Source organism: Equus quagga, chromosome 13 (genome assembly GCF_021613505.1).
Source record: "Equus quagga isolate Etosha38 chromosome 13, UCLA_HA_Equagga_1.0, whole genome shotgun sequence".
Taxonomy (NCBI): domain Eukaryota; kingdom Metazoa; phylum Chordata; class Mammalia; order Perissodactyla; family Equidae; genus Equus; species Equus quagga.
Genome location: NC_060279.1, coordinates 59,720,971 through 60,009,328, shown reverse-complemented (window position 1 = coordinate 60,009,328; position 288,358 = coordinate 59,720,971). Strand labels below are relative to the sequence as shown.

General features: G+C 41.5%; 2 protein-coding genes across 3 annotated transcripts; one reads left to right on the top strand and one right to left on the bottom strand.

Moving 5' to 3' along the window:
* Nucleotides 1-90,217: 90,217 nt before the first annotated feature.
* On the bottom strand, nucleotides 90,218-103,520 carry LOC124251058 (uncharacterized). 2 transcript variants are annotated; one of them, XM_046683493.1, is made up of 3 exons: nucleotides 102,889-103,520; nucleotides 102,277-102,318; nucleotides 90,218-91,865 (listed from the first exon to the last, which is right to left on the bottom strand). In XM_046683493.1, the coding sequence occupies exons 1-2, from the start codon at nucleotides 103,498-103,500 to the stop codon at nucleotides 102,280-102,282; spliced, it is 651 nt and encodes a 216-aa protein (XP_046539449.1). In that variant the 5' UTR covers nucleotides 103,501-103,520; the 3' UTR covers nucleotides 90,218-91,865; nucleotides 102,277-102,279. The 2 variants fall into 2 exon arrangements, with proteins under 2 accessions (XP_046539449.1, XP_046539450.1); XM_046683494.1 differs by lacking the exon at nucleotides 90,218-91,865 and adding an exon at nucleotides 98,735-98,778.
* Nucleotides 103,521-104,727: 1,207 nt separating this feature from the next.
* CDH11 (cadherin 11) lies at nucleotides 104,728-250,053 on the top strand. Its single transcript, XM_046683684.1, has 13 exons — nucleotides 104,728-104,900; nucleotides 165,787-165,911; nucleotides 204,788-205,190; nucleotides 209,472-209,766; nucleotides 212,836-212,955; nucleotides 215,089-215,256; nucleotides 218,494-218,681; nucleotides 223,429-223,682; nucleotides 229,536-229,672; nucleotides 230,502-230,635; nucleotides 230,868-230,985; nucleotides 246,167-246,418; nucleotides 248,727-250,053. The coding sequence occupies exons 3-13, from the start codon at nucleotides 204,963-204,965 to the stop codon at nucleotides 249,221-249,223; spliced, it is 2,391 nt and encodes a 796-aa protein (XP_046539640.1). The 5' UTR covers nucleotides 104,728-104,900; nucleotides 165,787-165,911; nucleotides 204,788-204,962; the 3' UTR covers nucleotides 249,224-250,053.
* The last annotated feature ends 38,305 nt before the right edge of the window (nucleotides 250,054-288,358 follow it).

Genomic DNA, 288,358 nt, shown 5'->3' with positions numbered 1-288,358 from the left:
AGTCTCAGGAGCTTCCTGGTTTCCGGCGCCATGACTTAGTGCGGACTGTGGGAACTTTAATTTTCAGCATGATCTGGAAAAATTCACTAGTTACATAACTCATAATGACTTATTGGAAGATGTTACAAGGACAAAGAATTTTGCTGTACTTGTCAACAAGAGGTAACCTACATTCTTACAAACTGATAGAGTTTTGAGTTGGAAGGGCTGAGAAAATGCAACAACAAAACCTCCCCATTATTCAGAGGTGGAAACTAGGGTTCCCAAATAGAGTTTGTCAAGGGCACACAGTAAGTCCGTGGCAGAATTAGGGTGATTTTGTCTTTTTGTCTAGCAGTCTTTCCAGGGAACTGGCTACTATTTCTTCCTTCCTCCTGTGTTAATTTGGTAAAGAGAGAACCTCCATTGGGTTCTGAGGATGCAGTTATACAGTTAACTGTCACTGCCTCTTGGTTTAAGAATATTGTCACCTCTTATTATACTCTTTTGAAATAAGATTTAGCCATTAAGGATTACAACCACTGTTCCATCCTTTATTCCTAAGCCTGTGTGAGCACCCTCCGGAATGGGATAGCCTGAACAGCCCACTGATATTCTCATTACCCAAACCTTTGGGGCAAACTTTTGAAGCCTACACAACTAGTCTGTTGTGATTTATGAGACTGGAATATAGGATGGCCTCCCAGCCAGTGCCACCACACTCAACAGGCCCTTTGGATTTTGTCTACTGCTGTTCTTAGCTAAAATTCTCCATTCTTTCTTGTTGCTGCTTTAAATTCCAGGATTGCAACTATTAGTGGTATATCCCAAATATAGTTGTAGCTAAGCACCATTCATTTGCCTAGTCATGGTTAAGATTTCTTAAAAACACATACACAGAATGAGAGATGTCCCAGGTGATAATTTGATGTGCAAATCTGATTTACTTAACATTAAAGTAGCTTTGCCTAGATGCCCCTGCAGGAACTGATTCCCAAATCACTGGGGACCTAGTAGCCCTGTGCTCCAGGACAGCTGGTAGATTAGTGTCTAGGCCTCTTCTTTCCTCTGAGGCCCCTCCCTCCCCATCTGATCAGGGTGGTTACAAGGATGATGGCTTTCACAACTTTAAACAGCTCTTTCTAGACACTCTTTCCAAAAGTGTTGATAAGAGACCAAAACACAAGATGTGGGAGAGAAACACAAAACAGAATGATTTTTAAAAGCCTTTTTTTAAAAGCCTTTGACGGGCTATTGAAGCCTTGAGTCCATTTCCAGGCTTATGCTGACTGGATGTTTCAATGAGTAAGAACATTAGCCTCTCTGAGTTTCCATTTCCTGTCTAGAGCTAGGATGTCCAAAGTGGAAAGAAGGGGCATACCCATTCCATACCAGGAAGGAACAGTCTTCAGAACATTCCTTTGAGTGATGTTGCTTCTGTCATCGTCACAGTATAGCAGGTGTGAATGCATCATTAAGTTCCAGCACTCAAGATGGGACAGATGCTGGTAGGACTGTCTGTGACAGTCAAAAACTGAAACCTGGATAACCCCATGAACGATGTGATCAAGCAGAACCAGAGGATAAGATCTGCAGTTGACTTGAAGGGGACAATTTGAGAGGCCAGGGAGAGATGGCACACTCATTACCCTGGCATTGGTGAGCTTCAGCTACTAGAGGGCAAGTTTATTCCATTCCCCCAAATTTGCCATCTGCCTAGCTCCAAGCTGTGTTGCTGGCTACTCAGTCAGTGTGTTGCTTTTCTCTCACTCCAGAGGAAGCCTTCTTGTCTTCCACCCTCTCCTCTGTATGTCTGGTATCCCTGCTTCTCAGTCAGCACTTCCAGCCCTTAAGGATTTGATTGCCCTGTGATTAAGGAGGTTTGTTGGGGTCTAACATACGGAGAAAGGGGTGGTGAGTAGGCAATAAATATTTAATGAGAATTTTGCTCCTGAGCCTTCTTCTTAGAGGGTAAAATGGAAATCAAACGTCTTCATTGGAACCCCTATTGTTGGAGGACAAAGAAATGTTCTCGCACTGGCTGTGAAAATGAGCTGCTGGCACCTCAGCAAGAGGCAGCTCTGAGAGGGGAGTCTTAATGAATCACAGAGCAAAGAGCCCTTTCCTGGAAGAAATTATCCCCAGTGCTTTCTCTAATAACACTCCTAGGTCTCAGCCTGAAGGATGTGGAGTTACGGCTTTGGAATAGAGGCTCCCAGGTTATAAGGTTGAGATTTATGCAGCATTCCTTACCAAGGCTCCCCACCCCATTCTGAAAGCAGAGCCATCAAGTTGGATCCTGCAGCTTGCTGGGTCACACAGACGGGCTGTTTGGGGCCTCAAACAGTGACAGACTAGAGGACAAAACTTTCTCAGAAGAAGCCTCAGAAATTGTGAGGAGCTGGATTTGTGACTTTGGACAGGTCAGTGAACCTCTCTGTTCCTTGGACTTGCCAACACGTAAAATAGGATCGTTTTACATGAATGATGGCATTCAAAACCTGAATCACAGGATGTTTCTGAGAGTTTAATGAGATAATATTTTTAAAAAACACTTAGAACTATTGACATATAATAAGCACTCTGTAAGTGTTAGCTATTCTTTTCATTATTGTCATTGTTCTAGTGGTGCTGGTGATTTTGGAAGAAGTTGGGGCTTGGAACCGAAGTGTGGGACAACAGCTGCCATGTAAAGGGGTGGGAATGTGGTTGATACAGGGAAGATTCCAGGTCTTCTTAGAAGTAACAGTTGACGTGTATTGTTTTCTTACCATGCTCAAAAGATTCATTACTCCTTATCTCACTTCATCCTTGCAGTAACCAACGATAAAGACATCATTACCACCGCCACTACCCCCATCACCATCATGAGCGTTGGAAATGAAACTCAGGTCTGACTGACTTCTAAATCTCTGTTCTTTCTCCCTTAGTCATCTCTGCTGCCCACTTCAAGACTTCCATTTATTTCAATGTTGGGGACACCAGGAAATTATGATTGCACTCTCTTACACTGGCCTTCCTCCCACCATGCCCTCGTGGGGTTCCTCCAGCTACTATCATTGATGATTTTGACCTGAAGCCTCAATTCTGCTCTCCCCTTGAGATAATCCTGACCAGATCCACTGTCACTGCTACACCATCAGGTGTCTTACTGCCGTGGGTCCCAGCTCTCCAAGGCCTTGGGAAAACTCTGGGCATCAAATCCTCTCTTTTCTTTCCATTTGCTCCTCAGAGCTGGCATCATCTCTGGCCTTCTGCCTCAGTTTCCCTTCTTATAAATCTGTTCCTATTTAGACCTATCCCAAATCTTAACCTCTTAGCTGAGACCCTTAGTATCTTGATCTTGTATATCAAAGCCAAATTTCTGCCTGGGAATTTGGAAAGTCTGAAGTTATGGCACTATCACATTTTTTGCTACTTGCCCCTCCATGCATGCTCCAGATCCTGAACTGGAGCCCCCTACATGGGGAATGGCCTGATAGAGCCTGAGATCACCATGCATCATGGGCCATCATGAACAGGGCCTATCATCGCCCCTCACTCTACTGCTTCAGACTTCAAAGCCAATTAGCCCCAAATAAAACAATGAGCAAGTTCATTCCTTCTTCTCTGCTTTATTTAAATGTAGATGAGGAAAAAGCAGTATTTACTAAGTGACAGAGAATGCACTCCTGTCTGAGGTCTGATTTTCCTCCATTAAGTCCTTGGCTGGCTTCCTTTTTCCTGTTTCAAGAAGTCTCCCTGTGTTCCATGTCCATGTCCTCCTCACTTAGCCCAGTTTTTTTTTTTTTTTTATCATTTTATTAAGATTATGATAGTTTACAACCTTGTGAAATTTCAGTTGTACGTTATTGTTAGTCGTGTTGTAGATACACCACTTCACCCTTTGTGCCCTCCCCACAACCCCCCTTTCCCCTGGTAACCACCAATCAGTTCTCTTTGTCCCTATGTTTAACTTCCACCTATGAGAGGAGTCATACAGATTTCGTCTTTCTCTCTCTGGCTTATTTCACTTAACATAATACCTTCAAGGTCCATCCATGTTGTTGTGAATGGGACAATTTTATCTTTTTTATGGCTGAGTAGTATTCCATTGTATATATATACCATATCTTCCTTATCCAATCATCTGTTGATGGGTATTTAGGTCGCTTCCACGTCTTGGCTATTGTAAATAATGCTGCGATGAACATAGGGGTGCATGTGACTTTTGGAATTGCTGATTTCAAGTTCTTTGGATAGATACCCAATACTGGGATGGCTGGATCATAAATTTCTGTGTTTAATTTTTTGAGAAATCTCCATACTGATTTCCATAGTGACTGCACTAGTTTGCATTCCCACCAACAGTGTATGAGGGTTCCTTTTTCCCCACAACCTCTCCAACATTTGTCACTTTTTGTTTTGGTTATTTTTGCCATTCTAAGAGGTGTAAGGTGATATCTTAGTGTAGTTTTGATTTGCATTTCCCTCATGATTAGTGATGGTGAGCATCTTTTCATGTGTCTATTGGCCATCCGTATATCTTCTTTGGAGAAATGTCTGTTTATGTCCCCTGCCCACTTTTTGATTGGGTTGTTTGATTTTTCGTTGTTGAGTTGTGCGAGTTCTTTATACATTATGGAGGCTCAGCCCAGTTTTCCAAGATTTCATCACCTAGGGTGGCTCCCATCCCTACTTTGCTGTTTTCATGTTGGTGGAAATAACCTATGGCTCTGAGTAGATGCATCCATACTTGGCCCCTGATCGTTCCCTCCATGCTGGGTCTTTGCTGGCTCCCACCACTTCACTCCTCAAATTCTGGGCCCTCATTTGCTCCACTTCCCATGTTCAAAAGTTGATTTGATATGGAAATACAGAGTGCATTGATGTTTGTTGAGTGTCTTCAAGAAGCTAGTCTCTTCCTTCTCCCTGTAGACATCTCTGTGCAAACACTGTTCATAAAGTAGCAAGGGTTGGGCTGTGACTACTTGAGGATAGGAACACGAATGGATTCATCATCGTATCTCCAGCACCAAGTGCCCATCACATATCGGGGTCCTGGTTCCTCATTTTTCCTTGGGCTCACAAATCTCTTTGGGAAGTGGGTTGCCTCCATCAGATGACCTGATGAACTATTCTTAAGAGGTGAGGTCCTGAGACGATTAAAAAGTCCTAGTGATTTTGTTGTCGTCTGACTGTTCATAGGTGGTTTCAACATTAAGGTCTCTAATGAAGGTTCTTCCCTGGTGATGCCCCTTTCCCCAAAAGAACAACACTGTTAACGAACAAATGAATGAACTGAAAGTGAATGCCTCTATACAGAGTCTCTGCTAAAATGATCTGCTTAGCTTCAGGGGGACCACCGAGTGTCATCCTTTGGGGAGGAGTAACAGATTGAAGGTTTCACAAATGAACAGATGAGAGATTTAGGGGAACAGATGCAAGGCCAGGAAGGTCAGAATTAAGAGGCTCAAGGCTTCTTGGCTGCTAGTGGCATTCAAAGAGGCTGCAATCATACTTTCTTGCCAGAAATTCTGCAAGGCAACAGGGCACATATCTGAGTCGCCCTCCCCTTTTCCACCAACACTCGTTTCCCGGTCTCTGAAGGGACAGCTGGACCTAGTCCAGGTGAGGCAGCAGCCCTATTGTGCTCACCTTTCTTTCCAGTACAACAGCTGACTGATTGCTCTGGGTCGAAGGGGTTTATGGTAACCCTGTTAACTGATGCACAAAACAACCCATCAAAAGATAAACTGATCATACCCCTCCCTGAGGCATCAGGAAACCTTAGTCTTTTCAGCCTGCCTTCTGTTGCTTGTTCTATACCTGAGGTAATAATGCTTCCCCAGTAAACACTAGCAGGGAAACCGTTAAGCACTGTGTGGTGTATTCCACTCCAGCAGGGCAGTTCTGTGCGCGATTGAACATTCCATCATCATTTGCCATCTTCAAATTGCCCATAAGAAACCCCAACATCTAGATGCGGTGTTAGAACAAAGAGGCTGGTTACTTTGCATTGTAGGCAGTGGGCAGGAAAATTTGAGCAAAGGCATTAGGATAAATGGGATGATCGGAGAGATGAGAGAGAGAGAAATTTTTCATAGACTGCCTTTGTTGGTGATTTTTCTTCTTAATGCAGAAACTCCATAGTTGGTGGGAGGGAAGAGCAAAGAGTCAAGAAATGTGGTTTGAATCCCAACTTCATTTGCTGAATATGGCATTCATCCCAGCACCTTCCTGCATGTATATGACAATGTGTACTATATATAGACCTTCAACAAATGATCTTCTCCCTACCAGAGAAGCTGGAGTCGAATCTCCCCTTTAGGGCAGAGGTAAATATTTCCGATGATTTAAAATATTTTGTTGTTGTTATTAGCCAGGCTGGGTGCATGACCCAGTGCTGTGGGTTATAACCATTAGCTCATTTAGTTATAGCAAATAATCCCCAAAATAAATAGTATAATGTCCACTTTATAAGTGAAGAAACTGAGGCTCAAAAGCTGAAATTACTTGCATTGGTCACGGTATCAGTACATTTCAGAGCTGGGCTTCCAGATGGCACTGATGTAATTCAAGGGCTAAGAGAGGCAAAATAGGAGATTAGTCAAGTGCACTGGATACTTGAACAGGTTGAATCTTGCTGCTACAGAACACCAACTCATTGATAGTAGGCAATGTACTCTCCAAGGCTTAGTGCTCTTATCTGTAAAATCGAGATAATGAAAGCACCTTCCTCACAGAGTTTTGTGATTATTAAATGAGGTAATATATGCAGGACACTAAGCAAAGGGCCTAGAACTGAGTAAATGCTAATAACCGGTAGTTACTATTGTTCCCATCACATTATAGGATGCCTGGAGCCTCAGTTACTGGAAGAGCCCTCTTCTCTATGGACCTGGTATAGGAGAGTCTCAGTATAATTGAGCAGTAGACGAGCCCATGTCAATTTTCCCCGAGAAACATGATACGGCCAAGTGATGGGAAATGAGAGAAAAGGATGGTGTCCAAGGAAACTTAGGTGGAGAATTGGAAAGACTCCCAGGCTTCTGCCTTGGGCAATGTAGGAGAGGGAGAAGAGTCAAGGACAACTCCCAGGTTGCAGGCTGAGTCAAGCCGTTAGCTGGTTTGCCACTAACCAATGTGGCTAAAACAGCTGGAGGAGGGAGCAAGAGCGGCATGTCTGTAGAGACCTCTTATCCAAAAGGGCATCTATCCAAGAACCATCATTGTTTGGAAATACTAATGAATAATTCTATCCGTAACTGAACTTATGTTTTACTATAAATAGAGAACAATTCGAACCTGGCATCCTGCTATGGTAGAAATAGAATCAGAGACTGAGGAGAAAACACCCATGGCCCAAGGTGTTTACTCTTTCACACTCTTTGTTCCTGGAGCTATAGGCTCAGTGTTCTTATTTAATATGAACCAAAATTCACCATAAAGTTCTTAGGTACCAGTTTGCAAAAGCCCCCGTATAATTAAATTAGATTCGCTTTTGCCCCTCAAATTAAAGTCAGAACAAAGTTGAAGGGTAAGTCGGGCTTGATCAGAGCAGCCTTCTAATGAAAGCAACAATTGTGTGCCTGCCTCCTTTATTTAGCAGTGAACATGAATCAAAGTCCTTTTCTCAGTTTGAAGCTTAAAAATGATGCTGAAGTCTGAGCGGGCCGAAGGAAGGGATGAGGAAACATAGAACCATTTTTTCCAATCAAGAGTTTCTCAACCGAGGGTTTTCGTAAGAGTTCCTGTCTTGGCTATTGTTCCAGAAAGGCACTTGATTTGCATCTTTAGGGCAAATGTGCTGGATATGGAAATTCTTTGTTTTTTTGAGCAGTAAAAATATATTGCAGAGGTCAGCACATTGAGGACCACTGAGCTTCAAGGCAGAATGATTATTCTGCTGACGGATGGTGGGCTAAAAGGCACGGAGCATTGACTGTACGCCAAGCATGACAGGTGCTGGGTTCAAAGATGCATTGATTCAGCACCTATCTATTGATCCTCTACCAAACGCCAGGCTTTGATACCGGTACTGGGGACCCAGGTCCTTGTGCTCATGAAACTTACATTGTTTGGGGGTAAACACACTAGTAGCCAAAATGCAGCCCCTGCCTTCTTTGAGTTCAAAGCTTGAGAGATATTGAAATTTCTTGCAAGAACAACGAGATACAGCAACCATCTTTGAGGGCACAGGCTGCGGAATTAGATAGATATGGTTTGAGTTCTGGATCTCCCACTTATTTGCTGACTGTTCTTGGGAAATTTACCTTAATTCTCTGAGTCTTGGAGCTCTTACAAAGGGCTGTTATGAAACTCACATGAGATATTCTAGGGAGCAAGCTAATGCAGAATATGTGCTACATACAATGTACTGCATAAATTAGAGATGTCATTATTATCAATGACATAGCCTAATGCAAGTTATTTAACCTTTCTGAACCTCAGTCTTCTTATTTGTGAAATGGGGATAGTAATACCTCCCACAGGGTTGAGAGGAAGATTAAATTTGGTACTTTCTGTAAGGCACCTAGCCAGCACCAGTGTTCAATAAATGGTAAATGTTACTGTAAGTATTAAACAAAGCATAAAATGGTGTAAGCTGAATACTCCAGAGTCAGTGTTATTTGCCCCCTCTAAAGACTGTGGAAAGTTTAGAAGGAGATTTTTAAAAGTCTGCAGACTGGAAAGTTCTTTTGAAAATCATCTCCAAGAGTGTCGTTAAAGATATACTTTGATGAGGACATAAACAATTCACAGACCAAGAAATTGTATTTCCCTTGAGGGAATTGTTATCCAAAAATCTAATGGGAAAAGGATTATTGGAGACATTCGGAACACGTCCACTCAGAGAGTAGCAAGTTATAATAAAAAACACCATCTGCTGTTGGAGATGTTTGGGGTTTTCTTTTAAAGGACAGAAAGGGCCATTTTTTGACATATATACCTGTTTCTCAGAAAAGCAATATTAAGTAACTCCCACTTCCATTTCCAAGAAAGCAAAAGAGGCCCTTTTAGTAGATACCCTTTATGAGGTAGAGATTTTTCATTAAATGAATCCTGTTATTGAAAACTCGCATTGGGCCATTCCTTGCCAGAGCAGAAGCCAGAGTCAACTCGGGGGCTCAGCAGTGGCCCCCGCTCCGGAGGACCTGCTGTCATCACAGGCTTTCTCAGTCACTGGGGGCGTGATGGGGTCTGTCTGTGTCTCTGGATGTGGATCTCTCTTTCTCTCTCTCTCCCTCCCCTGCTTCTTTCTCTTGGTCTCCACCCTCTCTGTATCTCTCTCACTTGCCGTCTGCTTCTTTCTCTGCCTCTCTTCCTCTGGGTGCCTCTGCTTCTTTGCTCCTGTCCCAGTCTCTTTGTCTCTGACTCAGTCTCTGAATCTCTGACTGTAATTTTGTTTCTCTGTTACTGACTCGTTTCTCTGTCTCTCTCTCAGATGTTGTCTGACTTTTCTTTCTTTTTTCTCCTGTTTTCTTTCCTCCATTCTTTCTCTGCCTCTCTCTTTTTCTCTACATTTTTCTCTCTGCCTCTCCACCTCTCTCTTTTTCTCTTTAACTGTACTTTTCGTTTTCTTGGGTTTTTTTCCCATCCATCTGTTTTCTTTATCCCTCAGTCTCTGCCTCTGTCTGCATCTCTTTCAACATCTCACTCACTCTCTCTCCCTTCTTTCCTGTGTTTCTATTTCTGTCTTTGTTTCAGACTTTTTCTTTTCCAGTCTCCCTCTCTCTCCGCCTCTGTCTCTTACTCATTGTATATTTTTCTTTGTCTCTTTCCCTGCCCCATCTCTCTGGTTCCTTATGTTTCTCACGGTTTTACCATGTCTCATTATATCCTCCTCTCAGAAAACACATACACACACACACACAAACACACACACACACCACTCTTCCCTTTCCTGCATCCTGACCTGGTGGACCCCTCTACAGAGAGCAGGCTGTAAATTTAAAGGGACTCCATAACACCACTGGGTGTTGTTTGGTTTATGGTGCCTTCATGAAATCACAGACACATATTTCATTCTAGCAGCAACTTCTCTCTGGTTGAGTCAGCATCACCCTCAGCACCCAGTCATCTGCAAGTTAGCTGCCCCCTCCCCCACCGTATTTCCAAGACCCCCAGGCCCAGCACCCTGGGGGCCTCCTCAGTCTGCGCTGCAGGGCTTCCCTCTCCCACACGCCACTGCACGGGCCCCAACCAAATCCAGCTCAGAGGGCTTCAGGGCAGCCTGGGCGTAGTCAAGGCAAATTAAACTTAGGTTGAAAGAGTCAGAGAGCCGGAATCAAAAGAAGCTTTTACTTTAAAAGAAGCGGGGTAGCACCTGCTCCGATAAGGTAAGCTGCCTCCCAGCATAGTAATCCTTGGGGAACAGCAGTTGGAAAAGTGCAGGCAGAGCGGAGTCCCAGTCTTCCTGCCCCATTTGCGACTCTGCCTTTGTCAATCTGTGTGACACTTTCACTGGCAATGGGCTCTGGTGGCCAGAGGGTAGCATTAGACTTTAGAAGAACTGGGTTGGAACCCTTTCTCCACCCACTCTATGAGCTGTTAAGCCCGGACAGTTTTCTCAGTCCATCCTGAGTCTCAGATCAGCTGTAAAATAAATTCCAGATTCAAAGCCCATCTATTGAGCGGACCCCACTTGCCAGGAGGGGTGCTAGGGACTGGCCTCTATTATCCCATGTAGACCACCCTGCCCCCGGCCTGCCGGCCAGCAGGATCACCCAACGCTGCCTCTGGGAGGGTCTGTTTCCTCCTTCAATTTTCAGTTTTAATATGGCTCCTCATGCTGGCAGAGCTTAACAGACTAGATCCTTTACATGCATCAGAGCAATCTGTTTATTATCTTTTCAGTACTATGACATTTATAATTACATCCTTATGTGTTTGTTTACTTATTTGCGGCTCATTGGTCCTCATGAGACTGTAAGCTTCATGTGGGGAGAAACCATGTCTGTTTCCTTCTCCATCATACTCCCAGTGCCTAAGACAGTGAAACAGAAACTGAGGCCAGGGGAGATCAATTAATTCACCTCAGGGCACACACCTGGAAAACGGTGGCAGTGGAATGGGGACACACATCAGTAAGATCCAAGCTCCCTCCTCACTTTCCTGCCTGATAACATTTGCCACACAGGACACAGTTGCCATCCAAGGGCAAATGAAATGTTATTTATGCTAAGAGCTTTGCAAACTGTGAAGCTCTGGGAAATGTTATTCTCTGTAAGTCAGGAAAGTTAAGCCAGACCATCTTTCAACCTCTACAGATCCTCGAAATGGGCAGGGATTTCTCTGAATCTTAAGCAAAAGTGAACAGAGGGCCCACTTTTGTCTCTATGGAGGTCGAGAAGGGCCAATTAAACATGTTTAATCCTAGAAACTGATGAGTGGTAAGGCCCTGCAGGGGCTCCACAGGTGCTCAGAAAGCCTGTCCCCATGGTGTGCTCAGAAGAGCCTTGAATTCCCTGAAACCTGAAACGGCTGAGAGCACTTCCTGTGACCCAGACAGGCTTGTTCCATGTCAGGCTGTGTAGCCAGGAGACGGTGGATCTCTGCACCCCTCACTTCCATTGTGTGGTACTAGAGGGTATTGGGGAAATTCCCTTGGCTTCCATCATCAATAGGGTTGTAATTCCTATTTGATTCCTCGAATTTAAGCCCCACACGAGCCGCCCTCTCTCCTTCCTCCGGATCTTAATCCAGTTCCCTTCGACATCTGATGTGTCACAGGTACTTGTCTTTATCAACTTTTCGGGATACCTCAAGAGATTTGGGGTTAGGAGTCTCCAATTTGGTATACTATCTGGTTCCTGAGGGACAACTTCAAGCCCCTCTGGGTTTAAAGTTTGTTAGGAACAAAACTAAAAACTATTGTGTTCTAGATACATTATATGTCATAATAGTATATTAGATATGCTTATATTAGGTTTAATATAGTATACTAGGTATAACTAGGATTATAAGTGTCGATGCTCACTGTGATAAATCATTTGCTTGGTTATTTCCTAAGGCTCCCCAAAGGCCCAGTGATATATGTATTACTGTTAATCTCATTTTAGAAATGAGGAATCTGAGGCTTACGGGGATACAGTGACTCACCCAAGGATACATGGCTAATAAAGAATAGAGGCGGTACCCCAGCCCTGGCGGACTTTAGTTGCTGAAGCTGACATCATTATCTGCTACACTATTCCTGTCTCTATTAGACTCTGAGCTCTCTAGACTATGAACTTTCCACTTAGCTATTTTTTCTATCTTAACAATAATCCAGTCCTATTTTTTAACATGTTTTCACTGCCACTCCAGGCCACTATCACCTCAACTGGACTGTTGTGACACCCCTAAATGGTCTTTCTTCTCCTCCTATCCTGTTTCCTCTATTTTCTCAAAGGTTTGGTCTGGCTTCAAACTATCGTTTTAAATGATGCTCCCAATCGGTACCTAGGAGCATTAAGGGATGTTCTCTTGAATGCACCGGTGATGTTTCTCTAAGGGATTATGGCCACTTACAAGACTCCTAGTCCTCAGCCCTGCTTCAGCAGATCTCTTTCCTCCACTAAACTCAGCAGGCCTTGCTCATCTCCCTAAGAACTATCCCTTCCAGGAGTCTGGGACCCTCATTTCTTCTTCTCAGGTCAAACCACTGATTCTCATATTGAATAGGGTCTGAAATGGATTGGGAAATATCATTAAGGATTTTCTCTGTGGCCCAACTCTATTCTTTGCTTAAATAGCCCCATTAATCAGAAATTTTACACCTCCCCAAATAGTGCATTTTATCTGAACACACCAATGTATATTAACACTAACACATAGCTAGCAATTCTCTAAGGTTCTCAGTGTGCTAGCCACTCTCTGAATACTGTATCTCCATTAATCTTTCCCCAAATACTGCAAGTTAGTATGAATCAACCCATTTTACAGATAAGGAAATTGAGATTCAAAGAGGCAAAGTGAGTCAGCCAAGGCCCCAGGGTTATTAAGTGGCAGCACATGGAATCAAACCTGGGTCCAGCACGTGGTCACATTCTGAAATGCTTTCCACAGGAGCTCTAATCTCACCCTAGGCATCACTCCTGGGCAAGGGCTCTGCCTCTGTGCTTCCGCAGTCCCTTTTGCTGACTTCAGCATGAATCTCATGGTCTTAATTCTGCCTCCCAACCAGGACATGCATTCCTTAAGGGCAGACCATATTGCAGACCTATCTCCAGGAAGCACAGGACCTACCCAAAATAGGGAAGAATGTGTGTTTATTGATACATGCTAGACTAGCACTGAGGTCAGCTTGAACTATTCTGCCTGGATTGTCTCCTTGAACCCTTGCAATATATATGGAGACTGCCCTTGCTTTACAGATGATGAAACTGAGCCTCAGAATTCTTCCCAGAGCACTGAGACTGTATTTGCCTCTATAAATCAGATCACCATAGGATTTGCTTTGTAGCTGTGTGACCCAGGTCAACCGAGAAGCCACCTGCCACCTCTTTGATGTTTGCCATCAACTCTAGTTCAGAACGGGGCTCAGTCTATGCATCTGATGAAGACCTGGACTTGGTTGTACTGAGCAACATGACTCTGTGTTCTCTTTTTCTTCTCTCTGAGGGTAGGCCACATCTGTACATTTCCGCTTCCTCCCCTGCTTAACATTTCTCATTAATTCTCCCAACTGAGAGTTGGGTCCACTGTTGCTCTACATGTGCCAAATGCTGAGTATGTCTTTATACATATGGTTACACTTAAATCTTGCAAAAATTCTGCAAGGCAAATATTACTGGGACACTTTCTATATTTGGAAATTAAGGCTCAGAGAAAACTGAGTTGTCCAAGATCACATAGCTAGTGCCAAATGGAACCTGATTCAAATCTGGACACATTGACTCTTGAGACTTCTTTTCTCATGACGTTTGGTAAGGCATCTCTTTTCCTCCTGTCCCTGCTGCCTGGCAGAAATAACATACAAATTAGCTCTGAGCAATTCCAACAGGGCTTTCAATGCCTGATTAAGACAAGCAGAACCCTGAAGACTGGATTCAAGCCTGGGTTTTCTCACTATTGGAATGCGAGATTCCAATGAAGTTGGCTTCCCTGGGTTCAGATTCCACAGACATATCATTTAATAGCTACTATATATTACAAAAGTCCCCATTCAGTCCTGACAACAGTCCTATGAAATAGAGATTATTGTTCCTATTTTATAAATTAAATCAAATAAAAATAACTGGGTGATGGTTATCTGAGTAAAGATGTCTCCCTCTCAGCATTTTCCACTAATGAGATAATAAATAGGGATGTGTTTTATGCACGGAATGGGCAGCACAGATACTGCTGTTCTACAGAACCTATAATTGACAGAGTGGATGTTTGTGACCTTCACTCGGTCTTTCAGCATCTTAATTTGAATTTAACCACTGTGGTGTCCTGAGAGGCACTGTGATGCTGAGACACAAGCAGGACCAGGGGATGGGAATATGTACAGGCATGGCTTCTAGGGGGGCCATTCCAGGGGACAGAGCACAGACTCCAGCCACCTAAGGCTATGAGCCAGTTGTCCTCTCCAACAATGAGGCGGAGACAGTGGGGTCAGAGCTGGGACCCCTGTCTCCATCTTCCTAGCTCTGGCTTGGGCAGGGATCAAAGCAGCAGTTTCTGAAGCTCTCCAGAGCCCACCAGGCTCTCCTTTATGCACAAAAAACCAGTGAGCCTTCCCAGTGTGTTTTTCTCACACATTTCCAAGCCTGACTATTGGCTTTCTGTCACTTCCTTCAGGACTGATTAACACAGTATAAAATTGAGGGGTTTTCAGGCATTCTTCAAAGAGGAGGAGTCAGTTTTCTTTACTCTCACTCTGAAATAAGCAATTGCATTACTTCCATATGAATGGGTTGGGATGCAAGGAGATGGGATCAATACACATTCAGAAGGAAGGTAGGAGCTGAAACAACACTGGATGCAGGGCACTGCTCAGGCTGAGTTGCTGAGTCCTAGAATCAGGGGAGGATCAGAGGGGACAGTCAGTGATTTGTTTCTCTGACTGCTGGTAGAAGGCAAACTGGCGACACAGGCCCTGGCAGAGGAGGGTTGTAATAATGGTAATTGTTAACATCTACTGGGCACTTACTGCGTGCTATGCTAAGTATCTGACATGATTATCTCATTCCATCCTCACAAAAACCCTACGTGATACGTATCATCATTGTCCCCACTTTACAGATAGTGGAAACTGAGACTCAGAGGCTTTAGTGAGTTTCCTGAGGTGGCACAACTGGTGAGTGATGGAGCTGCAGTAAGTCCAGACTACTTGAAGCCGGAGCTCGTCTCTTGGCCAACACACTAATGTACCCAGAGTCGAAGCCAGAGGAGCTTCCAAATTGGACCTATTAGCTCAGCCTATCATTCTAGGAGATAGATGGGAGAAATCTCAAAGACTCAATAAAAGAGTCTTCCTTGGGGGCCAAGAAGGAGTCTTTCTCGCTGATGAAAGTCTAAATTCAGAAGTTCCCGCAGGGGTTAGCACAGTGTAGAGGAAACAGCACGGAGAGATGGAGGACTCAATTTGAATCCCAACTCCGTTCACTGCCTTGGGACTGTGAGCCAACGACTTGAGCTCTCACAGCCCAAATTTCCTGGCCCATGAAATGAGGATGGTGTTACTTATCTTTCAGCAAAGTGCATGGTCCATTATAGGTGATTAATATCTGTTGGCTCCCTTCTCCCTTTCTGGGGGCCTATATCCCCTGGAGTCTCTGAATGTATCTATGAGCCTATCCTCTGCTTTCCATTTTCTGAAAAGCTTGGCAGAACGCATGCACTCATGTGAACACCTGTGGGAGATCAAACTCAAAGTTGAGTTCTTTGCTTTGGGTTGGAATTAGCTCTGTGGTTATATCCTGCTGAAGAGAAACTCCACTTAGCAGACACAAAGGCTTATGATCAAATATTTTGGCTGGAAAATGCCTTCATTTTGTAAGAAAACTTTTCCAACATCGGATTTATGGAGCATGTGGTAGAAAAAAAAAAAGATTCCTGGTGAAAAGTTCTGTGAACTTCTGCCTTGGAGATTTCTCACCTTCTTCACATTCATCATAGATCAACGTCCTTCTGCTCTTCCCATTAACCGCTGGCTCCCATTTCCTCTGGCCATGCTGCTCTTCTGCAGAGCGCTCAGGTTAGACATGCAGTAGCTGCCTCACCTCCACCTCACACTGATACAGCCATCTTGCTTCCTTAGACCAGATGCATAAGAAAATCCATCTATGAAGTAAATGACCTTGGAAACCGTATCGTGTTTGTTATTTAAATATAGGTAAGTTTGCCAGTTTGTCTAAAATGGTCAAAATGGCAGCATAAGAACAGATTAAATAAAGTCTGCCTATTGACTGATCGAATTAATCTTTTGCGAAGGCTGGAGAGGCAGGATTGACACAGTCCTAAAATACTTGACCTTTGCCCCACACCTAAGTTGTTCCTCACTATTTTGCCTACCTCTCCAGAGGTGGTTCTCAACACTAACAGCACATTATCATCATCCGGGAAGCTTTGACAAATCCCCACACTCATGCCTCTCATCAGATCATATAAGTCATACGCCCTAGGGGTGAAACTCAGGCATCAGCATTTTTGTTTAAATCCCCAAGAGATACCAATGTGTTGCCAAGATTGAGAACTGCCTTTTTATGGAAAAAGGACTAGAATAATTCAGAGGAAAAATGTTTGTCCTAAGCCCCATCACTCACCCCTTTCCATGGCTCAAAAGCAAATTCCCTGCCAACAGCAACTCCCTAAAAACCTTGATTGAGTTTTCATGTGGCTTCATTTTTGAGGTCTCAGCCATTTCAGGCTGAAAGCTGGCTGGCCAATGATGTGTGTGCTCACTGACAACAATTCAACAGCTTTTCTTGGCATCTTTGAGCTCAAAAAGCTGAAGGATAAAGACCTCACATTAAACTAAGGGGTCTTGCTCTCTCTCCTCTAGTCTCCCCAGGCTGATAAATAATGGATAATGAAGAACAGTGCTATTACATGCATAAAGCACTTGGCATGTGGCTCCAAGACAGTACTTTCCATCTAATCTGAGGTCCAGTTCAGCATAAAATCTGTTTGGTGGTAAGACCAGGTCCTTTTTGGAGGGCTCTTTGATGCTGCCAAGTTATTCAATGGAAAAAGGAAATAATCCAATTCTAGAATCAATCACAGTGTCAGTTTCTAAAAGGCCAAAGGGCTAGGTTAGCCTGGATGGAGTTTCTTTTCCTCTTTTAGAGCGTGACATCCAGCATCTGCCTATTTTTGAGAGGCAGGGCAGCAAAGCTTCCTGAGAGGCTGCCTAAAATTGAGCTGCTTAGAAATCTTTTGTGTTTTCTTTACTGCACATAGCACAACCACCAAACCCAGTCTGCTTAATTGTCCTTTGTCTCCTCCCACTAGAATTTAAAACTTCACACAGGTGACACCATTTCTGTTTTGAATCTTCTGTGCCTAACACAGCATCTGGCACATAGTAGGCACATAAATATTGGTTGAATGGATGCTGATGGTGCAATGCGTAATACCTGCTTTACACAATTTCAGGGCACGTTTTGCTTTATTCAGTATACACTCTAAACCTTTTGGGCAAATTGGGGCCTTTAAAAACGCGAAGAGGTAGCATAGAGTCGGGGGCAGTATTTTCTCTTCAGTAGAAATGCAAACTGGGGAACAGCCTACTCCCACTTGGGCATATGGCTCTGCGGCCTTGGAGAAGTCACACCCTCAGATCTGTGGACACAAGAGGGATTCCATTCCCACTCCTCTGATCATATTGATGTTTCAGTGAGACAACGTGCGAGAGGGGCTGACCCATCAGTGAGTCTGGCCTGTAGCACAGGGCATTCTTTTCATGGTAGCATAGATTGATGTTGGGGAACTGAGGGCTCAAATGCATAAATCTTCAAGTGCAGTGTGGGCTTTTGGGTCAATTACTTAACCTCCCTGGGTCTCAGTTTCCTCATCTGAAAAATAGCCATGTTTGAATTGATACTTTATTAGGACCCTTATAAACACAGTGTTTCAGAAAGTATGTTCCACAGAGAACTAATCCTTCCAATGCCTTATGGATAAAGGGTTCTATTTTGAAATAAGCTTGAGAAACACCACACATTCTATGCTTCTTGATCTGGTCAATAAACAAAATAGATAAGAAAATGTGTAGTATGCTAAATGATGGTAAATGCTCTAGAGAAAAATATAGCAAGGAAAGGAGTTGGAAAGCACAGAGTGAAAGGAAGGGGGCATTTCTTTCTCTCATCGCTTCTACAGAATCCTAAGGAAGGCTCTGATTGGCTGGCATGGTTCATATGCCCACCCTTTGGGCTAACTGCTGTTGGAGAAACTTTGTGGACTGGGATTGGCCAGGCATGGTCGTGTGCTCACTCCTGTGGATTGGGAGACAGAGTCTACTTCCAAAAGGAGAAGGAAGACAAAACTTACAGGGAAGACAGCATCAATTGCTGCCATAGGCTACTAGATTCCTCCTAGAAAATCAAAAGAGTTTTTGATGAATTGAGAATTCTGAGAAATCCTGCGGTGAATAAATGTGTATGTCTCCACCTAACCCAGCAGTTCCTGAATGCAGTTAACCTCATCTTTTTGTTTATATAATACCTGTTAACACGATGGGGCACACTTTGATAAATACCTAGGTATAAACTTATATGATTTCATCAACACCCCGTTGATAGTTCATATAGTCTCCTTATTAGTAACTCTAGAGTTTGGGCAGATTCTTAAATTTTTAAAGGATTTTTGAGACTCAAAGAATTCCATCCCCCTCTTTTTATTTCCTTTAATGAAAGTATGTCTTGGTACAAGTAAGTGTCTTTCCTCAAATGTACCAATGAGAAGTTTGAAAGAGTTAGCTTCTAAGGCAGAGTTGCCTCCATGGTTAAACAAAGGATCTGCCAAGGATAAATGGATAAATCCGAAGTTGGAACACCTAGTTTTGATGCAAGAAGAAACCTTCCAAACCACTAGTTGTCCTGGTCAAATTAGTTTAGTTTAATGAGAAACTTTCATGATGTTTTATAGAAATGTTTGCAAAATCACAACCCTGTAAAATGTCATGTCATATTCCTTGTGACTTTGGGAAATGTCAGGAAGTAAGCTATACCAGTAGGGTTCTTAATGCTTCTGATAAAAGTCTTTCCTAGAGAGGGAAGCAGATATTTACAATTGCTGTTGAGCCACAGGTCACAAAACATAAAACAGCTGGTCGAATGGCAGAAGCAGAGGACCCCAAACTATTCACAGCAGCTCTCACTGTCTGTGGGTCGGGTCCAGAACCAAGCTCATTACTAAGTGACTATTTCACTCTAGTAAGTCATTTCACCCTCTAGGGAATCTGGATTCTCTCTCAGTAGATACTGGGATAACAGTAATGAACTCCTGAGGCTTGGAAAAAAGGTCAGTGAATTTTATAACTAAGGGACCACCTAGCATCCTTTTCCTTCAGACAAGTTTTTTGTTTTTAAATGGCTCTGGTTTTCTTTTACTTTAAAATTCAACACATAGCTATCTAAAAAATATTCAAATGTATGAAGAAAAAAGTACTCACAATTTCTCAGCTTAGAAATAACCACTATTAAACTTTTGGTGAAGTGTTAAGTTTTACATGGTTCTTAGTATGTTTCTGTTCATGTGAACATGCAAATGAGTTGACAGTGTGTAATGTGTGTTGGTAAATATGAAGTTTTGTGTATTGATTTATCTCAGCTTCATTTTATAAAAATTTGCCTACAGCATCAGAAAGTCTTCAGTTAAATCATTTTTTTTTTTGAGGAAGGTTAGCCCTGAGCTAACACCTACTGCCAATCCTCCTCTTTTTGCTGAGGAAGACTGGCCCTGAGCTAACATCCATGCCCATCTTCCTATACTTTATATGTGGGACGCCTGATACAGCATGGCTTGCCAAGCGGTGCCATGTCTGCATCTGGGATCTGAACTGGCGAATCCTGGGCCACTGAAGTGGAACGTGCGAACTTAACCGCTGCGCCACTGGGATGGTCCCCAGTTAAATCATTGTAATGGCTGTGTAACATTCCATCTATTAAATGCACTCTAATTCATTCATTGTTCTACTGTATTTGGAGAAGCATGTTGCACCTACATCCCCATGATTTTGCTGCCATAAATAAAAGTGATAGAAAAATTTTCACATAGGACTTCAGAAAAATATAATATTTAGACCCCCTCAGGAATGTGGGAATTTTAGATGAAAAAATATGGGCTAATCAGGGATTTTTCCAAGTCACTGTAAATAAATTAAAAGAGCAGGAATTTGCTTTGATGCTGGGGATGAGAGTTTTCTTTAAACTGTTGGAGGGAGAAAATTTCAAGTGGATCAAAACTAGAAATTACTCTTTTTCCACCAAAATACAGTAAAAAGGCAACAATCAAACAAAACCATTAGGAGAGATCAAGACTTTGACATCATCGTAAGGAAAAAAATGGCAGCATTTACAGTGTTGATGAAGGCAACTATCATCACTCAATTAATTCAGTTAACAACAGTCTTGAAGGCCCCCTAAGAACAGAAAATAGACAAACTAAATAGAGGACAGGAGTAGTCAATCCTAGAACAACAGGCTTCTTCACACCTTTGATTTGTTTCTCCAATGATACTAAAACTATAGTATATACCTAATGATAATGGAGATTTTGTGATACATATAGCATAAAAATGCAATTATTCCTATGTGTATATATATACGTGTGTGTGTCTGTACACATTCACATAATCTCTTCTAAGCCATATTCTTCCTCAATAAGCTTTTAATTAGACTTTAGTAAAAACAAGAGTGCAGTTCCTTTGTCTACTACAGAAGTGTAGCATTTGGGTTAATTCTGCCGGTAGCATACACCTGTTTCAAAGATCAAGCCAAGCCGAGGTGACATTCCTAGACAAATGCACCAATGAAGCTCATGGGAAAGGTACACCATATTAAACTTCTACATTGTAGTCATTAAGTTGTTTTATGAAGCAGGAGGAACCTGTCCAATTAGTTATTTGGTGCTCTGGCATGTACCTTAACTTACCATGGAAGCAATGGTGTTTTCAGGCCCTGCATCTTCAATCAGTACCACACAGTTCCTTAGGCATTGTGCGTCATTCACTTGGTGTTTTAGAAGACTGTCATTGTGGAAAACGTGGCACGAAACTTTGAGGTCAGGATCACTTGCCCACTGTTTCCAATTTAGCCAGAGTGGAACCAGTTAATTATCTTTGAGAAACGATTTCCAGATTTTTCTTTTTTCGGCATGGATCTTTTTTCCCCTAGCGGGAATGATTTTGATGGGTGGCTGAATGTTTTGGCGCAGACTGAAATCTAATTTTATTCCCTGCTGTTGGGGTAACGTAAGCTCGATTTCCCTTCGCTGAGGATGGAAGGCGTCAGAGTGGCAACCTGGCCAATTTCCCATTGATCCCATCCTCGTCCATGGGATGGAGTAGGGAGAGTGAATTGACCTAGGGAAACCTTTGGCTCGGTGCCCTCAGAAGTCAGGGTATTAGTTTTCAGGCTCTGCCAGACACCGTGGCCAGGGCCAAGGGTGCTCTGTCAAATCTATCCATTTCAATTAAAGGCTAGAGAGTTGGGAAGTAAAATAATCAATTTTGCAAGCTGAACTCAATCATCCTGTCGACACTTTATCTTTGCTCCGGATATACTTGTGCAGGATATGTTTAATACGACTCTATGGCATTATTCACTGATGACACTTCTGGTTAGAGATTGATCAAAGCTACTTTGTAAAAGTTATCAAGCTAAGAGAAAGTGGCAAAAGTTATATATATATATGTGTGTGTGATGTAAGTGTGTGTGTTTGGTGTACAAAGCTACTTTATGCCAAGGTGTTTCTTATTTCTCATTGAAAGATCTGCATGAACAAATGCCAAGCTCTATTGCCAAATCAGCTAAATTATTTCTTAATGTATATTCAATGCTTCAGTCAAATTTCTTGATTACAGTCCCTCCCACATACCCCACAAAGCTATGGACTTTTACTAATGTCCTTTCCTTCAACAGTGATTCTTTCAACCATTTACTACCTCTCAATGCAATGATTTGGTCATTTATTAAGCAACTCTGGTGTGCCAGGCAGTGCATTTAGACATGTTCACACATTATTGGTTTGATCCTTAAATCTTTAGAATAGATACAAATTCTAACAGATAATTTTGAACAACCTAATTTACTTATCCCACTCTATTGTCGTTACTTTTTATATTGTATTCATTGAGAAGTGATCAAATTAGTGAAGGCAAGGTCTGGGTCTATCATCACCATTCTCTTTTTAGCATCTAGTAGTGTGTGTGAAACTGAGTAAGCACTCAATACTTCTAGTAAATTTGTGAATTATAATATCATTATTACCCCATTTATATAAATCAATTACCTGATGCTTAATGAGTTTAAGTAACTTAACTAAAAATCACACAACGTGTAAGTGTGAGAGCTGGGATTTGAATCTGGTTTTGTCCCCTCCCTTGTCTGCCTAAGCCCATCACTGATTGAGATCTCCTTGATTAGTTTATCCCAAGTTGGACCCATGCCCTGGTCTAGAGTTGTTTCCTGCCCCTCTGAGCACATGGCTTCAGATGATTCGTTCTTGAACAAAAGTGAGGTTCTGCCAATGAGGAAGAATGGTAATAGAGAAATAGCTTTGGATAGACAGCCAATAGTGCCTGCCACCAAAATGGAACAGTGAAATAGTTCACGGGAGCTACAGGGTGAGGGCTGTTTCTTGGTGTATGGCCTCAACTAGCACTTTAGTATTAATAATCCTGAAACTTTATTTCTAATTAATATCTCTCTCCCTATCTCTCTGTTTGTGAGTATCCAACAGATATTCCATACTTGAGTATTCCACAGGTTCTTCAACTCAACAAGACCCAAGTTGCGTTAGTCATCTTCTCCACAATATTTTTTCCTAATCCTGTGTTCCCTCTTATCTTGGACCTTGGGCACCACATCTGTCACTTCATCCAAGACTTGAACTTAAATGGCTTCTTACAATCTTTCTCCACTCTGACTGCTTCCTCCACTTAGACACATGGATTCTAGCATTGAGTTTTGTCATTTCTGAGACGCAAATATCTCTTAGAGTAGTCCACTCGACTCTATGGTTACCATCACTGTCTAGACTTATATCCTGATAGTGTCTCCTCTGGGCAATTTCCAGAACCTCTATTCTGGATTTGCGATCTCTGGTTTCCCCAAACCCAGTATAGGCTTGACTATGACACTATACCTTATTTCTCAGCTATAAATCTGCTTACAGTTCATCAATGTATCTTAGTTATCATCAAGATAAAAGGCCCCTTTTTATATGAATTTTCTTTAGCTATCCAGACTTACCTTCTGTCTATCCACCTTTTTCATTTTATCAGTGAGAAATCCTGAACTACATGAGTTTCAATAACACACCATGGATGACTTGTGCTTCCAGGTTGCCTTTAGCAATTAACAAGACAAAATATAAGAATGATGTTTTTCAGACCTAGAACAAAAGGTAGCTCAGGGAAGTGATCTCCAAGAGAAGGAGATAAATGGAGTAAGTCCTACAATTTCCTGGAGCTTACTGCTTGGAGGTTTTCCAGGCCTCAGTGAAAGGAGGGGGACCTGAAACAGAGCCTTGGCCTTGCACAGTGGAGGAGATGGAATTGAGAGTTTGGGGAGATCAAGACAGCTAGAATCCACAGGGCAGTACTGAAGAGTACTAAAGAGGAGATGAACATATGGAGAGAAGAGCTGTACAAACAGAGCTCTGGAGGCAGGGAAGGGGTCCTCCTAAAGTCTCCGTCTGAGTACTGATCAGTGCACGCAGGGGAGGAAATTGCTAGAGGCAAGGGAAAGAGCCACCTGAAAGGAACAGTTGGAACAATCTCTGGAGTTTACATAGGCCCCAAAATACTTTGTTCTCCCACCAGTCAGAGTGAAAAATAACAATAATAATAAAACCTTGAGAATACATGTGGCATTGGGTAGAGTACACAGGAAGGCTATTGCCTCAACAGTGGAGTAAAATGAGCCCCACAGTCTAAACACTGCTCTAAACAGGCCTACCAAAGCTGAAAAGCAAACCTTGAAAGTATGAAATCATTTTCAAGTAAATCATCTGCATCCCAGAACAAAGCTCAAATACATTTAAAGGAATACAAAAATGACCAGTACCCAACTAGGTAAAATTTACAGTGTCATCCTTCCAGTAAAAAATTACTAGGCATGCAAAGAAGCAGAAAAATGCCACCCATACTGAGGAGTAAAATCAATTAATAGAAACAGACCTAGGGATTTCAGACAATAGAAATAGTAGATGAAGTCATTAAAACAAGTGTAATAAATATATTTCATATGTTCAAGAATATTGAAGAGAATACGAACATGTTAAGAAAGACGTGGAAGATATGAAAAAGATCCAAATTGAACTTCTAGTGGTAAAAATATATATATATTCAGTATTTGAGATTAAAGGTATACTGAGTGAGATTAACAGCAGATTAGACACTGAAGAAGAAGAGAGTAATGAATTTGAAGACACAGCAATAGATACTATCCAAAATAAAATGGAAAAAGGAAAAAAGCTGACACAAATAGCAACAACAACAGAGCTGTAGAAAAACTTTTAAGTGGCATAATATACATGTAATTGGAGCCCCTGAAAAGAGGGGAAGGTCATATTTGAAGAAATAGTAGCTACAATTTTTCCAAATTTGATCAATACTTTTAACTACATGTTTGAGAAACTCAATAAACCACAAGTGCAAGAATCATGAAGAATATTACACCAAGGTCATCATAATTAAATTGCTTAAAGATAAAGAGAAAATATAAAACATCCAGAGAGGTAAAAAGGCATTATACACAACAAAGCATAGGTAGAAATGACATTAGAAACAGTGCAAGCTGCAAGATAGTGTGCAAGTTTGTTCAATTACTTCCAGAGGGGAGAGGAGTGTCAACCACGAATGTTATATCCAGTGAATATATCTTTCAAAAATAAAGGCAGAATGAAGACTTTCTAAAAGAGACAACATCTGAAACAATCCATTAGCAGTGTGCATTACATGAAATACTAGAGGAATTCCTTCAAACAGAAGAAACGTGACACCAGATGGAAATTGGAATCTAACAAAGGAATGGAAGAGCTCCTGAAATGGTAAGTAAATGTTGACTATGTAAGATTTTTTTCTTATTTTTAAAATTTCTTTACAAAGCATAAAAGCAAAATTTTTTTAAAAAATTATGTGATTTATAAATATACAGAAGTAAAGTGTATGATAACAAGAGCACAAAGACCAAGGGAGGGAAAAATGGAAGAATACTTTTGTGAAATAAAAGATTACGATAAACACTAAAGCAACAAGCAAAAACAATTAAAAACTACTACTGTCAATAAGAAAATAAAAAAGATCATTTGAATCTTTAAAATATACTCAATCCAATAACATATAATGTTTTCTCTCTTTCTGTGCCTATTAATATATGTTATCTCTATTTCTGCTCAAGAGTACCTGGCAAACTTCTACTCATTTCTCAAGGATCAGCTTAACTAAAACCTACTCTGAGGAGCCTCCTGTGATGCTCATAGTCATGTGTACTTTCAGAAAAATAATGTTATGACCTTATTATTGTTCATTTCCATGGCTTACTCCTCACCAGACTTTAGGTTTTTAAGAACAGACATTATGCATTGTCATCTCTCTATCTTCAGTAAATAGTGTAACCCTGCCCCACATCTAGGTACTTAGTAAATATTTATTGAATGAATGAAGAGTGAATATTCTATACTTTTATTAAGTCAAATTACCCTTTGGATCTTTCCATCCCAAGCAGATTTACTTTGCTAGCACCTGGTGACCTCTTTGATTCTAAAATAATCTGTTGGAAGACTAACAACTTAGGTTAAATAATACTTATTCTTATTAATCTTGAGATCATCAAGCCCAAATACTTCCATAGTAAATAATAAGACTAGTTCCAAGTAGAGTTCTTGGCATTATCTTGTTCCAAGAAAAATCCAGGGTATCTGAGAATTTCTACTATTAACATCATCTATGAAATCCTTTCCTGCAATATTCTGCAAAGTTCCACTCAAATGGCTCTTTATCATAAGAGCCCAGTCTACCCAGTTCCCCAAATAGAAATAATCTTTTACCTCTTCTGACCCCCCAGCCCTTTGCACTTGGCCATTGGGTATAGCATTTTTGGATATGAACTAATTCTGTGTGCTTCTTCTCTCTCTTCCTAGACTATGAGCTCCTTTAATTTTACTCATCTGTCCCTCCCTCCTTGGAGCATATTGCCAAATTTAGTATACGTTCAATTACTCTCTTAAAGAAAATGAATGAAGAATTCAGACTACCATATGCCCAATTTTGATAAAGTTTGTCACCACTATACGGAATTGTGGGGAGCCACCGAGCTTAGATTTATATAGAGAGAAACTGAGGCTTAGAGAGAACAACAAAGTGTCTTTGCAAAATGTCTTTGTCAATCATCTATAATTCCATATCTATATTATGAAATTTCACAAAGATATATTTTACTTAAGACTTTTCAACAAGAGGCAGAAATTCTATTTTTACTTGTTGTTTTGTTTTCTTCTTAAAAAATACTTTTAGGGGCTGGGCCAATGGTGTAGTGGTTAAGTCCGCATGCTCCACATTGGTGGCCCAGATTCGGATCCCAGGCACAGACATAGTACTGCTCATCAAGCCATGCTGTGGTGGCATCCCACATAAAATGGAGGAAGATTGGCACAGAGGTTAGCTCAGTGACGATCTTCCTCAAACAAAAAGAGGAAGATTGGCAACAGATTTTAGCTCAGGGCCAATCTTCTTCACACACACACACAATACTGTAAGAAATCCTATTAGAGGTCCATAACCCATTTATTCATTCACTTATTTATTCTTTCAATAAATGATCATTGTGGGCTACCCATGTGCAAGGCATGCTACCACCAAAGGATGAAGATATAAAGATTGATAGAACCAGAACCCTCGTCCTAAATGGGTTCCGGTGATGGCAAAGACAGATATAAACAAAATATTAGTAGCATGTAATAAATGAAAGATAGAGTCATGCACAGAAAAGAGGAACCTACCCCAAAACAGCGAGGGAGCAAAAAGCAATGTGGATGACACACTATCTGAAATGAAACCTAGAGGAAGAGAAGACCAAGACCGAGGCAGGGCCAAGCATGGAGGAGAGTAGAGTGTATGGTAGAAGAACGGGTACAATAGGAGAGTGTCGAGAGACGTAGCTACAAAAGTAAGTAAAGGACAAATGACAGAGAACCTTTTGCGCAGAATAACAAAACTCAACTTTATTCTGAAGACAGAGAATCATTGAAGTGTTTAAGTGAATGAAGTTTCTATTTGTGCTAAAGAAAATCAGTGGGTTGTACGGAGAGTGTATTGGCGAGAGTAAGATTCCAACAAGAAAGACAATGAGCTTGCACTGGGATTCATTTTCCTTATCTAGAGAATGAGAGGAAGGCAAGAGATGATTCCCAATGCTAATCATTTATGATTTTCTAAATGAGGTATCTCTGGTTTGATGCTGTGGGAGGGACCTCAGGTATGGCGCTTTCCTTCTCAGAGCCTCTAAATTTCATCATCTCTAAAATGAGGGATCGGGCAAGGCAATCTCTGAGGTCTCCTTTCACACAAACAATCCATGGTCCTAAGATCATTTTCCTTCTCTCAGGTAATAACAAAAGTGTCAGAGAGTGTAAAACAATGTCCAATAATTTTATAATTAAAAAAATAAGGGAATACTGCACTCCGATGTCTACTCATCTCTGGCAATTAGAAGATAATTACACTGCAAGTTTTTAAAAGGTCTCCCCAAACTTGATGGTTCAGCAAAAATTATTAATTGAAACTAAAAATAAACGTGTGACCCTCCCCACATTCCCCTTCTCTCGTATCCTAGTGCGAGATCCCCAGTGAGCCCCATTTCAGCAACTAAGAAAACATACAATGGCTCTTCCTTATTGATTCTTTATTAGAACCACGTGTCTTGTTTGAACAGAAGACTCTGTGGGTGATGGAGGGCTCTGGGTACCCCCCTGGGCAATTAAGCCTGGGATTGTGAAAGTTGGAATTGCTGACTCCTGCCCTGGAGCTCCTGGAAGACCACTGCAGCTGACCCTCAATGCAAATAGTATAGACATCATTTGCCAAGGGGAAATAATATAAAAATTGGAACATTGAGAAGTCCAGGTTCTAGAATGAGGCTACCTGTGTTTAAATTCAGCTCCATCTCTTACTAGGAGTACAATCTTGGGAAATCTTGCAGACTCGTATAAAACTCAATCTACTACTCTGATAAACAGGAATAATAATGATAATGCCTACATCATTTGGTCAACAGAAAATAAGATGTTTACCTTCCTAATGAATACTGTAACATACCTCCTTCTGCAATTTGATCCTTTCACTCAGCTCAACCATTTTTTTCTACTATGACATATATCTTCTAACATACTATATAATGAACTCATTTATTATTTTTACACATTTGTTTCTCCACCACCACAAAGAATATGAGATTCACGGGCAGGGCTCTTTGCCCAGTGATTAGCCCAAATTTCTAGAATTTTTCCTGGCACATAGTAGGCACTCAATAAACAGTTGTTGAATAAATAAATTAATAGTGAATTTCAAATTGACTATTAGCATTTAATGAATGTTAGATGAAATTTTTGTCATTGACATCAACATCATCTTTAAATTCCATGTAATGTGGTGGTTTTGGTAGTTATCAAGAATTAATCACCTTATTTTATTTTTTCGTCATTGATAGCATTCAAGGTTACATTTGCAAGAGATGATGAAGTCAGATTTGGTTTATTCTCCCCTGGACACAGCTTCATTGACTGCCTGCTGTGCCAGGCCCTCCGCCACATGCTGGGGAAATGAGGAAAAGGAGATCTAAGTCCCAGCCTTTGAAACTCACAAACAGGTAGTGATTATTATCTTGCAATTAATGAACTGAATCTAAGGCCTCTAATGAATTTATTCCTTATCTAATTATATCACCTGTGATCCTCACACACGCAAATAAATGGTCTTTTCCTCACTTCCTTCCCCACCTCCAACTCAGGAACTTCAAGGAGCCTAGGACAACGTCGGTGGCTTGGAGAGCAGGAATAAACAAAGGCCATGAAAATCACCTGGGAACTTCTTAAATAGGGAAGGACACGGCCCAAGAAATTCTGGCTTGGTAAGTCTAAGGTAGGGCCAAGAAATTTGCCTTTTAACAAGCATCCCAGGTGATTCTGCCCCAGGTGGGTTGCAGACTCCACCTGGAGAAAGTCTGAGTTAGCGGGTGTATTTTGTGTGAGAAACAGTTATAAGAGCATGCAATGGCTTTGAGATTCTGTGCACAGTGCTAGAAATCACAGGCAGTGTCTGCCAAGGGATGACAAGGCTGAAATAAGAGGCAATGGGTGTCATATTTGCTGTCACTGGGTGCCTTGGCTAAGGAAATGACTGAGAAGAAAATTGGGGTATATCCAGGAGGATAAGGCTCAGGACAGGTACCAAAAACTAATAGGTGCTACAGTGGTCTGGAGGCCAGAATAGAAAACTTATCCTATTTGGTCTTTTCCCTCCAACTCCACAACTAGGTTTGGCCTCATGTCAAGCTCCTTTATTTCTCCCATCCTTCAGATGCACAGCATCCTACATGTCTGTCCTTTAGCGCTTCACTTCTATGCCCCACCTCCTTCATTCCAACAGCTTCCACTGCTCTTGACAAATTCCTCACGGGTCCCTCTGCTCTCCTCATTTTTGCTGCCGTGCATGCCCATCAATCTGGCAGAGGACAATGAGATTTCTAGGATACATGACAATCCCCCTGAATGAATAAACTCACTCTGGGCACTAACTCCACAAGCAAGGGGCTCGCTGCAGAGAAACCTGGCAACTTCAGGGACCCGCAGCTCCTTGCCCTCACTCAGTGCTTCCAGAAAGGCAGAGACACGGCCTGGGGATCACAGAGACGCCAGCTGGTCACTGATGATTTTCCGCTTGTTTGATTTTTTTTTTTTTTGCTTTTTGGTCTATTTGTTTGTTTGAGGAGCTGTGGGCAGAAATGGGCCCTTCAGAGCTAGACACTAATGAGAACTAGGCAGACATTCCTCCAAAAAACCACATCTCAAAATAAAACATAGATATTTTCTGAAGGCCGCAATTTACAAATGGGAAAACTGAGGCCAGGGAGATGAAAATGCGTTCTGTGTGTTTAGCAGATGTTCTGAGAGCTTTGTCTCCTAACAAGGTCCTTAGGTTGTTTTCTTCCTCACGCAGTCACAAAGAAGGGGATGACATTAAAATAGTATGTTCAAAACATGGAAATATTAGTTGTGAGCCAGTAAATTATCAACATTTCAATCTTTTTAAATGTAAAAAGATTCAGGTTTTTGGAGCTGGCCCAGTGGCATAGCGGTTAAGTTCAGCACACCCTGCTTCAGTGGCCCAGGGTTCATGGATTCAGATCCCAGATGCGGACCAACACCAGTCATCAAGCCATGCTGTGGTAGCATCCTACATAGAAAATAGAGGAACACTGGCACAGATGTTAGCTCAGGGATAATCTTCTTCAAGCAAAAGGAAGAGGATTGGCAACAGGTGTTCTCTCAGGGCCAATCTTCCTCACCAAAAAGAAAAAAAAAAAGATTCAGATTTTAACATGGGCTTGCAATTTTCCAAAAACAACCGTGGTTCTGAAGAGAAGCTCAAGTGGCCTCATATAATCTACCTGCTGGCGTCTGTTTGGTCAACATCTAAAGAGCAAAACTCTCATCCAACCAGCTAAAGGCTGCTAGTGCCAGATTTATTTATTTATTTATTTATTTATTTACTTTGAGGAAGATTAGCCCTGAGCTAACATCCACCACCAATCCTCCTCTTCTTGCTGAGGAAGATTGGCCATGATCTAACATCTGTGCCCATCTTCCTCTATTCTATATGTGGGAAGCCAGCCAAAGCATGGCTTGATAAGCAGTGGTTAGATGCTCACCCAGGATCTGAACCAGCGAACCCTGGGCCACCAAAGCAGAGTGTGCAAACTGGGCCAGGATGGTTTCCTTTTACTGTCTCACTCTTTCTACTCCCCTTCTCCAGCCCACGATGAACCATCAATGAAGGCTTCCTGTCATAACTTCCCTTGTGCACAAATTTAAAAACTTGGGTCAAATGACATTCAGGACCATGTCACCCTTCCTCAAGAAAGAGAAAGGATGGCCACTTCCATCTGTAGCCACCACAGCTTTCAGCCAGACCTGAATATAGTAATTGTGTAAGGGAGCACTCATTTATCCAGCATTGTCTATGTGATACCCATTGCAGTAGGCAATTCTCATTTCTCACAACAATTCTGTGACATGGGTGATCTTTATGGAGACAGGCTTATAAAGGAGACATCAAGGGAAATTGGTACAAACTATACTGGGCCCTTACCTCTATGAGGCGAGGTCACAGGCTAACTTGTTCAGACAAGTATTTCTTGGTCCCACTGATCTTCATGTCAGGATGTGGTATAACTGTTTCATTTCTTCCATTTCCTGATTGGTGAAAGGATCACCAATGATAATGGCAATTTTCTTTTGTCTTAGAATAGTTAATCTTTGCCTTTCTCCAGTTTGTTTATAGGAATTGTACACCTGAAATAGTTATTTGTTCAATTGATGCTGGCTAGTGGGAAGCCCATAGAACAACAGGGATCTGAGCATCGTCATCCTTGGGGTCAAGATATCAGGAATGCTTGAATTCATCTGAAAGTGTTTCAGTGCTTACAGGTCAATGCTTGTACTACATGTCACAAGACTCACCAAGATTTTATACCACAATAAGAGGATAAAATCACTGAGGACTGACCTCTCCAAATTATGAATGAAGGCCCCATTTTACCTCTCTTACTCATCTCAGGAATGGTGCAAGTTCTTGGCACAAGACTGGGATTGTTATGTGTTAGAAGAGACAGAAAATCAGAGAAATGTTGCACTGGGGCAAAGGGAAAGTGTCCTCCTTTGAGCTTGCGTGAGGGTGCCACATGGCCTGTTTCTATATCATCGATGGCCATCCATGAGGCTAACAAATGTGTCTGAGACTCTATGAGCCAAAGGCATCCTTGTTTCAGAACAAAAAGTATGTTTAATTATTGTTATTGATGCTTTTTACTAATTTCCAGAAGTACCATGGCTGAAATAAAAAATTAAATCCACTAGAGTGATAAATGATTATATGATCCTAAATAACACACCTAATATACAACAGACTTTTTCTTGTGATAAATCTGGATCTCAACATAAATGAGAGTCATTTACCTCTTAATAACACTGAGGCATAGGCTACTATGGGGAAATAGAGCAACGCAGAAACTTGGCTGCTAAGCCTGTCACCTGTCTCTGATGAATCGAGAGCTCATGGGAAATTTTCCATTAATACTCAAGAGGGCAAATCACATCAATCATATCTGTCCCTAAGAGGAAATATTCAAATACAACAATTTCCAGGTAGAAATATTTGAATTTGGTAAAGCAACAATAAAATTTTTAAGTAATATAATACCTGGCTGGAGTGGCAGTAGCCAAGAATTCTGAATCAATTCTCTCACTGTTGGACACACAGAAATCCAACCGAATCAAATTAACTTTATTTTTAATCAAGATGAATTCCACTGTGGGAATGTAGGAAAGACTCAGTCAAAGGAAAGTGTCTTGAGTCGGTGGCTGATGGAGGAACAAACGTGTTGCTGAAATGCACGGTCTTTTACTTAAGAAACAGCTGACCTTCTCCTGCAGGACTCATGCTGCATGTGATTTGCAGTTTTAAACCAGAAGATATATCAGCAAACTCTTTGTAAGTGAAACTGCATGCAAATATGAGGTAGCTATTGCGGAGTTTGTAGTAGGAGAAACAGTAGCAGCAGCAAGAGTAGTAATAGCTAATAGTGATACGGCAGTAGTGGTAGTAACATTAGTAATAGTAATAATAGGAGTGATGATAACAATAGAAATTGCAGCTTCTATTATAGAACCAAGCTGGGAAGATTGGGAGGGTGTCTTCCACCTTCCCCCTCCCCTTGCATAGATTAGGAAACTAAAGTTAGGAGAGAACAAAGGGTTTATAAAGGTCTTACAATAAGTCAACCGGACACCCAGCAACAGAATTCAGATTTTGTAACTCTCAGTCTATAAAATAGAACAGAAATCTATAAAGCTTAGATTCTCAAAGCTATTCAAGAGGGAGAAAATCTGGAACCCATGGCAGTCTTTGTAGAACATGGAGACATATTACCATAGTTATGTCGTCACATAAAGTAAGAATAGTCCCAGCAAAAAACACAATTGTGGTCTTTGTCTACAATGCATTCATTAAGCGGGGAAAAAAGCTGCTAAAGTAAGCCTAATTAATTAAGAGTTTCTGAATCTTTACATTAATGTTTGTTTCATTAATGTGCATTATTTGGATATTTTTTAGGAGGCCATAAAAGAATGGGTTGTGGCTCGTTTAAAGAAGAACATTTTGAGAGGTTGCAGTTGAAAGGGTTATTTATGTGTCAAAAGAAATCTCGTGTGTCCATACGTGTATCCACTGGAAGATATATTTTCAGCTTGGATCCAAGCTCAAGATTACTCTTTACGTCAAAGTTTTGGAGCTGTCATTCAAAGAAGAACCAAGAGATCAGAGAGTCCGGAGCTCGTGTGCGTGAGAAAGAAATCCTTAGGACTGAAAGAACAGAAGACAGATGTTTCCCAAGAACACCAGGTTGGTGGCCGTCACTCACAGAGCATGTTAGAGGGAAGCAAAGACTCCTTGGCCAAGTAATTGACAAAGAAGTATTTAAAATGAGCCCTTAAATAGGCTTAAAAATGAAGGTTGATTGAAGAAGTCAACCATTGTGTCACCAACCAACATGGACCAGGATCTACCTGACCTATACAACAGGGAATCCTCAGAAGACTGACAACCTAAGGATATCAATCTTCAGACTTCCACTTTAAGCAATTCCGTGGTAAAGAGGGATTAGAAATTAGTATGAGAAACCCCCAGGATGATGTCTGTAGCGTGATGTATCTAATTATGCTTCGGTTAACAGTGTATTATATAGAGTCTGGTTCTCATTGCAGACTGTGGCTCAATCATTCTCAGCTCGTCCTGTCATTTTTATGAAGTGTTGAATTAAAGAATTCCCCCAGAGATGACCCTAGACAGGAAGTTACGCTAAGCGGACCTTAGCTGACCAGCAAAGTCAAGATTCAGGCATGCAGACTGGTAAGCCCCACACTGAGAATGTTCGGCAGCTCCTTCCTAAACGCCTAGTAACACATTAACTCAGTACTTGCCAGTAGGTAAGTAAGGGCAGATGCAAATGTTTAAAGGGGAAAAAAAAGGGAGCGGATAAGAAAAATAAATTCACTATTTTTCCTTGTAATTTTCGTAGGGAAAAAAATCACTATTACTTTATATTAACTCAGATCCTAGGACCTGAGTGTTATGTGACAAGATCATTTGGATACAACTTTCCAGATTTTCAAAATATCTTTCTCCAACCCTTCTTTTCATCCCTTTAAGCTATGGCTTCGTCTCTCCCCATCCACTGCTCCTCCCCCTTACACTCCCTTCTACTTCTTCACCTCCCACTCACTCCATAACCCATCGCCTTACAGGTTGGGCTGTGCACCTGATCCCCATGGCCCACACCCGACCAAAAGTCAGACTGCACCAGAACAGGGTTGCTCTCATGCTTTTGAAAAAAGCACCAGACTACCTATCACCTTTAAAAAGAAATCCTACTTTCAAGCATTTGAATCAAGATTTCCTTTGCAGTCTCGCCAAAGGAGGAGAGGTCACTTTGCATCTTGTTTTAAAGGGGAGGACAGACAGACAGAGGAGAGAATCTGCCACTGCAAAGCATGCTGGGGTTGACTACAAAGGCTCTATCAGTGACCTTCTGGAACCAACCAACAATGATATCTGGAGCCAGTTTTGGTCCGGTAATTCTGCCTCAGGTTCTGCAGGAGGCTGCAGTAGAAACCTCCTGCTCACAGCTAACTCCACTATTTGGCCTCGGGGAAAAGTTTCCCGGCCAAGTTTAAACCCCTGGAGACTAGGGGGGTATAATTTAAGCACTAACATAACCTAAGAGGGAAAGCAGCAATACTAGTTCTCCCATAATGGAAAGATCATTATTTTTAGGTTTGTATAGAAAGCAGAGCTGGCAGCTGTGAGGAAAAACGTACCCTTTGAACAGGACCTACCATTGCTATATTTAAGCTGTTGGGCTACAGCTTTTGACTCAGAGGCGATTGTCACATGCTCAGAATTACCCCAGGAACAGTCACAGGCTTAATGATTTTGAAAGTAACAATATACAAATAAAGAAAGGTGAGGGACCACTGCTGAGAAGTGTTTTATGACCCATTATTTCTTTTGCTGCTAAAGAATTTGTAACCATACTTGGAGCTGATAAAGAGTGATAATGCCACCTTTTTTAAAATTTTTGGTTTTTCTGCTTATAACTGTTTACCTGTCTTTCTCTAGGAAGGATAATGGAGGTTAAGTACTTAGTCAAACAGACTTCATTGAAAATATTGCGTCTGCTACTTACTATGTGGCTACGAGTAAATTACTAACCTCTCTCACTTTTCGGTTGTTTATCTGATAGATGCAGAATGGAGATAATACAGCATGTGTCTCAGAGAGACGGTGCACGATGTTTCATTCATTCTACACATATTTATTGGCAGCTACTCTGCATCTGGCAATGTGTTAGTTTCTGGGGATACAATGGAGAACAAGACAGACATAAAGATTCTTGCCCTGTTGGAACCCTACAATCAAGAGTGTCAGATGGGGCAAAAGGTAGGTACTTAATAAAGGATAGCCTTTATTCAATGGTTACATCCCACTGTAAAGACCATTGGGTGTGGGAGTGAAGGGGAGCAGAATGCACCATCCCAAACTATGCCTCATTGACATAAGGATTATCTTAAGCTGGTGTTTTTTAGGAAACAGCAGACACTGGAGAAGCTCTGAAAACTGAGTAGAAGTCACCCTTTTGTAAGAGACATTTACAATTATCAGGGAACTCTCCCTCTGTAAGGATGTCTTCCCCTCTGGGAAGGAAGAGGAAGATGACTAAATCTCTAGAAACTCTTATCAATGGAGAAGGCGGAGATTTAAATCTGCATAACAACCGTACCCTTGTTGACTGTGTTTTTCCTAGTAATGTCCCATGACTGGCCTCCTGGCCTCCCAACATCTTTCTTTTGTCTTTAGCTGAAGAAGGTATTTAAGGTGGTGGCTTGGGCCATTTCAGAGACTTGCTCGGTTTTCCTGGACATCTCCCAAGTATGCAGGAGGTGTACAGGTTGTTATATTTCTGTTTGCTTTTCTCCTGTTAATCTGTCTTTTATTATAGGGAGTCTCAGTCAAGAACCTAGAAGGGTAGAGGGAAAATTATTTTTCCTCCCCTCTGAGGGTGAAGTTGACCAGGCTTGATCCCAGATCTACCATGTATGAATGACTTGACTGGGGGTAGCATGTAACCTCTTGGAGTCTGTTTCTTCATCTGCAAATTGGGGGCAGTAATAACTGCCTCCCAGGGTTGGAGTAAGGATAAAATGTGGTAACTCACAGCTTCTGGCATTCAGAAGTTTGTGAATCAGAAACCCCTCAGACCAAGAAATTGACAAATTGATAATGGCAAGAGGGACTGAAAAACTGACTGAGTCTGAACGCCAACAAAAACAGCTGGCCAGCTCTGGCCTCGGTCCCACTTGATTGCCCTTTATTAGCATATATCCAGGTATCACGCTGCAGGCTGTGGAAGAGGCAGAAGAGAAAAGCACAGTTCCCCAGTCTGGGGGTAACGGGGAAAGGCAGCCTCATGAGGAAGGTGGAGAGATAAGCAGCCTCACCCTAAGGGTGGGAGAATTCAGTGAGTGCAATGGGACAGGTACAAGTAAAAGGCTGTGGGGACACTGTGGGAATACAATCAAGTCTGAATCCCAGGAAGCATGTCTGCCATGTTGGTGACCAGACCTCTAAAGCACTGGGGACATTGTAAACAGAATGTTTTGTCATTCTGCAATCATGAATGCCTACCTGGGGAGACATCCACTGCTACATATGAGTCCCACACTAAACAGGGGGATGGGAAGAGAAAAATAGCATCTGCATGGAATCCACTGAGGGCCAGGCACTGGGCTGGGTGCATTAAAATCATCTCCCTTGACCCTTAAAACAAGTCTGTGAATGAGATGCTTTTGTGCTCCATTGTAAAGTGAGGAAGGTAAGATTTAGAGGATCTAATTCACTTGAGCAAGATCATGCAATCAGAAAGACAAGGCAATATGTGTACCCCCAGGGCTTATTGATTCAAATGTTCTTTTTCCTACTATACTATGATGCTTCTCACTAGTCATATATGGATCACAGTTTCCCTTGGGAGAGAAAAGTAAGTTAAAGAAGGTGGAAACAATCCAATAAATTGATTCAAAGTGTCATCCAAGTGCAGTGCACTATTATTATCAAAGGTTCAAAAGAAACACTGGATTTACCCAGGCAGAGTAATTTGCCAAAGAAAGTGAGGGCTATTTCAGGTCCAGCATTCAAGTTATTTTTGTCTGTTGATTTTTGCCTGATCCTTTTATAGGACATAATCTACTGTGACCATATGCATTAGACACGTAAAGGACATGAGTCTACACCTTGACTTTGAGTAGGGACTCAGGACGTGATCTTGAAATCATTATGGTGGTTAATAAGCATGTTAAAATGGTTATATCATGTAGAACTATCCATGATTTGTGACATAATTGAGTCAGTTCCTAGACATTATAAGGAGATATGGATTCAGGGGAAGACTCAAGGTAACAAAACTATGTATGGTCAAGGATCAGGGTCCTGAAAGAAGAGGCTTAGTTGTCCTTTGAGAGGCTGACTCACAAAATTCATGAGATTTGTCATCCGAAGCTCTTTTCTTAATGGACCAGATTTATCCCAATTCAAAGGCAAGAATAGATGTGCTTGGAAATTCACTCAAGGCTTAGCAGGATGTAAAACAATCCTGTAACCTGGTCAACAGTACTATTAAATCTGATGAAAGAGTATGTTAAAAAAAAAAATAGAAGGGCATTTCTGCATCCAAGAAGAATAAGGAGAAAACAACACTTTGTCAATGTTGATTCAGTACTGTCCGGGGAGAGATACTGAAGTTAGCATATACCCACATTCTGGACACTAGGCAGAGTTCAAGAGTCATCTCCACTACCTAGAGAATATACTTCTTAATATTATTCATCACTTTTTGCTCTAATTGCTGTTCACAATGGAATAATTGAAAAGTCTGATGTGGATTACTTGGAATTACAGAGTATATAGTATGATTATTTGCAAGGTATAACCTGCAAATATGTAATTGTACGTTAATATGTTGGCCTCTGAAATCTACTTTGGTCTCTTGTGATTTGGGTCAGTATGATTTAGCCTCAAGTGGTCACTTACCTTGAATGCCCTGATATTGTTTCTGCACTCATGATGCTGAGGCAAGACCCTGAATCCTGATGGTTACACCCAGGCCTATAGCCCAGAGACACCTCATCTGCATCTAACACTATCACTTCAGTACATCATGAGTATTGAAACAACGTACATTTTTATGTAAAGATTCACTCCCTAGTCCTTAAGCTGGAAGACAACAGGTGTGGCTCTTTTTTTTTCAAGTCCGAATGGGTGACTCTTGCTATGTGACATTCAGCCAACAGCCATTACTGCCTTTACTATGTTAGCAGGTACAGAAATGAGTAAGACAGAAGCACTGCCCATCAAGTACTGAGTCAGGTGGCAGAAACCATTCACGCGTTCATCCATTCATTTATACACCCATGAAACAAATATACATTGAGTGCCTACTATCTGCCAGACTCTGAAGATCCAGCAGCGATCAAAATAGACAAGTTCCTTGACTTCATCGTTCAATGAAGAAAGAAACATGTAGTGTGTGCAATGATGGTCCATGCTGTGGAAAATGTTAAACCAGGTTTAAGATGGAAAGAGAGTGATAGGCTGGGGTAGGGACAGTGGTGGTCACTATTTTATATAGAGTAATAATGGAAGGCTTTTATATTAAGGGGACATTTGAGCAAAGACTTAAAGGAAGTGAAGGAATGAGCTAAGTGGATAAACGGGGAAAGAGTGCTCCTAGAAGAAGGAAACACCATATGCAAGGGCACACTTAGCAGGGTCAAGAAAAATGCAGAGTGAAGTTGACATAGGAAGAACAGTAGGAGGTAATTTCAATGGGTTGAGGGGAACAAGATTATGTAGCACTTTGTAGGTCATGAGGAAGACTTTAGCTTTTCCTTGAAGTCAAAGGGAAAACTAGTGGAGAGGTTTAAATAGGGAGTAATGTGATCTGAACTGCTGTGTGGAGAACAGGTTGTTGAAAAGCAAGAGTGAGTAAAGATGCTACAGAAAAACCATCTCCAATGCTATGAACACCATTCTAACCTAGCAATTCAGGAATGATTTGTCCATTTAGAGACATCTGGAGCTGTTCAGAGGCTAGGTCCATGGGCCAGGGATGACCTCCTTTTTGTTTCTGTCCTTCCTCTAGCCTCCAAGAGGAAAAAAAAGAAATAGTGGTCCATGATCTCTGGAAAGAGCACCAATGGAGCATTTGCCTATAATTGACTTGAGGTAGAGTAAGTTCCTACTCTTAAGCAAGGCAGGAATAAAAAAGGGTAAAGATTCAATCCAGGACACAAAAGGAAACTCAAATGACTCATTTCTTACCCTATCCCTGACCCCACTCTAGTCAGAGGACAATATAAATGCCCTCAAGTGGTAATGAAAAGGTGGAGATCCCAAGCTCTCTCTACTAGCCAAGAAGCTGACCAGAGAAAGAAATGACAGGAATCTGGAGTGTCTCTCCTGGGGCTACATTTTTGTCTTTCTCCAAAGGTTAAAATGGAGGCACACTACCATATTTGGAAAAGAAAGCCAGCAGTATTGATGATGATGTTGGCAGAGGCAATGAGCCAGCTAAGATGTCAACATTTCTGAATATAGTGGTTTTGGGGATGACATAAGAGATGGCAGGAGCAGCTGTGATGTGGGGAAAAAATGGTGAAAGCACCTCAGGACTAAAACAGTGACTCTAGGAAGGCACCAAAAATACAATCAAGAAAGAGACAGGTCAGCAAGATCCCGACTGAGGATCACATGGCCATTCTCTTCAGTGATCACTACCAGACAGTGGAGAAGGTAGAAGCTGCAGTGGAGATGGTGAGAAGGAGGTTCACAAAGAGCAGGGTAGCAAGTTGAGCAGATGCTGACCAGAGTTGGTGGAAATGGAATCTAGAGCATGACAGAAAGGTGGTGGCAGTGGGTGTGTCAGTCCCCTCTCAATGATTAGGTAAAACAGCACACATTTACATAAGATGCTTCCTTCCAGCACCAAGTGGGAAAAGTCTAAATGGGCTTGGGACTTATCTAAATGTTAAACTAACAAAAGAGATATTTGCTTCATCATCTCCCCTGGGTTTATTTCTCCATCTAACTTGGGTTGCACTAATAGATGCATGAGAAGGTCTGTGTTGTAATAAATGTGGCAACTGTCAACTCCTGCTAGGACTGGAAAATGGGAAAGAATAAAGACATTACGAATAGCTCTGGCCACAGAAAGAATCATGGCCTTAGACAAGATGCAATGACATAGAGAATGAACTGGGTTTGTCATGACTGAGAAACAAGTGAAAATGCAAGATTTATTGCTGTAGGACAGCAGAAACCAAAATTCCAGGGAAGGAAAAGGGTGGGAAAGGAGAAACATGGGAGAGGAAGGGCTTTTAAAAACTCCCTCATGTATCAGGTAATCGAGAAGGCCAAGCGCATGCCCAGGGCTGGACACATGCTCAGAAAAAGCCCAAGGAGACCTTAAACTTTCAGCTCTAGCTGACCTTCAGACTGTGCACAGGCAGGGAGTGAAGGCTGAGTCAGAGTTGCAAATGGACTGTCCAAGCTTTGAAGGAATGCCCCGACAGAAAGACAAAATCCACAAAGACTGAGAATGTATCTTTTTCTTTCTTTTCCCTTTTTTTCTCTTTTTGGCTCCAGGTGTCTAAGGAAACTGTGTCTAAACACTAGCTGACCAGTAAGCAAATAGAACACAGACTTTAGTGGCCACACTTGACAAATAATACAGAATTTCACAAAAGTCGTTTAGAAAATCACTAAATAAACAACAGCAGCTCATAACAATCAGCTACAACATACTATGGGAAGGGGGAGTTGCTGATTTCTAGAGTTGCTGCATCATATTATTCAAAACGTCCAGTTTCAACAAAAAATTATGAGGCATGCAAAGATACGAGGAACTGTGACTTATTCCCATATAAAAAAAATTAATAGGAGCTATAGTGTGTACAGTTTTCCCAAAACTAATATATCCTTTATAGGTAAATAAACTATGGTCAATCAATATGATGCAATATTCTTCTGCATTGAAAGGAAATGAATGATCAGGCTGCAAAAAGACACAGATGAATCTAAATACATATTACTAGATGAAAGAAATCAATCTGAAAGGGCTACATACTGTATAGATCCAATTATATAATATTCTGTAAAAGACAAAGCTATAGAGATAGTAAAAATATCAGAAGCTTCCTGGGGCGTGAGTCAAAGAGGTAGGATTGAGTAGGTGAAAAATGGGAGTTTTGGTGATGAAATGCTTCTGTATGATGCTGTAATGGTAGATATATGACACTATGCATGCATCAAAACCAATAGAACTTTACAGCACAAAATGAACCTTAACATGTAAATTTGTAAAAAATCCTGTAGGCATTTGGGGATCTCAGGATGAAATGCATAATATGATAAAAGAATCTAACTATTTTACAAATATATGAAATAACCTCACTGAAGGGGGTAGAGGGAAAGGATGGTGACTAAGTACCTTTGGAATTGAGTGGACTCTATAAGATAAAGGCAAAAGGAGCTGTATATAAGCACTGTACTCTCATCAATAAAGTTGTTTTCCAGGACGGTGGATTATTAATTCTCACACTATACATGTACATTGGAATGAACAATTAAGTCAATGGTGGTGAATGGTGGCAGCCAGGTTTCTCACTGTTGTGTAGGAGGTTACACAGAAGCAAGGGGAAGAGGCTAGAATGATCTATGTGATGATGGATGATAGTTGGAGATATCTGTAAGAATTCATGTTTAGCTTAATATACATACAAGTGGCTATATATGGAAATATTTACAGATACGTGTATACACACAGTTTTAGTATACAAACATACATGCCTCTGGTTTGTAGGCTGAGAGGACCTAGAAAAAATGACATCCCAGTAGCAATGAGCACGCCTAGCTTCCAGATCTTGGTTTCTAATACCATTCTCCAATACAAGAAAACAGGTCTCCTTGGTAAAATGGATTATTCTAGGACTGGGGCAGAAAATATACAAAATAAGCATGGGGCTTCTTGTAGTGCCAGAAGGTAAGGAGGTGCTAAAAATAAATATCAATAATGGGGACACAGGGGCCAACTGAAAGAGCTCCCAACGGCCAAAGCTGGGAGAATTTGAGCAACAGAATAAAGAAGTATGGGATTAAAAGTCTGAGTATAAAGTAAACATTGATGAGTCCATACTGACACAAATAAATCATTGAATAAATAAATCAATGTAGGAGAACAGACAAATCTCCCGTGCAAAAAAATTCCAAATAATTTACGTAGATTGTTCGCCCACAAGGTGGGAGAGTACAGCCCCACTCCCCTAGTGCGGGCTGTGCACAGCGACTTCCATCCAAAGACTCCAGCATGTAAAGAGGGGTATAAAGAATAACTTTACAGTTGAGAAACCTGACAAACAGGAGCTCAGCCAGGTGGCCAATATCGACATAAATAGTGGCAAGCCATCTTGTGAGCACGTGGTCTTGATATGATGCGATGAAAATAGTACTTTATCTCTGTGGTCTTCCTCCCCAAAACACATAACTCCAGTCTAATCATGAGAAAAACATCATACAATTCTCAATTCTGGAACATTGTAGAGAGCGGCTGCACAGTACTTCTCAAAAATATTAAGATCATCAAAAACAAGGAAATTCTGAGGAATTGTCATAACCAAGAGGAGCCTAAGGAGTAACAATAACTGGGTATAATATAGTATCCTTGGTGACCCTCGGACACCAAAAGCAATAGGTAAAAAAAAAATAAGGAAATCTGAATATAACGTGGACTTTGGTTAATAATAATGTATCAACACTGCTTCATCAATTGTCACAAATGTACAATCCTAATGCAACGTGTTCATATTGAGGGAAACTTGGTATGGAGTATATGAGAACTCAATACTATCTTCACAAATTTTTGGTAAACTTAAAACTGTTCTAAAATGAAAAGTTTACTTATAAAAAGAACAATGACTAATATCATATCACATTTTCCTCAAGTATTTTTCCCTATTTATTTTATATATATTTAAATTTATTTTATATGTACTTATATAACCTGTTTTTTCAATTATTTTAGATAAATTCATTAACCCTTGTTATCAAAAACCTTTTCTTTAAAACATTGCAACTGCAACAAAAAGTATGTATGGAGGTACCATAAGTTACTCAATCTCTATTACTGTACATTTAAAGTGTTTTAAGACACCTCTATTTATAAAACATCTTCCACATAATATTTTTTAAAGATTAGATACAGGTGGATTTTTTTCACAGGTTTTCAAGGATGAGTATCAGCAGTGTGGTCATTTCAAGGGCGGAGAGTAGGAAACAAAAGTATTTGCTAAACACAATGCTTCTTACATTTTCACATACATAGGACTAGCCTGCAGATCTTGTGAGTTCAAATGCAGATTCTGATTCAGTAGATCTGGAGGGGGCATCTGAGATTCTGCATTTCCAACAAGATCTCAGGTGGTCTTGATGCTGCTGGGCGGTGGACCACACTTTGGATGGTCAGGCTGTAAAGAGCACTGTGCCTTGCTTCAGAGAAGCCAGTTTGTCTGCTTTACCATCTTTCTTTCTAGCGTGACCTTCAAAAGTCACATGCCATCTGAGAAAATATACCCTCCCAACCCCTTCCTTGTTCCTCTTTCCTCCTGTGGCTGCTGTGAATTAGATCATGAACGTGAAAGCTCTCTGTGACCTATGAAACACCTCGTGTAAGTATGTTTGAGTTCTGTCTTTCACTGGAAAGCTCACTGCAGTGAAGCCCCCATATTGTACATTGCAACTTTTGCAAAAGTGTCTCAATCACAAAAATGGCAACATTAGCAACTAAGACATGCATGAAATGGCTGCAGCACCATTAAGGTTCTTACAGTCCTCGTCGCTGGGAGTCAGACCGTTTAATCCTCATTAGGACTGACATCATTAGCAGAAAGAGTTAGGAGACGTAAGAGGCCATAAAATCTGCGCCTTGTTTTCAAGGAAATTGACATTCTTAGCAGAGCTAGGCATGGTACAGGTCATTAGGGATGGTGGGATCATCATTAAACAAGAGCAAGTCAATCACATTGAAGATGGCAGGCGAACCTTGTGTTTTCCCAGAAACAGATGCTCTCAGCAGCACGTTCTCATCAGGGGCCCACAACAACACTTTCCCAAATAAACAGGCATGTTGAGGTTTGCATTTCTGTCCCTGGGATATGATCATCAAGTTGTCAGGTAACATGACACCCAAGAGTTACAGATTCTGTGCAGATGGATCCAGCGTAACCTTACAATAAGGAAAATACATTTTATTTCATTTCTTTAATCAACTGGAAATTAATCAAGTAAAGTATGATTTTATTTTATTATGAAGGCTTTGCTGGCACTAGTAAATGGATGGATGGATGGATGGATGGATAGATGAATGGGTTAACAAGTGTAAAAATAAGTGAACGGTGAGTGATAAGGGTTGGACAGATCCAATCACGTGGGATTTGGTGAATAACACGATTATATTTTTAACATGCAAGAAACTCCATTAAACCCAAAGTTTTAACTAGTATATGAAGAAAACTACAACTAATGGAAAGCAGGCAAATATAATATACCTACATGCAGACAGAAATTGGGAAAGGAGGGAGAAAAATGGCAAAAAAACTGAATTGAAAAATCTCAGAGGGCAGGAACCGTCTCTCTTATCCACAACTATATGTCCAGCACCAAGCAGACTTTCTGACACAACAGGAACTTAGTAAATATTGTTGAATGAATGAACGACGATGTGATTGCACTAACTGGGTTAAGACTTGAAAGTGTATGAGCATCACTTGGGGAGTACAGATGAAATCTCCATTTCCAAAAATTCTGACTGTGTAGGTCTGGGGTGAATCCACAACATTTATTTCTCCAGTAACTATCCCTAGATGTCTCAGATACAGGTGAGCCTCACTGAGAAACTCCAACCAATTTTTTCATAAGAAGTTATTTTCGAGTGGCCCCAAAGAGGCACCGGACATGCCTCATGACATTCTGTTGTGGACAGTCTAATAGCTCAATACTGAAACCACATCTTTGATTTCGGGTTCAAGACTGTCTCTGGAATGCTAAATTTGCCAGGCCATCGGTTGAGCAGATAATTCTGTAGACAAGCTACATTTCAAACTCTACTGTCTGTTCAGAGATTTCTGTGTCTTGCTCTTTTCTGAGATATTAGTTAGTATAGTTGTTCGAACTTTGGATCAACATTGGAAGCGCCAAATGGAGGGGTTTTAAAAAGACCCATGCCTGAGGCATACTGTAGCCAGTAAAATCACAAATCTGGAGCTAGGACTCAGGCGTGACTATGTAGGATAGGTGTCCTCCATACAACCAGCTTGAAGACCCTGCTTCATCCGCACCTGCTCCACTTTCAATGAAGTTTCACACAGCCCCTTTTATCTTCTTCCTCACCATTGGTTGTATTTTCTGAAAACTGCTGGATTCAAAACCTTTTACGTCCTGAATTCTGGTTAAAAACAAGGGAAAAGCCCACTGCATTAAAATGAACCAGAGCAGAAATAAACGGGGAAAGAATCCATTTTTGAAATTATAGTTTCACGTAGCTTACTTTCATTTAATAATTTAGTTTGGCAAGGCTGCGGTGTGTTCCATTGTCATGCAGCTTGGATTCGAGAGGGAGAAAAAGGGTTGCAGATCCAGTAAGGGACCGCTGTCTTACTGGCCTGCCCTCGAAGTGATCCCACTGCCTGGGCTGGTATCCTCAGGTGGGAGAGGATCATTCACAAATGCATAACCTCTCTCTATTCATTAAAAAGACCTATGTGCTTTATATAGCTTCTGCCTTGTTCCAGAACAGATTAAGGAAAGTTTAAAGGTAATTCAATGAAGGAAAGATACATTGGAAGTAGGTGAAAACAATGAAGCAAAGAGAAGCAAGGACACATGGATGAAATGAAGCCAAATATGAGTCCATGTCCCCATCTACTCTCCCCAGGCCTCCCATAGGCTCCTTCGGGCTCCCCAGCCTCCCGAATGCTCTCAGCCTGCGTGGTCGTCTCCTGATGCTGTTTTGTCATGCCGACTCCACCTCTCTCCACCGACACCTTGCATCGAGGTGCCTGCCTTATGATGCTGCCCCGGCCGCGCTTCTCCAGCTTCAGCACGCACCAGAATCTCCTGGAGGGCTTGGTAAACCTCAGATTGCTGGGCTCCTCCACCTGAGTTCTTCCTTCAGTAGGTCTGGGGTCAGGCCTGAGAGTTTGCCTTTCCTACAAATATGCAGGTGATGCTCATGCTGCTGTGGGGACCACATTTTGAGACCCACTACTCTTACGGTTTCTCATTAGAATACGCACTCTTGGGACAAGACAAAATAGCTCTCCTGACTTACAAGGCTATGGAGTTTTGGCCTCTACCTTCTTCTATAGGCCTGCTGAGCAGCACTGTGTAACCTCTAAGCTCCTACGACAGCTCCTCCTTCACACAGTTTCTCAAATGAGCCATACTCCCTTCTGGTACAAGCCCTCTGCACATGCAGTTCGCTCTCACCATTAACCTCATCACACAACCCCTGCCCCACCATCACCAAAACTCTATTTGTCCAGTTAACTCATGTGTCATCTCCACAGGGAAGCCCGTAGTACAAATCAGGTTTTCCTGTTTTATACTCCCACTGAACCCTATTCCTTTCCTCTACAACACCCATCTCAGCTGGTAATTATTTATTCATAAGTGAGATATGTAGATTAATGTCTTTCTACTCCTCTAGACTCTAAGCCCCTGAGAGTAGCAGCCATGTTTGGTTTTGTGCACTTATTTTCCTTAGATCCTAGCACACTGCATGGGACAGAGAGGAATCATTTACTTCTAATGAAATAAGACTGCATATACTTGTAAAGAAACCAGTTGTTCAGAATTATTAGAACCATCTCTGATTCTTGAAGTAGGGTGAGGGTTGCATGTGACACAAACATCCTGGTCACCCCAAAGTAACAAAGCGTGCATTGATGTCATCCCAACTGAAATTCCAGGAATTGAGCTCTTGGCTCCTGCCCTTCACTGAGTTCCTAGCATGGGCCAAGAGAAGACTTCCAGAGCACGTTATGGTGGTGATAGGTGGACAGAATGTGATACTCTGCTGGTACACTGCTGATGGCTGATGATCTGGCTTAAAACAGAGTTGATTTAGAATCCTCAGAGGAATCGACAGACTCTATATACTCCAGGCCACATTCCAAGAATATTGCTTCTCTCAGCCAAACCTTTGAAAAATATTGGATATCATCAGTGTGTTTAAGATTTTCCTCCCTGGCAAGTCACTGGAGGGTAGTTCGATGGGTTCCATTAAAGACTGAAACTTTATGCTTTACAAGCCAGCCTAGACGAGAAACCTGAACCTTGGACAAGCTGCCCAGGGCCTTCTGGGATAGCCAAGGTTACATCTACTATCATTTTAATAGTCGTATTCTGGCTTCCCTGATCTGTAAGCCTAAAGCTTTCAGGCTCCAAATTTCTTACAGGAGACTGCAATGGAGGCACAAAGATTCACGCGGTGAGAAGAATGGGGGCTGACTACGGATCACGATGATCTGGGTTCAAAACCTGCCTGTGCCAATGGCCAGTGTAGACACTTGAGTAAATTGTGTAAACCCTCTCTAACCACCCGTTTCCTCAATTGGAAATGTTAAATATGTTTTTAAACGATTAGGAATAAATAAGATAATGTATGTAAACTGACCAGCTTATAAAGTATAATAAATTTTATCTTTATTGTCATCTATGACTCATGATTTTAATCAGCTATTTTAAGGAACTGAAAGCTTGATATACAATCATAAAGCGATGTCACAGGAGTTTTCATTTGTGAAGCAGAGCAGATTTGAGGCCAGGCTAAGCCTGGCTACAAGCCTTTGTTCTTGTTCCCTCTAATGCCTTGAGAAAGACCCAATGGATGCTTTTTTAAAACACTAAAATAGAAAAAAGTGATTCCCCAGGGCCTAGTGGATGATGGGACCTAAGAGAATCAGGCTGCCTTTTGTGCTCAGTCGGGTGGTGGCAGGGCCGGCACCTGGGGCCCACCTCAGAGGCTTCTGTTCACAGCTGAGTCCTGCAACTCAGGCTGCTCCTGAGCACCTTGTAAGTCGGGTCTTAACCTGGCCTGCTCAGCTGCCAGATCCTCTCCCCAGTGGTTTCTGCAAAGAGTCTTAAGTTTGTCAGCTCATTTTTCACTTGCAGCATCTAACTCTGGAAATGGCGAATGGTCTTGGTCTTCCCCCAACTCTGATTAGCACACACAGCATTTTTTTAACAGATTCTTCCATTTTTAATACTGCTCAGAGCACCAGAGTGAAACAGCACTCACTGGGCATCAGGAGACACTTTTGACCTGACTCTCCTTCTGAAAGGGCATTCAAGGAGCAGGAATGGCATATGCAAAGGTGCAGAGGCAACCAAAGGGCCTGGGGTATGTAGAAAGAATTTGGAAACTCAGTGTAGCTGGAGCCTTTGGAATTCAAAGGGTGGGTTAGAGAATAGGGTCAGGCAGGGATGTTGGAAACAGACATTAAAGGGCCCTTCTTGTTCCTGGGTTCTTCTTACTCTCATAAGACATGCGAAATCAGCACATGTAGGGGAGACATGGAGAGGCTGGCAAAATTGGAGTATGTGTATGAAATGCCACTCTCACTCCGGCAGGCTTTGAGAAGGATGGAGAGAATATAATTGAAACACAAGTAAACAAAACATCAGTCAAGATGTTCTGAAGTAGATGTTGAAGTAATCCAGATTTTAAAATTATATATACGTATATAATTTTATATATTTATATATTATATATATAATTATATATATAATTTTTCCTTATGTAAACATCTTAACCACCCCCTAAGCCTGCACACACACATGCGCGCGCACACACATACACACACACATTTTAAACAGAGAAATCACAAGGAGGACGGAGAACAGCCGTGAAATTGAGGAAGCCATCCTAAGGAAAAGTCAACTGGATGTGGGAAGAAATGGCGGAAAGAGCAAGCTTTTTGTTTGCTGGCTTAGCATGTCTAGATGGATAAATAAATTATCATGAAGGAAGCTTTAAACAAAGGCCTCTCCCTCAAGGGTCTTGGTTTTACCATTTGTAAGATTATCATTTATAAGTCCTGTCTCCGATTGAAGACAGAACTTTATCAGGGTAGAGGGAGGAGGTGTGACCTCTGTTGCAATCATGATCATGCCCAAGGTGGCCTTCTGGTCAACCAGCAGCTGTATTTTGGGGAGGAAGTTGGTGATTTGAGTCTACAGCATGAAGGCCTACATGCAAATATTTGAAAACCAGGATTAACGCTTCAGGGCTTGTTGCATGTTCGAACATTAGGATAAGAATTATGCCTGATGAAATAATTCCATGACCTGGGCTAGGTAAACCTGGCTTCTCAGTGTGTCTGGGCTATTTAAGTGAAAATTCAACCAAAGACACCATTTCCCAAAATTTTGAGTTATTTGCAGAGTGGATCCATGAGCTCGTTCTGTTCCTAGATAACTGACATAAGTTGTCTCAGACTTAATTTCCTTAACTCTAAATTGGGTTACGAATACTGATCCCATCAGACTTCACTGAAGATAGAATGAGAGAAAGTGAGTAAAATGACTACGGCACAGTTTGATATATAGAAGGGCTCGCTTGAAGTTACTCCTTCCATCACTCTCTCTAGAGGATGAAGCCTCAGCTCATGGAATGCCTGATGATTTGGAGTCAAATAGGCCTGGAGGCTGTCTTATGAACTTGAACAACTTAAGTTGCCCAAGCCTCAATTTTCTCATCTTTCAAATGGAGCTAAGAGTAGCTACGTTACATGGTTGATGAGCTATAGGCAATAATCTGTTTTCATTGAACCCTTGTTCAATACATGTTTGAAATAAATTGTATCAACTGTTACTGAATGAGCTGAAGCAGGGCATGGTTATGAGAGGTTTGCTCAGACAGTAACAGCCAATCCAAGAGAGAAAGAACTGGAACATTCCCTTTTTAACTAAGTTAATTGGTGATGAACATGTGGTGGGTAACAAATATGTTGGGGAAATGGAGCATTAAGCTCTCAATCGTTGGGAAAGAGTGATGTCTAAATAATTTTCTTTTTTGAACAACTTTTTGTATAACAAGATTATAACAATTCAATTAACAGCAAACAATACATTTGAGCATTGATCAAATACTATGTGGCAGACGCAGTACTAGGTTTTGAAAGAAATAGAAAAAGAAGATAGAAGAAAATACAAACTCTCACCCGTTTCCCAGGGAAAGTAACCCATAAGCGAACAAGAGTAGGCAGAATCAGTCTTTCAAGTAACAGTAAGCACATCTGTGGCAATGCACAGAGCCTATTTCTTAGTTTTCTCTTTTTCCCCTAGGTGACCAATACTTGCCTTTGCAAGGAGTCACTTCCTCAGTTAGGAATGCACCCAACAGCTTCGACTGGAGAAGAACTAAATCACAGAGGTAACAAAAGATAGTGCCGCTCTCCAAGAAAAACTCACACAGAGACACAAAAAGACCTTGAACATCTAGAAAACGTGGGCCCCCATTAAGGAAGCAGAATGCATTTTCTATTTCTAAACAAACTTTAATATTTTTCATCTGGAGTTATTTCTATACTGTCAGCAGAAAAAAATCTTTGCATGTGGTTGTGTATTTATGAGTGAGTTTTATCTCTAAACAGATTTGTAACTAAAAACAGAAATATCTTTTTATGGGAGACAGCTGGTTGGGAGATTAAAGATACACATGGAGAGAGAGAGGGGCTCAAATTAACAAACATTCCTAGACATAGCATGTCTGTGAGTATTAGGAATCTTTTAACTTGTGACCTAAAAAATATCTAATTCCCACCAGTTTCCCAGGATAGATTTCAGCCTATTTGACATTTAAAAGAAAAAAAGATCTTGGAAAGCCTAGCATGGAACTATAACTCTTCAAAATCTCAAGGAATCATAGATAACCTATAAATACTGTGTGAACGTAAAATTCCTAAATATGCAGTTCCGTTTATGGGATTCAGGAAAAAAAAATTACGCATCAAATCAGGCCAATTCTGGGCTTACTTTCTCTTTCTTGGAATACAAAAAAGATGTGCTTCTGAAATTTTGGATTTGATCTCCAGTTTTGAGCATCTGCCACATGTTTGTGCTAGGAGTGTGCTGTCATTGCAATAAAACTATTCTTGAGTTTATGTTCCAAAGGGCACTGGCAAACATAAACTTTTGAATTTTATGAACTTGGACTTTTTTTTATTGGGACTGGGTGAAACTCTTTGAATTTGGTAAATGAATCCCAAAATAGGATTTAAGGTACCAATGATGAAAACATCTCCAGTTATTTTCTTCCTAGTCCGGGAATGGCTTTTAAAATAAAGGACCAGAACTCAGGCTGGCTTCATCTGAGGCTGCGGTTACTGTCATGGGAACACTGGTGGGAGAGGGTTTGAGGACAATCACTTCCACGTGGTGAGCTCCATGTCCCAACTCAAGAGTCACATGGGCATTAAGCTGATTTAATTTTTGGAATCATCCGCATAAGACCAAGACATAGAGTTGGCTAGACTCAATGCTTTTAACACTAAAACCAGTTGCAATCGTCAGGGTTGGCTGATGCAAGAGAAATTAAACAATGTCCATTTCCCACTCTTCTCCCAATCTTGCTGTGTGTTTCTCAAAATTTCATTATTAAAATTGACTTACATGTTTTGATTTGTTTGAAAAGGAAAGATATGCCTCTCTTATATGTGGAAAACTAGTATCAATTGCCACAAGTAGAAGGTTATGTAAAAATAAATACAATGAAAATAAAACAATGCTAGAAATTGTTGACTCCTGATGACGCTCTAGTCTAATGCCTACTCTTTTGTGGTGGTTGTTTAAAGGGAGGTTAGCAAGTTTTAATAGATGTTAAAGAAAAATTACCAACAAAGTCATTGAACGGACTGATGGATTACTGAAAAAGTTATGCTTTTACCCTTTGTAATATTTACTGTCATGGGTTTACACTATGAAGAACGATCACCTTTAACAGTCATCAGCGGTTTATATTCTATGCTTTGGGAAATCCTTCTCTAGAGGGCAGCTGCTACCACTATACAGAAGCCATGTCACTTGATAAGGCACAGCTCTTTAAGAGCTTATCAGTCATTAGCACCCAGGAGTGGATGAACTTTAGATTCTTTCTCGGTCTCTTTTCTGCCCATCAACACTGCCTGCCTCATCTTCTTCATTCTAGAGTACAGACAAAGGGTGAAGCTTTCCTTTGCTCTCATATATTCCACACTTTTATATACATTACTTCTACAATCTAGATAATTCTCCTCCTCAACGCAGTCTTTCCTCTCACAAACATGTCATTTTCCACTTAGACAATTTCCACTCACCCAGTAAGTAAGTCTCAAAGAACCTCTAGAGGACAAGTTGACAATAGAAATTAAATGTGCTACTTTGAGAAATGTATTAATCACAAGTCTTTTCTTAAAGGTATAAAGATATGAATACAAGACTGATTATTTTAGCATTGTTTGAAAAATAAAAATGGAAGTAATGACATTATCCATAAGACTGGCTAAATAACCATGCTTGCTCCATAAAATATATTTTGAAGCAGTTACAAATAATCCAATCATCTATATACTTACACGGGAAGATAGCCATCTCGTCTATATAATTTATTGAATGCCTCCTTGCTCCTTACCTGAATTAATTCATTCATTGAACCTTCACAAATCACTAAGGAGTAGCAGTATTACCCCATATTACAGATAAGGAACTGAGGACATAGGAAGGTGAGGTTATTCACCCAAAGTCACCCTGTTAGTGTAGAGGCAAGATTTAACCCTAGGAATTTTAATGCCTTAGATAGTTCTTCTCAATTTTAGACTGTCTTGTAGGTTTTGAAGAAAATACATTGAATTGTTAACTTCATTTACCTTGGAAGGAAGTAGCAGATTCATAAGGGGTATCTCTGCATCCCAACAGAGCACATGGTGCTTGTTCTCATTGGCTAATTGCCTGATGCCTTTAAGCCCTACTTAGAGGGTGGAGACATGAAATGGGACATTTTTATTTATGGACATTTCTATTTATGCCAATACCAGGGTCCAATACAAGGATCATAGTGTTACTCTGTGAGACCCAATGTCCGGGGTAAAGACCTTCCAAAAGGACTCACCCCTGCAGGATTGGATTTTCATGACTATATCCCCATAGATCTTACTTCGGTTCACTATCTCGCAGTCCAGATTCCTCCCCACTTCCCGCCTCCTCGACCCTCTCAGTCTGGCACATTTTGTACCTAGCTCATCTAGCTCTGTTTTATTTTTAACTCTTCTAAGATTTGGGTTTCTTCTTTAGACTTTCTGAATATCAGAGCTCAACTTATCCCCCCTTTTTGTGGTGGGGGGATTTTTATTTCCAGAGTCGTGCTGAGCCGGCACTGCTGTCCCCAAGTGGAGCTGGGTAGGAAGAAGTTGATTATGGCCCATGGTTTTAATCTTTGGATCTCGTCTGTCTTTTCAAGGTGAAGCACAGAGATGTATTGGGGGGCGCTGTTGATAAAATCACTGAGGTAGGGTCTGGCTTATTTTGAGTACATTATAATCACTATTGGCAAATCTATTCTGAAAATCTCTCTTTGAAAACGAAAGCTCTGGGCAGTATGACAAGTATCATGAATTACCACCTTCCTACTCAACAACATAATTATTATTGTTGTTATTATTCCACAGAGGTTTATTTGCAAACTTTAAATAGCAAGTACTTTTATCTGGTTTCCTGCCAGATACCAGGTGTCCCTCCCTCTGTCTTGGTTAATAATGCCTATAAACATCAATTGGAAATAAGTCTGGAACATTTCCGTGATACGAAGTGGCAAAAGATGACTGAACATCACGGGGTTGACTATGGCAACAAGATGGGTGTTCCTACTGGGGCCGACACGGGGCAGACACTGTTATGTGCTTCATATTCAGAATCTCTCACCTTCTCAAGAAAACATCAAGGTAAACATTATGAGCCCATTTCAGAGATTGGGATATTGAGGATTTGAGAGGTCATGTGATTTGACCAAGGTCACCAGTAAGTGGTAGAACCATGATTCAGATGTACAACTTTCTGATCTAAAGCCCCAACATATTGTCTAATTCTGACTTCCAAGGTCAAACCACAGACTTGCTTTGGTAACCTCCAGCCTTTGAAAGGAGTTCTTGACAAATATGAATGCTAAAGAAATTCTTCTCTAATTTCTGGGTTGTGGCCACCATGAAGGGGTGGGGATATATGGATAGGAGTTTGCTTTTCTCCTTCCTAACCACGGCTACGCATTCTGGAATCTCCCAAACCTCACAGCACTGTGCTGCATCAGCACACAGCTGTGGGATGTCTTCCAGAGAAGATGTTTATTTTCACTGACTGACCCTTCCTCTCCCACGCTTTAGTTTTATTTTATTTTTTTTATGGGTGTAAGTGTGAACAATCACCATCCACATGAAATCTTCCAGCTGCTTCTGGAGCTCTTTGGAAGCCAAGGTCTGAAAGCCATAGTCTACTCTGCCCTGTTGGAGGCGCTCTCTGAGGGAGGGACCCTAGGGACCAGGCAAGGCTGGGAGGGAGCAGAGGGCAGGGAAAATCCAAGCCAAAGATGCCTCTGGACCTTCTGTGGCTGAGTGGGGCTGGCTGTTGGGATGATCAGTAGACATGGAAAGTCTTTCCAGCTCTGCTCCTGTTTCTTTCCCTACTGGTCCTCTGTGGATTTTAGGACTGGCTTCCAAGTGTTTTTCATTTGGTCTAAAGCAAAAGGCCCCGAGCTTCCCATCAGGAACTGCAACTTTTCACCTGATAAGAAAGTTATGAGATCTATTGGATACATTCCAAGTGTGTGGCATTAGATTATATACTTTTTTTTTGCTGAGGAAGATTAGCTCTGAGCTAACATCCATGCCAACCTTCCTCCACTTTATTATATGTGGGTCACTGCCATAACATGGCTGATGAGTGGTGTATGTCCCCCCACAAGACCTGAACTCGTGAACCTGGGCTGCCGAAGTGGAGTGCACCAAACCCAACCATTATGCCAGGAGGCCACCTCACATTATACAATTTTTTAAAACTTTTTTATTGAGATAAAATTCACGGAAGATGAAATTCACCATTTTAACCATTTTAAAGCATGCAATGCAGTGGTTTCCAGAACACTCACAATGTTGGGCAGCCAACACCAGTATCTAATTTCAGAATATTCCCATGACATCGACTCACTGAATCCCATCAACAATGCCATGAAGCAGGCATTCTTGTTTGCACTTTCCAGATGAGGAAATGGAGCCTAAGAGACCTAAAGTGACAGAGGTTACAAAGGTGTAGAGAGGTGGAACTGGTATTTATATGCCAGAGTGCCCCGTTTCAAAACCCAGCTGAGCCTGTTCACCTGGGGGGCTGCTCACAGGAATATTTCTTGATACACAGAGACATTCAAGTGGCACTAAAAGCAATGGCTTACTTCTCATAAGAAACCCAGAAATTCAAATGGAGGAGAAACACTTGGTGGCATTGAGCTTAAAAACTTCCCAGTGAAAAGTTGGAGAGGTACTACGAGATTGCAATCTATAACTTAGGATGGGAGTTGGGAGGTTATGACTTTGATGGAAGTGGAGCAGAGGGTACAAATGAAAAAACAAAAAAATAAGAAAAGTATGAGTTGCCACCAGAAAGTCTACACATACGTTTGATCAGTATCTCCCTACCTCTGTTTCAGTCATGACTCTGTAGAACTCTTTAGTACGTTACTCTGATGGATGAATGTGGTCTACACTGTCATCCAGGAACCAGTAGTTTAGCCAACAAACTAAGCCGCTTGTGTAGGGCAACACCAGGTTACTACAGATGGGAACCATTAATTAGGAAGAATGCCTACAAGAGTGAGGAGACGTTATGCCAGCATTGTAAGTACCCAGCATTAGGGGGAGATGAACTCAGGGAGGCAAGACGTGCAGCAGGTGAGACCCAAACATGGAGGGTTCTGATCTCTTGAATCAGAGAGGGCTTCAGGCAGAACCCTAGAAGAGGAGGAATACTGAGCAGCCCTCAGACCACTCCCAAAGCCTTTATTCCTTCAGTGGCATCTTCCCTGATGCTTCTCCTCTCTCCCTGTAGCATTCGGTCTCTCAGAGATGTTGCTCTTTTATTGCAAAGCCTGGTCCACGTGGATCCCCAGAGTAATTCTCATCTCCTCTTCTCATGGGATTGGAGGTAAAAACTGAGTATGCTCTTCCGGATGGAGTTACGTCTCCTTTTGGATCTAGAGGATTGACTTCAAGTTCAGAGGCATGGCTTCCTCCCTCTCGCTGCTGCTCAGTTAATTCCTTGCAGTTCTCTTTCTCCAGTCTGTGTTGGTTTCAGGGTCTGAGGTTTGCGCTTGAGCCCTTCTATCTGAGGGCTCCGATTCCTCACTGACTCCACTTGAATTACACATATGCTTTTTAAATCCCTTACTTTAAAACTGCTGCAATTTCCCCATTCAAAAGGAAATATTTGAAAACAATCCCTTGAAGAATTGATATAGTAAAGATGTCAATTTTCCTCAAATGGATCTATAGGTTTAACGCAATTCCTATTAAAATCCCAGTAAGATCTTTTTTCATAGACATGGACAAACTTATTCTAAAATGTATATGGAAAGGCAAAGGACTTAGATCAGGTAAAACAATTCTGAAAAAGAAGAGTGAAAGAGACACTTTATCTAATGTTAAGTGTTGTTACATAGCCACGGTCATCGAGACCGTGTGGTATTGGCAGAGGAAAGGACAGAGAGCAAAGGAACAGAGTAGAGAACCCAGATATAGACTTATATAAATATAGCCAACTGATTTTTGACAAAGGCACAAAAGGGCAGCCCTTTCAAAAATGGTACTGGAGCAACTGGACAACTGTAGGCAAAAAAAAAAAAATGAACCTTGACATAAAACGCACAACCTGCACAGAAATTAACTCAAAATAGATCAAAAACTTAAATGAAAACTGTAAAACTATAAAACTTTTAGAAAAAAAGAAAAACAGGACAAAATCATCAGGATCTAGGGCTACACAAAAGATTTTTAGACTTGACACTCAAAGCATGAAGCATAAAAGGAAAAACCGAGACATTGAACCTCATTGAGATTTTTAAAATTTGCTTGGTGAAAGACCCAGATAAGAGGATGAAAAGACAAGCTACAGACTGGGAGAAAATATTTGCAAACCACATATCAGGCAAAGGATTAATTTCTAGAATATAAACAGAACTCTTGAAACTCAAGAGAAAAAAATAAAAACTAACAAAAATGATTCAATTAGACAATGTACAAAAGACAAGAAGAGATTTTTACCAAAGAGGATATACTGATGGCAAATAAGTACACGAAAAGATACTCAATGTCATTAGCTATTAGGGAAATGCAAATTAAAACCGTAATGGGAGATCATTACACACCTATCAAAATGACTAAAATTAAAAATAACGCTGGCAAAAATGAAGATTAACTGAATCACTGATACATTGCTGGTGGGAATATAAAACAGTACCACCACTCTGGAAAAGGGTTCGGCAGTTTCCTATACAACTAAAAAACAAAAATGTGACTATTACATAACTGAGAATCACACTCTGGTATTTATCCTAGATAGGTGAAAACTATGTTCACACAAAATCTTGTGCATAAATCCTCATGGAAGCTTTATTCACAATGTGCAAAACCTGTAAACAACCCCAATGTTCTTCCAAAGGTGAATGGTTAAGCAAATTGTGGTACGTCTATACCATTAAATGCTATGCAGTAACAAAAAAGAAATGAGCCATTAACACACGTAACAACTTGAATGGATCTCAGGGGAATGAAGCTGAGGGAAAAAAGCCAATCTTAAGCTCTAAATACTGTGGAACTCCATTTATATAACGTTTCTGAAATAAAATTATAGAGATGGAGAACAGATTAGAGTTGCCAGGCCTTAGGAATGGGATGGTGGAGTGGTGGGTGTAGCTGTAAAAGGATAACGCTGGGGCCAGCCTGGTGGCATAGTGGTTAAGTTCACCCGCTCTGCTTCGTTGGCCTTGGATTCACAAGTTTGGGTTCTGGGCACAGACCTAGCACTGCTCATCAAGCCATCCTGTGGCAGAATCCCACAGAAAATAGAGGAGGATGGGCACAGATGTGACCTCAGTGACCGTCTTCCTCAAGTAAAAAGAGGAGGATTGGTAACAAATGTTAACTCAGGGCCAATCTTCCTAACAAAAAAATAAATATATAAAAGGGATAATGCAAAGCAGTCTTATGATGATGGAAAAATTTTGTATCTTGATGTAACTTTGGTGTTGGTGTTTACACAAATATACACGTGACAAAATTGGTATAACTAGATACACGCACAGATGTGTGCACCTATAACTGGTGAGACCAGGATGAGCCTTGTGAACTGTATGAATGACAATTTCCTGATATTGATATTGTACAAAGTTACACAACATGTCACCACCAGGGGAAACTGGGGAAAAGACACATGGTACCTTCCCCTACATACCTTTATAACTTCCTGTGAGTTCCTGATTATTTCAAAATAAAAAATAAAAATTCCCTTGAGCAGGGCATCCCCATAAATGATCCCCATTCTTTTCTTCCGGTAGAAAGGAGCCTGCCTTTGCCTCCCATGCTCTCTCTCTCGTTAATTCTACCAGTTACAATCTCATTTCCCTCCTACCAATTCATTCTAATTATCTTCCTTGAGGTCTCTGGCAATGCTTTAGTCTCTTCTCAGTCTTCTCAGGGATTTGACCACGTGGTAACTATTCACCAAACTCTGTCCTGGAGAACATTAATTTGATTAAAGATATTTGCGTAGGAAAATGGGTGACTGAGTCTGTTATTCAAATACATTCCTAAAATGCTGAGTGAAACAACTTGCTTTACTGCGAAATTTCCGAGAGCCTTTAATAAAGTGATTTACTCTCTGAATTTCTAAGAATCTGTCTGATCTTGAAGCAATCACCTCAGTAACTTTCCACATAAACTTTCTTTCCTGGAGCTAATTCATGAGAATGGTGCTCCATATAAGACCACTTTTGGAAATTTTGCTAATCTCTATATAGCCGCCACACCCATATACACCCACACGCATTTACACATCATTCTTTGTATGCCTAATTTCTCTGACCTCTGTGTTTCTTCATGACTCATATTACCTGTTCTATTTATGTCTCCCTAAAGGCTCATTATATTTCTTCCTTGCACCCTGCCATCATGATTCCCAAACTATAATGCTTATTGTTTCATGATATTCAGTATTCAGGTAGCTCATCTTTTCAATCTGCCTGCTCCCTCTTGATGTCAATTTTCATGGTTTCATTTACCTCTATGAAGCATCTTCTAAATCTTTCTCATTAATCAGACATTGCCTCTCTAATTCACACTCATGTATCCAATCTACAACTGGGCATCTCCATTTGGGTGTTGTGAAAGCAACTCCAAACCAACTGGCCCAAAGCTGAATTGCAATCTCCCAGTCCTGGTTGTTATAGGCTGAATGGTTGTGTGCCCCCCCAGAATCATATGCTGAAGCCCTAACCCTCAATATGGTGGGTATTTGGAGGTGGGGCCTTCGGGAGTAATCAGGTTTAGATGAGGCCATGAGGGTGGGTTCTCATAATGGGATTAGTGTCCTTCTAAGAAGAGGAAGAGACCAGAGCTCTCACTCTCTCTGTCAAGTGAGGACACAGCAAGAAAGCAGCCGTCTTTGAGCGAGAGAGAGGGACCTCACTAGGAGCTACTGTCACCCTGATTTTGGACTTCCCAGCCTCCAGAACTGTGAGAAATAAGTGTGTGTTGTTTAAGACTGCTATGGTTTTTTGTTACAGCAGTCTGAGCTGACGAAGACACTGGTCACCTTCTCATTTTCCTCATTTCAGGAAAAATTACTTCCACCAAGCCATTCATCTAAGTGAGATACCTAAAGGTGGTTCTCAACCCCTACTGCCTCCCTCTCCATTAGAATTAGCATTTACAGAGTACCAGTACCTTCCATATGAATTAGGCCATATATACCCATTCCCTTATGGAAAATGCGATTTAGATGTTAAGCTCATGCCAAAACAAAAGTAATGGACCTATATCATAAATCACTATCTACCAGACATCCAAATCCAGAGTCTTTCCACCCAACTCTTCTACTTCCTTGAAATTCATTCTTTCAACCACAAATAATATTCATTCTCCCTTTTCCATTTTCTTTGCAATTCCCCATGGCTTCTTTCTTAAACACTTGCAATAGTTTCCTTAGCTGAAATTTTCATCTCCAAGCTTTCCTTTCTCTATTGAATATTCACGCCAGCACCAGATTTTCATGATTTTCAGAAAAATTCATCAGCTCTCATTGGATACTAAATTAAGTTTACAATTTTTAACTGGAATTAAATGATTTACAATATGTCCCACCCTCTATCTCCATCTGTATATGCAAAATAGCACTGTTTCTTTTTTTTCAATCAAACACTTTCCTTTCTAACTACTTAATTATATCTATACTTTTGGTTTATACATTTATTTACTGGTATCAGAACCTCTGGATTGGAAGCTCCAGGTCCTAGCCCCAGACTGGTGTCTATCTTGCTTAATATCTCTCAACAAATTTTATAAAATAACCTAAAGAAGTGTTAATAACATATGTGTAGAGGAAAACAGATGGGAAGGACTGTGATAGCAAGAAGAGACTGATGTGAATTCAAGTCATTGCCTACATTCATATCTAGAAAGAGTTGTAAAAGGGCGAGTGAAAGGATGGATGCATTCATACAAGCATACATGAATGAATAGGTGGCAGATCACACTGTGAATTAAAGAATAAGCCTTAAATATGTGGAAAAATTTAGGTAACTTCCTGCATCACCCAGCCTGAGCTACCAAACAGCGAGAATTGCTTTTGGTCATCTCGTACTGACAAAGGCTTGAAGATCCTAGTGCTACCTAAACCCTAATTTTCAGACTCCTCCATGTTCCTGCCATCGTAGGAGTCACTATTACCTACTTACTCCACGTGAAACAAAAAGATGCATTGAAAAGCCATAAAACCAATGATGGGATATCTTGTCCTGCCTCATCAGTGAATTTCCTATGGACTTTAGTTTTCTCATCAGTAAATTGAAGGCACTGGATAAACTAATATGGTAGGATAACCCTCACCTTGGTACACTGACTTTCTGGGCTTCTTGCTTGTGTGTCTCTCCCTAGCTTGGCCTCAGAGAACCAGGAATCACTTCCTGCATGGGCAGGATGGGACTAAGAGTCTCAGTAGATCACCTGCATTTGTCTGAACTTCTCTTGGATAACCAATGTATCTGTCTTCATTTCTATTGCGGGTGTGGTTCCCTAAGATGGAGATGAATGTTGCAGGAATGTCATTATGGAGTACTCTTGAGATCAACACCCATGGGAAGATAGGGAAGGAAGCAGAATTGGAAGGATGGAGAAGTCAAGTGCAATGTAGTCTCAACCATTCATGACGTCATGAATTCAAATCACTTCATGAGGAACTCTGAAACTTGGATGGTCTTTTAAAGTTGTCCCCAGTTGGAGTGGAGAGATAGGCCTTTATAATCCTATGTCAACTAGACATTGGATACAGGCTGCCCCAGTTGAGCAGAACAGTTCTCTTCAGCCAAGGTACTTCCAGAAGAGAACTAACTTCTGAGGGCTGTTTGCCAGTGGCACTTTCAGTAGCTGGATAATAGGCTCTTTAGTCCTAAAACAAGTCTAGGTGGCCCATCATAATGATGGATTCTGTCTCCAGGTAAAGCACAGTGTCTGGAAATCATAATGCCTGGCAAAGAAGTAGGAAGCTTTGTGCTGGCAGAGGTGTCTTAGAGAGTGGTTGAAATTCTTGCGTCTTTCTCACTGTATGGAGAATGATCTGGCACTACTTATAGCTGTTTACAAATTCCTCAATATGCTCATTGACATTGACATTGGCAGAGTCACTAACTTGCTGGTCTGTAACCTCTTTCTCCCAATCTTTGTTGACTGGCTAATTTTATTCTCCAATTCCCAATTCACCTTCTGGCCAGCAGACATCATTTTCAGTCTCTTCTGAGTTAGGTATCCATCGTTCTTTTGGATGGATTGCTTGGAATAGGTTGAACAATATAAGGTTGACTTGATGGGTAAACAATTTGATGGGATAAATGGGGAAAATGGATGGATTTATGGATGAGTGGATGGGTGTATTTGATGGAAAGCAGTATCCTCTGGCCAGTTATCTTGAATTCCTCCCTATGGTCCTTCTGTTCCAATATCAAGGAGAAAAAAATGAGGTTAAAACTGGAACTTTTGTTGGAAAGAAGAGAAGAAAGTGAAGTAAAGTTCTCCAGTGCCAAAGGGGATCAATCTTACTGATCTCAAATGCACCATGCTCATCTCTATCTGGTTTTTTGCATATGCAGTTCTCTCCATCTGTGATTCCCTAGCCTCCACTCTGGTTTCATACAAATCCCATCTATCCTTCCTGATCCAAAAGAATTCCCTTGGACTACTCGGTCTTCAACAATCTACCTTGTTCTCTGAGCCAATTTAATATTCTCTGCCTAAATAATAGAACTCAAGGTAAGAAAAATTCATTGATCACATATTTTGTGTTTGTGGTTGTGTTATGACTTCAAGATTAAAGAAAAATGGTGAAAACTCAGTTCCTCTCTCAAGAAGTTTGTTTTCCTTTTTATGCATTCCATAGCAGTACAATATGGTAGTCATTACCATACAAGGTATACGATGTGTTGAGAACAGGTGTATAGTAAATGCTCAGTAATTTTTTTAAATAAATGATTGCATGAATTAACAGATTTGCATTTCAGCAAACCATCCAGGATAGATGGATAAATTTACAAGGTGGGAAGACCAGGTGGGGGGTTTTGCCTGAAATGAGATCCTAAGCTAGGATAGTGGCAAAGATGTCTGAGAGATAACTGAATAGTCAAGAAAATAGTGCCCTACTTAGGGACACACACAGAGCCCCTCTCAGGGTCAGAACATGTTGGGTCAATGAGTGAATGATGACAAAGTTTGCACCCTGTCACATTCAAAATAATAAATCCACAAATTTAGAGGGAGTTTATTTTCTTTTTCTTACTATTTTAAGTCTTTATCATGAATCTTCACATTTCTCCTTTTCCCCTAGTTTTAGCAAATGTATTTATAGTTCGATTTAAGTAATGAAGCATTTTACACAGTGATCTTTTCCCATTTAGAATAATCACTTGTTTTTTTTCTCCAAACATATATTATATTAAGACATTTTGGGAACAAATTCCCACAATTTTGGAACAAATATCTTCCAGATATCAGACACATACTAAAGCTGAATTTTAGCAGCTTACCAATGAAATAAAACAGGTTGAAATTTGAGTTGTCAAATTGTCACTTTTGGTTCAGGAATGACCAACTGAGGAAGTGCAGATGCTCTCCTAAGCCCACTGCCATAGCATTAAGAAGCCCATTTTTTTGCTGATTTGTTTAATACATGTAGTTTTGAATTCTAAATTTAAAAGAACTACGTCTCTTACCCATCCCCCTGACACACATGCATACTCTCACAAGGCTCAAGCTGTAAAAGGCAACTAATTTTGCCCCAAAACCAGTGTGTTTTTTTCACTCTTTGTGCTTTTGTTCATGGGTTTCTTCAGGGATAAACGTTTTCTGAAACACTTCTCTTCCTGTTGTTTAACTCCCAGATTTCCACTGTGAGAATTAGCCACTGCCATCTCTGTCTAGAATACATCATATTAATGTGCGTCATTATTAATGTCTGGCACAAAGGATGTGTTTGATAAACATCTATTGAATTAAATAAATACACAGATCATGAAGAGAAAATAAAAGATCAGAAAAGAAATGCATTTATAAAATTCCAATGAATATACACTTCAGATTTTTGCATTTCATTGTATATACATTTTTAGATGAAAGAAAAATATTGTAAATAAATGTCAAACTCTTCTTAGTAATGTGCATACAGAAGTGTCTGGGGGAAGTGTATACGATTTACTTGGAAGGGTGTAAAAATAGATGGATCTATGATGGGTAGAGGGATGGATGGATGAATAGATATGTGGTTTACAAAACAAGCAAAATGTTCACAGTAGAAACTAGGTGGTAGGTATGTGGGTGCTCACCGTAAAATCATTTGCTGTATTTGAAAAATTTTATAATAAAATGTTTGGAAGAAAAACAAGATGAAAAAGAAAGATTAATCAAAGAATGTATACATGCAAAGAAAGTAATCTCACTGAGCCCCCCTGTCTCTGATAATCAGCATTAACTCAATTTTTTCATTAACTTATTTTTAAGCACCCACTATGGTTCACATAACAATATTGTGTTACAAGACAGGGAGGAAAGAACCTTTGCAAAAAATTTTCATGGGAGGAAGATTCTACTAAAGGTCACCCAGGGGGTCTCTCCCTCGATGTACACTTACCCAAATATTTAGGCATCAATCTGAGATAACACAACTCATAAGTTGAGAGATTAATGATAGTTTACATGTGTTTTTGAGATATGAGGGACGTTTTATGGAAACAACCAACCCAAGATTTGTAGCAGGATCACAGGGAGCTCTGGCCTGAAGCCATGACATCATTCATGTACAATATTTTATTTATCTGGATTTCAAGGAAATAAATTAAGGATACATTTGAGGCTAGAGAATGAAGCTTTGGAAATCACATATATCTTTCTTCTGATTTTAGAGTTTGAGCAGACTAATAAATAAAGGGCTGGGGCTTGGTTGTTTAGATCCACGGGAGATGGAGAAAAGCCTGCAGTAATGGGGACCCAGGTGTAAGGCCAGAGTCAGCTAGTCCCTTGGGAAGGTCACCTAATTCACAAGTTAATTCACTTACTTTGTGACCTGAAGTATGCTACAAGCTCTCCACACACAGATTGCCTCATCTGTCAAATGGAGCAATAGGCTTTACATGCAATTGTCGTTATGGACTTCTGCTGAATATGACAGATTGAACACACTGGTTTGTCTCCGATCCCTCCTAACAGTTCAGTAAAATGACAATAAAAAACTAAAAGAGGCATAAGCCTGAAAGGGCAAAGAGAACAAAGGAGGAAGTCAAAGAAGAAAAGAAATGGACACACAGGTTTGGAAGATAGAAAGCTGATAGGAGAGTGAAAACTGACTTAGTCGAGCAGCGAGAGTTGGGGAACCGACTTACAAAAGCTTACAAAAGTAGCCACTTACAGCTTACAAAAGTAAGCCACTTTTTCTCTGAAAACTTGAGAAAAGCTCAAAAATTGGACACTCCAGTTGTCTAGGAAGGCAGAATGAGTTGCAAGATTGAACTCAGCAAGGTTTCTTAAATGTCTTTATAAGATTGCTCAGATCCTCAAGTCATCTATTCCACTCTGTGGGACCAGGGAACCATCATTCCCCAACTTCCGTAGAAGACTGTATTTAATACTTAGAGAAAGTGGGGGCAACCCCGTAGCCGCGTGGTTGGGTTCACACGCCCCACTTCGGTGGCCCAGGGTCTTGCTGGTTCGGATCCTGGGTGAGGACCTAACACTGCTCATCAAGCCATGCTGAGGCAGCGTCCCACGTAGCAGAACTAGAAGGACCGACATCTAGAATATACAGCAATGTGCTGGGGCGGCTTTGGGGAGAAGAAAAATAAAAAGAGGAATATTAGCAACAGATGTTAGCTCAGGGACAATCTTTAAAAAAAAAAAAAACTTAGAAAAAGTGAACCAGAAATGCCAGTCTCAGGCCACAAGGCACAGAGGAGGGTAGAAATGAGACAACATACTAAAAAGAGAGAGATTAAGTGAATGTCTACAGACCGAAAAGGGGAAACTCCACCTCAACCCCCTTTCTTATTTGGCTCCTGTAATTCTGGTGAGCAGTCTTAGAATTGTAGGAAATATGACAGTTCTTTACTTGGGAAACTGACCAGCTCAACAAAAGGGAAAAAAATTGATTAATAGATAGATGGATGGATGGGAAGAGAGAGAAACAGAAATAGTATACTAAGCTTTTTAGGAATGTGGAGAGAGGGAGGGGGAGGTGGAATGTTTGACAAGGGGAAGCAGATAGAAAGGAACTGAATCTCATCTTCATACCACGAAGTCAATAGATGGTATCTAAAAACGAAGAAAAGATAAGTATGAACATATTATTTAGAAATATGAAGCTAAATACTTGCTGAAAACCACCAAGGAATTTGAGAGCAGCTGTTTCTGGGCAGAAGAGATAAACTTGGGCAGGGTTTGGGCAAGGAACTGTTGATTTTTGTTAGTTACACATTTATGTGATTTTTAAAAAGTATACACATATTTTACTTTCACAAAAAACTAGTTCACATAAGCATTAGGGCTTATCAATAAGAGAATTGCACATGGAAGGCAGTGGGTCCTAATAGTGAAGATGTGGACTCTGAGCTGGGTTGTCTAGATTCTCAGTCTGGCTCCAGCTCTTAAAAGCTGTGTTGGCCTTGGGGAACTGATTTATGCTCACTCTCGTTGCCTTAATTCTCCTATCTGTAGAATGAAAACAACTTCCTAATAAAATGAAGGACCAGTTTCACAGCTTTATTGTCGGATTAGAGAATGAGTAAATTTCAGTGGATTAGGATATTTCTACCAAGTAGGAAGTGCTCAGTAAGAAGAGTATCATTATTATGTAGAGCCATTTAAGAATGATGTTTACATATAAAAATGCATAGCAATTACTAAAAGGATACTAAGGTCTATATTGAGAAGTCTGTTATATTGTTTAAAAAATAGGAAAATCCTGGAAATACAGGAACATGTAAACAACGATTTTCTCTTAGTTGTGAAGCTTTCTATACTTTCAGAATGTCTATAGTGAACAGATCTCACTTTTATAATCAGACTCAAAACCTTGATTTTAAAATGCGAATGAGCTTTGGAAGATAAATCTGGCTGTCGTGGGGAGAAATGATGTGAAGATTAAATGAGAAATGGTAACATCTGACACGTCCAGACAAGATATTGGCTTTGTCCAAAGGTAATTTTCTGAAAGAAAGGTGACAACTGGTTTTGTCCAATCTAGGTTCTAGTTGTTATCTAAGGTCCCAGCAACACACATACGCATCTCCACCAATATCTGAAGAAATCCCTTTATTCAGATGCAACAATGATAAAATGTTTAGTCAAAAACGACTTAAAACATTAGTCTTAAGCATGGCTATTTACCAGTGTTTAAAGGGTAGTAAACAATATAAAAATATTTATTGATTGAAGAGATAAAGAGTATTGGGATGTGAACTGCATACAGCTTCCCATATCATTATCTCAGATGCAATTATGTAAAATGACCCATAAGAGTTGCTGATTGTAGTGCTGATATAAACCTTTAATTCTGTTTTCGTTAGGGAACTATCCAATCCCATCCACAACCACTGTCTTGGGCTAATTCTATCTGTTGAAGTTTCTTCTGGACTTCTTTTCTTGAGCTACCCCAGTTCTGCTGGTTTGCTTCTGTTTACTCCTCTCTGTTCCTTGTCACTTTGATCTGCATTCAGCTGGTCACTCTCTGGTATCAGAGCCCTTGTTATGCTATGCATAAGATCCCGGGCTTTTGTGGATATTCTCATTAATGTTCACTTTATGTAACTTAACATTGCTAAGGAAACTTGCTTCCCTCCATAACGGATGTCAAATGTTTTCATTCCGTTCATTCATTCATTTTTTTCAACAAATGAATATTGAGCACATGCTCAGCTCCTGATGTGCCCTGATGAGCAAGACGTAGTGCCTGATCTCAGGAAGGTTGAAGTCTAGTAGAGGCAACAGGTACTTCACTTTATAACCACAAAGGCAAGGATGTGTGCCTCAATAGAAGGAAATATAGGTGCTAAATGACCGTATAAGGAAGCACCTGATCTAGACAGTGTGAGTCAGGGCGGATTTCTTGGGGAAGGAAAACTGTGTATTGCCTTCTGTCCCACTTCTCTAAATGGAATGCTTTTCATTCTTATCAACTGCTGAGGCACTTTATCCCTCTGTTCTTTCTGGGACAGGCATAGTTTCCTAATGTGAACCTGAGTTATAAATGGATCTTCCATTGGTCTGAAGAATGATGTCCATGACACATCAGCGTAATGTCATCAAACAAACACTGCATTGACAATAGCTTAGGTGGCTTCCATTTAACTTTTCTCATCCTGTTACTCTAAGCAACATTCTGAATTCCATGAGGGCTTAAGAGCAAATCTGTCTTGCTTAATGTTTTAACACAAGTGTTTAGCACTGTTTCTCAAATAGTAGGTGTTCCATGAATATTGGTTGAATAAATAAATAAATGGAGTGTAGAAGATAATTAATTTTTACTAATCTTCCAAATGAAAGGGCTGAATGAGATGGTCGCCAAGTCCTGCTTCCACTCAGAAATGCTTTAGTTATGTGTCAAATGGATCTTTTCATAACAATGGTGGTCTCTCTACACTTTCCTTCAACTTGCCTTCAACTGCTTCAAAGAAAAGTCATCAGACAATAAATCAAGGGCATTAGACTCAAATACTTCTGAACCACATGTGTGACAGAATGGACATAGGCCCTGGAATCAGATAGACCTGGGTTCTGATCCTGGTACTGTCAGTTGCTAATTAATTGTGAAGTGCCAGGACAATACAGATGCATTCTCTGGGCCTCAGCTTTTACCATCTCGAAAAGAGAAATAGTGATGTGCGCATGACATATAGAAGGCACTCAATACGTATTTGTTGCATGATTCAACTTAACAGAAAACCAGATGAAATAACCTATCTATATTGCCTGAGATGAGTGTTCAGGTGTTCACTTCCTCTTTCTATACATTTTACAATCAAATACAAGTAAATAGGATGATGGCTGGAATGATTTCTCTGACCTTGACAAAAAGTAAGCATCATGTCAAATTTTTAAAGGGATAAAACTGCACAACTTTCCTACTTTCCCACAGAATTTAAATAGAAAAGAACAAGCGAAATGAGACAAGCAATTTATTAATCCATTTCACAATAGGTCTGTATTACATTATCTTTAAGGTCCTTTAACAAACAAAAATTAATTTCTAGACCCACAAGTTGTTGGCACATTGATAGACTCCTTAATTACAGAGTCTTTGGTTTAGAAAATAATGATTGATTATTTTAGACTGTATTTCACTTAGTTATGGATGAGACTCTGAATATTTGCACAGAGAAATTATTTCAAAGTTATTATGATTAATAAGTGTTATAGACAGGATGTCTGAGTTATTGCAAAGTCTGAGACAATGAAAATAATTCTCTAGAGTATCTGAAAGGGTGGTTCTGAGGTAGATGACAGGAAATTGGGAAAGTGAATTGTGCTTCTGTTTATTTATTCCGCAAATATTTATTTGATACTTTCTAAATACCAAACCCTGTATTTAGACGAGGCATGATTCTTACCCCAAGAAAATCATACTATAATGGAGGAAACCAAATATTATAGAAACAAATGCAATGTGGTGACATAGGTGCCATGATAGAGTTCAGAGAGGGGTCTCAAATGTGTGACTTTATCTGACGTGCTACACAAACAAACAAACATTGCCTCACAGACAAGACGACTTGAGCTGAAGTTAGAGAGAGAAGGAGAGGCTTCCCAATGGCCAAGGGTAGGAAAGACATGCCAGATTGCTGAAATAGCATGAGCAAAGGCAGCATTAGGCTTAGGGGACCCTTTTAGGGGCTTGGTTGTAGAGTGGAGGGTACCAACGTTGAACGGCAAGGATGAGGCTAGGGTGGTAAACAGTCCATTGGTGGTTTGCCCACAAGCAAGGAAAGTGACCACAGTCACATTTTAAAGAAACCATTCTGGTGTCAACATGGAAACCTAAAGATGTCTAAAACAGGCTCCATGAGGCTCTTTGAGAAACTATGCAGATAAAAGGATGACGGGCAATCCTGAGGTTCAAAATGGCAGTGGGATGCAGTACAGGTAAGGCGACCCTCAGGTTTCTGACTAAGGGTATTGAGTGTGGGGTAGGAAGTGAGGTTATTCCCAGAAATATGGAATTCAGAGAAAGAAATAAGTTTTATGGGCAGGATAGATTCCAAAAAAGAGATTACAGAGATCTGAATTACAGGTGTCTTTTATTCATTAGAGATATATTCTTAATGAGAAACGATAAAGTATTTGACATAGGTAAATCTTGGTTTTCAAAGTAGGGATCCAAGTTTCCTGAATCTTCTTGTTATTATAACACCAAGCAAAACAGAATGCTTTGCGCTTTAGCCTTACTGATGGAGTATAGAGGAAAATGATTCACAGTAATTTTCATGGTGGTTGCTCTTGCTTTGGGATTCATTGCATGTTGTAAAAAGAGAGAGAGACTCCTATTCAATTCACAAGGTAAGGATATCAGGGGAAGATTGGTTGGAGGTAAAGAAAAACACAGAAACTCATGGCTTCTCTTAAACTGGGTTCCAAGCCCATGTTTGTGTGTTCAATTACAAAGAAATAAAAATTATAGGAGAGTAAAATCTAACTCCAGGGTAACCTGATGTGACTTCCATCTTCTTTCCATGGGTAATCCTTGAGATGTCGTTCTGTTTATATTTTGTCTGTCCCTTTTTTGTTCCATCTGCGTCAAATTCCTTGGCAGAAGAGTTCAAGGAAGCAGTAGTGATAACGGAGATGTCACTGGATAGCCAGTTAAGGGTGAACCAGGACAAATAAATTGAAAACAAATTTAACTTCTATGTGTATAGACAGTACGGAATAAGGACTGTTCCAGGAATTGTAAAAAAGCAAAAATTCAGAGAAGGGAACACAATGCCCTGGACAGGCAGAGATCTTCCTCTTTTCCCTCCCAACCTTTTGGTGCAACATCTCTTAGACCAAATCCCCAGAGAGGCAGTCTTGTGTACTGGGATGCCCCAAAATGGGTTGGAACTCTAAGCACAGCCACTTGTTACCTATATGACTTGGGAACAACCTGTTCAATCTTACTGGTGTTTATTCACTTACATGCATTCATTCATTCACGGAGGCAGGACAAGACAATGGTCATGTATTCGGCAGTGATCAAATGAAAGAGTGAATTCACATTTTACAGGTGAGGAAAAAAACATAAAGAGAGATTATAGGGGTTCATAGTGAAGCCTAGACTTGATCCCAAGTCTCCTGATAGTGACCACAAATATTTTCCATAAGAGACAGTAACAGAGGACACCACCGTGCTTTGGAGGGGAATGGGACTATGAACATGATTTGGGTTCCTTGGAATCATAGCAGCATTTTTCCTCTGTTCTCAGATCTGTTTAAGATTGTGGGGCTCCAAGGGTAACTTGGGCAAAAATATTTGAGTAATTTATCAACCCTCCACTTTACTTATGCTGTTCAGCTCTGGCCTAAGGGAGTCAAACCACGAGCCTCGTTCACCAATGAAGCTCATCAATCATTCAATCCATCCTTGTCCCCAGCCCATGGAGAAGAACTGAAGTAGCTAAAGGGAAGTTTGGTATCATTTAAGGAACAGCCAGCACATAAATACGGTCGTTCAAGATGTATGCCTTTTAAAAAAAGAAATTGTTTTGCAATAAAAAGAAGTAATGATTATCAGGGCAAGAACCATGAAATAGCAGATTGGAAATAAAATATGCTTTTATTAAGTCTCTATTTCTATGTGGCAGAAAGGGAAATAAATAATAGAATGCAGAGCTAGGGGCTGAGAAAATATTGCCAAGGGTGGAGTCTGATGACTTGAGTATGGAACAAAGACCCAGATTTGGAGAGAGTTAAATATGTTGGTGAAATCAGAACAAATTTTTAAGTTCACCACTGACCTCACATGCAATGCTTCTTTATTTCTTGACTTTTAAACTCGAGGGACCCTTTCATTTTTTTTTCTTTTTTCTAATCTCTTTTGATTTCCTTTTAAGAAGTACTTAGCCATTGTTAGGCTCAAATAAATCCTCTGATTCATTAGGATTCATTGAGATTTTATAATATGATGTTTTAAATAATACCGCAATTAACATTCTTTGTGCTCTGTTTTTTTATTCTCTGGTAATCTCTCTTTTGTCTCACCTTTGTGTGCTGCCTTGAAGCTATCATAGTCAATTTCATATATATATATGGACAGGTACATACATATATATATGTAACTTTGCTGGTAGATTGTCTAGGCTAGATTCTGGCTGCTTTCATTTTGTAGGTCACTGCAATGTCATATTCATACTGAAGTCTTTAGTGAACTGCTTTGTGCTAGGAGAAAAGTAGGAACATGTTAATTTTCCTTTTCTCTTATCCTTAAAAAAATCTCATTTTTAGCATCTTGATGAATTTATAAATCAGGCTTTAAGGTTTTATTAAGTTTCAGGTAACAGTAAATTAAAATCTCATTCACAGATGCTTCATTAATTTCATTTGTTGCCAATAAATGCATCTACATTCCCTGATCCATTTGAGTGTGTCCTATAAATATATATTAATAATGAATTCCCAGAAAGAAATGCAACACATTGTTGTGTAAAGCATATTACAATGACAAGTATTTTCAAAGTGTGTGTTTAATACATAATTCAAATTATCAAAATGTGGGTGTATAAATCATAGCAGAGCTTAGAAATGAATTCTTATATGTAAATTTCTAGCAAGAATCTTTCTATTTTTCTTGTGAATGTGTGGATTTGGAATAATTACTTGATAGGCATCCACACATATTAATGGTTTATAAGCATGTCATAATTAATCTGTCCTCCTAAATGTAGCACAGAGGTATTTTTTCTTTAAATTACTTTAACTGCTACAGAAAAAGTGTCACAGCTTATGTTTACCTGATTGACTCTCCTAACTCTGGTTTTTGTCTTGGTTCAATGAGTAGTTCAAATACTGGAGATGTTGGGTCATTATTTTTGCTTTTGCGTGATTCAGACTGAGAGCTGCTGCACATGGAACTTAGACTGAAGGATAAAAGAGCCAGGAATATCCAAGCTGTCTTCTCTCCTTGGATCCTGTAGCTTCAAATATTTATCTTGAGGGTGTCAAAAATAAGGATCATCATCAGGGAAGGGGGCTGACATTGGCTCTAAGTGGATGATGTTAGCTCTGTCTAGTCACAGAGGATTAAATTGGAATCTAAGAGTGAGTGCAACTCACCCAATTTTAGAAAGAATGTCTGACCAACTCAAAATATCTTAACATAAAGAGTACAGCCTTAGAGGCAACGAGTTTCCTGCTATTGGAAGAGGTTATGCAAAGGCAAGAAAACCTCTTGACAGGGAAGATAACCTCCTCTGGATGTCCATGAAAGTTCTCTCAACTCTGTCATTTTATGATTATCTCCCTGGGCCAAAGCTTTCTGAGGGAGAACAATACTCTAGTGGATTCTTAAATAAGCAGGTAAAATAATTTTTGGTCACCTGAGTTGGTTTTATCCTTTGTGAAATTAATTTAGAGTTTAGTATCTCAGAGTCTTTCCCCTTCTTTATAAGGGCACCAGTCATGTTGGATTAGGGCCCACCCTTATACAAAAGGGGAAACTTTGGACATGGAGATAGACATGCACACAGAGAGAACATCATGTGAAGATTGGAGTCATGCTGCCACAAGCCAGGGAGCTACCAGAAGCTAGAAGAAAGGTCTTGAACAGATACTCCTCTAGAATTTTCAGAGGGAGCATGGCTTTGCTGACACATTGATTTCAGACCTAATGGTTAGACTTCTCTTTTAGAATATGTTCCGTTCCCACCCAAGTCTGAAGACTGATTAAGAAAGAGGAGACTTCCTTTTCATCTAAAATGGTATCCTTTTAAATATTTTGGACATCTCTCTGAAAGCAATACTGTAAATTAAATCTCTTCCAAGATACAAAGGGTGAAGCAAATCTTTACCTATTTTCTTGCTCCATGTTGCAGATACTGCCAGGTAATGGCGTAGTGGGTCTCCCTGTCTAGAACAACCCCTGATCTGTGGGGTGAATGAACATGGTATCTGATACCTGAATCCTATTGGATTTTATTTATGTTTTGTTGCAAAACACTTTGACACTTTTATTACCTAATCCCTTCCTATTATCAACTCCAGAAAGTAGGCAAGGAGGCTAGTATTTCTACTTTAAACAAAAGATGGCCTCATTCATAGAAAGATTGAGTGGGCTGCTCATGATCACACAATGAACTAAAGACAGAGTAGAGACCAGTGTATTGGTATTTTGTGCTAAATGATTTTCACCTGGTAGATGTCAGCATGTGTTTTAATCCTCTCCTCTAATACTTCAAGATGTTTGCCTGCTTTGATACAGGACTCTCAAATATCTATTCTGTCTGCCTTGGAGAGGGTTAAATATTTTGGCCTCATTGCCTTCTGGTTTGGCTATGTGACTTGCATGGTGAATGAAATGTGCATGATGAGTGGAAATGACATGTGCACATTTAAGAAAAAAATTATAAGTTATTGTGTGGTCCCAACATGGCTGGTCCCTCTGGCATAATGCTGGTAATACTCTCAACAGAAACTACTTTCTTAACTTGAGTTCTGGCATAAAAGTGGTATGGAGCATGCCATATCCAACACATAATGGTCATGTAGAGTGGATGACAATAATCTTTGTTTGTAAACTACTGAGAGTTGAGAACACATCCTTAGCATAACATAATGTAAGCTAGCTGACTAACACAGACTTCAAAGACGTTATCTTCTCTATCTTGCCTCTGGAGGGAAGAAAAGATTTTACTGTTATTCAAAAATCAATATAGTAGAAACAGATCTTGAATGTATTATGCAGACTTTTAATTTATGATGTGCTTAATATGTTAATACAGAGATTAAATACCTCTGTGTGATAAGACCTAAAACTTATTGAATACCTACTATGTTTTTAAGCACTTTATACCTCATTTTAACTGTCTCACATCAACCTTGAGAGGAGATGTGATGGATTATAGAAGCATGGGCAAATTTTTCCCTTTCCTGTACCATGCCTTCACATATAATGTAAGAGCTAGGAAATTTTTTTTTTAAAAACACATTTTCTTCTTTTAAAAATGTGAAAATTAAATCTCAAAGAAAGGAAGAGACTTATTTAATATTCTTCATTTAATATTTGTGAGAAAGGCAGTACTAGAACCCAGATACTCTACATCAGGGTTAACACAATTACCACAAAAGAAAGGATTTTCTAGAGAAGTGTTGGGTTTTTATTATTTCAGTCTTAACTGTAACCCTCATATAAATGATTATGCAGAGTTTCTCTGGGTCTAGAATGTTGAATTGCTCCAATTTTGCACAAAAATTTAATTTTGAACCATTTTCATGATTGGTATTATCAGGGCTTAAATTACAGATCCATCGTATGAAATGCAGACAAGAAGGGGCCCAACATCTTAAGGCAAATGTGGAGGAGAGAAATTTGGGATAGCATTCAAGTAAATTCTGGGTTATAAGCATATATATGAAGACAAGTATCTACCTGTAGAGCTATTAGAATGGAAACCACATATACTAGACCAGATATCAAAGGTGAAATGCAAAATCTGATGTGGTTCCCTGAGGGTTAAGAGGGTCACCATAGTATATATATTTTAGAAGGTCCTTATCTGTGAATGTGAGCTCTGATGGAGCTGTTCCAGGTGCTGACCTGTCCGGGCCGTCCAGAGGTGAGAGATGCACCAGTCAGCTTCTCAGGGGTGAGGGGAGTGCTAGAGACTGTGGATTTGTAGTGGCATCAATTAAAGGGTCAATAGAGAAGATGGTCTCATGCACTGGAAATACCTTATAAAAAGCTGCAAAATAAACCAAGAAGCAAATGTAAGATGTATCAATTGTCATCACTGTAGATTTGAGAGTGGAGAAAAGGCTGGAGGAAATGAGGATCTCCTGTCCTCATGTCTTCAGAGGGGAAAACAGTGCTAGTGGAAAACATGAGAGAACTGTAAAAAGTGCCTGAGACCAAGTACATAAATTGTACAACATAAATCACTGTTCACACTTTTTGGCATCAATATAAAACAAAATATTTCAAAAAGGATGAAAAGAAAACTGGTAACAACCAGGAGAGAGAAAGGTAGCGTTTTAGGAAAGAAATATGGGTGTGTTTTAGGTTTAAGAACACGGGCAAGAATGTGTGTATGTTGGCCTCAGGTGAACAAGAATGCTTGTGAGGGTGGAGTTTGCCAGAGCATGAGGAAGGACTTGCAAATATTTTAGTACAGTTAGGCCTAGGACATCTTAATTATAATCATTTGTCTCTGCACCTCCTTCTTGCTGAAGTCACAGTTCTTTCCAGATAAGCCACTAGGGAAGATCTGTGTGATGTGACACAATGAAGAGGCATTTGCAGGAATCCTGTCTGTCCCCTGTGGTTTCGCATCCTAATGAAGCTCACCCACTTTCCCTAAGCAGAATCCTAATGACTGAGGCCTTTTAACTCTCTCTTTGTACCTTTTGAAGCTTTGCTGAAGTGTCTGAGAATTCATTATACTTTATTTGACTTCCTTTTATTCTACAGAAGCAAGGAGTCTCTAATGGAATGCTGGAATCCACATGTTTCAGGAATTGCACCCAGTGAAGTGAAGGAGAATCTTTAAAAAAATGATGCTCCCTGGAAGATATTTCAGCATTTATGTACACATGTATGCTCACACACATGTGCGAGCACATGCATCCTCACACTCGTGTATCACTCATGATATGGTTACTTGTTTCCAGTGAAGCCAACCCACTGAACTTTGAAAAAGAGGTCTACCCATCTTTAAAATAAACTATGCACGTGGCAAACTACACTGGGAAAGAAAAAAATAAATGTCAAAAAGAAAGCAATTCGGAAGGGCAATAGAACAAAAAGTAGTAGTTAATTATGATTTATAAACTTATTAACTTGCTGAGCATTGTAACGAACCGAAGAACAAATTTAATTTTAAATAGCATTAAAGCAGCAAAGTTGCCTAGATGGAAACACGAGCCATGGAAATGTATCTAAAGACTGAGAAATCACAACTCTTTAGGAAATAGCCCAAACGTCACCTTTTAATTCAGCTTTCATCCATTTAACATGAATGCAAGCAGAACGAATACAGAATAACAATGACTCAACATTTCCTAGATAATTGTTATTAAGTAAAACAATGTGTATACGTTTTTCTTCCTTTGACACAAGTTGCATACTATTTGCAAAAACAAATTACCATGGCACTTTATAGTTTTGAACCCTAACGTTCTTCATGCATACTCTGTGCAAGTCATGGTCTAATAGTCTATATATTACGCATGTACAATTAATCAGAAGAAAGCCTCATATCCTCTACTTTGAAAGCAAAAAACCCAAAACATTAAAATGATATAGAAATTTGGTATTATAGAAATGAACTACATAATAGGTGATGACAAAGCTAACTTAATTGTATTCGATTACATAATATTACATTTCAGTTGAATTATAACTCTGAATTTCCCTGTTTTGCCCACTAGTATGTGAAACAGAGGAAAATTGTCGTGGAGAATAAATCAAACTGTACCTCCTTAGGCACATCCCACTTCGTAGAGTTTTAGGACCTGGGAAGTGATTCTGTTCCTACGCCAATCAAATGTAACAAAGATTGATGATCAGAGATAAAGAGGAATAATGGTGTGTCTATACTAAAAAGTTTTAGGGAACTAAAAGCTTAACCTACCCTCAATCTTTTTAAAATGATGAATAATTTCTATAGAGCACCTGAGTTTTAGGCTCATTTCCTTGTTGTTTTTCTGAACTCCCCATGCTGAGCTCATCTGTGCCCCCACTGAATCTAGATCTTTTTTATATATAATTAAATTGTACACGTGTTGAGCTCTTATTCTATATCAGGCACTGTGTAAAGAGTTTTACAGAGATCATCTAGTTCCTCAAAAAAAATCCATTAACTGCTAGATGAACTGAGGATAAGAGAGTTGAAAAAGCCTTCCTAAACACATCAGGCTGAACTGGGGGAGCTGGAAGTGGATCTCAGGCAGCCTGACTCCATGTGGTGTTCTTAAGTCTCAGGCTGTTGGTGTGGTGGGATCCATGTGATGGATGGCTGGATGGCTGCTGGGTTGGTTGGTTGGTCAGCTGGTTGGTTTGCATGCCTTTCCCAATGGACTGGGAGCTTCTCGAAAACAAGGATTACAATTTATTCATTTATCCTGGAAGCACTGATCGTGTACTACATACTAGACACTATTCTGGATAATTGAAGTATAACAAGAAAGAAAATAGAAAAAAACACCACACCTTACCTTCTGGTGGGGGAAGAAAGACAAATACAACTTTACAAATAGATACATAGCGTGTCCAGTGTTATAAACTGCTATGGACAAAAATAACCCAGGAAATGGAATCAGGAGTGCTAGTGATCAGATGGTAGGGAGCTATTTTATAGACGGTGGTCAAGGGAGGCTTCAAACCAAGGTGATACTAATTCCAGCAAAAGATCAGTCATTGAAAGGCCATGAAGCATGACTATATGAACTATGTAAAAGAAACACCAACAAGAGCAGATGGTAGCAGGTGACATCAGAGAAGTAGCAAAATGAGGGAGATGCCATCAGATAAAAGCTGAAGGCCATTTAAAAACCTTTGGTTTATGTATACAGCACCTGGTGTAGTTCCCTTTCCATAGGTTTTCATTTTTTTCAAAAAAAAGAAAAGACTTGACTTTGACCTTGAACAGGTCACTCCTTGTCTCATTGATGTAGAATCATCATCAGATAAATAAATGATAAGGCTGGTAATGGGTTCTTGACCTCTGCATATCTGATTTTAAGTTGCATAAGTAAATTCATATTAGTATAAAATCTACTCTTTAATGGCTTAATAAGATAATTAATTTAAAATCAAGATCAATAAAGTTCTGAGAGAGAAGTGACCCTAGACTAACCCAAGATGAACTGTACTGTGCTCAGGACTATGGCTTTTAACAATCTGGCCTTTTATAGGATAATTTAAGGTATTACATGAGGAATTAAGCTTAACTAGTTGGCACTGGCTTCTAGAACACTCAGAGCAAAGGTATATGAGAGAGAGAGGAGGAGAGAAGGATCGGGGAGGGACAGGAAGAGAAGGAGGAGGAGGAGAAGGGGGAAGAGGAAAAGCAGGAGAAGGAGGAAAAGAGAAGAAAAAAGATAAGTAATTTTCTCAAGGACAGAACTTAGATTTTGGAATCAGTCAAATCTGGGTTCAAATTTCAACTCCTCCACTTGGCCATGAGATGACTGGCTGCTTACTTGCAGAAATTCCCATTCTCCTTTGTCCTTGCTAACCCTGACCTTGCCTTTCTTATCCTCTAATGGCTATGTCCCCAGGGAGATGGAGCCCACCTCAACTTCATGATTGGAACCTTTCTTGGTCTAAGGTCATATCTGAAATGTTTACGTGTGTGTAGGTACAAAATCTAGAAGGATCTAGGAGAGCTTCTAGTATAGTCTTCCTTGATCTTAAAGAAACGTAAGACAGGAATGTTCCCTTAATTCAGCCTCTAGAGAGTGACAGCTGCCATGTGCCAGGCTGCCTTATTTTGACAAGCTACAAGTTAAAGGTGGCAAAATGTGAAGCTGGTAGAAAGCTGGCTCCTTGGGATGACGAGTCATTGAATTACACTATCTTGTACTTGAAATAGCAGTAGTATCATCTAAGCCACTCTTAGATGGGTTTTCTGTTTGTTGCAACTGAAAGCCAACTAAGTAATAAAATTCACAACATAAGTGATCTCCTTTTATCCACCAAATACCTAGTGAGCCCAATCAACCGTGCTAGGAGTGAAGGGTACAACGGTGATAAAGGTTCTTAATCCTGTTGACCCTTAATTTACTAACTTTAAAGTGGTGCTACTAATACTGACCTCATAATCTCACCATTGAGATTAGATTATTATTAATCTTGAGCTTTGTAAACATTAGGAAATCAGCTGAGAGATTACTATTGTATAAATGGAAAGGTTCAATGGATGCCTCTGGACAATAAAAATGGTTCCAATACGAGATTTGGTAATTGATGATGGCCTCTCTTCAGAATATTAACACCAAATAAGGATGACTAAAATGTAGATAAGCTTTAGTTTTTTACCCTGAAGAAGGTTAGGCAATACCATTATGGTGTCATGGAAAGAATGTAGTTCAGAATCTGAAATCCAAAGGGCTCTAATTTTTATTGCTAAGTGACTTGGGAAAACAACATATTTGCTCTTGATTCACTGAGAAAATAGAAGCTACATCAGAAGAAAAGTTCTACCTGTGTCCATCACCAAATATACCAAAGTCCCTGCATCTGTATCCTCAAGGGTGTGTCTTTGTTCCTGTTATGGTGAATGAACTCAACCTTGCTTCACAGGCCAACTTCTCCAGTGTGCCCTGGGCCTTCTCTCACCTAGCCAAGGATCACTCTCTTGCTCTGATCACCTCTCTTTCATGCATTGTCAAGCTTCCCCTATTACCGTATCACTTCCAACATCATACAAATACACTGTAGTATTTCCCATCTCACTAAAAGCCCTAGCTTTATCCCATAACCTCTTTAGACTATTGCCCCATATCTGTTTCCTTTTACAGCAGAACTCCTAGAACGGGATGTACATTCACTGTCTTGACCTCTCCCCATCACGTTCCCCCTTGTACCAATTCAAATTTAGGCTTTTAGTCTGACATCTCCATGGGACCCACTCCTATCAATTATTCCTGTCACCAAACATATGGTCATGTATTGGTCCTCATCGCACTTATCAAATGAGCAACAATTGACATAAACTCCTTTCATCTCTAAATGCTTAACTTGGCTTCTGGGACACCACCACACAATTCTCTTCCTACTTCACTGATCAGCACTCACCAGTTTCCTTTTTTGTTTTCCCTCATTTATCCCAGCTCTAAAAAGTGAAGTGCCCTCTGACGGACGACCTGGAACTCTCTTCTTATCTAACTGTACTTATCCCCAGGTTATCTCACTCAGTCCTTTGAATGTGGACCTCATGTGTTTCTCTCCTATTTGACTGAACATCTCAAAATTCATCCATCGCAAGCCAAACTCCTGATTTCTTGCCATCCCACCCCCAAATCGACTCTTTCTACAGTCTTCTCTCAGTAAATGACAACTTTATCTCACCAGTTTCTCAGAGCACAAACCTGGGTGTCATGATTGAGTCTCCTTCTCTCCTCACATCCCATTTCAAATTCATAAGCAAGCCCTGTCAGATTCATCTCCGAAATACTTTAAATGCAAACATCCCTCATGTTCCCCGCCGCTATCTCCAGGTCCAGTGACTGATTTCTTACCTGATTCTGTTTTGCCTGCCCTGCTCCCAATCTATTCCCCTCACAGCAGCCAGGATGACCCTTTTAAGAGTGAGCATGCCACCCCTTAGCTCAGAATCCTCCAGTAGCTTTTTATTTCTTTCAGTAAAAAGACTTCTTTCAGAGTACTAAAGACTGTCTACGGGCTCACAGGATTCTCCTACCACCAACCATCGCCCTGCTGACAGCATCTCCTACTAGTTTCCCTTCCTCACTTCATTCAAGTCGCATTTGCTTCCTTTTTTTCCTTGAAGACACCAAGCACCCTCAGGGTCTTCACATCTGATGTTCTCTCTGCCTGAATGTTTGTCTCCAGTTACCTACCTGGAGAGCTTCCCCACATTGTTCAGGGCTCAACTCAAACACTGTCCTTCCCAAGAGGCCTTCTGTGACCAACACACATAAAATAATCCCTTATCAATAACACTCTATTCCCTTACCCTATTTAGTTTTCTTCAGAGGAGTTTCATCAACTAACATACTATGTTTGTTTCTCATGTGCCCTCTCTCCATTAGAATATAAGTAGCACAAGACACCAGTTGGTCAATTCTATTCACTGCTGTGCCTAGAACTGTGTCTATAACATCATTACCTCTCCACAAATGCCTCCGGGGAAAATAAAAGAATAAATGTAATAATCATCTATGATCATACAGACTATACAGACAAATACTAACAAATGTAAGAGTAGATTTAGCATTTGTGTATATTTCCTTCTTATCTTTTCCTACATATTCATATACCTTTGTTTGTTTATTCATTTGTCTTGAAGAGTGTAGATCTCATAAAATACTCCATTTTACAGTCTAATTGTTTCACTTGACATGCAAGCCAAATTATTTTCACACATTATTTTCAACTTTTCATAAATGAGTCTTCTAATAAAATGGGGTAACATTGCTTCAAACAATGAGTCAGATTTTACCTATCCATCTGCTCATTACTGGACATTTAGGCTCTTTCCATTTCCTTCTTCACTCTTTTCATTAACCTTGCTATTTTCAGTACCATCCTACTTCTAAAACTTAACAATTTCCATCAATATTTCCATGTTGTGCTTTCTACCTGCCTAATCAGTTAATACTGAGTGTTCATACTGGATTGCATTACTGAAAAAAATGGTTTTCACACTAGGGTTTCAAGCCTTGCTCTGTCCATGCATGAGTGTGGGAGTCACCATGTTGTCTTGGGAAGAGCATGGACTTTGAGTTCCTTGGGCATAGATTCAAATACCAGCTCCAACACATACAAATTCTGTTACTTTAGGTAGCTTACTGAGTTAGCCTGAACTCAGCTTCTTCACTTAAAAGAAAAGTAGAAGGAACAAGACATATCTCACAGAGTTGTGGTCAAGATTGAATGACAACTAAACGAGAACAGTATACAAAGGTCTTGGAAAACTATAGAGATATTCCCTCTCTTTCCTTTGTTCAGCCACTTGTAGATTTTTCTCCTTCGCCGATGGTTCCAGTTTGTTGCCGTTGTTGTGGCAGGGGCCTCTCTAAAGGAAGATTACACAAATCTACCCTGTTAAACTCTAGGGACTGTGTGAATCGCTTTTGCCAATGAAATGTGGACAAAGGAGTGTGTCACTTTTGAGCAGAAGAAGCTTGGCCAAGCATGCCTTGTTGTATTCTAGGTCATGACAACCAAAAGGAGCTTGTTGTATTAGCATGAGTCCCAGAGAGAAGAGGGCAGAGCTATAGCTGACCTTCAGTGGACATGCAGCATATGAGAGAGACAAACTTCCATTTTATGAGTCACTGGGACTGGGGGACGTTTATTATCACAGTTTAATCTAGCCTACCCTGACTACCCACCCTAACAACACAAAAGAGAAGTATCCAGTGTCTCTCCCCACTTCAACAAAAAACGAAGCATCTAGGATGTCCAGGTAAAAAAAGAAAACGTAAAATAAACAAACATACAAAAAGCTATGCCTACTTAGAACCTAAGCCTGGCCAAGGCTCTTTGTGAGTTATTAAAATTATTTATAGGTACTATTTGCCCTCAAAGAGATCACAGTCCATTATGTTAGCATATGTTGTTGTAAATTATCTCTTTTCCGTTCACACAAGGGAAGATGTTCTCTGACCTGGAAACATGAAGGAGACGTCAAAAAATGTCCTTCTGCCAAAAGGATGTGGAGTGAAGAGAGAGTTTTCTCATTGAATCCACATCATATTCTACATATATCCCAAAGCGGCTAGCTCACTGCAGTGTCTGTTATTGTAGAAGGACAAAAAGCAATTCCACAAGCTATTTTAGGTTTCTTAATGGAAAAACTAGATGCCGAAGATGAAAGAGTTATTAGAAAAATAAGTCTTAGCTTTCCTATAAAAGCATCCAAAATGTGCTGCATATCTTGGGCAGTCCATCAGCACTGTGAAGGTATACATTAACAGACGGGATCTCTAATCAAAATATACCTTTCTTCCCTAGAAAGTAGCCAAAGAAGAAAAAGAAGAGCCAGAAAAGACACGTGAAGTTGAGTGAACATGTTTCAACCTCATTTTTGATGCACCTTGTTTCCAATGACAGACAGAGTCCCTGTGGGGGGAATTCACCCAGGCCATTCACTCAACCTCTGCTTTCTCTCCTCCCTTTCCTGGCATTATAGCTCCTCATCGCCTCTGTCAAGTTCTGCTTTTGATGATGTGCTTCTCTGTCCCTGATCCTTGCCATTTCCTCTTCTTCTTTTATTTAAATTTTTAATCATGATAAAAGATGCGTAACATAAAATTTACCATCTAAACATTTTTAAGTGTACAAATCAATAGTGTTAAGTATACTCACATTGTTGGGAAACTAATCTCCAAAACTTTTTCACCTTGAAAAATGCAACTCTACACCCATGAAATAACAGCTCCCCATTTCGCTCTCCCAAGCCCCTGCCAATCACCCTTCTTACTTTCTGTTTCTAGGAGTTTGACTACTCTTGATACCGCATGTAAGTGGAATCACACAGTATTTGTCTTTTTGTCACTGACTTATTTCACTTAGAATAATGTCCTCAAATTTCATCTATGTTATAGTATGTATCAGAATTTTCCTTCCTTTTTAAGGCTGAATAATATTCCATTGTATGTGTACATATACCACATTTTGCTTATCCGTTCATCAGTTCATGGACATCTGGACTGCTTCCATCTTTTGGCTACTATAAATAGTGCTGGAAGTAGGGTGAGGTGATGAGGTATCTGCCTCGGGCATAAAGTTTAAAGGACTTCAAAAAACTCAGCAATCAAGGTCCATAGTATTTCAATGCACTTTTTAAGATATCAAAATTAATGCAAAGATCCACAATAGACAAAATATCAAAATTTTAAGTAAAGAAAAGCACAATAACAGTACTATAGAGAGCCACATTAGAGTCAGAAACAAAAGAAAAATTAGTAATATTGATCCTGCCTTTATTTAAAATTTACCGTTCTGTTTATCATGGAATTTTTGCATTATTGTTTAAATTATGCATTAAAATATTATGTATCTTGATTACTGAGCTTTTTGGTACCTCCTTAAATAGTGACATCTGTGACAAGCACCTCACTTTCCTCACCCTAATCCCAGCTTGTCAAACAGATTAGAGTTATGTGCCTATGGTCCCCACTGGCTTGATAAAATTAGATCAGACTAAGCAATTGCTCCTTTATTTTTCTCTCTCTAAACCTGAGAAGGAGGCCAAGTTCTACAGCTTAAGTTATCACCCATTCTGCCCATGAACCTGCCAAATATATCATTCTTTGAAACAGCCCTTTTTGTGAAAATAAATTTTTCATGGCCAAATTAGTTTTGTAAGTGATCGGTTGAACAGAGGTAAACAGGTAATACTTGAGAACGTCTAGGAAGATATGCTAGATGTGCTAATGTGTACTGATGTGCCAGTATATACTGTGACTCTCTGAGGTAGGTGGAGCCTGCAGTATTTTTCATATTTGAGAAAGAAAGCACCCTTTCAAGGACAATCCAACTCAGACATCCAGGGAAATGTCTAGAAATCTTGGGGAAGAGATCTCAATAAACTGTCTCAGAGAAGATGCACACAGCTTGTGAGAAGGTAAATTGATAATAGGCGTGCTGACACAATCTAAAAAATAGTGTCACAACAGAAAGTTGAAAATAGCTCACTTGCCTCTCTGAGGGAAGAAAGTTTACGTTGCATGATTTAACATCCTCCTGTTGTTAGATAGCACACAGCTTCGTGTAGGATAGAGTAAGAGAAATGTGAGTTATTGTTCACAATCCTTTTATAGCTGATATTCCTTCATTCACAGAAAAGTACCATTTTGTTAATTTCATTTTAACTTTCACAAAATCATCATGTAGAGTTGAAAGACAGGGTCAAAGCTGGCTTTACAAGAAGGAGGAGAAATGAATTGAAATCGATTAATTTGAAGGCATGGAAAAAGGCTTCTCTCTCAGCATTATAATTGTGAGATCCATTTCTCTGGGTGAGCCAAGGTGCTGGAGTTTCTTTTTTGTAGATATTGGCAGGTCAGCTGTTTTATAGACATCCCATTATAAAGAGTAGATCAAGTTTATTGGTTGCTCCCCATATGCCAGACCCTCTGCTAATCACTTATGTAGATTATACTTTTTAATACATATGACAGTCCCATGAAGTAGACACTATATTACCCCCATTTTACTCAAAAGGAAATTAGGTTCAAAGAAGTTAGGTCACTTGCCAAACTCACAAACCTAGTAAACAATGGAGCTTGGATCATAAACCAAGCAGTCTGACTTGAGTTGGCTCATAACCACTAGAGGCTAGAACCTTAAAATCTTTGCCTTCTAAGTATCAGCAGGTATTAAGTTGGCATCCAACTGGCAGCAAGTTTGGGGGGAATACAAACCTTTCCAGCTAGGACCAACCTAAATAATGCAAAGGAATTAAAGAACAATCGAGAAAAGTGGTGGCAGGACCATCAGCATCAACATAATAGCTTCACACTTTCCATGTGTACAACAGTCAAAGAGAAAAGAGGGAAAAGCACCCCATGCCATGGTGGAGTTGTCATATTAAGAGTATCACTTTCTAGGAAAATAGAAGATTAAATCCATACCACATCATATCCACAAACTTTCAGAGAAAGAAAGATACTTAGAGGTAAATAATTCTCAAAATCTGACTATGGCAAAGACATTGACTCTACTCCCCAAACCCATGTCCTCCTCCACATTTCTTAGCTCCTTTCCACTAAGGCCATGTGATGAGGTCTGACTGATGGATTTGGCAAAGATCTAAGAACTAGTGCATGACCCTTCAGCTCTTCTTTTCGCCTCCTGCAAGGACATAAACATTTCAATGGCAGAGCCAATGACAGAGTATCTTGGTTTGTTACTGCAAAGAAGACATCTTTTGAATAATATTCCGTTATATGTACATACCACACATTTTTTATCTATTCATCCCACGATGAACACTTAGGTTGTTTCCATATCTTGGCTATTGTGAATAATGCTGCAATGAACATGGGGTGCAGTTGTATCTTTGAGATCCTGTTTTCATTTCCTTTGGATATCTACCAAGAAGTGGGAATGCTGGATCATATGGTGGTTCTATTTTTAATTTTTGGGGAACCTCCATACTGTTTCCAAAGTGGTGGCACCAATTTACATTCCCATGAACAATGCAAAGGATTCCCTTTTCTCTACTTCTTCATGGAATCTAAAAAAGCTGAACTCCTAGAAACAGAGAGTAGAATAGTAGGAAGAGGGGAATAGGGAGATATTAGTCGAAGAATACAAACTTTCAGTTATAAGATGAAGAAGTTCTGAGGATCTAATGTAAAGCATGGTGATTCTAGTTAATAATACTGTATTATATACTTGAAAGTTGCTAAGAGAGGAGATCTTAAATGTTCTCACCACAAAAAGTAACACAGTAATTATGTGACTTGATGAAAGTGCTAGCTAACCTATGTTGGTAATCATATTGCAATATATAAGTGGATCAAATCAACATGTTGTGCACCTTAAATTTATACAATGTCATACAATCATATCTCAATAAAGTTGGAAAAAATAAAATAAAAAAAGAAGACATCTTCTCTGGAGAGTCATCTAAGCAGTGGATTTGTGAGTAGGAACAAACTTTAATGTGCTAAGTTTCTGAAATTTCATTGTTAATTACTTACCACAGCACTACATAGCCTGTACTGATAAATGCATTGTATCAGGATCACCAAGAAAGCAGCCCAAAAATAACAGATTATAGGCCCACACTCCAGTCTACAAAATCAAACTTCCAAAGATGGAGTATGGATCGCTGTCCTTACAAATCTAGGATATTCTATTGATTAGCAGTTTTGAGAAACACTGTTACAGACACTTATGCTAGTCCCATTCAGCCTTCCAAGCTGTTTCCTCTCCAAAACCTACCATTACAGATAGAAAAACACAAAAGGAAACCCACAGATGGTGAAGCTAAGCCTTGGGTGTCCCGGCACAGGACAGAGAGGAGCATGGGTCTGACCACCAGCTTTGCTATTTCCTTCTGGTATGGCATTTGGCAAACTTTTTAACCCTTCTGGACCTACTTTTTCTCATCTGGAAATTAGAGCTAAAAATAGCATCTACTTCTGGGGTGATGGACATATCTTCTTGATTGGAGTATTGGATACACAAATGCATATATTTGCCAAACTTTTGAAATTACACGGCTAAGACGTGCATCTCACTGAATGTAAGTTTTACAATAAGAAGAATAATAATAGTAAATAAAACAGCACCTACTTGGCGGAGGTGTTGGGAAGATTAAATCAGATAACCACAGAGAACACTTAGCATGATGTCCGGCATCTTTTGGATGTCTGGCTACTATTAGCTATCATTATGTTTATACTATGTGTTACGTATTATTTATCATGTATCATTATCCACATATCCTCCAAAGTTACACATACCTAAAGCCACGGTAGATTTGGAAATGGGAAGAGAACTCAGACTATTTCAGATTGTAAATTTTGTCCTTGAGGTGTATTTGTTCATGTTTTAAGTGCATAAGGTCTCTTTACCAAAAATACTTCGAAAAGCAAATTTCATACTTACTCTGCGAGTTTCTTACAGAATGTTTTGGATTCACACCTCAGCTTATCCATGACTCACAATTTTGCAAATGGTTCATGCTCCAACACACAATATATATTTTGTTATGCCTTTGCTATAATTAATCAAGCAAAAAATGAGTATTACATTTCCTAATGACAACTTTGTGCCCGCAAAGAAAAACCTCGCCACAATGTTAATACCATCTACATAGCCACCTGCATCAAAATGCACAATCCTTAACCCCAATTCCAAGCCTTAATTGCCATAGGCCACAATAATAAAGGATTTTTTAAAAAAAAAAATACAGTTTCTCTAGGTTTTCGCTTTGAGAAACGCAACACGGCCTAATGATATATAACACATAGAGAACAACAGGATAAAGAATACCACGCATTACAAATCTGTTTGGAAAGAGACAGATTAAGTTGCTACAAATTTTAATTTACTGGAACCCAAGAAAATGCACTTAACAATGATAGACTTTAAGAATAAAAGTTTTTGTTGTAAGAAATGTGTGAAATGTAATATAGACTCTTCTATCAAGAGGACCCCAAGAAAAAGTATTTATTGAGTTTCTACTCTGTGCCTTGTTCTGTGCTAGAAATCCTGGGGATGCAGACAATGAAAAAAGCAAAATTCCTTTCCTAAGAAACTTAACACTTTGCATTGGGAATGCTGCCTACAGTTGGGGTTTTGATAAGTTGCCAGTCTCTTGTCTCAACAACAATAGCGACAACAATAAGGACAAGCTCTGAGATTAAAAACCTGAACATAAAATAAATGATAAATATGATCATCACAGAGAAATAAGTGACTCCTGGGCAACAGAAAGATTTGGACGTAGCAAAATTGCTTATGTTAACATATTTGAAGAAAATTATGGCTACCAAAAGAGAGAGGAGCAAGAGATGAGAGAGACAGATTCCCAATGTGCACAAGGTATGCGGGGGGTGATGGTGGGGGGAGTCCAGACACACCCATGTGGACCTCTCTCTCCTTGGACAATGCTAATCCTGTTGCAGGGACGGCACGCAGGCTATGAGTCTGACGCCATGGACCACGTGGGACCATCCCTGTGCTATCCTTCTTCATTTGTGAAGCTCCCCAAAATCTAACATTGCAGCAGGTCTTTTCATGCAATTCCCAGCATACACACACACACACACACACACACACACACACACACACACTTCTTAGACTTCTCCTTGTTACTAACTTCATCAACATGTTTAGTGTCTTATGAGTAGTTGATAAAAGTTGGCTTTCCCATAGGAAGATAGTAAACACATGTTGAGTATTTATATTGTTATCTTTTTGTTTAATCCTATTAACAACCTCAAAGCTAGATATCATTATCCCATAATCATGTGTAACCTAAATGTCCTCTCCTCTTTTAGTTTACAAGCTGCAGAGAAATATTCGGTTTCACCAATGACCACTCAGATTTATAACTCAGCCCCTCTATAATATCCCACCCCCCAAAACAATCCATTGTCATAAAAGCATTATCAAACATGATGACACTTACTGATGGTGTTTGGGAGGAGAATAAAGAGGAGAACTGATATTGCATTTATGTGAAAAACAAAATCTCCCTTAGACACTCCTCTTCTCCACAGTCAGCTCCTAGCTCAGATGCCAGTGGAAGCACCTGAAGTTGTATGATACAGCAGCCCAGTACAACTTAGATCTGCCTTGACTCTGACTCCCAGTTTTTCAACTCTCAACCATTCAAGGTGCTCAGTCAAAGCCAAACATTCTCCTGGAGCTGTGGTGTCCTTGAGAAGGCAATTTAGGTGCCATCTTTCTCCACTTGAGTATTTTCTTGCCGCTCACCATCCCTTCCACGTATTATTCATTTCTTTGAAACACATATGGGGCTCCACTTAGGAGAAATTCTGGTGAACGAAGTTGTCTTCATTCCCTTACAAGTAGTTGGGACTGTGAGCTTCTGCTTTGTCCAGATTGCCTCCATTTAACATTGAGATAACTCAAGTGTTAGGAAAACACAATAAATGTCCTAATCGATCATCATTTCTGGGACTGAATTCTTGGAAGTGAGAAGCTGAAGATCACAATACACTGAATTCGAAGAATGCAAAATTAGATTACCCTGTAACGTCACTGGAGGGCCTCCAGTCAGCATTTCCCTAGTAACGCTGGAATTTGCCATGTGCCTTTCCTTCCACCTACGTGAGAAAGGAAAGTAAATGCAAAAGGGAAAAAAAACCCAGTAGTACAAGACAGCACATGATTCCAAATCTAATCTTGAGATGCAGAGGAGAACTTCTGTAGGAGCTTTAGAGCGAACCCCAGCAATCAGAGAAACGCACAAAGACTTCTTAGCGGTAGTAGATCTTGAAAGATGGCTGGAGAATACACGACACATGAAGAGAACTTCAATATAACAAAATAGGCACAAGGATTTTTTATATACTTTCCATACATTTATTTCACTGGGGCTGGGATGACTGTTCAAATCAGCTCATCCAATTAGGGTTTTTAAGTTACTTGAGAGGAAGAGACTATCTCTATCAAAATTGCTTAGAATCATCTGTTTTCAGACACGTTTAATTTTATTATTCTTGATGTACTGACGATATACTTAAATCTTCTCACCATCTTTGATCTTCCAATCCTATTAAAGTTCTTCTACTTACTCTACTTAATTCATTTTGAGAAGATGTGTATGAGCCAAACAAAAATTGATCTATTCTCATGTGACTGTGAGGCAGCTCTTCCTATGAAAGGCACAGTGGCCACAGAATTAAATGGATTCATCAGAGAAAGAACCAAGCAAGCAAATCTGTCATTGACGATTGCAATCCTTACAATCAGCAGTGGATAGCTAGATACACAAGAAATTAGAACATTTCAGGAACAATCATCTTTCCCCAAAATAAATCTAGCTTAAGCCTAGGATTATTATATGTTACTTCTCTGCTTCAATTTCCTTTTTTCTCCTCTCCTCTTCTTCCATCTCTTTTCTTCTCCCCAATCCTCTCTATAAAACAGAAAGAGAAATTATTTTGTGGTCAGACACACATGGGCTTGAGCATTACTATCTGGCTAACCAGGAGCAGAGTATTTCACCTTCCAGAGCCTCAGTTCCTGACAATTGCAAAATGAGGTTGATAACATCAGCCATTCAGGGTTGCTGTGCAGGTTAAATGACATAATGTAGGCAAAATGCAAAATTTCTAGCAAGGGAATATGTACCTTTGACACAGTAGCTACCCTGGAAATAGTATCTATTATATGACAATTAATAGTAATTGCCATAGTAGTGGTGGGGTTTTTTTGTTTGTTTTGTTTTTATTTTATTTTTTTAAAGATTTTATTTTTTTCCTTTTTCTCCTCAAAGCCCCCCGGTTCATAGTTGTATATTCTTCATTGTGGGTCCTTCTAGTTGTGGCATGTGGGATGCTGCCTCAGCTTGGTTTGATGAGCAGTGCCATGTCCACGCCCAGGATTCAAACCAACGAAACACTGGGCCTCCTGCAGCAGAGCGCGTGAACTTAACCACTCAGCCACGGGGCCAGCCCCCATAGTAGTGGTGGTTTTAACATTAGTAGAAATAAACTTTTGTCCAAGACATATGGTAGTCTAACTAGACTTGTTACAATTTCCATTAAAATTTATACTGAGATGAGATCATAGTGTTCCCGAAATATCCTCTCCTACTCACAGCAGAAGTTCCCTGGGAAATATGACAACACCTGTCAGATGGACGTGTGGCCCAAGTTCCTATGCCTGAAGTGAACCAAAGCTCTCTATTTCGAGGGGCACGAGATCCAGTGGCAGAGAGCTTTCCAGCCAGATATCCTTCCTTAGACTGAGCAGCATTCTTTCTCCCTCCTCGAAGTTTCCATCCGCTAGTCCCAGTTTTGTGTCCCCTGGGGCCAAGCAAAATGAATCTACTCACGCTTCTTCATGACAGCCCCTTAGAAATTTGAACAAAGTGATCATGTCCCCTCAGAGCATTCTTTTCTGCAAACTATACACTCAAATAATTTCTCACATTCCAAGCCCTTCATTGTCCTGAATGTCAATGTGACACCCAAGACTGAAAACTCTAACACCATCTATGGCAGAACACAGAGAACAGAGAACCATCTATGATCTGCACTATGAGTTCATCATTGCAGCTAAATGAGTTGCCAATCTCTTTGTGTTGAAACTTATCAAGTGTATGATTAAGCAAAATATCCAGATCTATGATGTGCCTCTGTATGTGTGTTTGCCTGGGTAAGTCGTATACGTACTTGTGTACACGTTTCCCTCTCTCCCTCTCACTTCTCTCGCTCCTGCTAGAGAAGATCCTTGTAAATGGCTTCAATTTCACATGAATATTATGAGAATTAAATGGGTTTACATGTAAACTGCTTAGAATGGTGCCTAACCCACATAAGCACTAAGTGAATGCTAGCTGTTATTATTATCTTATCCTCACACGCATTGGTACAGTCCATTTGCCAAGGGCTGTGATAGATTCTGGGGATACAAATGATGTATAAAATATGGCCCCTACCCTTAAACAAATAAGAGTCATGGGAGAAAATTTTTTTTAATGATGGGTTAAGTAGTGTATTGGAATTAGGCACGTGGTGCAGCGTATGGAACACAAAGGAAAGATATTACGTTCATACTGGTGGTTGCGGAGAGGGAGGGACAAGGAGTATCAGGGAACTATTCCTGGAGGTTAGGATACCTGAGCATGGAATTTTCAAAGAATAAATTGGAATTAGCCAGAGCATAAAGCGGCAAGCTTGTTCTAAGCATAGGGGAAGAGTAGAGGATGATGCTATGGGCATTTGGAGCTGGGGAAAGTTTGATAGGTTTCCATGCATTTGGCTTCAAGATATAGATGCATTGTAAAATGCTAAACATCCAATTTACAGGAGGTTATCATCCTATCAGACTGAATGCTTGTCAGTCTACATCTGAGAAATACCAAGGTGTACCAGAATGAAAAAGCTATATGCAGACACCCAAGCTGCACAAGGTCTAAGCTGTATGACCTTGGCCATGCAGTTCATCACCTGGCATTGTAGTTTCTTCATCAACAAACTGGGTGTAATGAGACTTCGCAATAATATGAGGAAGGCATCTCCCCTCTAGGAACTGATTAGGATGCTGCTGCCACTACTGCTGGTGGCGTTTTCCATTTATGACATGATCTTTAAGACAGACATTGGCCAAATAAAACATATAAGTATTCTGAAAGTCACACTGTTAACAGAAAGAAAGTAAAAGATGTTTATCATGGAAAAGCAATTACTGGGTGCTGGGCATGAGGGTGAGAAACAGGGTTAGGAGGAAGGGGGTGGAAAAGACTGTTATTTGCAGCTGCCTTTCTGCTTTGAAATCATACCCTCTATTAAGTGATGCTCTGACTAAATTTCTCTACTTCTTCCACCAGAATCTTTTGGAAATACACAAACTTTTAGCCAAAAAAATAGTCTTCTTCATTTTAGACACCTGCCACATCTAAAACAGTTTTATCTGGTGATTGATTATTTTGTCGCGCATCTTCCAATGTTCGCATCTGTGACTCATCTGACTTGAAGAAATCAGGCTGTCTGGGTGCATTTCCCCCCGTCGGGTGATGTAAGCCAAGCTACAGGAGGAGAGCACTTCAGACTGCAAACACCCTCGGCAACTTTTGCTTCTTTAGATGAACATTTCTTAGTCCATCAAGAATTGCTAGTATTAAACACTAAATGATGACTATACGTCCCATTGCAGAGAACTATTGATGCTATTTGGGCCAGTTAATGTATTTCGCTTTTTATCTATTTTCCCTCCATATTCTATACCAAAACCTCTTTTGAAGAGTTGGCGTGACGTAGGTGATTTTCGTTCCTCCTCTTCTGTTCTCATCCCTCTTCCAGGATTCCTTCTTCAAACGTCCTCTTTGGCAGTAAATTTAGCACACATTTATTGAACACCTACCCTATGCCCATATGTTTGAGATACAGTGATGAAGTATCAATAATTGTTGGCCTCTAGATATCTCTTGCAGAGAGACAGGGGTGAGACGGACAAGCATAGGAAATAATACACCGTGGCAAGATCAAATTATAGACAAGACTCTCTGTGGGAAGGGAAAGATCAGGGGATATTTTTCTGAAATGTTTGATCCTTTAGCTCAGTTCTGAAAAATGAAAGATAATGAGGAGTAGCAGGGAGAGGAGAGGGGAGCAGAGGGAGAAAAACATTCACTGAGTATTTATTATATTCTAGGCACTGTGAATTGTCATCTTCCTAAGATTCAATAATTCTCTGAAGTAGGTACAGATGTTATTATCTTTTTACAGTTGTGGTAAACTGAGGCTCACATAGGTAAAGGGTTTTCCCTTAGCAAGGAAGGGCCATAATCAGAATTCAATCTTGGGTAGCTCAATTTCCAAGCCCATTGGCTATGCGATGGAATTCTGCTGCCTCCCGTGATAGGAGCAGAGAAGGATAAAATAGGGATAGACAATGATGTGGACAACTCAGTCAGGAAAGACAACAGGTGAGAATCCTTGGATGTCATCAACAGCAACGAATTGTTGACAAATGGCCCTGAGTGGCAACATCAGGGGGCCCGGCTGCCCTTTGCACTCAGCTCTGGGGTAAACTGAATGCTTCTGAGTGTCTTCTGGCCATTATCACTGCCCCATGTCCTATTTTACCTCTGTCTCAGGACAGGACTTCAACTGACACAGAATCAATATAAATGTATCCTTTGGACAAAGATTTAAAAAAACTGTGCCTGGAGTGATCGTAATCAGTAATCATGGGCTTTTAGAGGGAGAGAGAAACATACAAGTCTTTTGGACAAACCTCTTTGTCTTAGACAAGAAGTGGCTCAGAGCAAGGGAACTATTTGCCTAAAGCCAGAGTCCAGAATCCTGGTCTCCTGCTCAGAGCTGAGTGATTTCTCTTTTTAACGAATTAAACCTCAGGTGACACTGCCCTCCTGACTCAGGAGGGTATTTGTGGGCACAGGAAAGGAGAACAGCCTAATGCCCAAAATGCTTTCCTAAAACTGCAGGTTGGAGAACCTTACCTCCCTCCCCGGCTCATCCTCCAGATGGCTCCTAGTCAATAATAAGCTTGAGACAGTCGCATGAGAATGACCCTTGACATCTTTCTTTCTCTCGCCTGCTATAACCAATTCAACACACAGTCCTGCTTCCATTTCCAAAACACGTCTAGAACACGCCCCTTCTTTGCTGCCACTGCCTTAGTCCAAGCCAGCAGCCCTTGTCTCCTGGTAAACTGCAACCAGTCTTTACACATCCATTCATGCTCTCAGTTAGCCGTAACGCTCTTTGTCAACAAATACAATCAGAACACTCCTGCTTAAAAAAAAAAATTCCACGACTGCCCACTGCATTTGAGTCAACGGTTCAGGATTCTTTCCTTATCCTACAAAGTCCTGGCTTATCTGTCTCTGTGTAATTCCTCAGAGCTCATTAAGCATCAGTCTTACTGATCTTTATTAGTTCAGCAAACGCTCCAAATTCCATCTTGTCTCAATGCCCTTACGCAGTCTATCCCTTCCATGGAATGTTCTCTTCCTACACTTATCCCAGCTAACCCTTCTGCAAATTTTAATTCTCAGCTTAAAAAGAATACCTTTAAGGAGGTCTTCACTTACTTCTCCTTACAACCTCTCCCATATAAATTAGTTCCCCAGTTATATTCCCTTATAGGCTCTGAGCAATTAAATCACATTTAATTATTCATTTATTAGCAAACTATTTGACTCTGAGTAAGCTGTTGAGTCTCTGAGCTTTCCTGTCCTCACCTAAAAAATGGGCATAAGAATACTTAGTCTGTAGAGTAGTTTTAAGGATTAGAATTAAAGTACTTAACAGGCATTCATTGAAAAGCTATTAAAAGTGTTATTCTTAAATTCTACCCATGCCCAGAACAAAACTCTGTCCAATGGGGAATCAATCACAGCTTAAGCCCAGAACTAAGGTGACTGTCAATCAGAATAGAGAGACTGTCTGGAATATTGTTTCCAAGAAGAAAGCTCTTGAGACACCTGTGTATCATACCGCATTCTGTTCTGACCCACGTGTGCTCTGTGGAAACACTATTAGTTCTCAGCCACCAGAGGCAATCGAATAGGGAGAGGGAAATACACACAACAGCTAGAGAAAGCACTGAAGTACGCACGGCCTACATTGTGTAATTTTATCTATCTTAAACTGAGGGCACTAAAGAGAGACTTTTTAAAAAGCTTTCTCCATTGGGTAAGGATGATTTCTGCCTTCCTCTTCTCAGCACTGATAGTCAAAGTTTCAATGTTCATGAAAATTGCAACACAGAGCTCTCTTAAATCCTGTTGTCCAAATTGTACACTATTTGCAAAGTAAGCCAGTATCAATCTTGACTAACATTTCCAATGGTTCTCCTGGAGTGCAAACACATTTAAATGTGCTTATTCACAAGTTTAAAAAAGAACGTAAATGTATGCACATACGAACATTGAAATAGCCTTCTGTGAGGCATTTTAATAAGCCAGTCCCTCAGTCCATACCAACAAACTAGAATTAGCTATCAGATGCAGAACTGTCATTCTGCATACCTGTAATTCATTTCAGGAAATTCATATGTTCTAGAAAAGTTGTCTGCATGCCACCATTTTGTAAATTGGATTATAGTTTTAAAACACCCAAGAAAGTAGCTATTTTAACTAGCTTTCGAATGAAACCTTTGGTAAAGTGAAGAATCATTTTTGTAATGTGAATAATTGGCATCATTAAATTCGCTTTGTAAACAAAGGACACTCGTACCTTGTTTAGATTCAAGTGAATGATCCATCTGCTCTTGGTTTGGGGATTCGTTCACTCAGTTAGCATTTTCCATGTGCTTACTATGCATGTATTCATCCTACAAATATTTACTGAGTGCTTACCATATGTCTGGCACCGTATTAGATGCTCAAGATACGGGAGTGAACAAGAGAGATGATGGACTTTGCGCTCTTAAAGCTTGTACTCTAGTGGGGCAAGATGACCAATAAAAACAGCTAAATAAAAATATGCAATACAGGGGCTGGCCCCGTGGCCGAGTGGTTAAGTTCGCGCGCTCCGCTGCAGGTGGCCCAGTGTTTCGTTGGTTCGAATCCTGGGCGCGGACATGGCACTGCTCGTCGGACCACGCTGAGGCGGCGTCCCACATGCCACAACTAGAAGAACCCACAACGAAGAATACACAACTATGTACCGGGGGGCTTTGGGGAGAAAAAGGAAAAAATAAAATCTTTAAAAAAAAAATATATGCAATACAATTTCAAGTAGACATACGTGCTATGAACAAGAATAAAGCAGTCTAAAGGGATAGAAAGCGAGGGGCTACAGGGGACTGGAGTGTGGAATGGTGCTTCTGCTGATGGGAAAGCCAGGGAAGTCCTGGTTAAACAGGCAAAACAAGGGAGCAAACCATGAGAAAGAGTAGAGGCAGGGTGCTCCCAGCAGAGGGAACAGCAAAAGCCAAGGTTTTGAAGCTGGAGTACACTTGTGTGTGGACAATAGCAGGAAAGTAAGTGTGGCCTGATTGATCAAGGGCGAGACTGGAAGATGGGCCAGGTGGCCAGCTTATGTTGCACCTTCCAGGCCATGCAATGGAGGCAGGCATGAGCCAACTTTTCTCACCACCAGCAGAAGCAGGAAATGCATGGCCCTCAGAATCCACAGATTTCTGCCCACCAAGGAAAGGGATGGTTTTTTCCAAACAGATCAACATGTTTATATCTTTTTTCTTATACCCTCCTTTTTCCTCTCTTGCCTTCTCTGCTTCTATTGCCCTTCCCTCCCTCTCTCTCTCCCTTCCTTTCCTCCTTCTATGAATATTTATTGTGTACTTACTGCATTCCAGGCACTGTTCCTAGGGATCTGATGAACGCCCTCTGCCTGGGGTATAGAGGAAAGTTCTCCCTTTTACCCACATCCCTCCCCATCATATCAAGACTAGAATCTGTTGCATGAGCTTCTCCACTGAAATGCAGGCAAGTGGGACAACTTGTGAGTCAAACACACGTAGGTTGGAATCCTAGCTCTAATACCTATCAGTTGTATTATTCTGGGCAGTGCATATAATTTCCTTGTTGTCTTAATTCTCTCATCTGTAAAAAAGGAATAATAATACAGACTTTGAAGGAAGTTTTTGAGCATTTCTAGTTTTATATATAAGTTAGTGATTATTTTTATTACATTATTATTTCTGCTTGCTTTCTTCCTTTCCAACTTAAATCTCAAAGTAAACAAAGGCTTCGTATACTAAGGCTTTATATAAGGCTGAAATCATCTTCTGAGACTCTGTCTCCCCTAGTGTTCTAGAACATCATATTCATGATTTTAGGATACAACCCAAGGGATCTGACAGCCCAGGATGACCCAGAAGGGAAGCATGATGGAAAGCTGTTTCTGCCCATGGGCGACCGTATTAAATGGCCCCAACTCTTCACCTATCCACACTCTCTACCACGCTTTGCCACTATGAAATTCCTCTCACTTAAAAAGCAGATCATATTTCTTTACCCCTTAACCTTTGTTCTGGCCATGTGGTATGCTTTGGCCAACAAAATAAGGTAGCAAAGAGAGTTTCCAGCTCTAAGCTTACACCTTAAAAGGCCCCGCAAACTTTTGCTTGACGGCCTGTGCAGTTGCCATCACCATGCGAATGTGCCCAAGCAAGGCTTAGGAGGAGGGTGAGAAATACAGGAAGCTGAGCCAACTTGCCCTAGCCCAGCCCAGTCCAGACCAGGCCAACCCACAGATGTATGAGAGTAAATAATTGTTATTTTAAGTCACTGAATGCTGGGACCATTCATAATCTAGTATTGTTATTGTGGTAATATTTGACTGACATACTAGCCTTAATTTAATCAATACAGTTATTAATTAAAATGATCAATTAATCAAATATATTTATTGGATTTCTATATTTAATACACCAGGTGCTGGGGATACAGATATAAACTAGGAGAGTATCATCCTTGCCTTTGGGAAGCTTATAGTCTAGGTAAGGGGGAAAGACAAAGAAATGCTACTGGCAAGAGTTAAAGAGAGAATGTTTCCGAGACAAGGGGACGCCTGGAGTCAGCCTTTAGCCTGAGATGATTGGCTGACTGGTCCTAGTGGTGGGAAGGGGAATTGCATCTATGAGATGCTTTCATTTTAATGAAAAGTAGGACTTAAAAACCCCAAAATTTCAGCTCTGGAAGGATCCTCCCCAGAATTTATTTTGAGTCAGCTCTCGTTTACTGTTAGGGGAACTGAGGCTCAGAGAAAGGGAATGACTTATTCAAGGTGACTCAAGGAATTTGTGGCTGATCTAGGACATGAACCGAGGGCCCCTGCCCCCAACGTTGGCACATCTAATTCTATACGAGCCCGGACAGGCCTCAAAGTGTCAGTAAATTTTGAACTGCCATAATATTCTTGACCAGAAGTTTTATTACTAACACCATTTAAGATAAGATTAATCTCCATCCTTATTATAATTCATAATTGTAACATGACTTTTTTGCTCAGGTGATTTGAGGTGTGATAATCAGACCTCATAATTAATAATAGTAATTAATAACTTTCATTTATTGAGCCTCTGCTCTCTTGCTTTAGGTATGTGGGTACATTTAATTCCTGCAACAATCTAGGCACAGACAACGAGCCCCAGTTTACAGAATAAGAAACTGAATCTCAGGGAGATAAAACCTTTGCCCAAAGTCATACAGCTAGTAAATGACAGAACGAGAAATCAAGCCCAGATCAAAGGGCTGTGGTCTTCCCACTTTTCTCTGCAGACTCTGCTATGGGAACCTCCACCTGCAATGTCTGGCTCAGAAACGGCATCCCTGTTCCATCTTTCTCCACTTTGCCCTCTGCCTGGGGAAAGAATGATAGGAGCCCACTGCAATGTGATAAAACGATCTCCCTGTTTAGATCTTGCCTCACTTTTTACACCATGTACCAAAGGATGCCTCCAGAGCAGGAAGCTTTGAGAAGGCCTGGGAGAGCCTGGGGCTTCTAAGTGGAAACAAGGAACTGACTCAGCAGGGCCTGGCTATCTTCAGAGTCTGAGGACAGGCACATCAAAGGAATGAGAGCCTGGTACCTTTGATGGAGGAACCAACAGGAAATTATCAGCCTCGTGCTGACAAGGACAAAGACAAGAAAAGGCCCATTTGGGCCTCATCTCTGTCTGGATTGGAAGAGGCAGGAAGCAGAGGGGACTGCAATCCTGGCTCCAGAGCAACCATGAACCCTGGCTTCCTCTGACGAGCAAGGTGAAGGAAAGGTGAGGCAACTTAAGATAAACACCCAAACTTTTGGCTGCCTGGATGAACTGAATCTTTTAATTCAAGCTGTCAGTGGGTTCTTTTTTTCTCTTTTCCTTTTTTAATCGAAACTGTAGTCACACAATACTCCACCCAAGTGCCTGATATGGATTTCTAAGACAGATCCTAACATAGTCATAAAAACTCCCCTCTGAAATGTGCACTTTGTACTGTGTCTATGTGTAGGTGTGTTCAAAATGTCACGAACTGGAATGCCTAACTCTGGTTCCCAGGAATTAATCATTTAGAAGAGTGAAAGGGGGGAATTAACTTGCTTTAACACTTAGAAGACTCTCCTAAGTAGTCGCCAAAATAGAATTGCTGAATAAAAATATGGTTTTCTTTCCATAAGAAATAGAACTCCTATCTTTTTTTTTTTTTTTTACATTTTTCTCTCTAGAATTGCCTTGTAAAAAGTTTTCCCACTGGGGCTCAGCTGCAGGTTACAGATACTCTGGGAATAAAGGCATGAAAGGAAATTTCTTTTTGCCTTTTTTTTTGGTTACAGTTCAATGATTTTTAGTAAATGTATATATTTGTGCAACCACCATGATTATCCAATCTTAGGGTATTTTCATCACCCGGCAAATTTCCCTCATGCCCATTTGCAGTCAATTCCTCTTCATCTCCTTAGCCAGGACCATCATTGGTCTGCTTTCTGTCTATAAATTTGCCTTTTCTGGACATTTTATATAAATGGAATCCCACAATATGTGGCTTTTGCATCTAGCTTTTAGCAGGTTTTTAAAGTTCACTCATGACGTAACATGCATCAGTATTTCATTTCTTTTTAATGCTGAAGACTATTCCATTATATGGATGCCTTACATTTTGTTTACCCACAGCTGCTGGACATTTGGATTGCTTCCAGATTCAGGCTACAATGAATAATGCTGCTGTAAACATTCAGGTACATGTCTTTGTGTGGATACATGTTTTCAGTTCTCTGGAGCAGAATCCCAGGTGTGGAATTGCTGGCTTGTGCAAAGGAACACTGACTGCTGTACACTGGGCTCCATCTGATTCAGGTGTGCAATGTCTGGGGAAATCTAGCAAGCAATTGGCAACTCACTTTTTAAAATCCGCTGATGCTGTCATTCACAAAAGGGATGGCCTAAAAGAAACAAAAAGCAGTTGTCATTTGATGAATTCTGAACAGAAGGCAGAGGGCAAAAGCCAGCTAATGTCAGATTATAGGTGACCAGGCTCACCCTTGAACTTGCCTCCCAAATGGAAATGATGCAAGTTTTCTCATGGATCAAGTGATGTCCTCACTATCACAGATCCTGCACATCATTGTGTGTGTGGAATTAGATTGACATGGTTTCACATTCTCTTTACCTCCATGTAGATAGGATGAGAAAATTTAGACAACAGTTAGTTGCCAAACAAGATCAAAGGCCAAGTATATCTGAGGGAGAGTGGGACCCTCCTGCCTTCTTTGCTGGGTAACCTCCTTTGTAAGAGGAAATGGCAAGGTCAGAGCACCATCACTATATTGTGGCAGGGAGTGTGGAGGCTTTAGGAGGTAGCCTCAGGGGACTTTGGGGGGTGGCCTGGGGCATATTCAAAGTTTTAGGGCTTAGAGAAGACTGAAGAGGCAGATGAAAAGAAAGGACCAAAGCGGTTGAGAGAGGAAGCAAAGCAGAGTGAAGAATGGGCTCAGTCTGGGTCAGGTACCAACCTGGGGAGGTGGCCTCGCGACTCCTTCGCCCGGGGCATGTGTATGGAGGGGGGAGAGGGGAGAGTTGCCGCATCCAGTGTCCAGAGGCTTGACACCTTGGAGGCCTTTAGGGGAGGCGGGGGTAGAGGAGCAAGGGAACCTCACAGCTGAAAACTTGGCACACCCCTCTCCCAGCCGAGGACTGGGAAGTTTAAAGGCCATGGCCACTCGGAGGACGAAGGATGCGTCCGCTCCGCGCAGGACGCCGGAGGGAGGCAGCATCGGGCGCCGCCGGCAACCCGGAGTCGCCGAGAAGAACGCGGGCCGGGCGGAGAGGCTGGAGGTGGGACCCGGAGAGCCTCGCCCCGCCCGCCGCCCCCGCGCCGCGCGGATCCCCCGGAAGCTCGGCGCGCTCCCGGACCCAGGGCTGGAGGCCCGGAGCCTGAGGGCGGGGTTCGGTCCCCCTCTGTCCTGGCTCTCCGTCCCTTCCCCGTTCGCGCACGTCCGAGGCTTTCTCTTCCTTCTTTTCGTTAACTCCTTTCCGTTAACTCCTCTGGGCCTGCCTGCCCTCCGCGTCCCGCTTACCCTTCTCCTTCGCGGGCCTGTCACTGTCCCCTCCTTCCGCATCCTCATCCCCGTCCCTCCTGGAGAATTTTTTACCCTCTTTATGCATTTGCTTCTTCACCTTCCCTCTGCCTCTTCTTGTACCGCCACCCCTCACCCTGGAAACTTGTTCTAGCCAGGGGTCCCCACCAGGTCACAGTCGTTCCCCTCCACCCTCTGGACCGCAGAGTGTGCGGGTCCCCACTCCGCTCCCCGAACCAAGAGCGCCCCGCCCAGTCCCTGGCGGGATCCTGAAGCCTCGGCCCTGCCGGTCCTTTCTCCCGGCGACGCAAGGCCAGGAAGCCAGCCCGGGCTCCCTCCCTCCAGCGGGTCCTCCTTGAGGGGTAAAGAGGAGGACTGAGGGAGGATGCGGGCACTGCGCCCTCAGGGCCTGTCTTCCGCAGAACCGCACTCTCCACGGAGCCGGGCGGGCGTGCAGTGAGGGGGCCTGAGGCAACAAGTGACGCTACAGGCAGGGGCCCTTGGTACCTGCGGGAGGCGGAAGCCTAGGCATCCGAGGGACGCATGAGGCCGACCCTGGCGGAGCGTTCCTCGCGCCCCCCCTCCAGACATGAGGCATCGGAGGAGGGGGTGGGGGAGAATTGTAGAGAACGGAGACGTGGCTTTTCCCAAGTCCGAAGTCTCCCTCCCCCAGGTTTCATCGCCCGCGCCCCAAGCAGAGTTTGCAAGGGATGGGGGAGGGGACCCGCCGACGTGGAGCGATTTTCGGAAGGTAGAACAATTCGCTATTGCCTCCCCCGCTTGGACGATGCTTTCCCCCAGCCCACCATCCAGGCCTCCCGGGCAAGGGCCCAGCCCGACCAGCTGGAGCGGATTTGGGTGAAGGAGGAAAAAGGGGCTCCCATCCTTGCCCAGCTTCCCTCCGCCGCCCTCCCTGATTGGCTGTGCGTCTCTGGAGCCCAACTTCAGTCGCTCTAGACTCTGTCTGAGCCCCAAGGGAGCCGGAGTGCAGCGACCCAGGCGGGAGGGGCGGCCACGAATCCAGGGGTTGGCATCTCGGGGCCCCTAGGGGGAGGGGCGCGGACAGGGTCGTCCCCCGCAGCCTCTGCGAGGCCCAGCTCGCCGCGTCTCGCGGCCTCGGCTCCTCTCCGTCCCCCGCCCTTTCCTTCCCTCCCAACGGCTGCCTCCCCCCCCCCCCCCCCCCCCCCCCCCGCCCGCCCGCCTGCCCGCCCGCCCGCCAGCCCGCCACCTCCCCCCGGTTTCTCATTCCTGCCACTAGCGCGCTCGGCGGCTCATTCCGCGGCCACCGCCAGCCGAGGGGAGCGTCGCTAGCAGATGCCGCGGGGGCCGCTTGCAGCCGCCGCCGACTTGTGAATGGGACCCGGACTGGGGCCGGGGCTGACACCGCTGCGCTCGCCCTGCGCCAGGGACCGACGGCCGGAGCTCGCGCCCACGCTCCAGGGCCCCAGGTGAGGTGCGCCGCCGGTCCCTTCCTGCCGCCTGGATGGGGCTTCTTGGGGTGGGGGGTGGTCTCTGGATGAGAATGTCTTGGAGGGAGGTCTAACTGGAGAAGCTTTCACTAATGCAAAGCAGAAACGGAGGAGGGCGGGGGTACAGAAGATTTGTTTAAAAATCCAAAAGGGAGCAGGGAGCCAGCTGTGGGCGCAGGCAGCGCAGGGGGCAGAGGCGCCAGATGTGCGCTCCAGCCTCTCTCCCCGCTCGGGCCTCGTCTGGGGTCTGCGCTGAGGCCGCGGGAGAGGGGGTTTGCACCCGGCAGGGGCAGGAGACTACAGAGCTGCGCTCCGGACACGCCGCCAGCCCAGGTCGGGTCTCTGGGGAAAGTCGCCCCCGGCGCGGTGCCCTCCCGCCCGCCCGCGCTGCGCCTCTTTCCGAAAGCGGTGACATGACCGTGCTCTGCAGGGTTCCTGTCCTTCCTCCCCGATTCCCTCGAGCGCTGCCCGGGGCTCCGTCCTGCGTTCGAGACCTCCGGGGAAGCCCCAGGAAACGCAGGGAAGCCGGTTGGGGTCGGCGATTCCCCCGCACTTGAGTAGCGGGGGTCTGGTCCGCTGACTGCGGCTCTGGGCGGCCGACTGCGGGGCGCGCTCCAGCCCTCCAGGCTGAGTCTCTTCGGGAGCGCCGGGGGCCGTGCGTCGGCTCCCGCCAGCCCAAGGGGCGATCCGCGAGCGCCTCCGACTCCGGCTGGGCTCCGGCTTGGGCTTGGAGGAGCCTGCCGGGGTCGACGTTAACTTTGCGAAGCGAGCCGTCTCCGAAGCCTTCGCCTCCTCCCGGGGCGCGCCAAGCCTCTCCAGCTCTCGGCACACAAGGCCTCCCTTTCTCAGCTTTGCCCCGGAATGCGAGCCGCGGGTGGGATGCGCGGGGAAGCCCGGAGGATGGGGAGGGCGGCGAGGAGAGCACCCCTTTCCCCCTCCACCCGGGCAGAGCGGTGGGAAGGCCCCCTCGCGCTGTGAAGAGTCCCCCGAGAAAGTGGGGTCGGGGACGCCCCCGGGTCTCGCTTCCTTATCCCTTTTTTGCCAAGGCCCTGCTTTTGCGGGGGGGCTCTCACACCCCTCCCTCTCCCGTGCAAGAGGTTTTCTAGATGCTAGAAAAAGCCCTGTTGCTTTTGCTGATAATGCAGCAGGAATTTCACGGGCCATCGCACTGCTATTAAGAAATTGCATCTTTTAATTATTTAATAATGCCGTCCCTGCGTGACGACCGGTCGTCCCTCAGGGGTGGGGGTGAAGGGTTGTTCCTCAAACCCGGCTGCATGAGGCTATAGATCTGCGTAAAGTCTTTCCTCCAGTTTCCCCCTAAAGAAATGTTGCTCAGATGGCTCTGAAATCTTTCCTTGTTTTCCTCTTTTGATCATTCCTATCGGTTTCATATGAGGCAGGGAGTTAAGTTTTCGGTTTAATCACAGGGAAGCCACGATAATTAATCTGGCAAGAGGATGGATCAGTTTCTTTAGCACTTGGGCTCGTAGCAGCCATCGATGGTTTTGCGGGATGTCTGGATTTCCCGGGGATGGGGAGAGACTAGTGTTCTCAGGAGCGAGAATCCATCAGCCTGGCATCCGCGCATTCGCCACGCTGGGCTCTGAGCGCTAGAGCCTTACACGATGGGAGAGAAGAGAAGGGGCTGACCTTTGTTTCATTAGTCCTGGGATTATTCTTCCTACAAATATGGAGATGCAGACACCAGAACCCAGAAGTAGTCACTGCCTAACCCCAGCTGCTGGGAGCCTGGTCTTCCAGTAGAACAAAGGAATAAAAGTTGCAAAACAAAGGAGCAGAGTTGTGGCCACAGCAAGAAGGGCCCTGAAGCTCCTGATCGCTAAACGTCATGAATCTTGAGCTCTGATTCGAAGTCTTTGAGTTGGCCAGTGGGCCCTGGAATTCGAACCTCGGTGCAAAACTGAAATCCTGCCTAGTACAAAGGAATGTGAGCAGTTTTCAAGCATAGACCAGGGAAAGGCATCTGAGAGGCCAGGAAACTTTGCTTGAGTGAGAATCGTCTTTACATCTTGCTTGTGAAACATTACAAATTAATGCATTAAAAATGCCTTGTAGCCACACTTTATTATTAATAATAATTACGATTATCATTATTTTCCTTGTTATTTCAGAGTCTACATAAGCTGGTCACTTTATTATGTTGTTTGGGGGGAAAAAATCATCTTTCCCACCCCTGGGGAGGGGAAATGGAAAGCTGCATTGAAAGGACTAAGCTAGGATAGTCTGTGGAGGCCCAGAATGTAGATTTACCCAAACCAAGCTTATTGCTTACTAGAAAAATAGGCTTTTAAAATAGTTCTAATTGAAGCAAAGGACCATCTTGATAGCACTTCAGAACTTTCATTACATTTAGAATTCTTATCAGAACACCAGACAGTAAAATTTCTAGAAAGCTAAATTCTATTTTCAATTAAGATGCAATCTTTTGTTAATTTGAGAATTTTTTTTTTTAAAGTTACTGCTCTGTGTTTGTATGACCCAGCACTCATGTTTCCTCTTTGCAGTGGATGTGGTGGCTGTGGCTGTGGATGTTTGTTTTTTATTCGTGCGAGAGAGGGGGCCAGGGTTAGAGAGCCATGCCATGATTTGGGGGAATACAGATCAATTTCATGCTCCTTTAATGCACTTGTCTTCATAATTCATGGTTTTTCTTCCACTTTGAATAGAATTACATGGCTGCTTTGTAAAGATTCTGGTTTGGGGACCCTCATATGGGAAATGCCACGACTTTCACCTCAAGGCTTGATTTACAGTGCCAGAGCTACACTCCCATGAGCATGGCACATCTCGGAACCTTGCCTGTGAATGCCTGTGACTTATGAAGTTGACAGTTCGTGTAAACTTTGATCTGTGATATTCGCCTTTATTTTCAGAACCATCTAAAACAAGATCTGCAAAAATCCGATTTTAGTCTTACTTCATTTTCAACACACTTATGTAGACAGATGTTCAAGAAACATCATTTCGTTTAAGTTTATTTTCAATATTGATTTTTTCACTTTGATCATAGGCATACCTAATCATTAAATAATAATGATAAAACAGTGGTCAATAGAGTTTGAACATAGGTAGCAATCCTTTTTCTTGAACTGTCAAGTTTGTGGAACGTCTTATGAATTGCGAAGGGCTTTTTTCCTAGAAAAATCTGCGCATTGTGTAGTTTACCAGTGAATGACTTAAGGAATTGAAATGCATTCAGGATGCTTTTTCCCCCGATGAAATTGATCATTGTTTCATTAAAGTTACTGATTTGTCAAGAACCCTCATTCTAGATTTACCACGCATTGTGAGTTGGCAGCCTTTCCAATCCAAAGTTATTGCCCCTGAAATATGTAAAAATCTTTGGTCTATATAAATGTGTGACAATGGGCTAGGGGGAAATCATCAACAGGTCTGGTAAAAAGGAAAAAAAATAAAGCTGGAGGAAGTTGGACAAATTCCGGTGCACCGGTAGGAGTGGAAACCAGCTTTTCCATCAGGATTACTGTGATAGCCATCCACAGCCTCCTCTGTGGGCAGGAAGGACTAAAGAAAACACTCGAGGAGGATAATTAGACATCTTTCTGCTATAATTTTACCCTGACATTGAGAGCCTTGTGCATCTCTGGAAGTGGGCTCCTTCGCGGAAGATTGCACTTCTGGCCACTAGAGGGCAATGGCGCCCTTCTCCAACTTTCTGCATGGGCCCCATCTGCTTTTGAGGGCACCATGAAAAGAGGTTTTGTTACCACCAGCCTTGTCTCCCCTCTCAGGAGAGACCGAATTCAATCTAGCTGTAGTTCAGGCTCCCGCACGAGCAGTTTGTCAGGATTAACATCTTTCTAGTCGGTGGATCCCGTTATCTTCAGCCTCTTCTTCCCACCTTGGAGTTTACTAGAAAGTTGGAAAATCTTGTAACTTAAGGTTGTCTGAGCTGGAGATGGGTGGGGGCTGGGCTGTCTGATAAACAAGGTCAGCTCTCACTGAAGCAGTGATCTGGGAGGATTTTCTGGCTCGTTTTTTTTTTTTTTTTTTTCTGCCAGAAAAAGCATCATTTCAGACTCCGAGGGGAAGGGAATGAATAAAGAAGAGAAATATTAGTGAGACGGCTGTGATATCATTGCCTGTTCTTTCAAGAGGTTTTGAGGACGTCTGCAAGCCATTTCTAATTTGCAAAAGAGCATAGCAGTTTGATCTTTGGTAAACACTTGTGGGTATGGAGTTTTAATATAACAGTAAATGTTTTACTATTATCTTTAAACCGTTCTTCATATTACTGTATAAAACCTAACTTTTGCAGACAGTAAAATTTAATTCAAGATTGGTCCTCACGCACTGGAGTTTAATCGTTTGACTGTTTTTTCCTCCTCAGTGATATGGAAATTACTGCTTAGGATTAAATTGCGTATTTCAGGCTACACAAATTTATATTCGTTACTCTTTGATAGTGTCATTATGAAAGTTCTGAAGAAGAATGAAAAAAAAACCCTAATGCTATATTATAATTAAGAGGAAAGCTCTATTAAAAAAATAAGTACTGTCTTAAGTGGATTCTTATTTGTGTCTTTTTGTTTTTTTTAACTGAGTATGATTGCCTCTCTGGTGAATCAGGAGTGGAGTTCTTTGCAGCTCTGAGTGTGTTGGAATGCATAGACAGTAGATGAAGAAGGAATCAATGCAAATGGATTATGGGAAGGAGTATTAAGTAACTCGGTGGAAAGTAAGACAAAGTGTTTTGTAAACTGATGCTCGCTTACCACCGGACAGTTTATTTAACGTAAAAAAAGAAGGCACTTTTAAACTCTAAGTGCTTGTGAATAATACACGTTTGTTAGAACTGGAGGCAAAATTTCCTCATTTTGTTTAATTACTCGTCAGACAGTTGCCGAGTTCTGAGATTCTTATTGAGATAAAGCGTCGTTCTCATCATCTGTATGGTCAAGGTTTCTGCTCAGGCAGAGAATCTGGTGCACCAGGATGTTAGGTGAGATAGGAGTATGAGAGAGGAGAGAGGGAAGGAGAAAGGGGAGGAGAAAAAGAGTGTGAGAGAGACTAATGATGCTGTTTCTCATGGCAGGCCAAATACCAGTGTCTCTCTCTCTCCTCGTTTAGACCATGTGAGGTGCTGAATCCAGAAAGTTGGCATAAACAGCTCTACGGGCCACAGTAAACAGTGGCCAGGGTCTAATTCTATTGCCTTCTGGCACTGAGTACTCCTCAAACAACACTGTGAATCAGGACTGCCTTTTCCTCGAATTTTCCTGGTTGTTGCAGGTAACCAAAAGCCGTCATGCGCTTCCTCCACAAATTCCCTTATTTGCCAGAAATCCTCCTGACATGGCATTGGCATGATGTCACAAATTAAGGTTACTTCTCTGGAATCGCTTTTCTTGAAGCAAATGGCTTCGGGTGCGGCTTCATCCCCATGTGATGGTCCCCTAACACGGCAGCCAGGGCGGTGGAGGCGCCTCCCTGGTTTCCCTTTAAGAAGCATCGAGATCTCTTTTCAGCTGTCATTAGGCTCCATCAGTGAGAGCAAGCAGTGAGAATGTACAGTAGCATCCTCCCATCGATGCTGTTTGCTTCTCAGTAAGAACAAGCAGGATGAAGGCAGGGATGGACATATCAGGTCTAACTGCTGTGTACCCACCCCTGCCATGGATCTCCGGGAACGTGTTACCCATCCTCACATCCTGAATGCTCAGGCCTCTTGCCATCATCCCCAAGGCTTGGACCAGCCATTCAGACTTGGAGGCAGCATTGCCTAGTGGCAGGGCCTGGCTTAGGGTGAGGAGAGTGAGGCCGAGGCATGCAGGTGCAGAGTCTTCATTTAAAATTTTGATATTTTTGGGGCCGGCCAGGTGGCACAGTGGTTAAGTGCGCATGTTCCTCTTCGGCGGCCCAGGGTTCGCCGGTTGGGATCCCGGGTGCGGACATGGCACTGCTTGGAACGCCATGCTGTGGTAGGCGTCCCACATATGACGTAGAGGAAGATGGGCACGGATGTTAGCTCAGGGCCAGTCTTCCTCAGCAAAAAAGAGGAGGATTGGCGGCAGTTAGCTCAGGGCTAATCTTCCTCAAAATAAAATATTAATATTTTGCTTATCATGGATATTTTCCATTAATCTTGATTTTTAAAGTATTGCATTACACTGAGTTTTATGGCATCCCCTTATATTTTGTGTGCAAGGACTGTGCCTCACCTGACTCATCCTGGTTCCAGCCTGCCTGGCATTTTGATCTTTCCCTGTTGCAGCTCTGCTGCTTACAAACTATGTGACCAGGAATAAGCAACATCCCATAGATTCAGATGCGTCATCTGTAAAAATGGAGCTAATGATAATGTCTACGTCCTGGGATTGTCGTAAAGATACAATGAGCATGGAATGCACCGCCTGGTTCATGATAAGCACTCAATAAATGCTCAGCCCTTTTGTCCTCTCAGACATTGACCTGGGGTGCAGTTTTATAGACTAATGGTGGCAGGGAGCAGATCCTCCTTACAATTATTAGGCCAAAATTCTGCACCGAACATTCACTTGAGATGGAGGCCTCTCCCAATTAGTGATGAATTGTTTATTAGCGACTGCCTTTTTTGGAAATATTTCATAACGTTTGAGTGATCCATCTCTCTTTCGTTTAAAATATTCAAGAGGGAGTGGAGATTTTAGAGATAATTATGGCTTTTGAAATGCGCCTGCCTCCTTCCCACCTGTGCATCCCCTCTTGGTTCCTTTTACATGTGGGTGGCTGTGGTAAGTTGCCCTGAAGTTGTGCCTTCCTGGGAAAGTTTGCCAAGCATGTGATGTTGAGATATTCATCCTAAGCTTTGCTTTCGTTTAAAGGGGGCTTATTACTGTTCCAGACTGGCTTCAATGATAGTTAGTCTCTCGATAAATCCTTGCCATCGCAAGAACGTTCCTGTTTGTTTTTCAAGGAGATGCCGTTTGGGATGGTAAGGGGGTTGAGCGGGGACACGTTTGACTCATGCAGAGACTGTGACTGGAGCAGCTCTGGCCCCGTCTGCGGTCTTCCTCAGACCCAGGGCAAAGCACAGTGATTTGGCACAGTGTTGAAAATAACAGGAACCCTCGCCCCCACGCAGCCCTTAATGGTTTTCCAACTGTTTTCACACCCCATGTCACAGTCAGGCTGGGTTTTCCAAGGCCCCTGGAGTTTCCAGGTTGTCCTGCTGTGTCCCATCTGCGGCCTTCTTTTGTCATCTGTTCCCACCCCAGGCCCTGCTGAGTTCCCTCCCAAGTGCACCTCGAGGTTACGGAAATACTGCCTATGTTGCCCCGGAACAGGGAAGGAGAGAGAGCCTACTTCGTGAGGCCCTACTATGTGCTGGGTGTTGTAGCTGATACCTCATTTATTCTGTGCAGTCACACTATGAGGAGGGTGCTGTCATCACCATTTTACAGATGGGGAAAATGACTCTTGGGAGGATTCCGGACGCTTGTCTAAGCGCTCGAGGCTGGAAGAGGGAAAGCTGGATTTGCAAGCCTGTTTTGACTCCACCTGCCCAGCAGTTTTCTACTATGAGTGACACGTGTCACAAGTCCAGGCCTCCCTAGCTTCCTGAAGAAGAGCAGCTGGATGGAGAGCTGAGCTGACTATGCAGCCCTGGGCCCCACCTGATCCCAGATCTTATCCAGAAGAGAAGTGTCCAAGATCCTCTCGTCTGACTCTCCTCTCAGCAGTTTTTCTGTTTGCCATTACCCCTGCTGTTGCTTAAATGTCCTGATGACAGCCTGCTAACTGCCTCTCAGGAACCTATGATGAGAGGCAGTTCATTCACTCCTTTCATTAAAATTTCCCATCCTCTGAGGAGCAAAACTACACCTCTTTTATGACTTTCTCCAAATAGTGGCTGCCTCTGCTCCTCATCACTTTTTCCTTCTCCTGACAGCTCTACAAATAATTGAAAGTTGATGTCAGATAATAGTTAAAATCCAGCATTTATTGAGCACTTAGCTTATTTCAGGCACTGTGCTAAGAATATTGTGTCTAATGCGAGACTTATCCACGGTGACCCTATGAGCTGGTAAGATTGTCGCGAGCATCTCATAGAGGAAAAAAAAACCCCAGACGTTCCCAGTGATCCATGGCTGGTAGTTGGCAAAGCTGAGATTCCATCTCAGGCATCTGACACCAAACTTAACGACTATCAGGATGCTCCACCGTCCAACGCTTCAACTAATCTGGTGAGATATGGTTTCCAGACCTCGCGCCTTCCTCATCTCTCCCGTCCACTTCCACTCCATTTTGTCCTTGTCCCCTTTAACATGTGGCATCTTAAATCAGATTCCTTATCATGGACATTGTGACCACTGCACAGCGACTGGACCTATTCCTTCCTGTAATGAGGACTGAACATTTCACTTTACCAAGCAGAACTCTCAGGAATCAGCTGTCTGAAGTCATTAACTGAATGATCAACTCTTCTAGTCAACCTTCATTTAGAGATGAGGGTCCAGGGACCCGGAGAGGAACCATGGCTTGCCTTCGATCACACGGCAATTTAGGGGCAGATGGAAGGAGAAGTGGGCAATCTTGGCTCTTAACTCAATCTCTTACCATTATCTACAAGCAAAAAGTTATGTTTTTTTTGTCTTTTTAGAGTGGATATAATTGTGATCTGATTCTTATTTAAACATTAGTTCCGGTATATATACATATAAAGGTACACAGTATTATGTCATTGGCCACTTAAGTTGTAACACCTAAACATGGGGCTTTGCATTATTCTCTATTATTTGGAAGCCATGGTCAGCCAATCCAATGTCATTTGATAATAATTTGCAAAATGTATCATTTGACCCTGGCCTTCAGCTCTTCCTCCTTTACAGTCACCTACCATTAATATGTCCATTCCTAGTCTCCATAGGTAGAGGAAGAACTGTGTCTTACCTTTCCACCCCAAGCTTCACAGGGCCCTCTGGCAGAGTTTGGTTTGAACTCCATTTCAAACCCATTTCTTTCTCACCTACTCTAGTGAAAGGCCCTGGGTTGGGTACATAGAAATAGTCAAATTGTAAGACTTCCCTTGGAGTGCTGACAGTATCAGTGGTGCAGAACATACTAGGTCTGCCTCTGAAAGCTCAAGGCTGCGTACAGCAAACGCTGCGAAGGAAATACAAATAGGGCCTCCGGAAGGACAAGTCACATCCAGTTCAATAATCAAGGATGGTTCGGGGAAGGAATAACAGAGCTGCACGCCTGCATGGCAGATAGGGACCCTAGAGGCCACCTAGACCAACACAATATGCCACCAGGTGTTCCAGCCATGTCACTGTAGTGACGATGGCTGGATCATTGCTGATGATGTGGAACTTTACCTCTAGATGCAAACCATTGAGACATTAGGAAACTTCACTATTAGAAATACTTGCTTAGATTGAGCCAAACTGTCTCCCCAAAGGTCGTATCCTTTGATGCAAGCCTTTGATGCTATGCAGAATAGACGGTATGCTTCCTCCACATCTCAGTTATTCAATATCTAAGTCCTCTTTCAGGTTGCCTTCTCCCTAGCCTTAACATCTCCAGAGCGAACCCCCCATTGAGTTTTGCTCCAGCCCTTCTAACGGGAAAGGACCAAAGAGAGAAATCTAGGCAGCTAAACTCTTGACTACCAACTCCCTTCCACACACTTCTTTTGTTGCAGCCCAAGGCTACATTACATTAGCTTTTATTGCCAGCCACATCACCCAGAAGCCTTATATTCCGCATTTTATTTGTTTATTTGTTTTTCCTTATGTGCTGCTGTTAAGTCACATTTCCCCACCTGTCCCTGTGCACATAAGATATGATAAGTCACCTTCGGTGGTGAGAGCTCGGGATCTGCAGTCAGGCTGCCCTGCCTCAAAGCTTGGCTCTGCCACTTCCCAGCTGTGCAAGTCACTTTCTCTGCTTCTCAGTTTCCCAATTTATAGCACTGGGTTAATAATATCTACCTTATAGGGTGACTCTGATATTCAATGATATTAATGTATAAAAATGCTTAAAACAGCGCACGGATGGAATGAGGCTGCTGTTATTATCATCTCTGTCTTGTTTCATATCGTTAGATTCAGTCCATTGATCCAGCCTCCCAAAACATTTTAAAATTTAATCTTTAGTCTGTCATACAGAATATCTGTCATCCTTCCCAGCCTCGTGCTATGAGTTGGTTTACTCAGTCACCTACCTTTCCCAATAAAAACAAAATAGCAACAAAACTACCCACAGGAGGAGCAGGGACAGAATCTTGTTAAACTACGCACAAGACACCTCCTTTTGAGGGATTCCTTGCCCTGGAATACAGCATTCTGCATGTTCCTCATTCCTTCTAGGGCATATTCGTCATCTTGTTTGCTTTTTTGGCTGCATAGCATTGGAACCCTTTCCTGTGTTTGCACAATAACCCACAATAAGATGTTTTCTAGAATGAAGAGCCCTCCTTCTACACCAGAGGTCAGAAGTCCCAGACAGTTGCTTCCCTAGCTCTCCGGGAAGCTAGAACACTGAGTCAGCACCAACTTCCCAGTTGGCTTTAAGTTTGGATTCAGTATCTTACACATTCACAGGCATGCATGCACAATCACGGGCCGTGAAGAACTCACTCTGGTCATTGTGGCAGTGGCTGTAGCACCATCCAATCTCCACGAGTTACCAGGGTGGTAGAGTCAGCTGTAGCCCCCTGTGCTCAGCAGGGACAGCCGTGGTGCCCTCACCCACCTGGTTCTGTGGCAGGATCTGGTCTCTGGTTATGACTGCCCAGCCTTCTGACCCTCCTGGCTGTTTTCTGAGTCTTTAGTATTCTCCAGTCTTCCTGCAAGAACTGTGCTACACAGAGTCTGTTTCTGTTGCTTTGAACTAAGAAGCCCAAAAAGCTTCCTTGCCAGCATATCCTTGCAACACTGTTGTGAGAAACCTTATCCACTGCAATACTGAATGAGGGATCTGGCTTTTGAGTTCCTCCCTAATGCTGAATAGAATGTCAATGGTCAAGTAGTTAGATGTTGGGGTGTGAGGTGCAGCACAGGGGAGCCTTCATTAAACATTGAATAGTACAATGTGGGTTGGGCAAGAATTCGGTAGAAGGTCAGTATCTGGGCAGAAGCCTAGTGATGTAGCTCAGTAGATGAGGTGGGATTTCCACAGGCAGCTGTGGCAGACAGCACGCGGCTAGACATGTGGATGGCAAATGCTCCCTTGGAAGGGAGAGGGCAGGTTGAATGGGAAAGTGGCCCATGGATGCTGGCTGTGGAGCCAATACAAAATTTCCAAAAATATTATCCAGGGGAAGCTAAGGCCAGATTCAGGGACAAGAGTCCAAGTTGGAACCCTAATCCAAGGGTGGCAGGATGGAAAGGAATATTCTGAATTCAGAGCCAAACATCTTAGAGAAGCTAGGATGGAACACATAGGAACTCTCTAGGCATTGATGGGAGCATAAAAGATGTCCCTGTACGAATGAGCAAGTGGCCCCCAGTCATATCCCAGCTTCTGGAGGGGACAGTCCCACACTCTCCTGGCAGCATGGCCTCTGACTTGGCCCAAGGATTGGATGTTCAGGTGAATGTTGTCAATACTGTCAGTTTGGTGAATTGGGGCCACAAGGACAGATAGGTAAAAGCTTCCTCTGTTGTTGGTTTCACACCATCCTAGGACAACTTCACTGACCACCTTTGGAAGGAATCAGGATCACCCTTCCAGAGAGGGAAGCCATCAGGGCTGGCTCAGGGTTTCAAGGTTTCTGAGACTCAGTAGCCTATCTAATAGGCAAGGTGGTTGAACCATAGAATGGCTTTGATTCTGTGGTTGATGGAACCTCTTGCCCAGGCCTGACCCAGTCATCACCAAGCTGCACAGAACTCTTGGAACCATGCGTCTTAATTTCTATGTGGTGCTCCCTGACTGGTCACTATGGACACAGATCCAGTCCACAAACCAAGGGTGACTAACCAAACATCAGTGAGGCTGGCTGAGCATCTTTATCATTAGTTATCAACTTTCCATTGTCTACTTATTAAAGCATGTATATAAGGTTTTAAATGTTTAACAGCATATTTAAAGGTTTTATAAAATATTTTCTTGAGAGTAGCAGCAGAATTGTATTTAAATTCCAAACCCAAATTGAAAATCAGGGTTCACTTATGCAAACAATTGTAATTCACAACACTTTGTCCTAAAATATCCCAGTGGTGAAGGGAGATTGCTCTTGAACTGCCTTGCTCCACTGTAGGCCTCATGTAAAGACACAGCTGTAGTATAAGATACAGTTTTCACTTTTACTATTATTCTTGGGAACCCGAAAAGCACTATATAAATGAAGTATCGCTATTAGTAGTATTATCTTAAGAGTAAAAATTGCAATTTATCAGTTAGAGCTGTGCACACTCGCCTTCAAAGTAATGCACTGGTGATTTTTGGGTTTTATTCATCACCATTCCTACTGCAAACATTGCAGAGAATGTTCAGCTTCCGCAGATCTCAGCAGTGCATTTGGGAGCCTTAGTCTGGAGACAAATGCAGCCTGAGAGGACACATCTTTGAAGTGAGGGATGGATCCCGCGGAATCATTTCAGCTGCCCTCTCCCCATCAACCCCACTCCCGCTGTGCCTTACATTGTAAGCCAGAGAGGCACCCCGTTTCCCTTACAGAGAGGCATGCCTTGTGGTCTTTCCTTATTGGATACAGAACTTCTGTCTCATTTCTCACAAATAGGGAAAGATCACCTGTCAGCAAGTTTGTGGCCAATTGCTGACAAATTTTCCCTAATAGGCTGCCCTCTGGTTCCCTTGCTCTAGGCAGCCCAGCCCAGTGCAGCCCTGGCGTTGCTGATAAATAGCTGTGTGGCCTTGGGCAAGCCAATTAACCTCAGTTTCCTCATCTGTAAAGTGGCCTTTTGGGTCCTTGCCAGCTCTAAAATGGTCTGGCTCTCAAATCTTCTTCCATAAATCACTTGGCTTGGGGCTTTCCGACCGTGGCATCTCGGCATTCTAGACAAGGAGCCATGCAGATGTAAATGCCGGATATGAATGCATGGATTTGGTTTGCCCACAGAATATGCCCATGCGTGATGGTGGGCAGAGTGTGCCTGCAGGGTGGTGAGTTTGGGACTCTCTATGGCATACGTTGAATGCTAAATTCAGAGTTTTGGACTTCATTGCCTAGGTCCTAGGGAGCCTTTGAAGGATTTGGAGCAGGGGAGTGATATGTTCAATGCTTTACTAAGTGATCTCTGGACCAGCATTGAGAAGAACTGATAGAAAAGAAAAGAGACTCTAAACAGGGAAACCGGTAGGGAGGCTGTCATGGTAGGGATGGTTAAGTTGGGACTGGGTGCAGCATTATTGTCATTGCTGATGTGTACTGAGCATTTACTGTATGCACGCACTGTGCTCAGCACTTTCCATAAATTGTCTCAATCCATCCTTGCTACATCCTCAGTGAGGTAGAAGCTGTAATTATCCCCATTTGTAATACATGGAAGCCAAGACTAAGGGGAATTAAACAACTTTCCCCAATGTTATGCAGTCAGTAGTGGACAAGCTGGGATTTGAACAGAGAGATGCCTTGTTCTCCACTGCTCTCTTATAGGGAGACAGATTTAGGAAGCTTCTAGGGGTAGGTTCATGAGACTTGCTACTGGCTGTCAGTGAGGAATGAGAATGGATGTTTTGTGAAGTACTTACTGAGTGCCCAGGAGTGGTCCTCCAGAGGTGGTCTCATTGCATCTTCCCAACCCCATAAATAGGAGCCCTCAGATCCCATGGAGATGCAGTGGCAAAGGATTTGAACTCAGCACCTGAAAGATCCAGAAGGCTTTTCCCGTGATTCTTCCAGTGCATCCAAGACTGATAGACTCTTGGCTTTCTTCCCACTCAGGATGATTTCAAGATGACACGAATATTATGTTTTCTGTAATGTGTTCCTACTACTTGAATGTTTAAAAAGATGCGTTAGGCAGAAAAGAAGTTGTCTGTCTAAGATCCATGTTCTCTTTTGAAATTTTGGTTCCTGCCAGCCCTGGCATAGATGAAAGGAAGATGTCACCAAGAATCCCACATCAGAACATTTATTTTGCACCCACGGTTTACAGTGTATTTCTAGGGAATGTTGAGAGAAGCCATGTAAACTCAGTCTTTTTCTGTAAATGGGCATTCTCCGCTTTCTGCTGTGTAGCACTATACTTTTTACAATGTGTATAGAAGGTAGGAGAAGAGGATCACATTGAAGCTGCTCTGATGCATATTAATAAGGGCTCAGGCTTCTGAGAGATAAAAGAATCTCTATCCTGGATTTTAAGGAGACATTAAGAGGCATCCCATTTGTCACTGCAAGCTAAGACTTAAAAACAAATGTAATTGCAAACCTCAACATTGCAAAGTCTTGTTCAAAGAGACAGAGGCCACAAGATGTCTGCGTTTTGTATCTCATCTGCTCCAGTATTTTTGGAGCATTTTCATCTGCTACCACTTGATCCATCCTTTTACCCATCTTTTCTTTGTTAACCAACTCACTGTAGGACAAGAGCTCACTTCCCTTGTCTGGACTCAAGTTACCCGTTTTGTAGAAGAGGTTTAGAATGGAAAATTGCCTCCCCACAGGAGGGATCTTGAAGAACAGCTGAGCTCTGCTTAAAAAGTCAAAAAAGAAGTTCTAGTCGCCCTGCTTGACCCAGAGACTACATATATTATTCTTCTCTTAACCCAGCTCCTGGGGTTCAGATTTTTATTTGGAAAATGAAAAACAAATTGATGGTAAGCTTTGGGGAACTCAGATCTTAGTTCTGGCAAAGAGCCTCCAAAACCTGTTCCCTGACTCATTTAAATTAACAGTTGTGAAAACAAAGCAAGGAAGGAAAGCTTCATGAGTAAGAATGTGAATTTATTAAATTCACCCAAATAGTATCACTCTTCAAGGATTATCTGTCTTTGCTTAATGTTGAAAATATTGATATTAGTGTTTCCCCTCTTTTTATATTTGCATGGGGTACAATTTGATTAATGTTTTTTCTGAAGATGGTTCTGTTCTGGGAAAGTTACATTGATTGTATTGGCTTGGCCTGCTGAGCATGCCTCCTCATGCAGGGCTGATTTGGGTGCGAAACGGAGCTGTTTTGGAAACAGTAACTTTACCGGCATTGTTGTACCTCCTTTGAGGGCTCAGTTGGGTTTGCTATAGGAGAGCATTGAAGATGCAATTCACGTGCTCTCAAATGGGAGAAATTGTGCTAATACAGCTTTAATTTTCATATCAAATTGAACAAGAAATGAGTTTGTCAGAAATAATCATGTTTATTGCAGAGGTGCCAGGTTGGGTAGTTACTGAGATGTGACTGTTACTCTGTGAGGTGACTCCGTGGTGGGGATGTGTAGATGGAGGTCGTCCAGTGTGCTGGACCCACTCACACCCCCTGGGAAACTCCTAGGCGCCATTCCTGGCATCCATTCACCCCAGCTATGAAAACCCCCAGTCTCCTGCTGTGTTTGGCTCAGTCGCTGCCTCATTCCCAGTGCCCTGCGGGGCTCCTTATAAAAACAAACCAAAACCAAATAGAAGAAAAAATAATGCTTATGTAAATAGTTCAGTCCCTATGAAATTTATGCTTTACTTAAAATATATTATGACTTGACACCTGAGTCCGCAAAGGTGGGCCTGGAAATCCAATGTAGTTTGGGGATGAACTGGGGAGACCTCACTCACTCTTATATTGAACACATAGGAGCTGATTTTAAACTTGTTAGTTATCTGTGAGGCCAGAATTCTTTTGAGTTTTTACTTCTTAGGTTAACTTTTGAATATATTTTCTCCAAACACTCAACAACTCTTACAATTCATCCTGGATCTTAGGATCCAGGACGGTAGTAATATATCTGAGTTTCCAAAGTCAACTTAGGCTTCTCCTGGTGTTTTTTTTTTTTTGGGGGGGGGGGGGGGGGGGGGGGGGGTTGTTTTTTTTTTTGAGTTGATGGTTTTTTTTTTTTTGATGGGGGGGGTAGGTCTCTTTTTTGAGTGATTGAAATCTTATATCCTCTCAGTGCTCTGTTGCCTTCACAGCAACAATAAAAATACATATCCTTTCTTGATGATCGTGGTGTGTGCCTTATGTTCACTGTTTCATGTTCCATTCCGGACTACAGGGCAAGTCTGGTCTGAGTGTCGAGCAGTGATTGAAAGCTCACGGGCTAAAAGGAGTTCAGACTAAAAGGGCTCAGTTTCCACTGCCACCAGTGTTTGGCGGTGTGGCCATGTGTATATGACTTATCCTTTTTTGCTTCAGTTTCCTCATCTGCACCATTGGGATGATGACAATGGCACCTGCAAAGATCCGAGTGAGTACTTACTAAATGTTAGCTATAACGCTGTGAGTTAGAAATGCATAGTTATTTCTGCTCTGCAGACAGGAAGTGGAAGTGCAGAGAGTTTATACATCTGGGTCATATGTCTAGTGAGTGACAGTGTGGCATTTGTGTCCAAGTTCAGTGACTCCAAACCCATTTGTTCCTTTCTGTCTCCGCTACTCAAGTGTACTAAGCTGTTGTTTCTCTCTGTTGCTCCAAACTCTCACGTGAATTTGATAAGGACTAGCTTTCCATCACTTACGAAGGTTTCATGCTTTGCTCTTAAAGAAATCGACATAAATAATGCTCTTTCCAGCATGAATCATATTTGCATACCGCTGAGGATGTTAAGAACTCATTTTTCTCCACCAAATCCTTTTCTTTTGAGCTTTTATATGTTTACAGTTAAAATTTCAGGATGATAGCTCTCTAAGCTAGTGCTGTCTGGGAGACATATAACAACAAGCCACAAATGTGAGCCATATGTGTTATTTAAAATAGTTTAATAGTATCATTAAAAAAGGAAAAATGTAACAGTGATTTTGGTAATGCGTTTTATTTAAGCCAATATATCCAAAATACCATAAATATAAAATTATTAATGTGATATTTCACATTCTTTTTTCATATTGAGTCTTTGAAACCTGGTGTGTATTTTATATGTCTCAGGTGGGACTAGATGCATTTCAAGCGCTCAGGGACCACATGCAGCGAGTGGATACTATATAGATACTGCAGGTCTTGATTTTTTCAAGAGACAATTTGTACAACAAATATCTTTTTAAACAACTCTTGGTGAGGAAGATACACTCTTGGGTACGCTCTTATCTAATTTCATTCTCAGAACAACTGTGTATATTCACCCCTATTTTTTTTCAAAGGAAACTTAAGGTTAATGTTATGTAATATGCTTATCATTCTACAACTAGTAAGATGCAGAACTTTTAGACTTTGCATATTTTGTCTCCCTGTCCAGGGCTATTTCTGCAATACTATAGCCACTTAATAGCGATGATGATGATGATGACGTTGATGAAATAGCAATAATAATATTAACATAATTCTGTTAACACCTGGCATTGGTGAGTTTATAACGCATTCTCTTACATTGTCTCATTTAGTGTTGTGTTCATTCACATTTCCTGCACAATCTTTTAAAATATGAACTTACATCCAAAACGAGTCCCTGGCAGATTGCAGATGGCAAGGTCCAAAGCTAATGAGGATGTGATAACTCATTGAACCAAACTGCTTCCAATGCTAAGTTTATCCAAGAAATCAGATTCGTGTACAGACTAGAGAGTTTCAATGGGATGTATGAAGTATGAACGCCAGAGAGATGAGGTGTGGTGCTTGGGCCATATCAGTATGTACATATGTGAATGGGCATGTGCAAGTCATGGTTGGAGGGAGACAAGAGAAGGCACAGAGAGATGCACTGCCTCATAGCCACATGTCAGCCTCAGCACCTTTAAACCACAGCGGTGGGAGCCACCTTCTTTCACTCTTCTTAGCTCCACTGCTGCTTTCCTGAGTCTTCACCCCGAAGCTGGGTCTAACAGAGGCTCTAACAGAGGGATCGATAGAAAGGGGATGGCCAAGATAGAGTCTTACCTACAACCAGTGATAATCATGGCTTTCAGACATGTGGGTGAGTGTCCCTGAAACAAAACAAGACATTAGACTAAAATAGGTCATCTGTCCATCTACCCATCCATCCATCCACTTAGCAAGTATTCATGATACACTGATAATCACTTAGGCTGGAGATATAAGGATGGACAAGCTAGACATAGTTTCTACTATTATGGACCTTATATTTTGGTTTGAGGGAGCAGCAATAAACAAATGGACAAAATCATTTTCAGTAGTGATAAGTGTGATGAGTAAAACATGGCAATGTGATGTGTTGGGAAGTGATTCTGACATTTGAGAATGATAGCCACCCTCTCTGCTCATCCCAGCTGAGGAGTACAGCTGATGAGGATATGGAAGATGATGGTGATGATATTTGCCATTATTGGGGGCCTACAAAGTGATGAGTAGGGAGGGAAGAAGGAAAATAGAAAAAAGAGGATTGAAAATGGAAAGGAAGGAAAGGAGAGATGGAGGGAGGGAGAAAAGGAGGACAAGATATTAGTCTATGGCTGATATTTTTCATAAATGATGACAGGGAATCCCAACAGTTGTTCTGAGAATTGGATTCCCCCATGTTGAAGGAGAGCTCCAGATAGGAAAAGTAACTTTACCAGCATCACAGGTGACGTTAGGGCTCTGCCAAGAGGAGAATCCGGGCCTCTTTGCCACAGCATCTGCTTGTTCATGCCCATGTCTCCTCATGGGTGTTCATTGCCTTTATGCCAGGGAAGGTCTGTCTTAGCAATCATGTATTAGGAGAGTTGTATGCATCTCTTGGGGGTTCTGAGGTCAATGAATGCATAGAACAAGTTTGTGTAAGTAAATGGTTGGAATGGATAAAATTATTAAAATATAGTTCCTCTGATTATGGATGGGAGCTTTGAGGTCCATCTCAAGAAGAGACATTTACATTAAATCCGAACTTCTCCCTTGATAAGAGGTGTTAGCTGTAAGTGGAAGGACACAGAATTGTTTTCTGAGAGGGCATCAAACAAAGCAATTATCCGTCTTAGATATCACCAATAAGTGCCATTCTGGTAGGAGTCGTCCTTTGTTGTCCTCTCATTCCACTTCCTTAAATTCACTGTCACTTAGTTTTTTTAAGATAGTTCTCGTTCTCAGAAAAGAGAAACTTTTTCTGTTTCCTTGGTTGGCCAGTCATCTCAGCCTCTTCCCTTAAATATTGGAGATTCTTAGTGCTTTCATCCATGGTGTTTTCTTCTGGTCATCTTCTCTTCTCCTATAATACTTGTTTCTTGGGGATGATTCATAAATTTCATAGCATCATCTACCATCTTAACACTGGCCAATCCTCAAGCTGCAGCCAGACTTAACTTAGCAAACCTTTAAATTCGATCCTTCTCCTGTTTTCCATATTTCAGTGACATCAACACTATCTGTCAAGTTATTATAGATCCATTACTATATAATAGATTACAGAAAGCTGGCTCAAAATAGTTTAAGAAAAAAAGAGAAAATTTTTGCCTTATAATTGGGAAGTTTAGGAGTGGTCCAGCTTCTGGCAAGACTAGATACAGGACTTAACAATCTTGTGAACAATCTTTCTATGTCTCCATCATATGTGGACATCTCCATCCACTTATCTCTGCTTCTCTTTGAGTGTTGGTATCATACTCTATTCCTGCTGAGAGGTTTTCTCTATATGACAAAAACAATGACACAATGACATTAGAAGTCTCAGAACTTTTATATTTTAAGATCACAAAAGCAGAAAAGAATGATCTGTCTGCCTCTACATCAGAAAATGCCAAAGAAGAACTGAGAATGCCTTGTTTGGGCTACAAGTTCATCTCTGAGGATATTTTCTGTCTTATGAATACTCTTAATGGCCCAACTTGGGTCATATATTCATCCTTGTGTTGATAGTGGTGTTAGGACAGAAAAGAAAAACTCATGTACCATATAGATGCTCTGAATTGCTATCGGATAGATGAATAGATGAATAGATGAATGAACTAATATTTGGCTTCCCTAATCCTTTCTTGTCTTTTAGTCAGTTCATGTCTTCACTTGTGCTGTTTACTGTCTTTGGGAGAAGGGATTCATGACACCCTCCAATATAGAATTACTCGGGTACAGCTGTCTATGTGCTGTTTCTCAGAAGCTATGGCTTCCATGAAGCCTAGACCAGCATACCATCTCACAATTCATGATGCCCGGTTATATTGGATGGATGAATGAAAGAGTAAGTTATTGAAAGTATAAATGAATGAATGAGAAAATAGATGGTTATAAAGCATTTCTGCTCAATATATCCTTTAGACTCAAAGATCTGAAAGTGACTTTGGAGGCCATTTTATTCATTTACTTTTTTTTTTTTACAGAGTTAGGTGCTGATCTTTACAGAAATTTAAATGATTACCCCCAAAGTCATATGGCACAATGGTATCAGAGCCAAGAATAGGACTTCAGCAGTTTTAACTCCTCATGAGATGCACTCTCCATTACACAATTTCTTTTCTCAACCAATATACCTTAGATAAGCACCTACTATATTTCAGGCCCAATAGGAGATGCTGTAAGGGATAGTAAAAATGAAAAGACAGAGTTCCAGTTCTCCAGCAGCTCACAGATGAATGAAGGCAATTTGGTGAGTTCCCAACAGCACAAATATTGTATACCCAGAGAAGGAATGTTATTCTCTCCAGCTGCCTTGATATTTTCTTGTTGTCTGAGTAGTATTTGAACATCTCATGTAACTGGACTACTAGGGTTGTTTTACAGAAGCACCTGAAGACATGTCAACTCTAGCATCCTGGTCTGTCATCCTCTAGTGTCCAGGAACTTAGGGATAGCAGGGAGAAGGAGGTGGTAACACCTGGCGACAGCTCATTTGTTATCATACACCTCATTTCTTAGGTTCTGTGAAGACACCACATCAGCCAGATTGGTTGTTCCAGGTTTTCTCTATCCAGTCTCATGACCCTTCCCTTCTACATTTGATCTCTGTTGACCGTTTCTTTTATCCCTTGAGTTCAACAAGCTGAATGTTCAGGTAGAAGGAAAAAGCAATAAGGGTTGCCAACCTTATGTCCCCTCAGTAATCCAGGCAATCCTAGGCTGGGTTCGGGTGGCTTACCTGCTCTCTTATGATGGTTTTTGGTTTGGTTATCATTCCAGTGGAGCTTTGCTGCCTGGAGAAATTACATATGGAACCAATTTACAGACTCATATTCTGAACTTCCTTTTGCATGTTAAATTTCACAAACCAAAAGTCCCCAGTACTGACTGGAAGGAGGGAATGTCAGGGGCTTCCTGTGGAGGGAGGAGAAGCTTGGAATGTTCTGTTCTTTGTCATAGGACTGATTACATGGGTGTGGTCCCTTAGTAAAAATTCATAGAGCTATGCTTTTCTGTATGTATTTTATACTTCAAACTTTTAGAAAAACTGTAAAAGCAAAAATAAGAATTTTGTACCCCTAGAGCAGTGGTTATCAACCTGGGATGATTTTTCCACCAGGGGATATTTGGCAAGGTCTGGAGATATTTTTGGTTGTCACCACTGGCTAGGGATGTGGTACTAGCATCTAATGGGTAGAGGCCAGGGATACTGGTAAACATCCTATAATACACAGAACAGCCGCCACTCCAAACAAATAATTGTCTGGCCCAATACTGCTGACAGCCAGAAGTCCTGCGTCAGAGAATGAAGATCAGTCTGAAAGATTCATTGTTGAAGGGCCGTAACTACCATTCACAGAGACTTATAAGGTGGATCATAGCTTCATTTCACAGTTGAGGAAACTGAGGCTAATAGAAGCTAATCTGTCCAGGGTCATCCAGTTAGGAAGCCAGGTCCCCATGAAGCCCTACCCTCACTCTTTACACCAATATATTATCTTGCCTATTATCACTTCTCCAGCACAAAAATCACAATTTTAAAACTTACATGTTTTTCTCAATAATTGAAATGCTTTTTGTGTAAAATAACCAGATAAAGGTATTAAGAAGAGGCTTTATAAAGATATCAGCCACATGATCTTCTGCAACAATGCCCTCGTTGAAACATAATAATAGATGTGAATTACTTTTTCCAAAAACTAGTCAAAAGAAAATTTGCAAACTGGAAGCACAGTGTTCTTGTTGTTGAACCAGTTGAAATTTGACCTTTGGCTACAGGTAAGCAGGTGGCTATCATTCAGGGGAGTTAAAATGTGTTCCTGGCTGCTGTCAAGAGGTAACATAGCCTCTTCCATTTCCTTGAGTATGAAGTATTCTGAAGTTTCCCATTTGTAAATATTGGTGTATGCGTAGTCTATCACTCAGGATTGTAAACGGGAAACAGAACCAGTAGGATATGCATATCTTAAGAGATGCATTGAAAGGAATGGGCTTAAGCGATTGTAGGGGTTGGCCAACAAGCCTGAAATCCATGAGGCACGCAGGCAAGCAGGCAGGAACTCTAGGGCATGCACGGAAGCTGTAGTCCACGGTTGGAATTTCCTCTTCATTAGCTTCATTGATGCTCTTAAGGCTTTGCAAGTGGTCGAATCAGGCCCACCCAGATGACCTAGGATCATCTTCTTTACTTAAATTGGACTGATTGTACAGTTTAATTACATCTACAAAATATCTTCACGGAGATACCTCCATTAGTGTTTGATTGTATAACTGAGGACTATCCACCTAGCCAAGTGGACACATAAAACTGACCATCACACAGAGTAACTATTTTTTTCTAAGCCAGAAGTCAGTTTAGATGGTATAGTATCGTTATCAAAAAGTGTGATAAGTGTGAAGTAACGCAAAATACGCTATTTCTCTTAAGAGTGAGAATATAGTTGGCCGTACCTAGCTATCTAGATCTCATCTGTTCTCCGTGTTTAGAGACATCTTTGTATACAACCAATTACTTGTAATTCTGTGTTAAAACGTACTGTGATGTCACACTGAGAAGCAGTGCAGCAAACTGGAAAGAGCTAGGACTGAGGTTAACCTGGACTCAAAGCCTAGCAGTGCCACGTAAGATCTATGTGAACTTAACTGTCCTAGGCATAATAATCCCCTGCCTCAGAGAAGCTGGTGAGATTCGCTTGAGAGACGCTGTGCGGTGGATGGCAATAGAGATACATGCATGCATGTAGTTGTTTTCGTAAGCGTCCATTTATCCAAATGTCTACCATGTAATTGCCACAGTGCTAGGTACTAGGCACACAGAGGTAAAACTATCATAGCCCTTACCCTCAAACTGCTAATAGTCTGGAGGAGGAAGATATCATTAAGTTGGTAAATTCAATATGTTCTGATACATGCTGTAATGCACATATTTAGGACCATAAAAAGGCCTCTTGAATGTTGAATAACTGAAAGCAAAATGAATTAGGCAGAAGTCTGTTCTTTGAATGTATGCTCCTTGGATGGACATTAGGACCAGCTCTGCCTTAGTAGGGAATTACTGTTTGTTAGGGTTTAGCTAAAGCTCTGGGCAGGCTGCCAGGAGAAAGGTGATTGGATTTCCAGCGGTTGGCCATGTGAAGAACTCAAACAGTGTGGCCTATTTACTTGTCCACTTATTTATGGCCTTTCCTGTTCTTAAGAGGAGTAGAAGTAATTCATACCGGCAATGTGCTAAGATTTCAACAAAGGAAGATTTTAAAGAAATTAGGATGAGGGGAAAGTAAGAGAAGGGTTGAAAGATGTAGCAAAGGACTTTACTGAAAGCACACCATAATTTATGACATAGAGCCTTGTTTCCTAGTAACCAGAGCAACTGGAGAAACACCAAGAGTTATACAACCACCACAAAATAAGAATGCATTAGTGTCCAGGTGAGACAAAACATTTCTTGACACTGATGCCAGTAGAATTTCTCCCAAAGAACCTTATAAAGAGTGCAGTGCCTTTAACAATTACCCAAGCATAAACAGAAAAACACACACGGTACACATGTATTTACATATAAATATATGGTTGTATATACAGATACATCTCTAGCGCTGCTTAATTTAAGTAGGGGCCCAAGCAAGTCCAGCTCAGTCATCAAGAATCTTAAGACAGTGGTGACACCTCCATGGATTTCAAAGGTCCCATTTCAGCCCAGCCTCTCCCCGTTCTCTTCATGTTCCTTTAACACACTGCTCCATGGCCTCCTACCAGAAGGAGCCAAAATGACATGGCCTAGAAAGGGAGGATATAACCAGATGAACCAGACCTGCTGATCGTTCCAGAAACACACTGCTCTGAGTATTGGTCTCAGAGCCACTGAGAGCCTGAGTTCTGTGCCCCTCTGCCACTTGTCTCCCCCAGTAACTTCAGACAAGGCATTTTCCTCTGTGGTGCAGTGTTCGCATGCCTGGGAGTGGTCCCTGGGCTCCTAAGAGTCTTTGGGTCTCAGAAATCAATAGTGAACAGGTACAGCATCAGAGATGCGTTTTGGCCTTTGGCCTCCCGTGAATTCATGAGAAAAGAGAAACTTGCTTTTGTCATTAATGAATCTGTTAAAAAGTACATCACATCACTACATAAATGACATTAACACAGGGTTCTTTTTATTTATTTACTTTCCTCGAAGGAAAAGTCTCTCAAGAGGAAGAGAAACCAGTGTCCACTGTAGAGTCATGGTTAATGGGTCTGTGCAGGAATGGGACAAGGAGCCTGTGATTTGAGCTGAGTTACAAGAGAACTCAGGAGACATATCTGTGGACTAAGCGAATGGACAGCTGGCCCTTGGCCTGGGCTTGGTCGTGTAGCTATGGCCGTGTTCCTCAGCTCCTATGTGTCTCAGGTGTCCCCACCAGTAAGAAGTAATAGCTGCTCCATCTTTATCAAGGTTGATGTGAATGGCTGTGTAAAGACAGTCTTATACTTAGATAGGGTTGGATGGTGCCAAAGACATGAAGAAGAGAGATTCCCGCCAGTTTAGCCCAAAGCACTTCCATCTCCCTGGGCACCTTACCTCTCTGCTCCAGGCTCACAGATGGCCATCATTGGGCAGCTATAGAAGGAATACAGCCTGGGAGTTGGGAATTCTGAATTCTCCTCCAGATTTTGTCATTTTTAGTTCAACCTTGGGCAAATAACTATCTTTCTTGGTGCATCTATTTACATATTTTTAAGCAATGGCGCTAAACTTGGTGACCTCAAAGAACCTTTCCAATTCTGAGGGGCTACAGTGTACCAATCACAATGCTACAGAATAGAGATCTGTGAGCAAACAGGACAGATCCCGCCGTCTGTGAGAATTCTGTTGGAAGAGCATCCACGATAGGACAAGCTCAGGTTGGGGTGATAGGCATAAAGGAAATAAACAGAGTCATGTCAGAGAAAGAGAGGTAAAGTGGATCTTTCTAGCTAGGGTGACCCAGGAAGACTTCTCTGAGGAGGTGACTTTATTTGATTTTCCCCTTCATCTTTGCAAACTACAAGTTGAAATGACGTCTGAAAGAATAGCTTTGTCCTTTGCAATCCGTCTCAGCAATAGCAGTAGAAGACAGAATTGATTTAGGGAGCAGTCTCCTGCCCTGAATTGTTTGTGGAATGTGCCAGGGTATAAATAAAGAAAAATAAATAGAGAAGGATCTTTGCAACTTGACCAAGAGATGCATTTATAGCTCTGGGGCGGAAATGGAGCTTGATAAAGAATTTTCAAGATGCATTAGTCAATTCAGTGAACGTTTACTGGGCTCCTACTGTGTGCCTGACTTTAAGCAGGGAACTGAGGCTAGAGTGTTTAATCATCTAGAATCTTCCTGAAGAAAAGCCTAGTCTAGGGGCCGACCCGGTGGTGCAGCGGTTAAATTCGCATGTTCCACTTCTTGGTGGCCCAGGGTTCTCAGGTTAAGATCCCAGGTGCCGACATGGCACCGCTTGGGAAGCCATGCTGTGGTAGGAGTCCCATGTATAAAGTAGAGGAAAATGGGCATGGATGTTAGCTCAGGGCCAGTCTTCCTCAGCAAAAAAGAGGAGCATTGGCAGTAGTTAGCTCAGGGCTAATCTTCCTAAAAAAAAAAAAAGGAAAGAAAGAAAAGCCTAGTCTAGAGGGAGAAGAGTCACACAGAAATAAATCGTTCTATTGCACCAGTGGTGGTGGGAAGGGATATGGGACAATCAGAGAGATTGGTAATGGTGCTGGTTTGGTGAGGTATAAAGCAGTTCCCAGAAAACACTAAGGATGAGTGTTTAGGTGAAAAATAAACCACCAAAATTATTTTGAATTATTTCTGTTGAGATTTTACAATATTTATATCACTTTTATCTTTGGAGTTAATACTGAAGAAATAGCTTGAAATGTTAAAAAATTAGATGTGCAAAATATTCACCGTAGCAAAAAAAAAAAACGAATACTTAAATATCTAATAAGAGGAGGTCACTTAAATAAATTATGGTATATTTTTATATTGGGCTGTAATTGTCACTGGAAGTATTAACAGAGAAACAGTAGCTACATGGACATATGCTTCAAATAAAATGTTAAGAGGTGCAAAGTAGGCCACTGAATTATCTATTCAGTGTGATTTTAACTGTCTACACATACACACCAGAGGATGGAAAGGAATCATTCTGAAATACCACCAGCAATGATGTAGGGGTGGTATGATTAATTATTTTATTTTAATTTTAAATTTTATTCTTTTCAACTTTTCATTAGCACGCATTAATACTTGAGAAAGAAACACCTTGCAAATAACTCCAAACCTGGGGTATTTGGAGAAGAATGGAATGGTGGTTCCTTCTAGTTCAGTGTGTTTCTGAAGAATTAGTCATTATTCCTCTGGAACAGAAGCTAAATCTTGGATTTAAAAATAAACTTTACATTTTGTTTCCAATTCTGAGCCTTTGCGATACTGCGATTCATTTTTACTGTCCACATTTTTTTTCTTTCCAAATTTAAATGAAGCAAGAATAGAAAGCATATGTGAGTTTAGAAAACCTGGTTTTATTGTGTATTTCTGTTGGCACTCAGAAAGAGCTGGGGAAAAGGAAGGCAGAGATCTGGAAATGGAAAGCACCTTAGCATAGCCATTTTATGACTGAGAGCTAAAAGCCTTAAACATGAGGAGTGGTTTGCCCATGGTCCCATGGCTGGTTTATAGGAACAGCAGGCATCATTATGGTACAGATGAGGAGAAAAGGCTAAAAAGGGTTTGACCCAAGACTCATTGTTGTGATGATAGTGGTGGCGGTGATAGTGGTATTGTTGATAATGGTGATAATGGTATTTGAAGGTAGAATGAGGAACGGGGCTCATGTCAGTTGGAAGCTGCACTGTGGTCATTGTAAGAATATAGAACCTTCAGGATACATTCTTTTAAAAGCAGAAGCACCATATCAGAAAGAGATTTATAAACAATACTAAATCAGGTGGAATTTAAGGTCTAGATTCAAGCTTTGCTACTCCATGAAAACTCAGAACATGTCAGTTTTCCGAATAGAAATGTTTATCTCCATATCTGAATTTTAAAATTCATTGTGCATATGTTCCGTGATTTAAAAGTAACAGTCTTTTCCATTTTTCCCATTCTATTGCAAATTGCAATCGCACCATGTCATCAAAAAGTTATTTAGTGACAACTTATGGGGAGCCAAAAAGTTTCCTGTAATTTGCATATATTTTCCACATTTGGAATGTTAGTGATTAAGTTTTTTAGTGTTCACTTAAAATAATATATTATTAGTGAAAATAAATATAATAATAAATGCAAAATGTTGGCTTTCACGGCATATGCTAAACATTTTCACAGTGCAGCACAGCATATGCTTAGTTCTTCATTAAGAGATTTTAAAATAACTCGTATTTAGCAAGAATACATTATCTTTTATTCAGAATTAATTATATGCTGTTTTGTGTACCATAATTTAAAGTGCTACCCACTTCTAATATGTAATACGCAAAAGAAACTATGGTTACAATTCATTAGAATTGGCTTCTTTCCTTTGCAATTTAGTGGCATAATGAACACATAGAGCTGAAATGCTATTTGTTACTTGAATCAAAAGTTACATGAAGTGCTGATAACTAACACTTACAAATCCTTCATTTTTTTAAGTCACAGCATGGCTCAGGAGAATGGAATAAGTCATGAGAGTAATTCATGCATAATTAGTTATTTTACCATTCTTTGATAGTTTTAAGAACAAGTTTTTAGATGGGCTTTTGGAATTAGAGGGTAGAAGAGCATTTAGAAATCATTTTGCATTATTCAAACACGGAGTGTTATTCAATTGTTTGGTATGCCCCAGCAGATACTTCTTTGAAAGCAAACTGTGGCTTCTGTAAAGAATTTGCTTCTAGGTGTCTATTAAATAAATGTAACATGCCTTCTTAGGAATGAAAGCCCCGGTCTCAAACACTGAACTGGAGGGATATTCATGGTCTGATTATGTGTCTGCAGCCTTTGTTTGATCATCTTCTATTTCAACTATTATTTTTATTGATAAGGAAAATGATGCCCAGAGAGGTTAAATCCTTAGCCAGAGTAATAGCTCATGACTGGAAACCCGGTGATGGAGACCAGGTCTCTTGGTTGGGTAAGGTTGTTTTTTGGGGCTGTGTGCAACCTGCTTATATGGTCACTTTCAACCTTAATTTTTACCAAGAAGTTCAATAAGGGAGGTCCATTTGAATAATATGTTACCTTAACTAAGCAGGATGAAAGGACAAAAACAGTCAAAGTACATCAAAAATGAAAATAAAAGTTCTGAAATGCAGTTTCCATTTTCGAATTATATGATGACATCTTGACTTTTTCATCAAAAGTGACAGAACCTTGAATAACAACACTACTACTCACGCTGACCAGGGTGGAATGAGATGAGCACTCTAATGCTTTGCTGATGAGCGTACAAAGCAAGACTGGAGGTATTTGGCAAAGTTTTTCTTGAACTTAAACATGTATAGACCTACAGTCTTAGCAGATTTACTTTTGGAAATGAAGCCTCAGGAAACATTCTGAAACACAAAGATCGAATGATGAGAAAATGTTCTTCCCGGTGATTTCTTACAGTATGTAAATTGTACCTCAAAAAAGCTATTAAAAATTGTTCGTCACATTTGTACTTACTGGACTCAAAAGTGAAAACATGCCAATGAATACCCTTTAGAGAAAGTCTTTAAATAGTAGCAGTTCATTCATATAACTTAAATGTTAGAAGCCATATGTTAGAGTTATGAAGATATTTTTAATAATATGGAGAAATACTTGCAGTATAGTATTTACCAGAAGATACATGATAGAAATCATATGTAAACCACAATCTCTACTGTGAAAAATTTTTAAAGATGGTTAAAATAATCAGAAGGTAATAAACCAGCATGGAAACTAATGATAGCTATTATTGGGTGATAAGATTATCCATTCATTATCTAGTCATTTGCTTATTTATTTGGTCAGTCTTATTCATTTTAAACCCATGCACTTTCAAAGTGTTCTCCCATGAGGATTAATTTCTGCTAAAAATCAGGAAAAAGGCATTAGGAGCACTTGAAGTGAGGCATCCTGAGACACAGGCATCTTGACCATGTCAAAGGATGACCAGGTAAAGCACACTTTTTAGTAGATTCAGCTATAGTCCCAAAATAGGTTTTCCCTGGGAAGGGGGACCTTTTGAATAGGATTGACAAAATTCATTATGATTTCACTTTCTCAGTCATAGTAATTGTGGATCAGCCCTAAGAATATAACGTGGAACAAGTTGCATCACAAACAATTCACCTAATGCAATCAATTTACATAAAACTCCCTCTTTATGCTTAGCCAATAGTAGAGTTTTCATTTCCATCAATTACATCCACTGTAATCAAAGTGTTAAAGAGCACAGAATTCAGAATTTTCTCACTGCAGCAGCCCGTGGTGAATGACTGGCACTGATTGATAAGCCGCTCCTTGCTGCTTGATACCTTCTCATGGTCAGGCTCTCGGTAGGTTCCAGTCCAGAATGTAAACATGTTTCCTTCAACTCATTAACTCAATTACACAGCCTCTGAATTGCAGCAAACATTCCTTATACAAAGCCACTTGCATAGTCTCTGTGATAGCTGACACTTCATAATTCCTAAGGGAAAGCATGAAGAATTAGACTAAATTCCCTGGATTCTCAAAGAAAGGGAACATGATGAAGACATTGAAATTGCTCATACTACACTGCTGTCATTGTTGGAGGAAGCGATACTGTGTCAGGTGAAAAATGTAATAGCTCTGATTACCCGGGACCCATCTTCTGGGACATTTCCAATTCACACTTAACTCTGAAGCCTGCTCTAAATCGAAAGATTCCAGAGTGTGCTGGTCTAGGGTTTTCTTTCATCTCAAATGATATCATTTTTTCTCATTTAAAATTCACTCTGAAGGTCCTAAAGTCAAATATTTGACATAGATGTTTCCATGAAAAAAAAATTTTCTCTCTCTTTCTCTCTGTTACACTTTCTCTCTCTTACTTTCTGTTGTGGAATATCTTAGTATACAATTTTGTGGGATGCCCAGTCTCTAGGCCAAACCCTGGCCTTCAGTGCCAAGGGTCATGGGACCTATTTCCTACATGCTCTGGCCCTTGCCTTGTTTTACAAGGGTTTTGTAAGAGGCGGTCTGCACACCATCTGTTTCTATATTACCTAGGGACCTTGTTTCAAGGAAGCACTCAGGACCCTAACCCAGGTCTCATGCACTGGGGATGTGCTCTGAGAAACTACCTTTGTAACAACCCTCTAGGTGTTTGCAAGGCTCCTTAAAGTTTGAGAAGTACCAGGTTAGCTCTTGCCCACTTTCAGAAAGCTTTCTCCCCTACTATCCCATTCTTTACTTCATAACAGTTTTCTTTACAGAGGCACATGAATACTAAAAGAGGGTGAATAAACATCCTAATATCCCAGAGCCAACAGAGATGGATCTAGACTGGACTTTCAAGATGTGCTCTGTGGACCAGCGGCATCCTTATCACCTGGGGCTATATTAGAAATTCATTTTGGAGGTCCCGCCCTGTAACTTTCTGATTCAGAAACACTTAGGGTGGTTTGAAAAAGCCATCCAGGTGATTCTGATGATTTATAAAGTTTGAGAACCACTCCTCTAAAGTGTAGTTATTTCATCTCCCAGCACCAACTACATGCCTCCATTCATTCAAGTCATTCACCTTACCAATTTCTGTAAAGGATGAGACAGTTGTTTCCTTCATATCACAATTCCTTTCACAGAATCTCAGAGGCTTAAAGATCCAGAAGAGATTTTGGAATCAATGTCTCAGGCAAATGATGCCTTTAAAATAGATAATGGTCCTTCCAGGAAGGTAATGGTTTTGGCTCTTAAAAGCAGCATCAAAATAGCCTGACATGACCCATTGGGTTTTAAATTAGATGACAGCCCCCTAAGTTAAAGCTAGTTCAGTTCAATCTTGGTTTTGACATTTACCAGCTGTGTAGCTTTTGGGGACGCTAAAGATTATCTGGGAGCTTTACTTTTCACATCCGAACGAGAGTATAATGATAGTACCTTTCTTTCACATGGCGATTTTGAACATTAAATGAGGCAATGAAAGGAAGGTGCTTTCCTGAGGGCCTGGTAACCAGCAAATGCCCAAAGACTGTGATAAGACATGTAACCATGGATATGCTTTGCACTGTTCTGACCTCTAGTTCCCTCATTTTCAGTTGGGAGTAATTGTAGTGCCTTAAAGTGGTGAGTTTCAGTAATAAAACAGAACTGAGTGAGTCTGCAGCGAGAAAACCTACGGTCTTCCTAGGAAAGATGGAACGATGGAGACCGGACCTCTCCGTATCCCCAGCCTCCAGGGCTGGTTTCAACACGTGTTCAGCACTTGATGAATAGACATGTGAGCAATTAATCAATAGCTAAATTTTACAAAAAATAACTATTTTTACAATGCAGTTATATACATTCTTTGGCTAATACTTCCAACAACCCAATGAAGAAGAAGTGGTTACTTATCTCATTTTACAGAGGAGGAACGTCAAGCTCAGAGAGCTGGAAGGAATTGACTAAGGTGGGGTGACAGCTCAGGTTATCTGACTGCAGGGGTCCTACGCTCAATTCTTACACTCTGTTGCTTTCACCTCTGTGTGACTTTGGCTGGTAATCTCCAGCATTAAGAAGAGGGGTGGGCAAGGTTAGAAATAATTTTTTAAGCACCTGTGGATAGTACTTTTTTTTTAATTCAGTATCTGTAAACTAATTAACTCCCAGCCAAAGTGAGGAAAGAGAGACTTTTTATTTTGTGGTTAATATTATTTTAAACTGTGCTCTTGTTAGATATAATACCGAAAACACATAGAAACAATTGTGCAGCTGAATTCGTGAAGGCCTTTAACCCACCAGCCCTGGAAGGAGGGAGAACCTGCCAGACACGCAGGAACCCATGCCTTCCTTGCCTCCGCAGGAGGGTGACCACTCTCCTGACGTATATGCCGATCACTTCTTCATTGCCAACGTGTGCATCCCAAACACTATAATTTAGTTGCGCCTGTTTTTATTTTTTTTATCTTTAGGTAGAGCTTCAACATTTATTTTAATCTATTAGTACCCCCACCACCCCCTGTCATTGATGAAATGTAATCATTTATCCTATAATAAAGGGTTTCTCAATCTCAGCACTATTGAAATTTTGAGCAGGAGAAATTTTTTATGAGGGTTCTTCTGTGCATTATAGGATATTTAACACCATCCCTGGTCTCTACCCACTAGATGCCAAGTAGCATCCCTTCCCCAGTTGTGACAACCAAAAATGAGTCCAGACACTGCCAAATGTCCCCTAAGGGGCTAAAATCGACCCCAGTTGAGAACCAGTGCCATAGCGTTTCCTCTGTCCTCGCAATTTTTTTGAAAGTTGGATCTTGGATGAATCTTAATGAGATTCAGATTCAATTTTTCTATTTATCTTCTTTATTCATTGCTAAGGCTTACTTTCTGGATGGTAGTGTGTACTTCCCTCTGGAGGCACATAATGTCAGTAATTTTTCTTTTTGTGATGTTAGCCATCATTGATGCCCAGTGCCTAGATCCTTTATAAGGGGTTGCAGAATGTTGATATGCCACTTCTGTCATCCCATTGTCACTGATTTGCCAGAATATTTGTATAAAGAGCAGCCTGCCTCTGTGATTGGGTTGCCAGGAACTTGAATGGGAAATATATGAGACAAATTTCCCATTTTCTGGGGTGTCTTTGACCTAACAGCCAGCCTCTCCTATCCTTGCCATGTAAACAGACTCTTCTCAGCTTTTAAGACCCAACTTATCAAATGAGTCAGGACCAGTGTGGCCTCCTGGCCCCATTTCATAGAGTCAGCCACTCCTCCCGTGCTGTTCAGGCTCAGTAGGAAGCCTACCATGTTGGGCATAATGATTGGTCATAATTGGTTCCCATCTCCTTCTCTCTCACTGGACAGTGAGTGAGGAAAGCGAGACTGTCTCTCAAGCTTCCTTCATTTCACTACCTAGATTGGAAGCAGACAGCTGGGTACCTGGGAGAGAACACGGGCTTTGCAGTGAGACAAACCTGGACCAAAGCTCCAAATCTGAACAGTCGCTGCCGGCTAATTCAAGGGAGACACTCAAAGTTTTGTGCTTCAGTGTCTTCATTGTCAAAATAGAAAAAGTATGATCTCACAGAGCTGTTTTTAAGGATCAAGTTATTTGGAAAAGCTGCTCGTGGGAGACGAGCACCTCGTGGTCAGTAAATGTGGTCAGTACACATTTACGGTGTCCTTTCCCATTAGGAGAGTAGCTTGTCTTTAAGGAGTGCTTACTCTATGGCATGCTATACTACATAGTGGCCGTTGTGGGCCTTCTCATTTGATCCCCCTCCATGCCCATATCCTGTGTTATAGGTAAAGAAAGGGACGATTACAGAGGTCACGTGTCCTGTCCCAAATTTCCAAGCTGAGGTGGGTTGACTCTAGACTTCAACTCAGACTTTTCTGATGCCAAAATCCATTCTATTATCTACTGTGCATTCTGCCTTTAATTGGGCATGAAGCTTTGAATGAATGAGTGAATGTCTAAATGAAAGGATATAAAAAGATAGTGCTAGAAGTTTATTGGCAAATAATCCTTTCCTCCCAGAGGGCCACATTTCCCTGGAAGTCGGTTGAATCCGGACTTTGCATTTCACATTTGGCTTGAGGCAGGAGTGATCAGAGCCGTGACTTTGGTGTGGACTTGGCAGGAAAGCGGGATGTCCCAGGCCAGCAGTGTGGTCTGTCTGCTCCTCACCTGTATTCGGTCACTGCCCAGAACTATTATCTGTTAAAGCTTGAGCCTCCTAATCAGCACCAGGCAAACAGGGCTCAGCTGAGCCCTGCATCCGGCCAAATGTCAGGGTGCCCCTGGGGAGAATTTAACCTCGACATAGCCCAGGAAGCTGAACTCTCTTGAAAAGGCTGTGAGTGGACAAGCAGCTCTGTGGTTTACTCGCCGGGGTGGAGGTCTCCTGTCCACAGCCTCTGAGTGGGACCTCATTGAGGTGGGAAGGGGAGAGACTGTTAGGTAAACTCTGACTGGAGAAGCACTTGACACAGTGCGTGGACCAGAGTGGGTTGTCAGCACATTCTCTCTCCTTTATTCCCCTCCTTCTCGGGCATGCTGTGTAGACATTGTACGACATTTCCTTGAATCCGTTCTATGTTCATACTCCAGGTCACATGTGTGTTTTCAAGACAAACTGATTTCAGAGCACATCAGTAAACTATATAGCTATTTAAAATTGACAAGTTTTATTTCAGAATATATTCAGAGTGATAAGATTTTTGAGCGATATGATGTCTTTATGGTTAAGAGAACAGAAAAAAAATACTCAGGTTCCCTCTGGGGTGGTCTGGGTCTTGATACTGACAAATGACATTCTACTCTAATAGACAACTAAGGTAATCCACCATTTATTTTGATAGGCTCTATTGCTTTGCTATCAACAGCAGATACTCCCTACTTATCTTGTGTGAGCTCTTTATCATTACCATTACACTGAATGGCTCATCCTTGGAATACCATTAATTTTTTATGCCAATTTTCAGAATATGTGGTTTGATGGATCAATTTAAATATTTAAGAGAAATATTGACATATTGGATATAGAGCGGCATATACATGCAGTATTATACAATATTAAATATATTCAACATATATAAATTATAAATATGTGCCTTTTAATATATAATAGCAAATCATTTGAGAGGTGACTTTTAGTAAGAAAATACAATACAATCTGGCAAGGGTTTATCGAGTGATGATTACATTCCAGGCACTGCCATTCCCTAAAATGCTGGAGACACAAGATGAATAAAGTAGGACACCAGTCCTGATGGAGGTCACGGTACATCAGGGAGCCAGGCATGTGACGCAAAAACCATACAGGAAAAAAGTACCACAGAGAAAGGATTGGGCAAATTAAACTGCCCACTTTTGCACATCAAAAATATCATAAGCGAAATCATAACTAAAGAGCAACTGTGGGAATTATTTTAAAAAAATATGACCCACAGAAGTATTTTAATATTTGAATAAAGAGCTCTTGCAAAAAGATAACAAAAATATCATCACTCCAATGGAAATGAGGAGAAAGACTTAATCATACAATTCCCAGGATTTTGTGTGTGACTGTACACACACATGAAGAATTCAACTTTGTTACTACTCAAAGAAAGAGAAATTAAAGAAATGATGCATTTATCCCTTTGAAAAAAAATCTGTGGGTGGAGAGATTGTTATCATGTTACCAGGGAGTATAATGGACATTCCATTATAATGCTGGTGTGCATGTTAATTAAAACATCTTTCTGGAAAATAATCTGCAATATGTACATGAGGGTTCAAAATGTCACCTCTTTTGATCCAGCAATTTCACGTCTAGGCATCCATTCTACGAGAAAAAGCAGGCATGTGGACAGAGATTAATGCACAATTAAGTTTGCTGCATTGTTATTTATAATAGGAAAATTTTTAAGCTACCCAATAGCTCAATAGTAGGGGTTGAATGGTTATTTAGTTCATTGTACATCCTGACAGGCAATTACACCACCATTAGAAGCAGGGTTCCCAAAGAATGTTTAGTAATGGGGCATGAAAATGCTCAGGGTACATATCAAGTCAGGTACCATAGAAGAAAGATCTCAATTGTTTTTAAAAATAGGGAAAAACATTGGAAGGAAGTAGGTATTTTCTCACTTACATTTTTTCCAAAATTTTGACACTGAGTGTGCATTATCTGGTAATTAGAAAAATATCAATAAGTAAAACCTAAGAATTGTATTGATAATCATAATGAGATGTGAGATGAGAATTATACAGAGGAAAGAGAGGTTTCCAGAAGACTGATCAATTAATTCCACTTGATGAGTCAGACAGAGAAAGCTGGAGAAGAGAGATGGATTGTACGGACTAAGACATAATTTGCCCTGTGGATAAGGGAAAGAAGGTCGTTTCAGGAGTGTGTGTTGGGCAAATGACAGAAGCATAAACATACCTGGCATGTTGAAGGAATGAAATTGATCTGCTGTGATGGGACCACGCACTCTGCTGGGCAGAGGGCTCAGTCGAATCAAGAAAGGTGAGAGACGCCAAGCTGTGAGAGGCTTTCCATTTTCAGGCCATGCTAAGGAGTTTAAGCATCGAAACCTCAGCTCAGAGTCTGGGAGACTCACAGCTGAATCCTGATTGGAAAACACACACCCACACGCACACATGCACACATACAGGGTAAGATCCATTTCGGTACAAGAATAAAAGGAAAAACATGCATATAAATATATGTACCAGTACTTTTCAGAAACATCTTGGGGAAAAAAATTCAATATTTTCTTCATGGTAAAATTCCAAAAAAACCTTGATAGGAAAAAAATGAACAGACTTAAAAATACTCTTTCTTTCCCTATGGCTAAGTCTTTCCTGTCCTTCAAGGCTTCCCACCCTTAAATAAATCTGTTGGAGATGCTTTTCCTGACCAACTATCCTATAACAGGTGTTCCTTCCCATCTGTTATGTTAGTAATCACTAATCAGATTGTAAATTCGTGCACAGTGAGATCTGTTGTATACACCCGCTGTTTCCCCAGCACCTAGTACATATTGTCTGTACTCACTAAGAGTTGCTACTGGGGGCCTGCCCAGTGGTGGAGCACTAAGTTTGCCTGCTCCACTGCAGCGGCCTGGGGTTCACTGGTTCGGATCCCAGGTGCAGATCCTGGGTGCGGACCTACGAACCACTTATCAAGCCATGCTGTGGCAGGTGTCCCACATATAAAACAGGAAGAGGGGCTGACCCTGTGGCCTAGTGGTTAAGTTCGTGCACTCCACTTCCAAGGCCAAGGGTTTCACCAGTTTGGATCCTGGGAACGGACATGGCACCACTCATCAAGCCATGCTGAGACAGCGTCTCACATAGTACAACTAGAAGGACCTACAACTAAAATATACAACTATGTACTGGGGGGCTTTGGGGAGAAGAGGACAAAAAAGGAAGAAGAAGATTGGCAACAGTTGTTAGCTCAAGTGCCAATCTTTAAGAATAAAAAAAATAAAAAAACCAGAGGAAGACTGGTATGAATGTTAGCTCAGGGCCAATCTTCCTCAGCAAAAAGAGGAGGATTTGTAGCAAATGTTAGCTCAGGGTTAATCTTCCTCAAAAAAATAAAACAAAATAAACAGTTGCTACTGAATGAACTTGACAATGCCCTGCACTTGACAGGCTTCATCAGAATTCATGAAGTTGACTGCTTCTATGACTTCTCATGACTCAGACAACTCCTAGTCTAGGAATAAGTACAGGCATCTCGAGCTGGGGAATGTCGCTTTTCACATACAAGTGGGTGTTCATTTTGAAATTGTCGTTAATCTTGGAGATAAAGAACAGCTGGATAATACAGGATAAAACAGTTCATTGCTTAAAGTCAAGCGGCAGGCCTGGGTTCTAGTTTAGCCTCTGTCTCAAATTCCCCAAATGGAATCACTTCCGCTTTCTTCCCTCAGTTTTCTCCCCTGTGCTGTGAGGATCTGATCTCAGTCTGAGTCGCTGATTCTAGAACCACAAGAGCCTCCATTTCTTACCTGCCTCATGATTTTGAGTGCAAAGTTCAGCAGAAAGTAGCAATGGATAAATGCTTGATACCTTATTGTCCAAAATATCTATTAGATCAGAATTCTTTGTATTTTGAGATTGATTACACCATCTGGGAAAGTTTCTGGAAAGTTCTGGAAAAAATAGCAGTTTCTCCCAGAGTGACAGAGGTTTTTTTCTCAGCTGTGTGTTAATGGGGAGTCCTGCTTTCCTTTGAGAACTCTCTACCCCTCTATAAGGGAATGACTTAGTACAAAAATGTATCTTTACTGATGCGAATGCTGAAGATAGTCTGTCACCGCTGGTATATTAAGTATGCCCGTTGCCACCATGAACACTAATGGATCCCCTGTCTCAAGCAGAAGGCAGCAGGTTTCGAGCTCCATGAATATACGCCTATTTACTCACTGCTAGAGATCTGTGAATTGTTTTTCTACACATGGAAACAGCAGAGTGAGGGCAAGAAACTGCAAAGTCATGTAGACAAACACCATCCCGGATTCAGCTCTCTAGATTTCACTATCAGTGTCAGGGAGATTTCTTTGACTTTGATATATTGTCAGAACATACATAGGAAAGAAATTTCCAGAAGAATGAACAGACGATGCCATAATTTGCTTTCAGTGATAATGCGTCTCCTGGGAGTGGGGCGGGGATTGCCAGAGCAAGTGATTGTAGTCCGAGAATCAGAGGACCAACATAATTGCCACCTTCTGCTTCAGAAACACTTAAACTAAACATCTCTGTGTTTCCATATCTGTGAATGAAGTCAGCGCGGGTGTTAAGCACACACAGAACATACAGACGCATTTCTGGCTAACATAAATCAAAGGGAAAATGTTTGAGAAGAGTCTGCTTTCTCCTTGATAGGCAGAGGTAAGATGCGGCAAAGTCTCGAAGATGAACAGAATGGCAAACTTCATGATGTTCAAGCTGTTATATATACCCCATCAAATATTTGTGGAACTTGATATTGCTGAGTTCTGTAGCTGTGTAATGACTTAATATTTAATTTAAAAGGATTTCCTCCTTGACGCATGCTGTGTGGATTGTAAAACCTATACAGTGCCTTTTAAGGTACCTCATAATTCACTTTTTTCATTGTCTTGACTACAGGAAACATGTTAGGATACTGTGTGGGCGAGATGTAGCATTTGCTCATTTTATTTTCCCTTTTTCTTTTCTCGGTTGCCATCGTGTTTTTGCATTAGAATCCCACTTATATAATGAGACTGTGCGATCCTCATTTCCATTGTTATTAATGATTCCTTTACATTAAGTTTTCACTTTTCTGCCACATGTGCCCTATAAGAAAAAAATACTTTTGCTGGAGCTGAGAAAGGAAGAGACACATGAAACGAGCTGCTACATTGAGCCAGGCTCTTTGCTCCGTTATCTCATTTTATCCATGTGTAATCATAAATAAAGATGCTTCTACCCATTTTTTTCCTCGGTTAAGAAAACTGACATTTAGAGAGATTAAGTGATTTTCAGGTGTTCAGGTTGGAATAGTAGACTCGGCATCTTTACTTCTCCGTGACCTTTGCATGGAGTGTTTGCTGAGGAATGTGAGCCTATGGGATATTTTTCCACTTAGAAATAACACGGTGCATTGGAAAGTGTACGGAACGTGCAGTGAAGCAGGTCTGGGTTCCATTTATGCCCCAGATACTCCCAAGATGCCTGCTGGGGGGTTGCTTAGACTCTCTTGAGTCTTAGTTGCCCCTTGAAAAAGTGGGGTTGACCACAGCTCTCTTTCTGAGTGTCTGTAGGATTAGCAATACCACATGTTCCTGGCTTGCGCTGGATGCTGGGGGGGTTATTCTTGTCTTGTCTTTTTCTCCACCCATCCTCCACTTATCAGCCTGTGAGCCATTGATGGAGTTATTGATGGCTCCTCCAGGTGGACAAGCAGCTCAGTGGGCCTCAGAGAGCGACGGCTTTCTTTTTTGGTCTGTCAGCATCTCTCCGTGAACGAGAAAAGAACAAGCAAAGACAGCCAGGCCTTTCAAGCCGGGATGCAGGAATTGGAAGAGCGGTTTGCAGGAGATAAATCAAAGAAAATTGTCCAGAACTGGTACAAACAAAATTTGAGCTTAACAAGTGCTGGAGTGGGGAGGCAGGATTTCTGCTCCTCTCACTGGAACACAATTACGCATCTCAACGGGGAACGCAGCTCATTGGCAAACTCTTGGGGGCGCAGGAGCACTAGTCTCGTTCTGCCTGGGACCAGCGACTTGTAGCTCTTCCCAAAGGCAGAGCACTAGGCAGTCGGTCAATGCCACTTCTTCCTTATCACACCTCCTTTACCAAAAGCAATAGGTACTGTGTATTGAGCCCCACCCACTAACCAGGTGTGGAATACACTAGACACTTCATTACTTTCACCAATTTAACCTTCATGACAGTCCCAAGAAGAAGACCTAATCATTTCCACTTTATAGATGAGATAGCTTGTTCAGAGAGGTTAAACAACTGCCCCAAGGTCACACAGCTGTTTGGGACAGAGCTGATCCATTCCGTGCCATGTCGTCTACCCTGGCTTTGCAGCAGTGCCTTGTCCAAGGACAGTATCCTGAGAGCAGCGGGCTGCGCCCATTTCATCAAAACAGATAAATCTTCAGGGCTGTGTGGCTTGTGAGAGGTCGATTCTCCTGAAATACTTTTGGTTTACTGTGAAAGCCAGTGATTCGAAGATCCTTGCCAAAGGATCATCATAAATCCTGTTTAGACAGAGAAACCCCTAAAGGAAAAAGGTTCTTTGCAGTGGCCCACAGCCTGGAGCAACAGTGTCCAGAAGAGGAAAGTTTGCAACAATGCATGAATGAGAGCAGGAGCTTGTTTACATGGGCAGGGGCACAGATGGTCGCATAAGTAGGATTTGATGACGAGTCCCCTCATCCCACACAGAGGGTGGAGAAAGGGTTTCTGGACAGTGTTTGAGAGGCCACTATCGCATGTGGATTCCTATAATCCTCTGAGTTGCTATGTCTCTTTGAGAGACAAGAAAGCTTGTCTGATGTTCTGTCCCATACCATGGGGAAAATTAAAGGCATGGCTGGAAGCCAGTTCTTTCAGCCCCCTTTTCCCTGTCCTGTTAGTCTAGTCAGGCTGGCAGACCAGTCTGGCCGCGCACAACCCCAAAGGATGGAGAGATGAGCAGATTACCAGCCACACAAGCTTTTCCTTCTGTGGATTCAGTCTGCTTACATTTGCCAGGATCCACCATGTGTAGGACACTGTGCTCTGTGCTAGAGGGTGTGGGATGCGAAGGAGGAGAACAGGAAACTGTGTGTGTGTGTGTGTGTGTGTGTGTGTGTTTAGAGATGCTTCCTTCCTTTTGCAAGGATATTCCTAGGTACGTGCCTTTTAATAAAAAATATTAACTATCTCTTCCACCCAAGGATGGAAGATGATTTAATACTGCTCTAGTAATTTTTGCATTATTCTGTACAATATTTAGGAAGGGTTTATAAAGAACAATGCTGTTTTGAACATATACACACATTCTGAGAAAGGTACGGACTTGGAAATAGAAGGGGAAATTACAAACAAGGGAACAGCCATGGGAGCTGCTTATAAATGTTCAACTTCTTGGGTGCTTTCTTTGGACTTTGGGAAAAGTAATGTTATCATTCACACATTGTACATATATGTATATGAATTATCAATCAGCGACAATCCTATAAGGTAGACACGATTAGGGACACATTCCAGATAGAGAAACAAAAGTTCGAGAGGTTAAGTCTCTTGCCTGAGGTCACACAGCTAATAAGTGATGGAACCTTTATCTGAACCCCAGATTCCTGGGCAAAGCTCTGCTCTCTTGTTCCCCCCTGGAGTTTTATTGAAGGGCAGTGAGAGACAGTTAATTCAAGTATACTGAACTAGCACTGTTTCATTACTCTCATCAGCAACTTGTTCCCTGTGGAGCCTGGGTGTTTCTGCAGCGCTAACCAATGCACAGCCCCATCCTCTGTAACATTCCTGCCCCTGCTTCCACAGCCAGGCGAAGGAACAAGGAAAGAGAAAGTTAAGTGAACTCCCCAATGGGAAATCACCAGGAGTCAATGGGTATTTGCGTTATTCTGTTTGTTTGATTTAGAACAAAACAAAACAACAAGTGTTCCCCGCCCCTGGGTCTAAGGACTTAGCCACAGATTTCACAACAGCGGTTCCCATGAATAATGAAATAGTTTCCCAGTTGTCTGAAAACAGCCACAACATCAAAGAGACACACCAAAATGAAACTCAGGTGCTCCCTTCCTCTCCCCAGTGTGCCAAGCCTCAGCAGCATCCTAGCATCACCTGGGTACTTACTACATAGGCAGGAGCTCAGCCCCTTTCCCCAGATCTGCGGGAGCAGAATTGCATTTTAATAAGGCCCCTGGTGACTTGCACATTGCAGTGGGAGAAGCCCTGTTCTGTGGAATGCTGGGAAAGAGGAGGACTTACCTCCCACCCAGGGCCAGGGCTAGGGTGAAGTGAGTGAGTCTCTCACTCTGCCTCCAAAATTTGAGGATGCGAAAAAATGCAATGATCAAGCAATATTTAACACAATATTTAAAAAATTATAGAAAAACTTTTAAGGGTACTGGACATCGGTAGTCTTCTCCTTTCTGGATCTTTCGGGGAGAGGGCAGGAGAAGCTGGTGGAGGTCTGGGAGCTTTAGTTTCTTGTTTTCTCCAAACAGTGTGAATTTTCAGCAAGTGAAATTGCATTAAGAGTTGTTTCCATTTTGGTCTTCATACTTGTGTATTATTGGATTTTCAATAACTGTGATTATGCACCAAGAATGTAGCATTACTACCCGAACATTTAAGCTCCGAGTTCAATTTGACCGCGGAGCATAGATCATAGTAATGATGCTGATAATGATGCAAGTAGGTAACATTTATGGAGGGCTCGCTATCGCAAAGCATGCTACAAGAATTACCTTCTTTAGTTTTTACCAGAACCCTATGGGGGAGGTACCATTTTAATCTCCACTGTAGAGATGAGGAGATGGAGGTATATAGAAGTTGGATAGTGTGTCTGAAGATATCCAACTAGTAATTAGAGGGAGCAGAATTCAGATCTCGGCAACTTGCCCCAGAGTCGGCTCTTTACTACTTCACAAACCTACAGTAAAATAGTGTAAAATGCATTTACATGGTAGTCAAAGTTTTAAAGCAAATTTATGCATGCTTTTTCTTCTTCAATGTGTAAGTATTAGGTTGCCAAGTCTTTTTATTCTGAAAATCTGTCCCTTTTTAACATTTTTTATGTTAAAATGCTCTTTAAAACAATGAAATGAGAGTAATAGAGGATGGCAGTTGCCTTTTAAAAATGTCCGTAAAATTTTGGCTGCCATTTTCTTTTTAATTGGCTCATGAGGGGAGGGGAGAAGATGCTGTTAGTGGAAGGGACGACACAGATTTCAGGGTCCTCCCTGATGTACTGGAAGCACCTGTGAGCCAGGTGGGCCCCACGTGGCTGAGCCCCACCTTGTCTGTGCCTCTGCTCTGCCGTGTAGCGCCCCCGAGCAGGCCTCTCTGGCTAGCGTCTCTGTGGGCCTCATTAGCAGTGGGTGTGTGTCTCTCCACAGTGGCCCATTCACAGAGCTGCCAGCAGTGCCAGGGAGCCGCTCGGGGCTGCCTCTCCGGCTGTCCTGGGAGGCTGCTGCTCCAGGCTGTGTAGAACAAAGCTGGGCCTTGCCCTCTCACAGCCTGTGGCCCTTGTTGTCCCCACATGAGCCGTCCTGAGATGGAAGAGGGAAGGTGCCCCTTGGAGATGGCATTGTCACAGCTGCATCCTGCCTCTGGAGGAAGACTCTAAGCGGCCAACTGCTACTTGCTGACCTTCATGACGGTGGAGTGAGTAGGCGCTGGATTTACGAGCCTGGCCTCTCCATCTGCCAGCTGAGTGCAGGTGCCAGCGACACTGCCCACCCGAATGGGGGACGGGAATGGTGGCGCAGAGATCCCGGCAAAGGGGACCGGCTTCTGTGGACACAAGCTTTAGGTTGCTTGTGCCACTTTATTTATGTCCTGCCCCGCCCTAGCAGCTGGGCACTCCCTACCCTTGTCCGCCTTTGCTGTTTCTGTGCTTTCTACTCCGTTTGCCCTCTCCATCTGACATAGGCTTCAGTTTTAATTCCGGCTTGGTCGCTGCTGCCAGAGTTGTGGCTCAAGGACTCGGCCTGGACCGTGGATCCTATGTTAGGAGTTTCCGGAAGTTTGTTCTGGTCTATCTGGAGGAGAAATGGCATGGACTGGGCCCCATTGCCAGATTGTGCTGTCAGGGCACACGCGCTCGAGGCACTATTTCCATCTTCCGTCTTTGTCTGGTCTCCTCCTCATTCAATCTTCTTGAGTCTGTGGAGTTGACTACCAATTGGTGCCTGACCTAGTTACAGAGAGCCACTGCGTTCGCCCTTGCTCATCATAGGCAGTGATCATAATGGTTTGTGCACTCTGGTTCAAAGTGGACTCAGTTATTTTAGAGTCATTTCTACCTCCTTGGAGTGTATGTGCATGCGGGTGCATATGTGCATGTGTGTGTGTGTATGCATTTATATCTGTATGTGTGTGTGTATGCATGTATGTCTGTAGGCATGTGTGTGTGTGTTGTGCAGCTGCCTAGACGAAGGCTGACATTTTCGTTGCTATGCTGGCACTTTGCTTTGGGACTCAGTCCTGTGGCTTTGTATCAGATAGTTAAGGGCTTGTTGGTTTCCCTGTGTTGATCTCCTTTCAATTTCTACTTGGAGCACTTCTCTTGGGAGCTGGGTTCTCACATTTTCTGCTCCTGGTGTCAGCTCTGTCTGCTTCTTCTGCCAAAGGCCACCAAGGAGTTACTCAAAGGACCTTTGCAACTGTCTAGTCAATGAATGAAGAGCTCAGTCGGGCCAGATCCTGGGACAGCGCATGCTTCTCCCTGGTCCTTTCTGCAGCATTACTGGGCCATGACTCATGCATTTGGCTTTTGCCTCTGCTGATCTCAGAAGCCACGTGGGAGGCTGGTTTTATGGTGTCTCCCAGAGTCCGTTTTCAACACCAGTTTACCTTGTATTTTGAAAGATATTCTTCCCAAACAAACTGTACTTATAAAGTAATAACCAATCTGTTTTCTCATTTTTAATTAATGGAATGTACATAACTGCCGATCAGAGCTTCTAATCAGTGTCAGTTCATCACCGTTAACATTTGTTTATTTCCTCAGCATCTTCTATGTGACGGACCTCTGCCAGGCGCTGGGAATAGAAAGGTGAACAAGATTCAGTCTTAGCAGGAATTTCCAATATGTGATATTGTTGTTAATTCATCATTTTAATTTTGGGGAGATTTACTGAGCGTCCTCTGTGTGTTGGGAGTGGTGCCGAGTGCCCTGCATACATCCCCCCCTTTTGTCTTCAGAGCTGACCTGTGAGTTACGCATTAGACGTGCCACTTTTCAGATGAGGAAACTGCCACTTGCAGGGTTGAGTCACTGGCCCAAAGTCACACATTTAATTGCAAAGCAGAGGCGGGATTTGAACCCAGGATCGTCAGACTCAAACTTTCCCCTGGAGATTATAGTCACCAAGCGCCAGCATTCCTTCCTTCTCTTTCCTCCTGGGCAGCTGTTTGCTTTTCTGGGCCCCATGTTCTATTGTTTCTCTTCTGGCTTAGTTTTTTTCCAGGTTTATTGAGATTTAATGGACATATAACATTGTATTAGTCCAAAGTGTACAACATAATTTGATATATGTATATATTGCAAAATGATTACCACAATTACATTAGTTAACTTCGATCACCTCACATAGTTACAAATCTTTTCCCTTGTAATGAGAATTTTTAAGATCTACTCTCTTAGCAACTTTTAAATATATAATACATTATTGTTTGAAGTCTTTGTTTATGGTTTAGTTTGAAGTCTCTGAAAACCCTGAGTACAAATGAGTCTGTTGCCAGAAAGATTAATAGAGCTTTGAGCTTTCTAGGACGTTCAGCTTACTCACCTCCTGATTGTTGAGGTGGGGAAACTGAGGCTCTGAGTGGCAAAGGGATTTACCCATGGTCATATAGTGGCCAGGTCTGGGTTTGAACTCAGCATCTGTAACATGCTGGCCCGTTCTGTTGGTCACAGCATATACCTCCTCACTGGCTAATTTAGTCTGGGCTAGGTGGCAAATCTCAAGAGATCTGTCTTCTGGGTAATTCTATCTAGGCTTGAAGTAAGAACAGACAAAATTAGATTATGATGCAAACTCATCAAGGGTCTAATTTTGTCCATCACTGGGTCCCTGCTTTCCAGCACAGCCCAGGTTCCCTTCAGGTGGTCAGCAGGTGTGTGTTGGATGAATGAACTGGATGGAATGCAAGGGGCCTCCAGGGATAATCTTCTCGTGCTTTCTGTTTGATAGTTGCTGACCACACCAGAGAGTACTTTAGAATCAAATTGATGGTATCAATATTTAATTTGACACTTCAATGATTGAATCATTTAGTATCAAAAACTGTTTTCCTGTTTCTATTTCAGAATAAATTGGCTGGTTCTTTTGGCATCTTGAAGCAGAGTAGTTTTTAACTTTTTTTTTCTGGCTCTACGGGAAAGTGATGGAGGGAGCTCACTGATCAGACCACGAGTTCACTTTGAGCGTGGCCGGCTCAGGTCTCTACCCTGCCAAAGAGACACTTCAGGTTGTATGATGAGACTCCAAAAAGTTACAAATTTCTGTCTAGGACAGATAATATTTTAAAAAGTGTACAAAAAAAATGAGGAAGAAGAGAGGAAAGATATCACCCGCAGTTTATTCACTCTGACTCATAAATCGTTCTTATTTTTTTCCTGCCTTCCAGTACTCAACTTAGTCAGGAATATTTTTATATTGTCGTAATTGGAGGAAAGGTTTTATTTCATAGTGAACCATGTTGAAATATTCCAACGTATTCTCCCACGTTGCTTTACAATTCGCATAATTGCAACTTTGGGGAAGGCCTGCTATTCCAGGCAGGGTGCGTACTGTGTCTTACTTAAATATTCTTCTTTGACAACAAGGCAATTTTGACTTTATGTGAATAGAAGGATGTAATTCCTGCTGGGAATCTGGGTGAAATAGAATAGGGTCATGAAAGATTTGCAATACCTAGAAGATCCTGCATTTCAAGTCAGTTAGTCCACATGAGTCAGCTCATTAAATCTCGAACGCTCTATTTCCCCACTGAAAAAAGAATACTTGAAACATGCATAGAGAAACTTAGAATTAGTCAATATCAGAATTTAGTGGGTTGTTTTGCTTTTTAAAAAATTTAAATAATTAAGATGGCTTTAAAAGCAAGCTTCTTTCCTAATTGCTAGGCGCATTTTCCTCATTTCTGAAAATGGGTGGCATTTAACTGCAAGACAAAACAAACAAAGCAATAAAAATTTAAAACTAACTGCTTAGGAAAGCTGACCCGGTCTTTAAACATCTTCAGGAAAAACAACTAGAAAGGCAGTAAATCCATCTGCTCACTCTCAGGTCAAACCTGTTAGGATTAGTCTCCTGATGAGGTGACAGGGTTTTAGGGGAGGTGTCTGCAGAAAGAATCTGGTGGCGATGAGCTGACTTGGAAGAGAATGTTGAGAGAGCTTTCGTTCACTCTGTGTGCGTCATAATTTGGCAAGGTCGCAGGAGAGAATCTTCTTTAGGCCACTAAAAATAGATGGTCTCGTAGATCCAATCGTGCCGTCATCTCTCCTTTCCTTTTCTTTAGTCATGTCTTATTTTGGGAGCTCTCTTCATTCTTCTCACCCACCTGCTTCCTCTGTAACTCTGTGTCGGCTTTGGATAAGCCACTGGCCCTCTGTGTGTCGGGGAAGAGGGGGAAGGCGAGAAATCTCTGCACTCCCACTCACTCGGCTGCTTTACCTTGCCGTTATCATTTCCTTCTTCCATCCTTCCTTCCTTCTCCATCCTACCTTCTTCCTTTCCCTCTTCCATCTTTTCTTCTTCCATCCTTTCTTCCTCTATGCTACCCTGCCTCCCTCCCTCCTTCCTTCTTTCCTCTTTTCACCCTTCTTCCCCCCACTTCCTCTGTCTCACCTTAGCATGGCCCCCAATTCTACATATTTATCTCTGCAAAGAGACCAGCACATAGAAATGCCAGATACATAATTATTGAATAAGTGGAAGAAAGAATAAACAAATGGATGGTCTGAGCTGTAGAGAAGGCAGAGTTCTAGTGAGGGAACAATGGGGCTGGGGGACCTCTGCCTCCCTTGAAGGCATATGCTATTACTGTTTCAGTATCCCCTCTTTCCACACCCTGTAGCCCCACTTCCTAATACGTAACCTATTCACTTCATGTGTGTGTTCTATCACCGTCTAGCCATCTGTTGTATACATCTGTCCATATCTAAACATGCACATCTATTCAGAATGAGGTTCTGTGAAAATTCAGAGGGGTCATTTAACTCTCAGATTCATTGTGTCTGCTTTTTCCATCTTGATTCCATGAATTTGACACAGATTTTTGTAAATAGAATCTTACCCCAAACCCTAATATGTATAAAATGGGCAAAACAGAGCTCCTGTGGATTAAATAGAGGAAAGGAGGAAGATGTGGGGATCCCAGAACCCCCCCTCACTGCCCTGACCCCCATAGCTCCTGCAGCAGGCTTTGGGGTTCCCTGGACATGCCTAGGCGCTTGCAAACACAGTTAGTAAAGTCACTGGGTTAGATCAGGGCTGAGTTTCCATTGGTTCTTCCATCCCGTGATTTGTGATGTCCCTCAACCTTCAAGTCTGGTCTCTCTGTTTACGGTTTGCAGCAAACACAGATGGCTGTGCAGTAGGTGCTGTAGGAGCTATAAATGATGCAGACAACAGAGCTTCTGCTCTCCAGAAGCTCCCAGGGATTGAGGGTGGCAGGCAAATGGTGAGGAAAATAATTCCCTAAAACAACAAGGCGTGCCAGGACTTAAGGCCTGAATGACTGATAAAGACTCTCAGCAGTACGTGTGGCCTCTCATTCCATCAAATACTGATTGAGCGTCAGCTCTCTGCTAGGTATATGTGTGCTGATGTAAAGGGGTCCAAGAAAATGACCTGACCCTCTAATCGTTTGCTGTTTATTTTTCTGTGCACTTTCTGACTGTACCCTTGAATGAATGTTCTACAAGAAGAGCAGCCTTGTCCCCTGTCTTTGTGGTACTCTCGTGTCTGGACCAGTATCTGGCACATAGTAGATGTGTAAGAAACATTGGTTTATGGGCTGAATGGTTGATAAAGATGATGCCATAGTGAGGGGTGTGTGTGTGTATGTAAAGTCGGGAAAGGAAGGTGGGTTATCAGGAGGTAAAAATTCGTCCAGGGTCGGGGGGCTGGCCCCATGGCCGAGTAGTTAAGCTCGCGCGCTCTGCTTCAGCAGCCCGGGGTTTCACTGGTTCGGATCCTGGCTGCAGATATGGCACGGCTCATCAGGCCATGCTGAAGTGGCATCCCACATAGCACAGCCAGAGACACTCACAGCTAGAATATACAACTACGTACTGGGGGGGCTTTGGGGAGAATAAGCAGGGGGGGAAAAAAAGAAGATTAGCAACAGATGTTAGCTCTGGTGCCAATCTTTAGGAAAAAAAAAATTGTCCAGGGCTTTAAAGGACAAGGAAAAATTTATAAAGAAAAGAAGAGGAACACACATTCTGTGCAAAGGCAAAAGTAGGAACAAAAGTAGGGAAGAATGAGACAATATGGGAAGCTGAGTAAAAATGATGTGTTCCTGGAAGGGGCTGCCCCAGGTGAAGCTGAAGGCCAGGAGGGCTGGCTACTGAAGGGCCTTCCCTGGGGGAAGAGCGAGTGCTGAGAAACAGAATCCATGGGGTCAGATTGCCTGAGTTTGAAGCCCTGCAAGCTGGGGAACCGGAGTGCATTCCTCATCCTCTCTATCTTAGATTTCTCCACTTTCAGATTGATGTGACGATCCATTTAAGCACAGGACCTAGAAGAAAGCAGGGCTTGGTTATTGCAAAAACAAGAGGCCAGCCCAAGAAGTCCTTCAATGCTTCGAAACTGGGAGTGGCATGAGCAGACTCTGGTTTAGAGTGAGCATGTAGCAGCATGTGGAGGATGGGCTGGCTCTCATGGCCTCCTGGAGAAAGATGCTGCCTGCATCCTCCCCCGACTCCTTCCCTCACCTGCTCGAGACTGAATGTCCCCCACCTGCCAGCACTGCTCTAAGCCGCCAAATACTTCTGGCTCAGTTATGTTTCCTCTACAGCGGTTGCTCGTTGCCTAAGGCCGAGTCACCTCTGTGAGATCCAGGGGGTTAGAGAACTATCTGGCATTGGTATCTGAAATGGCTGTGATCTAACTGAGGACCAGTTTTCACTCCATGAGCCCTGTGGTCCTGTCCTTATCTCTTTGTGTGACGCAGACCTGGCAAGCATATGCCTTGTTAGTCCGAGCTTTGAATGAAGCCCTCGGAATCTTCATTCATATTATTTCATACTGTATTTCTCCTTTCTCACTTTTATTATGTAAAGCAGTACTGTATGCTTCTGTATTGGATGCATCTTTGCAGGCGGCCTTAAACTCCCTTTGGAATAAAATGGGGAATGTATAAAATGCGTAACAAGAATTATAGAGTGTGGTACAAGGTGGATTCTGTGCCCAGTGAGTTTTCAACCTAGTTTCTTCTCCATGAAGACCTACATTCCTAGAGAGTTATTAGACTCTGCTCCAGCCTACGTCACCAGGTTGGGGCTGACGTTGGTCTCTCCCTATAATTCTATCTATGTCCTTGGAAGAGAACCAAGGTCATTCCCTGCAGTCCCATTACACAGCTGATCCCACACTTGGTATTACTAAGGACACTGCAGGGAGCCCGAGGAATGCCAGAGGCAGGGCCTCTGTGGCCTCTGCTTCTCTCCCACCTCCCACTCGGGGCCTCAGTTCGCTCCATCTGTAAAATAATCAAAGCGCGAGAGATCAGTGTCGCCCACTCTTCAGTCATTTGTATTTGTCCTCACAATATCTGGGCACCGCCTACACTGTTATTTACTTAATATTTTCTTTTGACTCATTCTGCTTTTCTTAAATATTTTTGAAGAGAATTATATCATTATCATTGATGGCACACTAGTACCTCTCGTCATAAATAAGAGGTAGCCCCCAAATTATATCTATAGTTAAAAAGAAACAATATAATTGAGTCTACTCTGAGCCTGAGACTGCCTCCTCTGTTAAAAGAGAGATTTGCTCAGGAATCACTGCCAATGGAGATTTTCTCTTTGCTGAGATCAAGTTTGAAAGAGAATTGAAAATGTATTGTCTACATCCTGACTCATTGTCATTTATTGCCAGGAATAAAAAAATAGTCATTTCTTGGGCTCCTATTGTGTCAGGCATTGCACTAATTATATAGAGTCCTTATAACAGAAAACTGATACATTTTTGATCATGATGATGTCCACTGATATTTAGTGAACAGTAAATGTGTGCCAGAAACAATAGCGTAACTTGCATGCATTATCTCCTTTATCCTCATCGCCTTGCAGCTCTATGAGGTGTTACAGTGTCCATTTTCCAGGTAAGGGAACATAGCTCTAAGTCCCGGAGCTGGTGCATAGTGGCGCCCCAGATGGGAACAGGTGCACTGGACTCACAGTTCCATGCCCCAGCAGGTGCTACACTTCCTGCCAAGGTCTGTCTCACTCCTCAGCTTGGCCCCGTGCTACCTCCCTGCTTCCTGGGTGACATGCCCTCTTGGTCTGGCTTCTGGACAGAGTCCTCTGGCTTTCTCCGAGGTGATCAGACCATCTTGTCAGTGATGTCAAACCTGGCCATGTCTACAGAGCACTCCAAGAGCTAAAGGGAGACCCCTGGTGTCCTCGTGGTCTTCTGCATATGCAGTGTCCTCTTAAAGATGGTCTTCTTCATGGTCCCAGCTTTGGCCCATGAAATCACAGGCTCAGGTTGCATGCTAGAGGGGGAAAGGCCCCCAGAGAGCCTCTAGCTCAGCCTGTCCTTGAATGTAGTCAGAGCTCTGTTGGAGGGAGGGAGCATGCTGTTAGCTGGGGAACTCATTCTTCCGAGTAATGAATTCTGCGGGCTCAGAATAGGAAAGTACTGTATTGACCATCAAGTGCACCCCAGTACCCAGTGCCAACATTCATTTTGTAACTTGTTGGGTAAAGAGTATGGTCTAAATATTTCAGAGATGAGCAATCAACGTGAATCGCATATGTGTATGTGTGTGTGCATATGTGTGTCACTTACATACAATATTGGACAGCTGCAGACATCAAAGACAAGAAGCCATAAGATAGAGATTTAATAAGTGGACATGGCAGTGGAAGAATTCACAGAGCCTTTGATTTGAATACCACAAGGCCCAGTCCGGTAAGATGACCCAACTCCACACAGCTGTTGACGGTATTATTTTTCTCTTTGTTCTCAACTCTTATCAATGGAATTAGTAAAAGTCAACTTTACTTGCAATCATTTGAGGAATTAAAAAAAAGGTGACAAGGAAAAAGAGAAATGGAGTTTTGAGAGAGAATGTGTGTGTGTGTGTATGTGTGTCTGTGTGTCTGTGTGTCTGTGTGTGTCTGTGTCTGCATATGCCTGGGAAGTGAGTCCTGGGGGAACACTGTAGATAAAGCTTCCTACAAGAATATTAGATTCTCAGCAGAAGCATGTGATTTTTCCCAAGATCCTCAAGAATGTCAAAATTTGTGCATACAAGTGAAAAATATTATCCTCCCAATAAAGTGCAGCAAACTATAACTGAAACATTTTAATGGCCCGCTTCCCCTGCCGCCCGTGAATGAATTCAGTGTACTTAATGAGGTGTGATGAGGATGCAGAGTGCCCGCTAGACTTGCTTGCTGGCTCGCGTCAGCCCCTCTGTGGCCAAATTCCTGTTTGTGCCTGAAGAAAATTACAGGTCACCACCATTGCAGGCCTTCAGAGGCACTGCCCACGGATGAGATCTCACTGCCAGGGACGCACTTCTTTATCTACTAACTCATTTGCTGAAAAGCTATTTGCAAGCGTTCGTTTGTGCCTTTGTCCTCCTGATACACAGTGGGTCAGAAAACATTCATGCTTCTTGCCCTTGTGGAGCTTATAAACAACTTGAATTTGTGCAGCTTATTTCTTCAGAAAAAGTGTCTAAGAAGAGGTAAATAACAAAATGAGATTTTTTCCCTTAATTTTACGTAGCAAAAGGACAGTCTCAGTTAATTTTGAGAAGCCTTGTCTTGTTTCTTTCTGAGCATCATGGGCCCAGAGAGAACCCTCCCCTAATTATATCATAAATCAGTCACATTGCTGTGGCCTGGGCAGCTTACTTTTCTTACTATGAGAAGACAGTAGCAGGCTGCTACTATTTCTGGCACACAGCAAAAACTGCAGTGTGTGTATAAATACTTCTCTGACTTTGTGAATAGGGAGATTGGCAAATAAGTTGATTTCTTGGTTGTTGTGAAAGTTGTCCAGACTTGATAAAATGTTAGAGATACTGTCTGAGGCCTTGGGTCACAGTCAAAGGTCTTTGCTGTTCATCTTTCATTTTGAGGGGGCTTGCTCAGTGGCTGCTTTCTCTGGATAGTTCAGTACTGATGTAGTCCTCAGTTATTTTTTTTTTAAATCATTGGACTACTTCCCTAAATTAGTGCCCTAATTTATGTCTGGAGAAAGCAGTTGAGAATAGCTGGTGGATGAATTTCTATACCTTCAAACTGCCTGTGTGCAAAACCTGGCTTCGCTGCTCAGTGGCTTTGTGAATGTGGGCAACTTTACTCATCCTTTCTGGGCCTCAATTCCCTAGTTATGAAATAAATAAAATCATAGTGCTTGATGTATAGGATTCTTATAAGATTCAATTATATATTATAGGAAAGTACTTAGCCCCGGATCTGGCACATTGCAAACTCCCAGTAAATGTTAGCAATCATTTTTGCCTGTTTCGAATAGGTTGTGTCCACATAACACCCAGTTCCTGAAGATATGGAAGAGCTGGAAGAGTTAGCATCCTGTATACATGACTAGAATCAGGCCCTTCAATCGTCAAAGATGATTAAATGCCTTTACTTGGCATCTGAAGTATTTGGGAAATATCGATCGCACTTTTGTAAACTGGATACTTGCACAAACACATGGATTTACTGTCAGTCAAGAAGTACCTGTTGGTTACCCAGTCTTGTTAATAGCCAATTGTTTGCAAAACGATAGCCTATTTTACTGATTTTAACTATTTTAGGAAACAAACCAAAGAGCTTGCCGTTTATCAAGGCTGAATAATTCAGGCCAAGTGCGCACCTCATTACAGTCCTTCAAAGAAATTACAAATTGTACCTGTCATTCGACATCAAGTACATAAAAGGGCAATAGATTTTCAACTTTTTAAAATTTAAAAAATACAGTTTTATAGTTGTTCTCTAACTACTACCATTCATCTATTTCTCCAACAAGCCAAGCCCTACAGAGGGTTAGCAGCGTACTGACTCAGGCCAGATAAAAATGAGTATAAGATGTGGTTGCTGTCTTCAAGGAGCTCAGAGCTTCCCTGGATGCAACATGTGAAGGGACAGCCCGCCATAATAACAAAGAGCTCCACCCATGGGAGAAATCAAAGAGCAATATGGTGCACTAAGAGAATCCAGGAGTCCTGGAGTCCACACCACGGAATGAGGGAAAGTTCCACCACCGTTACACTAACAGGGAATGCGAGGGGAATTCAGATGAAGGAACCGTATGTGCAGAGAGGAACAGGGGACCATCAGGCCTTACCTGGGCAGGAGGTGAGGCTGGGGCAGACCTGGGAGAAGTGCTTAAGCTGTGTTAACCATTGTGGACATCTCCTGATCTGATGGGGAACCATTTAGAGCTGAAATGTTATCAGATTTTTTGATGTAAAGATTGCCATCCTTTAGCAGGTAGCTTCCATCAAGAAGAGAGTTTCTGTTGTGCCATGTGCATTAGTGTCAAATGCTGAGATATCTGTTCATTCACAACAAGGAGGCAAATAAGCAGAATAAAATAAACCACAGAAGAGGTGAAAGTTGTTCTGGAGCACATGTGATTGCGTGGCCCCTGCTGGCTTTATTTTCCCCAGTAATTCTTTCTAAAAGTTTACCAATTGACCAAATGCACATCCGTGAAATTTTCCTGAAGCTGGGTTATATTTATTTTTGTTTGCTTGCTACCTTCCCCCCTTCTCCAAAAAAGTTAAAAAGTAAAACTGCTGGCATTTTAGGGCAAAAATAAAATATACTCTCTTGGAGAAAGGCTTTTTATTTGCCTTCTAATCTAAGTGTTCTCAGATTCTATAACAATATAAATAGACTTGTATAAATGTGACTTTTATCGTGGATGTGCTTAACTTTAGCTTTTCCCCTTTTTCTGACATTTTATTCATTTTTTTATTCAGTAGAGACATCTTGGCAAAGTGGGAAGGCACAGCAAGGGAAATCTGGATTTGAATTCCTATTCTGCTGCTAATTAGCTTTGTTATCTTAGGCAAGTTATTTAACTTCTCTGAGGTTAAATTGGCTTCTCTTTTAGGAGGTAGGGATGGAATAAAACAAGCCCCTCCCAGTGTTGTCGGCAAGATTAATTAAAAGAAAAATGCACTATAAATTGGGGGCATGTAGTGGGTGGCAAATAAAACTGGCACGTCCAGTATTGCAGTTGTTAATATGTTAAAGGGAGAAATTGAAACTACATAATTTGGGAGAGAAATTGGGATAAAATGTAGAGTAGCAGGAGGTTTGCTCATATGCTAGATGACTGTTTGTTTATTCATTTCCCAAAGATATTACAAAGGCTGTGAATATTTATTTAGTTCTGCTCCCAATAGCCCTTCTAATGGGGAATTATTTGGGTACAACGAAAGACATTTGTAAATGCGGCTGATAAGACTGGCTTTGCACAAGGAGTGTTTTGTTGGACACAAGAATTCTATTGTCCCCGGCTTCAGTTGTCAAGTGCCCGGGGAACCCAGAATTTATGGTGGCAGCACAATGAGCCTTTCAGGGCTGAGCGAAAGAGCTGTGAGATCCCGCTCCCCGGCTTTTCAGGCCTTCTAATCTTTTTATCGGGCCCGGACAATGCCGGATTCAGCTGCTGCCTGCGCCTCCTGACTGTCCATTGGCCGTCAGGTATTGTGCGGTAATTACCATGGTGACAATGGACTCTCTCTACGCCCGTCCATCCGCGCTTTGCAAAACCGCGAAGGTTGTCAGTTTGTATTAGGTGCTTCTAAAGACATGGCTTACTTAGAAGAACTGCTAAAGAGAAATAAAGATAATCGTATTGCGTTTGATTTAAAGGACCACTGTGTCAAATCCATTTGGAGCCCAGGAACTCTTTATGGATGTTTTCTTGTAATTACAGTCAGACGTGGGGCGTCGCCCTGCGCAGGCCGCAGTCGCCGGCCTTGGCGATTTCACAGGCAGGAATAACTTCGGGCAGCTGGCAGCACGAACGTCCGTTCAGGCGCCGAGGTCCAGGCTGAGCCGGGGAACTTTGAGGGTTTCCTAAACCAAGAGACTCAATTTCCTCATCTGAAAAAAGAATGGCATGGAAAATTCTTATAGATTACTATTAATTAGATATTATATGATTGTATGTTAATATGTGCAAATATATGAATATTAGTTCTATATAAATGGTTGTATATCTACCATAGGGCTTTGCAAATAGCAAAAGGACAATAAAAGGTAAAACTAACTTTTCAGTCATGCACAGTTGAAAAAGCACAGCCTGTATCTTTTCATAATCACAGCTACTGATTATGGAGTGCCTACTCTGAGTGCAGCTTTGCATTTACTATCATTCTTCCTCACAATAATCCTACAGAATATTCTTATCCCATTATGTAATGAGGAAACTGAGGCTCAGAAAGTTCTTGCTTGCCCAAAGTCAAACGATCTTGGAAGACGCAAAGCCCGGATTTTAAGTCTTGTCCCCTCACTTTCGATAGCCTAATGCTTCCCCCATTTTAAAAAAAAAATGATAATCTACAAAATATGCTTCACTGTATGGTTTTGGAACTTTGGTGATAACTGGAAAGAAATACACCCAGTGGTGATTAATAATTGGGTTTATTCATCCCCTCAACAGTGTCAGGAACGTATGACACCCACACAAAGAAGAAACCCTCACATGAGGGCACCCAGGACTACTGCGTATATGTTGCCCCTTGTCCTGCCTGCAGAGCAAGAAAAACACATCAGCAAAACGGCCACTTTCTTGACCGACTGAAAAGTATATGACCTTTGCTTGACTTCTTTGCCTGATAAAAGTTTCAAAAACTTGATATTTCATTGGTTTATGTAATAGTAATATATTTAATCATAGTTTGTCAGCTCTGTACAGAAATCTCTCAGATTCCCTGATGTGTTGTTATATCAAAAAGGAGAAATTGACCATGGTCACATATGAGAGGCCTAGGCATCATTTACCTCTGAAAGTGAGCCTTGTGTGAGCTCCTAGAGCTGCTGGGAAAGGGGTGGACTTGTTAGTGGCCCAGTCTGACTATGCTACTTCCTTGCTCTGTGTACTTGGGCATTTACCACGTAGCTTCAGTTTCATCATCTGTAAAGTTGAGCTGTCACCGTCTCCTTGGACTATCCTCCTACCCTCAATGGCACCTCTTTCCCTTTTCAACCAACACCTTGTATTCTACCTGTACCAGCAGTGATCACACAGCAAGTGGCCGGGAGATCCTGAAACACGTGTTGATGGAGTAAGTGAGGTGGGACTATTTTAATCTAATTCACATAGACTTTCCACACTTACCCCCAGCGCTAAATGTTATTGTGCTGTTGACAATGATCCTGGCACACATCTGGGCTGGCTGAGCCCACATTCTAGAAGAGGACCCATACATAGAGATCTATAAGCCACGGTATGTGATTTAGAGCAGAGATCGTAAGAGAGGGATGAAATCAACACGACTTGTGGGTCAAAGGGAAGGGTAAGACCCTGTGGTACCGAGCCTTCCATACAAATCAGAACTCAGCAAAAGGAATCTGTCACAATCATATCACATTCTTCTCTGAGTTTTCTCCTTGATTTTGTGCTTGCCACGTGTTTTCTCTGTCCCGCTTTACACCCTTGGGTTCGGATGTGCTTTTTCTTGATTTCTCATCTCTATGAAATAATATATGGCATGTAGTGTCTGTGCCTCTAAGAGGCTTGGTACCATGGGTGGCTGCATGCAGTGATGGAACAGGCTGAGAGAGGTCCTGTGATGTCCCGCAGGTTGGGAAATGAGGGGAAGATACCCTGAGAGTAGGTAGGGCTGGATGCAGCAACGCTGGGTTGTATTTTCCTGGCTTAGAAGGGAACCCATGATTCTGAGTCTAGAGTCATGAGATGTGGGAGAGAGGAGGGAAAATGAACATTCCAACTGAGAACGCCAATGCAGAAAGCAAAGGTCTGCAGTGGACCTGCCCAGACCTCTGAGACCCGATGGACTCTCTTTTTCCTGTCAACTCTGCTAGAAGCACAAAAGCAACTTCGATGTCTGTGTTCATTTTTTCCTTTTCTAAGAAATGTGGTGTAGTTGTATACCAACATTTCCCACAGAACCCACAGCCCCTCTTTCTCAAACGTTTGCTGTGATCAGAATTCATAGTCAATTAATCCATCTATTTTTCCTTTCCTTCCAAAGCTCTTAATTGTCTCTGCAGGCTTTTGGGGAAAGGAGTTTTATAGGAGATATTTTTCAGAGAGGTAAAGAATGCATGATGAATTGGGAATTCAATGAGTTTTTATAGATTTAAGAAGTAAGCTTTTAAAAACATACTGGCCACAGATACAGCTGTTTTATGAACTGGCTGGAGACTTGAGAAGGAAACCAGGAGAAGCACAGGCTATGAAGTCTGCTGTGCTGGGTCCGATCCCACCTTGGCTGTTCTTGGCTGTGCACCTTAGGCAAGAGTCTTACCCCTTTGATGGTGGGGTACGATACCCAGAGGGGCTCATGATACCCAGAGTGGTTATATATATTTAAAGAGAGTACATTGCTGAGGCCTGTGACAAATGTCTGTTCCATCTCTGTTTATAGTGTTCCAGTTATTTGTTGCTGAGTAACATACCGCCCCAAAATTTCATGGCTTATAACAACAATTTATTATTACCTCTTATAGTTGAGTGGAGTGAACTCATCTGGGTAGTTTTTACTTGGGATCTTTCACGCTGTGTAGTCATATGGCTGGAGTCACGTGATGGTGTGACTGGGTTGGATGTCCAAGACAGCTCCTTCACTCACCTTCTGGCACCTCCATTTGGATGTCTGGAACTGCTAGAGATGGCTGGGCATCTCTCTTACTGTCTGCAGTTTCTCCACATGGCCAGCTGGAGCTGCCGCATAGCATGGACATCTAGAGTGTTCAGACTTCTGACTTGGCAGCTGACCTCTCCCGGAGGAAGCTTTCTAAGAACACAAGAGAGGCTACAAGGCTCTTATGACTCAGCTTCTGAAATCATATAGTGTCACTTTTGCTATATTTTATTGGTTACTCAGGGACAGCGCAGATTCACATAGAAGGGGACTACACAGCGACATAAATATCTGAGGGTACGTTCCATTGGCAGGGGGGTCGGGGGGCACTTTGGCGACTGGCTACAACGTGTAACATGGTTGCAAATAGGGTCCTCCTCACCAGTTACGTATTGAACGAACTGCCTCATGTGGCTTTTTCTCCATGACTCTCTGTGCATCTGGAAATAATTCCAATGCTACTCTGTCCTTGACATCCTGGGCCTGGCACACGATAAGACAGTTTTATTGTTCTTGCTACAATCACAAAATCAAGGTTCTATGAGCAAATTTTGGTCGATTTACAATTTAACTTTAGCCCTTTACCAAGAAGCATTTTTGCTGTTGCTGTTCTCATTGTTTTGGAGAAGGCATTGTATGTGAGGAACTGTTAGACGGAACCAAGGAAAAGTGGACTCGTAAAAAAATGAAGTATAATAAATCAACTCAAAGGTAGAAGCTATTTAAGCCCATAATGCGGGCCGAGTTGATCCTAGAAGGTGGAAGCTCTAGAGATGAAGGACGTTCAAGAAATCCTTTCTGCTGTTTTTTAGGGAAGCGACGCCAGTGGCACCTTCCTTGGTTTAGTGCCTCAGTTTTTAAAGACGACAGCTGTTCAGACACTCCATATTCCTCTCTTCATTCATTCAACAAATATACATTGAACAGCTGCTCTGGGCTAGGAAATGTGTTAGACGCTTTGGGAGATATGGAGATGAATCAGACCAGAATCCAGGCGGAACACAGCCCCCACACAGTGACTCCATAGCGTGGTGTAGTGCGGGAGGGGGTGAGAAGAATGTAGTCTTGATAAAGAATTCCAGCTCCATCAGCCCAGTGCTCTGCTCTGCTGGCGTGGGGATGACATCTCCTGTCACCACCGCCCCACTCTCACTCCTCGCCCTTGAGCCTGTCATTCCACAAGGATCTGACAGCACCAGAACAGTGCTTCTCACTTTAGGGGGGAAGGTACTTGCTTTGGATGCTGAGAAAATGTAAGTTCTCTCAGAAACTGGCTCTGAGACTTCATATCCCCGCTACAGATTTGTTGTTAGTGATTTAGTAAATACATGCAAAGTACATAACATATTATAAGAAGGTGGATGTAAGACTGCTTTTATCTTTGTTATCAAAGTACCAAATGCACATATGATTAATCACACTATCCTGTGGTACCTCTAAATCCATGACAAATTTTTCCCACTTTGCACACAATTATAATTTGTTTACATCTCTCTCCCCACACCTGGACTGTTATCTTCTAAGAGAAAAATCTGTCTTATGCAACTGTGTGTCCCCAGTGTCTGGTAGTGCATCACTTTATTGATTCATGTCACCCCTAGGTTACTAATGGTCCTTTTACTTCTTTGCAGAAATCACTGTATTTTTGGCTCTGTGGCCCCGTGACACTCATTCCTGTCGCCATTTGTTGAGTGACCAATCAGATGGGTGGAGTGTGTTACAGAAATTGGCAACAGGTATCCAATGGGTGAAGAAGGTAAGATGGACCGACGTTACTGAATGATTCAAATGATACTTTATGTGTGGAGAAGGAAATTATGCCTGCCCCATCCACCCCTCAAACTTGCCTTGATGGAGACCTTCACCAAACCCAAAGTAGATTCTGAGATGGGGGGAAAGGCCTACTTTCTTGGGCTTTTAGGAATGTGATTATTCATTGTCATGACTTGGTTCTCTTTATTAAACACCTGTTATGTGCCCATCCGGCGATGATAGTTTTCTTGAAGATGCAGACGTGAATGAAGGAACTAAAGGGGATTAGAGTTCTTTAGCAAGGACTCAGCCGGATAGATTGACAAAGACCTGCCCTGTTGCTTTTTTCCCCTTTTCTTCTTTTGAAAAGAATTCTTTAAATATCAACAAGATGGCTTCATCCCACAAGGAAAAGAGATTGCTAGAAAGTTCCTCAAAAGACAGAGCACTAGATCATAAGCCAGGAGGCTGATTTGAGCTCCCAGGCCCAGCTTTACCACTCACTGTCCGTGCACCCTTAGGTTAACATGCTCTTTTCTGGGCCACAAGGGTGGCTGGAACGTCTCTCATGTTCTTAAGTTTTAGGATTCTGTGAATCCATTTGCCTCCTCCACCTGCTCCGTGTAACTGGAGCTACCTTTATAGGACGTCCAAATATCCAGATAGAAATTTAAGAATTAATTCTACCAGCATGACTTTCCACAGTTGAGGATTCTACACCTACCTATCCATATGCCTATGGCTCATCTCCACGTGGATGTCCAGCAGGTGCCTTAAATGCAGACTCAAAAGACAAGTCCTGATTTTCTCCTCCAAAACTTCATTTTGTCCTGTGTGCCACATTTCAGTGATGTGTCAAAATTCACCCAGACCAGAAACATGGTAGGGATTCCCTGTACCTCTCAATCCCTCACCTCCAACAGGATTTATTCATATTGATTCCTACTGATTCTACTCTCTGATTATTTCTGAAATATTTTTATTTCTTTCTGTTCCCACCACCACCATCCAGATGTAAAACCAAATCCTCTTTCTTCCAGATTTCTGTAATTGCCACCTAACAGGTCTTTTTGCCTTCAGAGTTCCTTGTCCCTTGTCAGCTCCAGCATGATCCATCTTTCATACATATCCTGACAGTGTCCCTAAATCCAGATATTATGTTGCTTTCCTACTCAATCCATTTCAATGATAGATATCTGAATTTCTTAAAGCCTCTAGGACCCTTCAATGATGGGGCCACTGTTTACTGTCCAGACTCATCTCTCAGCCACTCTCTCTCCACACCCAGCCCTCACTATACACATCTACTCTAGAATCTACCATATGGCACAACCATCATTTCCCCCAAACCCCATAATCTCTCTCTCCTTACAAGCTAACTATCCCTCATTTTATATCTTATCTTGGACCTCATTATCTCTAAGGAGCTCTCCCTGATCCCCTAAGCCTGAGCTATGGGTGTCTCCTAGACAACGCTTTAGTAGTCAGAGATTAGAGCATTTACTGTGCTTTCCACGTTGGGTTCTAATTGTCTATTTAATTGTCTGTCTTTCCAGGTAGATCTGGAAGTTCTTGAGGGCAGGATTTATTTTGTTGCTCCCACTTGCAAGCGCTATATCTGGGCCAAAGTGGGCTCTCAATAAATATTTATCAAACATATAAGTAGAGACTTTAAGTATATTTTGAAAAGAAGATGAGGAAGGGGTGCGCCAATGTTACCAGAGATAAAAGTCATGATAACGGCAGCTAACAGGTGTGGAACACTTCCTAGGTGTCAGGCATAAAGATTTTTAGAGGTCTGACTTCCGTTAATGCTTGCACAATCTAATGTAACGGGAACTATTAATATCCAAGATTTTCTGAATGAGAAAACTGAGTGTGAGATAAGATAAGTAACTTGCCTCAGGCCATCTTGCCATACTTTTTACCTTGGGAAATTTGACTTTAGCCCTTTCCCCTAAATGAACCTGCTACATTAAGGACAAAAAACGTTTCCTCCACAGAAGGCCAGAGGCTTTTTCTGCAGCTCACACAAGCTATTGTTGCCTAGATGGTCATCCTGCATGATCAGGACTCATAAATCTTTGGTGTTTTCCACTCATGTTTTATTATGGGTCTGTTTGGGAACAAAATTTCAATTTGAGGAGCTCCTCCAAAATCTTTCTCTTGTGTTCTGCTCACTGTTTGTTATGGGAATAAACCACTGAATGAAAACACTCTCCCTGGGAGCAGAGCTGCACTTCACTGCAAATGCACCAATATGAGTTGGAAATTGTGTGACCGACTCCTCGCGCATTAGCATATTTTGCACTCATTTGCTCTGCAGCCTGGCTCAGCAGATGAAATGCATCCCTCCTATGGAAGTGTCTGTGAATGATGATCAGCTCATTTCTGCCAAGCCAAATGGGTCTCTTCATTTCATCAGCCCTTTGAATTCTTCAATAGGACATGAGACTGACATTTCCTATTTTTCTAGTTAATAGGGACAATTAGAATGCAGTATCAATGAAACAGAGTCAGAAGTTAAATAGAAAGTACTTGAATTTAATTTCTCTTTTAGGAAATCTGTTAGATTTTTTTTTCCACTGAAGAATCAAGAACAGCCTGTTCTGAAGAGTTCTGCCTAGCTTTTATTTCAGGGAGAGGAAGGTAAAGGATTCTAATGCTGTAGCACCCGTAAAAAACCACGACATGGTACAGATGGAATGGTCCTTTGATCTTTCAGGATAAGCTTCTTGTTTCAGAGAGAGGGATTTTTTGTTTTTTTCTTTTTTGCCTAGAGGGAAAAAGGGACTTATTCATCATCATACTGTAAGTTTTGGAAGAACAAAACAAAACTAACCAACAACTTGGGCTCAAGACTCAGATTCTTGATCCCCAATCAGGTCACGATGCCAGAGGTTTTTGAACAAGTATGGTGTGCTGTGCACACAGGCAGAGATGGAGGGGCACTTTCCTTTTCCTCAAGGGGTTTACCTTGAAGTAGGTGTGTGTAAGGCACTCAGAATCCAAGGAAGGAAGGAAGAAGAGGTGGTGGAGGGAGACAGAGAGAAAGACTTTTAACAATGGTGGTGAGTGGTTTGGGCTCACAGGGTCAGCTCTCTGGCGACTTCCAGGGAAATCCACTTGGACTTCCATTCCTGGCACACCTGTCTTCATCCCTCCTTAGAGCAAAGGAGGAATGAGCTGAGTATCTGCAGGACTGGGCTTCTCAGACCTGCTGCCTCGCTGGGCTTTTAGTAAGGCACTGGGGCACAACTATGAATGTCTGGAAGTGAAAAGTATTTGCCCTTATGTTCGTGAAAAGTGTACACACTTTGAGACCCTCCTGAATGATCATCAGCAGGAGCTGCTGGTCACAGGTCACCCAATTATCATTCATTAGCACAAAAATCAATCCCAAAAAGCTGCTTGAGGGGGCAGCTTACCTGCGCTGGAGTATCTACCAGGCTCTGCCTTTTCCTTGACAGTTTGAAATGTTGGCAGCCTGCCTCCTAAAACCCTGAGCCTGCTGGGTCTGTCTGAGAATGCACATTTCCTATTTCGGGATGTAGGCCACCGTGGAGAAAGAGGCCAAGGATCTGTCTGTAGCTGGTGTCACTAGAATCATAAACAGACACTTGCTGACTGCTTTAAAGATCTTCACTGTGTTCGATGTGACTGTCACTACTGCAGTCCACTAAGAATTACAGGAAGCTCTCCTGTGTCGGGCAACGTGAATGTCCTAGCTTTGTCCGAATCAACACTAAAGGAAAAACTTCAACCAAACTTGTGATTCTTTGATCTTGCTTTATTTAACTAACGAGGAACAAAATGCAGAGACCACTCCTGATAATAACAATGAGAGCTGATATTTATCGAGCACCAGGGACGTGCTTTACGCTCATGATCTTGTTTGATGTCACCAGAACTTTGACTGATCTGGGCAGTCATCACGATTCTTTTCTAGATGAGGACACTGAGGTTCAGAGAGGTTCATAAACTTGCCCAGGGCCACGTGATTAACAATGGGTGGAGCCAGGCTCTCTACCCCTAAGCACTGTCTCGTCTAATTCTTTCGTATCTTGCCTTCCAGTCTTAACTAAATTGGAGGGCAATTACCTTACAGTTCTCCTGGTATGGCCATATTCGAAGTCGCCACTTGAGTTACAAAGGAGATCTAGAGGCTTCTGACTAGTACAGTGGATACAACTGAATGTGTACACTGAGTGGGAGATAATGCATGAGGAGAGGGAAAAAGAACCCTAGTTATCTTCCCTCACTGGCCGTCTCTTGAGAACGTTCCTATTTTAGGCCTTGGAGTAGCTTTGGAGATACAACAATGAACCAATGCACATGCATCTGACATACAACGATAAACCTAAAGTCGGGCCTTTAAAGAGCCCCACGTCTTGTGGTGGAGCCAGGCTGGCAGCGAGCATGGCACAGAGTTTCTTCTAGACAGCTCCAGGGATCTGTACGTGCACAGAAGGTCTCAGTCTGATAGAGGAAATCAGGGGATGCTTCAGTGAGGAGGTGACCTTTAGGTTTAGATGTGAAGCATGAGTAGGAATTTTCCAGAAGATCAGGAGGGATTTTTCAGGCAAAGAGAACAGTACAGCAATTCTTGAGCCAAATTCCCCCATGAGTAGTTGGTTTTATTATCTTTAAATAGATAAAACAGTTAAATAAATGAAGATGGTTCGAAATTCAAAAGATGAAAAAAGGTCTACAGAGAATTGTCTCCTTCAACCTCTATCGTCTAACCCATGAATTCCCTTCCCTGGAGGCAACTGCTATTTTTGGTTTTCTGTGTGACTGTCCAGAGATTTTCTCGGCAGGTACAACCACTCGTATCTGTCTAAGTTGCTTCCTCCACATTTGTTTATATAGATGGTATCCAACTGTAAAGGCTGTTCCACACACTGTCCTACCCCTTGATTTGGAAAAGGAAACTTTTTCCCTTTTTCGTTTTGCTTGCTTTCCCTTTGATTTTAAACTTTAAATTTTTTGTTAAACATTTCAAACCTACAGAAAACTGCAAAAATAATGCAATGAATTCCTATGAACTATTCATCTAGAGTCACTAAGTTTTTGTGTATTTTTATTGTTTTGCCATGATCTCTGCAACAATTTTATGGATTTAGTCCCTGATAAAGGTACAGCTGGGATGTCAGTTTCCTAGAACACTGGGAGAGCTGCCTCTTCCCAGCACTTATTTAGCAAGATAACCAAAAGTACTTGAACCTGAGAATGTGTTCCTCTTAATTTCCCTGAGTTGCCATAAGCAGCAAATCCACCCCCAGGATGGAAATGGCAGGAGGGGCCCCTCTTTGGGTCACTTGATACCTACCTTGTGCTCATCTTTGGGAAAGGGTTCTCCCCTATCTTGTCAGGCACTCACTCAGCAAGAGGTGGGGGTTACCAGCAGGTGAGCATCTCCCTGCCTTCTGGGCTCAGTGGTCCAGGGTGGGAACAGACAGTCTAGGTGAAATCTAATTACTTCACTTCCGACAACCAGCCATTTAGATAGTGTGACTCTTCTGTTCTGCTTGTCAGAGTCAACACGGCAGCCCAAAGGCTGGTGTAGGATTCCTACCTTTTCAAGATCAAAGCACCTGAGCGCTGCTCCAGTTATCTGTGCCCTTCCTCCGCACGTTACGTGGCAAGGGATAGTTTGTACTCAACGTGAGAAGGACTTTGAACACTGTGACAGGCAGGAAGTAACCCAAGAAGACAATGTGATATGGTTTCACAGAGGACTCTGGGCCTAGGAGGATTGTTCTCAGGTATTCATTCATTCATTTGCTCATCAAGTAATTCCTGAAAGGGTTCACAACACTCTTTCCTGCTTTTTGCCAAGACTAGCACGTGTTCTTTGCAGGCTGGCTGCTCAAGATCTGTGGGGTGACAGACATATAGACATGTCCTGGCTGAAGAAAGCAGTGGAACCTGTGCATGGTGGGGTGGAATCTCCAAGGAATGACTTTCTGGCATTCATTAATTCATTTATGGACCACTTGCTCTGTGCTAAATCCACATGTGCACCTGTGCAGAAGGCCATTGCAGTTCCCATTCTCATGGAACTCATATGCCAGTGAGGGGGATCCCCTGACCCCCTTCTTCTAAGTCTACCTATTTCCTTAAATTGGGCCCATCAGGAAGGTTTATTCCCCTGCTCCCAGAGTGCTTCAGAACAAAAGCAAGCGATCGTCTGTCTGCCTTCTTTCACCCATGTGATTTGTAAGGCACAGAATCACCATTTTCTCCAGAGGCTACTAACTCCAATTACCCTATGCCCTGTGGGGGCTCAGAGCTCAAGGCAGTTTGAGAGAGCAGAGAAGGAAAGGTAACAAGCCATACTGAAATCTGCCACCAATTTTTTGTGTCTGCTGAGGAGCTAGAAGGCTGCAGCCAGACCCCTGGCAGATGCTTCCATTTGGAAGCTTTAGAAAAGTTGTGGAGGGGCCACTGAGTTCATCTTTTCAAGAGGCTCTGAATTTAAGACTCTAAGCACCATTCAAAATGCTGTTAGGTTGCCATAGAAACAGTTCTTATACTTCTTTTTTCCTAAGAAAACGAATTTTTAAAAAATTCAGCCACATAACATACTTGCAAGAGCTAGTGAGAAGGTACCTCTTTAAATGAATGTCTAGCAAGTTTCCTGAAGTACCATATTTCTGTCCATAACAGATACTATTTTAGACCTCTCAACACTCCCAATTTCTCTTCAGAATTTCCACTTGAAAAATGGACCCAAGAGGATTGTTATTCATTGCCCCTAAAGATTTACATCATGCTTTGGGCAAAGAAAGAAAAAGCCTTTGTGGCTTGTGTAGTTTCGCTCTTGTCAAGGATTTGAGCTGGACCCCATAATGGCCGTGAGCAGCCTGAGCTCACACGGGAACAGCCCAGGTGGCTGGAGCTCAGGGTCATGGGAGCGTGTCCAGCTCCATGCCCTCTTCCCCAGTCCTTCTCTACTAAGCTGCAGCATGATTCCTCCGAAATCTAAATGGTATCAAATTCCCTCAGCCTAAAACCCAAAGCTTCAGAAGCTTGTCGTCCTTGCAGGATAAATTGCAGGGTCCTCTACCTGGCTGCCAAGACCGACATGATCCGGCCTCCACTCACTCTCATGTCCTAAAGCGCCCATCTCATCCTCCCATTTACTCTGTGTGCATATCAGATTGCTGGTGATCCATGAACACCCTGTGATGTTCACTCTTAATGCTTTTTCACAAGTTTTCCTTCCCTCTTCCCATTTGTCTGGGTGTGCAGAGAAGGATGCACTCTTCCAGGTCGGGTTCCCTGACCCCATGAGGTAGAGTTTTTCACTTCTTCTCCCTAGTTCTTTGATTCCTTGGGGGGTCTCAATATGCCTTCCATGGGCCCTGGGCACCTTTGCCTTCATGAGCATCTTTTTCTCTAAAAAAATAATAAATATTATATTTTGTGATTGCTTTGGTATAAAGATGAATATAATCTTCTACCCTAGAAGATCACTTTTCCTTCTGACTTTAAAAGAAATTAAAACATTCCTGTGTGAAGATGTGGAGAAAAGGGAACCCTTGTGTACTGTTGGTGGGAATGTAAATTAATGCAGACACTATGGAAAACAGTATGGAGGTTCCTCAAAAAATTAAAAATAGAATTGCCACATGATCCAGCAATTCCACTTCTGGATATTTTTCTGAAGAAAATGAAAACACTAACTCAAAAATATATATGCACCCCCACATCCTTTGCAGCGTTATTCCCTATTGCCAAAACATGGAAGCAGCCTAAGTATCTATTGAAGGATGAATGATAAAGATATGTGATATATATGTATACAATGAACTATTATTCAGCCATAAAAAAATAAGGAGATCTTGTCATTGGTGACAACATGGATGGACCATGGGGCATTATGCTAAGTGGAATAAGTCAGACAAAGACAAATACCATATGATCTCACTGAAATGTGGAATCTAAAAAAATCTCAAACTCATAGATAGAGCAGATGGGTGATTGCCAGAGGTGGGGGTTTAGAAGTGGGCAAAATGGGTGAAACTGGTCAAAAGGTACAGACTTCTAGCTATAAAATAGATAAGTTCTGGATATGTAACGTACAGTATGGTGACTATAGTTAATAATACTGTATTGTATATTTGAAAATTGCAAAGAAAGCAGATCTTAAAAGTTCTCATCACAAGAAAAAAATTATAGCTGTGTGTGGTGATGGATATTAAATAGACTTACTGTGGCGATCACTTTGCAATATATACAAATATCAAATCATTATACTATATTATATATAGTATGCCAGAAACTAATATAATGTTATATGTTAGTTATATCTCAATAAAAAAACAAACAACAACAACAACAAAACCATTCCTATGAGCCCCTAAAAGTATAGCAGGCTCCAGGCACTGCGCCTAATGGAGAACAACAAAACCATTCCTATGAGCCCCTAAAAGTATAGCAGGCTCCAGGCACTGCACCTAACGGAGAAATTGGCGTTGACATTCTTTTGTGATCCCTTTGCCATTTATTTGTGTAACAAGCCTGCAAGATCCTTGAGGATAGAATTTGGATGTTCAATGCTGCATCTTCTATCACCGCGTGTGGGTTACATGTGCACGCTCCATGCACATGGCCTTCACAGGAGTGAGACATGGTCTCCATCCACCTGGGCCTTCCACTGCTGAGAGCACTGGCAGGTTCTCCTTGATAAGCCAGTGTTTACTGTTCCACGTCCATTTTCAAAAGGGGTAATATCCTCCCTTCCCACTGTCTGCACAGCCCTTTAAAGTTTGCAGAGAGCTTGCTTGTGCATTATCCACTTTGATCCCTTGACGTGGGCATTATCCATCTCATCCCACGGAAAAATAAACTGAGGCTCAGAGAGCTTAAGCAGAGTCTGGAAAACAGAGTTGTCTCCTCCCCAGGGTCACACATAATACATGGCAGAGCCATGATTCTAGCCCTTTTTCATCTCCTACGATTAATGTCAATGTTCTGTCCATCAAACCACAGAGGTACCAACCCAAATGAAGGTGGAGATCGCTTCACTTTCCTTTAACTTTTTTAGAAGCACCAAGACCTGTAAGCAACAGTAGATCCCAACGTAGGTAGAATTGCTTCTCAGTTGAACACTGCTGTGCACTACCCAGTTGCCACATCCCTGGAGGACTGGTGGTCCAGCTACTGGGAGTGCACATGGCAGAGAACCTTCAGCTCTCAGCCCCTGTCAGGTTGCCTCAGTTGCAGCTGTTCATCTCAGCCAAGGACATGCCCCTTCCTGGGGCCGCCCACATCCAATGACTGAGCAATAAGAGTTTGGCCATCTCAGTTCTACTTGGGATCTTCCTTAGCCCAGGGGACCAGGCACAGTGGTCTGAAGCATTGTTGGATCTCCATCCCACCTCACCTTCTCCCTATATTTGTTCCTGCTTTCATTCCCTTCCCATCCCTCTCATGGATGTTGATCTCAAGGGCACCCTCTAATAAACATCCCCATGTGAAACTCCATCTCAGAGTAGGCTTCTCACAGAACCCAATCTGACACAAACTCTATTGAATGTTTTGCAGCAAATCTTCTTGTGTCTGTCCGTGAATATACTAAATTCATTTGTTCCTTCATTGTTTTCGTTGAGTTTGTATTCATTGGATGCTAAGCTCTGTGCTAGGTACCAAAGATACTGTGGGGAACAAGACAGAAAAGGACCTCATGGAACTTAAACTACTTCTACTCTGAAGACTGGTTTTAATCCTGCTTCTTCCCTCAAACTGTGCTTCTCCCAGAGCATTCTGGCTGCCCCTGCACTTCAGTGGAGGGCAAGAGAAGTCTCCCATTGAGCCCTGCTGATTGCTTTTCTAAATACATGCTGCGTCTAAGAGGTCGATGCCCGTGTCTGAATGGCCTTCTCCTCCTCTTTCGTGGGACTCCTCTGTTCCTTTTGCTTAGCCCTATCAGGGGGCCCAAAGTGAAGTCTAGGTTAGGAGGGCCAAGGCTGGAACAGAAGAACAGAGGCTAGAATGGCTGCCCAGAATAGGTACTCAGGTGAAGGACAGAGGTGCAGATGAGAAGACCAGTGGGAATCAAAGTCTAGATCAGAAGCTGAATTGAAAAAATAAGCTGGAGGGGAGGCAGGCCTGGATTTCATCTGCGGCGTGGTGGAGGAAGGGACTGGAGAGGGAAGTGGAGCCTTCCCTGCAATGGCCCCACGTCCTTATGAAACTATTTAATGACATCCCATTTCAATCAGAATTAAACCCAGGCACTAGCTCTACCACCAGTGCCCCCCTAGACATGGTCACTCCCTCCCTTTCTGCCCCCGGCCAGCCCACTCAGCCGCACTGGACATTGCTTTCCCTTGAGCAGGCCCAGCCCTTTCTAGTTTCAAGGGCTTGGCACTTTCTGTCCCCTCAGTCTGGGTCTCCTCACATACCTGGCTCCTTCTCATCACTTAGGGCTCAGCTTAAGTGTCCCCCCAAGAGGCCTTTCCTGATGTCACACCTTCCAAAACCGCACCTGCCACCCACCCGGCAGTTCTTCGACAACGTTTCATCATTCCTTCTAATCCTTCACAGCGGTCATCACTGTTTGTGAATTTCATGTCCATTTCCTTTCGTGGTGTACTTTTTTATTGTCTGTTTTCCCCCATGAGATCTAAGACCTCCAAGGTTCAGAGATGTGCCCAGCCCATAACCTTAACGTCAAGAGCAATGCCATCCACACTAGTAATAGCTCAGTAAACATTTCTTGAATGAATGACTAAGCCAATACCTAGTTCTTAAATGTTTCTCTTGTGGCTGGACAGGAATACGATGGTTGGGGGGCCTGCCTTAGAAAATTGCGCGAGGCGGAGGGCTAGAGCGTGGACTCCTGCACATTGCTGGGTTGAGCAGAATCATCAGATATCTCGCTATTCCTTGTTCTCTCTCTTTCTGACTTCCTCCTGGGCCATCATTCAGATTTGAGTGGCGTCGTTTCCTGGAGTATCCACTCCTGGGACACCAACAACTGCATAATGGCTTCCCCACGCGTGCATCTGTGCATTAACACCGGCCTTTCAGGCCTGCTCCAGCTTGCCCGACCCATCTCCTGCCAGGAAAGAACGTGCATCTCTAAAACTCCGGAAAATTGGGGCTGACATGTAGCTTGGTACCCAAAGTGGTTTCACTCCAGCAAACACAGAGAATGATAGCCATGCACTTAAATACTTGAGCAGGTATCAATCAGAGGAATGTTCCAATAATCCATGTTCATAAAGCCCGTTAGTATGGATTTTTGAAATAACACTTACTCTGCTTTATTCTTGACAAATGGTGTTTGTACCCATTGAGATATTTTATTTCAATTATGTGCCAGTGTTGTAGGGGGACGGTTTCTGACAATAGCAAGGCATAAGCCATTTTTACTGTGCTTCTATCGCTATTCCCATTGCTAAACTCGACTGGACAGTTCATTAAGATGAAACATTAACAGCACATGCTTTGGGGAGAATAATCAGGGAACATGACAGCTTGTGGAGGCCTCGGCATTCAGAGAAGCAGACAGATGACAAACATGCTGGTCTTTGGAAGAGGTGGCAATTGGCCAACCAGTCAGAAGCCATGCGTTTGCCAAGCACCTACGTGTGTGTTCAGCCCTGAGCTGAGGTACTGGGGGACAGAAAATACGGGAACCATGGCCTTTGTGCTCCAGGAACACGACATCTCTTTGGAAAGGCTGGGGAGATTTCAACTGTCAATCTGGGGGCCCCAGAAGGGTATGCATCAAATGCCTGACACTTTGGGGCTGCCTCTAAGTTCAAGAGTAATTCAGTGAGGATTTTAGAGAAGATCACTTAGATCTTGAAGAGTAGCAGGATGTTGATTAGTAAACTATGTTCTAAATATAGTAGCTGCTAATGGCTGTGAGTTTGCTTTTCGGGGGTAATGAAAATGTTCTGGAATTAGATAGCAGTGATGATGCACAACTTTGCAAATGTACTAAAAAACACTGAATTATGCACTCTAAAAGGGTGGACTTTGGGGCCAGCCCAGTGACATAGTGGTTAAGTTTGCATGCTCTGCTTCAGCAGCCCAGGGATTGTGGGTTCAGATCCCAGACACGGACCTAGCATCGCTCGTCATCCCATGCTGTGGTGGCATCCCACATAAAATAGAGGAAGATTGGCACAGATGGTAGCTCAGCAACGATCTTCCTCAAGCAAAAGGTGGAAGATTGGTAACAGATGTTAGCTCAGGGCCAATCTTCCCCCACCCAAAAAAAAGGGGGGGAGTTGATGATATGTGGATTCTATCTCAAAGCTGTTATTTTTTACAGTACTCTTCAAACTCAACACAGCTAAATTATAGTGAATTGTATCCTATGTTCAGAAAATTGGACTTAGTTGAAATAGAGAAAAGGCGGGGGGCAGACTAACATAGGCTGGAAGCATATACCCATTTTACAGATGAGGAAATGAAGAGTCAGATCAGTTCATGCCTTGCCCAAGAAGCCACAAAGCTGATAAATAATATGGCTGAGACTTCATCTCTAGACACTCCAGCTTCAGTGCTCAGGTGCTTCCCACACCACCCTGCTGGTGCCCAGAAAAAAACAGATCCTGGGTTGCAGCAGTAACACAAATGATGACAATGATTTGCCTCTGCAGAGCGTCCTGGCCTTTGTTTCTCTCATCTGTTCTTACCGCATCCCTGTGAGGAATGATCCACACGGTTGTGTCCTTAGTTGCGGAAGTGGGTGTGTCTTAGGAAAAAAGGGAGACCCGGGGAAAGGAGACCAATGCTGTTTTTCCAGGCTGCAAAAAGAACGCTGCATTCTCTTTTCTAGGCATGCACGGTGTTTCCACCTCCATGAGGGGTCTGTCTCCTTGGACCTTCATATGCAACCTATTTCCCCAGTGCAAGCCGAATTTCTAAGTGAAACCACCGTAGAGACGTGGGTTCCACGGATATGTAGAAACAAGGCTTGGAATTAGGTGTCTCGTCTGTTAAATACAGAAGTAAATGCTGTTTCTTTTCTCTTCTGTATGAGGAGCAGATACACATTTCTATTGTAAAGCACCCATCCAGATTAAAGCCACTTAAATCGTTATCTCCCCTGTGGTTAATAAGAGAGCTTTCGATGTCATTCTCAGCTTACTAGTGTAAACAATGGGTCAGATTCTCATCCTGTTGGCCGGGATGGAAATCTGACTCAGGATTTGTAAATACTGCTGCCTTTAATTTATTTTCACGGGGACATTTTCTTCCCCAGCAGACAGTGGAATAACAGCAGCCTGGGAAAGAGCCTGTGGAGGAATCACGACGCATTAACCTGAGCCGTGAGATCTAAACAGAAGCTCTGTTTTCCATCTCCCGCCAGAGCTCAAATCCCGTGGTCCCCACTGCTGGGCTGCATTTGGGAAGCGTAAATAAAATTAGATCTTTGCGGAGGAAAAAGAAACTAGGATTTATGAAGCGGAAGTCTTTCTCAAGCAGCAGACACTCTCTTTCCCCATTTCACTACAGTTTTGTTAGCTTTAAAGGAATTAAAAGAATAAAATGTTAAAAAAAAAAAAGAAAGATGAATACTTCCTGAAATATATTCCAGCCTATTTCAGAGTATTTCCTTTTTTCTGTCATTGAAGGTTCTGGGGTTCTGGACTTGCGGACTGACTCAGGGGTGGGAAAGCCTGGGTCTGATCTCGTTTCTACCTGTCACTTGCTAGGAAAGTGACTGCTCTGTGCTTCTCTTTGCATATTTGTCAAATGTGGTCAACAATAGGAGGATGATTATAATCAGCAATCATCAGTGTCTGCTCTGTAGGAATTTTGTGACAACTGAAGGAGGTGTTACCTCTAATGCACTTAGACCCATGCCTGTCACATAGAAAGGGCTCCCTAAACAGGGCTCAGGGTGTGGCGGTGGTGAGGCACAAATCTGTACCATTCCAAATATCCAGGTGTCTCCAAATGGAGGGCTGTATAGACAGGATGGCAGTGATTGATGGACTCCAGGTCACAGGTTTTTACGTCAGGTGCATGCAGTTTGATGCTGGAGGGCCGGCTTCCTCTGGAGCTGGCCTGAGCATCAGCTTATGAAGACGGCAACAGGCACAGCCTCCCCCTCTCCAGGCTGTGCTGGCCCACAGGCTAGTTACCACGCCCAGGGTGCTCCTTTCTGCAGAAGGGTGGTGCCTGTGAAAATGCCCCTCGGAATACAGAAGAAGCACCATGCAAGGGGCAGGAGAGGTGTCACATAAAGTGGCAGCCAACCTGGGTTGGAATTTCAGTTCTGCCTCTGTCTAACTGTGTGGCTTTAAACAGAAATACTCTCATGAGCTCATGGAATTTTTTGTTTTCTTTTTTTTAATGAAGGATAAAACAGTGACTGCCCTGACTGTCTCACGGGGTTGAGGAACGACTTGCATGTTTGAAACTGTGAAATTGTATTTGTCCTCCCCTTTTCCCAGCTCAGTGTAGCCCAGCGCATAGGAGGAGGAGCTGTGGATCACCCTGTGTGTGTCGTTTCAGCTTCCTTGTGAGCTAGCTACCTGATTTCAGCCAAGCGATTTCAACCCATGAAGCTTTGGCTTTCTCATATGTCAAATGAGTATATTCATTTTCAATTGTTGCTGTAACAGCTACCACAAATTTAGTGGCTTAAAACAACATGACTTTATTATGTTACAGTTTTGGAGACCAGAAGTCCAAAATAGGTCCTGTGGGCCAAAATCAAGTTGTCAGTAGGGCTGTGTTCCTTCTGGAGGTCCTAGGAATCTGTTTTCTTGTCTTTTTCAGATTCTAGGAATTTCTTGCATTCCTTGGCTCATGGCCTCTTCCTCTGTCTTCAAAGCTTGTCACTCCATCCTCAGCTTCTCTCATTGTATCTTCTCTCTTTCTGTCCCTCCTGCCTCCCTTTTATAATGACCCTTGTGATTACATTGAGTTCACCTGGATAATCCAGGCTAATCTGCCTATTTCAAGACCCTTAGTTGAACCACAGCTGCAAAGGCTTCTTTGCCATGTACGTTAACACATTCACAGGGTCTGAGAATTCATATGTAGACATCTTTGGGGAGAGGGCATTATTCTTATTTATAGGACTGTTGTAAGGGTCAAATAAGATAATGCGTGTAAAATACCTACCATAGTTCCCAGCCCATAGTAATAACTCTGTAAATGTTAATTCTCCTCCTTAGAATGACTGATAGTGACATTTTCTCACATCCCTCCAGGAGATGGCTGGGGATTACCGTCGTTGTAATTCCCACAGCTCTGCACACTGGCAGAAATAGACTACGTGCTTGGCAGTAGCTAGAGTCTTCCACCCATTTTAGCCCTGGAAGGAAGCTGGTCTGCAGAAAGAGTTTTGTCTGAATAATGTCCCCTCCTGTAGGGTTAGCTTGACCAAGTTTTGCCTCTTTTCTGAGCCTCAGCCTTCTTACTTGTAAACTGAGGTAAGGGAGAGGGGCCTGGCTCTGCAGTTCTTATTTCCCCTGAAAATCTATGGACTGCAATCATTGATCACAGGTGAATCAAAAAATATGCAAGTTGGGCCAGCCTGGTGGCTCGGTGGTTAAGTCTGCACAATCCACTTTGGCGGCCTGGGGTTCGCCGGTTCGGATCCTGGGTGTGGACCTGGTACCGCTTGGCAAGCCATGCTGTGGTAGGCATCCCACATATAAAGTAGAGGAAGATGGGCATGGATATTAGCTCAGGGCCAGTCTTCCTCAGCAAAAAGAGAAGGATTGGCAGCAGATGTTAGCTCAGGGCTAATCTTCCTCAAAAACAAAAGAAAATGTGCAAGTTAATGTTAAGGTCTGTTTACTGGATTCTCAGGGAAAAACAGCCCCTTGCAAAATAACAGTGACAGTGGAAATAACTATCACACTGTCCAGCCATCCATGAGCCTTCACAAGCCTTCCTGACTGTGGGTATTCTGGCTTAGGCTAGGCTGTGAGATGACCTACGGGAGGCTGGCCCTGAGCACTTTCTGTAATGAGTGGGTCTCAGACAAGGGAGCATTTGAGCTCAGGCTTAAGCTTAAGGTGGGGGCTGAATTCTTCCATTTGGAAGATTCCTTGTTCATGGATCAGGCATGGAAAAGGGAAGAAGCCTACTATGTGCCAGATGCCTGCGGGATGCTGTCTTCACATCATTTAATTCCCACACTTTGCCCTGTGCAGGGGGCATTTCCTCCCCATTTTTCAAATGAGAAAACAGAGCCTAAGAGAGATTGAATAATTTGCGTGATCATTTACAGCTGGTAAGTGGCAACGAGCAGAGGGAAATTGAATTAATACTTCCAATCCAAAACGGAGCTTCTTAGCTCTAACAGCAGGCCCTGCCTCAGCCTGAGCTATCAGGGTTTCTCTCCATGTCAGGGTACACATCGCAGGCCACTCGGTCAGCCCCTTGAACGTCTCAGCTCTCTCATGAATGCACAGAAACCCAAGGCCACAGTATCTTTTTCTTCCGTGTTTTTTCTTTCACCCAAAGTCCTTGCAAGAAACATCTCCTTCTGTCCTGCCTTCTTCTTTTCAGCCCTCTGTATTCTGTCTCAAATCCCACTTTTCTGAGTTATTCTGCCAGAGAGTTGAGTGAGGGATGTTTGAGACTTAGCATCCCGGTGCTCCCTCTTGCCTTCAGAGTCAAGCTGTCTTTGTGGACTGGATGCTATCTGTGGCACCGTCTTCACTGATAATATCTCTGGAACTCTTTTGGGGTCTGTGGTTTGAGTCATTTTAGAAATCGCATGAGCACTTTCTTAGGCGAGTATTGGAAGCTTGTCAAAGTTATGCAGAGACAAGATGAGTGCAGAACATGAGTTCGTGCCACTGAACTTGATTGAGGTGAGCAGTGACATGTGGCTCTAATGAGATGGATCTGTGTTTTCTGTGTGACTCAGAAGCTTCTCCATCAGGACATTTGGATGCATGGGTTCAGGTGTTTGCACAAAATCAATCTCTTTAATTGCAAACCACAGTCCCTGTGGAGGAGTAACATAGCGGGCCCCTTATGAGCAGGTGCAGTATCAGATCAGGGCCTCTAAGAGTCCTGAGCAGAACGAAGCCAGGCCTTGAATCAAGCACACATTTTGCATTTCTCACGTGGTGCAAGCCATAGTGAAAATCAAGAGGCTCTGGGGGTGGAGGAAAAAAAATCCAGACAGCACAGAATTTGTGTCTCTATGAGAAAGGCTGTGCTTATTGGGCAGTCCACCTTCAAGTTGGATCGCTACAAGTGAAATCTCTAAGATCAGATGTTCAGGGTCACACTAGCTGTGTGACCTTGGGTGAATTACTTAGTCTCTCAGAGCTTCAATTTCTTCATCAATAAAGTAGGGATAACAGTAGTAAAAACCTATAAGGCTGTGTGCAGATTAACCAAGGAAACACATAGAAGGCTCGGCAGGGTGTTCAGCATGGACTAAGCACACAATGATTGTGAGCCGCTCCCATCCTAGGCTACTGTTCATCAGCTGTGTCCTTCTGGACCAGCAGCGTCCGACTGAAGGCCGAATTGGGGCTGATTTTGGAGTTGTCCACTGCCAAATGGACACCACGATCCCCCTCCGGGAAATTCTTTCCTTTCTTGGTGTAGAATTTTCAGCCTAAGCTGTGCTCTCAGGTAGCAGACTTCGTCTTCACGAGCACCTCTGAACATTAAGGAGGATGACTTATTCCTTTCTCCTCCATCAATAAAATGAGACGATAATAACCCTTACCTTGGTCGGCTGATGTGTAAAATGAGCTTATGTTTGGGAAAGCCCTTTGTAAATTACCAAGTGCTATAAAGTATGAATTATTATTGCGATTGCTCCACTCCAGACATTTCATAAACAATACAGAAAATTAAGGACACATACTACTGGTATTCGAAAAGCATTTACGCCTTTTTAAGTATGTTGCTATAAACTATCGGCAGACGGGTTTGATAATACAGTCTTCAATCTGATTTAAATATTAGGAAGCGCCCACTGAGAGCAACTTTCTAGCAGAGACCATGCAGCAGATGCCAGCAGGCAGCGGAGTATAATGGCTAGCTGTGACAGCACTGTGGTTCCACTGGGTTTGAACACCAGCTACCAATGTGCTTCGTGACTTTGCCCCGAGAGAGCAAAGGTCTTATGAACCTCACTTCCCTCGTTTGTAAAATCAAGATGGTAATACCTGCCTTATTGAGTTGTTGTGAAGAGTAAATAAGATAGTGTTCACAAAGCCCTGGACACACTGAAGCGTTAATCAGAGTCAGGGCCCACGCCATCATCTGGGCTCCCAGCAGCATAACTGAGGTCACTGCCATTGCAGCCCAGCAGTCCACCTCCCAGCACCTCGCTCACCCTGCTGACCTTCAGGCCCCCAAGGTCAGTTCCAGCAGGGCCAGGTCTTTGCAGATTCCAATGCCTCCTCTTGATAAATTGTGTGTGAGTGGTGGGGTGGGAGGTGGAATGGAGTGTCAGACCACCTATTAAAGCCAGTGTGAACAGCCCGAATTTCTGGCCATGGTGAATTTCTGATGATGAGAGCTGACCAGACTCCGAGGACCCTACATCACCAGCCAACTCCATTTGGACAGTCCCGATATAGCCACGTCCACCCTGCTTTGGTGACAAACCAGAGAAATGTAAAATTGACCTCAACGCTCTTAAGTTCTAGGGCCCAAGGTTTTAATGCTGGTAATAGTAACAGGTAGTGTTTATCGAGCACTTAGTATACGACACAAACAGTGTGCAGCACGTCACAAGAATTATCTCCTTTCATCTTCACAACAAGCCGAGGAGAAATGTGCTGTATTGTGTGTGCTAGACCCCTCTTTTTCAGATGAGGCCACGTGATGAGGAAGAGCAGAGGTTGGCTTTGAACTCAGTGCTCTTTGCTGCTGCAGTGCCCACCAGCTCATGGGGGCAGAAGTCCTGGGGGAGGGTGACAGGCAGGAACTGACCAATCACGGTGGGCTGTTCTCTAGTCTAGCTCAGTCTGCTCTCTGCCCTTCCCCATCTGTGTTAGTGTCCTGGGGCTGCCATAGTAACAAAGGACCACGAACTGGGCAGCTTAAACAATGGGAATTGATTGTGTCACAGTTGCAGGCCAGAAGTCTGAAATCAACACGTTGGCAGAGTTGCCTTCTTCTGAGGGCTGCGAGGGAGAATCTGTGCCAAGCCTTCCTCCTTCTCCTGGTAGTCTGAGGCTTTCCTTGGCTTTTAAATAGTGTTTCCCGTGTCCAAATGTCCCTTTATAAAGAGGAAAAGAGTCATATTGGGTTAAAGTCTATTCTAATGGCTTCATCTTAACTTGATTTCGATCATCTGCAAAGACCCTATTTTCAAATAGGGTCACCTTCACAGATCCTGGGAGTCAGGACCTCAACATCTTTTTGGGAGGCACAGTTCAAGCCATGATACCATCCAAGCTCATTTCTAGGATTACCACTTTAGACATGAATGTGTCCAGTGTAAGTCTTTTTCTCACCTACTTCTTCAACAGCCATTCATTGAATGCTTCCCATGAGCTCAATATCCTGCTACCTACAGGAGATGGATGATGAACAGAACACATGATCCCCCCTCATCATGGGGCATGATGGTACACTCTCGGAGAATTTAAATCACTAGACCCCAAAGTACTGCAGCTAAACCTTTTATCAGTAATTTCAAATGGTTCATCTAAGGAACAAGTGAATGCAGCTTCCTCGTTCTGAGTAAATCTAAAGAAAGAACAACTGGAGACAAATATTAATATGTGATTAACATTATTTGCATATGTGGATCTCTGCTTCATCCATTGCTCTGCAAAGTAGCGTGTGATTTATTCAAGTCTGCCTGTGCTTTTTCCTAGTGTCTGGTGGGGTGTCATCACAGGCCTCCTAGACAAGCCCTGCAAGAAGGGTGATTTTAACCAGGCTGTGCCACTTCTTAGATGAAAGAATGATTAGCCTGTGCTCTGTTTAATTAAGCTTCACTTAATGGGCAAACATTTTCTTTAATGGGCTTGCTGTCACCTCATCAGTTATTTAAGGCAGTTCATTTCACAGGAGGGGAGAAAAAAAGAGAGAGAAAGGAAAAAAAATTTCTCTTTTGCTCAAACTCCATTGGTCTGGGGAGACGCGTGGCTGTCTAGAAGACACCTAATTGCTGCTGCGATCATGTGCTTGTTCTCTATTTAGTCCTAGGCTTCTTATTGAAACACTAATCAGGGTTAGGTCTCACCTCTTGATGAATGATTTTGTAAAAACTTGATATTCCTCGGCTTAGCCAGGAATGTCTGCATGCAAGTATAATGCCACTCAGACTGAATGGGAAGATAACTAATGCCCTTAATTTTGCAAAGAGGGCTGTGATTTGGTACATACAGTACAGATCAAGGGAAATCAGAATGAAATTAATTTCCTTCTTTGCGTAGGCACCACCTCTGCTATATCATGAGCCACTTTTCTTTAGCTGTTTTTGCTGGGGATTTAGAGAACGCTTGGCACGTCTATTTGGGCTAATTTCCTGTAGCCAGGGTCAAATTGAGGTTATGTCATTTTATCTGATGTCAGAACTTGGGGAACTTAAGTTCTCTGACTCTCATTTCATTTGTCAAGTAGGAATAATTATCCCCAGATCACCCAACTGAGCATCATTCATGCTTCCAGTTCAAGGTCTAACACCACAGGTATGCCACACAAGATTATTTCCCTGTCCTTTTATTCCCTGAGCCCTCCCCCACCCACCAATCCTGGAAGGTGGGACAGAGGTAGTTGTTTTTCTGTATTTTTTCCCCCAGAGCAGTCACACACCCATCCTAAATCTGAGTCTTAGGCACCCTGTTGCTTCTAAATTCTCAGGGCTTACTGCGTCCAGGTGGAAAATAAATAACTAAAGCAGACATTCTTTTGTTTTGACTGAGGGACACCAAAATTATGGACATTTGGCTACCTCTGCATGGTCAAGTGACTTGCTGCCGACTTTCCATCTTTGCATGCTGCCACTCCAGCTATGAATCTAAGCGTTTTCTTCACCGGCATTGGCCAAAGAGTAGAAGTCATTATCATCATAATTATTCTTTATTATTTGTGCGTGTGTGGTCTACCACCTGCCTCTGTTTTGGGCCTCACACACATTTCCTCTTTCTTGAGCCATCCCTGTGCTCTCACAGTCCCAAATTCTATCATTACCTGAACACAGAATCTAATTTCGTGTCCTAGATGTCTGGTCCTGCTGTTCCCTCTGCCTGAATTGCTATTCCTACCCTTGAACATCTGGTTCCTTCATATACTTCAAGACGTAATTCGGGTTTATCAAGTAAGTCTTCCCTCATCAACCACATCTTTGTACCCTGGTTTATGTGAGTCTCCTTGGAGCTCTCTCAGTTCCCTGATACATCAAAGCACCTCTCGCACTATATTTACCATTTTCTGGGCTGTCTCCCAGCCTGTCACCACCACCATGAGACTCTTGGTGGCTTGAGGACCATGACAGCATCTTCTTGTTATTGCCTCTGCTTAGCTGAACACCAGGTTCCCAGCTCATGCTCAAGGCATGTTTGGTGAGTGCATTTTCATTACTTTTTTGCGTTTGTGTGTGAACAAGCACCCATGAGTCCTGTGTTCGGAAATAACTTTGGAAGTTGCCCACTAAGCCAGCATGGTGCGTGCTCCTCATGTAAATGATCCTGACTCCAAGACTTGGGTATTAGTTGTTTTCTGAGAACCAGTGTGAACTCAGAGGATGAAAGAGAACATTATTCCTAATTCCTCAATCAATTAGCACTATAGATAATCCTTTCATCCTTAGGCCTTTTACATTGTAGGTCACCTGTCAATATCCAAGAGCCGACTCTTCCTTCTCCAGGGAAATCAAAGATTCTTCCTTGGTTTTCTCTGACCTCTGCTACTTGGATGTTAAAAGTTTCCAAAATTTCAACATTTCCCCTAACATGATCTCTTCTGCCTAATGATCTTGCTTCTGTGGGGAGTAGGCAAAAATATTTAAAGACAAAATGATTCTGGGATTTAGGATAAAAATCTCTTGAAGCTTGAAGACTGGTTTACCTAATCCAGTTCTTTATTTTTAGAGATGAGTTTCCACTTTGTCAGACAAAGTACAGGACTTCCAGTTAAGTTTGAATTTCAGATAAACAACAAATAATTGTTTTAGTATAAGTTTGCCCCCCAAAATTGAATGGGACATACTTACACTAAAAACAATTGGTATTTATCTGAAATTCAAATTTCACTTGGTGCCTTGTGTTTTTATTTGCTAAATCTAGCACCCTAGTTCCCACAAAAGTTAATGACTTGCCCATTATGATTCAATAGGCTTGATATAAGATGATGATAGCGTTGAAACATTAGGCGAGCTTTCTGAGTTTCAAACCAGTATTCCTTCCTAAATCATAGGATCAGGAGTGGAAATTTTTCCACTCTAGCACAAAGTGCTTTTTGCAAGTTTGTGATGATGATGCCAGAAATCTGCCCCGTCTTAGCAAAGCAAGAGTTGGTTTAACATGGGACCCAACTCAAGAGAAATGAGCTATGTATTAAGACAGTTTATCAAGGGTAATGGCAACATAGTTTTGTCAGTTCAGCACACCACAAGCCTGACTGCAAATGCCAGGTGAGCTCCCACTGAGGCCAGATCTTCTCTTAAAAAATGCTGTAGTTTTTTGTTGTGTAGGACATTGAAAAGGTAACAAAAGGAACTGTTTTGAGGATAACCAAAGCCCCGCACACAATAGAACAAGAGCAAAACTTACTCTGAAGCTACCCATTCAGCCACTTTACAAGATGTCCAGGTGTCTCCAATATACACTTTTAATTCTCCATGTTCACTAAGGAATTGATCTAAAATTCTCTAACCAGTGAGAAGTGAAAGGATTGTCATTATTCTGCTCTCATCTGAACTTCTCATTCTCATGCTTTCTTGTTCCAAGATGGCTTCATTGGGAAAAAAAAAATTCTATCTTTGTATTAAGGTCTTTATTATTCTTTGCAGGAAAAGGAAAATTGTATCTTTTCTCATCTATCTGCTCAAATTTCAATCTCAGCACCAAGTGTGTGACTTGTAATTATCTGAAGGAGACGTTGCTCCTTTTAAGTATGTTTAACAAAATGTCTGCTTGTTTTTTCTTATGACCCCAGGAACATTTTCTCTGGATTTTGATTTGGATACCGTTGGTGTTTCACTCTGAGTTTTCTCAAAGTGAAACCTCCGTCCCCTCCTCATGTCATGAAACCTATACTCTGGTCGATTTATAGTAGTGTCACTTTTCAGTTAAGATACAGTCTGAAAAGTCGCTCCCTCTTTTGTGTGTAAATTTAGTTGCCAGGATACACCCTGTATGACACTTAAACCTTTCCTCCTTAGCAGAAAGATCATAATGGTTATCCAAGCAAAGAGGGTTGGGCATCTGTTGAAGAGGATGCCCAAGCTAGTGAAATGCTGATATAAGACAAGGATTTAAATGAGGTAGCAGCTGAGGGTTCAGTTCATTCTAGGCAGGGTGAAGCAGGATTCAGCAGCACCTTGCAAAGACTCAGCCATATGGCCTGCTCGGACATCTCAGCTGCCGAGTGGGGAAGGGAAGGGAGGTAAGGCATGGACATTGTGCGTGTCTGTGTGTGTCAGTGGGGGGGTGAGGGGGGTATAGCTAGAACAACTCTAAGGCAGTAGAAACTATCAAGATCCCAGAGTTCTTACTCTGGATGGGTCCAAAGACTGTCCATCTGGGGAAGGAACACAGTCACCACCAGAGAGGTATAAATACAGGCAGGAGGCAGCAACATTTACTGTCTCCTCTGTCTAGATAGAAGTGGGACCCAAAGAAGTAGGTAAAAATGCCAGAGGCAGGAGCAGACCCCAGGGAGAAAAACCTGGCATGGCCTACTGGGCTTCTCCTGGAAAACAAGGCATGCACCTGTGATGTGCAGAGAACGGCTTCAGACAGGATGAGGAGGGGGCTCCAGTACCATCCTTCCATTTCTACCTTTCAAAATTCTACCCATTTTCTTCCAGACCTAGGTCCTATCTCCTTTCTTTGTGAAGTGGCTATGCCATCCTGAGTATGTCTTGACCTCTCTTAATGTTTAAGCCTCTGCTTGATACAGCCCAGTCCATAAGGGGGCGTACCCGAGCACCTGCTATGTGGCAGGCACTGTGCTAGGTGCTTTTCACACATCCTTTATAGCCTTTCCCTCCAGCATCTTCAGGAGTTTGGGTTATTGCCTCTGTTGTCCAGATAAGGAAACAAGGGCCTCGGGCACTTCACTGTCAGAGCGTTCAGTTGAGTTCATATGGCTAGTGAGCGCTGCAAATGGGATTTGAAGCCATAGAAAGCCCATTTGGAAGCTCTTGCCTTTCTACATTTGATGCTGAACTTCTCTGTAATTCTTCTCTAAAGGTCTCAGTTTTTGTCTCTAGGGATGCTCAGAACTTGGCTAGATCTTATTCCACATAGCAACCACTTAAGAAATGTTTGTGGAGATGAGGATTTCTGCAATAATGCAATACTGTGAATTTAGTGAAACATTTTTTGCCATCAAGAAACTCATAAATTACTGGAATTTATAGAAAGTGAGTATTTCACCCAAGGGTCTTGCATTCTTCAATCCAGACATCACCAATTCCTTCAACATTTCCTTGGAGGAATTGCCCCGACCCTTCCCCGATGTTCTCCAGCCTACGTGACTCTTCCAAATAGCCCTTGAATGAATGAATCATGATTTTCAAACTTCTCTCTCTCATAACATTTTCTGCATTAGAACAAAATTTTGCTCTACATCCTTCACTGCCTCAGCTTGTAAAGAAGGTGCTAATGAGTAATAAAATGCAAGTGGTGCACAGAACTGTAGGAAGGCAGCCAGACAATAAATATCTTCTAACAAAAGGAAGCAGCCCAATGTGAGATACCTCTGTGAGATCTCATAAGCTAATCATTGTCAAAAAGATTAGGTATGTCGCTCATGGAAGGAGGAATTATGTGCAGGTAGAGGCAAGTCCCAGGCATCAATGTTTCATCTGAGGGCATTAACGTGAGGCCCAGAATTATTCTCTGACAGGAAGAGCAGCTGGTCCCCAACCGCTGCTCACGCCACTGGCCACTTCAATACCCATGCTGCAAAGGAGATTCAATCCTATTTTCAACAGCAGATGAAAATAAGTTTGCCAAGATGACCTGTTGGAACTCATATGGTCAGGAGAGCCCACGCCATCTCCTGTGACAGGTACCTGGCTTTGTCCACACTCCCCACGATTGCTCCATTCTTATCCCACATCAAGGATAATTGAAAGGTCCGTGGTCTCTGCAGAGGGACTTCTGGTCTGTAGCTCTATTTTCTTTTTATTTATTTATTTGTTAATTGCAGTAACATTGGATTATAACATTATATAGCTTTGGGATGTACATCATAATATATTCCGAATTCTGTGTAGATTACATCATGTTCACCACCCAAAAACTAATTATAGTCCATCTTCTCATATGTGAGCCTAATCACCCCTTTTTCCCTCCCCTCTCCTCCCTTCCCCTATGGTAACCACCAATCCATTCTCCATTGCTATGTGTTTGATTGTCGTTGTTTTTATCTTGTACGTATGAGTGATATCATACAGTATTTGGCTTTCTCCCTCTGACTTATTTCACTCAGCATAATACCTTAAGGTCCATCCATGTTGTCACAAATGGCCGGATTTCATCATTTCTTATGGCTGAGTACTATTCCATAGTGTGTAAATACCACATCTTTATCCATTTGTCCCTTGATGGACACCTAGGTTGCTTCCAAGTCTTGGCTATTGTGTATCAGATAAGGGGTTAATATACAAAATATGCAAAGAGCTCATACAGCTCAACCACAAAAAAACTAACAACCCAATTAAAAAAATGGGCAAAAGATCTGAACAGAGACTTCTCCAAAGATGACATACGGATGGCCAACAGGCCTATGAAAACATGCTCAACATCATTAGCTATCAGGGAAATGCAAATCAAAACTACAATGAGGTATCACCTCACTCCGGTCAGAATGGCTATAATTAACAAGACAGGAAACAACAAATGTTGGAGAGGATGTGGAGAGATGGGAACACTTGTACACTGCTGGTGGGAGTGCAAACTGGTGCAGCCACTATGGAAAGCAGTATGGAGTTTCCTCAGAAAATTAAGACTAGACCTGCTGTATGATCCAGCTATTCCACTGCTGGGTATTTATCCAAAGAACTTGATAACGCAAAGGCATGAAGATACCTGCACCCCCACGTTCATTGGTCTGAACCTCTATTGAGTCTGGGGCCCTGATCTATTTTCATGGCTTTCCTTGTTGGAATCAGCCATCCCCCTTCTCCTCACCCTACACCCTATCCCCTAGCCAAGTAGCTACATCAGAGGTCAGCTAACAAGTCACGACTACAGAATCCTTTTGGGTCTGGGGACAAACCAAAAGGATGCCCATGTACGTGAAAGGGACCCGTTTGCAGCATCCGGCAGATTTTATATCCCTATCAGAGAAAGGAGCGAAATCTCATCTCCTTTCTGTAATAATAATAATGGGTCATTTACATTTATCTACAACCCACACTACTCAAGGTTAAAAGCCAAAACTTTTAAAATTACCCAGAGGAACGTAAGTCGCCCCTGCTGTCAGCATTTCATCATCCTTCTCCTCACCTGGGCAGTCTGCATTATGCTTTTACAAAGAGGTTCCCAATCCATTATCTCATTCAACCCTCGAATTAACTTGGGAGCCAGAGAGGTCAGGCATCATTCGTCCTTTTTTTTCGTAAGAGAAAATAGATTCAGAGAGGTGAAATGAGTTGTCAGCTGTCAGTGGGCCCACAGTTTCCTGAGGCGGGACCTCCTCCCTAAACTGGGAGATTATGGGCACTGAAGCAGGAATTTACTAACCTGCCGCTGGACTGAGACAGCAAGTCTGTTAGGTATCAAGATCTCAGCAGTGGTTTCTTTTTTCCTCTTTATTTATTTTTTTTTTTAACGCAGCTGAAGTGCTTTTCAAAGAAGCATTTTGCTGAATCTAGCTGTATGTGCTGTTTGCTGTGGGATGTGGGGCCTGTCAGTTTAACCATCCCCACCTATTGTAGGCACTTAGCCCTTGAATTTTAGGGCGGTCTGCGATCACACCTGGAGAGCCCCCCATCTTATCCGGCCCTTCATTTCACTGATGGGAAAACTGAGGTTTAGATGATGAGACATTGCACAATGAGTTCGTGGCAGGCCTTTGAATTCCTAGAGCAGGTTCTTTGTCCACCTTCATTGAACAGACTTCATGCTCCAGACGAGGATGTTTTAGTGCCTGGGACCAACACTGACTAATACAACTTTTTCTCCATGATTGAAATGACCGCTGAGCACTTGAAATGGGTCTAGCACATTGAGGAAGTAAATTTTCCACTTTATTTAATTTTCAATGGTTTAAATTTAAAACGTTACATGTGTCTGGGTTGCTACCACATTGGATAGGGTAACTCTAGACCTGTGGTTCTCAATCCTGAATGTACACTGGCCCACTGGGAACTTCAAAAATACGGATTCCTGGTTTTCATTGATTTTACTTGGTTTGGAGTAAAGCCTGAGCCAGGGGATTTTTAAGGCTCCCCAGTTAATTCTAAGGTGCAGCCAAGTTCTAGAGACATTGGTCTATATTTTAATCTCCGTGAGGGCCAGAGGCCATGTCAGCTGTGTATATCATGGTACCAGTGGCAAGGAATTCAGTGAGGAGTCATCTCTCTTCCCAAATCTTAGGGAACTTCATATATCATGGAGAAGAGGAAGACACAAGCAGGGGCAAAGACTTTTAAAATGCCCTGCTTAAATTGTTTAAAAGAACAATGTGATCCAAAGGAGTGGAAATGGTCACTTCTACCTGGGAGAGGGAGAGGCAGGTGGGGTCTCTGTAGGGTAACTGTTCTGATAATGAATTATAAATAAGGAATATTTTTTCCAGAAATCCATTTGTAGCAAGAGATGTTTCTGCCAAGCAAGTCAAAACTCACTCACGTCTGTAATTCACAATAGGATTAACCTCGGATTATGAAAAATCTAATTAAGTGAACCATATTATCTGAGACCCACAAAAGACACTTCACGTTGCCTTTGAAAGTCCTGCGTGTCTGAGAGTGTTCGGCATGTGCTTCAGAAAATGCTCTGCACACATACAAGGCACTTGGCTAGTTTACTGTATCCCATTACTTTTCCTTTATGTTTAACGTTTTTTAAAAATCCCACTACTTTTGATATATGACGTTAATACATTTGAAAAGAAAGAATTGGGCTTCAAAGATTGGGTTATTTGAAACCACGATGAGATCATTATGAGGCTATTGTTGGTCTCTGCTTTCTAAAAATAAGGGGGAAAATCCTCTGTGGTATATGTGGACATACAGAAAAAGCCATTTAAAAATGTGGCAGAGTTTAGTCTACTCTTAGCATGATAGCCTGGTTTCGGGGGAGGGACATTAGAAAGAGACCTCCATAACAGCCCACCCGCACTCTGATAAAAATCAACCTTCCGATAATTGGAAGCAGCTTGACTTTCTGCGTTCCACACTCCTGTTCAGCGGCTGATTAAGCTGGACGGATGTGTGTGGACCGCAGTGGATTGGGGTCACACGGGCTGGACTTCTCAGAATTCTAAAGGCTCTTGGCAATGGTGATTTGAGACACTCTCCCTACTCGATGTAGTAATTATTTCAAAAAACCACATCAAGCCCTTGTCAGTTACTAAGCCCACCTTGGGATAATTCCTCCTTTTATTGTTTATACTTTAAAAAAAAAAAAACAGACTCTGTAGAAAATGGTTCTCCACAGGATGTCAGATTCCAGCGAGAATATGCAGATCGGTTTTCCTCTTTCAGTTCTCCACTGACCATCTTTAAAGGGAGCTCCTGGACTCTTATTATGGATGTCTTTTCCCATCTAGAACCTGGCTGGCTGTTTCCATAGAAATAGTTTGAAAGGGAGGACTGCTTTCAAGCCGGGGGCCTGGGGGAGAGGGCAGGGGAGATGAGATGCCACATAAATTGTCTCTCTTTGTTGATGCTTTTCTCTCCCTCTTCGTTTTTGCTCTATAGAGTGAGGAGTTTAGATTTTGTTCACTTTGTCTTTTGCTTTGCATGTTTCTTATCTCTGTATTTGTTTTCCCATTTGTCTACTGAAGAAGGACTGACAGTGGAAGATCTAAGCTATGGTTTCATCCAATTCTGAGATTCTAGTATTGAATAATGCAACAAAATATCCCAACCTGAAACAGAAGTGGTAACACTGATAATACCTACTCTTGGAAGAACTTGGGAACCAAAGTCTTCTCAGAATGTTCCACTTGAGCATCAGTTCATTGGCTTCACAAGCTTAACATGTTTAAAATCACACTCATGCTCTCTATCCCCAAACGAGGCCCTTCTCCTGTTGGGGCCAGGGGCAGCTCCACAGTCTTCTCACTCTCCTCGGACTGCAGCCTCATCCTCTATCCTTCTCAGTCTGTCCAGTTGCCAAGGCCCTCCGCATCTGCATGATTTCTAGAACGGCCCCTTTTCCTCCACCTGAGTCTTGCTTTTCTAGTTTAGAGCCGTATTACCTCTCACCTGAACTGTTGGAATGACTCCAGAAAGTCTTCCTTGACTACACACCCTCCTCTCTCAAGATACTCTAGAATCCTCTACTTTTGTACTGTCCTAGATGGTAGCCACTAGCCACACTTGTCTATTGAGCTCTTGAAATGTGGCCAAGTCCAAACCAAGATGTGTCATCAGCTTAAGATGTCCAGGTTTTGAAGACTTCAGACCAAAAGAAAAAGCAAAATATTTCAATCATTCATATATTGATTACATATTGATATTATACAATTTGGGGCATACTGGTTTAAATAAACTATATTGTTAAAAATAATGTCCCCCATGTTTTTAAACTTTTTAAAGCTCTAAAAAATTTTAAATTATACATGTGACTCATTATGTTTCTATTGGACAACACTGGCCTACTTTATCTCATCTTCCTCATATATTTGTATCACTGCATTTAGTAATCCCTGTTGTAAGTATTATTTTATTCATCTCCTCTCATGGACAGTCTCCTGGAGCCCTTCGTAAGGCTTGCACCTTATTGCATGTTGTATGTACATTGTATGTTATATCAGTGTATCCAGGACTTATAGTACATATTTATGTGTTCTTGTTGAAGGAACAAAACTCCTAATTTATCCTCTTGATCACCCTACTGTGTGCCAGGCTGTGTCAAGTACTACACAAAGTTCTCTCCATGCACATCTTATTTCATTTTAGCACTCCCTCTTTAAGGCCGGTCCAAGTGTTTTTCACATTTTCAACATGGCGGTGTAGAGGCTCACAGAGGTTGAATCTTACACCTAGTGAGTAGTAACTCTTGATCTCTAACCCTCTAACCCTGGTTGACTCCTGAGTCCATGCCTTCAGCCATTTTGTCAGAACTGCTATTTTTCATGTCAGTTTCTCCTGCATACCTCCGACTGCTTTGACTCCATCAATCTCCTGACCAGAGTCCTTAATGGATTCCCATTGTGCATCAGGTGAAGTTCTGATTCCTAATGCTGACATTCAAGGCCTGTCACATTAGCAGGGCTCTGCATTGCCTACTCCCAGAGGACACCATTCCCATTATATCTGATATAAGTGGGGCCTCCTGGAGTTGGGTCCCCAGTCCTGCCAACTGGGACTCGAACCTTCTAAATGAGATGAAACCTTCATCCAGGGAAGGTTGCTCTGTCTCAGCACAGCACAGCCTCCCTGTAGACATGGAAGATCCCTACTAGATATTGCCATCCTCTTATTTTATAGAAGGAGAAACTCAGTTCTAGAGGAGGAAGTCTTTTTTGAAAGGTTACACAACTGTTCTGTGACAGAACCTTTGCTAGGACACAAGCATCTTCACTTTTGTTGTGGAGATCTCCCTGTTGCCTCAGTGTTCCTTGGAAATTCAGAAGAGAGGAAGGCGTTTTCTGTCTGAACAAATAACCTCCACAGCTACGGTACTTCACACTTGCCGAAGAAGAAGCACCTCACTTTTTCCTCTTGATTATTATAGTTTACTAGGTTTGCTGTTGGATGATAAAAGAAGGCACTCAAGTTAACTCATGTACGGGAGGTTTACTGTCATCCGATGCATAGGGCATTGCAAGTGACATAGAAGTTGAGGAACAGAAGATCAGTAGGACTGGGTCCCACAGAGACAGCAGCTGGAGTGCAGGGCAGTCCTTGACCAGTAAGGTGTTCAGAGAACAGGGCAGTGCTCAGGGACAGAAGCCATATTTCTTTCTGTTTGATTTCATTTCTAACTGGCTTGCTCATAAACTGACTTCACTGAAACCTTGGCCATAGGATGTAACTTTGTGGTACTCCATCCCCCAGGTGCCTCATAACCTTTCTGTTTCTGCTCCCTCACTAACTGGCAAATGGTTCCTGTTTGCTTTCATTCAAATTCACAAGTGAAAGTGATTCACCCAGCTTATCACTTTGAACCAGGTTACACAGGTTGAACAATCATCGGTCACTTTGTGGTTTGGTTATCATTGGACTAGATATGATTCAATCAGCCATGGCTCAGGGTGAGAGGGGAAGCTCCGGATGTTAGAGATTGCGAATATAGGTGTTTACTTGAAAGAGGCTAGAGTAGGCAAGTACGGGGAGCAGGAGTGATATGTTACAAATTTATCTGCAGACATGTGGTCAGTGATTCTTCTGTGCTCTTGCACACAGTCCTGTTTGCAGCGATCACCTCATACCATCATTCATCTGCTAAGACAACTGTGTCACCACTGTTTGAGTACAGTCTGCAGATCAGAGATGCATTGCAGCCTGTGTGTCCCCAGGGTCCAATCCAGGCCAGGCTCTGTGAAAAGTTATTGCTCAATGAAGGAGTGGCAAATAAAGAAAGCTTTATAGATATTTACTGCTCTGAGACGAAGGGAGATTTACAAATAGGGCTTTGATGCCACAAATGACGTTACGTTATGTTGAGCATCTGTCACTGTGATTTTTGCCCTAATCTTCCCTCAGGTATTTTAGCTCATGCAAAAGAAAAATTGAAAATAAAATCTCTCTCTTTCCACACATTAATAGAGAGTGTTTATTCCTAGTCTGAGATGACACTGCTGACAACGTTATTTCCTGTATGTGTTGATATACTTTATTCATCTTAATGATTAACATTTAAAAATATTACAGTGAGAAAAAACTAGCTTAAGATTGAGTATAGCACAAAGAATTTGTTCATTGCACACATTGCATTTGATCATCTTACCATTTGAAGATGATTTAATTATTTGAAGAGATAAAGAATCACCGAATGATTCTACATGTTTTGGGTCTGGGGATTTGTGGCTTCCTATACTTTGTGGCTGTGAGAGCCTAAGAATATCAAGAGTGATCATACATACTTAAAAATAAATGAAATCCACCTCTAAGAAAGATGATTTTCAACATCAAATCCTATTCTGGGGTTGAGATGGTCCTTGAGATGGATCTTGCAGTCTCCTTCTCTTGAAGATGAGGAATGTGGAGTCCCAGAGTTTGGGAGCCAGGTCAAGCAAAAGCATGGCTTTTGCAGCCACATAACCTTGAATTTGAATTGCAGCCTTGCCAGTGATTCAGGGTGTACCCTTGGGTGATTTATTTAAGTACCCTGAGCCTCAGTTTCCTTGTAGATAAAATCTGAGTGATACTTACATACAGTTGTGGTGATATATACCAAACGCTGAGTGTACTACCGAGCACTAGAAAAACCACGCACCTGATCAAGGATGATCCCTACTATCATTGCCTGATTTTCTGTAGCTTGTAAGTGATGGAACCAGGATTTGGACCCAGGTCTGCCTGACACCAGGAAGTGAGTGATCCTTTCACTTCTAAAGCTAACATTCCTGTGGTTCTCTATTTCTCTAAAAGCAGAGACTCAGACTTACATCGGAGCAGATTTAAAATTTCCACTTGTCCCTAGAGAATATCACTGTCATGGATAAGGAGCCCTGTTTCCTTTACACTTTAACATTTGAATTTGGCATTAGAAAGTGGAGCAACATATGCAATGAGTATTTTGCCAACTCTGCCGTGTATTTTGCACCTGAGAAGAAGTGATTATTACCCCAAGCTTATGCTTTGCTCCAAGTATAGAAATCAGAGAAGAAGCAATGTGATTTGATAGTTATTGTAACTATCCTTTCCTTTCCTTATTCTTGGTGATTTCCTCAGACATGGCATAATTCCTGTTATTTGATTTGAAACTGGAGACCAGCTTAGAGCCCTAGTGATGAGATCTGAACGGGGAATAAAATATGCTTGAATTAATTTGCATAATGGAATCCGATTGGTTACAAAGCTGTGTTTGTTGGAGTGGAGAGCAGGGCCCCTGAGGTCCCCGACAAGGAGACATTGCAGAATGTGTGTGCAGAATGGAGTTTTGAGTTCTGGCATGAGCCGCGGTAATATTCTTAACGTAATGATAACCTGTCTTTAACCGTAAATTAGCTCCTTGGAAACGAAAAGAACAGGTCAGCCTGTCTGATCCTTCCAGCTCTGTGGGGAGGAGAATGCTGAAAAACCAAAGCCGCTTGCTTTCTGTGAAGCGCTTTCGTCTTCCTTTCTCTACCCAATAACAATTTCCAGCAGGAGTCCAAATATACTTAAACACCCGTACATGTCATTTTCTTTTACGGAGACAAAAGCAGGCACAGCGAGAGAGTTTTATGCTCAAGGCACAGTAGCTTATGACGGGCTATCTGCTCTCGAGATAGAGAGGCGAGCCTTCCACTTAGAGCTGGTGGTTTTGCAAATCCATTTTCCTGTCATGTTATTACTCCTGTGACTTTCAACAACATTTATTTTTCCTTCCAAGCAATATGCCCCCATCATAAAATAAAATTTTCCTATATGTTTTAGTGGAACCCCAATGCTTAGACCTCCTGGTATATTGCTGGAAAGTGCTTCCATGGAAGAATTGTTCAAGAACTGCCTTGGGGGTCTTTATTAAAACCAGTTAGAACGTTGATATATTTCCTTAATTATTACCAACGTCAAGGTCTTCTTAGGAGGGCGGTCTATTAATTTTCATGTGTGATTCCTGCAAACTCTCTGCCACTGAATACATCGAGCAGATCTCTAGATTTTAGAAGCATTAAAAAAAAAAAAAAAACTCCCTGAAGACATCTTTTTTAACCTATACCTTTAGAAATTCTGAAATGGAGTTTATAAATAAGAGGCAAAGGGGCCAGCCTCGTGGTTAAGTTCACACACTCACCTCCAGCAGCCCTGGGTTCACGAGTTTGGATCCTGGGTGCAGACCTACACACCATTCATCAAGCCATGCCGCAGCAGCATCCTACATGCAAAACAGGAAGATTGGCACAGATTTTAGTTCAGCAACAATCTTCCTCAAGCAAAAGGAATAAGATTGGCAACAGACGTTAGCTCAGGGCCAATCTCCCTCACCAAAAACAAAATAATAATAAATAAAAATATATATATATATACATATATGTAAAAATAAAAGACAAAGATAAACTTTTGTGTAATGTGCTGTTTAAGGACCTGGTTGGACTGTGTTCTTGATGGACTGATGTAATTACCTCTTGTTCGTCTTCACTTTGGCCATTACTACAAAATGCTTTGTCTTCCTCTTTCTGGTTTGGTTTTAATGGTTTAGTCAGTATTACTCCCCCGCACACAGTGCCACCAAAACTTAAATTATTATCACCATAAAACTATTGTGTGTGTCTTGGGACATGTGTCTATGTTCGATCAGCAGTCTTCACTTAGAGAGGCAGTGTCGCATCAGATTGTAGCGAATACAAATGCACATCTTGGAACCAAACATTCAGCGTTCATACCACAGCTCCTCCACTTGCTGGCTCTGTAACCACGGGCAAGTCACTTAATCTTCCTGTGCCAAAAACTACTTACCTGTAAAATGGAAACAACAATACTCCTACTTTGTGGAGTTATTATGAAGATTTATTGACTCAACTCAGTGAAAGCTCTCAAGAGAGAGTTAGGCAGATAAAAACACTGGGACAAATGTTAGCTATTATTAATATTTTCATCATAGTCATATTATTAATATACACCAGGTTCTAATAGTGGTTTACTTTAGGTGGCTTCTAGGTAACAGTTCTTATCACGGTATCCATATCATTTCCTTATGAACTTCAAACACAAGAGTTGGTATTGTTCACTGGTTAAGAATATAGACTCCAGGGCCTGGCCTCATGGCTTTTTCCTCAAGCAAAAACAGGGGACGATTGGCAACAGATGTTAGCTCAGGGTGAATCTTCTCACCAAAAAAAATTTTAAAAAAAAGGAATACAGACTTGGAGAACCACATGTCATGGGTTCAAATTCCAGCTCTGCTACTTATCAAAAGCATAACCTTGGACAAGTTGCTTAATTTATCTGGGCCTCAGTTTCCTCATCCTTTAAAATAAGAATATTCACAGTACCCATTCATATGTTTGTTATAGGGATTAATAGAGGGGTTACTATTTGTAAAGTTTTAGAAGAATGGCTGGAAAAAGTTTTTGCTAAGTAGATTTTCATTCTGAAATTGAATAAATAAAAAAAAGTCTTAAAATTCATCTTATGCATACCTGAGATTAATCATCAAAATAACTTTATATATTACCTAGTAATATAAGCACTTACAAATAATGGGTCCAATGAATTACTTTTAAAAGCAATTTGGTTTTTCTCTTCTTTCCAACAGAAGAAAATAATTTCATCTTTTCAACCAAGGGTTTATTGTTTATTGGTCATGTGGATATTCTTAAATTCATTAGTATCAAGCTAGAATTTTTTTATAAAGGAAAAAAGTTGTCATCTAGTTTCAACACTTCTAGTGTCAAAAATAATTGTGCTTTACAGCAAAATGGCAGCCAGAAGAAAGAGGTGTAGAAATATCAACTTTAATTAAACCCTTTCTTTCAAATACACTTCACAGTTTATATGCAAGAATAATTTATCACCGTGTGAATGAACACTTAATACTTGGCATGGTGTAAAATGGGCAGAGATCTTGTTGTACCATATGCTCTTTCCTTGTTATTTCTTCTTCTTGAGATTCTGTGGTGGCAATGTCAAGTTTGAATGTGAAGTATGTGGTTCAAATCTTACATTCAACTCTTATTGATGGCCTGCTTCACCTTTGAAGAGCTCAGGCCCTGGACATGTAATTGTGAATAAGATATAATCCCACCCATTAAGAGGCATCCAGTCTAGTCAGGAGATGGCATATGAATCAGAAGAAATGCCCCACCATCTCTCACCAGAACTCCAACCATGAATATGAGGCTGGGAGCTGCTTGTAGAAAGTGTCACCCAGTGGCTTCACATTACAGAGAATGAGGCAGAGCCACCAAGAGGGAAACTGGTGAGCTGCCACGATAAACTAATAGCAGATTATTGACCCTATCCTCAGCTTCCTGACTTAAGCCTGGGGATCTTCTTGTTGCTTCACGTTGCCTCATTTTAGGATCTAACCCCTCCTGGGTTCTTCCCTGTGCTCCTTCCGCACTGTTAGTTTGGCTTGCAAGAAACAGCATTTGATGTAGTATTAATATGCCCGAGTCTGAGGGTGAAGCTGTTAAATGATGACACTGCCTTTTTAATCTTCCTCTTTCCTCCACGTAGCCCTTTACATATCCCAAAGTGTCTGTATGCAACGAGTATGAAACCCCCATGCCTTGAAAAGAGACTAACAGAATACATCATGGAGTGGTATTGGGGCAATGATAGACACCTGAAATTAACTGTACATCTGTGACCTCCCCAGATGCCATTGTTCCATATTACAAAGGAAGCAGAAAGGCTTGGGTTGGTAAAGTCAAAGACCATCAGAAAGGAAGGGGTTCTCTACCAACAAATTAGAATTCCACCAATTCCCTTATTTTCTAGACTACTGAGGCCAGATGGCTATGGTATCCCCAGGTCACTCTTGTTCCTCAATTCCTTTTTTAGAGAAAGCACTTCACCACTCTCTCCTGGGAATCTCCATCTGTAAGGCAAGAGCACCTCCCTCTGCTGAGTGAGATTCCACAGGCTTGGATTGTGGCATTCTGGGAAGGGAGGGAGTGAGCCACTGTGCCCGGTGCCCACTCTGGGTCCAGCCTGATACATGCAGCAGTTCTTGTCATCCCCTTTGTTCAGATGATACCCTGGAGATTCAGAGGGCCTGAGTGGCATGCCAAGGTCATCCATATTGTAAGATATAGAAGTGGTATTCCAATCCAGGTCTATCTGATCTCCAAATCTAGGTACATTCCACTATGCGAAGATCCATACTTTCTCCTTCATGTTCCCTTTTTCCCCCCACCACTTTATCCAAAGTAGATTGCTAAGAATTTGATGATGCTTTTTATTCCTACAATTCTCAGGACACTCACCAATTTCATTTATACACACCAGTGCTGAACTGTCATCCTCAATATCAGTGTGTTATCCTCCATGCCCAACAAGTTTCTGCAATTCCCTCCTATTGGTGGTGGGTATAGTAATGAGGCTTGTCTGGTTCTGGGAGCTGGAGCTCCAACTGGAGTCTGGGTGGCACTCCAGGGGGTGAGGATGATTGTCCAGAAGAAAGTGTGAGGTGCTAAGAGAGGGAAACAAGCAACAGAAGTTCTTTGGGGAGAATTAAGTTTCTAGCACCAGAATTACTAAGTCCAGTGAATAAGTCCAAGAAGCTAAGACAGGAGTTAAGGACTAGAGAGAAGAGCCAGAGCACTGGAGAGAGGACTGGAGTGACTGTAGGTCAGAAACGTGTAAGGTGTATGGAAAGGTGGTAGCTGGTCATCCTTACTATTGATGAGTAGCTGAGTCATGGCTGGACACACGGAAAAACAAGACTTTTGGACGAGTTGATAGCACATGGTGTTTTATTTCACTTCTCCTGGCTGGACAGAGTTTGTAAAATATCCTTTGTAAGACTTCCAGATTAAGGTAGGATCTTTGGCTTCTTGTGTAGACCTTTGACCAAACAAGAGCACATCTTGCTCATGTTGAATTGAATTGAATTGAATTGAATTGAGACTATAGCCTTCATTGGTCCACCAATGAGAACTTGACCCATTATTTCACTTAAAAATGTTTTTGTGACCACCAGTGGTTTCTCAGGATTTTCCGAGACCTCCCTTCTCTAGCAGGATCCATTGCTGCCATCCTCCTTCTGTATACCCTCCAGTGATGCTGGATGTCTTGAGACATGCTGTGCTTGTGACCAGCTCTGGGCTTGCAGCATGCTGATCTTTCTGCACGGACATCTCATCTACTCCCTTCTTCTCACAGTGATGCTCACTTCATGGTTGAGCCTAGCCATCCTGTCCTCTTGGAAGTTTCCTTTAACTGCCCCCACGCTGCCATCTGCATCCTCAATCCCCATCAATTAGATGTTCTTCTCCTGGACTCCCATAATGCCCTAATTACAAAAACATACCCAAGCACAATTATGATTAATAATAATAACAGATAAATATGGAGTGCTGACAGTGTACCAGGCATTGTTCTGAGAGACTTAGGGGAATTACTCATTTAATCCCCATGTTGAGGAGGCAGTGGGTGCAATTCTCATCCTCATTTCATAAATGAGCAAGCTGAGCTCAGAGAAGTCAGTTAGCTCACCCAAACCCATATGTACTAAGTGGTTAAACAGCCAGTGAGACCTAAGCTTGTGAATTGCACAGCACATACATTTTCTCTTCTTATAGGCCTTGAAGGGTCTCCATGTGTGTGTATCTCACCCAGCATGTGTAAGCTACGAGAAAGCAGAGACTATTTCTTAAATCACGTCTCCCTCCTCACTACCCAAAGTGAAGTGCTCACGGGGTGCCATGTGGGTAACTGTTTACAGCATGAAATTGAAATGCAGTGGGGATGCAGCCTGCGCCTCATCTGACCTTTCTCTCTGCCTGTAGAAGCCGCCTGGGGAAGTGGGCAGGCCTGACGTGATGTGCTCAGCGAGCAGAGACATTCCACTCCAAGAGAGGTCTGTGTGACGCGTCTGGGAGGCCATCATTGGCCGCAACACCTCACGGTTGGTGGAAGAAGGGGTGACAGCCGCATTCTCCTGTGCCTACCACGTAACCAAAAATGAAGGAGAACTATTGTTTACAAGCCGCCTTGGTGTGCCTGGGCATGCTGTGCCACAGCCAGGCCTTTGCCACGGAGCGGCGGAGCCACCTGCGACCCTCGTTCCACGGACACCACGAGAAGGGCAAGGAGGGCCAGGTGCTGCAGCGTTCCAAGAGAGGCTGGGTCTGGAACCAGTTCTTTGTGATAGAGGAGTACACCGGGCCTGACCCCGTGCTCGTGGGCAGGGTAAGGCTGCTGTTATTCACTACCTACTTGTCTCCCTCTACCATTCCAGTAGGAAGGCATGGCCAGAAAATCTAGAAGGGAAAACACCAGTGCTCTGCCCATCCAATAAAATCCACAAAATCATTGTTCACACATCCTTCCAACCTTTTCCCCCCCAGTTAATAAACCTATCCATAATATGTTAACATAGACATGTTAAGAACACCTATTTTCCACTTAATGCTATAGCATAAAAGTTCCCTTCTTTAATGGCTGCACAATGGTCTCCTGAATTCAAATGATGATTATTTATTTAACCATTCTCCAACTGGAGGCATTTCTCTGACCACACCCTAACCCCAACGTGGATACCCCGCCTTTGTGTCCTCATAACACTGTGTACCCTTTTTATCATAGCCTTCCTTTTTGTATTACACATGTCTATTTATTTGTCTGTCTCCCTCACTGGACCTGAAGCTACTTGTTGTCAGGAATGGTGTCATCCTTGTGTCCCCAGGGCCTGGTGCTGAGCCTAGCTTTGGGGAAGCCTCTGAATACTGGATGAGATGAATGGGTGTGTCATAAGAATGGGTGGGATTTTTGTCTGCTTTGGCTTAGGGATGGCAACACCCTGTTGGGATGGCTTGAGAATCATAGCACTGCTCAATGTTGCCTTGTCCGTGTACCTACTACAAAATAGTGCAAATTTGGAGAGTCTAAAGTATGTTTGAAAAAATGTGTGCCCGCTATCATTTATGGTAAAACATGCAACAATCTTTCAGATGATAGTGACGTTAACTACAAGGAGGTAGGTATTCATATACATAACAAGGAAAGCCTACTATGTGCAGGTGCAGAGCTGGGCAAATGGTAAACCGGGGTAGAATTTTCCCTGATCTCAAAGAGTTCAGAAATTAGTAGAAAAGAGACATTCACCTAAGCAATGAAAAAAAAAAAAAAACCAAAATGAGGAATAGAATAATGAAGAAATTCAATACAAGTCGTTATGAATTTACATGGTAAATTCGATATGGTTGCATTGTAACCTTTGGGAAGGATAAAAGAAAGTTTCTTGGAGAACATGATAATAACTGTGACCTGAAAGATGAGCAGAATTTTCCAGTGAAGGGGGAAAGGGACAAGAATAGATTTTAGGGGTGCTAATTTCTGAGCCTCAGAGATTCCAACAAAGTTGTGTCATTTGCTCTTTAACATGAGAACAGCATCCCATATTTATGAAATTGACATATTTGGGGAGGGTTCGTATTAGCTTTGCGATAATATTGTTCAGGGCTGGGAAAGTGTCTTTCTGAAGAAGTATATCAAAGGAATTTCATTCATTCATACCAAAATGGAAAGATTATGCCCGAAATAGGAGGAGACTTGGGAAATGGGAGCACAGGGAAATAATTAGCACTCAGAATTCCGTGCATCGAGGAGATGGGCTCTGTGCCCAGAGAGGAAGAAGAAACTTCAGCCGTGGCAGGGACTGCAGTAGCTTGAACAATGTGGAGAGCTGTGCATGAATTGTTTTGAGAAAATGGGACTTCTGCTGTGGAGACTTTCTCATTGGGGAACAGCCTGTGTATTAGGGTGGGGGTTGCAGAAGAGACGGGGCCTGGAAAGGCATTTCAGCATCTCTGTGGAACAAGCAGTTGTCATGCCTACTAACAGGGAGAGTAGGGGGAAAAAGGGAAGTAGTGAGTGACCTTTAAAATCTAAGCACGGGAGAATGAGTCTGGTGTGAAGTTGGATGGGGGGAAAGGAAAGAAAGTGGTTGGATGCTATGGATCTTCCTTTTGAGATAATGCTGACCTATGGTTCCCCACGAATAAGGGAATAGACTTGATGACTTGTTCCTTAATCACTTTTGATTGACGACATTCAAGGTTGAGTGATTTAAGATGCTCTGAAAAAGTGGGATTTGGCAACCCAGAGACTTTTCAGGATTCTTGCAGGAAGCGTGCTGTGTCACGCTGTGCTATGCAGAGGAGAAGCCATCAGTCTTCGGAGTTAGAAATTGGCTGTGTACACCTCAGCAACAGGATCCATTGATAGCATCGAGTGATTTCCCAAACTGAATTCCGTGTGGAACCTAATAAATACCATTGTCAGTTGTATAGAACATCTTTATTGGAGAGGGAAAAAAAGGAATTTATATCCAACTTGCAAATCTGAAAACAAGAAAAAGATAAGGAGGAGTATATTTATGAAATCTTCTAGTTATTCGGTTGATCATGAAATTTCTGTTTAATTCCCAAGCGACTTGCCAAATTCATATGTAATACATGAAGGACCCTAGACACATTTGTCTGGGCACTCTCATTAAAGTCAGCATTTCATTTCCTTCCTTGTTGCTCATGCACAAGGCTGAGCCCCTAGCTTTTGCCAGGTCTGAGGCAGGAAAAATGAACACATACAAACCATTGTTGATGGGTGGGGTGAAAGCAGAGTAGGGTACAAGGATCCTGCCCTCACTATGGAAACTTGTGTGAAGATGGGGGCAACGCTATTGATTCATCGGAGGCCATCAAATAGCCTTATATTTTACTCAGAATGACCTTATTCATAAGAAATGTTAGCATAATTTAATGACAGCACATAGCTTGTTATGCATAACAAGTTTTGAAGGGAATGAGAGAAAGTGTGCTTTTCTTTTTCTTTTCCTGAGAAGCACAGTAGACTAGAGTCAAAATGGCCTCGGTAATTTGTACCTACAGGCATCCCCCTGAGCTGAAGTATTTGATCTTTCATTGGGACACTGCAGATCAATTAAATATTTTTTGGGAAATTGAAACAATACAAAAATTTTTAAAAAGCAATGTGTTCAGTCTTGTTTTGTGACTCTGGGCAAGTTCTCTAAGCCTTGGTTTCATAACAATAATAATTAAAATGGCATTAATCATATTAATATTAAAATGGCATTGATGATAGTAAGTGTAAAATAATATAATAACTGTTATATAATAATATTATTATACAATAATAATAAGCTAAAGAGTTTTAATTTATGCTGGATTTTCCTATGTAGTAGGCAGAACCAAAGGCTTTTCATCTTCCTGGTTACTCTTAAAGCAGTGAAAGGAAAGCTTCCCTTTCCCCACGAAGGGAATAATGAGGGCAGAGGAACTCAGATTAAGATGAAAGCTGCAGACATTGAGCTTGGACGACAAGGGAGGGTGAGGAATTTCTTGCTACAGGAAAATTGGACGTGGTCTTTGGGAGAGTTCCATGTTATGAAACACACAGCAGAGGGAAGGCAGAAAGGCACAGGATGGTTGCTTAGAGGAGGACCTGGCTGATTTCCTGGCCCTGCCAAGTGTGAATTTAGTCAAGTACCATTTTTTCTCTGGGTTTTGTCAAAGAAAGTGAAAAACCTAAGGACATTTAAGCTTCTTTCTACTGTCTAAGAAACTACATCTATATCAGCCCATCCCACCCACCTCATGCTTTATGGTTAGAATGGGAGCTTCTTCCATGCAGGCTGCATCCCCCAGTGTCATTCCCAGGGTGCCACACAGTAAGTCTTCTGGAAAGGTCTGATCAATGAATTGTTTGTAGGAACAAAAGCCAGGAAACAAGTTTAGCGTCCTTTGGAAGAGGACTGCTAAGAGAAATGATGATACCATCCATACAGTGGATGAGGTGGATCTTCATGGACCAATGTGGAAGGCTCACCTGAGTTTATTGTTGTAGGAAGACAGAGGTGAAGAGTGATGTGTGCACTATGGTACTTTATTGCATAAAAATACACTAGGACACTGTGTATCTGGATAGATATTCTTGCACATGCATAGTATATGTCCCAGAGATTCACAAGAAACTGGTAATAACAGTTGTCTCTGAGCAGTGAAAATGAAGGAATGAGAATCAGAACTGAGAAGACTGACTTATTGCATAAATGTTTATTTTTATTCTATTTTATTTATAAGAATCTTATATATTTATATATAATTTAAATATACAAATATGAATGTATTTCTTTCAAAATAACTCTGTATGCATATTTTGTATGTGTGCATATATAATAGGAGAGGGGGAGAGAGAGTATGAATCTTGGAATTAAAAAAAAAATGTTTGGACGCTGGCTTCACTGTTCCCTGGCTGTGTGACCTTGGCCAAGGCAATTAACTTCTCTAAGATTCTATTTCTTCTTTTGTAAAATGGTATGAGAATGCCTTCTCTCATGGGGTGTGTGTGTGTGTGTGTGTGTGTGTATTGTAGCAAAAAGCATGTAAGTGAGTCTCTGCCCCCCCATTGCATCCCTCATGGAATTACAAATCTCCATTTCTCTTTTTCCAGCTTCATTCCGATATTGACTCTGGTGATGGGAATATTAAATACATTCTCTCAGGTGAAGGAGCCGGAACCATTTTTGTGATTGATGATAAATCAGGGAACATTCATGCCACCAAGACATTGGACCGAGAGGAGCGAGCCCAGTACACGCTGATGGCTCAGGCAGTGGACAGAGACACCAACCGGCCGCTGGAGCCTCCCTCAGAATTCATCGTCAAGGTCCAGGACATTAATGACAACCCTCCTGAGTTCTTACACGAGACCTACCATGCCAACGTGCCCGAGAGGTCCAACGTGGGTGCGTACTGTGGGAAGACCCACTCTGCCTGGTGTCTCTGCAGGTGGCTGAGCTGGTGCCCGTACTCCCAAATCAAGAAGAAGAGCTCATGCTATATGTTCTTTGGCAAAAAAAAAACAAAAAAATTTCATTTGTGTAGCTGAAATTTTGAATATTTAAAATGGACCTGAGGTTTTAAAATCTAAACATACATGGCCAGCCTGGTGGCATGGTGGTTAAGTTCATGCACTCTGCTTTGGCAGCCAGGGGTTCACAGGTTCGAATCCTAGCTGTGGACCTACGTGCCGCTCATCAAGCCATGCTGTGGTGGTGTCCCACACACACAATAGAGGAAGTTTGGCACAGAAGTTAGCTCACCAAATCTTCCTCACCAAAAAAAAAAAAAAAAAAAAAATCTAAACATACAAAATTTGAGGAAGTATCGAAGAGAGGAAATAACATGATTGAATCCAGATCATTCTGGTCTGGTGCATGTCACTGTGTGACTTGGAAACTGTTATGTCTGTTCTCTGAGCCTTAGTTTCTTACTCTGTAGAAAGAGAATAACAATTTCTGGTCTTGCAGGATTAGAAACAATACGCATTCAGTCACTAGCACATGTTGATGTTCAATAAGTAATAGTAATGGTAATATTTTTTTGTGTAGGCATCATGCTACTTAATGATTTACATGCACTATTAGCATTTAATTTTTGCAATGATTCATCGTTGCAATGAGGAAGGTCCTATCTGACATATTTTGTAGATGGGAAACCCAAGCCAGAAACAGGTTAACTCATTTATCTAAAGTCATATGAGCTATTAAGTGGATCCAGAATAACACTTACCCATGACACTATGTCACCATCTATTAGAATAACTCAGAAGTAGGTATGTCTTTTTATTATGCAGAAAGACACATTGCATTGTTGGAGGATAATTCTCTGAAAGATTTCTTCAATTAGCCACCTTTTCCTGGCAATGAATTTCATTTTGCTTTATAGAATGCATGTAGTTGTGATCTTTTGAGAAACATGCCTCATGTTAAGAAAAGTTTGCCTTTCAGACAGTGAGAAGGGCTATTCGGATCACAGATTGAGTCTGGTTATATGAATCAGAGATTTAGAGTCCAAATGAAGTTAAGGATCACCAGGGCCAAGCCACCCATTTTACAGATGAGAAAACCAAGCAGCAAGAATGGGAATCAAGCTGCTCAAGAAAATTAGAAGCAGAAGTGAGCCTAGAGCCCTAAGCTCCTTCCACTCTGCATGTAGAGCCCGTGATGCTAAAAGAAAATCTCCTTCTCCATCTCCAGGAAAGTCACACTCTTCTCATACTTTACAAGAGCCACCCTGAGCCATTTCTTGCCTTCTTCTCTTCCCTTTTACCTGCCCAGTCCTTTAGTCCATCAGTATTCACCTGGGGATTTTAATGAGAAACAACAGACATCAAATAAATCCGTAAGTAGAGGACAATAATGTTAGCAACTGAGCCAGGAGGAAAAGGCCGGTCACCAAAAAGGATACTCCAAGGGGATTTTCATTTCTCCCACCTTTGAGCCTCCTTGATGCTTAGAGGTAACACCTACACTTCCCATCATGGACAATGAGAGTAGAGTCTGCAGTCAGTACTGGGTTGCAATCGTGGCCTTGCCCCTGACCAACCGAATAAACCCAGGCAACTTCTTAGATATTTCTCGGTTTTAATTTTGTCATCTATAAACTATGATGAAGGTCAAATAACATTGATGTAAAATGCAAACAGTCATAATGGACTTAGTGGGGCTCCAGAAGCAAATTAAGCATAAAAGAATAAGTTTCCCTAGCTGTACCATGATGGTAGAGAATAGAGCTTACTCTCTTTTATAAATCTCCACTACCTAGAATAGTGCCTGGTTAGATAGGAAGAGCTCAAAAAAAAGTTGTTTGCAGGAAATAAGGAATTACAGAAGAGTAATTAGAAAAAAGTGAGGTTTACTTCTGCACCACATGAAAATCACTGACAACCTTGTAAATGAAAGGGTTGTCAGGGGCGGCGTAAACAAGCTGCCCAGCCTCCCACGTAGAACCTTGCCCGTCTGCTGCTCATGTCACCAAAAGAACTTGAGTTTGGTTGTTTGCTGGATAGGAGTTAGACTCCTGACTCCAGCAGTAACCCACTTTGCAAAATAAATTGCACAACTTTATTACTCTCACATCCAATTTCTCACAGGTACAATGGATGTAGAAAATGCTGAGCAGACAGACGATGGCAGAACGCGTGAAATGTGTCCCAAACAGTGCCTAACACAGAGGAACTCGATAATTGCCGGTTCCGTCCCTTCAGCTTCTCCCCCTCCATTCTGAAACCCAACATGCCAGGCCCCCAGATACTTGTGCTCAGCAAGGAACAGAGGTTGTTCTAGGCAAGACAGACTCCCAGCTTCCTTCAATTCCCTGGTTTCCTTTCATTGTGACCCACAAATGTTCACCTTAGATCTCACCAGATGTCTCCTGGAGGTTTCTGTTCTTTGACTACGAGATCCGTTAGAGGTGGGAAGATGCACTTTTCATGCCAGTAAGGAACAACATTCTGTACAATATTTATAGCCATAAATTAATTAAAATGTAGTATTAGCAGCCATTTTATTACATGCAAAGCAACAATAAAATGATGTATTTATTGCTCTGCTACAGATGGGAGACTGCACTCTGTCCTTTCATGAAAAGCAATTCATCATTAATTACCCTTTATGAGACTCTTTGGGAAGATTTTTATTTAATTATTTGGTATACTGAACATTTCAATTGCATGGGTCTTAGAATGTTTTTGCAATAATGTTCATATTATTATTTTAACTACTTAGCATAGCAGGAGGTACTATGAATATAGAAAGTTCATTTTTAAGCTATGGGAATTTTTAAAAAAATGATAATAAGGAAGGAAGAAAAGATTATTTTGCATCTCAACCCTGGGAAAATGAGAAAATGAGAGCATGTTGAATGATTGTGGGGCTTCCCTCAGTTTTTAATTTTATGATGAAACTTTGTAATCTAGAATATAATTTGAAAAGCTGAGGGACTGTTGCTAATGAATTTACTTCCCTTTGAAGGAACGTCAGTAATCCAGGTGACAGCTTCAGATGCAGATGACCCCACCTACGGAAACAGCGCCAAGTTAGTGTACAGTATTCTGGAAGGACAACCCTACTTTTCAGTAGAAGCACAGACAGGTACCGTGGAATGTCATTGCGATCTCTGACACATTGTGGATCAGGAGGCCATGCCTGCTTACTAACCCTATTTGAGTCTCAGTTTTCTCAAATATGAAAAAGGCCACCTTACAGAAATATTGCAAAGATTAGACACTGCTCATGTGCCTGGCGTATCATTGGTGTCCAATGAGCCATACTTCTTATTGTTTCTGTCTGTATTTCACCATGTCACAATAATAAATATAATCTTAAAATGCATCTTTTGTCTTAAAATTGTGTTAAAATTCAATTTAAATTTAAGAATTTATCTTAAAATACTTAGATTTTTTCTTAAAATCAACTATGGATCCAAATTAAGAGACTATAGAACTTGGGGGCTGATATACAAACTGGCAGGTCTCAAAGCTTGCTTGGAAGCCCACTGTGCAGGGGTTGGGGGGGGCGGTGTTAGTGCTCAAGTGTGTTTGGGGGACAACACGTCCCCATCTCCTCCACTGCACTTATAGATCCCCAGTGGGCATCACCATCCAGCAGATGTCTTACAGGAAACAAATAGCAAAACCAGAGTGAACAAACATAACAACCAAAACCAAAATCAAGATGCTGCACTTCATTTATAGCAAATTTGATTCTAGGATTTTTTTTACAGAATAAACACTAAAATCCTGTGAAACTACTAGTCCACAATATTATCCCCCCAAACCCTTTCTGTTTTCCACAATGTGCTGTATATATTTGAAAGATATTTACAATAATCTGGATTTATTATTATACTTAAAATCTGTCAAATATGTGCAGTCATTCATTGCTTAACTACAAGGATACGTTTTGAGAAATGAGAAATGCATTGTTAAGCGATTTCATCGTTGTAGGAACATCATAGAGTGTACTTGGACAAACCTAGATGGGATAGCCTACTACACACCTGGGATATATGGTACTAATCTTATGGGGCCACCATCATATATCTGGTCCTTCATTAACTGAAACTCATTATGCAGCACATGACTGTTTGTATATGTGTTTATATGTATACGCATAGTCTGCCAATTAGATGTTTTGCTCATTTACTAGACATAATTTCTGCTCACCTATGTAATCATTTATTTCTAGCCACTTTGCTTCAGAACACAATCTATGGGGCTGCTTGCTGTGATTTCATCAAAGGCATTTGCCATTTAGCCTTTCCAGGTTTAACCAAGGATTATTGTGGAATTTCATCTAGATTTTTGAGATGTTAAAAACCGGAGGAGGGACTCCAGTTGCAATCTTGTTTGTCTCAGGGTCTCATGGTGAAGAGCCACCAATTTGAACCTTCCAAATTATTTAACAGATAAGGAAAACAAAGTTCAGTGAGTTCAAGGGTATTGCTGAGAAAAATACAAACATTGCGGGGGTTAAGAGAAGGATAAGAGCTTAAAGCTTCCACAGCGCTCTCATATTTCCAGTATAAATGTTACCATATCTACAGACAGAAAAAGCTCGCACATGTTCCCAAGAGATTCAAGTGAGCATGGTTTTCATGCAAATTATGTGCTGATATCCAGGGATCGTGCAGAATTCAATCATTAATTTATCATTGTTGTCAGCAGTAGGCGATAGTAAACAGTGAGCATTTGTATGAGCATTGTGTATATTTTTAACCCTTTTGGTTCATTCTTTAAAACATTGTTAACATTTTAATGTGTTACTTGAAATACATCCCTGCTACTTTTAATTTGCACAATAGAAATGTTTCTAAGAACTGCGTGTAGGGATAAACTTTCTAAAGATTCTGCTGGCAGTCCAAAAGCATGGGCTTAGTCACAGATAATCCATGCAGTGGGTTCTCAGATATTTCAGTCTTTAGGAGCTTTCAGCATTATACCTGAGAATAATGAGGTTATTACTTGCATTTACAGTTCAACCTGTAAAACATAAAATTTTAATACTATGTTAATAATTATGACAATTTGTGGGAAAGTACCTCTATTTGATGCTTCAGGTATGTCTGCCTTTGGCTATAATTATCATGTCCAAGTGACTCCTCCATGAGGACAGATGCCTGAAGCGTGTCCTATTCATCTTTTCTTCCCCTATATCTAGGACTTTTTTGTTGTTAGGATGTTGTTATAAATGAGTATCTATGTTGTATTCTGCTTACCTGTCCAGGTATCATCAGAACAGCCCTTCCCAACATGGACAGGGAAGCCAAGGAGGAGTACCACGTGGTGATCCAGGCCAAGGACATGGGTGGACACATGGGTGGACTCTCAGGAACAACCAAAGTGACGATCACGCTGACCGATGTCAATGACAACCCACCAAAGTTTCCGCAGAGTAAGTAGGTGGCCTTGACTTTCACTTTTCCATGGTGCCACAGCCAGCTGTCTTCTCCGACCCAAGCCTGCCTTACTCACCTTTCAAGAAAGCTAGAAAAATGAAGGCTCTTTATATCATTCTTGGAAAAAACAAAAACAGGACAACAGCAACAAGAAAACTTAGGTGGAGTAGAAGTAGTAGGAGAAAAAGGAGATATGAAAAGTTCCGCAAGCTTGGAAACAGAAAATCTATATTGCTACGTATTTAGGTCCTAGTGATGTGAACTAGTAATTAATTAACCTTTCTCTGTCTTAGTGTTCTCCTTTCTAACCTGGCTGTAACAGTCCCTGGATTAGTTATCTATTGCTATGTAACAGACTGCCCAAAACCTTTGTGGTTTAAAACAATAATAATTGTTTATTTTTGTCATGAGTCTGCAGTTTGGGCAAGACTTGGGGGAGACAGCTGGTCTCTCTTCCATAGCATCAACTGGGGACAGCTTGACTGGGATGAGAGGAGCCACTTCCAAGATGGCTCACTCAAATGGCTGGCGAGTTGGTGTTGGCTATTAGTTCCCCTCCATGTTTGCCTCTCCATGGAGTAGCTTGGATAGATTCTGAAAGTGACAGCCCCAAGGACACCAAGCAGAAACTGTATAGCCGCTGATGACTTAGCTTCAGAAATCACTCAGTCATTTTCACTGTAGTCATAAGACTGCCCAAATTTAAGTGGAGTTCTTGTAGCCCCACCTTTCAATGGAAGGACTGTTAAAGTCACGTTGAAGGAAAAGTATGTGGGATGGGAGATATTGTTTGGGTCATTTTCAGAAAATACAGTCTTCCACAAGACCTAATGAGTAGGATGTTGTTAGAGCTAAATGAACTAGCATAAAATCTTATGTTGATATCCGGCATAAATTATCAACAAATATGAGCCAGTATCATTATCTAGGGAATATGGTCCTTCAACAAAACTTACTGGATTGCTGCAGGAAATAAAAGTAACAATGATTTTGAAAGGTTATTATTCATAAACTTAATTACAGCAACTACCATCCTTTAGTGAATAGTTGCCACTATTGCAAATCTCTACAAGAGCCTACTGGGTTCCCTGAAAGGTGCAGTGAGTTGCCCAAAGAATGTGGCAAAGCCAGAATTTAAACACAAATCTGTTTATGTATGTATAGGTATAGACAAAGGGACAGTATAATCATAATGATGCTGGTACATGGGCAGTTCACCATAAAAGTGTCTTCTTCATTAGATTAAGAGAGTAGCTGGTAAAGCCTGTGAGTTTATGCCAGAGAAATGGCACTTTTCACAAATGAGGAAACAAGCAAGGCAACCAAGTATGTCCCCGGGGAGGCTCCGTGGTCATCAAAGGAATCCAAAGACACATTCTACACAAGGGAGACATTGAGACAGAGGATTACAAGACAATGACCAGTTCTCATTGGGTCCCAAAAAAGGTGAAGAAAGATGCTGTGCCTGGTCAGCATTTCCAATAAGCTTAAGCCTCATATAGCACTCTAAAAAAGTTCATGCTCCATTATCCACACTCTAAAATTGTCTAGTATGCTAGAAGGAAAAGGCCAAGCAGGATTATTAGCAGGCAGCCGTCAATGTCCTTGCTCTCATACAATCATATGGTAATGTTACCTCACTACTGTCCAGGTAACAGTTTCACAGCCATAAGCTCAAATTAGATTTAGGGAAAATCAACTCATAGCAGGTTTTTCTAAACCTTCATGTAAATTGGTAATCATCTACAGACTCCCACTTTCCACTTGTCCTTTAATATGGAGGGCATGATGTGATTAAGTTGAGTATGGGTCCGAACTGGAAATATTCAAAGCCAAATAATATAGGTAAATATAGACAGAGTATTGAAATTGATAAAATTAAGTAGGAGGGAAAAAACTTAAAGAAGTTGAGTCACTTGCCCAAGACCACTCAGCTTAGAAGCGGTAGAGGCAAGGTTTCCAACCATTGCTTTTCTGTATTGTTTTACACGGAATATTTTTTAACAGTGAAAATGTAAATAAGATCGTCTCAAATCTCACTTCCCTACTGAAAACCTTCCAGTAGCTTTCACTAGGTTTAAACGAAATTTGAAGTCGTTTCCATCTCCTCCAAGGCCCTTTTCACACCGTTGGGCCCCAACCTACCTACCTACCCTTATCTCTGAACAGCAGGAATTTTGCTATTTGCTCTTCCTTTTGTCTATACTTTGTATCCCCAGATACTCACAAGATTTCTTGCTCATTCCCTTCAGGGGAGTTCAGATGCCTTTTTCTGAGGGGTACCTTCTTGGACCATGCTGTTCAAAATCAATCTGTCTCTCCATCTGTGTCCTGCTCACCCACACATATTTAACGCAAGCATAGACATTCACACACTCACATTCATACACATGCACCACCACACTCGCACAGCCACACACTCACAGTCTCATTACCCTCTGCCCCTCACCATACTTTCTTCTTCTTCTTCCCAGCAGTGACATCAGAGTATGTATACATTTGCTTTTTTCTCTTCAGTGTGCCTCCTTAAGGGAAGAATGTTGACGGTTTCATTTACTCCTGAGTCTCCAGGGGCTAGGACAGTGCCCGGCATGTGTTAGGTTCCCAATAAATAGGAAATGAATATATATGGAAGGCCACACTGAGAAATCTTTCCCACTAAGTCAGGGCTTAATCAAATGGTGATGGAGGTAAGGTAAGAGGAGTGTCAAATATAGAGCTAAAAGGGCCATTATCTTGATGGATAAAATTTGCATTTGATTTTAAAATAAATATGAAGCTATGGAAGCCTTTTAAAAAAAGAAGGTTTTTTTTTTTTTTTTTTCTGGGCACCTGGGCAGTGCCATATGTGAACCTTGGAAATAACTTATGGACCATCCCGAAGACATGAAAAGAAGTCTTGGCTATTTGAATGTATGAAGACCTACAGGGTCTTCCATCATATCCTGATGGGAAATATAACTGAGCATTGTTTTCCTTTCTCATACATGGCAAGTGACCCCACTATATCACCCTGGACCCCGATATTGTTTCATCATCCCTTGTAGAACGTATTTCCTTGACAAGCAGACCATGTGGGATCTTCCTCCCAGCCATCCACTGCTTTCATGTTTTCGAACAATAGAAAGTTCAATTTCAAACCCTTTGAGAAATGTATTGAGATTCAATGAAATCTAAAGTTTTACAGCTGCCAAATAAAAGAGAAAATAAAAATAGATGTCTTCTTCTTCTAGGCGTATACCAGATGTCTGTGTCAGAAGCAGCTGTCCCCGGGGAGGAAGTGGGAAGAGTGAAGGCTAAAGACCCAGACATTGGAGAAAATGGCTTAGTCACGTACAATATTGTTGACGGAGACGGTATGGAATTGTTTGAAATCACAACGGACTATGAAACACAGGAGGGCGTGGTGAAGCTGAAAAAGGTGAGTCAGGGTGAGGAATCAGACACGTCAGTGGTGTGGCTGGCTTTGTCAAGGCAACACTGTGGGAAACGGGGAGTTGAAGTTTAAGAAACGAGAATATGCACAACTGGGGGCTGACCTGACTTTGCAGTTGAGCTCTGAGCTCTAGGGAGATGACAGAACTGTATTCCTCTCTGTTGCTGCAGAGGGAGCTGGTGAAAGGGGCTGATGATGCCCAGCTGAGATGAATAGTTAGTTCTTATATGATTTGGCACAGTTTTCGCCTGCATAAATCAAAATTTTGGAGAATAGCCCGGAGCGTGCATGGCCTTCCCCCTTTACATCTGCCAAGCTGAATCTGTTAAAATGAGCTGTTCAGAACTTTTCCTGTTTCAGATATCCAGGGTCCACTACATTGCTGGACACTCTATGAAACTTGAACCAATCCTCTGTTTGATTTTCTCTCAAAATTGAACCTGAGAAACAATAATAATGGACCTTCTCCCAGAGTCAGTTAAACTGTCACTGAAAATGTGTCCTTGGAATTAATTCACAACCAAGAAGGTTTATTGTTTTGTTTTTTTTAAATCTAGCATTTACTCAATACTAAATATTGTCCAAATAAAGCCTGAGCCTCTTAGAAACATTCACTTATTTTTTCACGAAAATCATGTAAAGTCGATAGTGTGATCCCAATGGGCAGTGTTATCTCCATTTAATTATGAAGAGATTGGGGCTCAGACGGATTAAATAATTTGACCCTGTCATAATCACGCAGTTAGCAATTTACAGACACAGAATTGAAACCTAGGGTGTTCTGAAACAACTTCCCTCTCAAGGCATTTTGGAAACCGCTGGACCAGAAAGGTTCATAAAAGAAAGCCAGATAGGATTCACTTTCAAATGAAGAAACAGTTCCAGTATATTCTAAAATGGTTTTCCCCCCTGATTCGCCACTTGAGAAATCAACACCTCTCCATCATCAAAGTATATGGAGCATTAAATCTGAATTGGATGATGGGATTACCTTGGTTCTAATCAAGCATTCATTTTCAACTTTGTTTTGTAGCATGAATATTAAGCTCCTTGGTGCAATGGAAAAGATTGGACTGTAACACTGATAAAAAATTAATTTAAAGAATCAATAACAAGGCCAGGAGCTGGAGAAGAGGGCACGGGTGGGGTGTGGGAAGATTCCTGGAAGGAATCCTTCCGTAAGGGAAGAAGGGAAAGATGTGTTCTAGGAAGCTGACTTTTCACATTTGGAAGCCTCTTTGGGTTTGGGAGAAATATTATGGGACATAGAACAAAGAGAAACCAAGGAGGTCTCTGTCGTAAAAGCATATGGAAGTTGGGGTCAACTTTGGGTATGGGAGAAGTCAACACTAGTGACGATGGATGGTATAGCCACAGAAGCCTAATATCAGCCACAAGGGGCTGGGGTATTCCCTCCCTCTAATTTCTCTTTTGGAAAAGTGGCTGTGTGAATTGTGTGTAGCAAAGAGCTGTCAACTTACCTCATTAATTAATATTAGTATCCCTCCTGCTTGACACTGACATATGAGCATTGACATAGCAATTCCTGCCTCTCATTCTTTGCTATTCAAGTAATTGGGTACTTGGTTATGCTAAGGTTGTCACCTGTTTTCGATGTATTCAGGGTCTACACACACACTGTCTCTCTAAATCCTGAAACATTTAAATCACCCTGTGGAACTCACACATCACAGACGAACTCTGCATATGGTTAATTTGCACATTTTTCCCCAATTGAGTGTGTTTATTCCAGGCAGAGGAATAATCTTGTACAAAGCACTGATGTTTAGGTTTAAAACAGAGGAAAATGTTATTTCATATGTAAAAGAACATTTGCTTAAACTTGCGGCATAAAGTTCCAAATGTGTGTAAGCATTAGAAGACATTTTAAATATTCCCTATTTTAATAAAATTATTTCGATGTCTCCTTATTTCTTTCTATTCTTCATCCACATGTATGTAGATGTGGATATATAACACTTTACACAGTTGCCATCATAGGGTGATCTCATTTGTTAACTTAATGTCACATCGTAAACACTTTACATGCTGTTACATAATATCCTTAATCATTTTTAACGACTGCATAACATCCCATCCTATTGATGGACTATTATTTCCTTAATAAAATCTCACAGTTGGATTTGGTCTTTCGTGTGTACATTTCCCCTGATTAGATAGAACCCTCTATTATATCTAACAAACATCATGCATTTTTGAATATTGTTTGTTTTGGTTTTCTGTTGAATCGATCCCTCAGGGAGAACTTTCAGAGGTAGGATTAGTAACCTAGGGGGTATTAAGATTTTTATGGCTTATGCAGTGTGTTGCCTCATTTAGCTTTATTTCAACTACTCATAACATGGATATAAATGTTCACATGGGAAACTACCTTAAAGCTTTTTTGGAAGGAGGCAGGGAATAAATTGTAGTTAAATGCTTATGTGTTATCCTTCCATCAGCCCTGCTCCCCGTTCAGTCAAAGTGATTGGTGTATATGATCAGTCATTCCTGGGCAGTGGGGACGCAAAGATCAACCAGACTCAGTAGATTCGTTTGGGATGCTCCCCACCTAGCAGGGGTGGGAGATGAGGAACTACAGAAGGACAGCTAAGGGACCACGCAGATCTGCCTGGGGGAGCTGAGGAGGACGTCACAAGGCAAGACAGCTTGGGCTGACACCAGAAGGCTTAGTAAAATATCACCAAACTAGGAGAGGGCATTCCAGACAAGTGTCTGCAAAGATTTGGGGAGCTTTGCTTGGGATCTGAAAAGTATGAGTCAAACTGCAGCTTGACTGTATGAGCCTCAACATCAATGGAACGTTCCAGTGGGAACGTGACTCTGGGTCCCTAGGCATATGCCTCAACCAGGTTCCAAAGGTTCTGCTCTAGGAGCATCAACAGAGTATCTGAGATTTAAAAATTTCTCCTTACCTGATCTCAGAACGATCATATTCCAGTTTTTTTATCTTGTCTATTATTTGCAGAGATTGTTGAGAAATCACAACAATCTCATACCTTCAATCTATAAATATGACTCCTTTCTGCTGCTCAGTCACCCAATGAAGGACAAAGGAACTACTGAGTCCCAGAATGATGGAGCAGCTTGGGGCAGACTTGGCTACAGGAAGAGGGAGTGTTCTCTGACTCTGGCAAGATGGGGGTGGGAAGATGATGGAAAAAGTTGAACGTGTTTAACTTTCCTGAAAATGGAATCAGCCTTAGTTTGGAGTTCTGTAGAATTAGGTCAGGACTAAGCCCTATGATTAGGTGCCCATTCAACATAAGTGTTTTCTGGGCAGATGATGGCAGCGTGGCAGGCAGATGCTCGCCCAAAAAGACCCAACGCTTTCCAAACATTTGGTAGTTCGGCATCATCCAGAGTGTTAGTTAGAAAGTTCTGTTTCCTGGGCATGAGGGCTTGTTTCTCTGCTACAATTTGACTTTTCATCCTTTGCTGATTGATTCACTGTACCTCCTCTCATTCAAAATTAGGGAGTGTTTACCATAAATCTCCCATTAACTGCAGCCATGCAAATGCTGTTTCTCAATTTTTTTTCATATCTGTGTAAAATCTCTACTGTTTATGATTGGACTTCCCCCCCCATATGTCTTATATCAAGAAAGCATTATTCGCATCCTCCTTATCACTTGACATTAATGGAAGGTAATGTAGAAATGAGCACAATCAAAACAAAACAATGCTGTTAGAATCTAGCTAGAAAATTGTATCGTAGTCTTGCAAAAGGGAGACTGAGAAGCATAACAGATATGTTAAAAATTAGCACCATACTGAGATTTTCTTCTTGATGTGTTCAGGAGTGCAAGAATTGCAAGAGGAATAATTGTGTCAATAAGTTAGTTAATGTCATTCAACAAACCCACCCACCAAAATTACCCATAAACCACCTTAAGTCATCTTATGGGGCACTGCCAGCAAAAGTCCCAGACTTTGGGAAGTGCTGGGTCAGGAACTTAAAAAATGAGGCTATTAGTCTGATTAAGCTAGATGTGTGTAGGCGTGGAGGGGAGCAGTCATCTAACAAGACATCCCTTTGCTTTCTGGCTGAAGTTCAGAGGGATTTTTGTTTTTTGTGTTTTTGGTGAGGAAGATTGGCCCTTAGCTAACATCTGTTGCCAATCTTCCTCTTTTTGCTTGAGGAAGATTGGCCCTGAGTTAACATCTGTGCCAATCTTCCTCTATTTTGTATGTGGGACACTGCCACAGCATGGCTTGATGAGCAGTGTGTAGATCTGTGCCCAGGATCCAAACCCATGAACCCTGGGCTGCCAAAGTGGAGTGTGCAAGCTTAACCACTACACCACCAGGCCAGCCCAATTCAGCGGGTATTTTTATTACCAAGATTCTTAGTACTTTACAGATTGGACCACAGCATTTATTTTTGTAGTGTTTTAATTCTTTTCCTTAGATGATTTTTAGTGACCAATTTTGGCAGCCTTAATCTTGTTATTTAGAATGAGGTTGATTTTAGATCATGTGGTCCTTCTGTGTTTGTTGTGCTCCTAGAATTACCCAATAAGCACAATCCAAGTTTCAGCAACTGATTTGTCTGATTTTCTGACCAAATGGCTCAGGTAATTGAATATTGAATAGACACTGATTTTCTCTCTTTGAGGAACTATTCACTCTGCCCTTAAAACAATCAGGTCTTTCTCTTCCATTATTCTTTCAAGGAATTGGTTTTCAATCTTCTCTTCCTTCTTGCCAGCCTGTAGATTTTGAAACCAAAAGAGCATACAGCTTAAAGGTAGAGGCAGCCAACGTGCACATCGACCCCAAGTTCATCAGCAACGGGCCCTTCAAGGACACCGTGACAGTCAAGATTGCAGTGGAAGATGCTGATGAGCCCCCCATGTTCCTGGCCCCAAGTTACATCCATGAAGTCCAAGAAAATGCAGCCGCTGGCACCGTGGTTGGGAGAGTACATGCCAAAGACCCTGATGCTGCCAACAGCGCGATAAGGTACAACAGATTTATTTTAAAAGCCTAGATGGGCAATTTTAGAGGCAAGAGGTTTTAGGAAAGCCTTGCAGGAACCACATCCTTCAGTTTCAAAAAGGGTCCAAGATGATCAGGTTCAATGTGACGTAAACAAGATTGAGATTTAGAAGACATGAGTTCTACTCCACATCTGCTACTAACTTGTTGGATAGGTTTGTTCAAGCTGCATAATTTCTCTCTGGAACAGATTTCCCAGTGTCTACTCGGTGATATAACCCTTAGCTGGGCCTTTCTGCCTCAGGTGAAGTATAAATAGCGATTGTGAAATAATTATAGTAATTATAATTTATTGAATACCTTTCTACGCTCCAGTTACTCTACTGGGTGTGTTAGACATATGATCTGATTTATCACCTCAACTTTATTTTATAAGAATGATTATCCCTTACATGGAGAGGAAATTGGGGCCCTGCAAGGCACAGTGGCTTGCCTAGAATGACATAGCCAGTGAACAGGAAGCTAGGAAAGCAAGTTCTATCTAACCACTGCTGAACACTTTGAAGAGGTAACAAAGTGCCACACAAACTTAGGGTGCTTTTGTTACTATGAATATATTTTTGTGACTTAGAAAAGCAAGCTAGAAAGGTGATTCAGACCCCTGCATCCCTTTTCCCTAGTGAGTTAAGGACCAGTGAGGCTGTTGATGAAGATGAGAGGGTGATAAAAAGGAGGCTCGAGTCTCAGATTCCAGACATTCATGGGGCAGAAATGCATAGTTGCCTGACACCTGCTCTGGACTGGATTATAGCAAGTGTTTCTTCTTCCGTGGCCATTCCCATAATTTCTTTCTTGCCTGGACTCCTTTCTCTGTCTCCTCGTGGTCTGCCTGCCTCCAGTCTCCTTTCCTTTTTATCAACTGTAGCCAGACTGATCGTTTTAAAACTCACATCCAAATATCACATCATACTTCACTTAAACAACAACGAAAAATCAGTGATCAAATTGTTCCCCATTGCCTTGATCCCCCAAATAGTCTCAACTCTCTTTTCTTAGCTTAAGGCTCTTCTTCGAGCCTCTCCACCCCAGTTCCTGCTGTGTCCTACTGATCTCTTCTGCTTTTTGCCTTACTCCTCCTTCACATCAGACTCTAACTCGCAGCGAGACTGGGCTACTTGCCATTCTCTGAAGTAGAGCTTGCACCCTCCAAATTCCTCACCTTCTTCACATGTCCTTCCCCCTGCTTGGAGCTCTCTCTCTCTTTCTTCCAACTTGCTGCATGGTACTCATTTTTCCCATCCTCACTTAGGCGTCACCTCCTCTAGGAGTTCTTCCAGGGCCCCCTACTGATGGATCAGGTCCCTTTCCACCTCACCGCACTACATCATAGTGACACCGTACATTGTGCGTTGTCCTCAACACGCTCAAAAAGGGTCAGGGATGGGTCTATCTAGTTCAGGGTTGATAAGCTACAGCCCACAGAACAAATCAAGTCACCATTTGCATTTTGAGGAATCTCTACTGTTTTCCATAATAGCTATATCTCAAAAAGATATCTGCATGCCCGTGTTCATTGCAGCATTATTCACAATAGTCAAGACGTGGAAACAACTTAATGTCCATCAGTGGATGAATGGATAAGCAAAATGTGGTATATGCATACAATGGAATATTATTCAGCCTTAAAAAAAGAAGAAAATCCCGCCATATGTGATAATATGGATGAATTTGGAGAACATTATGCTAAGTGACATAAGCTAGACACAAAAAGACAAATATAGCATGATATCACTTGTATGTGGAATCTAAAAATGTCAGACTTAGAGAAACAGAAAAGAATGGTGGTTTCCAGGGGCTAGTGGGTGGGGAAAATGAGGAGATATTGGTCATAGGGTACAACTTTCAGCTATAAGATATATAAGTTCTAGAGATCTAATGTACAGCATAGTAACTATAGTTGATAATAATGTACTGTACACTTGAAATTTACTAAGAGAGTAGATCTTAGATACCCTCACCACACACACACAGACACACAGACACACACACACACACTGGTAACTAGTGAGGTGAAGAATATGTTAATTAGCTTGATCATGGTAATCATTACATAAACTATACTTACATCAAAAGACTACGTTGTACACATTAAATATGGACAATTTTTTCTTTGTCAATCATTCCTCAATAAAGACAGGGAAAAAAAGTAAACAGATCTGAGTATGAAATAAAATTGTCATGAATTATGGAGTTTTCCTGTTTACACCGAAGAAAATGCTGGTAGGCCAGAAGAAAGTCCCAAATGTAAATTTTGTACCATTACCTTTAAATCCTAGAACTTTTTTCCTTTAGGGAGAAAGGAAGAGAATTATCCTTTATTGAGCATCAACAAAGGCCTCAGGCAACTTGTACTAAGTTATTTAAATTAATACTCAGACATGTTTTGAGGCTGTGATTGCATCAGGATCCAAAAAAATGGAAGTACTGAAGCTCAAAGGGATGACATGAATTCCTTAAAGTCACATGGCCAGCCAGTAATGGAGACTGGATTTTGGCCCAGATCTGCCTTGAGTCCATTTTGAGCTTTTCACTTTAGCCCAGCAACCACTAATGAAAAGATTTCCCAAGAATATTTGAGTACTGTGTTCTCTCTGTGCAGGAAGATACATCGCATAATGACTGAGAATTGGTGTAAGACCTTTCAACTACTCAAAAACTTTCATGATGGGAATTTTAAATGAGTTAGCTTTGGCGTAGAATATTGAGGTGCATTAGCAACTTTTGAGAAAAGTAGTGATGTAAAAACAGCTGCTCCTTTCCTCTGAACCTCATTGTCTCCAAGGATCCACGTCTGCAGTTGGTTATTTGGGTCATGTTTTCAGTGGTAGTTGTCCTGTGCGTGTAGGCAATTTCCTTGTCTATAATTGTCCAAAGATGTACCACCCTTGGACCAACTGGCCTCACCCTCTCAGGTCCCTTTTTGTTCAGTGAGCCTCCGATCCACACTACCTACTTTCCTGATTGCTTATCTTCACTTTTAAGGAAATTGATGTCCTTGTACATGTGGATGAGGCCTTATAGTGTCACCCAAACTCCTAGCTGTGTGGAAATATTGCAGATCTTTCTTCCCAGACTCCATAGCATTAGATACACTTTTGTTTACCATTATCTTCCTGAAATATTCTCTCCTCTTAGCCTCATTGGCGGTAACCTCTTCATGCCTCAGACAGCACCATACCTGGCGTCTTCAGTAGTCATTGATCCCTGTCCAGGCACTGGGGGCTCCTTGGGGCTCAGCCTTTTAACTTTGGCCTTTCTCTCTCTTCTCTCACCTAGAGTGTTCCCACCCATGCCAGGATTGAATTAACTTGATGCTCCAGGTTCTCAGCCTCTAGGCCGATCTTTCTCCCTGCTTCTACTTCTGTACTTATTCTGTTGACTGCTGTGCATTTTCACCCACTTATTTTTTTCCTTCACTAGGTTGGTCATTCATTCAAAACATAGTTTTGAACTCGTAATTATTGAGACATACTTTGGAAAAGGCTGACTCCACCCCTGACTCTGAAACCTGCGATAGAGTGGAATCTTTGCTCAGTTAGCATGGCAGCACATCCCTAGTGGAATTGCAGCCTCTCCTTCCTGCTAAGTGGACTTTGTTTTTGTATCTCCCAATGTCTCCCTCTTGCTGATACTCAGCTGCAAACTCTTCAGGACTCCACCAGCCTTTCACAGATCTGCAAATACCCACGGAGTCCTACTGGTGCTTTCTTCATCCCTTAGTCTTCCATTCCGTCTGTCACTCCCTTTCCTAACTCCTTTATCACCTTATTCCTTAAAAGCTACATCAGATCCTTAAATTTCCTTTGTCCTTTCCTCTACTCTATCTTGCTCAGACCATCTTGCCCCCCCTCCACCTTATTAATCACCCTGATAGTCAGATTCCATTTATTTGTTCCTCTGATCAAAGGGCTTCTATGACTTTTCACTGGCTGTAGGATGAAGGGCACACTCTGTAGATTGACATTTGAGAGCTTCCGTGATCCATCCACAGCATGTAACAGCACCAGAAACAACAGAAATCATAACAGTTATTATTTGTTGTACAGCTTAACCATATGTGAGGCACTAAGTTATGTATCTCAAACATCTATTATTTTGTGTCATTCTCACAGATAACCTAAAAGTTAGGTACAATTAATATTCAAGTTTAAAAGATAAATAAACTGAGATTTAAAGAACTTAAATGGCTTTTCCAGTATCACTCAGCTTATAGATAGTAGAGCATGAACTTGTACCTCGTACATTACAAAACCAAAATCCATGCCCTTCACTTCTATAAAATAATGTTTTGAATTATTAATTATCCTTCTTCCCCTGAGTGTGTCTTGTCATGTCAACTAGATAGCAAACTGCCTGGTGGCAGGGGAAAAGGTCTTCTATTATTTTTGCCTCCTTTTCACACAGGGCTACTTGCTGAGGCTCGGTTATTGAGCTTCTCCCTATGTTAATGAGGTGTCTGATGGCTTATCCTCAGCTTCCTCCCTGGGGAGGGGACTCCTCATTCCCTTCCCACAGGGAACTGTGAAGCCCAATGGGATCATGGCTGAGCTCATGTTTTGCATACTGTGAAGTGCTACTTGATGCGCAGCTCCTCTTTCCTGGAAAGAACATGATCTAGAATTAGAAGGTTGGGGTTCTAATATTGGCTCCCCAAGAAACTAGATATACACCATTTCAAATCCCATCATTTGCAAATTAAGAAGCTTAAACCCTGTGATACCCATGGTCTTTGCTACCTCTAATATTCTTGGATTTTTATGACCCTCAATCAATGCCTTCAGATATATGTATTTTGTAAACTTTAGGAAAACCCAGATAAGCCCTCGAAGAGCAGGAAACTACCCAGTCATGAAGCCCAGCATGCTACTCGAGTTAACATAATCATCTTTGCTCTTCTCCGTTTTGGAGTCGGTCTGGTGGAGTGAAACGGGAAAGGACCTTGGAGTTCAACAGACTCATTAAAGCCAGGACAGCAATACTTATAACTCTCTGGGTATCCAGGGCAAGTTATTTTCCCTTTTATCTCAATAAAGGTCATTCTTCTTACCCCACCTCCCTCCCACTTTGCCATAAATATACTCCGGTAATATTCTGGAAATTATTTTAGCTTTTGTTAGGAACAAGCAAATGTGCTGGTGGACAGGAGTAGCTAAAACCTCTGGCTATGTTGTGAGGCTGAGCCTGGAGTCAGTGAAGTGTGAGGAGAATGCTCTACAAATGTGTGGCCAAGCTTGCTTTGCATATTTCCCCCTGGAATTCAGAAGCTAGCCACCCGAGAACCCCTAAAACTAAACAAATAAACTAAATAAATTCACTCAAAGTATACTCAGAGTTTTCTTTAAATAAGGAGAAAACTGATTTTTTAAAACCATAAATGATCCTTGATGGTAAATTTAGATAAACTCAAAACTATTTAATATTTTGTATGCAAAAATCTGGCAAAGATTTGATGCTTTTGTGACTTTCTGAGTAGTTTGGGAGCAAGGCAAACCCATTTCCCAAATGCAGTTTCATAAATATTCAGGTGGTGGGTGATTGTAGTAAATATGGAGAATATGCAACATGTTATTACGCTTCTCAATCAAATATGCTAAATAGCTCTTTCATTCATTGTACTGAATAAAGAATTCCAGTGTGGCAAAATGATTTCTATAAAAGATTCATGTACGAAGTTTGAAAAGTAAATTTGATTAAAGAGAAAACCTAGCTCAAGCAATTCATTGAAAAAGTTGCTTTAAATATAGCGTGGAGAAAATATTCAAATATTAAGCTGCTTGGAATGTCTCGGTTTAATTGCCTCATTTGCATTCTGCTTAGGTATTCAATCGATCGTCATACTGACCTCGACAGGTTTTTCACTATTAATGCAGACGATGGTTTTATTAAAACTACGAAACCTTTGGATAGAGAGGAAACTGCCTGGCTCAACATATCGGTTTTTGCAGCAGAAATCCGTAAGTGTTCTCCTAAGGGTTTTGATTCTACTTTACCAAAGATTATTCCTTAAGACTATATATTCTGGAAAATGACAGACAGCTGAGATAGAATGAATTTTTTAGTCTTAAACATATTTTTCAATCTTTAAAATTTATTTTTGGTCATCTCTCTAGGAAGACATATAAGCAAATAGAGATATTTTCATTTTCTCTGGCAGAACTGGCAAGGGAGCTGATAACCCTCAGCAGCTTGAAACTCATAACCGTTACTGAAGGATTCCCCACTTTAGCCTGTTGCTCAGTTTTGTTTAAACCCAGAGCAGCAGAATCCTTAGAGCTGAGATTTGTGGGTTCTTGTTTACCTGTAGACCAATGGTTCTCAAAGTTGCTTGCATCGGAATATCATGGAAGGCTTGATATAACAAAGATTTCTGGATCCTACCCTCAGAGCCTCTGATTCAGTAGGTCTGGGGTCAGGCCTGAGAATTTTCATTTCCAACAAGTTCCCTGAGAGTTGTGATGCTCTGGGGACCCCACTTTAGGAACCACTGTTATGGACCACACTCTGGAGGGCCAGGCTCCATTATAAGCATTTAGAATTAAACCTCAGCATCAGAGTTACCAGAAAGGATGCGATTTAATTTACTAGTCTAATACTGACATTTATTCCAGGACACTTCCCTCACACTGGGCCTAGCATACTTCAGGTTTTAGATGGCTTTTGTGCCAATGATGCCTTTCCCTGCACTGCCCGAATGAGTGGCTGTAGCTTACTCTTTCCTAAGAGCAACCTTGGACTAATGTGGATTCCTCCCTTGCATTGACTCTCTGAATTCTCTCCTTCCAGACAAAGTGCATCAGGAAGCCAAAGTCCCAGTGGCCATTAGGGTCCTTGATGTCAATGATAATGCTCCCAAATTTGCTGCCCCTTATGAAGGCTTCATCTGTGAGAGTGATCAGACCAAGCCTCTTTCTAACCAGGTAATGCTGCTTCCCCTCCCCTGGCTATGAGCAAGGCATTTGGAAACAGAGTTTGGTTTTGAGAACATCACCTGGAGATACATCCCATTGCCTAAGAAGGCTTCAGGGCCCTAGTTTAGCTCTGGAGCTATGCTCTCTAATTAAAACTGAGCTGCTTTGCCAGCCAGGAATTTTTGAATAAATGATGTGCCAATATCAGCATGATTATTTATGGGCCACCTTTCTCTTTCAGCCAATTGTTACAATTAGTGCAGATGACAAGGATGACACGGCCAACGGACCAAGATTTATCTTCAGTCTACCCCCTGAAATCATTCACAATCCAAATTTCACAGTGAGAGACAACAGAGGTTCGTACCAAAGTTCCTATGCATTCAGAGAAGTAGAAATGGAAAATTAATGGCATTTATACTGCAGAGCACAAGTATTTTCCCTAATCTTAATAATGCCTTTCTGTTGAAGAACAAACAAGAAATAATAATGCCACCTTTATTTTGAGACATGGGCTCATGTGGTGCATATGAATAAGTGAGTCTAATTTATTTCACTTTTTTTTGTTGGCTTTGATATTCATGAAGCAGTGGGAAAACCAAGTGGGGAAGCTTACAGGGTCAATATGCAAACAACTTCATTTATCTTTTTTTTTAAGAGGTTGACAAACCCTTGAGGAGAAGCATGACTTTATGAATATTGATATCAAGTAAAGCATTAAAAGAGATTAGTTCAACTTTGTAAGGCAATGTAATCTTTCAGCTGGCCTTCCCATCCAAGCCCAGTTTTAATGCAGTGTGGTTGGGCACAGAGCTTGATACCCAAAGGTGGGTGTGGAATTATTGCCTGAAGGACAAGAAGAAAGCATTGTTTGGCCACTGTAATCATGGCAAAATGTCATGTGATTGCTACTTATTGCATCAGTCAAGGAGGTTCTAGACTTACAAATTATTGGAAGTAGTTGTTTTTGTTGTATAGGCCCAAACTAATGCAGTCCCTTGACAAAGTTGGTGGCAGAATCAGGATCAAAAAATAGGTTTCTTGACTCCTGTACATACTATTTTGGTCTGCACCTGTTCCTAGAAACCTGTGACAATGCAGGTCTGTAGAAACAGGAAGACAAATGTCATCATTCGACAAAGGAATAAAAGATAGTCCTCTTGAGTACATGTGTTTTCATTAGCCACATGCCAGCTATGTACCAGGTTATAGATTGATTGCTTTCCCAGTAACTGAGATCAGGCTTATAGGATCTTAAATTAATCTAATAATTATTATTTCTTTCCCCATCACTGTTACCACTATCATAAATACCAGTAGCTATATGTTCCAGACACCATACCAAGATCCTTCTCATACTCTATCCATTTAATTCTCTCAACACACTGTAGGAAAACATATTATTATCATTCCCATTTTGAGGGTGAGGAAAATGAGGCACAGAACCATCCAGTAACTTATTCAAAGTCAATCAGCCACATGGGAGTTGGATCTAGGTTTTAAACCCAGGTAGTCAGAGGCTAGAAGTTACAGCCTTAACTACCGTACCTTAGTAGGTTAATTGTTAAAGCAGAGTAGTGTTCCCATTGCTTGTTGGATTTGGGAAGATATGATCTGACACTTTATTATTATTTCTTGAACTGATTTGAGCGTTTAATTATGGCCCTTATAAATCAAGCACATATCAAATGAGTCTGTGGGGTACAATGTCTTAGATGCTATCGGACATTCTCTCCTGTTGCTTTGTCTTCTGCAGTGGACGTGTTCTTGAGAGCCTAGGTGTGAAGGACGTTATATGGAGACACGTGTTCTAAAGGAACCCTACAAAACAACCTATGATTCACTTTGTAAATGATTCCCATCATTTTGAAATAGAAACGTTATGTGGAGGTCTTTCATTTTATATTTAATCTAGGATTTTTCTTTTACGTGTTGGCTTTGGTTGATGTGCACCTGTGAGCACCTTAAGCCCCTTAAATGGTAATTCTGCACCAAGACAGATGAGTGGTACTCAATTAGGAGCACATGTACCTCCAGTGGTACACGTACATAATATGGGAATTTCTTTTCGTAAAGGTAGATTTCTCCAAAGCAGGGAGACTCTGGCATGTAGTGGGCATTTAATAAGCATTTCCTGAGCTGAATTGAACAAAGTGGTATAAACAGTGTTCTCATAATACTTTCTAAGATATGCATGCATCTTTGAGTTCATGAGAATCCCTGCCTCCACTCTTGGAAATTTCTTAATTCCTAAATTATTTCTGATCCCATCCTGGGTTGATAGATTGCTCCATTAGCATAGGCTTATGGTAGTTTTATGATGAAGAAGACATGAATAACAAAGAACGTCAGCACACGTTTAGTTTTACCAATAGTGGGGTGATTGACTCTGTTGTCCAGAAAACTCTGGTATTCTCACATACCTCTTATGCTGCCACCTCTTTTATTATGTTTTCTCAGATATTTGTGGCCAAACTCTACCTGTGTGTTCATATAATCCTCAACTTACATTTGAGATGTATTCCCAGCAACATCCCTGTTTATCACTGGACACCTCCTGACACAGCAGGTGTTTCTAGGCTTTTCTTACTGTGCAAACTTCCCCTGCATCATTTGCCTTGTCTTCTTTCTTTTTATGTGTGCGATAATACTGAGTTGCTGTTAACTCTCTGAAAACATTACACTAAGACATATTGTTCTCTAGGGAGTTATAAGTATTTCACTTTGTTGCAATATTTGGGGATGCCATCTATATTTTTCAAGGAGATTGTATTGTCATGGATGAGCCAGCCTGCTACACAATCTATCTTCCCTGTCCTTTCCTATAAAAGACTATTCTTACATGGAGCTACCACTTTTCCAGGGAATTGCTACTTTTTAAGAAAAATGACTTTATTAACTATGGCAAACAGCTAATGAAAACTCCAATGTTTAGAGCTATTACAAAACCTGAAAGCAAAAACAGTCCTATAATTATCATTTAATAGAGTTTCTTTCTACTAGCTCCTAAAAGTAATTACATATTGAAGTAATCCAAAAGGAGTAATCACATTCTCCATCCTATTAATAGCCTACTGAGTTACCAAATTTCTCGGCTGAGACTGTTTTCCATAGAAAACATGAGATAATGGTTTATATCATGCTGAGTAAAAGCCTCAGATTTCTTCCTCTTTGAGTGTTTGCTTCCATTATGCCGTGTAGGTAATCAGGATTGTGTTTGCCTAAACTTGGCATAAGCATTTGGCATATTTAGAAATATAACGGAAGCCATCTTAATACACACAAGCATTTTATTTCACTTTATCTTACTCCATCTACAGCCCGAGCTTCAAAGACAACTCAGCAGGCAGCAGGAAAGTAGAACACAGCCCATCTTGGGCTATTAGTACCAACAAGGGTGCTGTTGGGGCAGGTGAAGAGCTGATCCGTCCAGGTTTTGAGATGTATTTACTTTGAAAATATCAGACTTATGGCATCTCTAAAAACATAAGAAATGTGTAATGGATAAGAAAGTGCAAAGAAAAAAATAATGAACTAGCTCCTCTCATCTGGCTAGCTCTTCATTGGTTTATAAAACTTTCTCCTGGCGATTGTTTCACTTGATTCCTTAAACAGCCCCATGCGGTAGACACATTGGATATTTTTATCTCCATTTTCTAGATGAGAAAGGAATTTGAGACTATCAGAAGCTTCAGAGACTTGCCCAAAGTCACGCTGCCAATAAGTGAGATTAGACCAAAGAGTTTGAGTAGTTGGAGGGTTCTGTCTGATGTATCCAACACTATGTTATGACTACAAAGCTCATGTCTTTTCTAGTTAATTCTGTTTAAAAAATCTTTGTTTACCTCCTAGCAAATAATAATAATCTTCAAAGGAGGAAAAATCTGACATTCAGTTCAATTCATCAATCTAGGATTCAAGGGAGACTATGAACAGAGAAGGACAAACCATGCTTCAATTTCAATTTTCATCACAGCCATAATAATTGTAGTAAAATATATTTGCAAAAGAGTTTATAATTTTCTTTTACTGCATAATTAATAATATATATTCCCTGTAGGAAAATTAGAAAATACAAACAAGCAGAAATTAAATTAAAGATAATAAAATAACTTGATAACATACTATCCAGAAATAATCACTGCTGGTTTTTAGACCCTTCCAGACTTTTTCTTGGCCTCTATTTTGATCTTTAGAAAAGGCTATCAGAAAATACATGGCCATTTTTTTCCCTCTTAGTAATATGGGATGCACACTTTTCAGCATCAGTCTGCTCATGTCAACATTTTCCTCTAAATATCATCCTAACATCCACTACAAGGCTATCTGACGTCAGTTGACTATTGTTGTGTAAGTGCATTGTTTTCACACACCTTTGCCGAATCTCTATTTGAGGTTTAAGGATAAATTCCTAGAGTGGAATTACTGGCTCAAAAGCTTTTGATAGTTAATTGACAAACTGCCGATCAGAAATATTTTGACCACCAAAAATATTTGCAGTACCATCAGTAAAATAGGTGAGGTCCTATTTCCTCACGTTCAAGCTGACTCTAGATATTTTTATTCTTTTTAGATCATTGACAAATTGATAAGTGAAATATAATCACATTTTAAAATAGTTTCTTTCATTACTAATAAAGCTAAGATTTTTAAAATAAGTATTAATTTATTCTTCTTTTATTTATTTGTTTTGATGAGGGAGAGTGTCCCTGACATAACCTCTGTGCCAATCTTGCTCTATTTTATATGTGAGGCGCCACCACAGCGTGGCTTGATGAGCAGTGCTAGGTCTGCTCTTGGGATCTGAACCAGTGAACCCTGGGCCGCCAAAGCACAGTGTGCAAATTTAACCACTATGCCACCGGGCCAGCCCCCATTTCATCTTTTTTGCTTTATAAATTGGCTGTTCATGTCCTTTACCCACTTTTTGAATTGTATATTCATCCATTTGCAATTGATTTGTAAAGCCTCTTCATCTGCTAAAGCTGTTGACCTTTAACCTATTGTACCTATTGTATAGAGTTCCTCAGTGTATCAACTTCCTTTCAGTTCTGATGATGCTGTGTTCTTAAGTACAGATGTTGCACTTTTTGTATCAGTTTTTCTCTGTTTACTATTATCCTTAGGAAGGCTCTCTTTATCCAAAATTGGTATCAATATTCACCTCTCTTTTCTTCCTTCTTATCTATCATGTTTCCCATTTCAACTGTTTCTCCATGTGAAATAAATATACAACCCCCATGCGTTGCCATTTCCTAAATATTATTTAAGAATAATCAGTCATTTCCAACTGCTTTGTAACACCATCTTTATATCATCTGCATTGCATACTCTACGATTTTGGGGGACTTTCAGTTTTTCTCATTCTATTTACTCTAGTACTAATATCATATTTTTCTTTAATGGTTGCATACATGCATATGTTCAAATCTGACAGATGCCTTCTGCACATTATTATCATTTTATTACTCTTTCCTAAATTTTGGTTTCTTTGTTCCTCTAGAAAGAATTTAGAATTAGTTTTCAGGTGCCTGATGTAAGTACCTTTGTGAATTTTATTGTTTATTTAATCCATTAGTAAATTTATGGATTAATTTAAGAACTAAAACTTTAAAATATTCTTCCCATCCAGAAGCATGGTCTGACTTTCCATTGAATGAGCTCTCTTTTTCTTACCATCAGGAATGTTTTATCCTTTTCTTCATTTTTACTCCATACATTTCTTATTAAATTTATGGCTTAGCTACTTTATATTGTGAATGCTGTTGTAAAGTTGATTTTTAACTTATATTTTCTAAGTGACTATTTTTAGTATAAATAGCTATTTTAACTAGTTCATTTATTATTGGACATTGTTCTAAAATGATATAACTTCTCAGCTAATTTTCCTGGATTTTCTAGGAGACAACTATATAAAAAATAATGAGAATTTGCTTCATCGTTTTTTAATATTTGGTTTTTTTTTTGTCTTATTGCATAGATTTTCACTTTTAGAATATGTGCTAAATAATAACAATAATAATGACCACTCTTGGCTTAATTTTTACTATAATGAGGATATTAGTTCTAGCATTTCACCATTAAGCATAACATTAGTTGTTAGATTAAAATTAAGATCCGTATTGTGGGGTGTGTGCATTTGAGTGTGTTTTAAAAGGAAATTTCCTTTCCCATTATTATTTTATTTAAAAAATGAGTATTCAATATTTATCACAGGCAACTTTTGGATTCTAACAAGAAGATAGTATAATTTTACCCTTTGACCTAATGATTTGACAAATTAATTAAGTTGCAATATCCTAATATTCAACCTCATATTTTTAATTCCCAAACCTCTTGTTCCAAACAATGACTATTTGATAAAATATAGAGGAAAAAGCAAGGGGTAGAGATTAAATGCTTAACTTTATCTCTGGAAGGAGAACAATCTTAACACCTGAATATTTGACACATAATCCTATTACTGTTTTATAAAAGAAATTGTCAATTATTACGTTATTCCTAATTCACAGATTTAGCTGCTATTTTAAGAGATAAAGACACTGAAATACCGAAAGCTGGACACAACTGGAACACATCCCAGGTTCCTAGAACCCCAAGGCCACATGCTTTCCAATGGTTCTTCTCAAGTAAAGATGAAAGCCTGTCACATCATGGGGTCACTTTATTATTAAAACATTGTGTAGTCATTTAAGCAACAGAGGACAGTTTCAGGAGCTTGCATTAAGTTCCTATTATAACAACAACAAAAATACTCAGGATTTGCAAGTCAACAGATTAGAAGAGAAGCCCTTTAGATGTCATGAAGCACCTTCCTTATTTCATTTGACCTTCTCTGCCCTTGATGTTTCTTCCATATTTAGTGTCAGTGACATTCATCAAAAACTAGGTATTTCCTCATTCCTCATCTTAATCTCCTCTTTTTATCTTTCATAATCATGGAAAAATGAGCTGTTCTCATGTACTGTGGGCCAGGAAGGGCCCTAGGAGTAAGGCTTTAGCGATGAATCAGACATAGTTCCTAAGGTGGCTGTAGTGAGGAAGGACAGCTAATTTTGATAGTGGCTATTAGTGACCTATCTACAGAGGAGCTGTGACTGTCACGGTAGCCTCCAAGCAGGCCTATCTGATTCCAGGCTTGCCCCCACTTAACTCAGTCCTTGCTAATAAACATACCTGATGCTGTCTCTTTCTTCTTAAAATTCTTCTCTGGCTCTTCATTTCCTATGAATTTTACTGAAACTTCATAGCTTAGTGAGCAAGAAGTTATAAAATCTACCCCCTGTAAATTTTCCCTCCATCATATCCTTTCTCTTGCTACAGTAAACATTAAACTCTAGAACTTTAAACCACCTCTAGCTGTGTAAATATGCCACACTTGCTGGGAATGTACTCCACCTGTCTGTTCTTCCTCTTTCAAGTCTCACCATAAATGAAGTCGCTTAGGTGAAGCTTTGCTGGACATCCCCAGCCTGTCTTGGATGCTTCCTCCTCTGTGCTCCAGGAACTCTGCACTAACCTTTCCTATTTCTCTTATCACTCTGCATTCTAAGCGCTCATTTCCTTGTCTGTCTCCCACTAGAATATAGGTTCTGTGGGGCAGTATCCTAACACTTAAGAAAAGAGAGTTGACCAAATGCATGAATTATAAGTGAAAAAGTCGACGGCAAACATGTAATGTGCTTCAGAAATTTCAAGGATTTGTTCTTAGTTATTATTAGGGGAAAAACGATTGTGTTATGATAGAAGCTTCAGGCTGAAAAAGACAACCCACGTTTGGTGTTAGAATATTAAGAACGAGTCAATTACCCACCTCTTCCATCCTTTCATCCATTGGTTATTTATTATTCCACAAAGTTGTATTGGACATCTGGGGCTTGGATCCAGGAAGAGATGACCTTCAAATGTCTTCATTTTGCAAGTATGATATTATCAAAGATGGGCCAAGTTGCAGACTAAACAAGCTCTGATACATGATACCTTCAGAGTTAAGTTTGAACTGCTAAAAAAACAGAAAAACAAAACAGAACTGAAAAAAAAATTGCTTAGGAAGCATTTTTGGCTGATTAAAAGGGAATAGCCAAGACAGATTCTCCCTGATTAGACCAATTGGCCAGCATCTTTCTTTCTTTCCTTTTTTTTCTTTGTTCTAAACTAAAGACATTTTTTTTTTTTATGAGCAGCACCAAATAGCATCCAAATTTGTTTCTTGTTTTTTGCTTTTATAATTTAAAGATAGCCAAACAGATTTCTGTGGAACTTTTTTTCCCCTTAATTGCTTCAATATGGAGGATGCTCTGCTGGCAGATCAAAATGGCAGATGTCTTTTAATGCCCTGCCATTTTGCCTGTGTAAATAATTATGTTCCTTTTCTGCCTGAAATTCGTTGGTGCGGTTTGTCCAACACAGAACACAATACATCTGGGAACCCATCGCCTCTCCAACTCCACAAAAAGGAAATAGGTGTTCTTGGAAGGTCAGACACATTATTTTTTCAAGGTTCCCTCTGGTCATTGACTTAACTAACTCCTAGGGTTTCTCAACTCACTAAAAGACCCTAAATGTTTATACCCCGCTGAATTCCTTAGTAGATTTCCTTGTCTTAAACCAAGAAATATTTAGGCAGTATGTTTCTTACTCCTTCCCTATCATCAAGGAGAAAATTATCCTCAAACGAAAGTGGAGGGAGGGGCCGGCCCAGTGGCATAGTGGTTAAGTTCATACGCTCCACTTTGGCGGCCCAGGGCTCGCAGACTTGGATCCTGGGCTCAGACCTACATACCGCTCATCAAGCCATGCTGTAGCAGCACACAGAGGAACTAGAAGGACTTACAACTAGGATATACAGCTATGCACTGGGGCTTTGGGGAGAAAAGAAAAAAAAAAGGAAGATTGGCAACAGATGTTAGCTCAGAGCCAAGCTCACTAAAAAAAAAACAAGACAACTTTTTTACAAAAAAATAAGGTGGAGGGAGAGTTGATTCTAAGGGATGTGCTGAAAAATCTATTAATGCCAACAAACAATGCACACTTAGATGTCTTGTACACTCATGCACATAAGTAATTATTCCTATGATGTTATTTGTTGTATTCAATATTTTGCCAATCCCTCAGTATCAAAGACGTTAATTAAAAGATCATGATTACCCCCTCCCCAGTAGTGGGCAATTCCTTGATTCAGTTGGAAGACCTTACAGCCAGCAGAGTCTCGGGTCAAGCAATTTACTTTGTTAGTATTTTAAGACTAGTCTCTTATTGAATTTACCTCATTGTAGCATTTCCTTCCTTCTTAAATATTGGAAAAATAGTAGATTTCTTTCTGCCTCTTGCGTGTTGGTTTGTTTATGAAGGTGTGTGTATGTTTCTGAAAATGCTGTGGGAAAGGAGGTATTAAATGTGAGTCTCTCTGCCATATAATTCTTAGGTTTCTAAGAGCAGTTCTTTTATCTGGGATCTGAGTCCACCTGGATCTTCCTGTAGGCTTTGATGGTGTCCATGTAATTATATAACCATGTCAGGGAAATTTGGTAAAAAAAGAACCAAAGTAATTTTCATACAATAATATCAGGATTCTGGAGTCTGCTGTGTGTTATTAAAAATATCGTGAAACCTAGAGGGGTTTGAATCTTAGTTTTGTTTGTATTTTCCATATTATTGTGAGTAATTGCTTCCTTCTTTGTTTCTCAATTTCCTTTCCTATAAAATAAAGGTAATTATACTTTCTGTACATAGTTTCAAAAATTCTTTGGGATAAGCTATGCGGAAGCAACAAAGAGTAAGGTTTACACATATTACTAGCTCAATAAATGTGACTTAGTTGAATCGGACTCAGCCTAAATAATAAAAAAGAATAATGAGATAAAAAGATGACGATATTTAGCAGGAACAAAATCCACAATATATGTGCAAGCAGCATTGATCAGGTTAGGTTCAAAGTGCGGAGTGGTGGAAGAGGGAAACTGGAAATTGACTGCAAGGTAATGAATCGGTAAAATCTGACTGTGGAAAAGCCAGATTGATGCTGAGATGTAGTGAAAGGAACATCATTCAGCTATTTATTCTGTTAACACACCAAACACTGCTAAATGCACAAAGATGAGGGAGACAGGTCCCTGCCCTCAAGGAGATGACTGTCTGGTGGAGAGGTTAGGCATTCGAACAATCACATAAACTGTGAAACTGAAATATGCGATATGTGCCATGACTACAGGTAGATAGTTCATGTGGCATTCAGAAAGGCAAGAAAATAAAGATACAGAGACAAGCTGTTAAGTTCACCTTTAAGCATTAGTAATATCAGAAATATAAATGCTACAAACTTTAAAAATATTGTTTGAAATTTCTATTATTTCAGTCCCTTAGATTGAAGGTGGCAAACAGTGGCATCAAAAATTAAAATTAATTTTTCAAAAATCACAAATCTCAGCATAAAAATCTAAATAACTAAACTTTCCAATGACGTCTGTTGTAATTGTGTAGCATTTATACTTCTGAAATTCTTAGAGCTTAAAACTCCACTAAGGCTTTTGGGACACACACTATATACAGTGTATGTATTTTACATATGTGCTTATATATATATAGTTTTCTATTATCATGGTAAAGCTATTGCCACATTTCTCTGGATAGTGGAAAGAGCCCAGAGGAAAGTAATCAAATAATGCTTATTCTGCTAGTGACTGCATAACTAAGCGTCCTCAAGTGCGTGGAAGCCTTTTATGCAGTAGATAGATTACTTTGTCTCCGAGGCGGCAGCAGAAAGGGTAGAATAGCTAGATTTGGGTCAGAAGTAGATAAAATAAGAGCAAGCGTTGGCCTAGATTCTCCATATCTTTAACAGTCTCAAAAGAAGGGTCCCAGACAGATGTACCCTGGGCCTTTCTTCACAGGCTGAAGTGTCTCTGATCGGGTCAAGCAGTGGGGAATCTTAAGCTTCAGAGCAGAGGACAGAGGAAAAGGAGTGGCAAGGAAGAGCATGTTAAGAGCTTTAGGGAAACAGGTGAGAGTACAGGTGCTTTGCTGCAGGGCATCCTCTTTTCAAGTTACTAACATGCAGGGGCTATGATCATAAACTGTCCATTTTGCTCTGCTCCCAATTTTCCTTTTTTTCTTTGGCTAATACAAGGTTGGCACCCAGTACAGTCTATCTGTCGAAAGCTGTTTCCCCACCATAATTTTTCTTTCTGATGTCACTTGTATGTGTCCCTCCACTGGGCCACAACATCATCATAACCCTTACTTGCATCCCCAAACTGGTACCATGGAGACCATCGTTATCAGGGACCTGTACGTTTTGTTAGTGTAATGACAACGTATACAGGTAAAAACAGCATATGATTAGGCGGCCAGGTTGTAGACATAAAAATTTGAAACCTGAATTTATTTCCCATTAATAGAAACACTGCAATTTGTGCATGACATATACTGATAATTAGTGGCCCCATTTTCAAGTTTTTGCCTAAGAAGGAAAAGAAAAAATGGAATTGTCTTCACGTCTGTGGCCAGAGTTGAGAAAGTTGGATGTCAGGATGAAAAACTAAGGTGCTTGAAACACATTTTCTTATCATGGGAAATATGTTGCCCGGGACTGAAGATTGTGAACTCTTTTCTTACCCCAGGCTGATGAGCGCTTCTGTGTAGGCACTTGGATTCAAAGCTGTGACATTTCCAGGAATTTGCCTGCCGCCCTTTGCCAATAAGTTTCTCTTCTTTGTTAGTCTACTGCTCAAAAAGGAGAGCTTCCAGAAAAGAATTAGTACTTACTGTGCATCTCCAATAGTCTGGCGCTGTGCTAAGTACCTTTGTGAATGGAATCAAATTTAACCCTAAAAATTATTAGTTTCCTGGATGCGAATAAAAAACTCAAGACATTTATCTAATATGTCTAAAGTCAGGCAATGAATATGGAGAGGATTTAAGATTCAAACCCAGGTCTATCTGACCTCAAATACTGAAAGATTTTCTCTTTGGAAGCTTTATAAAGGAGAAAGATCTGAGAAATCATTTGATGGAAATTTAAAAATTGATGTAACGTTTGTCTTTCTCTGCCTCATCTCATTAACCGTGGAACCAATTTGACACTTCCCCGAAAATATGTCCTTATGGAACCTCTTTTTTTTTCTTGAGGCACCTGTAAACCTCAGTAATATATATGTCCAAGTGAGGGGACCCTCTCAAAGACAGATGGAGGAGTGGCTGCCGGTTAGAATAATTTAGAGGAAAGAGAATCTGTAGTCAAACAGGATGCAAAATTGATTTCTAGAATAGGGGTTTTGTTATTGTTGTTAGTATGTTTCTTTTTCCGTTTGTTTTTCTAGATTCATCTTTCGTGAAGTTCCTGCCCACAGTGGCTCTTTTTATTAGTGAAAGGTCAGTGATCAGAGTAGACCACAAGAAAGACCATCACAGGGCACAGCGCCGACTCCTCTAAAACAGCCCTCCCGAAAGAAAGCTCACCCTCCCATTGGTGGTGGGGCTGCTTAGATCTAGAGAGGAAATAGTTTATTCATCCAAGCAACATAGACCACCTCAATGCCACACCAGTCTGGTTAGACAGGTTTCCCTTCCACACATTCACCCGTCACCAGTTCCCCAGCCCTGGAGCATCTCAATACTGGCTACGTTTTCTGGTAGGAAACTGTTAAGTCTCCCGAGCCCTCTGGAAGCACAGCACACAGGACAACCACTGGCTTTTATTACATTATTTGGTTCCAATAACCACCCCGTGAGTCATGCTTGATATCAACCATGTTCTTCACTTTAAAGATGAACAAGTGAGGCTCTAGACATGGCAAATTAGTGTGTGCCCAAGAAGAGCCCCTCAGTCCATTTCTTTCCCACCTGTTGAACTAATCTTCAAATCCATATGTGAAATACGTTTGACTAGAAGAGATTAAAAAAAAATTTCTCGAGATTCTACTGATCCATCAGCCAGAGATTATAAAAGGTTTAGTCAGCTGGGGATTTTGATGAGCTTTTATATAGTAGTTTCAGCGTGTCTGAGAGGACTCCGCTGTTCAGAATATGAAACATCTTGAATTCATATGCTGGCGCCCGGCTCAGATCCATGTTTTCCGTTCGTGTTTGATTTTCAATTACCTTCACATGTAGGTCAGCCTGCTGAGATGCAGAGGCACAGTCTTGCATGGATGGCACATTGAAGAAGAGATTTTAAATTACAGCTTCCACAGGTTTTAAAAAACAAAACCGTTCACATTCTCTTCAACCCAACACCATGGGTGAGAGGGTGGGACCCAAAAGATAAATTAACTAAATGATCTACTGGGGATGTCATCCATATCACAGAGGTATATTTGACCGAGCGATTTAATTAGTTTTCTTTTCTTCTTAAATTTTTCATTTTCATTTTTATTCACGATGGCGTTAGTGACATTTCAAATCATTAAAATGAGGTAGATATTGTAACTTTTAATTTATGAAAGTCTTATTGACCTCAAAAGAAATATGGGGCGGAAAAAGTAAGATATTTTGAAATAATCTGTGATAAAGATGCAAATATTTGTAATTGTTAAGCATCTTAAGAACAATGGTATAGCCTAGAATAGGAAGGAATAGTCAAGAAACTGAATTTTCAGTTAACATTTTATCTGAGCAGTTTGTTTTTATTATTTCATGATTTTTCCATAGTATAGATAATTTTTCTCCAGTGATAAGAGCAATATATGCCAATCACACAAAATTCAGAAAATTTAGAAACGAAGGCTGGCTGTTCTGCCTTGTTTTGATTGAGATGTTGGCAGCGAAGGGCAGAGAATCTGTCATTATTAGGCCTCCCAAAAACCATTGCATGTACACATCTTAGCTTCTGCAGTACTTGGAATAGCTACCCATCCCTAAATGAGAGTGAGTCTGCCTTTTACATAGACATCTATGGATCTCACAGAGAATATATTGCATGTGCTTTAACCTAAAGCATATCAATTTATTTTTAAGATTTTACGATATCTTTTCCTACAACAAGAGCTAATTCGTGGTACTGTCAATCCATTTAAAGCCTGCTAGCTCTTGGGCCATCATATTGGTGACAACATTCATATTGCTATAGATTACTAATTCTTACCTCATCAACGGAGGCAGGCCATACTGAGGATCTGTGTGCCTGTGTGTGTGTGTGTGTGTAGGGGTGTAATTTGATGGAGCGTATTCAAAACTTCTACGGTTTTATAATACCAATCTTCTCCTCCAGAGCATACAGCCTGGGAAAAATATTTTTGGCTGGTAGAGATATGCAGAAAACATGATGAGGAAGCATTTGGGGACATAGATTACAAAAGATTGAGAAATACATGAAAGCCAATATCTGGAATTTTGGTTAAACCTTTTACAGAACACAGTTGTGCATTCGTTCAACAAATATTTGTTGAATGTCTGCTGGGTGTCCAGCACTGGAGAGACTGAGATGAATCAGATAAAATTGTCTATTCCCCAGAAGTTGACAGTCTAGGAGAGGTCAGTGGTTATGGCAGCAAATAATGACAGAATAGCAGGATACCAATTTCTACAGGAATATACAGTGTCATGGGTCACAAAGGAGATGGTGGAAGAGGTCTAGAAAGGGCCCCCTGAAGAGCTGGCTTTTGGATGCAATTTTGAGGCTGGAGAAGTTCGTCTGTCATGATAAAAAGAGCAGCCTTTAGGGCATTAGAGCAGTGGGTAAAAAGCCAGAACAAACGGAAGAGCGTGATGTGCTTGGGGAACAGAAGTAAGTTCTACTTGTCAGGCAGAACTGGAATGTGTGGGAAGGGGTGGGATGGGAGCCTGGAAGGCAAACTCAAGTCTAGATTAGGGAAAAATCTGGCGGTCCGCTGTGTAGAGGTGGACTGTGTTGTGTGGGCAAGACAGAAAACTTGGAATCGTTTTAAGCAGGAGGAGCGACATGTTTAACTGAGTGGCTAGTGGGGCTTGAATTTCAAAGGAACTGTAAACCTGCTGCTGGGTTTATAAAATATTTTCTCTTTAAAGACGATATTTTCCTTTAGGACTCATGCGTGGGTTCATAGTTTGGGCAAGGTTTCAGGGTAGATTGGAAATCTCTTAAAGAAGCAAACAAACAAAAACTGGCCAAAGGCTTTTCATGAACCAGAGAAAGTACAAACATGAAAAGAAGCTTTTTTGTGTTTTTTTCTCATATTCACTTACATATTTAATTATATCCTATACTAACAGAGTATGTGGTTGAAGCCCACACTCTCTTGGGGTATCTGATGAAGGGGCAATGCTCAACCAGAAAATGGGGTGCTTAGCTTGCTAATGAGGCCCCTCAGTATTTACCAAATAAAAAAGAGCCAATTTCTGGGTTTTATCCCAAAATGCAAAGAGATCATTCTGTGATCTTGTCATGCCAAATGACAGCAGCTTCCATAGATGCCTAGATTAAAGAGCAAGTGGGGAAGATTCTGGTTGCTAAGTTGGGTGATGAGAAGAGCACCCTCAAATCTGCCAAGCTGAATGCAAAAATGGGAAGACTGTGTTTCAAACGGTCTAGCCTAAGATCGCACTGTGTCTCCCCTGTCCCAACAGATAATACCGCAGGGGTGTACGCCCGGCGTGGAGGGTTCAGCCGGCAGAAGCAGGATTTGTACCTCCTGCCCATCGTGATCAGTGATGGTGGAATCCCGCCCATGAGCAGCACCAACACCCTCACCATCAAAGTCTGTGGGTGCGACGTGAACGGGGCGCTGCTCTCCTGCAATGCTGAGGCCTACATCTTGAATGCTGGCCTGAGCACCGGGGCACTGATCGCCATCCTTGCCTGCATCGTCATTCTCCTGGGTAAGGGCTCTCACTTACAGGGAGGGCCTTACAACCAGATACCCATCCTCGAAACACATATATTTCTTGAGGTCAGGCTGGTTTCTGGGAACTCTGCTACACCCTGTGGATACAATTTGAGACAAGAAAGAGGCAGTGCCTGCTCTCATGCATTGTGTGGTACAGTGTGGGGAGCAGGCAGCAGACCAAGCAGTGATAGCAAAGTCAGGGAGGGTTATGATGAGCAGATTGTGGGGCATCACAGGACTACACAGCAGAAGCTGTCGGGGGCACTGTGAGGGGACATCAGAGAAGGTTTTGCAGAAGAATGTAGGCAGACATCGAGTGTTTGAGCAATGATTTGCCTTGCAAGAGGAAGGAGAAGAGTTAGAGGAGAAAGAATAATCCTGACACAAGAGACAGTGTGTGAAGGACTCAAGGAACTGGGCGAAAGTTGGCCTGGCTAAAGCTGAGTCTTGACTCCTCTTCTATCATCATATATAATATCTGAGTGCAGGCCTCAGCTTATGGGGCTCCTGGGAAGCTTTTCCTGCACTTGCCAGCTGAGTTAGTTCTTCTGCACTTTCATCCCATCTGTGGTTTACTCTGTAACAACAAGAGTGTGCTGATGCAAATAGCATCTACCATTGCTGGGCCTCAGGAAGATTAGATCATTGGTCTCAACAGAAATCGGGATTCAAATCCAAGTATGTATGACATCAAATTTATGCTTATTCCATAATGTATTGTTTTCCATTGAGTGAATTAGTAGGGCTCAGCTACGTGAGGAAAAGCCAGTGAGCTTAGTTCAACAGATAGTTACTGAGTGTTATCTGGGTACCAGGCCCTATGTTCAGCCCTGGGGGATAAAGAGAAGAATCATAGAAGATCTCTGTACTTGAGAAGTTCATAGTCTGTCGAGGAAAATATGCATGAACAGGTAAACTACAGAGGCATATGGTTTGTGCCATGAACCAAAAGTGGTGGGGGTACAAGAGTAGCAAATGCCTGACATTGCCTGGGAAGGTCAGAGACATCTTCCTGGAGGATGTAACATACTTTGTCAGATGCTGAAAGAGTTTTCCAACTGGTGAAAGGGTCTAGAATGGATATTCCAAGCAAAGGGAACAGAACACGAAAGAGCTCTGAAATTCATAGTCTAGTAGAGGAGCCAGATGTGTAAACCAGGTGATAAGTGTTATGATGATGGTAAGAACAGGGCCAGGTGGGTGCATGGAGTGGGTGCCAATAGCCCTGTTTAGTGTCAGGATGGGGTTCCAGGAAAGGTTTCCACGATGAAAGATAAGACAGAGTCAGCCAAGCAAAGAAAGCAAAAGGAGTGGTCTGGTGGGAAGTGTTGTCAAAAACAAGGCACAGAGGAAGGACTCTGCTTGGTGAGCACTGGGAGCCATGTGCAGCCTGGCAAGTACACGCCCTCATCCCTGCATCTCAGAGTGATGGTGGGCCCAGAGGGGCTCTAAGTCCACTTCCCAAATTCAGCCACAAACATTTTCTTCAGTATTGCTAAGTGTGTGGGAGAGTGTTCTAATGGAACGTTGTAAAAACATCTTGTGGGGAGGTGGGGGGATCGATAAAGAATTAAGCAGCATCTGAGTTTTCCTTATAAGGAACTCTGCTCACTCATCTTAGATGCCCTGAGCTTAGTGGAAGCCCCTCTCTCAGGGAAGAGATGGAGTTGCTTCATCTGGAGTTTCAGCTGATGCTATTTTCCTGTATTCAAATAAGCTAGAGAAGATTTGTCTCTCGGGGGTCTTTATAAACTTCTGCTCTTCTACTTGGTGGTCTGAAGAGAATCTAGCCATGCTTATGATAAGATTTCTTGTTGACCCCGCCCCCAGACCTCTGGGCAGGAGCTAAGCATCACCTCCTATAGAAAGTTAGGACCCAGAGTTTCTGACTGTCCTCATTCCCAAACTTTGGAGAGGCAGCTGTCTTCCTTTGCACAAAGAAATGAGCATAAGCCACTTTTAGGAGGCTGCAGACGAACATATTTAGAATGTTTCTAATTCTTAGGAAGATGACTTCCAAATAGTGTTGGATTCATTTGTAAAGAGCTCAAAATAGTTCCAGCTTGCCGGTTTGTTTGGATATAATATTTTCCTGGCAGCATTTTGCAGAGCACGAGCCAGGTGGGGGGCCATTTTGCACACTTTGGGGATTCTAGGTGGAGCTCTCATTTCATAGCTGGGCTCCATGTCTGAAGCCTGTGCACACCATGCTCTATGCCCAGCAGACTCCCCTCTATACCTTCTAGAATCCGGGAATGCCGGCCTTCACCTGTGCTTACTTTCTTCTTCTTTCCTTGCAGTCATCGTAGTGTTGTTTGTGACCCTGAGAAGACAAAAGAAAGAGCCACTCATCGTCTTTGAGGAAGAAGACGTCCGTGAGAACATCATTACCTATGATGATGAAGGGGGCGGGGAAGAAGACACAGAAGCCTTTGATATCGCCACCCTCCAGAATCCTGATGGTATCAATGGATTTATCCCTCGCAAAGACATAAAACCCGAGTATCAGTACATGCCTAGACCCGGGCTCCGGCCAGCGCCCAACAGTGTGGATGTGGATGACTTCATCAACACTAGAATACAGGAGGCGGATAATGACCCGACTGCCCCTCCTTATGACTCCATCCAAATCTACGGTTACGAAGGCAGGGGCTCGGTGGCCGGGTCGCTGAGCTCCTTAGAGTCTGCCACCACAGATTCAGACTTGGACTATGACTACCTACAGAACTGGGGACCTCGTTTTAAGAAACTAGCAGACTTGTATGGTTCCAAAGACACTTTTGATGACGACTCTTAACAATAACGATACAAATTTGGCCTTAAGAACTGTGTCTGGCGTTCTGAAGAATCTAGAAGATATGTAAACAGGTATTTTTTTAAATCAAGAAAAGGCTCATTTAAAACAAGCAAAGTTTTACAGAGAGGATACATTTAATAAAACTGCAAGGACATCAAAGTGGTAAATACTGTGAAGTACCTTTTCCCACAAAAAAAGGCAAATATTGAGGTTGTTTATCAACTTCTAGAGAAAAACCACTTGGCATACAAAATGTTTAAGTGAAGGAGAAGTCTCATGGTGAACTTACAATGAAGGGAAATTGTTTATGTGTTATGAACATCTAAGTCTTTCTTTCTTTTTTTTTTTAATTTGTCAAAGAAGCTTCCACAAAATTAGAAAGGACGACAGTTCTGAGCTGTAATTTCGCCTTAAACTATGGACACTCTATATGTAGTGCATTTTTAAACTTGAAATATATAATATTCAGCCAGCTTAAACCCATACAATGTATGTACAATACAATGTACAATTATGTCTCTTGAACATCAATCTTGTTACGCTGATTCTTGTAAATCTTTTTGCTTCTACTTTCATCTTAAACTAATACGTGCCAGATATAACTGTCTTGTTTCAGTGAGGGGCGCCCTATTTCTATGTCATTTTTAATGTATCTATTTGTACAATTTTAAAGTTCTTATTTTAGTATACATACAAATATCAGTATTCTGACATGTAAGAAATGTTACGGCATCACACTTATATTTTATGAACATTGTACTGTTGCTTTAATATGAGCTTCAATATAAGAAGCAACCTTTGAAATAAAAAAAGATTCTTTTTTAATTCTGGGTTTGAGTCTTAACATTGAAAAAACTTGAGTGTTCCTAATGACCCGTTTATATTTCTAATTTATGATAATTGTGATCTTTTAATAACCCTATTTATGATCTGTTGTAGTCTGCTGCTTTTATTGTTTATTTAAAATCAGATATGCTTTGCAAATGTTCTTTTCAGACAAGATTCTGTAACATCGTGTAAAGCTTTTGTACATTGTCGGTGTTAGCTTCCTGGCTTCTCTTCGCACACATCTTCTGAAAAAGAAGGATGGTAAAGCTCTAGGTCAGTCTATGATTTTGCAATAACTTGTTATATAATATGCATTTATCTTGTATATCAGTAATTCGATGGTTCTGAGGGACAAATCCGTGAAGGAATGAAATTCTCAGAACTCTGAAGTTCCAGATGTAGATTTTATGCCCCATACTGAGCATTTAGGGGTTGGGAGAGTAAGGAATCAAAAGTATAAATTTGCCACATACAGGTGTCAGCCCACCCCTGTTATTCTATTTTTCCTTGCTTTGATCTTCCGAGGCTCTCATAATGACTCTGACAGTTGAAGCTACTTGTTTTTCCTCCCGTAATTTTAACTCCTCTGAACATAATGTGGCGTTTTAAACTTTGATAAAAGAAAGAGAAATTCATTTCCAAACCTTTGTTTTAAAATATGCTTTGTTTTACAATAAGCTCAGAATGAGGGCAGGGACCATGGTAGATTCTGAGGGTCAATGCCATTTGCTTCAGGAGTATGCCCACAGTCTCCTGCAGTCCCAGCCAGCTGCCTGGGGATTGGGACTTCTGTGAAGGACATTTCATCTGCTCAGCTGGGCCAAAGGTCAAATATAGCAATACTCTGGGAAACACCACTAGAAGTCATTCTGCAACTGTTTCCCCTCTCTGCCCCTAGACACAGGGCACACGCTTTCTCTTGCATTGTAGACAATTTTTAGACTATCTTTTTTTTTTAACTTTATTGTGAAAGTTTGTTTCAAGCATTTCTTGATATCCTGCTATGCTATTTTTACCACTCAGTCAAATGCATACAAAGAGAAGTGTTTTTATGAAGTGCTCACTTCCATTATACTTTACACTGAAAACAAATTGAACACTTCAGTGGAATAAATTCTGTGGACAATGTTACTTTGGAATCTTTCATTTCAGTGAAGGATTGCACACTCTCAATACTTCCATAATTGCAGGTTTTGTTCACTTTTTACATAGTTTTTGTAATCCAAAGAATATTTTGCTAGATTTGCACAGATCTCCAATTGAATTTGAAATGAAGAAATCACTCAAAAGGAATATGAATAGCACTTAAACAAGTATCCAGCTGTAAGTAACCCCATCACCACGGATGAGCCCTTTTTCTAGGAATGTATTTGGATTAGATTTGACAACTACATTTTCACATTCTTATGTTTAAGTTTAAAAAAAAGAAAAAAGCCTGTCTTCAATAGTTAAAAATACTTATTTTTCTTTTTATCTTCTCTTTTTTACTTTAAACCTCTATTGTTTGTAGCACCCTCTTAGAAGCTTGGAAATAAAATGTCTTTCCTGAGTAGTGGAGTCCTTTTTCATTGGGAACATATTGCCTTAAAAGCAGTCTTAGTTTAAGGGGTCCTCCCTTATTTCGATATAAAGTAATCACTACTTTATGACATCAATTCAACAGGAGGAGGAGCGCAGCTCTGTTCTTCTTGTCCTAGAGTAGTGGGTATTGTTTACATTCATCCTTCATTCATCCATTCATTCGCTCACCAAAATCTAGCTTTCTAGTCCCTGTGCTAGTTACTTAAGGGTGCAGAATGAATCTTACTACTTTCCTTGACAACTTTCAGTCTTCCCAACTCTGTTCCAAAATATCTGTCCTGTTGTTTTATAATCGTCTATTTACCTCTATGCTTACCCCCCTCCCCAGACAATGCAACAAGGTATTTCCTCTCCTTCAAGGTTGAGGGAACAAAATAAATGAAAGATATAACAGGAGATGGTGAGATGTTGACCGTGAATGGAGGGTAGGCCAGTTGCAGCAGTTCTGGACAGATCTTGTGTTTAGTAAATTGTGTCTTATAGGCCCGTCTTCCAGGGGATGATGGGGAAGATATGGGAGCAGATTATTCACATCATTTGGAGAAACTTATTAAAAGTATACATTCATGGTGCCCAGAGAATATGACTCTGTATGTCAGGTGGGACCTGGTCAGGAGTATTTGAAATTGCTCCTGGGTAATGGTGCCACATCCTTCACCTCTTTTTGAGAGCCTTTGTGCGACAATGGGTGGGGCGTTAGGGAGTGAATTGGGATCTCTGTGAAGGAAAGTAGACAAATCTATCTGGCAAGCAGTGCGGAGGCCAGATTAGGAGCATCTAAACCTAGAGGTATACCAGGAGGGTTTTTAGGAGAATAAAAGTAAGATAGAATGAGAGCTTAAAATAATTCAGTAAATTGGGGATGGAAAAGGGCAAAGATGGCTGCTTCCACACGGCCATCAGCCTGGTCTCGACCATCATCATCTCCGACCTGGAAGACTGAAACAGCCTCTCAGCCATTCTCCACCTCCCAACCTCTTCTCCCCAAAGAAACCAGAGGGATATCAACACACGACTCAGATTACACCAGAGGGATATTAACACACGACTCAGATTACATGACTCCTTAAGTGAAACCTCTTCACAGGCTTCCCAAAGTCTTCAAATAAATTCCAATTCCCTTACTTTATTGCTTTACATGACCAGGGACCTACAAACCTCTCCAACTTCATCTTATTCCATTCTCCTTTCAGTGCACTATGCCCCAATCACATCCGTCATCCATCAGTTCCTCAGAGAGACAAAATGTGCCCCCTTTTCCATCTAAAGTAGGTCACCCTTTGTTGATTTCCTTTGCATCGATTACAACTCTTCAGACTTACTTTGCTTTTCGTGTTGGTGGGTCTGATGACCCCAGCAAAATGTAAGCTCCAAGAGGGCAAGAATCTTTTTTTCTTGTTGTTTGTCCAGTTCTTGTTGTTGTGTGTCAGTGTTGTATGTCAGCATGTGCCTGAAACATAGTAGGTACACAGTCAATACTTCTTGAATGAATCATGGCGCATCCATAAGGCAGACTGATCAGGATTTGATGACCAATTAGAGAACGCCAGTGTTCTTTTAAGCTTCCGTACCTGAGAAATTGAGTGCATTGTGATCTTGGTACCAGGGGTTGTGAATCCAAAAGGGCAAGTGGGTTTGGGGGAAAGAGGTTAAATTAACCTTGGATTGGACTGGTAAATTGGAGGTGCTTGTGTGACAGCTAGATGGAGCTGTCAAGTAGGTAATCAGAAATAGGGATGTGCCGCTAGCTCACTGAAGAAGTAGGGCTGGGCGTGTAGAGCAGGACTCATCAGATGGTGGTTGAAGTCTCAGGAGTGACTGTGATTCTAATTGGGTTTCACTGCTCTCTCCCAACTTTAAAGGAGGATTTCGATGGTGAAGTAAGTCCCTCTGGTGTTGAAAAGTAATGCTGACTTTAGTTTCGTTAATAAGGATAATTAGTAAGTGTAAACCTTACCCATGTATGTCAAATGCTTTGAAAAATAAGAAGGGAATATTAATTAATTCACTAATTCTTTTCTCCAATTAACAAGGCTCTTTTGAACTCATACTACGTGGGAGAGTATGTGCTAGATATGAAACACTGATCTCATGCCTATGAGAAGGCAAAGCATGTGCTACAATTTCCACATTACACTCAGAGAAATGGTAGACCAGAGAGATCAAGCATCTCTCCGAAGCACACACAGGAAATGATTGTCAAAGCTGGGTGGGAATAGATCTCATTTCTCCCAACTTGGTCAAGGGATTTATCCCTTAAACCTAAAGAGCCAACACAATAATATTTTTCGTACTCAGTGATTCAGTGAAGACATTGGCAGTTAAGAATTTGGGATGGACACTCCCCAGCCTCCATGGATTTCAGTTTATTATTCCATTCACCACAGAGCTGAGCTACAGGATCTAGTCATATCTGATTGCCCAGCATGCCTTCCAAGACCAAAAGCCACACACGGGACAGGATTGTGAATTATTTCCACTGGGGTTTGCATCTTTCTACAATAGGAATGTTTAAAATCAAATATAAAAGAAACTGATTAGGCATTTTATTGCTGTTTGTATTATGGTTCACAGAGAAGTTTGATATTTCCTCCTCTTCATGGGATTAAAATTGTGTAAAAAAGACAAACGTCAATGTCAGGAGCCTCTGTTAGGCCCCAACAGCTTGGAAAAAGAACGGAACTTTCATCTTGCAGACTAACTCATCTAATTATTTTTTATGATCGGAGGCTGCCATCTTCTTAAAAGGACGTTCTTCATTCCAGGTGTTTTTATTCATTTTAAACATGATTTTATAGTTCTTTGTCATTTCAATCTACTGATCCTCATGACTTGGTCATCTCTCAGAGGTTCTCAGAGGCAACACCAGTCTAAGACTCATCCTGTGCAGAGCTCAAGTCTTCAGTTCAAAAGTAAAAGCAATGTACCCCTTGTTGGGTGTGGCATTTGATCCACCCTTTTGTGTAAAGCCTGGCTCCAATGCTTGCTAGCTGCGCGACTTTGGACAGGTATCATGGCCTCACTGGATTTCATTTTCCACAAAAATGCAAAGCAAATAATACTTCCTACATTGTCAGAGATAGTGAAGAATAAATGAGCTCATGTTACTAGAGCCACTAGAAGTTCCTAGAACAGGGCAAACACTTAAGATAAAGGTAGCAATTATATTGTTAGTGTCTGTATTCTCTTCCCAATCCCAGCTTCCAGAACAATGGAAGGGAAAAACTTGCCATCTCATGCCTCCCTTCTCCTCTTCAAAACCAATTCATTCTCTCATCTCTCTCCTGAGCCAACAGGAGAACATAACTTTTAGCACCTGTTGGTTTAGTTCAGGCAGGGAACTGATCAACAGTTTCCTACCACCACAAAGAAATAAAGAATAACTTTAAAAAAAATAAGACTGATTATCTGATCAATGAATTCACTTATGTTTGATTAGTGTCGGGGATCAGAATTAGCCACCTCAAAATGTGTCTCTTTGGAATGAGGGTTATCTTGGGCTGGTTACTTTTAAAAACTGCAGACATTGGAGAAGCTCTGAAAACGCAGAATTTAACCCTTTGTAAGAGACTTTTACATTTGTAAGGGAAATCTCCATCTGTAAACGTGTCTCCCTATCTGTACCTGGAAGAAGGAGGGATGACCTTCTCTCTAGAAACTCTTGTCAGTGTGGAAGGCACGGACCTAGATCTAAATGTGCATAATAACCTCTTGTTTGCTGTGCTTTTCTGGTCATGTCCCATAACTGACTGCCCCAAGCCCAACATCCTCCTTTGTCTTTAGCTGAAGATGGTATTTAAGATGAGAGCCTCTGCCATTTTAAAGAGTTGCTCAGTTCGCCTGAGTCTCTCCCACGTATGCATGTTTTAAAGCTCTGTTTGATTTTCTCCTGTTATTCTGTCTCTTGTGAATTTAATTTGCAGCCCAGCCAGAAGAACCTAGAACTGGCAGAGAAAATGTTCTTCTTCCCCTGCACCAGAATATATAGATAACATTGGCAAAGCAACAGGGAAAATAGCTTTTAAATGTTTTATTAGAAGACAATAAATAAATTCACATGATTCCGAGTTGTATTTAAGTGGATAGAAACTGTATCAAATGGTATTTGAAATTGGGATGAGCTTGTCAAGAACTGCACAAACTTTGACATTTCTAATCTAAGGAATTTGATATTTGATACGTTTTTGCTCATTTGTTCAAACAATGGTGCTCCTTTTTTTATAGACATAATTTTCTGAAAATATTTAGATTTGAAGACATATAATTTCATTAGAATACTTCATTTTTTATATAACAACTCTGATGAGTTTAATTTAACCACAATTTTTACTTCATTTAGCACTCAGGAAATTGGAAATTATTTTATGCTATGGTAATTTTCTCCCTCTTTTTTAAAAAAAACACTAACTTGGATACGAACAAAATAACACTGCTTGGAATTATAATTTTCAAATTACTTTCTCTTGTGAATTGGTGAAGAGGTGGTCAGTTGGATAAGGCTGGCCTAGCACACTAGATCAGCCCTCCCATGGGGCACTCTCCTTTTCATTTTTTTTCACTTTGGATTCCCAGCACAAAATAGGTGCAGAGCAAATATTAAGGGCAGGAATATAGCATTGGATGGATAAAAGGGAATAAATTCTTCATTTCATGTTCTAGGTGTTACAGCATCTTGAACTACTGGAAATGTAGAAGAGAATTAGCTGAGTGTCTTCCTTCATTCCCCACCTGCATGTTTTGATGGTACCATTATAATGCTTTGGATTTAGACTTGACATGACAGGAAATTCTTCCCTGGATATTCACCCAACACACACTCAAATCAAACTGGGGCCCAATGCACTGAGCGGATTGCTGAAGTGCCTTCAGATGGTCTGCGTGATTTGCTAGTCCTGAAAGTTCACTTAATTTCTGTGGGTCTCATTTTCTGTTTCTGTACAGTGGGGACATGTGATCTCTGTCTGGCATGCCTCCAAGAATCCCAGAAAAGATTGACCTAGAACAGGAAAATAACTAAATATATAGCTTGCTGCACAAATGAATGATTTTATTGTTGTTTTTGCTGTTATTTGGGCTTGTTCCTACTGTAACTGGATCTTTCTAGCATCTGCAAATGATTCAGAAGATAACCTCAGATCCAAAAGCGAATTTAAGTGACCCTTTGCTTCTGTTTTGAAGACTTTGTTCCAGTAGCCCAGAGTAGACTGAAATGGCCACTGAGGGATGGATACTGCATCTTGTTGTGTAAAGCTTTTGGCCCCAGCAGTTCTCCAGCACAGCCTCTCAACTTCCCTGCAGTCTCCTCACCAGCATGGAAATAGTGACTCCTGGGCCTAGGCTATGAAGACTCTGATGCAGGAAGCCCATTGTTTTCCAAGTGTGGAATGCGCTTATCTGCATCTCTGGTGGTTGGGAGAAGTGGGTTTAAGTGACATTGAATAACAACACATTTTAAAGGACAAAAAGCGTTCCTTTTTAAATTACTAAGCAGATAATCTGCACATAATTTTCCCTCCGTCTGTAGGCTTTGTGTGTGTGTGTGTGTATGTGTCTGTGAGGAAAATTGGCCCTGAGCTAACATCTGTTGCCAATCTTCCTCTTTCTTTTTTTTTTTATTGCTTCCCCAAAACCCCAGTACATAGTTGGGTATCCTAGTCGTAGGTCATTCCAGCTCTTCTATGTGGGACGCCCCCACAGCATGGCTTGATGCACCATGCATAGGTCCATGCCCAGGCTCCAAACCTACACAGCCTGGGTCGCCAAAATGGAGCCTGTGAACACAACAGCTATGCCCCTGGGCCAGCCCCCTCCCTCCCTCTGGAATCCACTTTCCCCTGGGGTGGTTCATTCCCTGACCACTCAGCTAAGCCAGCCTCCTATTCCCTGTCCACCATATTGCCTCTTTGCCATTTGCAGAGTGACAAAGACTGTCTCCTTTGGCAAACTTTAATCAGGCTCCTCTGAGTCCTCAGTTCTACTAGGCCCACACTTAGCCTTCCCTCTCTGTCTTCATAGAGACCAGTTTGAGCAAAAATCCTGCTATCAGTTGAGAGAAAATTCTCCACCTTTGGCATCTATCCTCGTATCTTTTTTTTTTTTTTTTGAGGAAGATTAGCTCTGAGCTAACATCCACCACCAATCCTCCTCTTTTTACTGAGGAAGATTGGCCTTGAGCTAACATCTGTGCCCATCTTCCTCTACTTTATATGTAAGACACCTGCCACAGCATGGCTTGATAAGTGGCACATAGGTCTGCACCCGGGATCTGAATCGGCGAACCCTGGGCCAATGAAGCAGAGCACATGAACTTGACTGCTGTGCCACCAGGCCAGCCCCAAGACTACCCTCATATCTTAATCACCCTGGTCTGCCCTCAGCAAGAATTCTATAGAGTAAGTAGCAAGAATCCCCTTACCTCTGAGGTTTCCTTTTAATTTTCTTTCCACTGACCCCTATCTGCTCCTTGAATTATAAATCCCCACTTGTCCTTGTTGACCCTGTCATACTCACCCTCATATCGGTTCCCCTACATTAACTTCAGGGTATGTGGGGTTAAAACCAAAAGCACCCCTCCCCTTTCCCTGCTTCTTTAGTTACATTCAGATATAAGTATCTGTTTCTTTAATCTTTGTATCCCTAAGCTTCACATAACGCATGAAACTAGTGTTGTGATTAGAACACTGACCTCCCCTCGATTAGAGCACCAACCTCCACTCTCACAATGCACCTAGAAGTCACAAATAGTTAAAACCCAGGTGACCTCACACTGAAGTCTTAACTAATGACAGGTCCTTAAAGTTTATGGAAGGAAAACTGATGTCCAGAGCATATCAAGAAACTAGAGATTCCAAGACCCCAACTCCTTGGCTTCCTGCTGCTGGAATCCACCATCCATCGCAGAAGCAGACAACCAAGGACACTCACCTGCAGATTCCCTTGTCTTGCCACCCATCTCCCTGCATGTAGTCCATTCCTCACAACCTTTAAAACCCCTTTCCTCCTGTCGCTCAGGGAGATGGATCTGAGGGCTTGCTCCTGTCTCCTGGCTGATATCATCCTAAGTAAAACCCCTTTCCTTGCCACAAGCTCGGCAACCAGTTTCCGGCCCCCTCTTGTGCAGTGGGTAAATGAACCTGAGCTGTGTTTAGCAACAGTTGGAATCCAATCTCTCTCCTCTACTTGAAAACCTCATTGTAGTAGCCCCACTTGAATAACACGTGCCTTACTGTCTTTAACAAGTGTCACGAGTAGTTTTTTTAAACAAGAGTACAGTAGTCCCCCCTTACCATGGGAGATGCATTCCAAGACCCCCAGTGGATGCCTGAATTCATGGAGAGCACCGAACCCTATGCACATGTATTTGAAGTGTGATAACAAAACTAGCACAAATTTCTTTTTCTTTCTTCACAATTTCACAAATAAAAGATTCCTTCTTGCGTAGATCTTCGCAACGTTGGTATATGATTTTTTTCTTTTAACCAGAAACTTTCACCTTTTTGCTTCAAGGAAGATCTTTACAGCTTCTCTTTGGGCATATCCGAATTGCCAGCATTGCTACTCTTGCACTTTGGGACCGTTATTAAGTACGATAAGGGTTACTTGAACACAAGCACTGCGATACGCCGCAGTTGATCTGATAACTGAGAAGGCTGCTAAGTGCCTAACAGTCCGGTAGGAAGACAGTGTGGGTATGCTGGACGAAGGGATGATTCACATCCTGGGTGGGATGGAGCACGATGGTGTGAGATATCATTATGCTACTCAGAATGGCAGGCAATTTAAAATTTATGAATTGTTTATTTCTGTAATTTTCCATTTAATACTTTTGGACCGCTGTTGACAAGTAAGAGAACCCTCGAAAGTGAAACCATGGATAAGGAGGGCTACTGTACCTATCACTTTCTGATTTTTTTTCTCTTTCCAATGCTTTCTTTGTTTGTTTTCAGTAAATGTTGACTCTCTCAAATGTAAGCCTCATAGGGAGCAAAGACTTTGTCTTTTTCACTATGCATCCCAGAGCCTAGAATAGAGCCTGGCATGTTGTAGGTGTTCAATAAATAATTGTTGGCCCATTAGAGATGGTGGTAAAATTTGTATTGTTCGTTCTGATGGGGTAAGGCCTACTTTGGGGTTGTCTATCTAAGCTTTATAAACTCCCTTTTTGAAAAGGGAGTTGAGACCTCAAGATTAAAGTCTTCAGCAGCAAATGTCTAGCTAGAATTTAAGAAAATGATTTTCTTTCCGTCTATTTATCTGTGCAGTTACCTTCCATACCATGGAGAGTTTTGCACTAGTAGCAGTCATACGATGTTTCCTTTTAAAATTATGATATTGTGATTTATAATAAGAAATACATGTATATATTTGGTCTTTGTCCCCTTTCTGGCAGAGCTTCTAAAACTCTCAGAATTTCTTAAGTGTTAAGAGCATGAAGGTGTCTTTTGTTATAACAACATGGTGACTTTTGGACTGCACCTAAGGATGGGGCTGGTTGTTGACCTCTGGGGAGGGGAGAGGGGCTGGAGGTTGAATCAACCACGAGTGGCCAATGATTTAATTAATCATAGCTGTGTAATGAGGCCTCCGAAAAAACCGAAAGGACAGGGTTCGGAGAGCTTCCAGGTTGTGAACACAGGGAGATTTGGGGAGAGTGGTGCACCTGCAGAGCACGAAATCTCCACGACCCTTCCTGACATCTCATCCTGTGCATCCCTTCCATCTGTCTGTTCCTGAGTTATATCCTTTTATAATAAACCAGCAATCTAGTAAGTAAAATGTTTCTCTGAGATCTATGAGCCCTGCTAGCATATTAGTCGAACCCAAGGGTAGTTGGAACCTATGAGATATAGGCAGTCAGTCAGAAGCATAGGTGACAACCTGGGAGCAGGCAGGGGGAGCAGTGTTGTAGGACTGAGCCTTTAACCACGTCAGAATGGTGTCAGAATTGAGTAGGACACAGCTGGTGTCCAAGAATTGCTTGTTGGTGGGGAAATCCTCCAGCCCCTCATGTTGGAATTGAGGTCAGAAATCTTTAAAACTATATCTGTTTAAATAAAAATGAGCTACTTAGGGGTTGGCCTGGTGGCATATTGGTTAAATTTGTGTGCTCTGCTTCAGCGACCTGAGGTTCGCAGGTTTGGATCCCGGGTGCAGACCTAGCACCACTCATCAAGCCACATTGTGGTGACGTCCCACATAAAGTGGAGGAAGATTGGCACAGATGTTAGCTCAGTGACAATCTTCCTCAAGAAAAGGAAGAGGACTGGCAACAGATGTTAGCTCAGGGTCAATCTTCCTCACAAAAAAAATAACAGAGAGAGAGAGAGAGAGAGCGCTGCTTAAAGATAAATATATACTACATAAGTAATACATCTGTTACTCAAATATGCTGATTGGGCAGAGGGTACGAGGAGAAAGGTGTTGCATTCAGGTGTACTCTGGGAGTTTGGGCAACATTGATGGTGTCCAGCCAGCCCACTTATGGATGAGAGAGCTGAGGTCCTAGAAGGTAAGTTAACTTGCTTCAAAAATCACAGGACCAAGAAGAGGATCTAGAGAGAAAATAGGGCTCTCTTGCTTGTGACTTAACTCCCAGTTCTAGGAAAACTGAGCCCCAGAGTTACCGGCCGTTGTGTCCATTCTTCTTTAACACGTGTTTTTCCTGCTTTCATGTGGATTAAGTTCTACTGGCGATGTTGAGATGGTGATTAAGTACTGACACAGGCCTACAACTTGACAGGAAACTTGATAAGACAAACGACTTGATTGCTCAACTCCAAATAGTAACAAAAAGTGATGGAGGGGGAACCTGGAGATGAACAAAGACTTAGGTGACATATGAACCAAACCGTCTCTTGGATCTTTAGTCAACCTTATGCGAATCTTTATTCAAGCAAGTAAAACGCATTAAAGCCATGAGTCACTCAAAAAAAGTTGAATACCGATCGGATATTTGATATTATATGATATTTGATAATAATTTGACATTATTGCTTTTGCGATTAGATTTTTGAAAAAGGTTTTTTTCTTTAGCAATACATACTGAAATATATTTATGTATAATAATGTCTGAAATTTATCTCATATGAATTGGGGCTAGGGGATGAGGAATGGTGGGGTATATGGATGGAATAAGGTTGTCCACGCATCGGTAATTATTGAAGCTGTCTGATAGATATGTATGGGCTCCTTATACTCTTCTTTCTGCTTTTGTTTGACATGTTCCACGATAAAAAATAAACAAAATGTGCCCCTGGCTTCACTGCGCTCGTTGTTCTTGATAATGTCTTGCCTTCATCCCAGACCAACTGATTCAGAATCAGATGGAATTTACACATGTATATGTTCTAAAACAGCGCCTTATCCAGCAATATTGGAGCCAGAAGAAAAAGGAAAAATTAGTAATATTGATACTGCCTTTATTTAAAAAGTTGATATTTTCTTCATCATGTATTTTTTGCATTAATGTTGATTTTCTAAAAAATTTTGCATGAAATTTTATTTATCTTGATAATTGAGGTTTTGGTGCTCCCTTAAATTGTGCACCCAGGGGTAATGCCTCAGGGGCAATTCCTCACCCCTGTGATTCCATGTAAGTGTAATGAGGGCTGAGAAAACTTGGGTGACTGGTCTAGGCCAGCACATCTCAAATTTTAATGTGCTTGCAAATCCACCGGGGATCTTGTTGAAAAGAGACTCAGGAGGTCTGGAATGGAACCTGAGAGTATATGTATTAACAAGTTCCTAGGTGATGAGGATGCTTCTGCTCTACAGACCATAATTTGTGTAACAAGGTTCTGAGCTATTCCAAAAGGTGTGAGGTAAAACATACCTCATGTGCACACGGAAGCAGAGTGAATGTTATCCCACTGAAGACCATCCCCTTCCACATGAGGTAAAGATCACATGGATGTGGGATCCATGTCCCCAGCATTTGACTGACAGAGTGACTGTTAGAGCCGCTGAGTTGAATCATTTCCTAACCCACAGGACTCCCCAATAAGTAAATGGCGAAGTGAAAGACAAGCAGCTGTAGGTCTGAGACTCCTCTGGCCATTACTATTGAGCAGGGCTTGATATCCATCCTGCCAGAAGGAGACTCCAAATGGGGTTTCTTGGAAATCAGCATTAGCTGCTTGCCTGGGTTTATAGCCCCTTAAAATATTTCCTTCTGGTCTGCAGTCCAGCCTGCCACATTTGGATGGAAAGTTCCTCTCAGGTCAGCTGCCAGCAGGCAGAGCATCCTACCTGGGGCACATACCAAGCAAACTCCATCGCTTTGATTCGATGCATTCAGCCTAAGGGTGGGCTGAGCTGTGACAACCAACTCTCAGACTGGGAAAGTGTACAGGTTTTGTATCTCAGACCACAATCTGAGTACTGCAGAAAACATCACTCTTTATCTTTCTTTTAAATCTCCATGGGACATGCCCATTCTGCCAAAACTGGAGGAATTGCATTGCACCCCAGCCATGATCACCCTTGAGTTTCCTATTCAGGGTTGCACTGGAATCTAGGAACCTTCTGGAAAATGGAGGAAGAGTCTTTAATCTCCTTTTCAATGTATTTGAAGCAGACGTCTTGTTTGTGCAAGCCACAGTGGTCTGAGGAATTTCTGAGCTTGACTCCTGAGAGTATAGAGAATATCTAATGTCTAGAGTCTCACTTCCTTACTCACCCTATACCCCGTTTCCTGTGACATACACCAATTCCTTGGAGTTATCCCAAAGGGTGACTTGTGGGTCAGCTCAGTCAGATGGACGTCACCCCTTTTTGTCTTAGCTGAGAGTGGAGTTGAACAATCAATGTCTCCCCTCTCACTGCTGTTATTTGTTTCCTTGGGTTTCATCTTTTATAAAACAGTCTGAAAAGCTATTTGACTTCAGGCTATGTCTGCTTTCTACAGGGTAAATAATCTTGAGGCTAGAAGCACAAAACTTTCTGGCAGCTTTTTAAAAGTAGAATAGAATGGGACAAAAAATATAAGAGAATCAGGTCTGATTAATATTTAGCAAAAGTATTCTGCTTTATCATTCTGGTGGTGGGAGGGGTAGACAGGAAACATGACAAATCAGTAAATATATATATGGTTATAGCCAACGTTATATGTACTTGTATAGTGGTAAGTGGTAAGGAGACAAAAAAAAAAGAGAAGAAACCAGAGAAAGTGGAAAGGAATTATCAGGTGCAAGAGAAGGTACGTAAATTGTAGATAGTCTGGCCAAGGAATGCCTCAGCGAAAAGGTGATATTTGAGTAAAGCCCGGACTAGAGTAAGCAGCTAATCACCCAGCCATCTGCTGTGAGAGTATTTCAAGCAGTGGCAACAGCAAGAACGGAACAAGAAAGGCAAAAGAGAGAGAGAAGGGAATACTTGCGTGAAATACAGCAGATAAACGAATTTATCTGTAATATTTATATGGCTCATATAAATCAATAAGGTACCAATGGATAAATAAGTAAAAGGATAAATGCAACTGACTAGTAGAAGAATCATGTATATATCATGTATATATCGCCACCAACTAGTAATCAAATAAATAGACACTGAACTCAGGTAGCATTTAAACTACTATATTTCAATGAAACCCAGATTAAAACAAATAAAAACAGTTAAAATTATAATACTAGCACTGACAAGAATTCAGAGAAACAAACGCTTTTAACGTTTTGATGGCAGAAGTGTAAAATGTATACTTCTTTGGAAAATTAATTTGGCGATGGATATGGTGAGCCAAGTTGTCAGAAGGGCAGTCATACTACCTCTAAGAAGGTACCCAGGGATGTCATCCAAATACAGAAAAATACCTGGGTTTCTTTATTCACAAGAGTGGTCAGTGGTATCCAAAGCAAATTAAATGTCCATCAACTTCATATTATTTCTCCATGTGGAGGAAATGATGGCCTCTGTAGTCAGAGCAGTCCAGAGAAACAGAACCAACAGGAAAACCTGCAGGGTAAGCCAGCAGGCTGGAGACCCAGATAAAAGTTGCAGTTTAAATCCAAAGGCAGTCTGTTGACAAAATTCCCTTTTCTTCCAGCAATATCACTATTTTTCTATTAAAGCCTTCAACTGATTGGATAAGGCCCACCCACATTATGGAGGGTAATCTGCTTCACTCAAAGTTTACTGATTTGAACGAATCTTATCAAAAAAATACCTTCACAGAAACATCTAGGATAAGGTTTGATCAAATATCTGGGCACCATGATCGTGCCCAGTTGACACATAAAATTAGCCATCACAGCCTGCAACAGCTTCAGATTTACATAACGCTTCAAGTCCATAATACCAGAGAACAAAAAGAACACCTCTTCCTTGATGGATCTAGCAAAATCCAAGAGAAGATTGGGCCAGCTCAGAGTCCATGGCAATCCCTAAACCAACCCAGTTGGGCAAGGGTAAGACTATGATCGTTCGACAAGCCTAGGTCACACAGAGGACGAGAAGAGGGGTAGCCCTAATTGTACCATAGGAATGGATTTCTTAGAGAAAAGAGGTACAAGAAGAGGACGAGATAAGCATGTTGAGCAGACAGAAGTTCTGACTAGAGTTTCCCGCAGACGTTATCCTAGCCAAACTTCACGGAGCTGTCAGTATGGCATTAATATCCTTTCCATATAATCTTTTTTTTTGCTGAGGAAGGTTAGCCCTGAGCTAACATCTGCACCAATCTTCCTCCACTTTATATGTGGGTTGCTGCCACAGCATGGCCGATGAGTGGTATAGATCCATGCCCAAGATCTGAGCCCAGGAACCTGGGCTGCTAAAGTGGAGCACTCCAGACTTAACCACTACACCACAGGGCTGGCTCCTCCATATAATCTTTTTATTTTCCAAGTACTGTCCTTTATTTGTTCAAAAGAATAAAGGGGGAGATAATAGATTTCTCTCTGCTCTGGTCACACCACAACTGTAAAATGGTTTCCAGATATGAAAACCCTAGTTGTCAGAAAGCACTAACAAATCAGCATCTATCTGAGTGATAAAGAATTTTAAAATCATTTCACAAAGATAAGGGCTAAAGGTAAACTTCTCTGGGTATATTTAGAGCTGACAACAATCCCCAAAATCATCCTGTGGGATGAGGGTAGGCTTCCTCTGTGTGGGTTTGTGGTTGAGAGTGATAATAAAAATTATTATTCTCAGTGTAAGGAAGGACGACAGAATTTATGTCTTTCGAAAATAATAAGCTTCCCATTACTGGTGGTATTCAAGGAGATGCTATAGAATCCCTGATTAGGGATATTGCCATTATATATTTTCAGGGATTAGACTAAAATCTAAGGATCTTTTTTTTTTTTTTGAGTTCAAAATACTCTTACCAAGACAGGAATCTTAAGGGTGGTTGGGGGATGTTACAGGCCAGGTCTCAATATAATAGTGACATAGCAATATTTTGGATTGAATATTTCAATTCAAATATTCAATTGAGTATTTCAATTTGGCACCATTATAAGGAAATCCAGCTTTTTTTTTCCTCCACTAAAACAAAGGACCACGTGGGACTTTAACATCAAAATATTTAAATCTTTTCCTTTTTGTTTCTCTTGCAGAACAAATTTGATTATTCAACCTTGCATTTTCAGAAGATATTGTTCGTTTTTACAAATTGCTAAAAAGGGGGCATTTGAAAGCTAATTTCAAATTGCTTCTCCATGAGGCCTGGACCTATAGATGCTCAGTGACTTCATCTTCTAATGATTTATGGGCAGAAAAGACTAGGTAGTGTTGTCCAATTGAAGGATAGTTTCTCATAGACTTAATTCTCATACATTCATTGAAAATGTATGTCTTCAAGTTTTAATATTTGTTAAGTACTAAAACCATATTTCTGTTTTAGAATGAGAACTCTGAGGCAAATAAGAAAGTTAAGGAAAAGAAAATAAAAATTAATTTATAGCATATATGAAGAAGTGTTTAAACATCGATTTGATAAGAAGAGACCTACCACCTGAAAAATTTCTGTTTTTTATAGATCAAAATGGCCAAATACTCGCAATTTCAATAGAAGAAGAAGAAACAAAGATGAAGAAAAATATAAGAAAAAAAAAGTAAAATGAAATGTTAGTAACAATTAAATTAAATGATAAATATTTTCAAATGAGTGAATAAAAATGAGAGCAAAAATAACAAGATCAAGACCTCCATTTATGTGCAAACAGACATATGCAAAAAAAGAAGCTTAATTCATCCTTCATCCTTATACAAAAATTAACTCAAAATAAAGACTTGAATGTATGACCAAAACTGTGAAATGTCAAGAAGAAAATCCTTCTGACATTGGGTCAGACAAAGACTTTTTTTAGCCCAAACCGTAAAGGAAAAAAGCTCAACAAATTGTATTTCATCAATATTAAGAACTTCTGCTCTTAAAGAAAGGACAAGTCACAGACCAGGAAAAATATTTGCAATCATGTATTTATGTTGAAAGGTTTGTCTCCAGAAAATCTAAACACCTCTTAAAATTCAATAATTAGAAAATAAACAGTCAGATTCAAAAACGGACCAAAGATCTAAAAAGATACTTCACTAAAGAACTTGTATAGATGGCAAATAAACACATGAAAAGATGTTTCACAGTCTTAGTCATTAGGGAAATGCAAATTAAAGCCACCATGAAAACCACTAACACGTAATATAATAGTAACAAACAAACAACCCAAAAATACCAAGAGTTAGAGAGAACATGGACCAAATGGAATCCTCATATATTGCTGGTTGTGTGCAAAGTATTACAACTGATTTGGAAAACCTCTATGTAACCCCACTCTGAGGTATTTAACCAAGTAAAATAAAAACTACATTTACACAAAACACTATATGCAAATATTTATAGTGGCTTTATTCATAAACCTAAAGACTGAAAACAACCTAAAATATTCATCAACTAGGGAAGAGATAAATAAACTGTGATAGATCCAATCAAAAGAATAAACTATTAATACACGTAACATGGGTGAATTTCAAACGCATTTATGCTCAGTGAAAGAAGCCAGGCTCAAAAGGCCACATATTGTATTCTTCCATTTATATGACCTTCTTGCAAAGACAAAACTATAGGGACAGTTAATAGACCAGTGTTTGCCAAGGATTGGGGGAGGGGAGACGTTGACTACCAAGGAGGATGAAGGAATTTTCTTCTGTATCTTAATTATGGTGGTGGTTACATGACTGCCTATATTTGTCAAGACTAACAGAACTGTGCACTTAAAAGTGTGGACTTTACTGTATATGGCTCACACATCAATAAAATAAATGGGAAAGAAGTATTAGATTATAAAACTTTCCCACCTTCATAAACAGGAGCATCTCCATCCTGTGCCATTCTCCCAGCAGGCTTCCTGGTCCAGATCCGAAATCCCAGAAGGTGGGGGCTAAGCCACTTGTCATACCTATGTGTACTTAACATAGGGTGGGCCTACTGCCAATGCCAGGCAGCTTCTCAAGCTGCCAGGATGTATTCTCCGTCTCCCATTAGTCCCATTAAGAACAAGCCAATGACTTTAATTTGGATTCCTGATTGAACTATAAACTGCACTCCATCTGCTTCGTAGTCCAAGCAACAGATAGCCCAACACTTCCTGGAGAGGAATTCACTCAAGTGCTCGAATGGAGGAAATGGGTGGCTGAAGATGTTGGTGCCAAACCTCTGGTGATTAGGGAGGTCTTCTTTCGTGGGACACTTTCTTGATACATCCATTCATCTCTCGTAGGCCCATCTGGCTTTGTGGGGTGCAGAAAGTTTACTACATCTGTTAAAACAGCTGATAAAGAATATTCCCATCTTCAGCTTGTTGCAGATCCCTTCCAGGCTGGCAACCTTACCCCAAGCAGTCCTTGCTTAAGGGCAGTCCTTGATTGGGGGCAGCAAGGGGTGTTTGCCAATCACTGCCTGTGCTTTCACATCTTGCTTGCAACATTTCTTAAATTCAAGAAAATAAGTCTTTCCAGTCGGGCTGGAGCCTTTGCTTTGTGACCAGAGCAGGACTTTTAAGAGCTTTGTCCATACTGAGCAGTTCTGGGGAGAGGAGGCAGCTGAACTCTGAAGTCCAGGAGCCTGTGTGATGAAACAAGCGATCAAACTGATTATCCCAGCTAAACAGATTCTCAGTTTCTTTACCTCGTCTGCCCTCCAAGGCAGAGCCAACATGGCCAAACTGGTTCTCGGGGCTTTTGAGGAACAAAATAAGGAGGAGAGTGGGAGACAAAAGAAATGAGGCTCTGTGGATAAGACCAGGGGAAAAAACTTTCAGGAAGTGTTAAGAGAGAGGTGATGAGTAGTTATGCTGTGTAAGAAAATGAATGGAAGAGAAAGTAACATTTTAAACTTCGTTGCTGTGATCCACATTCAAGATAGGTCAGAAAAAAATTGAGTTGGTCTGCAACTCATTTTGGGTTACTCAACTTTTGTTGTTTTCAATTCTTTTTCTTGTTCTGCTCTAAATTTTGTCAGCCATCCTAACTCGGGTCACGACTATGCTGAACTTTTGCCTTAGGCCTAGGAGACACCTTGCCTTTCTTCTATTTCTCACTCCGATATATAATTTGTCATCAAAATATTGGTTTTAGAGGCCAGCCCCGTGGCCAAGTGGTCAAGTTCGCACACACTGCTTTGATGGCCTGGTGTTTCACTGGTTCAGATCCTGGGCACGGACGTGCCACTGCTCATGAAGCCATGCTGAGGCGGCGTCCCACATGCCACAACCAGAAGGACCTATAAGTAGAATATGTGACTATGTACTGGAGACCTTGGGACAAAGAAGAAGAAGAAAAAGAAAAGAAGATTGGCAACAGCTGTTAGCTCAGGGCCAGTCTAAAAAAAAATATTGATTTTACCTTAGAAATGTCTTTTGCTTCTTCTCCACACAGCTGCCAATCATCTTCTTAAGTGAAGAAACTGTCTTACCTGAAACAACCTCCTCCACTCTCTCTCTACCTCTAGTCTAACCTTATTAATCTTTTCTCCATAAGGTTGCAGGAAGAATCTTTCTAGAATACAAATCTGATTATGGTTGACTCTTGCTTAAAACTCAGCAATTCTCCACTGCTTATGGCTGAGTCACAACCCAATCTCTAGCAAAGTATTCAAGATCCAACCTGCTCCATCCTCATCTCCCACCAGGCACCAAGAAACACTGATGTATTAGAAGGCCTCAGATCAGGCCAGGCTCCATTCACTGCATCCCAATGTCTTCAAACCTGCAGATTCCATTTGTTTGGAACATTCTCCCTAAGTGTCTACTGGATGCTCAAAATTCTGCTCCTCCTTCATTTCTCACCAAGGCGTCATCTCCTTTCTAGACTCTCCTCCTCTGTACATCTTTGGCATCCTAAGATTCTGACCACCCTCTCTCCCACCATACAAATGCAAAAGGACATTGAGCTAAATTAATATTAGAAAAAAGTTTCTCCGAAGATGAACTTTATTTATTATGTGGAATACATTAGCTTCTTTGTGTCAACTCCCTGATTCTACAATAAGATCATGGTGCTAACGAAAGGGCATTCAAGGGTTGTGCTTGATTTTGTTTTTCCTTATCATTTTTCCTCAAAACACTCGATCCCCATCCCCACCCCCAGTGAATGCTGTGGCCATCTTATAATGCAACCAGCACAAATTACAGCCTGCTTTTTTAAAACAACTGTATTGAAATAATTCACATATCATACAATTTATGCATTAAAGTGTACAACTCAATGTTTTTTTGATATACTAACAGGATTGTGTGCAGCCTCTGATGTCGGGCTCTGACTTTTCCCCCTTGTTTTGGTCTTTAGCCTGGCTGCCAGGGCTCGCCCTGAGGTCAGAATAAGCCACTTATTGGTCAAAGGTTGTGCTTCCGCCCCCTGGGCAAGTGATATTTTTACCCTTCACCACTGAATGTGTGCAGATGGCTTGGAGGCTGCTATCATGGTTCATAGGTTTTGCTCCACATTCAGCCAGGGACTAGTAGGCGGGAGGTTCCCTCTCCTATCTCTCCTGAGAAGGCACAGCTGTGGGCGCGCACACAGTCTTCCAGACTTACAGGGATGAGCAAGATGTTATTTGTAAGCCTGCCTTCCAGGAGTTGCCTCTGCATCAGTGTTAGGTCAGAGGTTGTGTTTAAGCTTCATGTGCCAGAAAGGTTTCTGCTCTCTGTTGATGAGTCTGTGTGTGGCTTGGAAAATGCTTTCAAGTTCACTCCACTTCCTGTTTGCTCTTGAGTGGGTTCAGCCTAGCACATGTGCACAGCCATTCCGACTTCCAGAACTGACTAAGACCTTCTCATCTGTTTCCTTGTTTCTCTATTAAAATTTTCTTTGCTCTGCCATTTTGCTTCTGTCATGGAGCTTCTAGCCTCTCAATTGCTCTCCATCAAGATCTCCTTTGTTTTCCACAACACCCATTGTCCTAGTCTTTTCTCATGGTTTTGGGTGCTGGAAGGCCAAGATTTGGGTGCCAGTATGGTTGAGTGAGGACCCTCTTCCTGGTTCACAGTTGGCACCTTCTTACAGTGTCCTCACGTGGTGGAAGGGGACAGCCATCTCTCTAGAACCTCTTTAATGAGGCACTAATCCCATTCACCAGGGTTCTATTCTCATCACTCAAGCAGCATCTACTAATACCATCACCTTTGGGGATTAGGATTTCAACATATGAAGTTTGCAGGGTCACAAACGTTCAGACAATAGCCCCCCTAGGCAAGGAAGCAGTGTGGAACTCTTGTTCTTACAGCCTGCCTTTCCCCCAGGCACTGAACAGGAACTGAGGATGGGACCCACTTTTCCCAGAGTGACATCAATGCTCCATTAGTGGGTACTGTGGGAGAGTGGAAGCCCATTGTCTTCTCAACTTGTCTCTCCCAGTATGGAAGCCCCTCTCTAGGACTGCACTGGGTTGGAGGTGATGGGGGGCAATTGATGGGGGATAGGAGGAGAAGCATTCTTGATCTATCCTGCCTGAAATAGAGCTGCACCTGCACAGTGAGAGATGAGTGGAGAAAGAGAGCCTGCCACCTCTCAGTCTCCATTGACTAGAATAGAGCATAGAGCCTCTGTGACATGGGACTGAGGGATAAAAACCACAAGCAGCCTGCCCCTCCCAGGTGGACTCATAACCCCAGCCTATGAGCTGGGAGGAAGGAGACTCTACCTTCTTGGGGTCATCTGTCCAGTGGAGAGTGCCCAGGGTAGAGTTTCTGTAACAGGACTAGGGGGAAAGGTGAGCAGGTCCTGGCTCAAATGCATGGACTCTTGTTTTTCATATTGAAATTTAATAAATTTTCTTGAATATGTATTTCTTCATTTGAATGTGTCTTTGGGACAATTTCCAGACACTTTAAATGATTGGTTTTGTTTTGTTTTATTTTTTATAATTTCCACCAGTTAAATTGTTCTTTCGCTGGGAAATGCATCCACTGACACCCTTACTCCACCATGTTAGAAGTGCTGGAATTACTTTCTTCTCACAACAAGTACACAAGACAGCAAACAGGGAACGAGCGGCTGCTTCTGTCTATACACCATGTCTGTTTCTTACCTTATCACTTTGATTTTATGAATGTGAACTTCGATCTCTTAAGCTTGGATTTTTGAAACTCTGCTCCAAATTCACCCCTCCCCGACACACTCGGTTTTCACTTATCTTTCTGCTCTTTCTATGAAAACCAATACAGTTGAGAGTGTTTATCTAGTTCTTTGAAATCCTTGGCTTTATTCCTTCATAGCAGATTTTTATGCGCTTTGCATGTGGACTTAATAAATGTTAGTTCCCTGCCTTCTTTCGTTCCTTCCTGAGCATCATTTACCATGCTATGCCTTAGGTTTAAGGGCTAATCAAACCTATCTTATCTCCCTTGCTAGATGATTATAGTCTGAGGTGTAAGGACACCTATTTTTCTTTTTCTGAATTTTCCGTGGAGCTGGCACTCTACTTTTCAAGTATCAGGTGCTCAGTACATGTCTGTTTATTGACTAATTACACCAAGCAAAGGTGCCCATGCTGGAGATCCTTCTCAGTGAGGAAAGGTAGAGAGAAAGAGACAAGAAAGAGACCAGCATCAGATTACGTATGTTACAGCAGCAGGCCAATCTGTGGAGGATGCTGCTGGGCAATCTCAGGTAATGACCTGGACTGAATCTCACGCTGGATGATTAGGGGTACATGAGAGCTGTAGGCAGCAGAAGACCTTGGGCAACATTAAGTGTATCATTCTAAACTGTGAGAAAGAGGCCATCCCGTATGGGAAGAAGGCACTGACATTGCTAAACACGGATCGTAGGAGTTTACGGAAATCTCGCAGCCAAACTTTGCTGGGATAGCAGTAGGCGTGCAGGGCAAGATGCAGAGAATCCCCAAGAGAGCCGATGTGTGCACTTGTGGGAAGCCAAACTGCGGGGCATGCCAAAGGAGAGAGGCAGATAGGAATAACAGCTGGATCAAGAGCAAAGTTTGTATTGAACAAACTGGAATTTTCTCTTCAGCCCAACTCGGAGGTCAGAAGCACCAGACGAGTTACAGAAATATGCATGTTTATTGTATGTCAAAGTAGCCAGACTCTCTGTGCTCCATGGGTGGGCTGGGTGGAAATGACCCTGACGACGGAGGGAACAAGCCGGCCTCTGTGTCTGATGTTGCATGGTGGGCTGAGAAGCCTCAAACATGTGCAGTTTATGAGGACCCAAATCTGATAATGAAGGAATGCAAATGGAGACATCTGGGCTGTGTGCCTATGTGCAAAACATCGCTCTGGCAAGGAGGAAGAGAAACTGATGAAAAAGTGCTTTTAAAAATTTACTGCAAATATTATACATTAAAAAAAAATAATGCTTGTCCATTCAAGAGTACCTAGAATATTTAACAAAGAAGAAGCAAAGAGTGAGACCCAACCACGCAGAATCTGGCTGTCAACATTTCAGTCCTCTTCCCTCCCCACTAGTCTTCTTCTTTTTGCTTCTAGCCTATTTCATATGCAATATGCAAGTTTTACATGGTCGTGATCATATTCTATGCACATTTCTGCACCTTACATCTTTCTCCTAATAATGTATCATATGTATTTTTTATGTTACCATTTTTCCATAAGCACCATTTTAATGGCTGTATAACAATCCATCACATGGGTGTGTTATCATTTAATAATTTCTTTCATTATCTATTTAGGTTTTTTATTATTATATCAACAGAATGGGAACCTATGGTGTGATAAACATATTTCTGCAAATATATTTCTGCATATTTATTTTCCCCTATGTCTTAGGTTATTTCATTTGGATGGATTTCTGGAAGTGCAATTGCTGGCTCATAATAACCCTGCATGAACATTTTTAAGACTCTTGATCCATTAATGCCAAATTGCTTTGCGAGACTTCTGCATCAATTTACATTTCCATGCAGTGTATGGGAGTTCTTAGAAAGATAAATATTAAGACACAGAGGGAATCTGCCAGAGTCTCTAGGTAAGAATGAATGGAATGAGCTGCTGGGTATCACCCAAGAGATGAAAGGGAATAAAATCATACCAGTGATGCACAAATAGAGAATATTCCTGGCATATACCTGAGTAATAAGTGGGTGCTTGTTCTCAGATAATCACCTGTATTCAAGAGCCAACTTCTGTGATACGGCCTCCAGGACACCTTCCCACATCACTCCAGTCAAAATAGGTTACCCTTTTCCTCATGGATCTTCCTTCAGAACCCTTTCTCTGGCCCCTCTTATTAAAGTTGGTTCTACTCAAAATGCCTGTTAAAGTCCAGGTTCATCACAGGTATTCATGCAACGTTGCTAAATTTAATTTGTACGTCCAAAGGCCATGGGAATGTGAAAAGAAAGGAAACAGGAAGAAAGACGAGCTGGGACAATTATGTGGGGACAGGAGGAAGTTAGTGCAGTAGTGTATTGTGCAAGGCTGGCCTTCTGTTTGGTCATGATGAAGAAACTATTGGCATCAAGATTTTCTGAAATCGTTAGGGAGGAGAGACTAATAGACTTAGTCATTTCATGTTTTGGGATACAAGATTGAGGAATTCATACCTTGAGAAATGTGCTGATGTCTGTGTCTCATGGTGGAGTCTCATGGGAGCCATAACCAGATCATACTCCTGTAGGTAGTGCTAGGGGTGGAGATGAGGAGAGCGTTTCTTAAAGGGAATGGGTACTCCAGCTATCAAACATCCTGGGAAGAAGTCATCTTGTGTAGGAAAGAACCAGGGTAAGAAAATCTGATTTCTGTAGAGACAATCGGTGTGTGCTGTGTCCCAAGGAGGAGAAAAGTAGGCTGTACTTCCTCCCACTGTAATCAAATCTTCACCACAAACTTCATGTACATTGCTAGCCATGTCTCTGCAGCCCAATGTGGATCTCAGGGAAGGTGTTCATCCAGGGACCGAAGGGAAGGAAGTTGGAGGAGTGCAGAGGGAGAGCATGCATAGAACCACCATCAAGTCGCAGCTTTGCCCAGGCAAATGGTGACTTCTTCAGGGTCACTGCCAGAGAGTGAGCCAAAGCCAGCTTAAATGAGGAGATGCAGAAAAGGCCATGGGACCTGCTCCGGAGCACATCTGAAGCATCACCTTGGGAACCAGTCAAGAATAGCTCCTCATTGCATTGGGCATGTCCAGTTTGCAAACACAAGGGTAGAAGGGGCAGTGGCCACCATAACTCATATACTTAGTAACACAATAGGGACAAGATGAGCTACTCTGCTCAGGTTTTTCTCTGCCTCCTGCTACAGGACCTTCACACATGTAGACTTCTCACAGTCACCTTATGTAGTCACTGGTTATGCATACATTTTTCATGTAAAGAGATGACTTATGTACAATTTATAGGAAACATAGGTATTAAATTCTGGGTCAGGAAACTCAGAACCTGGCCATCTATAAAGAAAAGTTCAAAGAAAAGAAGAATAAGGAAGCTTAAAGAGGAGGAAATTGATCCTTCTCTCTTTACCAAAAGGAAAAAAAAAAGTAAAAGGTAAAACCTATGAAAGCAAGTAACCGAGATGCTGGAGATGCAGAGCGGCTGTAGATCTGAACATGTTTACAAAGTAAAGAGAAGGCATTTTATTAAAAAGTTTACAAATAGCCTTTGGATTAGGGTGATATGATTAGAGGTGATTGAATCATTTTATTTAATGTTGATTTGATACATTCACTGCTAATTAAATATGTTCAAAATTAAAGCAAGTTATCTTGGAATGGAAAAACAAAGGCAAACTTGAAGAACAAAGAGTTTTCAAGACATCGGAAGAGCTGACATCTTCTAAGTGTGTGTGGGGGGAGTGGCTGTGATCCACTCAGAGGGCAAAACATGCCTTATAGAGATGAGAAGGAGAAAATTTTAAGGAAAAACAAAGCTCCAAAAATACGGGGTTCATAAAAAATTGATGAGCAACATTTATTGTATAGCTTGTGTTATTGAGAGAAGAAATTTACATACGTAATATAAAAATAGCCTTTTTAAATAAAAACATTATCAGGACACAATTAATTGCCATAAAAGTACCCAAAAAGTATAAAATGAACTTGAGAAGTGCTGTTTAGCATTGTTAATATAATTTGGGTAAACAACTATTCCTTCTATCAGGAAATTATCCTTCATTTCTTTTCTTTCCTTTGTTTTAAAGATTGGCACCTGAGCTAACAACTGTTGCCAATCTTTTTTTTTTTCTGTGTTATCTCCCCAAATCCCCCCCGTACATAGTTGTATATCTTAGTTATGGTTCCTACTAGCTGTGGCATGCGGGATGCTTCCTCAGTGTGGCCTGAGGAGTGGTGCCATGTCTGCGCCCAGAATCCGAACCCACGGAACCTTGGGCCGCCTAAGCGGAGCGTGTGAACTTAACCACTCGGCCACGGGGCCGGCCCCTATCCTTCATTTCTGCATGTGCAAATGCTGCCAGTCTCTGTTATGTTCCAAATAAAAGATCTCTCTTCCCTGCTCAATAGTGCTTTAAATTTCTATGTCACTTAATTTCAACAGTTACTTTTAGACAGAGTCAGTGTCTCTTCTGGAAATCCCTACGTTAGTATTTTTACGTTTAGTGGGTTTTTGGTAAACACAGAAGAAATGCATGCAGGAGAAAACTTTGTCATTTCAAAGTGCTCTTCATGAATTTTAGTTTCAGTAATGCATCAGTTGTGAAAGCAAAGTCTAATTTGCAAATTTATACTAAAGTAGAATTACCCCCATCTCCTTCAACTTCAATATTTGATAGCCCTTTGAATCAAACAGAAAATAAAAAGGCCCCACTGGTGAGTTTTGATTGACACAGCCGATCTATTCTGGGCAAAGTTCTGTGCTCAGCATGGAGATGCCTGAATCAATAGAACACTAAAGCCTCAAACCCATCTTGGAGATGTTTGAATCCCCGAATGGAAATGTTGACCTTTTCTTGTTGGAAAGTCACTCCCCACTTTAATGAAGTTGCAGCTGCAAAGAAAAGTGCATGGTCAGCTGGAGTCAGAAAATAATTTCATACTGATTGGATGTTGATCATTCCTGACATCAAATCCCCTACCTCGATCCTGTTACTGCAGACCCTCATTAGAGGGCATAACCTCGAATGGCCAGGTCTTCAGCTCCTCTCTGAAGCAGGGCTGAGACAAATGAGATTTCAGGAAGACCAGCTAAGGGACGAGTCACTCATCCATTCTCCAAGGGACTCAAAGGTGGATCAAACAAGACATTGAAAAGCTATGATCTGAGAGGTTGCAAAGGAGATAACAGTGATTTAAAATTCCGGCTTCCATCCACTTTCTAGGAATGGGAAAAGTGACATGTTCCTGTAATACACAGATTTTAGAAATGGATGTTCAGGACATAGCTTCCCCCGGGCCCATTTTTCAGTGAAAGTCTTGACGGTGGGGGAAACCAGGTTTCCTTGATATCTCAGTATGAAGGATGGGGTCCTATGAAAAAGAGACACTCCATCTTGAGTTCCTAACTGTGAGGCCACCGGAAGAGGTGCCAGTTTCTCTGTCTCATGAAATGCTGAGTTTGTCACTCAGTGGGAACGATTGTCCCCTCCGATGCCTTTGAGTTGTATCTGAGCAGAGAGATATGAGCTTTTCTCCCTGCCTTCAGAAGACTCAAGGAGCCCTGAAGGTCAGACATGATAAGGCAACTGGACCATGTTTGATGTAGAGTATTGTTTTTAGGTGATCAGACCAGAGTCATCCCAGAATGGACTGAGCCGCCTTTGGAAGAAAAGGCATGAGCTCTTTATACTCAGCTGTGTTCAGACCTGTGTTCAGAAAGACTTCTCTGGGGCCAGCCTAGTAGTGCAGTGGTTAAGTTCATACGTACCGCTTCGGCAGCCCGGGGTTCCCTGGTTCGGATCCCGGGTGTGGACATGGCACCGCTTGGCAAGCCATGCGGTGGGAGGCGTCCCACATACAAAGTAGAGGAAGATAGGCACGGATGTTAGCTCAGGGCCAGTCTTCCTCAGCAAAAAGAGGAGGATTGGCAGCAGATGTTAGCTCAGGGCTAATCTTCCTCAAAAATATTAACTAAGTAAAATAAATAAATAAATATACTTTTTTTTTTTAAAAAAAAGAAAGACTTCTCCGCAATGTGATCAAGATATTAAAGATGCTGGTGAACAAGGAATGGGCAAGAAAGTGGCTTGGGTGTCCTTTAAGGTTACTTCAATCCCCCAAGTCAGAAACTTAATTTCATCACCAATAAAATGGGGATTTAGAAACATCCCTCGCTCACAGAGCGTCCATGAGAATTGAATGTGACACTGTACGTGCAGTATCCAACACAGGGCCGCACCTATGGCGGCGCCTTAATTAAAGTTAGTGCTCTTCTTATAAACAATTCAGCTCTAACCAAAGCTTCCTTATTCTGGGAGTTGCAATTAAAATTTAAATATATATCGTGCTCGAAGGTGTCCGCCAGACGTGTCTTAGGAAAGGGAAGTTTTAATAAGTACACATGCTCACCCTGGTGATATGCTGACATTTAAAAGCAATAATATTTGAACTGAGCAAGGCAAAAGGTTGACACCCTGATGTGACTGCCCCACATAATCATCTGGGCCCCTTTCTTGTTCAGGAGGAGAGATTATGCACCTGGCTCAGCAGGGCGCTGCTCGCCATGTTTGCTAGTGAAATCTAAATCCAGTGCCACTCTCTGTTTGTTTAATGTCGCTGTCAGAAGGGAGAAATAAAAGTCTCATGATTTCTCTCCATAACACTCATACCCAGACCTCGGGTAGGCAAGAAACTCAACCCTAAGGGAGCAGTATCAGAATTAAGCCCTGGGTGGAGACACAACGTAATCATCTTTTCCTTTGATCCCTAAGGGGTGGCTGTAAGTATTAGGGAATTTCACCAAGAGTCCAAAAAACACAGTTTGTTTAACATATCTGTTGTCCACAGGTTAATGCATATATTTCATTTACTCCTAAATAAACCATCCAAAGGGAATGCCCTGTGATGGGGTTCAGGGCAGGCCACCCCAGAATGTGCCACTTTGGCATGTGGATTATTTCAAACTGAAGACAATCAGGGCCTGACAGATTCTAGAAGAGCTTTTTACCTCCCCCTTAATTGTCTAAAAGTATTTAGATAGGGGCGTGTATCACAAAGAGAGCTATTACCAGAGATAACTTTTTATATCCAAAAGACTTCTTTGCCTGGTGTGGCAAACATTTGTTTACCCAACATTTGCTCTTCCCACCTTCCTGTGAATTGTCTCCCTCACCTTTGAAATCTCAGACATCTACCCACTTCTGCTTAGCTCAGGATGGCACATAAGCCTCAATTGCCTGCCTATCTGGGAGCCTCATATCTTTGGGGTTCCCATATGTACGAAATTAAATTTGTTTTTCTCCTGTTAATCTGTCTTACATCAATTTAATTATTAGGCAAGCCAAAGAACTTAGAAGAGAAGAAAGGAAAAAAATTTCTCTTCTACACCTGCAACAAAGTAAAATTTTTATAAAATATATTTGGACATATACATGTTAAGTAATGGTTTAAAGAACTAGTAAATGCTCTTTTGGATATGAAACTATATTATACAGCAGCAAAAATTAACACAGTGTAGTACTTGTGAAAAATCAGACACATGGATCAAGGAGACAGAATGTATATACAATTACCCATATGATTTCAACATGTCATTGTGTAATTGGAGGGAAGGGACCATCTTATAAATGACATTTGTAAAACTAGCTCATTTTTTTCTTTCTTTTGGTGAAGAAGATTGTCCCTGAGCTAACATCTGTTGCCAATCTTCCTCTATTTGCTTGAGGAAGATTGTCCCTGAGCGAACAGCTGTGCGAATCCTCCTCTACTTTTTGTATGTGGGATGCCACCACAGCATAGCTTAATGAATGGTGTGTAGGTTGGCACCCAGCATCTAAACCTGTGAACCCTGGACTGCAGAAGCCGAGTGTGCAAACCCAACCACTATGTCATAGGGCCAGCCACAAAAGACTAGCTAATTTTTAAGGGAATAAAAATGTCAATAAATCCTTTTCATCTATATATTAGTATATAGCATACATATGGATGAAGGGCTTATATATAAAATATTCTAAGCACAGAAAATTAAAATAAAATCAATACTTTATGAGATCTTTTGAGAAGGAAATACTTGTAAACTTTGAAGTGATAAAAAGTCTTAAGGGAAAGATCCAACAATTTTATCTCTCATAAAATGAAAATTTTGTCTACAATAGGATAAAACAAAAAAATTAAGAAGTCAGATTCAGAAAAACTCAGATTCAGATGATGATATCTTAAATATCTGTATAATTTATACATATTTATAATAAAAACTATCCCAGATTATAATAGATATGTTAGCAAAGAAAAATTCTCAAGTAAGAAAGAACAAATTGTAATCAGAAATGAGAAAACAGATGGAACATTTTCATCTGCTATGTAACCAAAAACAGAAAAATGGAGTAATTTGGTGTTTTAAATTTGTGGTGAACTGGTAAATTGTTATGTTGTGAGGAACAATGAAAATCGATAGAAACCTTTTGGAAATTAATATGCAAAACATCGAACCATAAAAATATTCAAAACCTTTTGAAGCACTAGCAAAAGAATTAATATTAAGGAATTTATTTGATGGCAAACATATATCTGATAAAGGGTTAATATCCAAAATATATAAGGAATTCATACAACTCAATAGCAAAAAAAATTAACAATCCAATTAAAAAGTGGGCAAAGGAACTGAATAGATATTTCTCCAAAGAAGACATATAAACAACCAATAGGTACATGAAAAGATGCTCAACATCACTAATCATCAGGGAAATGAAAATCAATACCTCAAGGAGCCATCACTTCACACGTGGTGTTAGAATGGCTTCATCAAGAAGACAAGAGATAAGAAGTATTGGTGAGGATGTGGAGAAAAGGGTACCCTTGTGCACTGTTGGCTGGAATGTAAATTGGTTCAGATATAATGGAAAACAGTGTGGAGATTGCCCCCAAAATTAAAAGCAGAATTACCGTATGATCCAGCAATCCCACTTCTGGATATGTATCCAAAAGGAAATGAAAACAGGACAATGAAAAGCTATCTGCACTCTCATGTTTATTACAGCATTATTCACAATAGCCAAGACATGGAAACAACATAAGTGTTTGTCAGTGAATGAATGGGTAAAGAAAGTGTGGTGTATTATATACAGTGGAATATTATTCAGCCATGATAAAGAAGGAAATCACTTATGACAACATGGAGGGACCTTGAGGACATTATGCTAAGTGAGATAAATCAGACACAGAAAGAAAAATACTGTGTGATATCACTTATATGTGGAATCTGAAAGAGCTAAGCTTGCAGAAACAGATAGTAGAATGATGGTTACCAGGGGCTGGGTGGGAGGGGTGGGGGAACTGGGAAAAGTTGATCAAAGGGCACAAACTTGCAGTTAGAAGATGAATAAGTTCTGGAGAGCTAATGCACAGCATTGTAATGACAGTCGACTATACTGTATTATATACTTCAAAGTTGCTAAGAGACTAGATCTTAAATGTTCTCGCCACAAATGAAATGATAACAATGTGATGTGGTGGAGGTGTAAGTAATTAACTTGGTAATCATGTTGCAATATATAAACATATCCAATGAACCCCTTGTACATCTTAAACTTACACAATGTTATGAGTCAATTATATCTCAATGAAAAAATAAAATAAAGAGTATGTTGTGAAGGATAAAAAAAATTCTAAAATCTGAAGATGCCCTTTGGAGCACTGTCTGAAACTTGAAAAGGAAAATATAGGGGAAAATGGAAGCAAATTTACAATGTTGCCAGTTTAGAAGAAGGTTTAGCTCAAACCGTTGGGTGAATACGTAAGGGGGCAGGTTGTGAGGGGAAGTATTTTCAATACTATACTCTGAAATGCTTGCCACAGTTTCTGGAGAGAGCCTTTGGAATTTAAAGATAGAATCTAGTGATTTTCAGCCATGGCTACATGTCAGTACTAACTAGGAAAGTTAAAAAAAAAAATACTGATTCCTGGGTCCACACTCCACCAATTAAATCAGAATATCTTGGGAGTGAAGCCCAGGCTTCTGTAACCTTTAAAAATGCCTCAAGTGATCATAATGTGTAGCCAAGATTAAGATCCTTATGTCAAAAAAGCATCTAAATATCAGCTCTGCTTATAGCTTTCCAGGAATGCATAGTTTTCTTTTTCCTTTCTTTTCTTTTCTTTTTCTCTGTCTTCCTCCCAAACAAGAACAGAGACAAAACCCAACATCAGACTTCAGCAAGATTAAAAGAAAACATTCACTTCCGTATGTAGTTATATGTTTATTTAATGTATTTATTTACATACTTGTGTATTTATACTCTTTTCAGGTTAATATTTTACCTGATTATAAGATTTATGGTTATAAAATGTCTTTACTATAAAATTAATTCAGGCTCATGTTGAAGCTTTAAAAGAACACAAACATAAAACTCAAAATCACCTGAATTCACAGGTCAAAGAAACAACCAGAAATTTCTTGGTGGATGTTTTTTCCCAGTCTCATTTTATGTATAACTTGGTGTGTATTTTTTAGAGTTAAGATTATACTCTGCATAAAGTTTTAACGGTATGTTTTCCTCATCAAATCCTATATTTTTGGTTGTTCCCATATTAATAAAAAATCCTAAAATATCAGTTAAATTGTTTTTAATTGTTTGGCTGCTAGATTTTTTTAATTTTTTAAAAAATTTCATATTGCATAAGGAGGGATAATCAAGTGGCCCAGCTTGTATCCGGTTGCATATAAATTAGAATAATAATGTTTAATCATATCTGCCCTCAGGGAAGTGTGAGGCTCAAATGAGATGAAGCTGGTAAATTTCTCAGCATAATCTCCAGCAACTATAGCAGGTAAATAAGTGATTAGGGTGATAGGGCATCTTTTGTTATAGAGATTGGGTTTAGTCCTGGGTTCCTGAGATAACTTCAGATCCATAAAGGTGAAAGTGGAGTTTCCTGTTATTCATAGCAATCCCCTTCAACCACACTTGAGTTTATGTTGAGATGATTTTTGGAAAGCGTCTTGGTAAGTATACGATGGCGCTGGTTGCCAGAGGAACCAACCATATCATTAGAGGGCTGGAACTTTCTGTTTCACCCTCCTCACCTCGGGGGAGGGAAGAGGGGCTAGAGGTTGAATCATCACCAATGGTCAAGGGTTTAATCAGGCCTACCGACATAAGGAAGGCTTCATAAAAGTCTCTAAGGTAAGGGGTTTGAAGAGCTTCAAGGTTGGTGAACAGGAGGAGATGCTGGGAGAGTGGTAACCAGAGAGAGCATCAAAGTTCCGAGACCCTTTCCCCATACCTTGCCCTATGCGTCTCTTCCTTTGGACTGTTCTTGAAATGCATCTTTTTATAATAAAGCCATAATCCAGTGAGTAAACTGTTGTCCTGAGTTCTGCCATAGCAAATTATCAAAGCCAAGGAGGGGGTCATGGGAAACTCTGAAGGGTCAGAAGCACAGGCGACAACTTGGATTTGTGATTGGCACCTGCAGTAGGGACAGTCTTGTGGGACTGAACCCTTACCCTGTGGGATCTGATGTTATCTCCGGGGAAATAGTGTCAGAACTGAGACAAATTGTCGGACACCCAGCTCGTGTCTGAGAATTCCTTGGTATAGGAAATTCCCCACACATTTGGTGACCAGAAGTGTCAGAAATGTTCTGGAAATAGAATGAGAGAGTAAAGGAGGAACAGAGAGTTTTCGCATCTTCAATATACTTAGCCAATGATTTATTTAGTATAAATTCCTAAGGGTGATAGGCACAGTGCACACTTCTAAATTTGCAAACACGTCATTAATAAGTAAAGTGGTGCTGATTTCTGCTCCTATAGAGTACAAGAGTGTACCTGCTTCCCACACTCTCAAAGCACTGGGCACTATGCTTCTAAAACATTCATTCACTCCTTCATTCATATTTGCCAACCTGATAGTCAAATCATATCGTATTTTAATTTGCATGTACTTGATTACCAGGAAAGCTAAGAGGAGCTGGTAGGCTTATTAGCCAATGTATTTTTTTCTTTTATGTTCAGCGTCTGTGCTGCTCCCAACCATATCATATTACTTCTCAAAATCTTAATTTCTCATTTCTATTGCTGTGTCGCCACCAGGACCTTGATACTGAGCAATGGGCTCGCTGTGCTCCCCACCATCTGAGCCAATCCATCACAATGAGTTAGAGATGGAGAAAGGACATTTAATTAGATCAGCTGGCAAATCAGAAGATGGTGACTAATGTCGCAAAAGCCCTTCTTCAAAACTTACCGAATCTTGAGGCAGTTGTGTAGGGTCTTCTGTCAGCTGTGATGGATACCTTGTAGGTGTGTTTCCGGCCTGTGGTCAGCCTGTTCCTGGAGAGACACTCACAGACCAGAGTTTTAATTTATCAAGCTATTGGGGAGTACATACGTAAACGGAGGCCGTAAATCAGGAGAGCATGTGAATGTTTTTCGAGTGCACGAAGAGCAGTGAGTAGTCATACAGAGGAGGGGCTGGGGCCATTTAGCATAACAAGATGGCCTCACTTATGCTTGCTTACAGTCTCAGACTGTGTATTCATAAGGACGATAAGAGCCGCCCTGAAGGCTCTCAGTTGTATCTTTAGAAGGCGTGAGGAGTATCTAAGTTTACCACAGGGCAGAGAAGGAGCCTGAGGCAGTGAAGTGGCTGGTCCTTGGCTTTGCATTTTCTGCGTTGGAATCCCTGCTGCTGGTGAGCTGCATTCCCCTGGGGAGAGAAAGCTTGTCTAATGTGTCTCCTGTCTGGGAGCTGTGTGGGTACTGGCTCAGCTTCCCCAAGAGCACCCAGGGATCAAGACTTCTCCCTTCGGAGCTGGTTCCCGCTTCTAGGGGAGGAGAAGCTGGGCTGGGAAGAACGGGCTGTCTCCTGCTTTGGTAGGACAGGGTGAGTCATACGGGAATGAGTCTGGGCCCACAGGACTCATCAAGCAGGAATCCAAGAGAAAGTCGTCAAGATCATTCCAGACACAAAGAGTAAGATGTCATCCTCACAGAGAGAAAGCTGGGCTGCCAGTTACCAAACTCCTATTCTTCGCAGCGTGTGATGGTGGGCTTGGTATTCACCTTTACACCTGGTTGGTTGGCAAGAGGTACGCATTACAGTCACCGTTTACAGACCATGAAACTAAGCCTGGAGCTTCAGCTATTTCTTTTAACTATGGCTCTGATTCCCTCTGGCTTTTGGCTGTCCAGTCTCTCCAACTCTTAACAGATGATGGGTCCCATCAGGAATTCACTGGTGTCTCCTTCTTCTGGGTGAGACAGCACCTGTGCCTCCCCACCCACGCTTTGACCCCACTGCCGGGGAGCCAGCGGTTCTTCTCCAGTCAGAAGCAGCGGGATCACAGGATGGCTTGGGGACTGGTCAGTGCTGCTCCTCCTAAAGGACTCATCAGAAGTGGCCTTCCCTTCCCAGGCAGTGGGCCTTGATGGCAGAGCAAAACATCCCATACTTGTTCTTTAGGCTTTTATCCCACCCCTTGTGTGTTCTTAAGAGGTTTTCCTACCATCTCTGGGCCTCTGGACAGGAAGTTCAGAACACTGAAGTGCAGCTAACTTTGCCACCTTCACAAGTTTGCCTAGAACTGAGGCAGGCTCCCCTGCGATGGTAACCCCTCAGCCAAAAAACAAAAACTATTCAAAAGCAAGATCAAGAGACATTTAGTGTTTTGGTTTAAACATTCTGCTGCTACAATTGATTTTTTCAAGTGATTGTTTTCTTTGAGCAAAACCACTTCCTAAAATCCATTGATGCTTTTCCATTTCCCATTTGGCATTTGCAAGAGAGGATGTTCTGTTTTTGGTTGGGGGAGAAAGAAGTCTCCTGAACATCCCTTTGCTACAAAATTTGAAATCTGCCCATCTATTTGCCTGTCTCTTCCGATAAACTGAGAGGCCCTCAGGCCTGATGTTAAATGGTTTGGCTCTTTCTAAGTCCAGCATCTCACATTGTGCCTAACCTGTAGATAAAAAACACTGAATGATGAACAAGTGAATGGAGATACATTGCTTATAGTTCCAGGGCTCTGACAATCAAGTTAGGGGTCAACGTTTTCTCCCTCTGAGGAACGTGTAATCTCAAGCAGACAAAAGGTCTGAGGAGTTTATAGCTGGGAGGGACCTTTGAGGAATCCTGTGATCAGGACCTCTCTTTTTGTAGATGTCTAAGAATGATGGCGAGAAGTGTCTAAAGTCACAGGGTGCACTAGAGCCATAGCAGATAGTTAGAGAGCTAGAGAGATATGGAGTAGACAGAGATATATATGTATATGTGTATATATATATAGATACATGTATATCTGTCTACTGTATATTGCTGTACCTCTCTGTATATCTATACCAACACACACATAGATCTATAAATCTAAATACACGCATGTGCTTTTATATACATCTATGTATGCGTGTGTATATATATATACATACACACACACACATATATATAATTTTTTAAAACTTATTCATATTTAAAGAATGTTCATTGGATGCTAACCTTCCTCCCCTTTCACCCCACCCACCAAACACACACACACACACACACACACACACACACAGACCTACACACACACTTTGCTAACCTCTGAGGATCAATAATTTTAGAGGCTAGTTTTTGGATACTGGACAGATGTCAGGGAGGCCAACCCGAGAGCCTCTGTGCTGAACACTAGGCTAAGATGGCACGGAGAGAAGGGCTCTGATTTTTGGGGGGGAGGGGCCATTCAGGAGGTGAAATCAAGGAGACAATATTCTTGTTCTTTCTCTTCTAGGAGTTGACTCTCCCCTGAGTTTCTCCAGGACAACACTGTTCCTGGCTTAAGATGTCCTCTTGAAATGAGACCAGAGGGGCCTTCCTCGGTGAAAGCACATACCATGGAGAATATTGTTCCCAGCTCTTGAAAACTTAGAGCCTCAATTTATCAAAAAGTCCTGTAATTTGAAGTGTTGCTGCATTGAACAGATTACTCCCCTCCCAAGAGAGCAGACTCAAAGGCTGGTGACACAAAACAGTCCTTCCTCTGATCAGCAAAATCATGCATTCCAGAACAAATCCCCAGGGGCCTTCTGCCTCAATTATCTGTGGATTCTTCCTCTTGTCTCTGATCTCCCCTTTAACATCATCGGTCTTGTCTCTTGTTTGTCTTTGAATACTACAGAATGATCTTTTGCTCTCTTCCTGGCCTTTGCAGGCCAACATGCTGTCCCCGGAGGAAACTCTGAGCCACGTGTTTTGCAGTGGACTCCCTGATGTTTTTGACCTTGGCCTCACTCATCTGAAGGAGAGCTTTCTGGCAGCCTTGTCTGGGCTCTTATCTCTCCCATCCATGCAGGGGTGTCAGAATGTCCCGGGGAATCATCAATCAAGGGCCCCATCCTGACATCAGCTCTTAGAAACTCTCTGGGTGCCTTGAGTGCATCTGGAGGTCTAGGCAGACCACACTGGGCGGCTTTTATCTACAGACCCTTCCCAGGGCAGCGAGCTGATTGATGGCAAAATGGAGAATTAAACATTTATGTGTGGAAGACCAGAAAGGGACAGGAAGAAAGGAATTTAAGTGCATCTGCTTGCTGGAGGAACATTATCTGTGTGAGCACTGCGGTTCCTCCCAACAATGCCCATTTCTCTCACACGCCTGTGAGGAAAATCACCTCCGTGTCATGTTTGTCATGGGTCGCCCAATCATATTAGGTAGCTGAGCTGCTTCTCCATGTAAACAATTGCAAAAGACCTGTGATCACTTTCTCTTCATTCAGGATTCATGGAAGCATTATTCTCTCCAGTTTATTTCCTGATCCCTTCTCCCACCCTAACTCCATGCTGAATCTCTTCTCCCAGAAATAGTTGAGAACCAGTCACCTCACTTCAGAGAACACTCTGGAGGTCCAGGGAGTGAGAATGATGCCCACCTTGTCTGAGTGAAGGTGTGTTATGATCAAGGGGGTGTCACACTCATTCTAGGTGAGATTGGAACTGTGAGAGGCAAAATTCATCTCAGTAGAAGCCAAAACTTTCTAACAATGTTGTTTTCAAAGAAATCAAAGGACTGCCTTGGCAGGTAATGGAACCCTCTCTATCTGGATGTTTTTAAGAAAATGTTAGACAATTGTCTTAGTAACAAAGGGGGGTTCATGTTTTTGGTATGGAACTATGTGATTTTTAAAGGCCCTGCAAAATCTAAGATTCTAGGAGTTTCTTCTGCTCT

Coding starts and splice junctions, on each gene's coding strand:
- LOC124251058 (XM_046683493.1), bottom strand. CDS start 103,500: ATGAGGATGCGGAAGGAGGGGACAGTGACAGGCCCGCGAAGGAGAAGG. Junction 102,319..102,888: donor TCGCGAGGCCACCTCCCCAG/GTTGGTACCTGA, acceptor TGTTTCTTTTAG/GCCATCCCTTTTGTGAATGA.
- CDH11 (XM_046683684.1), top strand. CDS start 204,963: ATGAAGGAGAACTATTGTTTACAAGCCGCCTTGGTGTGCCTGGGCATG. Junction 229,673..230,501: donor GGTTTTTGCAGCAGAAATCC/GTAAGTGTTCTC, acceptor CTCTCCTTCCAG/ACAAAGTGCATCAGGAAGCC. Junction 230,636..230,867: donor CCAAGCCTCTTTCTAACCAG/GTAATGCTGCTT, acceptor TTTCTCTTTCAG/CCAATTGTTACAATTAGTGC.